Below are 288,358 nucleotides of genomic sequence, written 5' to 3' on the forward strand. Positions count from 1 at the left end.
GCAAACTATGCACTGTGTGTGAGTGGGACAGTCTGCAACTTTATGTGGATGGAATTTATGCTACATATGTCAACGAGATCATTATTTTATGGGGTAAAGACCCATATATGTTGTTTCTACGAAATATTACAACGTTTTTACAGCACAGAAACAGGCCATTCAGCCCAACAGGTCCGTGCTGGTGTTTATGCTCCACACGAGCCTCCTCCCACCCCTCTTCATCCCACCCCATCAACATATCCTTCTATTCAGATTGTCAGCTGTGGCTCAGTGGATAGCACTCTCGCCTCGCCTCTGAGTCAGAAGGTTGCGGATTCAATTCCCACTCCAAGGACTTGAGCACAAAGAAACCCAGTCTGACACTCCCAGTGCAGTACTGAGGGAGTGCTGCACTGTTGGAGGTGCCGTCTTTCGGATGAGACGTTAAACCGAGGCCCCGTCTGCTCTCTCAGGTGGACATAAAAGATCCCACGACACTATTTCGAAGAAGAGCAGGGGAGTTATCCCCAGTGTCCTGGCCAATATTTATCCCTCAATCAACATAACAAAAAACCCCAGATTATCTGGTCATTATCAAATTGCTGTTTGTGGGAGTTTGCTATGTGAAAATTGGCTGCCGCGTTTCCCACATTACAACAGTGACTACGTTATTGGGTGTAAAATGCTTTGAGATGTCCGGTGGTCGTGAAAGGTGTTTATCTAGCTTCCCTTTAAATGCATCTATGCTAATCGCCTCTGTTATGTTCAGAATAAATCCACAGGACTGTATCGCAAGCTCAAACTGTTGTGATCTTGGTCTCTTTATTCAGACTCCAGAGTGCAGAAGCAGCATGGTGAGTCACCTTTTATACCTGCTTGCCCCAAGGTGCACAGGTGACCCTTAGATCTCCCACAGGTGTGCCCCCTAGTGGCAAGTCTTACATTTTGGTGAAGTTTACATACATACATAACATCACTCCCCCCCCAAAGTGTTATGTACAAGTTATTTACAAGTTGAGGCGATCTGGCGCCCTGCGTCCCCAGGTCGATCGCCTGGGTTGAAGTCCTGACATGGTGGGTTCATCCTCGTGGTCGACTGCGAGGTTGATTGTGTTGGTGGGTCGCTGGGGGCCAGGTCCTTTCACAGTGGTTCCTGGTTATCTGTGGTTCGCAGTTTGGTCTGGTCCAAATGCTTTACTCATTCGCCCAGTACATGGTTTCACAAATAAACGCTCCATTTTCATCACATACTCTCCATTCTCCCCTTGGCTAATGCGGTGCTAGCGGCCCAACTAGGGCCCTGAACATGGTCTACATCACTTATTCTGATGTCGCGTGGGGGGGCCGTGCGATCATGGTGCATTCTCTGCTGATGGCCTATGGAAGGTTCAGTTCTGAGTGATTCTGTCTGGTGACTGCGTAGCACCCGGGATAGCCGGGTCTGTAGGGAGACTACCGTGATACTAGTGATGCTAGGTTTAGTGATTTGGGCTGCCTGCTCCGGGCTATTGTCACTGACCCTGAGGTCTGGCAAGCCTAGGATGGCCGCAATAGCCCTGAGACTTTCGGTAGTGGCAGGAGGCCTAGTGGTCCCCGTGGATCCTGGGCCGTAGTAGGGGGGCCCCGGACCACCGACTGTGTAGCCGCCCTGCCTTACTTTGCAGCGTTAGGATGGGCCTTTCACCGTTGCGACAGATAGGTTGCCACATCCCGTCTAGCAGTTTACCTTTGGCAGGCGGCAATGTGGGATCCTGGTTGGTCCAGGTCCTAACCTGGGGGGCCGTTACAGTTGACCTCTTGCTTTCTAGCACTTCTAAGACCGCGAGTGGGTCTGCGGGCTGCGCCGTTTCCACCCTGGTGGTGGGCGACAGTAGCCAACTGAGAGCATTAGTGCCGCTCTCTGTGCCTGGCCCGTGGCGGATCATGTTACAGTGCACAGACAGTGTTAGGCCTTCTCGAAACAACACATTGATAATGGTGCCTCTGCTCTCCCAGGCTTGTGGGGTGAGCAGCTTGTCTGACTCGAGCACATATTGAGACACTCTTTGGTACCTATCTTTAGTCCTGTGAACTCAGGCTGTTGCTTCGTTTAACTTATTTGATACATGTTCAATCGTTTGGGGCTCGCCCGCTACTTTTGCTTGCTGCACAACACTCCCGACCTCGTGCGGTAACATATCACTTGCTACGAATACTTTGTCAGATACATATACGACCGGTTGGTGTTCGCCTGCTACTTTGGCTTGTTGTACAACACACCCGACCCCGTGTGATAACACATTACTTGTTACAAGTACTTTGTTAGATACATATACACTGATTGGAGTTCGCCCGCTACTTTGGCTTGTTGTAAGATCTCCTCGACCCCATATAATGGTATATCATTGGCCGCGAAAGGCTGCTCACATGGGTTACATAGTGCAAACAACTTATTGGAACGTGGTGGGTTCCTGGCCTTCTTAGCGGCCGCCCTTTACCTTTGCCCCAAACCCAGTCATCTTCCTTGCTGGGCGACACATTTCTCCATTTCATTGCGGCGACCTCCCGTGGTCTGGACGCTCTCTCGTCCCGTGGTCTGGACGCTCTCTCGTCCTGTGGTCTGGACGCTCTCTCGTCCCATGGTCTGGACGACCTCTCACCCCATGGTCTGGATGCTCTTCCGTTCCGTGGTCTGGGCGCCCTCTCGTCCGTGTCCGTGATGCCGACTGCCACGATTTCCCCCCCTCAGGGATTTGACCTCTGGTGTCGGGAAGACGCATTTGGATCATTTCGACCGGAGTCCCACTCTGCTTGGTCGACCTGGAGCCTCTTCCATCGTCGCGAAGAGGCCGTCGGCTTCGAGTGATGGGTACCTCGCCTGTATCACTGCTCGGTTGATCTTCGCCTCCTCGTGGTCGTGATGAGCGGCCTGTGCCTCGGGGATCTGCAAATGGATCTGCACTTCGATGCCTGGTTCAGCTGAAGGTGGGGGTTTGCTCAGCCTTTGAGTAAGGGAGGCGTCGTTCGCCAGAGAAGGTACACAGAGGTCTTCCCAGTTCCATCGAATCTTCCCCATCCACCTTCTACCAAGCAGCGTTGGCCCATCACCTGAAACAATCCACAATGGTAAATCGTGCACTGCTCCCTCATGGGATACTCTTATGTCCACACTACCAATAACTGGTATCAGTTCCTTGGTGTAGGTGCGCAGCTTTGCCTGAATCGGGATCAGCTTGGGTCGCTATGCTTTGTCGCCCCACAGCCTCTCGAATGCCTTCTGGCTCATTATTGATTGACTCGCCCCCGTGTTTAGTTCCATGGAGACTGGAGTGTCGTTAAGTTCAACTTTTAACATTATCGGAGAGTTTTTGGTGGTGAAGGTGTGTATTCCATATACTTCCTCTTCATCCTCAGGTTGAGTTGCCTCTCCTGCTCGTTCACCATGATCCTCGCTGGATCGGTCGTCCTCTCCTGACTCTGCCACATGGTGAGTCACAGGTCGTTTGCACATTCGCTGGAGGTGCCCCATTGTTCCACAGCCCTTGCACACATAGGGCTTGAATTGACATTGATGGGCTCTATGACTGCCCCCACAGCGCCAACATGGTGTTAATGGATACGCATTCATGCCCCATGGCGGACTCTGAGTCTCTCTAGGCTGAGGTCTGGCCTCTGCAGTCGTGTGGACCCTGCCCTGTGCAGTTCTGCCTGCTGAAAATATTATTTTATGCACAGTATTTGCCGGTGAGCTTCGATTCTGTGAAGATATCTGTTTTGTGTTATCGCTCGTGGATATGAAGGCTTGGGCTATCGTGATGGCGTTGCTCAGATCTAGGGATTCGGCAGACAGCAGTTTGCGAAGAATGATCTTGTGGCCAATTCCAAGCATGAATCAGTCCCGCAACATTTCCCCCCAAGGATCCGGCAAATTCACACTGTCCCGCAAGGCGTCTTAGGTCAGCGACAAAGCTCGCCACATTCTGGCCCTCGGAGCGGTGGTGCGTGTAAAAGCGGTACCTGGCCATTAAGATGCTCTCCATTGACTTGAGGTGTTCCCTAACCAGCGTACACAGCTCTGTGTAAGTCCTGTCCGTTGGTTTGACCGGTGCCAGCAAATTTTTAAGGAGGCCATATACTGATGACCCACATACGGTGGGGAGAATCGCCCGACGCTTGATCGCTATCTCAGCCTTGTCCAGCTCGTTGGCCACAAAGTACTGGTCGAAGCGCTCAACGAAGGCTTCCCAATCATCACCCTCAACAAATCTCTCAAGAATACCAACGGCAGCCATTACCGCGTGAAAGTTCGTGATCCGTTACTTGTCGCCAATTTGTTGTGTTCAGAATAAATCCACAGGACTGTATTGCAAGCTCAAACTGTTGTGACCTTGGTCTCTTTATTCAGACTCCAGAGTGGGGAAGCAGCATGGTGAGTCACCTTTTATACCTGCTTGCCCCAGGGTGCACAGGTGACCCTTAGGTCTCCCACAGGTGTGCCCCCTAGTGGCAAGTCTTACATTTTGGTGAGGTTTACATACATACATTACAGCCTCAACTACTCCTGTGGTAGTGAGTTATGCCCTGTTTCTTCCCCTTAGTGAGTGCCGTGCTCAGCAAGTTTGAGGGATGTTCCTGCTGGGAAATGGAACGTTTTCCTATTTCACGTAGGCAGTGTCAAAAAATCGAAGACTTCCAGGTCAGGTATTGCACAGCCAGGCTGCAGTGTGAGGCTCCCTCTCTACCCTGCCCCAAACAATGTGTCTCAGCCCTACAGCTATGACCTACCATGGCACAATATATTTGACAAGCAACAAGCTCTTTCACAGAGCTGCGGTAACCATTTGGATTTTTGGCTTTGCTCATTTCGGGGCGGTAATGGCAGCAGGGCGGTAAAGTTTGCGCCGCAGTCCTCAAAATTCAGCAGCTGGGCCCTGAGTGTGGGGCGGAGCACTAAGGGAGGCGTTCCACACCTCTCTCAGGGCGCTAGGCTGGCTGAGCAACTGGAAGTCCCCAGCTAAACAGCCGGCCTGGGAGCGCTCTGAGAGAGGCGTGGGGAAAAAAATAACTGAAAAACCCCCCAGAAAACTTTCCCAATACATAGCCCATGTCACCACTACATAAATCGCAAAAAAAGAAAAGAAAAAACAATCGCACTTACCTGAGGTGGACATTACTTACCTCACTGCAGCCGGTATAGGTCGGACCGCCCGTTTTCCCAGGCGCTCCCAGCAGGGCGCGCAGCGGGGCGCTATCGGTTGGGCGGGAGTCAAAAAGCATGCCGGTGTTGCAACTAGGGGCATTCCACACCGGCTCACCTCTTCCGGGCGGTGCTGCTCCGCGCCACCGCAAAATCGCACCCGAAAACCCCGGCGGGGCCCTGGAAGCTCACCGCCCGCCCAGAAGAGCTCACCGCCACCATTGTCCGCCCCTCCAGGGCAAGAACATAGGTGGAAAATCCAGCCCAATGTTTAGCTTATTACAAGTACTATTTTAATCTCCTTGCCACATCAAACAGGTATTAAGTGGGCCAAACAAAGATGTCAACTAAACTAGAACCGTTTCTTTTGGTATGTTGAATTCAACTCAGTTGAAAAGATCCACTCTGTCCACCATGATCACACAGTCATTACCAGTGCCTACATCACGGTGCAAAGATCTGATCAACCTTCAAAGCATTATACTGCAGGTCAAGGCACTGGAATCACATCTTCAGCCTGATAAAGGTCTACTCATTCACATTACTCCTGGTTAGATTATTGTTCCACAGGTGATGAGAGTGTTAGCCAGAGCCAATGCACAGAATTGGAGGCAGCCTTTGGACTGGGCTAGGAAATTGGTTTGGAGATCGGAGACAGAGAGTGGGGCTAAAGGGTTGCTCCTCTGATTGGCAAAGTGGTGCTCCCCAGGGATCTGTTCTGGGGCCTCAGTTTTTCACCATGTATATCAATAGCTTGGAGGAAGAAATAGAGAGATGTATATCCAAGTTTGCAGATGCCACAAAGTTAGGAGGGACAGTAAGTAGTGCAGATGGGAGCAGGAAGTTGCAAAGGGACATTTATATTAGATGATTGCAAAACTATGGAAGATGGAGTTCAATATGGGGAAAGTGTGAGGTCATCCACTTTGGACCCAAGAATGATAAATTTTCTAAATGGTGAGAAACTAGGAACTGTGGAGGAGCAAAGGGATTTGGGTGTCCATGTTCACAAATCATTGAAAGCTCGTGCACAGGTACAAAAACACATCAAGAAGGCTAACAGAATGTCGGCCTTTATCGCGGGGGTTGGAATACAAAGAGGAGGAAGGGATGCTTTAGTTGTACAGAGCCTTGGTCAGACCCCAATCTGGAGTAACTGCGTTCAGTTTTTAAACCCGTTCCAACTGGGCAGGTTAGGTTAAAATTGGGCCTCCAGCGTCTATGCCGCCCAGGAATGGCGAACGCGGACACAATATTGCACCCGAGCCGCTTTTGTAACAAGGAAGCTGTTACAAGAACCAGCCAACAGAGATCACAATCACATCTGTCAACTCGCATTCAATGGCACCTCTCTGATTGGATTCACCAAATGGAATCGCCATTGACTTTCAAAAACGCTCCATAACTTGGTCAGAGGTCAACAGCTACTGGGGCTTCCTAAGTTTCACAGAGAGGAGAGAATTCCTGTTGCAGTTCAACATGATATGATTGTGTATTTAACTAGATAGAGTCTACAGCACAGAAACAGGCCACTCGGCCCAACAGGTCCGTGCCAGTGTTTATGCTCCACACGAGCCTCCTCCCATCCCTCTTCATCTCACCCCATCAACATATCCTTCTATTCCTTTCTCCCACATGTGTTTATCCAGCTTCCCCTTAAATGCATCGATACTATTCCCCTCAACCACTCCCTGTGGCAGCGAGTTCCACATTCTCACCACTCTCTGGGTAAAGAAGGTTCTCCTGAATTACCCATTGGATTTATTAGTGACTATCTTATATTTAGGACTTCTATTTCTGGTCTCCCCACTAGTGGAAACATCTTCTCTACATCTACCCGATCAAACCCCTTCATAATTTTATCAGGTCACCCCTCAGCCATCTCTTTTCCAGACAAAAGAGCAGCAGCTTGTTCAATCTTTCCTGATAGTTAGAACATCTCCATTCTGGTATCATCCTTGTGAATCTTTTTTGCACCTTCTCCAGTGCCTGTATATTGGAGACCAGCACTGTGGTCGAACCAAGGTCTGGTACAAGTTGAACATGACTTTCCTGCTTTTCAATTCTATCTCTCTCGAAATGAATCCTAATGCTTTGCTTGTTTTTTTTCAATGTCCTGATGAACCTGAGGCGTTACTTTCGAGCTTTGTGTAAATGTACCCCCAGATCTCTTTGCTCCTCTACCCCATTTAGATTCTTATCCCCAAGCAGTGTGTGGCTTCCTTAATCTTCATACCTCATACCAGAAAGCATTTAACAGAAACCAGTTTAAATTCGCCATGCTTCAGAAGGTTGTGGGTTCAAGTCCCACTCCAGGAACTTGAGCACATTAATCGAGGCTGATGCTCCAGTTAAGTGCTGAGGGAGTGCCGCACTGTCGGAGGTGCCGTCTTTCTGACGAGACGTTAAACTGGGGCCCCGTCTGCTCTCTCAGGTGGACGTAAAAGATCCCATGGCACTATTTTGAAGAAGTTCTCCCTGATGTCTTGGGGCCAATATTTATCCCTCAATCAACATAACAAAAACAGATGATCTAGTCATTATCACATTGCTGTTTGTGGGAGCTGGCTGTGCGCAAATTGGCTGCCGCGCTTCCCACATTACAACAGTGACTACACTCCAAAAAGTTCTTCATTGGCTGCAAAGCGCTTTGAGACGTCCAGTGGCCGTGAAAGGCGCGATATAAATGCAAGTTTTTCTTTTTATACTTGGCTGAGCTCAAACGTGAACCCGATGGAAGGGGTCGTTTTGCAAGCCTTTGCTGCGAGCATGCGAGCTTCCTCAATTCTGCAGCCCACGCTCGCTGCTCGGGTGACTGTGCACTGACAGCAGAGCCTCACAAATGACTGCTGCACTATTGAAACATCATCAACGGCATCTGTCACAGCCCTCCCTTCACCCAGGTTTGTTAAGCAAAGCCTCCCGTCACAGGGGGGTGCAGACGCAGGTTTTCAAAGTTAACGCCGAGCAAACCTGCCCAGCGGTCGTTTTCCAAACCGCACTCCCTCGCCCATCACCCGTTCGGCTGTGGTGCTCCCCCCCATTACTCATGAGCAGCACCCCAGTATCCAACCGGCAAAAAATGCACTCCCAGCCGGCCAAGCCTCCCCGGGCGGGAGAGCAAGAGGTCAGAAACTCACCCTTATTGTGTGAGCACAAAGCTTTACAATTCCTCGTCGAGCTCAAACGTTTCAAGCGTTTATCCTCCAGACAGCGTACAGATTGTGATCTCGCTCAGGCATCCTGTGTTCTGACGATGAAGACTAAATAAATGTGTCATGACCCGATCCAAACAAATTAACCAACACATGCGTGATGATATTTTTGGCATTGCAAACTGGGTCCGTCAAGGTTATATTTTTGGCAATCTGCTCTGAACTTTGAACTTCTTGGCATAAAACTCAGTTTCCCACCCAAGGAAAATTCCTGACTGATTCTTGTTTTACCTTAAAAGGCAAGAACATTTTGCAGAGAAGTCTATTCAGCATCAACCATTTCCCCCTTCGAACTGTTCATTTTTAAGTTTACAATTTAGCCGATTTTTTTTTTTTCTTTTGTATTCGTTGGCGTGAAGAGATTTAGTGCTGGGGAAACTTCCACAACAACTTGTATTTATATAGCGCCTTTAATGTAGTAAAACATCCCAAGGCACTTCACAGGAGCACGATCAATCAATATTTTTGACACCGAGCCACAGAAGGAGATATCAGGACACATGGCCAAAAGCTTGATCAAAGGGGGCTGAAATTCGATGGGTTATCGCCAGCCGATAGCGCCCCGGAGAAGCGTTACTGTGCCGCTAACGGCTTAGCGCCCGTGTTCGCCGATGTCACCGCCCGCTGCAAACTTTGGTTGAGTTTTTGCGGCGGTGCAAGGAACTACCGCCTCGCCCTTTACCGCCAGGGAAATCATGACGTCAGTACGCGTGCAACGCCTCGCCAGCGCCGCTGACGGCAACTTGGGGTTTTGCGCCTCACTTACCGGCTGGCGGGGAAAGCTGCCGTTGACCACTGACGGTGGCGATGCCGGGGCGGTGTATTACGGCAGTAGCAATCGGGGCACAGAGATCGCGGTAAGTGATGCGTATTCTCCTGGCAGAGTGAGTAGGTGTTGGCGTGCTGTGGCTGCTGGGTACTTACCTTGACGACGACCATTTCGGCTCCATTGACGAGCACCATCTCGCTCTTGCCTTTGGCAACGTGACGGGGCAGCGCTGGCACACCGCGTCGTGCTGCAGCGACTACTTCGGAGGCCGCTGGCTACACAGTGACTGGGAGAGAGGTGTCCTCCGCCTCGTCCTCGTCTCTACCCTCGCTGGCACTGGACTGCTCATGGACCATCTCCTGGGCCTCTGCTTCATAAGCTGAAAGCACAAAGTCAGAGAAGAGTGGTTACCTGCAGGGGAGGGGGGGGCCAGGAATGGAAAAAGCGCTCTGAAATGCCAGCTACCTGGAAAGTGGGGAAGGCGTCACAGCCACGTGGTCTGATAGAGGGCGCAAAGGTCCTCCACATACCGTCACTGTCCCCAGGGGGCTCCGCCTCACCCGCCACCACTGCACCCACTTGTGTGCCCACGAGGGCGGAAACATGTTCTTCCACCTCGCTGAGGGCCTGGAGGTCCGGTCCGCGTTTGCTCGCGCCAGGTTATGCGCAAGCTTGGCCTGCAAGAAGAAACAGAACGTCTGAGTTAGTGTGCCTCTATCCGTCCATCCGAAGTGCCTTGATGTTACTAGATGGGAGTCTTCAGATGGCGATGTCACTCGGGACTCGGGATAGCTGCGCGCACTCGGCGTGGCAATGCTGAGACTTGTTGGCCAGCACCTAACGGTTACGGTGAGGCTACCGTCTTCCACACGCATCTGAAGACTGAGCAGGTAACAAGACCAGGGGCGGGTCTCAACAGCGGAGCAGGAAGGTTAACTGCGCGTGCAGGCGCAAGGTGTGGCTGAGGCTGCAAATGCAAACTTTGCATCTGTGCTCACCGACGAAGAGCAAGGGGTCCAACACATACTGATTGAGGAGAGACTGTACACACTATACATTGTGCTCAGAGCATGGCATGCTGAGGTTAATGTAAAAGATACTCACCTTGTAGGTGTGCATCAGGTTGTTGAACTTTTTCCTGCACTCAGTGGCTGTCCTGAGCACTGTGTTCCTTGCAGACACGTACTGTGCCACCTCCCTCCATGATCGGCAAATCGTCTGCGGCTGTGGCCTCCTGCCAGTCTCTGACCGCACCAATTCCCGTCGCCTCTCCACTGCGTCGAAGTGCATCCACGGCGGCATCGGAGAACCGGTGTGCACGCTGATGACCTCTCGTCTCTGTCATCTTCGCTCTCTGAATAAGACAGCGATGATAAGCATGCCTCAATTGAATCCCGATGGCGCCAGTATGTCTGTTGCGCAGCTGCAAAATGCAGAATACCACTCTGATCTTACCGCCCCACTTACCGCTGTTTAGCACCTCAAGAGTCAGGTGTAATGCCTGATTTACCACTCCACTCCCCTCTTTAGGCGGTAAAACTGAATTTCGCGATTGGCGGCGGTAATTACCACCAGGCAGTAAAATCAGCGACCAGGCGGTGTCACCGCCTCTAAATGGGCAATATCGAATTTCCACCCCATAGGTTTTATGGAGCATTTTAAAGGAAGAGCGGTTTAGAAAGGGAAGTCCAGAACTTAGGACCAAGGCAGCTGAAAGCACGGCCGGCAATGGTGGAATGAGTAAAATCGGGGATGCGAAATTTCCAAATCGGGAATTTGCACTTTTGCTGCCCACTCTCAGCACTCCCAGCTCAGGTCTGACACTGGCCGGATGTAACTCTACTCTTCCTTCATAATATGACATGACCCGAACTTCAGGAGGGCACCATTTTCGCCACATCAGCTGCCCTTGGGTCCTTTTCGGATTGGAAATCGGTGGTTAGTGGTGTGCCACAGGGATCGGTGCTGGGACCACAACTGTTTACAATATACATAGATGGCCTGGAAGAGGGGACAGAGTGTAGTGTAACAAAATTTGCAGATGACACAAAGATTAGTGGGAAAGCGGGTTGTATAGAGGACACAGAGAGGCTGCAAAGAGATTTAGATAGGTTAAGCGAATGGGCTAAGGTTTGGCAGATGGAATACAATGTCAGAAAATGTGAGGTCATCCACCTTGGGAAAAAAAACAGTAAAAGGGAATATTATTTGAATGGGGAGAAATTACAACATGCTGCGGTGCAGAGGGACCTGGGGGTCCTTGTGCATGAATCCCAAAAAGTTAGTTTGCAGGTGCAGCAGGTAATCAGGAAGGCAAATGGAATGTTGGCCTTCATTGTGAGAGGGATAGAGTACAAAAGCAGGGAGGTCCTGCTGCATCTGTACAGGGTATTGGTGAGGCCACACCTGGAGTACTGCGTGCAGTTTTGGTCACCTTACTTAAGGAAGGATATACTAGCCTTGGAGGGGATACAGAGACAATTCACTAGGCTGACTCCGGAGATGAGGGGGTTACCTTATGATAATAGATTGAGTAGACTGAGTCTTTACTCGTTGGAGTTCAGAAGGATGAGGGGTGATCTTATCGAAACATTTAAAATAATGAAAGGGACAGACAAGATAGAGGCAGAGAGGTTGTTTCCACTGGTCGGGGAGACTAGAACTAGGGGGCACAGCCTCAAAATACGGGGGAGCCAATTTAAAACCGAGTTGAGAAGGAATTTCTTCTCCCAGAGAGTTGTGAATCTGTGGAATTCTCTGCCCAAGGAAGCAGTTGAGGCTAGCTCATTGAATGTATTCAAATCACAGATAGATAGATTTTTAACCAATCAGGTAATTAAGGGGTATGGGGAGCGGGCGGGTAAGTGGAGCTGAGTCCACGGCCAGATCAGCCATGATCTTGTTGAATGGCGGAGCAGGCTCGAGGGGCTAGATGGCCTACTCCTGTTCCTAATTCTTAAATTCTTATTATGTTCTTTCTGAGAAAGACTGACAATTTCGCATCAATCTGTTTCAAAATATGGGCAACTTTTTGCTTCCAGCTTGCACCCATGAGGAACTGGTTCAAGACTGGCCAAACATTCATCCCATCACTCCAGGATGAATTGGAATCCAGTTCTGAGAGGTCTTGTCGGCTGGCACGGACATGATGGGCCGAAATGGCCTCCTTGCATGCTGTAAATTTCTATGATTCTATGATCACTCCAGGATGAATTGGAATCCAGGTCTGAGAGGTGAAAGGACATTTTGCTAACGCACTCACCTACCCAACCCCTCAGATGTTGTTTTATTTAACTTCATGGCCTAGGAATTCAATCCCTGGTACCTGAATGGTGAGTCCCATGGTGCACCTATATTGGGCCTCATATCAATTGAGTGGACAGCAACAAACAGCACGCCGGTGAAGTGGGATTGAAGATCGGGCCACTGTTGGTGTTGCAAGGGCCCACGGATAAGTGAGGAAGGGGGTGGGAGAGACTGGGAAATGGGGAGATCAGCTTGGGAGGTCACGGTGGCCAGGGGAGATGGCAACAATCGGGAGAAGAGGCCGGGGTGGAGATCGGGGGAAGGAGAACGGTGGCCCCGCTTGAATATCTTGTGTACTCCCGTTCCCAGCTCCACATTCAGATAAGTATATCTTTAATGGGACTAACTATTTGTACTGCACTTTTTTTGACAGACAAGCATCTGTCCAGCCCCGCCCCCTCCCCCTGCCCGTACTGCACCTTTTTGACCGACAGGCGACAAGCCCCGCCCCCTGTCAAGCTCTGCGCCGCCCCCCCCCACTGCCGGCTGAATCATTCCATCCACGTGGTGCCAGAAGCTGGACCTGAGGCTTCGACTCTCTCCCCCACCCCCCGCCGGCCTGGGCCCGATGGCGGCATGAGGGTGCCGACGGCAGCGGGAGAGTGCCGATGGCGTCGGCTGCTGCTCCTCCGCAAGCCTGCTTCTTCGGCCGACCGAGCCTCCCGCTGAAACTTTCCTGTGAAACGTCAGGATGTGGCTTGTCCTCCAAAGGGACCAATCAGAAATAAGGGGTGGAGCCTGTTGGCCATTTTTGCAGTACAAATAAGCGCGTCCATTTTTAACCTTGTTGGGTGCAGCCTAACAGGCGGTCCCTTTCAGCAAGAAGGCCTGGTTTTCCTGAGTGCAGCCGGCTGCCTCAGGGCAAACCAATCTGGGAGTGGAGGTCTCAAGCTGGAGTTAGGCCCCTTATCTGCATATGGAATGTGGCTAATGTCTGTTTCAGCCATGGGCACTGCATGCTGATTTTTTGGCCTTAAAGAAAGAAAGACTTGCATTTCTTCAGCGCCTTTCATGACCTCAGGACGTCCCAAAGCACTTTACAGTCAATGAAGTACTTTTGGAGTGTAGTCACTGTTGTAATGTGGGAAACACAGCAGCCAATTTGCACACAGCAAGCTCCCACAAACAGCAATGTGATAATGACCAGATCGTCTGTTTTTTTAGTGATGTTGATTGAGGGATAAATATTTGCCCCAGGACACCGGGGATAACTCCCCTGCTCGTCTTCAAAATAGTGCCATGGGATCTTTTACGTCCACCTGAGAGGGCAGACAGGGCCTCGGTTTAATGTCTCATCCGAAAGACGGCACCTCTGACAGTGCAGCGCTCCCGCAGCACTGCACGGGACTGTTGGCCTCGATCGTTTGTGCTCAAGTCCCTGGATTCCCCACCAGTTTGTTTCAAGAGAATTCCATTGGTCAGTTGCACAGCGGCCATAGTTCACTGAAAGTCAGGTCACACCGAAATACCGAGGACAGACAGTCCTCCTCCACTCCTCCAATGAAAATCTCTATGCCAGTCAACAGAAATTGGACCGTCGACAACCATATCCATCTAGTCGCAAGACCAGTGCATAAGATAAACAATTGTGGGTGGGCCTGAATAAACACAGTTTAAAAATAACCCTTTTCCGTTTCAAAGCGGCCGAGAAATATGTGATTAACATTGTTGGAGTCTGAACTTGATGATGAGATAAAAGATGGAATTGCCTTTTAGGCTCCAGCAAGTCAGCCTCTCTCTTTCCGAGCTGACCTGCAATACAGTGGAGCCTTATACAATATATCTTTGAAACGCATTCAAAGACGTGTTCTAAACTGATGTCTGGAAAGATTGAGCCGGCGGGGACACTTTTCTCTAGCAAAGAGAAGGCTGAGAGGTGACCTGTTTTAAGATTAAGAAAGGGTTTGATAAAGGGTAGACATAGAGAAGATGTTTCCACTTGTGGAGGGATTCAAAACTCGAGTTCATAAATATAAGATAGTCACTGATAAATCCAATAGAGAATTCCAGAGAGACTTCTTTATCCAGAGAGTGGTGAGAATGTGGAACTCGCTACCACAGAGAGTGTTGAGGCGAACAGTGTTGAGGCATTCAAGGGAAAGCTAGATAAACACGAGGGAGAAAGGAATAGAAGGATATGTTGATGGGGTGAGATGAAGAGGGGTGGGAGGAGGCTCGTGTGGAGCATAAACACCGGCACGGACCTGTTGGGCTGAGTGGCCTGTTTCTGTGCTGTAAATACTCGAACACCTCGAAATTCGATCGCGGCGTGCTAAATGGGCACATAAGTGTTCAATACGGCGGGCAGGAAGCGCGTGCTCAGTATGCGCCGGAGGTGCACCACCTGCCATGTTGGACTGAGCTTCTCCATAGGCGTCCAGGGCGCATGCCAGAACTATTTAAAGGAATGAACAAATTAAGTAAATAACATCAACAACTTGTATTATATAGCGCCTTTAACGTAGTAAAATGTCCCAAGGCACGTCCCAGGAATGTTATAAGAAAAACAAATAAATTTGACACAAATTAGGGTCCTATGCTTGTTGTAGAGCCCTTTTGTGATATTGGACCTGACTCGTCACGTGACAAACTCGCCCAAAAACCTTGTGGCGCTAACTGGCAGGCAGGACCCTTCAGCAGCGCTATTTAAAGGACACGTTCATTACTTCATTGCTGGCTTGTCAATTCAGGCTGCTGGTTAAGATCTGGGTGTTTATTGGGTTGCTATTTGGCTCTGGAAGGAACAGTTGGACTGTGGAGAAGACATTTCTGGTGCTGCACTGTGTTTTGGCTATCTTCTAAATAGTTTGGCTGCAGTCGTGGATGGTCTGGTAGAGCTGCCTTTGGGGCTGGAGAGGAGCAGCAAAGAAGGCAGCAGAGAGTAGGAGCAGTGACGATGAGGGGGGGGAGGTCACTGTGCAGGAGGCCAGACCCACAGCGGCTGGTCCGGGAGCCTTTTTCCTACCGGAACTTCACCGAGAAGGCTGTCACCGAGCTCTGTCACCCGCCGCAGCCACAACTCGAGCCTGGCACCAGAACACGGACAGCACTGCCTGTGGCCCTCAGGGTCACCGTGGCCCTTAATATCTATACCACGAGCCCCTTCCAGGTGGCATCAGTGACATCCCGCACTTTGCAGTCCCCCGCTGTGTCAGGGAGGTCACCGAGGCTCTCGACACAAAGGAGGAAGACCTACATCTCCTTCCTCGTGAACACCGCCAAGCCTTTACTGCAGAAAATATCAACCACACGTCATGTAGGTTTGGACCTAAAAGTTCTAGGCTTTGGATTCTAAGTACACATTACATAGTACACCTGGAGTACAGCGTACAGTTTTGTTCTCCTGAAATAAGGAGGGATATACTTATTTGCATTGGAGGCAGTTCAGAGAAGGTTCACTAGGTTGATTCCTGAGATGAAGGGGTTGTCTTTTGAAGAAAGGTTGAGCAGGTTGGGCCTATATTCATTGGAGTTTAGAAGAATGAGAGGTGATCGTATTGAAACGTATAAGATTCTGAGGGGGCTTGATGCAGATGCAGATGCAGATGTAGACAAGGTAGATGCAGAGAGGATGTTTCCCCTCGTGGGGGAATCTAGAACCAGGGAGCATAGTTTCAGAATAAGAGGTCGCCCATTTGAAAATGGAGATGAGGTGGAATTTCTTCTCTGAAGCTCGTGAATCTTTGGAATTCTCTGCCCCAGAGAGCTGTGGGGGCTGGGTCATTGAATATATTTAAGGTGGAGATAGACAGATTTTTGAGCGATAAGGCAGTAAAGGATTATGGGGAGCGAGCAGGGAAGTGGAGTTGAGGCCAAGATCGGATCAGCCATGATCTTATTGAATGGCGGAGCAGGCTCGAGGGGCCAAATAGCCGACTTTTGCTCCTATTTCTTATGTTCTTATGTTAATACAGACGGAATGGTCAAAGTTCATCTTTTCCTGCAGTATGTATTTTGTATCAACAATATAAATCCAGTAATTACTGTCTGTAATATACAAACAGATGAACAATGACGGACAGGTAAAGACCATCTGGTCCATTGAGCCTGTCCCACACAATTGCGATACTGTACCTTGTGTATCGCAACATATACAGTCTACCCCACCTGAAACCATGTGATCTCCTGGGAGAGGCAAAAAAAGGGATAGAAAACACAGGCCAATTTGGGAGGGAAAAACGGAGAGATTCCTCTCCGACCCATCTCGGCGATCAAAACTAGTCCAGGAGATCACTCTGGCCCTGAATTCCCTGCAGTACCCGCCTTCTGTAAGAGGTGATCTCCGCCACAGCCAGAAACAAATCCAGCTTTCGCTTGAAGGAATTCAAGAGAGTCTGCATCCAGACATATTAGTCTGGCGTAGTAGCCTGACGTTCCTTTTCCTGTGATTTTACCTGAGGTGTTGCCACCTCCATTAATGGTTTAACGGTTCTGTTAAAGAAATGGAAACGGGAATGTCATACAAACGTGATAAATATTTGTGCGTGTTAATAAATTTCGAGGCTATAACTGACTGGGGTACATTCTTTTGCGTGAGTCCTCCTGACTCAATGGGAGTGCAGATTTAGGGTCGCCAACTCTGGTTGAACATATTCCTGGAGGTTTCATCACATGACCTCTCCCCTCCAACCGCCCCGCCCCCACACTCCACCCATTGGCCGCCCAACATGCCCATTCTCACAGCGCACCACCTTCCCAGCCAATTGGAAAGCAAACATCCTCTGCATTACCTGATTGGATGATTCTTGACTGTCAGTCAAACAGTCTTTTCATCCCCATCACCAACATTTGTATAACTAATAAACAAAAAGTGTTGAAAGAAAATGATTGTTTCTTTAATGTCCTGGGTTGGTCCCAGCAGTGTGAGATTAATCTTCAATTCCTGGAGACTCCAGGGCAATCCTGGAGGAGTTGGCAATCCCAGTCAGATTGGTCGATTGGTCATGAAACTTAGCGCTTAAGGGGTCATTTTCTGACTGTGCCCTGCCAGTAGAGAGCTGACCTCTGTTCCTTGACCACCCATTGAGAGAGATTCCATGCCAGGCCCGTCATATCCTCGGGCCCACTAAACCATCACGGCCACTTCCCTTGATCGGCATTCACCACTGAAGTAGGGTTGCCAACTCCTCCAGGATTGCCCTGGAATCCCCAGGATGCAGGAAGAATGTTCCCGATGTTGGGGAAGTCCAGAACCAGGGGTCACAGTCTAAGGATAAGGGGTAAGCCATTTAGGACCGAGATGAGGAGAAACTTCTTCACTCAGAGTGATGAATCTGTGGAATTCTCTACCACAGAAAGTTGTTGAGGCCAGTTTGTTAGATATATTCAAAACGGAGTTAGATATGGCCCTTACGGCTAAAGGGATCAAGGGGTATGGAGAGAAAGCAGGAAAGGGGTACTGAGGTGCATGATCAGCCATGATCATATTGAATGATGGTGTAGGCTCGAAGGGCCGAATGGCCTGTTCCTGCACCTATTTTCTATGTTTCTATGAATGAAAGATTAATCTCCCGGACACTGCTGCGAGCAAAACCCAGGAGAAAAGTTACAACGACAACAAAATAATTGTGTGTTTTTCTCATTTATTGGTGATAAAAATATTGGAGATGGGGAAGTGGAAAAAGACTGGGTGGGGCAGTTGGAGGCGGGGAATCATGTGATGAAACCTCCAGGAATATGTCTGACCAGAGTTGGCAACTCTACACTGAAGCGAGGTACTTCAACAATGTACAGAAATGGACAGGAAAACAAAACTATGATAAAACGAATCAAAATGCCTTTTTAAAAATTGTTTGTTTTCTTTTAAATGAAAACGATGATAGGGAATTCTTCCATAAGTAGACCACGGTATGACATAAAACAAGCTGAATTATGTTGAAATGGAGAGGAAATGATCTGGTGTTGTGGAATTCTGTGATAATATACAGATTAGGATCAAAATGCTACGAAAACAAACAGGGGCAGCAGCAGCCCAGTAAACAGGTGAAATATTTCCTCTGCCCCTTGCTCAGACTGTGTGAACTAAAGTTGATTTGGGAGTTCAGTCAGCCACACCGATCAGCAAGATCGCACAGTTTGGTGTTTTCGATCCGTGGTTTGTGCTGAGATAGCTGATCACAACCTAGTGTCTACCGCTAGTCTGGGCTGGGCTCGGGGGGGAAAGAAAACCAACTCGACACCGGCTGCGTTTAGGGCAGCCTAATTTTGTGTGGGAGCTGCCTCAAACTGGCATTAGGCCCCCTAGCAGCTAATACAAAGGGTCTAGCGCCGGTTTTAGGTGCGGGCCCTGGACGCCTCTTTTTTCTGCCTTTACCAATATGGTGGGCAGTGCACGCAGTGAGATTGTGGACCCGGCCCGCCATATTGAAGGCTTGGGTGCCTGTTATGCGCCTGAAAAACGGGCGTGACGCCACCAAATTTCTAGGCCCATTTGTCGCATCCCACCAAGCAGAGTATGTTTCCTTTATCCCTCCGCAAGATCCTACAAATCCCCTGGGAGGACAGACGCACCAACGTTAGCGTCCTCGACCAGGCCAACATCCCCTAATTGGACCACTCTTTCAAAGAGCCAGCACAGACACGATGGGCCAAATGGCCTCTCTTTGTGCGGTAAGATTCTGTTGTATGATCTATGGAACCGTGCACATTCTCCAGCCATTTCTGCCTCGTCCAGCCACATGTTCTAAATCCTCTGGCTCTGGGGGCCTCTCGTGCTGGGGGCTTACAACAGCTGGTTAGAATCGTGCGGGGAGGGAGTGAGATGCTGGCTTCGTAAGGCCTGCGTTGGCTGCTGTTCCGTGCCGATAAAAAAAACGGCAGAAAAGGATCATATGTTGCAATGCTGCCGGCAAGACCTCCCTTCAAATAGCGGTTGCTTTGCGAGATGCCTTGTGTCATGGTTTTATGCTCCAGGGCATGATGGGGAGAATGAATGAGTAGAGGGGGGCAAAGAGGAGAACAAGAGGCAGGAGGAACCTATCTGTGAGCATGGTAAAGGCTGCTGGCTTCACCCTCTCTCCCTCCACCCCACCCCTCGCCCCCACCGCCCCCGCTCCAGCCTCTGTGTGTGGATAACTGAACACGCATCATGCAGCTAGGCTGTGCTAGAAGTGTAATAGAGCTCCCCTAGTGGACTACTGCTCCACCTAGTGGACTACTGATGTACTGCAACTACTGATGTAAATAATAAAGGATCATGTGGTAAGGTCACATGATAGTTTTCTGTTAAAAGCCATCTTGTGTGTGTGTGTGTGTGTGTGTGTGTGTGTGTGTGTGTGTGCGCTTCTTAGTGATGTCCTAAGTATATATCACCTTGGTGACGAGGATAGGATTTCTGGATTATTCCCTGGCTGAAATTTTTGTTGGTGGATGTTCCTGCTAACCAACAGAGAGACTTTGAGCGATTCTTTGTTTTGCAGTTCCCTCTAGTGGACTACTGCTCCAGCTAGTGGACTACTGTGGTAATGCAACTACTGACGTAAATAATAAAAGATCATGTGGCAAGGTCACGCGATGACAGGTCTCTCTTAGGACCCATTTTGTGTATAGTGTACTTCTTAATGATGTTGTAAGAATATATCACAAGAAGGATAGGCCGAGTAATTACAGGCCTGTCAGCCTAACCTCAGTGGTGGGAAAATTATTGGAAAAAATCCTGAAGGACAGGATAAATTTGCATTTAGAAAGGCAAGGATTAATTAGGGACAGTCAGCATGGATTTGTTAAGGGAAGATCGTGTTTGACTAACCTGATTAAATTTTTTGAGCAGATAACTAAGAGGGTCGATGAGGGTAGTGTGTACGACGTAGTATATATGGACTTTAGCAAAGCTTTTGATAAGGTCCCACATGGTAGACTGGTCATGAAGGTAAAAGCCCAACGGATCCAGGGCAAAGTGGCTAGTTGGATCCAAAATTGGCTCAGAGGTAGGAAGCAAAGGGTAATGGTTGATGGATGTTTTTGTGACTGGAAGGATGTTTCCAGTGGGGTTCAGTACTGGGTCCCTTGCTTTTTGTGGTATACATCAATGATCTAGATTTGAATATAGGGGGTATGATTAAGAAGTTTGGAGATGACACTAAAATTGGCTGTGTGGTTGATAATGAAGAGGAAAGTCATGGACTGTAGGAGGATATCAATCTACTGGTCAGGTGGGCAGAACAGTAACAAATGGAATTTAATTCAGAGAGGTGTGAGGTGATGCACTTTGGGAGGACTAATAAGGAAAGGGTATACACATTAAACGGTAGGCCACTTAAAAGTGTAGATGAACAAAGGGACCTTGGAGTACAGATCCACAGATCCCTGAAAGTAGCAGGCCAGGTGGATAAGGTGGTTAAGAAGACATACGGAATGCTTGCCTTTATTGGCCGAGGCATAGAATATAACAGCAGTGAGGTTATGCTTAAATTGTATAATACTCTGGTTAGGCCACAGCTGCGTGCAGTTCTGGTCGCCGTATTATAGGAAGGACGTGATTGCAATAGAGAGGGTGCAGAGGAGATTTACTAGGATGCTGCCTGGAATGGAGAATCTTAGCTATAAGGGCAGATTGGATAGGCTTGGTTTGTTCTCCTTGGAATAAAGGAGGCTGAGGAGAGACCTCATTGAGGTGTATAAAATTTTGAGGGGCCTGGATATAGTGGATAGCAAGGGCTTATTTCCCTTGGGGGCATACGTTTAAGGTGGTTGGTGGAAGGTTCAGAGGGGATTTGAGGGGAAGCTTCTTCATGCAGAGGATTGTGGGGGTCTGGAACTCACTGACTGGAAGGGTGGTAGAGGCAGAAACCCTCACCACATTTAAAAGGACGCTTGAAGTGCAGTAACCTGTATGGACCTAGAGCTGGTAAGTGGGAATAGACTGGATAACCTCTTGTTGGCTGGCGCAGATACGATGGCAAGTACCTCAGGGAATCTAATACGGCCAGAGTGATCTCCTGAAGTAGTTTCGATCACCTGGATGGGTCGTAGAGGAATTTTCCCAGATTTTTTCCCCCCAATTGGCCTGGGTTTTAATCTGTTTTTCTGCCTCTCCCAGGAGATCGCATGACACTGGTTGGGGTGGAGTGTAAAATGTTGTGATACATGGGGTACCGCGGTTGTGTGGGGTGGACTGGTTGGGCTGCGCGCTCTTTACCTTTCCGCCATTGTTCATTGTTCATAGGTTTATATGTAACCTTCAGGGCTGCTGACTGAGGGCCGTGCGGCTCTTTGTCGGCCGGCGCGGACACGATAGGCCGAAATGGCCTCCTTCGACGCTGTAGATTTCTATGTTTCTATGATGTGCTGTGTGACGGGCCTTAAACATGCGACAAGAGTTTCAATTGTAAGTTGCAGGCTGAATTTGTGCCGTGCTGCCTATGGCCATTAATGGCAAGCGTTCAAAGATCTGCACGATTTGCATAGAGCGGCAGCAATAGAGTAACCGGTTATGAGGACGTATCCTACGGCCTGTATACTTGGGACGAACACTTTCTATAGAAATCTGCTGGATCGCATTATCTTTCCACCTTCTTCAACATTTGCAGCCAGGTCCTCTGGGTATTGCAGAGAGCTACTGCCAGGCGTTTGTGATGGCTCGTTTCTGGATAGGTGCTCTTGACCATAACTATGACCGCCTAATTCCACATCCGTAACATCCCGTCTCCGCCCTTGCCTCAGCTCATCCGTTGCTGAAACCCTCATCCCTGCCTTTGTTACCTCTAGACCTGACTTTTCCAACGCACTCCTGGCTGGCCTCCCACATTCTACCCTATGTAAATTAGAGGTGACCCAAAACACAGCTGCCTGTGTCCTAACTCACACCAAGTCCCGCTCACCCATCACCCCCTATGCTCGCTGATCGTGTTCTAATGCACACCAAGTCCCGTTCACCCATCACCCCCTGTGCACACTGACTGTATCCTAACTCGCACCAAGTCCCGCTCACCCATCACCCCTGTGCTCGCTGCCCGTGTCTTAACTCACACCAAGTCCCGCTCACCCATCACCCCCTATGCCCACTGGCCGTGTCCCAACTCGCACCAAATCCCGCTCACCCATTACCCTCTGTGCACACTGCCCGTATCCTAACTCGCACCAAGTCCCACTCACCCATCACCCCCTGTGCTCACAAACCAAACTGTACAGAAAGCAAAATGGGGGTAGATGCAGCCAGTGCAAATTCACTCTGTTCTAAGGGTGTATTTGTGGGTACCCTGTACCCTGAAGCATCTTAACCAGACATGGTAGGTGTATGAAGATATGTCCTTCTGAACAAAAATCTCTCATTTACTTCTTTATCTCTTGAGTGTAGTTTTGTTTCTCAACAAAGTGAGGGATGTTGGTGCTGGACAATGGAATTTTTAAAAACGTTTTGCACCAGTGTCAAAACCAAACACAGGTGTCAGTCGTGGCTCAGTGAATAGTTCTCTCGTCTCTGAGTCAGAAAGTTGTGGGTTCAAGCCCTGCTCCAGAGACTTGAGCACAAAAATCTAGGTTGACACTCCCAGTGCAGTGCTGAGGGAGTGCCGCACTGTCGGAGGTGCCATCTTTCAGATGAGACGTTAAACCGAAGCCCCGTCTACCCTTTCGGGTGGACGTAAAAGATCCCTTTCGGGTGGACGTAAAAGATCCCATGGCACTATTTTGAAGAAGAGCAGGGGAGTTATCCCCGGTGTCCTGGCCAATATTTATCCCTCAATCAACAGATTATCTGGTCATTATCTCATTACTTTTTGTGGGAGCTTGCTGTGTGCAAATTGGCTGCTGCTGTTCCTACATTACAACAGTGACTACATTCCAAAAAAAAAGTACTTTGTTGGCTGTATAACGCTTTGGGAAGAGCAGGAAAGTTCTCCACCGTGTCCTGGCCAATATTTATCCCTGAACCAACATCTCTAAAAAAACAAATTATCTGGTCATCAGCTCATTGCTGTTTATGGGATCTCGCAGTGCACAATGTACCTGCCACGTTTCCTACATTACAACTGTGACAACACATCTAAAGCACTCCATTGGCTATAAAGCACTTTGGGACGTCCTGGTGTGGTGAAAGGCGCTAAAGAAATGCAAGTCTTTCTTTTTCCCTGCCAAGGCACAACAATGCAACTTAACTCAGACCTCTGGCGAGCATTACGTCCCCTGCACCATTGCGAAATTCTTATTTCCCCGCAAGTTATCCATTCCTGTGACCGCTCTGAATGAGACCACCAATTTAGAACCAGCTAGCCCCAAAGGAGATGGGCTGGGCTCTTCTCTACCTGGAAATGTGTTGGTACTGTGCTAATTGATAGATCCCCCTATATCTGTCAGCAACAGGAGACTTCCAATGTGACAGTCCGGGCTGATTTCAAACCCCAGAGTCCAATGGGATGAAGGAGCAGTGTACTATGTCACCATTCCACCCACAGCAATTGGGAAGACATAGAGAAGGTGTTTCCACTTGTGGGGGACACCATAAATATATCATAGACACCAATAAATCCAATGGGGAATTCTGGAGAAACTTCTTTATCCAGAGAGTGGTGAGAATGTGGAACTCGTCACCACAGGGAGTGGTTGAGGCGAATAGTATCGATGTATTTAAGGGGAGGCTATGATATAGCATAGGAGGACAAGCATATGAGGGAGAAGGGAATAGAGGGTTATGTTGATGGGGTGAGATGAAGAGGGGTGGGAGGAGGCTCGTGTGGAGCATAAACACCGGCATGGACCTGTTTGACCGACAGGCCCGTTTCTGTGCTGTAATTCTATGCAAAGTAGTGAGAGGTAGAATTCCAACTCTCCAATTGAATGATTTAGATTTAAATCCCAAGCTCCCAATTACTGGGTAACTTAACTCCTAGTTACAGGATCCCGAGGGTTTCACTGCTCTCACAAATATTATTTCTGGAATCAAGAATAAAGGAAACTGCAAAAAAAAACAACCCAAATAATTGCAAACACTGCAAAGTTGCGGGAGTTTTGCAAGTGAACGCATGCATGAATGGTGTAATCTGTATTGTATTAACGTGTCAAATAGATGATACAGTGGAAGGCCTTTTTAAAGCAGGCATGGGGGAATCAAATAGGAAATACACTATTAGGGCTGCAGAATAAGAAAATATGAGCACTGGACCATGGCCAGACAGGAAGAGGCAGCAATAAGAGAACATTTGACTCTCTCCCACATCCATACAGTGACAGCTGCCAAGGGTACAGAGAAACAGGAAGCTGAAGGAAGGGATTTAGTCCAGGGGACTGGCTATGACAATGAGGGGTGGGCTGTTGAAACTTAATTCCCTTTTCGTTTCCTTTGGCTGTCTGTGTGCGTGTGTGTTTTTTCTGTGAAGGTTGAGTCCGTTTGGAGAACAATCCTGGACTATTAGCTTTGATATACAACTAACTTGGATTTGTCTACTGTCACTGCATGAGAAAAGAAACCGAGAACTGTCAAAGGTATGTCTGTGGTGATCTCGCACTCCATGCCAGTTAACTGAATAACTCTGCCTGTCACCAATCTTTATATTGGTGTGTACGATTCTTTCTTGTAACTATGAAATGTAGTCAAATGTTGATAACATTGCCTGATTTAGAGAGATAAATTATGTACTTTGTGAGGATATATAGACATGTTTCAAAATTAAGTGTCGGATTTAAGTGCTCAACATGTAATCTGGGCAAGAGTGGTATTTACCAGGAACTTACAACTAACATGATTCACTCAATCGGAACTAACACAAGGGAGGTAGCCGATCAGGCTGGGGTTATTTTTAAGTGCAGGATGGAAAGATTTGTTTATACACTGAGCAGGGACCAGGAGAAAGTGGAGAGGGCATTGTAGGGCGAGCGTGGCGGGGGGGGGGGCGTTGGTATTCCGCTACGCGCTGTGTGCGACAAAATCGTTAACGCTGTTCATTCTGAATCGGTTCCTGGTTCCGTTATTGGGCAATGGCCAGATTTTCCTCTCTTTCACCCACCCCTCGGGTGGTGGTTACGTGAGAATAGTGGACCTCCGGAACAGGCTGCCGTCTCGTTCGATGGATGATGATTCACTGAATTCCTTCAAGCGAGAGCTGGACCTGTTTCTGGCTGGGGTGGAGATCACCTCTTACAGAAGGTAGGTACTGCAGGGAATGGAACTCAGGGCCAGTGTGATTGGACTACTTTCAATTGCCTAGACGACTCGGAGAGGAATTTCCCAGATTTTTTCCCCCCCCCAAATTGGCCTGGGTTTGTTTTAATCTGTTTCCTTTGCCTCTACCGGGAGATCACATGGTTTAGGGTGGAGTGGAGAGTGTGCATGTTGTGATACACAAGGTATCGCAATTGTGTGGGACAGGCTGGATGGACCGGAGGCTCTTGACCTGTCGATCATTGTTCGTATGTTCGTAGTTGCCACGGTGACCACCAGGGTCAAACCACTCTGCGTGTGAAGCTCTTACTCACACACTACCGTCTCCGAAGGGGTGAATAGGAGATTAAGGTGCGCCCCGCCTGAAGGTTTGCCGACCATTTGTGGGCAGTGCCATCAGACTCTCTGATGTGTGCTACCCGCAGGCAAAGCTCCTCACCAGGCGGGTATAGCTGGGCAAGTACCTCGCCCCCAAAAGAGCCAACATTCGACTAAGGCAGAAATAAGATTCTGGGTATCGATCATATGGAGATTCATAAAAGGGGGTCTTTAAACTTGGTTGTTTTTTTTCACCCTATTGTTGTAAGTGGACCTCATCCCTCTGCTACAGGGGTCCACCCCTGCACCATCTGGTGCTATGTGGCATGTCCTGAGCTAGATGCCAGCGTCTGAGGTTTTTGGCAGTGGTTGCCCTCTGTCCGGCCACCAGAACGCCAACGGGAACGTTATGGGCTGGTCGACCCTCGGATTTCCTCTCCTTCGCTCTAAGCAGGGCCCTTGTCTCTGCATGGTAAACCCAGGTGGGGGTTGAAGCAAGGAAATGAGACAACATCCTCCCGCGCACACTGCAGTGAATCAGCGCTAGCTCATCAGTGGCAGCCTGACCCACAAAACCCACTTAATATTGTCGAAGGCGTGGGTGGATTTGCAGAACCCACTGGCGTGCTGGTCGGGAGCTGGGCCATTTTTCCTAGCATAAACACGGTTCGATCCCAGCCTCTCTTTAATAATATCATTGCTGCACTTCCTTTCCTCCGATTTCTGCTGCTGCCTCTCCTGATGGCACTGACTGCCAGCTGGGATAAGATCCCTGGGCACCAGCAGCCCTTCCAGTGCCTGGCCGCGGTGTTCCTTCTTCACCTGCGGGCTCGCGTAAAGGCTGAAAATTCCTCCAGTCGTTCCACTTATCGCATGCCCTAGTTGTGGGTTCATGTCGAGGAATTTCATGGGGCTGATTCTTCCCACCTTCATCCCTGCTTCCACGATTGCTTCTGAGGTGAAGTCGGTGTTCGACGTAATAGCAAAGATTCTGTCACCCAAGTCTTGGTGAGCTTGGTAAGTCGGTGATGTTTGGCACCTCGAGCACTGTTCCTTCCCTCACATGCATGAGGAAACATTTAAAACTGGCACCGCAACAAAAGAAGAAAGGAAAGAAAGATTTGCATTTATATAGCGCCTTTCGCGACCACCGGATGCCTCAAAGCGCTTTACAGCCAATGAAGTACTTCATTGACGGTAGTCGTTGTTGTAATGTGGGAAACGCGGCAGCCAACTTGCGCACAGCAAGCTTCCACAGACAGCAATGTGATAATGACCAGATCATCTGCTTTAGTGATGTTAGTTGAGGGATAAATATTATCCAGGACACTGGGGATAACTCCCCTGCTCTTCTTCGAGTAGTGCCATGGGATCTTTTACATCCACCTGAGAGAGCAGATTTAACGTCTCATCCGAAAGACGGCACCTCCGACAGTGCAGCACTCCCTCATTTTGGAATTCAATCGAACGTGCCCCATTGTTTGAAGAGGATGATTGAAAGGTCGGAAGATCGGCTGCTTGGGGACCCATTGCAACCACGACTAATGGTGCCACCATCCGTACACAGCATCATGTACAGCAAGACGATTGTCACTGAAGTACCCGATTGGGATCCTGAATTAGCGTTCCAGATGTACGTCCAGATCAGGGTGAAACCTAGAAACATAGAAAATAGGTGCAGGAGTAGGCCATTTGGCCCTTCGAGCCTGCACCACCATTCAATAAGATCATGGCTGATGATTCCCTCAGTACCCCTTTCCTGCTTTCTCTCCATACACCTTGATCCCCTTAGCCGGAAGAGCCATATCTAACTCCCTCTTGAATATATCCAATGAACTGGCATCAACAACTCTCTGCGGCAGGGAATTCCACAGGTTAACAACTCTCTGAGTGAAGAAGTTTCTCCTCACCTCAGTCCTAAATGGCCTACCCCTTATCCTTAGACTATGTCTCCTGGTTCTGGACTTTCCCAACATCGGGAACATTCTTCCTGCATCTAATCTGTCCCATCCCGTCAGAATCTTATATGTTTCTCTGAGATCCCCTCTCATCCTTCTAAACTCCAGTGTATAAAGGCCCAGTTGATCCAGTCTCTCCTCATATGTCAGTCCAGCCATCCCTGGAATCAGTCTGGTGAACCTTCGCTACACTCCCTCACTAGCAAGAGCGTCCTTCCTCAGATTAGGAGACCAAAACTGAACACAATATTCCAGGTGAGGCCTCACCAAGGCCCTGTACAACTGCAATAAGACCTCCCTGCTCCTATACTCAAATCCCCTAGCTATGAAGGCCAACATGCCATTTGCCTTCTTCATCACCTGCTGCACCTGCATGCCAACTTTCAATGACTGATGAACCATGACACCCAGGTCTCGTTGCACCTCCCCTTTTCCTAATCTGCTGCCATTCAGATCATAGACGGTGAGGTTAGGGAAGGGGGGCAATTGCTGTTCGACTTCCACAGCGTCACCTGAATTATTGTTGCATGCTGCACGCCTTTGGTCTTCAAAGGAAGCTAATATTTAGCTGTGCCAGCTGTTTCTCAATTTGTAGCACCCTCGCCTCGGAGTCAGAAGGTTGTGGGTTCAAATCCCACTCCAGGGACTTGAGCACATAAATATAGGCTGACATTCCCAGTGCAGTGCTGAGGGAGCGTAGCACTGTCTGAGGTGCCGTCTTTCCGATCAATCAACGTAGTGAAAACAGTTTATCTGGTCATTATCACATTGCTGTTTGTGGGAGCTTGCTGTGCGCAAATTGGCTGCTGCGTTTCCCACAGTACAACGGTGACTACACTCCAAAAGTACTTCATTGGCTGTGAAGCGCTTTGAGACGTCCGATGGTCATGAAAGGTGCTATATAAATGCAAGTCTTTCTGTCTTTATCCTGGAAGATGATGGTGCTAGGTTTATCGGGACAGGACTGCCATTCTGTGCCGGGGCTAAAGGTGCAACCCTCTATTCCCTGTGGTGCCCACCTTGGCCAGGAGCAGAGCCACAAGAAGGTCCTCCGACTTGCCGCACCATTCTCCGCACCGGTTGGCCAAAGATCGGGAACGTGGGGCTGAAGTTCACCCAAAGATTGAGGAGCGGGCCGCTCAGATCATTAGATAGGTGGCACCTTAATTTTAATCACTGACCTTTGCGGGTTTGTTCAAGCGTGACATATTGCGGACAGATCTAACAGGCATGCAACAGAGCAGTCCCGGCATAACAAGTGCTTACAGGTCAAATGTCCCTCGATCCTATACATTTGGGGTACGCTCACTGATCTCCTGCTCCCAGAGAGGAACCTTGCTCAAACACAGCATGAGTACAGAGAATTAGTACTACAGTGGTGTAGCCCCATCTCCCATCCACTTTCCCTCCAAACCAAGGCTCTCGACATTCACTCATTCCGTCCAGGAGAGGTCCGAGGGCCGAGTCATCAAAGCTACATTTCCTTTGAATTTAAAGCTCCCGACTGCTCCCAAGTCTCTTTCAGAAAAAGAAAAAGACTTGCATTTCTATAGCGCCTTTCACGACCACCGGACGTCTCAAAGCGCTTTACAACCAATTGAGTACTTTTGGAGGGTAGTCACTGTTGTAATGTAGGAAACGCAGCAGCCAATTTGCGCACAGCAAGCTCCCACAAACAGCAATGTGATAATGACCAGATAAATTGTTTTTGTGATTGAGGGATAAATATTGGCCAGGAAACCCTGGGATAACTCCCCTGCTCTTCTTCAAAATAGTGCCATGGAATCTTTTACGTGCAACCTGAGAGGGCAGAGGGGGCCTCGGTTTAACGTCTCATCCGAAAGACGGCACCTCCGACACTCCCTCAGCCCTGCACTGGGAGTGTCAGCCTAGATTGATGTGCTCAAGTCCCTGGATTGGGACTTGAACCCACAACCTTCTGAAAGACGGCACCTCCGACAGTGCAGCACTCCCTCAGTACTCCACTGGGAGTGTCAGCCGAGATTGATGTGCTCAAACTCCTCCCCTCCTTCCCCCCTGTAATGAAAGCAACTCTACATTGGGCAAAACTTTGCTGCGTATGAGTCACTGTGTTCAAGGGAGGAACTGAGAGAAAGTGAGTAAATTAGAGCAAAACAAAAGGGAAGAAAAAGCCTTCTTGGAGCAGTTCCGCGCCTTCCCCCCCCCCCCCTCCCTCCCCTCCTCCCCCAGCCCCCGCCCGAGCAGCTGACTGGGATGGATAAACAACTTACACAATGTACATTCATCATAATCTGTTGTGGCTCCTGTGCTCAGTAATTGCAATATAACAACTGTCTGCAGTGCATCCCTGTCCTGTGCATTCGCCCTTCAACTCATTTGTCAAAATAACTGAGCCTTCAGAAGGTATCAAATTCATCTTGATATCTTGTCACTCGCTATTGTGGCAAAAGGGACATCTTACTTTCAGATTTTCCTTGTGCCTTTTTAACATATGACCCATCCCCGTTCCCCTCGCCCCACACCCCCACCACCGCCATCCCAAACCCCTCCTTAATACACTCATACTGACCCGGGGCCAAAGTCTGTGATACCCATTATTGGACCAACATTCGAGGCCAAGATGGCGGCGCGGGGCGCTCCGGACCTCCCTTTTAACTTACCCCCCGGGAGCGAATGTCGGCACGGTTTGCGACCCGCGAGGCTGGCGTTGGCACCGCTTGCGCCCAGCCCAGCGGGGTGCTGGTCAACATCCGTCGCGGGGCGGAAAGGGGTCGGCACGCAGCGCTGAGGGGTCGCCGCACACGCCGATGATTTCATCGGCGGTTGCGCAGCGGCTCGGGGCGCAACCGGCGGGGCGCGGCGCTACCGTGGCAGCATCTCCGCTAACTCCTGCGCAATTTCGCGGGAGCCGGTCACGCCCCATGCCCCACGCGTGAAGTGTTTTGCACCCCCCCCCCCCCAGAGGCGCTAACGGGCATTGCAAAAGGGGCAATTTCGACCCCGCTATAAATACAAGTTTGCAGCAGGATGTTTACGACAAGTTGTTGTTGTAGTAAGAGTGGATGTGGGAAATGTCCCTGTGAAATCGACAATGTCATTAACAGATGCAACTCCTCTTCCATTGAAACTGCATTGAAAAACGATACGCCGGCTGGAATTTTCCATTTCAGTGCTCCAGGTGGGGGAGCACGTATTGGAGAATTCTACACCCCCAGTCTTTGGGGTGTGGAATGTTCTAATATGTGCTCCCCCCACCGCGACCCCGCGCCAGAAATACAGCGAGGAACAATCCCGGCCACTGAGAGTCAATCTTTTGCCTGATTACCCTCCTGTGACGTGCCGTGGGACGTTTTACTACATTAAAGTCACGTATAAATGCAAGTTGTTGTTGTACATGAAAGTACGAAACCCCCCCGATTCTGAGATTCCGCAGGGGTTCTCCCACTGTAACACTCAGGGAGAGACCGACGGGAAACTACGTAAATGGCCGTGATCGGGAGAATCCCAACGCAATTTACATAGGAGCATTGGGACAGGAGGAAAGAAAGACTTGCATTTATATAGCGCCTTTCACGACATCTCAAAGCGCTTTACAGCCAATGAAGCACTTTTGGCGTGTAGTCACTGTTGTAATGTGGGAAACGCGGCAGCCAATTTGCGCACAGCAAGCTCCCACACACAGCAATGTGATAATGACCAGATAATCTGTTTTTTTGTTATGTTGATTGAGGGATAAATATTGGCCAGGACACTGGGGATAACTCCCCTGCTCTACTTTGAAATAGTGCCATGGGATCTTTTACATGTTCCTGAGAGGGCAGACGGGGCCTCGGTTTAACGTCTCATACGAAAGACGGCACCTCTGACAGTGCAGCACTGAAGCAGTGAAGCGAGTGTGCTACCCACTGAGCCACGGCTGACATTCAATTAGATCACGGCTGATCTGTACCACTAACTCCATCAACCCGCCTTGGTTCCGTAACTCTTTATACCCTCGCCTAACAAACACCCAGCAATCTCAGTTTTGACATTTTCAATTGACCTCCAGCCTCAACAGCTTTTTGGGGGAGCCAGTTCCAAATTTCCACTCCCTTTGTGTGAAGAATTTCAGGGCCCCATACGTTGAAAGTTATTTATACTGCACTGAATGTCCCGAAATTTACTGAGGCCATGTGGGATATCTCGCCTGTCGGGGTGGGCTCGGAAACATTAAGGAACGACTCAAGCCTTTCTGCTGTAAGCACTGACGCCTACATTTACTTTCTTATTGAAGCCATTCACCCACCAAGAGTCCAGCTGCGCCTCTGCGAAGTTCCCATGCCGACGCGGTTCAACTCGGCCTAAAACCGAGCCAACAACAGCACTGCTTCCGATCCAGCTGGGTCTGAGCAAATGTCAGGGCCAGATTGCTGTTCCTCCACTATTGGGGTTACCCACGTCATGTGAGAGACCATGAGGAGGAGCGTCATTACCGTATGAGCTGGGAACTCAAATCAACAACAACTTGCATTTATATAGCGCCTTTAACGTAGTAAAACATCCCAAGGCGCTTCACAGGTGCGTAATCAAACAGATTGTGACACCGAGCCATGTAAGAAGATACTAGGACAGGTGACCAAAAGCTTGGTCAAAGGGGTAGGTTCTAAGGAGCGCCTTAAAGGAGGAGAGAGAGGTAGAGAGGCAGAGAGGTTTAGGCAGGATGTTCCAGAGTTTGGGGCCTCGCGAGCTGAAGGCACGGCCACCAATGATTGGGCGATGGGAATCGGGGATGCTCAAGAGGCCAGAATTGGAGGAGCGCAGAGATCGCAGAGGGTTGTAGGGCTGGAGAACGTTACAGAGGTCGATCCATGACAGAGGCAGGAGATCCCACTCGGGGGCTGGAGTCAAATCCAAGTCACAAAGTTAAAAGCACACTGTTCCGCACTGCGGAATTAGAGACTCTGTTGTCACGAATACTGGAGACGCAGGCTAAACGTTAGGGACTAAGACGGCCAAACATTTTACTCCTTCACTACGACGAGTAATGAAGTCGTCAAACAAGTTACGAGAAGACCAATGACGTGCACATTATAATTGCAATTAGTTGTGTTTCTGGAGAGGGAAGTGGCTGAGGCCTACAGTGAGAGGCTGGGCTCGTGGAGTTGCGATCAACTAAAATAAAAGATCAGGCTTTTTGGACCTAAGGGCAGTCTCCTGTTCCGATAAGTTCTTATGTTCTTCTGAAATTAATAGAGTTTCTATGGCTTTGTTTGAATGCATGTTCAGCATGTGGTAACAGCTCTGGTACTGAGTGTGTTGGAGGGAGGAATGCTTGTCTTTGTGCACCTTATAGTCATGAATCTGAATATCGGGTTATTTTGCACTTTGTATGGCAGTTGAAAACTCTTAGAAATACTCATCACCATAGGCAGTTCCTCGAACGAGGATGACTTGCTTCCACAAGAGTTCAGAGATGTTTCAATGAAGGACCCGATGTTCCAGCCCTGAACTCCAATTGAGGGGGTGGAAGATGCCTGTGCGTGGATTTTTTTAACGTGGGGTGGCCGTTGTACACCAGCCACCACACGGGCTTGACAGAGCTAGGTCTTGGTCCAGTGGCAAGGGTTAACCAAGACAACTGGAGACCAGCTCTGCTGCACGGACCCAGTGCACACACATATCGCTGGCCCGTGCTGCCCCTGGGCCCTCGACTCTTCTAGGCCCCATACCCTCATTCATCGCACCTCCACCACAATCTCTCGCCGCTCCTCCGCCACAAACCAGTGCAGCAATACTGAAGCACTTTAAGAAGACATGGACATCAAAATTAGGAAAGCTTAAATTTTTTTAAATGTACTATATTCTGGGGAGATTCTCGATTAGAATATGGAAAACAGAACTCTACTGCAGGTATTAAAAAAACCTGGTGACATACCTGAAATCTATAGACCAGTCAAGTTTAATACAAGCAGGAAAAACAGAGAAAGTATTTTGAGAGATCGAGATGGGCCTAGTTTGAAAGGTCAAACATGGAAATGTACAAGTGAAGGTGGATTTAAAAACAAAACATTTTAGGAACAGGAAAAGGATATATATGGCCTTTAGGTTGAGCTCAAATCCATCTTCTCGCCTTGTCCCTCTTTTTATTCAGAAATGTGTATAACTGTATGTTGGACTCACTTATATATGTGCTTTATTGGTTATGCATATTTGCTTTTATTAGTTGTGCATGATCTCTGTTTTTTGAATCCATGTGAAGCAACAACATAGAAATACTATCAGCAGGAGGGGAGACGATGGTGGTCAAGCTGGATCTAGGCAGGCACAACACCTCAACCAACAGGACCACACGGGAATGCTATGTGTGGATCAGGCCTGCAGTTCCAGGGGTCCTGAGAAGTCCCCCACTAACTCAGTGGGTAAATGTATTTGCTTCATGGGTTCTTTGCTTAAGAATTCATCGCAACACATTGCTATTAAGAACTAGTTGGTTTATTAGCAAAGGTTTAACAATCACACAACATATTACCAGTTCATCCGCCAGGCTCACAACCACCTGCCTCATCGTGGATCCCCTGGGCCCAACTGGCTGGGGTTTTATTGAGTCTTGCGAACAGCACGTGACTGGCTAAGCCACTCCCAACTCAACAGCTCTACCAACCAATGCGCATACTCTCAGCTGCATACATTACAATTACCACCTGGTGTGGCACTGAGCCTCCCTGACCTTGAATGTCCTGCATTCAATCGCCAATCTGTGCAGACTCAGCTAAGCTCAGCTGGGGCAGTGGTGATTGGTGGGGGCGGGGGGATGGTGTGGCTGGTGGTGGGCAGTGGGCACCTGGGTTGGCCCAGCCGGAGAAATGTCAGCCAGGGCTCCCGCTGGAGAGTATCAGTTTGTGGAGGCAGGATCGGGCTCAGCTCTGATGCCACCCAATGTCAAATAGCCAGCTATTTGGACACTCGTTGTCCAAACTCAGTCATTCGACATTCACTCCCGCCACCACCGGCGCCCCCTGGCTGCAGTGTGCACCATCTACAAGATGTACTGCAGCAACTCACCAAGGCTTCTTCGGCAGCACCTCCCAAACCCGCGAACTCTACCAACTAGAAGGAGAAGGGCAGCAGGTGCCTGGGAACACCACCACCTCCACGTTCCCCTCTGAGTCATACACTACCCTGACTTGGAAATATATTGCCATTCCTTCATTGTCACTGGGTCACAATCCTAGAACTCCCTCCCTAACAGCACTGTGGGAGCACCTTCACCACACGGACTGCAGCGGTTCAAGAAGGCGGCTCACCATCACCTTTTCAAGGGCAATTAGGGATGGGCAATAAATGCTGGCCTTGCCAGTGATGCCCACATCCCCAGAATGAATATTTGTTTTAAAAATGGACCCTTGAATGAGATATTAGAAGGTGCCCAGAACCAATGAACTGTACCTCAACTTAAGTCAACGAGTCCAGGGTAGATGGGGAGAAAAAGTTTGGGGGAGTTGGAAGGTTGAAACTCTGTCAAAGCCTTTTCTTAATCCAGGCACAAGAAGACGTATAATATTCTGAAGGGGCTTGACAGGGTGGATGCAGAGAGGATGTTTCCCCTCGTGGGGGAATCTAGAACTAGGGGGCATAGTTTCAGAATAAGGGGCCGCCCATTTAAACTGAGATCAGGAGGAATTTCTTCTCTCAGAGGGTTGTAAATCTGTGGAATTCTCTGCCCTAGAGAGCTGTGGAGGCTGGGTCATTGAATATATTTAAGGCGGAGATAGACAGATTTTTGAGCGATAAGGGCGTCAAGGGTTATGGGGAGTGGGCGGGGAAGTGGAGTTGAGGCCAGGATCGGATCAGCCATGTTCTTATTGAATGGCGGAGCAGGCTGGAGGGGCCGAATGACCTACTCCTGCTCATATTTCTTATACTCTTATATGTTACTTCTCTCAGGGCTGGTCAGAGGTTGATATTATTTTTCTCCCCATCCCACCTCTCCTTAAGGCAGTTGATTCCATGGGTACTGGTCACCTCCAGTATCTCATCCCAGTGCCAATTATTCACAGTAAACTGTGACTCCAAGTCTGGCCTTACCCACGCACACATCTGGTGTTGCTGCTGATCGGTCGGGAGCAGGGGCTCAGGCTGACTGTCATTTCCCTAATCTAGACCATTTGTTGCAATTGGCTGGCTATAGCCTTGATTTTGCTGGGGTTTGTCTGGCTGGAAAATCATTCCCGTCAATGGAGGGAGCTGAACCAAAATCATAGATAAGACTGCAGCATTAATGAGGCTTCACTTAATCAGTTCTCAATCTCTCCCAAATATGGTCATTCAATTGTTCCTGAAACAGCTGCTGTTTATTAGTTTATTAGCAAAGGTTTAACAATCACACTACACATTACCAGTTCATCCACCAGGCTCTCAACCACCTGCCTCATCGTGGATCCCCTGAACCCAACTGGCTGGGGTTTTATTGAGTCTTGTGAACATCACGTGACTGGCTAAGCCACTCCCAACTCAACAGCTCTACCAACCTGTGAGCATACTCACCGGTGCATGCATTACACCCTTCTATTCCTTTCTCCCTCATGTGTTTATCTAGCTTCCCCTTAAATGCATCTATGTTATTTGCCTCAACTACTCCGTGTGGTAGCGAGTTCCACATTCTAATCACTATTAAATCTCCCACTAACCTTCTCTAGTCTAACGACTGCACAGTCACTGCGCGGGAAGAGGAATTTTCCGTGTTAAGGGCCATCCTGTACTCTGCTGAATAAGAATAAAAGCTGAACTGCAACCACAGAACAATTCGATTGCCCCATAGTTTCAGGCAGCAGTAAGCTGCGTGACAACATGATCTCATGACAAAAGGCTGTTTGCAATCCCTCAGCAACAGCTGAAAGCTATTAAAGAGTAAGTGGAAAACATGCACTGTGTTTCATGCGCTTTAGATGAAGTGATAACATTTAATGAGCTTCGGAACCGAGAACATTGCTTTGTAAACTTTTCTGTGCATGGAAGGGGTAGGATTCAGCAAATACTGACACACTCCCGGGGACCCCCTGTAAATACTGACACACTCCCGGGGACCCCCTGTAAAAACTGACACACTCCCGGGGACCCCCTGTAAATAATGACACACTCCCCGGGGACCCCCTGTAAAAACTGGCACGCTCCCCGGGGACCCCCTGTAAATACTGACACACTCCCGGGAACCCCCTGTAAATAATGACACACTCCCAAGGGACCCCCTGTAAAAACTGACACACTCCCCGGAGACCCCCTGTAAATACTGACACACTCCCGGGGACCGCCTATAAATTCTGACACACTCCCGGGGACCCCCTGTAAAAACTGACACACTCCCGGGGACCCCCTGTAAATACTGACACACTCCCGGGGACCCCCTGTAAATACTGACACACTCCCGGGGACCCCCTGTAAAAACTGACACACTCCCGGGGACTCCCTGTAAATACTGACACACTCCCAGGGACCCCCTGTAAATACTGACATATTCCCGGGGACGCCCTGTAAATACTGACACACTCCCGGGGACCTTCTGTAAATACTGACACACTCCCGGGGACCCCCTGTAAATAGTGACACAATTCTGGGCACCCTCTGTAAACACTGACACACTCCCGGGGACCCCCTGTAAATAGTGACACACTTCCAGGGACAACCTGTCAATAGTGACACACTCCTGGGGACCCCCTGTAAATACTGACACACTCCCAGGGACCCCCTGTAAATACTGACACACTCCCAGGGACTCCCTGTAAATACTGACACACTCCCGGAGACCCCCTGTAAATACTGACACACTCCCGGGGACCCGCTGTAAATACAGACACACTCCCGGGGACCTCCTGTAAATACTGACACACTTCCGGGGATCCCCTGTAAATACTGACACACCCCCGGGGACACCCTGTAAATAATGACACACTCCCGGGGACCCCCTGTAAATACTGACACAATCCCGGGGACCCCCTGTAAATACTGACACACTCCCGGGGACCCCTGTAAATACTGACACACTCCAGGGGACCCCCTGTAAATAATGACACACTCCCCGGGGACACCCTGTAAATACTGACACACTCCCGGGGAACCCCTGTAAATACTGACACACTCCCGGGGACACCCTGTAAATAATGACACACTCCCGGGGACCCCCTGTAAATACTGACACACTCCCGGGGATTCCTTCTAACTTCTGAAAGACCCAAAGGGAAACAGTGCTATCATTGGAGAAATGTGCTTTCGCGTAAGCACAATAACAGAAATACATACCAGTAAGCCAGCAAATGTGGAAACAAAATCAGGCAAACTCTGGCCGTTGAGCCCAAAGCTCGAGATAAGGATCTGGTTGGGTCCAGGGACATCTGATTGAAACAGAGTGACCGAGATAATGGAGGAATGCTCTGTGTATAAAACAAAAGCAGGGGGTTTCACTTAAATACATTGGGGGTGACATTCATAACGGGCAGCAGTGCAGAACAAGCGATAGCGAATCGGCAGCCTGTTTCACACAAGCAAACGTGGCCGCCAATTTGCACACAGCAAGATCCCATAAACAGTAAAGAAGCAAATATGCCTGTAAAGCAGCGAGTTAAGATATTCACAGCTCCTCCGAGGGAAAGAAAAAACATCTTTCCTCAAGGCAATCTTTTTACACCCATTTGGAAAGGGCCATCAAGATGTAAGCACTGGCCTTGCTATATAATACTTTGTGCGCTACATGTACAGGTATAACACTCCTGTAATTATAAAACGGCATACTCAGCAAATTACCATGAGCGTCATCATTGGTAAATTGGAATCAAGAGATGTGGGGATCGGGCGGGAAAGTGGAGTTGAGGTTAAAGATCAGCAATGATCTTATTGAATTAAAAACAGAAAATGCTGGAAATACTCAGCAGGTCAGGCAACATCTGTGGAGAGTGAAACAGAGTTAACATTTCAGGTCGATGACCTTTCGTCAGATCTTATTGAATGGCGGAGCAGGCTCGAGGGGCAGTATAGCCTATTCCTGCTCCTATTCTTAGGTTCTTATGGTGACCCTCCATTTATAAGGGGCTTTACCACTATGGGGCATCTCAAAGAGCTTCACCCAATAGATTGCTTTCATGGGCGTTGAATTGATGTTATGTCGGCAGGTGTGGATGTCGGATACGGAGGGCATCTCTGATACCCCCTCGTTATGTATGCTCACACGCGAGGAATGGTCACGTGGGCAAGGTATGGGCAGCCTGGACTGTATCCCAGTGAGGTGGCAACATGCTCGGCAACAAAATGGCACAGAAGGTGTCATGTGCCCTCAATAACCACAACACCTTATTCGAAGGTCAGGACAAGAGATCTGCTTAAAGGGTAAAGCATTCCATGTGACCATTAAGTTATCGGCTCACTGATATTTGCATTTTATACCCAGTCCAAAAATAATAAGAGTCCCGTTTTCCGATTGCTTCAGACCGTGTTATAAACAGCAGTACGATCCATGTGTTCCCCATTGTTATATTGTATCCTGAAATATCCACAAAACCACATCCCTGATCCAACCATAATTCTGGTCAAGTCATAAATCCCACTGGGCCAAGTCATTTCCCCTCTGCGGCCATTATAGAGCATTCCAACAGACCAGAGCACTTCCTCTTCACTCCCACATTATACAATTTCTCAATCACTCTTACTATCTGGAATTCCTATGAAGTAATTCAGTCCCATTGACTCCTATTATGTAACTCCTAAGGGATCAAATGACTCCCATTGAATCCCATTTGTATACATTTCCATGGGACGGAATCATTCCCATTGCTTCCCATTATATACAAGGATATGAAGGCCTTAGAGAGGGTGCAGAAAAGATTTACGAGAATGACTCCAGGGATGAGGGACTTCAGTTACGTGGATAGACTGGAGAAGCTGGGGTTGTTCTCCTTGGAGCAGAGAAGTTTGAGAGGAGATTTGATAGAGTGTTCAAAATCATGAGGGGTCTGGACAGAGTAGATAGAGAGAGAGACTGTTTTCATTGGCGAGAACCAGAGGACACAGATTTAAGGTGATTGGCAAAAGAATCAAAGGCGACATGAGGAAAACCTTTTTACGCAGCGAGTGGTTCGGATCTGGAATGCACGGCCTGAGAGGGTGGTGGAGGCAGACTCAATCGTGGCTTTCAAAAGAGAGTTGGATATGTACCTGAAGGGAAAACATTTGCTGGGCTACGGGGAAAGGGTGGGGGAATGGGACTAGCTGAGGTGCTCTTGCAGAGAGCCGGCACCGGCTCGACGTGCCGAATGGCCTCCTTCTGTGCTGTAACCCTTCTATGATTCTATGATCCCAATGCACCAAATCACGGCCATCGATTCCTATAGTATACAAGGGACAAAAGGGACAAAATCACTTCCATGGTCTACAAAGCCAAGAGACTAGATTAGACCCATTGACTGCCATTGTGCACAGTTCTGAAGGACTGAATCACTCACATTAATTCCCATCAATTAATTACCATTATCTACAATTCCAAAAGACCCCAGTCTCACTTAATTCCATTGTATACACTTTCCCAGGAAATGTATCACTTTCATCAATGCCCCTTATTCCAATTTTCACAAATGCTTCTTCATTCAAATCATGTAGAATTCTAAGAGGGTCAGTACGGAGTTAATTCCTTCCTATTCTGTAGAATTGCAATGTATCAGATCCTGCCCCCACTCCTCAGACTGTCAGCCAGTAGCTCATTGGGTATCATGTTCTCGGTGGGAGGGGCTGCTGGGTGCTTGATTACTGCAGGGAGCTGGAGTGAATTTGTAAAAAGTTGGTGGTGGGTATCTGGGTTGTTTTTTTCAGGTTTGAGGGCCTTTTGGTGCTCATAAACAGCAGCCAGGTGGTATGCAGTTGTGAGCCTAGTGGATGAACTGGTAATGTGTAGTGTGATTGTTAAACCTTTGCTAATAAACCAACTAGTTCTGAATAGCAATGTGTTGATATGAATTCTTAAGCAAAGAACCCAAGAAGCAAAGGATTATAAAGGATATATTGATGGGGTGAGATGAAGTAAGGTGGGAGGAGGCTTGTGTGGAGCATTGTTTCTTGGTGTTAACTCTATGTAATTCTGTGTAAAGTGTGAACAAATTTAGTTATTTTTTCCAATTTCCCCCTCCTCTTCTGAAAATGGTTACTGTTGCTGGGGCACCGATCCATAGGTCTTGGCAACCTTCTGGGACCTTGTCTGATTGACCGTCCTTTAAGGTGGACCATTTTCACAGTGCGTACCTGCAGGCTATTTGACGGATGGGGAGGACATCACAGCCGAGCCCAAGCCCACCTTCGTCTGATGTCGTCACTTGCAGACCTTCCAACTGGGGCCACTCAATAATGGCCGGGGAGTTTCTCCTCCCTAGCCCAGGGACAGTGAGACCTGTTGGAATCTCGCCATTGCCCTCCCCGGATGCTCGTCCTCCACTTTGGGCGATCTTGGGCCAGGGATTCCCAGGTGCCGCACTCCCTCAGTACTGCACTGGAATGTCAGATGGGATTGTGTGATTAAATCCTCGCATTGAATGTTAGCTCCAATTTTTTGAAGTATTTTTTATAGGCACTGTAATACAGCATCTCAGCCTGCTTTTGAAATCACAAGTCGCAGCCTCACAATACATCGATGTACTTTACTATTTATCACCACGAAAGAACTCGAGGGGAGATGAGGAGTATTCTTTTCACTCAGAGAGTTGTCGGGATCTGGAATTCTCTACCTGAAAAGGTGGTGGAAGCCAATTCATCAATAATTTTGAAGGGGAGTTGGACAGGTACTGGAGGATGAAAAACTTACAGGGTTATGGACAAAATGCAGGGATATGGAACTAAACACGACTGGTCTTTCAAAGAGGTAGCTCAAGCACGACAGGCCGAATGGCCTCCTTCTGTGCTGTAGGTTTCTATGATTCTTCGAGCTGGCCTTTGCTTAAACAAAATTGCAGATGAAAATGAGCTCTTTTCAGCCTCCCTTTCTGAACAATCGCCAACCAGAATTCACAAAAGTCCAAGTGTCCCCAGCTGATAAATAGTAAAGTACATCTCTGCTCAGTATGGCCCCATGGATGCCAGATGCCCTCCTGTACCTCGCCCATGCAATCCGAGGAACTTGGGCCATTTGTAGCTCCCGAACCACTCCCTAGATACAGCTACCTCAGCACAGACCAGGGATTGAGCCTGTGACCTTCTGGCCCGTGTGGATTGTTGGTACACTTACCCACAAACTCACACCTCAGCAAGGATATATTGAAAAGAAAGAGAGATTTGCATTAATATAGTGCCTTTCACGACCACCGGACATCCCAAAACACTTTACAGCCCCTGCTCTTCTTCAAAATAGTGCCATGGGATCTTTTACATCCAACTGAGAGAGCTGACGGGGCCTCGGTTTAACGTCTCATCCGAAAGACGGCATCTCCGACACTGCAGCACTCCCTCAGCACTGCACAGGTAGTGTCAGCCTAGATTTATGTGCTCAAGTCCCTGGAGTTGGACTTGAACCCACAACCTTCTGACTCAGAGGTGAGTATGCTGCCCACTGAGCCACGGCTGACACTAACCTTGGATCGGGGTGCAGTGCTGATTCACCAGAGCCAATTGGGTTAAATTATGAGGACAAATTGCATAGACTGGACTTGTATTCCCTTGCGTTTAGAAGATTGAGGAAATACCTGATCAATGTGTTTAAAATGTTGAAAGAATTCGATAGGATAGATACGGAGAAACTATTGCCGCTGGTGGGGAAGTCCAGGACAAGGGGGCATAGCCTTAAAATTAGAGCACCTCTTCACACAAAAGGCAGTAGAAATCTGGAACTCTCTCCCCCAAAAAGTTGTGGATGTTGGGGGTCAATTGGAGCTTTCGAGACTGAGATTGATGAACTTTTGTTGGGTAAGGCTATAGAGGGATATGGAACAAAGGCGGGTAAATAGAGTTAAGATACAGATCAGCCCGCATCTCAGTGAGTGGCACAGCAGGCCCAAGGAGCTGAATGGCCTCCTCCTGTTCCGAATGTTCCATGGAAGGCGCCTCCCAAAGACTTCACTTTAATGTTTTTTTACTTTGTTTTTCTACTTTGTATGAAATCAAAGCCTCTCCCATGTGTGTAAAACCCAGATGGAACTGCTGGAATGTAACATTCAGATTTCTGCTTTCAATTTACGCTCACGCCAACTGGAAGTATGACTGAGGGAGAAAAAAACACTTCTCTTTGAAAAAAGCACTCACAGTGAAAAAGGCAAGAGGTAACTTGCCAGTTCTAGAGCAGGAATTGTCATCACTGCATCCTACGCTTCAGAGTATAAGAAGGGGAAGTGCAGGGGTTATTTTGCAGCTCTCGGGCAGGGCAAGAGCTATTCACAGTCGCTGAGGCTGCACTCTCTCACACACACACCGACGGATCCAGGAGTAGCCGCGGAGGCTGGGAAGGGGGTGTTCGTAGTAGCAAGCTTTTGGCACGGTGGGAAGAGGGGACACCGAGACAGCACTCCGGCAAACTCCGGCCAAGGGGAGGCCGTTTCACGGTAAAGCGTCGAGGTAACGAATTTCTATCTTCGCACATAAGAAATAGGAGTAGGAGTAGACCATACGGCCCCTCGAGCCTGCTCTGCCATTCAATAAGATCATGGCTGAACTGATCTTGGCCTCAACTCCACTTTCCCTTGTGCTGAGCGCAAGTTGGCTGCCATGTTTCTCACATTACAACAGTGACTACACTCCAAAAGTATTTTATTGGCTGTAAAACGCTTTGAGACATCCGATGGTTGTGAAAGGCGCTATATAAATGCAAGTCTTTCTTTCTTTCTTTCCTGCTTTTTCCCCATAGCCCTTGACTCCCCTGTAGTTCAAAAATTTGTCTATCTCCGTCTTAAATATATTCACTGACCCAGCCTCCACAGCTCTCTGGGGCAGAGAATTCCAAAGATTCACGACCCTCAGAGAGAACTGCTACAACTGTACAGGGTATTGGTGAGGTCACAGCTAGAATAATGCATACAGTTTTGGTCTCCGTGTTTAAGGAGGGATATACTTGCATTGGAAACTGTTCCGAGAAGGTTCACTAGGTTGATTCCAGAGGTGAGGGGGTTGACTTATGAGGATAAGTTGAGTAGGTTGGGCTTATACACATTGGAGTTCAGAAGAATGAGAGGTGACCTTATCGAAACATATAAGATAATGAGGGGGCTCGACAAGGTGAATGCAGAGGAAATTTCCACTTAGAGGGGAAACTAAAACTAGGGGACATAGTCTTAGAATAAAGGGCCGCCCATTTAAATCTGAGATGAGGAGAAATTTCTGTGGGTTGTAAATCTGTGGAATTCTCTGCCCCAGAGAGCTGTGGAGGCTGGGTCATTGAATATATTTAAGGTGGAGATAGACAGATTTTTGAGAGAGAAGGGAGTAAAGGGTTATGGGGAACGGGCAGGGAAGTGGAGCTGAGTCCATGATCAGATTAGCCATGATTTTATTGAATGACGGAGCAGGCTCGAGGGGTCAAATGGCCTACTCCTGCTCCTATTTCTTATGTTCTTAGAAGAAATTCCTCCTCATCTCAGTTTTAAATGGGCGACCCCTTATTCTGAAACTATGTCCTTGAGTTCTAGTTTTCCCCACGAGGGGAAATATTCTCTCTGCATCTACCCAGTCAAGCCCCCTCATATATGTTTCAATAAGATTACCTCTCATTCTTCTAAACTCCAATGAGTACAGGCCCAACCTGCTCAACCTTTCTTCATAAGACAACCCCTTCATCTCCGGAATCAACCTGGTGAACCTTCTCTGAACGGCCTCCAATGCAAGTATACCCTTTCTTAAATAGGGAGACCAAAACTGTCTGCAGTACTCTAGTTTGTTAAAGGAACACGCTTGGTGGCTTTAAGCGGAGATTTTCAGCTTCCCACAAACCACAGCGTTTTGCCACGAGGTAAGGGTCAGCCAAAAATAAATCAATCTGTAACACTCGATGATGCTGGGCGAAATCTGAGAAAGGGGGTGAAACCGCGATACGTGGAGTTCTATTTCTTGCCTCCTGATACCTTGTGCACGAGCCCTATACATGGACAAGGCAGGAAGAGTTCAGAGGAAGGGGAACTGAAAGACCTGTGACAGAAATCCGACACTAACTTATTGACTGGTGCATGTGAGTATGTGTCAGAAATCATCAGGTTCTCCGAATTAGTCATATTTCTCCCCCTTTGGTGGCAGGGGAGGAGGAAGATGGGCAATATCAGATATGGCGTCAATTGACATGAAATTAGCCAAGAGAATCATTTGTGCAAAGTGTAAACTGGAAAAAACTCTTGACAATATCAGTGTACAAAGGCCTAAAGGCGCTTGTTTGAAGTTCCTCTGTGTATTCCCTTAGTGGGAACCAATAACTGAAATAATCGTGTTAACACCCCGGTGCTTCGGTGTCCTACATTGGCTCCCAATCCACCAACACCTCGATTTTAAAATTTTCATCCTTGTGTTCAAATCCCTCCCATGGCCTCACCCCTCCTTATCTCTCCAGCAGCCCAACAAACCTCCGAGATCTCTGCGCTCCTCCAATTCAGGCCTCTTGCGCATCCCCGATTTTAATCGCTTCACCATTGGTGGCCGTGCCTTTGGCTGCCGAGGCCCTAGGCTCCGGAATTCCCTCCCTAAATCTCTCCACCTCTCTCTCCTCTTTCAAGATGCTCCTTAAAACCTACCTCTTTGACCAAGCCTTTGGTCACCTGTCCCATTGTCTCCTTATGTGGTTCGGTGTCAAATTTTGTTTGATAATCGCTCCTGTGAAACACCTTTGGGATGTTTTACTACATTAAAGGTGCTATAGAAATATAAGTTGTTAGAATGTCACGTGAATACATTAAGTGCTCAATCAACAATATCTCCACTAGTACCTTCCAGGCTCATACATTGCTATGTGCAGCAATGATGCAAGTAAACAATACTAATGGTGTCATCCCAATGCAGCCTGAAGAGAGAGATTATGGTGGCGATTTTCAATATGCTCTTGCCCCTTTCCATAATGTAAATTGGAAAAAAAATCACCTGCTCCTTGGCTGTCCAAAGCCCGCCTGATGTGATTTTCAGGTGGGCCTCCAAAGGAGTGGCCAGCCTAAGTGCCTGCGCAAATCAGGGTGCTACACTGGTTATAAGACCCCCATTTCCCATTCTCAGTATATGCATATCAGGGTCATCGGTGGCTACTTGAAATGCTTATTGGAAGTGCGTGTGTGTGTGGACACTGGGTGAGGAAAGGATTGAGCTGAGCCATAATGTCCTTTACAGTCACGTAGCCAGTCGACACTCACTAGCAAAGCTCAATGGCCAATTGGGTCATTTACTGGAGGGCACTGTGGAATTGTACCCCATCAAAGGAGGCAACATCTTGAGAAAAGGAAAGAAGGACAGCAATTGGTACACAGGAACAGGAGGAGGCCATTCAGCCCCTCGAGCCTGTTCTGTCATTCAATGAGATCAGGGCTGCTCTGTATCTTAACTCCATCGACCCGCCTTGGTTCCGTAACCCTCAATGCCCTCACCCAACAAAAATCTATCGATCTCCGATTTGAAACTTTCAATTGACCCCCAGCCTCAACAGCTTAATGGGGGAGAGAGTTTCAGACTCTCACTGCCCTTTGTGTGAAGTGCTTCCTGACATCACCCCTGACGGCCTGGCTCTAATTTTAAGGTTACGCCCCCTTGTTCTGGACTCCCCCCACCAGAGGAAATGGTTTCTCTCAATCTACCCGATCATATCCTTTAATCATCTTAAACACCTCAATTAGATCACCCCTTAATCTTCTACACTCGAGGGAATACAAGCCGAGTCTATACAACCTGTCCTCATAATTTAACCCTTTTAGCCCCGGTATCATTCTGGTGAATCTGCACTGCTCCCTCTCCCAAGGCCCGTATATCCTTCCTGAGGTGTGGTGAAGACTGCGGTGGAAAGTGAACAAAATAAATAAACAATTTGCTACACAAAGGCAAATAACTTTAATGTATTTAAAATTCTGATGCATTCGTAAAAGCCTAATATTCAGAAATCTGCAAATTCTGGCCAATATTTTTTTATGATAGTGTACAGGCGCTTAACACTATAACTTATTCCTGTCTACTAGTTGAACTATTTATTTTAACTGACTTACACCTCAGTTTCAAAATTGAATAGGGGATTGTCATATGAATGCATTAATTCCCATGTTAGCCCCAGCTCAGTGGATAGCAGTCTTGCCTCTGAGTCAGAAGGTTGTGGATTCAAGCTCCATTCCAGGGACTTGAGTACGCACTCCAGTCTGACACTCCCAGTGCAGAGCTGAGGGAGTGCCGCACTGTCGGAGGTGCCGTCTTTCAGATGAGACGTTAAACCGAGGTCCTGTCTGCTCTCTCAACTAGACATAAAAGATCCCATGGCACTATTTCAAAGAAGAGCAGGGAAGTTATCCCCGGTGTCCTGGCCAATAATTATCCCTCAATCAACAAAAACAGATCATCTGTTTGTGTGTGAATTGGCTGCTGCGTTTCCTACGTTACAACAGTGACTACACATCAAAAAGTACTTCATTGGCTGTAAAGCGCTTTGGGATGTCCGGTGGTCATGAAAGGCGATACAGAAATGCAAGTCTTTCTTTCCTACTTTCATGCTACCATCTTAGAAAAGACAGGTATCAGTGGGACCCACAACTTACAGCAATATGCTTTAACATGCTAGGCACTTTTAAAAACTTCTCAGCAATATTCATTTGCTCTAAAATCCATCTTTTTGTAGAAGCCTTAATCTAATATTTTAAATGTAGTCTCTCTCTTGATATAATAAGCATTTATTGGTCTTCAGTCAACCACCATTAATAATAGTTAAAGGCTCCAGGTATATGGTTTCCCAGCATTAGGATTTCTATGTTAAAAGGATGTATAATAAAATGATATATTTAGGATTTCTCAATTCCACCGATAACAATAAATCTAACTGACATTTCCTATCAAATCACTCCTTCCACAGACAGTGTGGAATCTGCCCTATCGTGGCTTCCATCCAAATTGTTTGATCTTACATAAGAACATAAGAATTAGGAGCAGGAGTAGGCCATTTGGCCCCCCAAGCCTGCTCTGCCAGTCAATGAGATCATGGCTGATCTTCTACCTCAACTCCACTTTCCTGTTCTATCCCCATATCCCTTGTTTCCCTTAATATCCAAAAATCTATCGATCTCAGCCTTGAATACACTCAACGACTGAGCCTCCACAGCCCTTTGGGGTAGAGAATTCCAAAGATTCACCACCCTCTGAGTGAAGAATATTCTCCTCATCTCAGTCCTAAATGGCCGACTCCTTATTCTGACCCCTGGTTCTAGACTCCCCAGCCAGGGGAAACATCCTCCCTGCATCTACCCTGTCAAGCCCTGTAAGAATTGTGTATGTTTCAATGAGATCACCTCTCATTCTTCTAAACTCTAGAGAATATCGGCCTAGTCTACTCAATCTCTCCTCGTAAGGACACCAAGGGCTAGAAATTGACCATCCTTGCGCCCGTTTTTTTGGCGCTATTTCGCTGTTTTTGGCGGAAAAAGGTGATCAGGTAAATTGGCCAAAGTCTTGCGCTGGTGGTTTTGAAATACCGCTGAAAGTCGGACCGCCATCGTGCAAGACGAAAGAAAGTGCTACAGCTTTAAATTGGCCATTCGGCGCACCCGTATTCGGAATGAAAAAAACGCCTGACAAAAGCCTGCGTTGCAGCCCCAAAAATGGCAGTACGTATGAAGACCTGCAAGAAAAGTAAGTTAAGGTTTTTATTTTTACATTTTTTTTGCAGCGATTACTTGGTTAAGGGTCTTATAAATGTTTTGTGATTTTCTATTTTTTGTTTTTGCTTTTTTTTGTGTGTTTTCACCCAATCCCAGAGCGTGTCTTTTAGCAGTAATCGGCCTCGGACTAAAGTTGGCGAGGACTGTGGTTTCCACCACGATTCCTCGTACAACGCCGAGTTTTACCGCTGGCCGCAGTTTTTCGCCAATTTTACGCCTTTAAAAAAAGGTGGTGTGATTAGCGGTATTTTTGGCGAAAAATGCCAAAAAAATACCGCTGTCATCAAAAGAATCCCATTCATGAACCAATGCCTTCAGGAAAGGAGAGGAGGAAACTAGACAGTTCAGCTTTGGTCATTGATTGTTATTGCTTGGAACTATCAGCCACTTCTGAGTCATGCACAAGTGAAGAAGATCTAAATCTGACATTTTTTGAAGGTATAAGTAGCAGGGGCGAACCAGTGGATGTAATATATTTGGATTTCCAAAAGGCATTCAATAAGGTGCCACACAAGAAGTTGTTACACAAGATTAGTGATCGTGGAATTGGGGGTAATATATTAGCATGGATAGAGGATTGGTTAACGGACAAAAAACAGAGAGTAGAGATAAATGGGTCTTTCTCAGGTTGGCAGGCTGTAACTAGTGGGGTGCCGCAAGGATCAGTGCTGGGGCCTCAACTATTTACAATGCATATCAATGACTTAGATGAGGGGACTGAGTGCAATATATCCAAGTTTGCTGACAATACAAAGTCGGCGGGAAAGTAATCTGTGAGGAGGATGCAAAGAAGCTGCAAAGGGATACAGACAGGTTAAGTGATTGGCCAAGAAGGTTGCAGATAGAGTATAGCGTTGGGAAATGTGAGGTTATCCACTTTGGTAGGAAGAATGGAAACGCAGTATATTTTTTCAAACGTGGGAGACTAGTAAATGTTGGTGTTCAGAGGGATTTGGTGGTCCTTGTACACAAATCACAGGAAGTTAACATAGAAACATAGAAAATAGGTGCAGGAGTAGGCCATTCGGCCCTTCGAGCCTGCACCACCATTCAATAAGATCATGGCTGATCATTCACCTCAGTACCCCTTTCCTGCTTTCTCTCCATACCCCTTGATCCCTTTAGCCGTAAGGGCCTTATCTAACTCGCCCTTGAATATATCCAATGAACTGGCATCAACAACTCTCTGCGGTAGAGAATTCCACAGGTTAACAACTCTTTGAGTGAAGAAGTTTCTCCTCATTTCAGTCCTAAATGGCTTACCCCTTATCCTTAGACTGTGTCCACTGGTTCTGGACTTCCCCAACATCGGGAACATTCTTCCTGCATCTAACCTGTCCAGTCCCGTCAGAATCTTATATGTTTCTATGAGATCCCCTCTCATCCTTCTAAACTCCAGTGAATACAGGCCCAGTCGATCCAGTCTCTCCTCATATGTCAGTCCTGCCATCCCGGGAATCAGTCTGGTGAACCTTCACTGTACTCCCTCAATAGCAAGAACGTCCTTCCTCAGATTAGGAGACCAAAACTGAACGCAATATTCCAGGTGAGGCCTCACTAAGGCCCTGTACAACTGCAGTAAGACCTCCCTGCTCCTATACTCAAAACCCCTAGCTATGAAGGCCAACATACCATTTGCCTTCATCACCACCTGCTGAACCTGCATGCCAACTTTCAATGACTGATGCACCATGACACCCAGGTCTCGTTGCATCTCCCATTTTCCTAATCTGTCGCCATTCAGATAATATTCTGCCTTCGTGTTTTTGCCACCAAAGTGGATAACATCACATTTATCCACATTATACTGCATCTGCCACGCGTTTGTCCACTCACCTAACCTGTCCAACATGTAGGTACAGCAAGAACTTAGGAAGGGAAATGATATGTTAGCCTTTATTGCTAGGCGGTTGGAGTATAAGAGTAAGGAAGTCTTGCTGCAATTAAATAGGGCTTTGGTGCGACCACACCTGGAGTACTGTGCACAGATTTGGTCTCCGTACCTAAGGAAGGATATACTTGCCTTAGAGGGGGGTGCAACGAAGGTTCACTAGATTGATTCCTGGGATAAGAGGGTTGTCCTGCCAGGAGAGCTTGAGTAGAATGGGCCTATATTCTCTGGAATTTAGAAGATAAGAGATGATCTCATTGAAACGTATAACATTCTTAGAGGGCTTGACAGGGTCGATGCAGGGAGGATGTTTCTCCTGGCTGGAGAGTCTCGAACTAAGGGATCATAGTCTCAGAATAAAGGGTCAGCCATTGAGGACTGAGTTGAGGAAAAATTTCTTCACTCAGAGGGTGTGAATCTTTTGAAATGCTCAGTTGTTGAGTATATTCAAGGCTAAGATCAATAGATTTTTGGGCACTAAGTGAATCAAGGGAGATGGTAATAGGGCGGAAAAGTGGAGTTGAGGTCGATGATCAGCCATGATCTTATTGAGTGGCGGAGCAGGCTCGAGGGGCCATATGGCCTAATCCTACTCCTAATACTTGTGTTCTTGTGATGTGAATACTCCGTGCTGAACATTTGCTGTCAAAATGTTGCAGTCGTTGTTACTGTACCCTGTCCAGATGTCGGAAGTTGATGGTTCCTTCTATGTATAACAATGTTGTCTATCTATGGGGCTGGTAAGCAGTTGCCGATGATGGAACAACACCTGGGGAGTAAGGACTGGTGCAGCTGGTCTCAGCTGAAGATATCCAGCGTGACGAATAGTCAACAACTCCATTATCGTTGTATCATGCGATGCGGAGATTCAACACCGCCTCCAGTGCGCCAGTGCAGCCTTCAGGTGCCTGAGGAAAAGAGTGTTCGAAGACCAGGCCCTCAAAACTGCCACCAAGCTCATGGTCTACAGGGCTGTAGTAATACCCACCCTCCTGTATGGATCAGAAACATGGACCATGTACAGCAGACACCTCAAGTTGCTGGAGAAATACCACCAACGATGTCTCCGCAAGATCCTACAAATCCCCTGGGAGGACAGACGCACCAATGTTAGCGTCCTCGACCAGGCCAACATCCCCAGCATCAAAGCACTGACCACACTTGATCAGCTCCGCTGGGCAGGGCCACATAGTTCGCATGCCTGACACGAGACTCCCAAAGCAAGTGCTCTACTCGGAATTCCTTTACGGCAAACGAGCCAAAGGTGGGCAGAGGAAACATTACAAGGACACCCTCCAAGCCTCCCTGATAAAATGCAACATCCCCACTGACACCTGGGAGTTCCTGGCCAAAGACCGCCCTAAGTCTAAGTGGAGAAAGTGCATCCAGGAAGGCGCTGAGCACCTCGAGTCTCATCGCCGAGAGCATGCAGAAATCAAGCGTGCGGCAAACCTGTCCCACCCTCCCTTTCCCTCAACGACTATCTGTCCCACCTGTGACAGGGACTGTGGTTCTCATATTGGACTGTTCAACCACCTAAGGACTCATGTTTAGAGTGGAAGCAAGTCTTCCTCGATTCCGAGGGAATGATGATGATATCGTTGTATCATGCAACTAGCAGGATATTGAATAGATCAGCCACTCGTTTCTGATTTCTGTCACAGGATCGCAGTAAAACAACTGCAAAAAATGAGCTACTTTGCAGACGTTAATAAAAAAACAGGCTCGCAGGCACTTGATGGCTCAGTGTGCAACTGCACTGCCTGCTGTGATACTGAGCCATATGAACAAGGAACGTATCAAGATATCGGATGAGGGCAGGATCAGTCTCCGTTGTGATTTACCTCACTCTCCTGGTCAAAGTGCATGTCACCACTCACTATCAAGTCTCACACATGAGGAGACATGACGTGAGTGTGGCGTGCTTGGGAGGAACAGGTGATTATGACCTCGGGTCCCCAAAGCTCTTCACCATTGGAGGTTTTCCTCGCCTCATGTCTGAGTCTGTTGTAGACTCATTGATGGAGACTGATTGCTTCGAATAGTCATTATCACTGCATCATGCGACTACCAGGATGTAGAAGTTGAACTAGATGGATCTTTCACCGAGCAATTAGGAAAATAGGAACATGGGGACAGGAGCATGGCATTCAGTCCCTCGAGCCTGTTCCACAATTCAATTAAATTATTGGCTGATCTGTATCTTAACTCCATTTACCCCCCTGCCCCGCCTTGGCTCCATAACCGTTAATACCCTTACCCAACAAAAATCTATCAATCTGAGTTTTGAAACTTTCAATTGACCCCCAGCCTCAACAGCTTTTTGGGGAAGTTCTTCCTGACATCACCCCCGAACGGCCTGGCTCTTGTTTTAAGATAATGCCCCCGTGTTCTGGACTCCCCCCTCCCTCCCCCACCCCACCAGAGGAAATAGTTTCTCTCGATCGACCCAATCAACTCCTTTAATCGTCTTAAACACCTCAACTAGATCACCCCTTTGTCTTCGATACTCAAGCGAATACAAGCTTAGACTATGGAACCTGTCCTCATAATTTAACCCCTTTAGTCACAGCGTCATTCTGGTGAATCTGCGCTGCAACCCTTCCAAGCCCAATCATCGTCATTGGGCAGTCCCTCGGAATCGAGGAAGACTTGCTTCCACTCCTGAAGTGAGTCCTTAGGTGGCTGAACAGTGCAATACGAGAACCACAGTCTCTGTCACAGATGGGACAGACAGTCTTTGAGGGAAGGGGTGGGTGGGACTGGTTTGCCGTACGCTCTTTCCGCTGCCTGCGCTTGATTTCTGCATGCTCTCGGCGATGAGACTCGAGGTGCTCAGCGCCCTCCCGGATGCACTTCCTCCACTTAGGCCGGACTTTGGCCAGGGACTCCCAGGTGTCAGTGGGGGTGTTGCATTTTATCAGGGAGGCTTTGAGGGTGTCCTTGTAACGTTTCTGCTGCCCAACTTTGACTCGTTTGCCATGAAGGAGTTCCGAGTAGAGCGCTTGCTTTGGGAGTCTCGTGTCTGGTATGCGGACAACGTGGCCTTCCCAGCAGAGCTGGTCGAGTGTGGTCAGTGCTTCGATGCTGGGGATGTTGGCCTGGTCGAGGACACTAATGTTGGTGCATCTGTCCTCCCAGGGGATTTGTAGGATCTTGTGAAGACATCGTTGGTGGTATTTCTCTAGTGACTTGAGGTGTCTACTGTAAATGGTCCATGTCTCTGAGCCATACAGGAGGGCGGGTATTACTACAGCCCTGTAGACATGAGCTTGGTGGCAGTTTTGAGGGCTTGGTCTTCAAACATTCTTCCTCAGGCGGCCGAAGGCTGCACTTGCGCACTGGAGGCGATGTTGAATCTCGTCGTCAATGTTTGCTCTTGTTGATAAGAGGCTCCCGAGGTATGGGAAGTGGTCCATATTGTCCAGGGCCGCGACCAATATATCCTTGTCCAAGCTCAATATATCCTTCCTGAATGCAGTTACTCCAGGTGCAGTCTAACCAGAACTTTATACAGCTGTGTAATTCCTATGATCCAATAGTCTCAATTTTGCCCGTCACTTGGCATCGTTTTTTCGGTGGCCAGTGAATTGTTGGCGCTGAAGCCTAGTTAAGGTTCAGAGAAGGTTCACTAGGTTGATTCCGGAGATGAGGGGGTTGACTTATGAGGAAAGGTTGAGTAGGTTGGGCCTCTACTCATTGGAATTCAGAAGAATGAGAGATGATCTTATTGAAACGTATAAGATTATGAGGGGGCTTGACAAGGTGGATGCAGGGAAGATGTTTCCACTGATAGGGGAGACTAGAACTAGGGGGCATAATCTTAGAATAAGGGGCTGCCCATTTAAAACTGAGATGAGGAGAAATATCTTCTCTCAGAGGGTTGTAAATCTGTGGAATTCGCTGCATCAGAGAGCTGTGGAAGCTGGGACATTGAATAAATTTAAGGCGGAGATAGACAGTTTCTTAACCGATAAGGGAATAAGGGGTTATGGGGAGCGGGCGGGGAAGTGGACCTGAGTCCATGATCGGATCAGCCATGATCTTATTGAATGGCGAGCAGGCTCGAGGGGCCGTATGACCTACTCCTGCTCCTATTTCTTATGTTCTTATGTTAAAAGATTCCCAAGTGTTGGGGCACCGGCGTCTACTACCAGCGCCAGAATGTTTGGCGCCAAACATTCTGGCGCTGGTGTACCTGTAAAAGAAGGTTGCGCGCCATTTCTGTATATAAGGCAAACTTTCCCTGTAAAGTCCTGTCCCTGCAGTATAGATTCACACGAGGCACATACTGAAGTCAAGGTCACTCAGGACCTGCACCTTTATTACACCGCTCTCGAATGCCACACTTGCCTGAGACCTGTCCTTATATCCCTGTCTGGGACAGGTATCCAGTGTTCCTGCAAGTGCACCCCGTGGTGGTAAGGTAAGCTTGTGGTTACAGATCATCTCTAGTTACAGTCATATATAGCATGGTAAGATACAGTTATGAACAGTAGTGTGAGATACATGACATCACCTTCCCCCAAGGTCTTATTGTCTTTATAGGTTCAGTCTCTCAGGTGGTCTATGCTCTCGCGTGGAGCATCTTAGTTGTGGTTCAGTTGTTTGCCTTGGTGCCTGTTGTTCTTTCGGTGTGGCTGCTGGTATCTCGCCTGGGATGTCTGTTTCGTTCAGTATGATTGTTGGTGTCGCACCTGGGCTGTCTGTTGGGATTGCCCTTTCCTCAGGTTGTTCCCTCTGTCTGTCCACCAGGTGTGGTGCGAGTTCCACATTGTAATCTGCCTCTGGTTCCGCAGTGTTGTTGGTAAATCTGCTTTTGACTTGGTCTACATGCCTCCGGCAGGTTTTGCCATTGTCCATTTGTACTACCAGTAGCCTGTTTCCTTCGTTGCCTGTTACTGTCCCTGCAAGCCATTTGGGACCCCTGCCATAGTTTAGCACAAACACTTTGTCCCCTATTTCATTCCACCTCCCCCTCGAATTTCGGTCATGGTACTCGGTTAGCTTGCGGCACTTTGCCTCAACGATTTCATGCGTGCCTGGGAGGATTAATGAGAGCCTTATCTTTAAGGTCCGTTTCATTAATAGTTGCGAGGGGGGAACTCCAGTCAATGAATGCGGACGAGATCTGTATGCCAGTAGCAGTCGCGACAGGCGGCCCTGCAGCGTGGGACCTTGGATTTTGAGCATGCCTTGTTTAATGATCTGCGCTGCTCGCTCCGCCTGGCCATTGGAGGCCGGCTTGAATGGTGCCATCTTAACGTGATTTATGGCGTGGTCACTTATAAAATCTTGGAATTCTGCGCTGGTGAAGCACGGACCATTATCACTGACCAATATGTCAGGAATGTCGTGCGTTGCGAACATGGTTCCAAGGCTCTCCACAGTGGTGGAGGTGGTGTTCGAGTTTAAAATGGTGCATTCGATCCACTTAGAAAATGCATCGACGACTACAAGGAACATTTTTCCCGCATAGTCTACGTGCACCCGTGACCACGATTTGGTGGGCCAGGGCCAGGAGCTCAGGGGGGGCCTCCCTCGGGGCATTACTGAGTTGGGCACAAATGGTGCACCGTCGGACGCAGAGCTCCAAGTCTTCGTCAATGCCAGGTCATCAGACGTGGGATCTGGCTATGACCTTCATGAGAACGATCCCCGGGTGCTCGCAGTGGAGCTCCCAGACAAATGCCTCTCTGCCTCGCAGAGGCATAATTACTCGGCTGCCCCACATCAGGCAGTCTGCTCGTAGTGACAGCTCATGCATGCGCCTATGGAAAGGTTTGATCTCCTTGGGGCAGGCATCGCGAGCCTCTGCCCAGTCACCGGTTAACATAGAAACAGAAAATAGGTGCAGGAGTAGGCCATTCGACCCTTCTAGCCTGCACCGCCATTCAATGAGTTCATGGCTGAACATTCAACTTCAGTACCCCATTCCTGCTTTCTCGCCATACCCCTTGATCCCCCTAGTAGTAAGGACCTCATCTAACTCCTTTTTGAATATATTTAATGAATTGGCCTCAACAACTTTCTGTGGTAGAGAATTCCACAGGTTCACCACTCTCTGGGTGAAGAAGTTCCTCCTTATCTCGGTCCTAAATGGCTTACCCCTTATCCTTAGACTGTGACCTCTGGTTCTGGACTTCCCCAACATTGGGAACATTCTTCCTGCATCTAACCTGTCTAACCCAGTCAGAATTTTAAATGTTTCTATGAGGTCCCCTCTCATTCTTCTGAACTCCAGTGAATACAAGCCCAGTTGATCCAGTCTTTCTTGATAGGTCAGTCCCGCCATCCCGGGAATCAGTCTGGTGAACCTTCGCTGCACTCCCTCAATAGCAAGAATGTCCTTCTCAGGTTAGGAGACCAAAACTGTACACAATACTCCAGGTGTGGCCTCACCAATGCCCTGTACAACTGTAGCAACACCTCCCTGCCCCTGTACTCAAATCCCCTTGCTATGAAGGCCAACATGCCATTTGCTTTCTTAACCGCCTGCTGCACCTGCATGCCAACCTTCAATGACTGATGTACCATGACACCCAGGTCTCGTTGCACCTCCCCTTTTCCTAATCTGTCACCATTCAGATAATAGTCTGTCTCTCTGTTTTTACCACCAAAGTGGATAACCTCACATTTATCCACATTATACTTCATCTGCCATGCATTTGCCCACTCACCTAACCTATCCAAGTCGCTCTGCAGCCTCACAGCATCCTCCTCGCAACTCACACTGCCACCCAACTTAGTGTCATCCGCAAATTTGGAGATACTACATTTAATCCCCTCATCTAAATCATTAATGTACAGTGTAAACAGCTGGGGCCCCAGCACAGAACCTTGCGGTACCCCACTAGTCACTGCCTGCCATTCTGAAAAGTATCCATTTACTCCTACTCTTTGCTTCCTGTCTGACAACCAGTTCTCAATCCATGTCAGTACACTACCCCCAATCCCATGTGCTCTAACTTTGCACATCAATCTCTTGTGTGGGACCTTGTCGAACGCCTTCTGAAAGTCCAAATATACCACATCAACTGGTTCTCCCTTGTCCACTCTACTGGAAACATCCTCAAAAAATTAGGACACATCTTTTTACTAGGGATAACATGGGGTCGCTGGTCGTCCAGGCTCTGATTTGGCGAGCCGTCATGGGCGAACCTGTGGACTCAAAGGCAATGATTGCCATGACTATCTCACAGTCCTGTTCGTCAGACCCTTCCGTGGTCGCCAGTGGTAGTCTGCTAAGCGTCGGCACAGTTGTCTGTGCCTGGTCTGTGCCTTATGGTGTAATCGTAAGATGCCAGCATGAGTGCCCACCGTTGAATGCGCGCCGAGGCATTGGCGTTTATTGCCTTGCTTTCGGATAGTAGGGATGTGAGGGGCTTGTGGTCGGTTTCTAACGTGAACTTGGCCTCGAAAAGGTATTGGTGCATCTTTTTGACACCGTACACGCACGCGAGCGCCTCCTTCTCCACCATTCCATACCCGCGCTCCGCCAGCAAAAGTGACCTGGAGGCATAAGCTATGGGTTGCAATTTGCCCGCACTGTTGACATGTTGTAAAACGCACCCGATCCCATACGCTGATGCATCGCATGTGAGAACTAGCTTTTTACCTGGGTCAAAGAAAGCCAAAACACTGTTGGAACACAGAAGGTTGCGTGCCTTATTGAAGGCATGTTCCTGGGCATCCCCCCAAAACCAATCGCACCCCTTTCTGAGTAGCACGTGGAGAGGCTCCAGCAGCGTGCTTAAGTTCTGCATAAAGTTCCCAAAGTAATTGAGTAGCCCGAGAAAGGCGCGCCTGGGTGGCAGGCGAATTGCTTCCGTTTTGGACTCTGTTGGGCGGATTCCATCAGCGCCAATCCTTCTGCCCAAAAATTCAACCTCGGGTGCGAGAAACAGGCACTTGGATTTCTTAACTCTTAGGCCTACCTGATCCAACCTCTTTCGTACTTCCTCCAAATTGCGGAGATGGGAGTCAGTGTCCCTGCCCGTGATAAGTATGTCGTCTTGAAATACAACCGTCCCCGGGATAGACTTGAGCAGACTCTCCATGTTGCGCTGGAATATAGCAGCTGCCAACCTGATGCCGAATGGGCATCGATTGTACATGAAAAGGCCTCGATGTGTGTTGATGGTGGTGAGTAGCTTGGACTCATCGGTCAATTCTTACGTCATATACGCAGATGTGAGGTCTAATTTTGAGAAAAGTTTACCTCCAGCCAATGTGGCAAATAAGTCCTCCGCTCTGGGCAGCGGGCATTGGTCCTGTCGGGAGACTCTGTTTATGGTAGATTTGTAGTCCCCACAGATTCGTACGGATCCATCAGGGCTTCATGACTGGGACGATGGGACTTGCCCAGTCGCTAAATTCCACGGGTGAGATAATGCCTTCCCGCAGAAGCCTGTCCAGTTCATGTTCAATCTTTTCCCTCATCACATAGGGCACAGATCCAGCCTTGTGATGGACCGGTCTAGCATCCTGTGTGATGTAGATTTTGACTTTAGCCCCTTTGAAGGTGCCCACACCTGGCTGAAAGAGCTGTTCAAATCGACTTAGAACTGTTGAGCAGGAGGTTCGTTCCTCTGACGACATGGCGTGAACATCATCCCATTTCCAGTTTAGTTTTGCCAGCCAGCTTCTCCCCAGCAGTGCTGGGAGATCTCCGGGGACAATCCACAGGGGAAGTCGGTTCACTGTCCCTTTGTGTGTGACTGAGAGCATGGCGCTGCCGAGGACTGGCACGATTTCTTTGGTATAGGTGCTTAGTTTGGTGTCGACCCTTGTGAGTTTTGGTCTGTCTCTTTTGTGCGGCCACAGCTGTTCAAATTGTTGAGCGCTCATGAGAGATTGACTCGCTCCCGTATCCAGCTCCATGTTGACGGGTATCCCGTTGAGTAGGACCCTCATCATTATTGGAGGCGTCTTGTTGTAGGAGCAGTGGCCATTGATCGTGTTGACCCGCTGTACATCGGTGTCCCGGGTACTGACCCCACCGTCTTCTGGTCCGCTTTCCGACCCTTCTGATTCGTATACCAGCCGAGCTGCCATTTTTCTGCACATGTGGGCCAGATGCCCTGTATAGTCGCAGTTTCTGCAAACAGCATGCTAAAATTGACACCCGCTTGATGAGTGCCTTCCCCCACATCTCCAGCACAGACCGCTTCCATTGTTTCCAAAGAATGAGCTGCGTCTGGCTGATCTCTCTTGAGCTTCTCTCAGTTTGTAGTTGATAGCTCGCATTGTGGGTTGATGAGGTGTGAACGGCCGTTCACGTGGCCCTTGATGGATTCTGGTGCCACTGCCAGATGTTGAGGGCCTGCTCTCATGCCTTTGTCTGTGTGTGGGGGTAGTGGCTTGTTTCACGCTGTGAACCCCTTGTTCCGATGTTTCATTAGTTGTCGTACCCGTAGTGTAAATCAACCTTGTCTCTTCTTCTCCTGGCAGGAATGTCTGTGCAACCAGTGCTGCTGCCTCTAGGATCAGGTTCTTGGTCTCTATGAGCTTTCGGAATATGCCTGCGTGACCTATTCCTTCAATAAAAAAAGTCTCTCAGTACTTCTCTCCTTAGTTCATCGGAGAACTCACATGAACTAGCCAGCCTCCGAAGTTCCGCCACGAAGTTGGGTATGCTCTGGCCCACACAGCGTCTGTAGTTGTAGAACCTGTGTCTGGCCATGTGTAGGCTGCTCGCTGGCTTCAGGTGGTCTCTCACCAGTGTGCTCAAACTCCTCAAACGACTTGCTTGCTGGTTTCTCGGGTGTCAGCAGGTCCTTCAAATTAAGGCGTATGTTTTCGAGCCACAGCTGGTCAAGAGATGGGCTCTTCTCTTGTCTGCCTTATCATCGCCTAACCAGTCTTTGGTTACAAAGCTTTGCTGGAGCCTTTCTATAAAGTCCTCCCAATTATCTCCAACATTGTATTTTTCATCTGAGCCATTGGTTGCCATTCTGTGGATTCTGTAATCCCGTAACTCGTCGCCACTGTAAAGTCCTGTCCCCTCAGTACAGAGTCACACGAGGCACATACTGAAGTCAAGGTAACTCAGGACCTGCACCTTTATTACACAGCTCTCGAATGCCACACTTGCCTGAGACCTGTCCTTATATACCTGTCTGGGACAGGTATCCAGTGTCTCCTGCAAGTGCACCCCTGGTGGTAAGGTAAGCTTGTGGTTACAGGTCATCTCTAGTTACAGTCATGTATAGCATGGTAAGATACAGTTATGTACAGTAATGTGAGATACATGACATTCCCCACCAGCGAAATTTTTTAAACCGGCGCAGAGACCCGAGATGCACCATAGGAAAAACCCTTACCTGCAGTGAGCAAGTTATTGGAGCGCTATTGGTGCTTGTGGAACTGTTACCCCAGCAAGCATCAGTCCCCTCAGGGGAGAAAATTGGAGTAAATAAATTCGGAAAAATAAAGTCATCTTTTACAAGAAATGCTCAGGGCCCGACGTTGGTGGACATACCGCCCCATACTCTCCACCCCCCGGCAGAACGCTCCCATACCACCAAGAATTGGGCGGCCCACCAAAGTTGGGCCTTCAGACTGAAACGTTAGCTGACCTGAGTTGAAATAAACCAATAGATTCATACTATCTGGTATGCTGAGAGCCTAACTGAAGGGAATGTTATGCTTGGACATGAATAATGCAGTAAAGCATTGTGCCATCAGCAATATTCAGATAACGGAAAACGATTAGTTGAACAAATTTTATGCTTGGATCAGAGTTATGCTGGGATTCAGCATGTATTTAGCATTTATATTTTGATAGCGCCATTGACGGCCTCAGGATACCCCAAAAGACTTTGCGATCAATGAAAGACTATCACAGTGTAATCACTGTTGTTATCTTGGGGAACGCAGCAGATAATTTGCGCGCAGCAAGCTCCCATAGACAGCTATACATAATATAAATGACCAGTTAAATCTGCTTTTGGTGTTGTCGGTTGTGGGGTGACTGTTGACGATGAACTTTTACAACAACAACTTTTATTTATATAGCACCCGTAACATAGTAAAACATCCCAAGGCGCTTCACAGGAGTGTTACAAGACAAAACAGATAAATTTGACACTGAGCCGCATAAGTAGAATTTAGCACTGGTGACCAAAAGCTTGGTCAAAGAGGTAGGTTTTAAGGAGCGTCTTAAAGGAGGAGAGAGAGGTAGAGAGGTTTAGGGAGGGAATTCCAGAGCTTGGGGCCCAGGCAACAGAAGGCACGGCCACCGATGGTGGAGCGATTATAATCAGGGATGCTCAGGAAGGCAAAATTAGAGGAGCGCAGACATCTCGGAGTTTGTGGGGCTGGAGGAGATTACAGAGATAGGGAGGGGTGAGGGCCATGGAGGGATTTGAAAACAAGGATGAAAATTTTGAAATTGAGACATTGCTTAACCAGGAGCCAATGTAGGTCAGCGAGCACAGGGCTGATGGGTGAGTGGGACTTGGTGCGAGTTAGGACATGGGCAGCCGAGTTTTGGATCACCTCAAGTTTACATTAGAGGAGTGCAGCCAATGGTGGATGGATGATACTTTCTATATTGCCTGCACCCCTAAAATCAAATAACTCAACCTGCAAGGTACTAATGGCCCTTCAGGCCCAGAAATCAGGCTTCAGGTCAAGTGCCTCTTGTCACACGAGCGAATGGTAGGGAAATAGTCCTTGGTATCTGCACTGCTCTTCGACCAGGTCTCCTGATTGCACAGCAGAACCCACCAGGCCTACAGAGGCACTCTCCCGATGGCAAATCTAAATCTAAAAGCATCTTGTGAGTTCTCTGATCTCAGACAGGGGTTCCACTGTCCAGCGAGCCCCCCCCCCCCTCTCCCCCCCCCCCGGAAAAGGAATGTGTGTGGATGCCAGCTGATTCCAGGTGAGAACACCAGCGGCAGGTCGGGGCCATAAAAGGAGCGGCTTGTGGAGGCCCAGGAGCAGCGTGGTGGCATACCACTTCAGGGAGCAGCACAAGCTGCGACGGCAGCGAAGAGTGACGTCATCAAGGTCCAGGTCGGTGATTGGAGCGTGGGCAGATACAGCAGGAGCGGCGAGGTCGGGGCGAAGGAGCGGCGAGAGACTGTGGAGGGATGTGATCGGGGCCCAGGGGAGGCGTGAGTTTGGGGCCAGGGGCCCAGGGGCAGCAGCGCGATACGTCCGTGCAGCAGAGCAGGTCTCCAGTCGTCTTGGTTAATCCTTGCCACTGGACCAAGGCCTAGCTCTGTCAAGCCCGTGTGGTGGCTGGTGTGCAACGGCCACCCCACGTTAAAAAAATCCACGCACAGGCATCTTCCACCCTTCAGGATGTAGTTCAGGACTTTGGAATATTAGGTCCTTCATTGGAACTTATCCTTTTTTGGCGTGGAAGCAAGTCATCCTCGTTTCGAGGGACTGCCTATGATGATGATGACAGTATCAAGGTTGGCTGTGATGCCCTCCATGGCGAAATAGTCCACTCACCCTTGAAGACTGGCTACTTGGCCATGGTAGCGGATAGCTGCTGCTGCCCATTGTTGGACTGCTTTCTTGCTCTTTTTCGTTTTGTTGCTTTAAACATCAGATTACACACACACTCAGTTGTAGTAATGGCAGGATCAGGTCTTTATTTAACCCTTCATACTACACAAAAACCAGTATTAAAGTTATTGAGACACACACTTCACAAAACCCAGTGTATGCTCTCTGAGAAACACACTCCAAATCTAGTGTCTCTGCTCAAACAGTCTTCTCTCTCAACTCTTTGTATGAAATCAGGTCTTGAATGGCTGAATGACTACTCTATAGTCCATACATACATACAATGGTCTATCAACAGTACATACAAATGTAGACTAAACGACCAGCTACCCATTGTCCTGAAATCAGGTCTAATTGCCGCAATCGACTCTTGCCATGAATTACTGTAAACACGCAGGTGACCAGGTTAACACATGTGAATGGCTGAATGACTCTCTACATCATCGAGCATCTTGTTTTGTGGAGACATCCTCTGCTTTGGTCCAAACTTCAATACACTCCACGTTCATCAGAAAGCTGCTTCAACTTTTAACCCAGCATGTGTCATCTCAGACTGCGCCGAAAGCGAGGTATTCGGGAAATATGGGCATTCGCTCCCACACCCATGGAACAGGAGCCTAGTGCCTTCAGGAGCAGATGGGAAATGAGATGAATATAGCTGAAAGCTGAAAGTATGAGTGCCCCACTACAAACGCAGAGCTTCTGTCAACCAGTCATTTGGCAAAACTGTTGGAGAGGTGTGTTGAGCTTTTGTGCGCAAACTGCATTTCTTTAAAATTTCCAAAACCCCTTGGATCTGATTTTGGATTATCAGAAAGGTTAAACGCATTTGGATTCAGCCTCTTGTCTGCAGTCCTGAAATTCCATCAGAATCATCTCTGGGTCAGATCCTTCTTCCTTTATTAGCAGAAGGAGGATGTTTGATGGTGGGAGGCCGTGGGGGAGGGGAGGGAGTCAGGGGAAAAGATGGAGAGAGAGGATGCAGAGGCAACTCCAATCAAGTGTCGGTCAGACAAAGGCAAGTTTCACTTTAGGCTGAATCAAGTCCAGGTTTTTTTTTCCTCTTGACGGCTCTTTGTTTTAAGTTCAGTTTTTCGCGGCCTGGTGTTTCTTCTCTCCCACTCCCGACTCGCGCTCAGGCAAAGCTCGATCTTGCCCTCACCCAATATCCTCACATGCTCGACCTCCAGCAACATAACAATCAGGAGAGGTAACCCTGAACCAATTGCTGTCAGCCACAGTGTCAGCCTTGGCTCAGTGGGCAGCACTCTTGCCTCTGATGTCAGAAGTTTGTGGGTTCAAATCCCACTTTAGGCACTTGAACACAAAAGTCAAGGCTGACACTCCCAGTGCAGTACTGAGGGAGTGTTGCACTGTCGGTAGGTGCTGCCTTTCAGATGAGATGTTAAACTGTGCCCTGTCTGCTCTCTCAGTGGACATAAAGGATCCCATGGCACAACTTGAAAGAAGAGCAGCGGAAGTTCTCTCTGTTATCCTCAACCAATGTCACTAAAAACAGGCCATCTGATCATTTCACATTGCTGTTTGTGGGAGCTTGCTATGTGCAAATTAGCTGCTGTGTTTCCTACATTCCAACAGTAACTACACTCCAAAAAGTACTTCATTGGCTGTAAAGTGCTTTGTGATGTCTGGTGGTTGTGAAAGGTGCTATAGAAATGCAAGTCTTTCTTTTTTTTCTTATCCCTGGCCCAGGAGAGCTGAAGCTAATTGTTGGGCTTCCCACTGCAACCATCGAATAATCTTTCCTATCGATTTCTATACTGCAAAATTCCTCTTGCATCTTGTGAGCCGCGAACTTAGCTTATAAACCACTGAAGCTACAACGATTTCCTATGCTCCCATTTACGCACAAAAGGCTACTGCTATACACCCAATATACTTTCAGAAAAACTCCCGTCAATCTCCTACAAGGCTCAGTTGGTAAATGCAACTGCCCAATAAAATTAAAGAAAGACCTTGCATTTATATGGCGCCTTTCATGTCCTCAGGGCATCCCAAAGCGCTTTACAGCCAATGAAGTACTTTTGAAGTGTAGCCACTGTTGGAATGTAGGAAACGCAGCAGCCAATTTGTGCACAGCAAGCTCCCGCAATCAACAAATGAAATACATCTATTTCTTAGTGATGTTGGTTGAGGGATGAATATTGTCCAGGGCACCGGGGATAACTCCCCTGCTCTTCTTCGAAATAGTGCCATGGGATCTTTTACGTCCACCTGAGTAGGCAGACGAGGTCTCGGTTTAATGTCTCATCCGTAAGACAGCACCTCCGACAGTGCTGCACTCCCTCAGCACTGCACTGGGTATCACCATTGACCTACATGTGCTCAAGTCCCTACCATGGGGCTTGAAACCCACAACCTTCTGACTCAAAGGTGCGAGTGCTAATCACTGAGCCACAGCTGATACCGAAAAGGAAAGGTCACGAAATTCCACAACCAAGCAGGGCGTGATTGGAGACCCAATGACACACAGAGCAGCAGGTTTGCTGAAAATGGGCCCTGGGCCATCTTGTGAGCACCCTGGCTCTAGTGTGAGCTGAAAATCAGCGCATGGTGAGATAACATGCCGAACACAAGTACTTCTCCATCGCCGATTACTGCTGCCAATCAGCTAGCGGTTGGTTGTAGATCGTAGCAGAAACCTGGAAGCGAGTTGCCTGCCTGCTCTCTACGCAGAGAAGGTATAGGGTGTTGACAGACCAATGCAGGGCATGAGGTGTATTGTGTGTAGAAGAACTCCACGAGGCTGAGTACTGTGAGCTAAACTTAGTCTGACCTTAGTTTTCTTTATTACAACTCCAGAGTGCCTAAACAACATGGCAGTCAACCTTTTATACTGGCCCTACACGTGTGTGCAGGTGACCATTGGGACTCCAACAGTCGCACCCTCTGGTGGCAAGTATTACATAGTTACATACATAACAAGGTGAATCAGTAAGAAATGAATACTGTAATTCTGATTGTGTATTTTATCCCATTGTATTTCTTGTTTGTTCTGCCTCCCCCAGGTGACTGCACTTCGGAGGAAACAGCTTACGAGGAATGTAACCCTTTGGAATTAGGAACGGTAAACAGTGCAATTCCTGCTACATGAGACTAATTGCAACGTTCTGCCACAGTCGTAAGCAAACGGAAGCTGCCAATGTCTCCAAAGCAATTCGCCATGGCAGCCAGGCAAGTGAAACCGCCGTAGTGTGAAATTTTGTAAGCGAGATGATGATAGTCGGCTCTCTGTACATAGGCCGAGTGGTCTTTCTCATCTGTGTTTATCTAATCACCTTGTGACAGAGAACGCCGGTATTATGCACGAGATAAATGAGACTTGGAAGGTGTGTATTGAATTTAAAGGGGAAGGCAAATCGAAGGGGAAGTACTGTGAACATAAATTAATACCTTTAAACTCTCCTTCCCCTTTCAATAATCTCAAACTGGCTTCGAACTCTAAATTTAAGATGTCCCTTTTGTTAAATGAATGGTTACGACCGTGTGAACACTGCCTAATGGCATATTGCTGATAAATGAAGTGTCATGTATCTCACATTACTGTATATAACTGTATCTTACCATGCTATACATGACTGTAACTGGATATGACCTGTAACAATAAGCATACCTTACCACCAGGGGTGCACTTGCAGGAGACACTCCATACCTGTCCCACTGTGGTATATAAAGGGAGGTCTCAGGCAAGTGCAGCACTGGAGAGCTGGAATTAAAGGTGCAGGTCCTGAGTGACCTTGACTTCAGCATGTGTCTTGTGTAAGTCAGTACATTAGATTCAGGACTTAACAGTGGCAATGAGTTACAGGATCACAGAATCCACAGAATGGCTACCAACAGCTCAGATGAGAAATACAATGCTGGAGACAATTGGGATGACTTTATAGAAAGGCTCCAGCAAAGCTTTGTGACCAAAGACTGGCTGGGCGACGATAAGGCAGACAAGAGAAGAGCCTATCTCTTGACCAGCTGTGGCTCGAAAACATACGTGTTAATGAAAGACCTGCTGGCACCCGAGAAACCAGCAAGCAAGTCGTATGAGGAGTTGAGCACACTGGTGAGAGACCACCTGAAGCCAGTGAGCAGTCTACACATGGCCAGACACAGGTTCTACAACTACAGATGCTGTGTGGGCCAAAGTATACCCGACTTCATGGCGGAACTTCGGAGGCTGGCTAGTTCATGTGAGTTCCCCGATGAACTAAGGAGAGAAGTACTGAGAGACTTTTTTATTGAAAGAATAGGCCACGCAGGCATATTCCAAAAGCTTATAGAGACTAAGAACTTGACTCTAGAGGCAGCAGCACTGGTCGCACAGACGTTCTTGGCAGGCGAAGAAGAAACGAGGCTGATCTATACGACAACCAACGCGGCATCGGAACAAGGGGTTCACATTGTGAAACAAACTGCTACCCCCACACACAGACAAAGACAGGAGAGCAGGCCTTCAACAGCAGACAGTGGCACCAGAAGCCATCAAAATCAAGGGTCACATGAACGGCCGATCACACCTCATCAACCCACAATGCGAGCAATCAACAACAGATTGAGAGAAGCTCAAGGGAGATCAGTCAGACGCAGCTCATCCTTCGCAAACAATGGAAACGGTCTGTGTTAGAGATGTAGGAGAAGGCACTCAACCAGGGTGTGTCGATTTCAGCATGCCGTTTGCAGAAACTGCAACTACACAGGGCATCTGGCTCACATGTGGAGAAAAACAGCAGCTCGGCTGGTATACGAATCGGAAGGGTCGGAAAGCGGACCAGAAGATGGTTGGAACAGTGCACGGGACGCCGAGGTACAGCGGGTTAACATGATCAATGGCCACTGTTCTTACACCAAGACACCTCCAATTATGATGAGGGTTCTACTCAACGGGATACCCGTCAACATGGAGCTGGACACGGGGGCCAGTCAATCCCTCATGAGCGTTCAACAATTTGAACAGCTGTGGCCGCACAAAAGCAACAGACCAAAACTCACAAAGATCGACACCAAACTAAGGACCGATACTAAAGAAATCGTCCCAGTCCTTGGCAGCGCCATGCTCTCAGTTACACACAAAGGGATGGTGTACCGACTTTCCCTGTGGATTGTCCCCGGGGATCTCCCAGCACTGTTGGGGAGAAGCTGGCGAGCAGAACTTAATTGGAAATGGGATGATGTTCACGCCATGTCGTCAGAGGAATGGACCTCCTGCTCAACAGTTCTAAGCCTTTTTGAACATCTCTTTCAGCCAGGTGTGGGCACCTTCAAAGGGGCTAAAGTTAGGATCTACATCACACAGAATGCCAGACCAGTCCATCACAAGGCTAGAGCTGTGCCTTATGTGATGAGGGAAAAGATTGAAAACGAACTGGACCGGCTTCTGTGGGAAGGCATAATTTCTCCCATGGAATTCAGCGACTGGGCAAACCCCATCGTCCCCGTCATGAAGCCTGATGGATCCGTGCGAATCTGTGGGGATTACAAGTCTACCATAAACAGAGTCTCCCTACAGGACCAATACCCGCTGCCCAGAGCGGAGGACCTATTTGCCACGTTGGCTGGAGGAAAACTTTTCTCGAAACTTGACCTCACATCTGCGTATATGACGCAAGAACTGACCGAAGAGTCTAAGCTACTCACCACCATCAACACACATCAAGGCATTTTTGTGTACAATCGATGCCCATTCAGCATCAGGTCGGCAGCTGCTATATTCCAGCGCAACATGGAGAGTCTGCTCAAGTCCATCCCGGGGACGGTTGTGTTTCAAGATGACATACTCATCACGGGCAGGGACACCGACTCTCATCTCCACAATCTTGAGGAAGCACTAAGTCGATTGGATCGGATAGGCCTCAGAGTTAAGAAATCCAAGTGAGGTTGAATTTTTGGGCAGAAGGATTGCCGCTGATGGAATCCGCCCAACAGAGTCCAAAGCCGAAGCGATTCGCCTGGCACCCAGGCCCCGGAATGTCTCGGAACTGCGCGCCTTTCTCGGGCTACTCGATTACTTTGGGAACTTTATGCAGAACTTGAGCACGCTGCTGGAGCCTCTCCATGTGCTACTCAGAAAGGGATGCGATTGGTTTTGGGGGGACGCCCAAGAACGCGCCTTCAATGAGGCACGCAACCTTCTATGTTCCAAGAGTGTTTTAGCCTTTTTTGACCCAGGTAAAAACTTAGTCCTTACGTATGATGCGTCAGTGTACGGGGTCGGGTGCGTTTTACAGCATGTCAATGATGCGGGTAAATTGCAGCCCGTTGCTTATGCCTCCAGGTCACTTTCGCGGGCAGAGCCTGGGTACGGTATGGTTGAGAAGGAGGCGCTCACGTGCGTGTACAGTGTCAAAAATAGGCACCAATACCTTTTCGGGGTCAAGTTTACATTAGAAACTGACCACAAGCCCCTCACGTCCCTACTATCCGAGTGCAAGGCAATCAAGGCCAACGCCTCGGCGCGCATTCAGCGGTGGGCACTTATGCTGGCAGCTTACGACTACACGATAAGGCACAGACCAGGCACAGAGAACTGTGCCGACACGCTTAGCAGGCTACCCCTGGCGACCACAGAAGGGTCCGACGCACAGGACTGTGAGGTGGTCATGGCAATCAATGCCTTTGAATCCACAGGTTCGCCCATGACGGCTCGCCAAATCAGAGCCTGGACGACCAGTGACCCCACGTTATCTCTAGTTAAAAGATGCGTTTTAACCAGTGACTGGGCAGAGGCTCATGATGCCTGCCCCGAGGAGGTCAAACCCTTCCATAGGCACATGCATGAACTCTCACTACAGGCAGACTGCCTGATGTGGGGCAGCCAAGTAGTTATGCTCTTACGAGGCAGGGAGGCGTTTGTCCGGGAGCTCCATCGCGAGCACCCGGGGATCGTCCTTATGAAGGCCATAGCCAGATCTCATGTCTGGTGGCCTGGCATTGACGCGGACTTGGAGTTCTGCGTCCGTCGGTGCACCATTTTGTGCCCAACTCAGTAATGCCCCCAGGGAGGCCCCCCTAAGCCCCTGGCCCTGGCCCACCAAACCGTGGTCGCGGGTGCATGTAGACTATGCGGGCCCATTCATGGGCAAAATGTTCCTCGTAGTCATTGATGCATTTTCAAAATGGATCAAGTGCACCATTTTAAACTCGAGCACCACCTCCACCACTGTGGAGAGCCTTAGAACCATGTTTGCAACGCACGGCATTCCTGACATATTGGTCAGTGATAATGGTCCGTGCTTCACCAGCGCAGAATTTCACGATTTTATAGTTGACCACGGTATAAATCACGTTAAGACGGTACCTTTCAAGCCGGCCTCCAATGGCCAGGCGGAGCGAGCAGTGCAGATCATTAAACAAGGCATGCTCAGAATCCAAGGTCCCACGCTGCAGAGCCGCCTGTCACGACTGCTGCTGGCATACAGATCTCGTCCACATTTGTTGACTGGGGTTCCCCCCGCGCAACTATTGATGAAACGAACCTTAAAGACCAGGCTCTCGTTAATCCTCCCAGACATGCATGAAATTGTTGAGGCTAAGCGTCAAAAGCTAACTGAGTACCATGACCGAAATTCGAGGGGGAGGTGGAATGAGATAGGGGACAAAGTGTTTGTGCTAAACTATGGCCAGGGTCCCAAATGGCTTGCAGGGACAGTAACAGACAAAGAGGGAAACAGTCTACTGGTTGTACAAATGGACAATGGCCAAACCTGCCGGAGGCATGTAGACCAAGTAAAAAGTAGATTCACTGATAACACTGAAGAACCAGAGGCAGACTACAATGTGGAACTCACACCACACCTGGTGGACAGACAGGTGGAACACCCTGAGGAAAGGGCAGTCTCAACAGACAGCCCAGGCGAGATACCAGCAATCATACCGAACGAAACAGACAGCCCAGGCGAGATACCAGCAATCACACCGAACGAAAAACAGGCACCAAGGCAAACAACTGAACCACAACTAAGACGCTCCACGCGAGAGCGCAGACCACCTGAGAGACTGAATCTATAAAGGCACTAAGACCTTGGGGGAGGGTGATGTCAAGTATCTCACATTACTGTATATAACTGTATCTTACCATGCTATACATGACTGTAATTGGATATGACCTGTAACAATAAGCATACCTTACCACCAGGGGTGCACTTGCAGGAGACACTCCATACCTGTCCCACAGTGGTATATAAAGGGAGGTCTCAGGCAAGTGCAGCACTGGAGAGCTGGAATTAAAGGTGCAGGTCCTGAGTGACCTTGACTTCAGCATGTGTCTCGTGTAAGTCAGTACATTAGAGTCAGGACTTAACATGAAGGAAAACTGAAAAATCAGTGGGACGTTTGGCAGGCATATGCTTGGTAGTAATAACTGCAACCCGAGAGCAGTGGTACTCAGAGCAGGTGGGAAGCTTTGTGACTCACCTCCACCTTGCCAGACTTGCTGCTCCATCTATCTCCAGCCCCCACCCCCTCCCCCTCCCCCTCCCTCTCCCCCTCCCCTCCACCTTCGCTGTGGGACGTTTATCGTGCTGAGGTTCCGGGGCTGTTCCCTCTCCCTTTTCTCGCCCTCTGGGAAAGTGTTGAGAAGGTTTTTCAAGGTGGGGAGATGCGTAGCCCACGAGGAACTGGATTGAATTGGTCCTAAACTGATTTCACACAGGGCTTTCCCAGCTGGCCCAGGGAGAAGACCTCGATCCCACCAAGTTAAGTTGGATTTGAAACCAAGTCCACATTTGCAATGACTGGTCTGCAGCTCATTGCTCCACATAGTCCTCTGTTTGCTATTTCTAATTATCGGCGAAGTTATTACTAATCAGAAATTGCAGCCGCACTATTGATTTTTTTTGTCCTTCTAAAGTGCATCCTATCCATAAATCTATGCCATGATAATTAATGATAACCATCTGCCCAGTTAATTGCTCTGTTCTACTTTAAGAAAATAAGAATTAGGAGCAGGAGTGGGCCATTCGGCCTGTCAAGCCTGCTTAGCCATTCAATAAGTTCATGGCTGATCTTCTACCTCAACTCCACCTTAATGCATTTGTTAAGACATTCCCATCAAATTCCTATCTGGGCTATTTTAACAAACTTGATAGTCCATAGGAATCGAACAAAGTGCCTTGATCTGTGTGGCTAAAAGTAGCAGCAGACAAATTTCGACACCCAGACTTGTTAATACAAGACGACTTAGTCCCTTTAAAGAAACTGAATCGTGCACTTGAAAACACAGGACACGTCTAATAAAGTTACCCCGGAGAACAAGGAGGGAAGCCACTAGCATCAATTAAATAAATAAATAGAAATGTCCGTGGCACACCGGCTGCCAGTAATACTGTGATGAGTGACGCCGCCAGTCTGAGGCTCCCCTATTCAGCTGTTGCCCCATGCCAACTGTTCCCTTTGCCATCTCTGGCGAAGTACAAGGTTGAAAATGGAGCGAGGGCGGAGGGGCACTTTTCTGAAGAAACGGATGGCGGCTGAGAAGCAACGTCTTTCTCGGCCTAGTCTCGCCCTGTCTGCTGAGAACTGTGCAGCCATTGCTAATTGTTGTGACCTTGAGTGATCGAAGGGAGATATTCTCCTTCCACAATGTTCAAACATTCGGAATGTAAATATTACTCTGTCAGTTTCCTGGCTCTAAACGAGCACGCCCTTTGTCCTGAAATTAGTCCCTGCGTTGCCGCGGAAACCCTCTCCATTACTTTGTGCTCAAAGCGAAGATTGTTTGCTCCAAAGCTTTACTGAAGAAGTGAAAGACACACACAATGTCTAGACCAGAGGACGTGGCCTGCGACAGCATGATATACCCTTGGCGCCTCCAGGGTCTCAACCATCATCTGGCTTTGAAGACTTTGTTTTCCAATTTCCTACTTGGAAAGGAAACAAGCTTCAAAAGCAAGGTTCACCATCAAGACACCTTTTTTTTAAGAATTACATTTACATTCACCGTCCTTTTAGTGCGGCTGTTTATGCCTTTCAGAAAGAATCTATTGGAAGAGGTAAAGAGAGGTAGTCTTGGAAGTGCATTCCATTTAAGATACATCTCCCATCCACCTGGTATGAGATATCCTTCATTTCCTTGTTGTTTTTCAACCCTCTGGAGGACTGCGATGAGGATAAATTTCTTCTCTCAGAGGGTCGTGAATCTTTGGAATTCTCTGCCCCAGAGAGCTGTGGAAGCTGGGTCATTGAATATATTTAAGGTGGAGATAGACAGATTTTTGAACCATAAGGGAGTCCAGGGTTATGGGGAGCGGGCAGGGAAGTGGAGCTGAGGCCAAGATCAGATCAGCCATGATCTTATTGAATGGCGGAGCAGGCTCGAGGGGCCAAATGGCCTACTATTTCTTATGTTCTTATCTTCTTATGCATTGGTTTTGGATCAAAGGAATTAAGGAATATAGGGATAGTGCAGGCAGGTGGAGTTGAGGTCGAAGATCAGCCATGAATTTATTGAACGGCTGAGCAGGCTCAAGGGGCCATATGGCCTACTCCTGCTCCTAATTCTTATCTAATATTATAGTATCAGCTGTGGCTCAGTGGGTAGCACACTTGCCAGAAGGTTGTGGATTCAAGTCCCACTCCAGGAACTTGAGCACATAAATTTAGGCTGACACTCCAGTGCAGTGTTGCACTGTTGGAGGTGCTGTCTTTTGGATGAGAAGTTAAACCGAGGCCCTGTCTGCTCTCTCAGCTGGACGTAAAGGATCCCACGGCACTATTTCGAAGAAGAGCAGGGGACTTCTCCCCGGTGTCCTGGCCAATATTTATCCCTCAATCAACATCACAAAAACAGATGATCTGGACATTATCACGTGGGAGTTTGCTGTACGCAAATTGGCTGCCGAGTTTCCTACATTACAACAGTAACGACACTCCAAATGTACTTCATTGGCAGTAAAGTGCTTTGAAACGTCCGGTGATCGTGAAAGGTGCTATATAAATGCAAGACTTGCTTTTCTTATCTTTTATCTTTGTCTTTCTGTCTGGAACAGGAGGAGGCCATTCAGCCCTTTGAACCTGTTCTGCCATTCAATTAGATCTTGGCTGATCTGTATCTTAACTCTTTTATGGTTCCGTAAGCCTTAAAACCCTTGCCCAACAAAAACCTATCAATTTTGGGAGAGGTAGACTGAGATAGTGTCTCGACTTAAACTCTAGACTCCTCTTTTGTTTCTTAACTTGTCTCATTACCATCTCCTTTTGCCGTGCACCATCATCGCTTTTGTCATTTAATCACTCCTGCCTTCCACCCTATCACAGAGCTTTCCATGTGTTCTTCCCCCGCACCCGCCCTTTCCCTGCCCCTGCTCTTGCTTAAATACCTGTTACATCTCTAACTTTTTCCAGTTCTGATGGTCATCGATCTGAAGCATGTAACTCTGTTGCTCTCTCCACAGATGTTGCTGTATTTCCAGTATTTTCTGTATTTATATTAGAGAGAGTTAGTGTTGGGAGTACTTTCAATATAAGGTATTGAATGTAGTCCCAACCCTCACCCCAATTCCAATCCATGTAAGAAAAAATCCTACCTGGCATGAAACGTCCTTCATTTCCTTGTTGTATTCCAACCCTCTTAAAATACCATACAATTTAGCCATGATCTAATTGAATGGTGGAACAGGCTCGAGGGGCTGAATGACCTTCTTCTGCTCCTACGTTCCCGACATTATGATGAGGACATCCGTAAACACTCAGTAGAAGATCCCATGGTACAGCAAGTGATCAGGAAGGCCAATGGAATCTTGGCCTTTGTTACAAAGGGGATGGAGTATAAAAGCAGGGAAGTCTTGCTACAGTTATACAGGATATTGGTGAGGCCACACCTGGAGTACTGCGTACAGTTTTGGTTTCCATATTTAAGAAAGGATATACTTGCTTTGGAGGCAGTTCAGAGAAGGTTCACTAGGTTGATTCCGGGGATGAGGGGGTTGACTTATGAGGAAAGGTTGAGGAGGTTGGGCCTCTACTCATTGGAATTCAGAAGAATGAGCGGTGATTTTACCGAAGCACGTAAGATTATTATTGTGTTCCTGACACAGATGAGGCTGCACACAGGGAGGTTAAAGTAACAGTGACCTCAGTCTTTAATAAGACACTCCAGAGTGAGGAACAGGCCTTAGGGGCCGGCTTATATACAGTGCTCCCAAGGGATGCTGGGATCCCTTGGGACCTCAGGGGATGAGCTCCCTGGTGGCGGAACATGGGAGTGCATGCTTTACAGATACACAACATCACTTCCCTGCCGCAAAGTCAAAGTGAAAACTATATATAAAGTGAGGTGGTCGGGAGCCTTTCTTTCCCTGGTGGACCGCCTCGGTACAAATGTCTGGGCTGGTGTGTTGTTGGTCCTTCAGGGCTGCGAGGTGAGACTGGCCTTGCTGGGCTGTTGGGCGTGATGGGTTCGATTTCCTGGTCTGGCGTGGTGTCGCTGATCCTTTGGATGTGTGTTGTGGGCTCGAAAAAGGTGGTGTCTGCTGTGGGTTGTTCAGGGCAGTCTGTGAACCGCAGCCTCGTTTGGTCCAGGTGCTTTCTGCAAATTTGTTCATTGTCTAGTTTGACTAAAAACACCCTATTCCCTTCTTTAGCTATCACCGTGCCCGCGATCCACTTGGGACCATGTCCATAGTTTAGCACATACACAGGGTCATTCAAATCAATTTCCCGTGACACAGTGGCGCAACCATCGTTTACATTTTGTTGCTGCCGCCTGCTCTCTACATGATCATGCAGGTTGAGGTGAACCAGCGAGAGTCTGGTTTTAAGTGTCCTTTTCATGATTAGCTCAGCCGGGGCACCCCTGTGAGCGAGTGGGGTCTCGTGCGGTAGCTGAGCAGTACTCGGGACAAGCGAGTTTGGAGTGAGCCTTCTGTGATTCATTTAAGGCTCTGTTTGATGGTTTGTACTGCCCGCTCTGCCTGCCCATTGGAGGCTGGTTTAAACGGGGCCGAGGTGACATGTTTGATCCCATTGTGGGTCATGAATTCTTTAAATTCGGCACTGGTGAAACATGGCCCCTTGTCACTGACCAGTATGTCAGGCAGGCCGTGGGTTGCAAACATGGCCCTCAGGCTTTCAATGGTGGCGGTGGCGGTGCTTCCCAACATTATTTCACATTCAATCTATTTTGAAAAGCATCCACCACCACCAGGAACATTTTACCGAGAAACGGGCCCGCATAGTCGACATGGATCCACGACCATGGTCTGGAGGGCCAGGACCACAAACTTAGTGGCGCCTCTCTGGGCGTGTTGCTCAACTGAGCACATGCGCTGCATTGCCGTACACAGGACTCTAAATCAAAGTCGATACCGGGCCATGTGGGATCTGGCTATCGCTTTCATCGTTACTATACCCGGGTGTGTGCTGTGGAGATCCGAGATGAACGTCTCCCTGCCCTTTTTTAGTAGCACTGCGCGGTTACCTCACAACAGGCAGTCTGCCTCAATGGACAGCTCGTCCTTTCGCCGCTGGAACGGCTTGATTAGCTCTTGCATTTCAACGGGGATGCTGGCCCAGCTCCTATGCAGTACACAGTTTTTTACTAGGGACAGCAGAGGATCTTGCTAGTCCAAGTTCTAATCTGGCGGGCCGTGACAGGCGATTCATCATTTTCAAATGCTTCCATGACCATTAACAAGTCTGCAGGCTGCGCCACCATCAACAAGTTTGCAGGCTGCGCCATTTCCACCCCTGTGGTGGGCAATGGTAGCCGACTGAGAGCATCGCACAGTTCTCGGTGCCTGGCCTATGGCGGATGGTATAGTTATACGCTGGTAGTGTGAGTGCCCACCTTTGTATGCGGGCTGATGCATTAGTATTTATCCCCTTGTTTTCAGCGACCAGGGATATGAGGGGCTTGTGATTGGTTTCCAGCTCATCTGCAAACTCGTTGGAGGTGCCCCACTGTTCTTGCAAACATACCCTTTGGAGCGGCATGAATAGGCTGAATGGAAGCCTCCACAACGCCATCAAGATGTGAATTGCCTTGCATTCATCCTTTGTTGGGGACTCTGAGTCATCTGGGTCACCTGAGGCCTGCTGGCAGTTGCAGACTTGTGGGTTCTGCCCTGTACATTTCTGCTCGCAAACACAGTTCCAGTTAATATATGAACATTGTTGGCACTTGTGTGCTGAGAGATTTGTTTGGTGTTATCACTGGTGGACATAAGCACCTGTGATATCGCAGTGGCCTTACTGAGGGTCGGTGTCTCTACAGTCAAAAGTTTTTGTAGGATGGTCTCGTGGCCAATGCCCAGTACAAAAAAGTCTGAGTGTCATGTATTCAACTATCATTGTAACCCATGTATAAGCTGACCTAAGTTGTATACCTTGAGAACACTGACCACAGGGGGTGAACTTGTGGGAGACACTCCTAACCTGGACTTTCCGGTGTAAAAGGGGAAGCTCCACCCACCGTCTGCCTCTTGAGGTCTTGTTAATAAAGGTAACTGGTCACAGAGTGATCTTTTCACAAGTATGGGCCTCGTGTGCATTTATACTGTATGGTAAGGACATATTATTGGCGATGAGAAACTGGGATTTAAACCACGCGAGCATGGCCACTAACAGCACAGATGAGAGGTACTGTGTTGGTGATGATTGGGACGACTTTATTGAGAGACTCCAGCAAAGTTTTGTCACTAAGGAATGGTTGGGACAGGATTCGGCCAACAAACGCAGGGCTCATCTCCTGACGGTTTGTGGATCCAGAATGTACTCCCTGATGAAGGACCTTCTAGCGCTAGAGAAGACGTTCGAAGAGCTCAGTAAATTTATCAGGAAACACTTTAAACCGGCGAGCAGCATGCACATGGCGAGACACCGGTTTTACACGCACCGGCGGCGAGAAGGGCAAAGCGTTCCAGACTTCGTGGCAGATCTCCGGCGACTGGCGAGCCTATGTAAGTTCCGAGATGCATGCAGAGCGGAGATGCTGCGAGACTTTTTTATTGAGGGCATTGGGCACACTGGGGTTTTCAGGAAACTGATTGATACCAGACTTGAGTATCAAACAGTTCGAAAGGTTGTGGGTGTCCAAGGCCAGGAGGCCAAAATTATTGCCGATTGACACACTGCTACGGACATATACAAAGGAGATCATTCCGGTGCGAGGCAGCGCCACGGTAGTCGTGACCCACAAAGATTTGGAGAACAGGTTGCCACTCTGGATTGTCCCGGAGGATGGTCCCGCACTACTGGGGAGGAGTTGGCTTGCTGTCATGAACTGGAAATGGGGCGATGTCAATGCAATTTCTTCTGTGGAGTGAGTATCATGCTCACAGGTCCTGGATATATTTGACTCATTATTTCAACCCGGCATCAGCACTTTCATGGGGACCAAGGTAGTGATTCACATAAACCCGGACGCCAGACCAGTACACCACAAGGCCAGAGTGGTGCCGTACGTGATGCGGGAAAAGATAGAATGTGAATTGGACCGCCTGCTGAGTGAAGGCATCATCTCGCCAGTCGAATTCAGTGACTGGGCGAGCCCAATCGTGTCGGTGCTCAAGGCGGATGGGTCGGTCAGGATATGTGGCGATTACAAGGCCACCATCAATCGGGTGTCACTCCAAGACCCGTACCCGCTACCGAGAGCGGAGGACCTCTTTGCGACGCTATCCGGTGGCAAACTTTTTTCAAAATTGGACCTGACCTCAGCTTACATGACCCAGGAGCTGGCGAGTGAGTCGAAGAAGCTGACCACCATCACGACACATAAGGGGTTGTTTGAGTATAACAGATGTCCGTTCGGGATTCGCTCGGCCGCCGCGATCTTTCAGCGAAATATGGAAAGCCTCCTCAAGTCGATTCCAGGGACGGTGGTTTTTCAGGACGACATCCTCATCACGGGTTACGATACTGAAGATCACCTCCACTGGAGGAGGTGCTACACAGACTGGACCGGGTAGGGCTGCAACTGAAAAAGGCGAAGTGCGCCTTCTTAGCTCCAGAGGTAGAATTCCTGGGGAGGAGGGTAGCAGCAGACGGGATCAGACCTACTGCCTCCAAAACGGAAGCGATCCAGAGAGTACCCAGACCCCGTAACACGACGGAGCTGTGTTCGTTCCTGGGGCTCCTGAACTATTTTGGCAACTTTCTTCCCAAATTGAGCACATTATTAGAGCCGTTACATGTGCCTCCTACGCAAAGGTCGCGATTGGGTCTGGGGAGACAGCCAGGAAAGAGCTTTTGATAGAGCACGCAATTTGTTATGCTCCAACAAACTGTTAATGTTATATGACCCCTGTGAGAAACTGTGATGCGTCGTCCTATGGGGTCGGGTGTGTGTTGCAGCATGTTAATGCCAATGGTCAGTTACAGCCGGTAGCTTATGCCTCCAGAAGTCTGTCCCGGGCAGAAAGGATCTACGGGATGGTAGAAAAGGAAGCGCTAGCATGTGTATATGCAGTAAAAAAATGCACCAGTACCTGTTTGGCAGGAAATTTGAGCTGGAGACAGATCACAAACCCCCAACGTCCCTTTTGGCCGACAACAAGGCCATAAATGCGAATGCATCGGCCCGCATACAGAGGTGGGCACTTACGTTAGCCGCCTATGACTACACATAGAAACATAGAAACATAGAAAATAGGTGCAGGAGTAAGCCATTCAGCCCTTCTAGCCTGCACCGCCATTCAATGAGTTCATGGCTGAACATGCACTTCAGTACCCCATTCCTGCTTTCTCGCCATACCCCTTGATTCCCCTAGTAGTAAGGACTTCATCTAACTCTCTTTTGAATATATTTAGTGAATTGGCCTCAACTACTTTCTGTGGTAGAGAATTCCACAGGTTCACCACTCTCTGGGTGAAGAAGTTTCTCCTCATCTCGGTCCTAAATGGCTTACCCCTTATCCTTAGACTGTGACCCCTGGTTCTGGACTTCCCCAACATTGGGAACATTCTTCCTGCATCTAACCTATCTAAACCCGTCAGAATTTTAAACGTTTCTATGAGGTCCCCTCTCATTCTTCTGAACTCCAGTGAATACAAGCCCAGTTGATCCAGTCTTTCTTGCTAGGTCAGTCCCACCATCCCGGGAATCAGTCTGGTGAATCTTCGCTGCACTCCCTCAATAGCAAGAATGTCCTTCCTCAAGTTAGGAGACCAAAACTGTACACAATACTCCAGGTGTGGCCTCACCAAGGCCCTGTACAACTGTAGCAACACCTCCCTGCCCCTGTACTCAAATCCCCTCGCTATGAAGGCCAACATGCCATTTGCTTTCTTAACCGCCTGCTGTACCTGCATGCCAACCTTCAATGACTGATGTACCATGACACCCAGGTCTCGTTGCACCTCCCCTTTTCCTAATCTGTCACCATTCAGACAATAGTCTGTCTCTCTGTTTTTACCACCAAAGTGGATAACCTCACATTTATCCACATTATACTTCATCTGCCATGCATTTGCCCACTCACCTAACCTATCCAAGTCACTCTGCAGCCTCATAGCATCCTCCTCGCAGCTCACACTGTCACCCAACTTAGTGTCATCCACAATTCGGCACAGACCGGGCACTGAAAACTGTGCCGATGCACTCAGCAGGCTACCACTAGCCACCACTGAGGGGGCAGCTGAGCATGATGCTGAGATGGTCATGGCTGTTGAAGCTTTCGAAAGCGAAGGCTCACCTGTGACAGCCCGTCAGATTAAAGTCTGGACAAATAAAGACCTGCTACTGTCTTTAGTTAAGAAATGTGACCTGAATGGGGACTGGGCAGCCACGTGCGGGGCATGCCCTGAGGAGTTTAAACCATTTCATAGGCGCAAGAATGAACTCTCGATTCAGGCCGATTGCCTACTGTGGGGAAACCGAGTAGTCAAGCCCCAGATGGGCAGAGAGGTGTTTATCAGAGAACTCCACAAGGAGCACCCAGGCATTGTCATGATGAAGGCAATTGCCAGGTCACACGTTTGGTGGCCAGGGATAGATGCAGACCTGGAACTTTGTGTTCGCAGGTGCAACACGTGTGCTCAGCTGGGCAACGCACCCAGGGTAGCCCCCCTTAGCCCCTGATCCTGGCCCACCAAGCCATGGTCACACATCCATGTGGACTACGCAGGTCCTTTCATGGGAAAAATGTTTTTGGTTGTAGTAGACGCCTACTCCAAATGGATTGAGTGTGCCATTTTAAATTCAAGCACATCCTCTGCCACGGTAGAAAGTCTACGGGCAATGTTCGCCACCCATGGTCTACTGGATGTCTTGGTCAACGACAATGGCTTCACAAGCACTGAATTCCAGGACTTCATGGCAGGCAATGGAATCAACCATGTTAGAACGGCACTGTTCAAGCCGGTCTCAAACAGCCAGGCGGAACGAGCAGTGCAGATAATCAAACAGGGGATGCTCAGAATCCAAGGGGGTTCCCTACAAAGCCACTTATCACGCCTCCTGTTGGCCAATAGATCCCGACCACACTCGCTCACAGGGGTTCCACCCACAGAGCTGCTAATGAAAAGGACGCTCAAAACCAAGTTATCCCTTAAACACCCCACCATGAAAGAAATTGTTGAGAGCAAGCGTCAGTCACAATGTGACTACCATGACAGGAATGCGAGGGCGCGATGTATGATGTCAATGACCCTGTTTTTGTCCTTAATTACGCTGCAGGGTCCAAATGGCTTGCAGGCACTGTGATTGCCAAAGAGGGGAATAGGGTTTTGGTAGTTAAACTTACTAATGGACAAATCTGACGCAAACACGTGGATCAAACTAAAAGGAAGTTCAGCAACCCCATCGAAGAAGCAGAGGAAGAACACGACGTAGAGTTTACTCCACCACAGGTGACCGAACACCGGAACCAAGTGCAGGAGAGCCCAGTCACTGGGCAGTCCGGACAGGCCTGAGGCACTGCAAACAGCAGACACTCAGGCCAGCGCCCAAAAACCAGAGCCCCAACTCAGGTGCTCTACAAGGGTGCGTAATCCACCAGAGAGACTTAACCTGTGATCCCAATAAGACTTGGGCGGGGGGGGGGGTGCAGGTGATGTCATGTATTCAACTGTCATTGTAACCCATGTATAAGCTGACCTAAGTTGTATACCTTGAGAACACTGACCACAGGGGGCGAACTTGTGGGAGACACTCCTAACCTGGACTTTCCGGTGTAAAAGGGGAAGCTCCACCCACCGTCTGCCTCTTGAGGTCTTGGTAATAAAGGTAACTGGTCACAGAGTGATCTTTTCTCAAGTATGAGTCTCGTGTGCATTTATACTGTATGGTAAGGACATATTACTGAGCATTTGTTCCAGGTAGCCATCAAACTCACATTGTCCTGCAAGTCACCTTAGCTCGGCGACGTAGCTCGCCACTTTCTGACCTTCAGATCGCTGGCACGTGTAGAACCGATAATTCGCCATCAGCACGCTCTCCCTCGTGTTAAGATGCTCCCGAACCAGTGTACACAGCTCCTCATACGACTTATCTGTGGGTTTCACTGGAGCCAGAAGATTCTTCATGAGGCTGTAGGTCGGTGCCCCGCAGACTGTGAGGAGGACCGCTCTCCTTTTTGCAGCGTTTCCTTCTCCATCCAACTCGTTGGCTACAAAGTACTGGTCTAGCCGTTTGACATAGGCTTCCCAGTCCTCACCCTCCGAGAACTCCTATAGGATGCCCACAGTTTGCTTTGGATTGGATTGGATCCATCTTTGCGTTGGATTCGTATTCTTGTCGCCAGTTATTGTGTTCCTAACACAGATGAGACTGCACACAGGGAGGTTAAAGTAACAGTGACCTCAGTCTTTAATAAGACACTCCAGAGTGAGGAACAGGCCTTCGGGGCCGGCTTATATACAGTGCTCCCAAGGGATGCTGGGATCACTTGGGACTTCAGGGGATGAGCTCACTGGTGGCAGAACATGGGAGTGCATGCTTTACAGATACACAACAATTATGAGGGGGCTTGACAAGGTGGATGCAGAGAGGATGTTTCTACTGATAGGGGAGACTAGAACTAGGGGCATGATCTTAGAATAAGGGGCGGCCCATTTAAAACTGTGATAAGGAGAAATTTCTTCTTTCAGAGGGTTGTAAATCTGTGGAATTCACTGCCTCAGAGAGCTCTGGGAGCTGGGACATTGAATAAATTTAAGACAGAGATAGACAGTTTCTTAAACGATAAGGGGATAAGGGGTTATGGGGAGCGGGCAGAGAAGTGGAACTGAGTCCATGATCGGATCAGCCATGATCGTATTAAATGGCGGAGCAGGCTCGAGGGGGCCGTATGGCCTACTCCTGCTCTTATTTCTTATGTTCTTTTGATCTTATGGTAACCGAGACTGGCCAGGCTGCCAGTCAAATGGTGCCAGTCAAGGGTTGACAGAGCCAGTGCGAGCTGGGTACACAGGAGCATCTGTTGCATTGCTCACTGCTGTTCTTGCGGCTTGACATCAAGTAGCTACTGTAGGAGGAATGACCACTTGAGTGTCCATACTTACCGTCGCATGCTGCGGGATTCTCGAAGACATCTTCCAATGTTTCCTGCTGCTGAGCAGATCCCCTAGTTGTTGAGAGAAAAAGTGGAGTGGGGGCAGGGGTGGAAATTGCAGCTTAATTGTAGCACTCTTGCCTCTGAGTCAGAAGGTTGTGTGTTCAAGTCCCACTCCAGAGACACGAGCACAAAATCTAGGCTGACACTCCAGTGCAGTGCTGAGGGAGCGCGCACTGTCGGAGGTGCCGTCTTTCGGAAGAGACGTTAAACCGAGGCCCCGTCTGCCCTCTCAAGTGGACGTAAAAGATTCCACGGCACTATTTCGAGGAAGAGCAGGGGAGTTATCCCCGGTGTCCTGGGGCCAATATTTATCCCTCAATCAATATAACAAAAACAGATTATCTGGTCATTGTCTCATTGCTGTTTGTGGGAGCTTGCTGTGCGCAATTTGGCTGCCGCATTTCCCACATTATAACAGTGACTACACTTCAAAATAAAAAGTACTTCATTGACTGTAAAGGGCTTTGAGACGTCCGGTGGTCGTGAAAGGTGCTGTTTAAATCCAAGTCTTTCTTTACCATATCTGGCTGTTCACATCAAGGGCTGAAGAATCAATGCTCTTAATACAGTTTCGATTGACCAGTGGCAATTTTCAGCAAAGGAACTGTGTGTACTCAGTTTGCCTCTTGCAGTGTCAGGCCCTTTTGTCCCATTAATATGAGAATAAAATGTAAGTGAGATGAAAGGCATGTGACCTTTTATGAAGCTGTGCATGCCCGCGTGCAGCAAGACCTGGATGAAATTTATCCTTGGGCTGATAAGTGGCAAGTAATATTCGCGCCACACAAGTGCCAGGCAATGACCATCTCCAAGAAATGCTCAGAAAAATACGTTGATGATTTCACTCGAATCTTCGCAAAGGCACTTATCGCTCCACAGAGCGACCAAAGATTCTTACCCGCTAGTTTGAAAAGGATTGCTAAAAAAAGGGAGCTTAGTTTGAAAGCTCCCACATGGAGATCAGGCCTGTTGAAAGTGGGTGAACAACCTGCAGTTAGCACGAGGGAAAAAAACAATATTTCCAGGGTATTGAATTCCCCAAGAGGAAAAACATCACCTTAGGCACAGAGAGGGAGACAGTATTCAATCAATGGTGACCTGGTGCCTTCTCTGGCTGCACTCAGTCTGGTAAGTGCTACTCCCTTCACATATAACTGTTTCAGCTTTTATCATTAAGCATTCTATGCATTACAATAGCATATATGCAAATCCTTCAAAGCATATTCATAGAATCACAGATTGGTTACAGCACGGACGAAGGCATTTGGCCCGTTGAGCCCATGCCGACATATTAACAAGCTTTTTTTCATAAGTCCAGCCTTTTCAATGTCCAAAATGCTTCCAAATCAGCTTCGGTTTAGCCACTGTCCGATAGGAATTAAACAAAATCATGTCCTCTTATTTTCAAAGATGATTCTTTCATATCCGTAGCCTTAGGGCAGACCCACAGGGACACCACCGTGAACTTGCAAGAAGAAGTGTAGCTTTTGCCACTGAAGAGTACATTGAAAACCGAGGTGCTAATAAGGGCTACATGGGGGAACTCACTCTTGAGTATACTGTCAGACAGCTGGAGGATATCTGTTGTATGCAGTTATCCTCCTTAAAGCCACTCAACTCGGAAGGTATATCAAACAAATCACAGGCGCTGATCCTTCTTTATCCCTTAACAATTCCAGAGAGATGATTTAACTCTACCTGTCCAAAAAACTAGACACGCTCGAGGAAGCTATGCAGTGTATTCAACCACAAGCAAAGAGACATGAGCACATTACAAAGCGCTCTCCAATATCACGGTTATGATTGGCACGACTGGTTATTTCTCTGGGCAATGTGAACGAAAGGAACGAAAGAAGAAAGACTTGCGTTTATATAGCGTCTTTCACAACCTCAGGACATCCCAAAGCGCTTTCCAGCCAATGAAGTACTTTTGAAGTGCAGTCACTGTTATAGTGTAGGAAACGCGGCAGCCATTTTGTGTACAGCAAGCTCCCACAAACAACAATTAAATATTTGACCAGGTCATCTGTTTTGGTGATATTGGTTGAGGGATAAATGTTCACCAGGGATAACTCCACTGCTCTTCTTCCAATAGTGCCAAGGGATCTTTGAAATCCACCTGAGAGAGCAGGTGGGGCCTTGGTTTAATGTGTCATCCGAAAGATGGCAGCTCCGACAGTGCAGCACTCCCTCAGCACTGCACTGGAGTGTCAGCCTAGATTTATGTGCTCAAGTCTCTGGAGTGGGCCTTGCACCCACAACCTTCTGACTCAGAGGCGAGTGTGCGACCCACTGAGCCACGGCTGACAACACAACTTTTGAGGTCAGCTAGCCCAGACTCCTCAATATACCTTGGTTGTGACGTTAAAGTTAGTGGGGAAACACAGAGTCAGATCATCTGTCTGACTCCCCGCTGTGCTGGGAACCCGAACGCAAATCCCGTCCTATCTCCGGCTCGCAGCCGAACGTTTCGAACCCAGACTGCAGACTCGGTTGTAAACATGGGCCCGGAATTTCTTCGGAGCTATTCCCACGTTTGCCAACTCTGGTGAGACATTGTCCTGGGGGTTTCATCACATGACCTCCAACCATTGTGCCCAGTCAAACCTTTGTTTCCACCCCCCACCATCTCCAGTATTTTTATATCCCATTCCGCCGACGTGACTTCGTCGGGAATGGGGCGAAGGCTCCCGATGACACGTGCGATCGCAGTCTCTGGAGCAGTGACAGCAGCAGAGCGGGTTAGGGTTGCCAACCCTCCAGGATTGTCCTGGGATCTCCAGGAATTAAAGATGACTCTCCAGGACACTGCTCCGAAGAAATCGTGATAGGCTTCACTCTTGCAGCACGCTCAGCGCCGATTCACTCCCGGTTCATCACGCCCAGTAGAAATGCACCTTTAATGTGTGCACTGAATGAGAATCATCGCATGGTTACAGCACAGAAGGAGGCCATTCGGCCCGTCGAGCCCGTGCCGGCTCTCTGCAAGAGCACTTCAGTCAGTCCCACTCCCCCGCCCTTTCCCCGTAGCTCTGCAGTTTATTTTCCTTCAGGTACTTATCCAACTCCCCTGTGAAAGCCATGATTGAGTCTGCCTCCACCACCCTCTCAGGCTGTGCATTCCAGATCCTAACCACTCGCTGCGTGTCGCCTTTGGTTCTTCTGCCAATCACCTTCAATCTGTGTCCTCTGGTTCTCGACCCTTCCACCAATGGGAACAGTCTCTCTCTATCTACTCTGTCCAGACCCCTCATGATTTTGAACACCACAATCAAATCTCCTCTCAACCTTCTCTGCTCTAAGGAGAACAACCCCAGCTTCTCCAGTCTATCCACGTCACTGAAGTCCCTCATCCCTGGAACCGTTCTTGTAAATCTTTTCTGCACCCTCTCTAAGGCCTTCACATCCTTCCTAAAGTGCGGTGCCCAGAATTGGACACAATGCTCCAGTTGAGGCTGAACCAGTGTTTTATACAGGTTCATCATAACTTCCTTGCTTTTGTACTCTATGCCTCTATTTATAAAGCCCATGATCCCGTATGCTTTTTTAACCGCTTTCTCAACCTAACCTGGCACCTTCAAATATTGGTGCACATATACCCTCGCAACATCATCGCTCCCAACATCACAATGTGATCTTATCTGATTTCCGATTGTTTTTTTGGCAGCGTATTATCAGGAAACATACAATACCATGATACATCATATCAGTTCATTTTCAACACTGTGAAATATTGCACCATGTTCCGATAATGTCAATGAACAGTGGTACATTGCTGCTTCCAAGAGGTGTGGACCTTCCCAGTAATCAAACAATAGGACTGGGAAGCAGCTGGTGATAGCATGCAAAGCCCTCGCAGAGCACTTCCTGTTATTACTGTATCTCTTGTCTCTTAATCACCAAGCATCTGTTTCCTGCTTTAATTCGCAATAAACCATCCACCTCTGAAGGCGACTTCACCTGCAGACGAGTTTGGACTGTGGATTTGGAGAGGGAATTTAACTCATTCCCAGCCAGGAGATGTGGATCTATGGAATTCACTGCCTCAGAGAGCTGTGGAAGCCGGGACATTGAATAAATTTAAGACAGAGATGGACAGATTTTTGAGCGATAAGGGAATAAGGGGTTATGGGGAGCGGGCAGGGAAGTGGAGCTGAGTCCATGATCAGATCAGCCATGATCTTATTGAATGGCGGAGCAGGCTCGAGGGGCCGTATAGCCTACTCCTGTTCCTATTTCTTATGTTCTTGTGTTCTTATGTTCAGATTGAATACAAAGCACATCAAGAAGACATTTGGGGAAATAAAGGGCTTGCGGGGTGGGGGTAGTGGGGATGCGTGGTGGTATTGATTATTGATCTGAAGAATAAGTTTTGACCATCTTAAGGATTTTAGTCCGTGTATGAACATGTGAGTAGGAAGGAGGAAATCCATAGGAGGTGAAAGAAAGAGAGAACTTGCACCTTTCTTGTCCTCGGACTGTTTCTGTTCCAGCTGTACGGAGTTCTGGAGTAACTGTGTTCAGTTCTGAGCACCGCATGTCAGGAAGGACATACTGGCCTTGGAGGCGGTGCAGTGCAGATTCACCAGAATCATACCGGGGCTTAAAGGGCTAAACTATGAGGACAGCTTGTATAGACGAGGCTATAGAGGAAGCTTTATTCTGCATCTAAGCCATGCTTTACCTGCCCTGGGAGTGTTTGATGGGACAGTGTAGAGGGAGCTTTACTCTGTATCTAACCCATGCTGTACCTGCCCTGGGAGTGTTTGATGGGACAGTGTAGAGGGAGCTTTACTCTGTATCTAACCCGTGCTGTACCTGCCCTGGGAGTGTTTGATGGGACAATGTAAAGGGAGCTTTACTGTGGATCCAAACCATGTTGTACCTGCCCTGGCTGCATTTGATGCTGGGAGTAGGAACAAAAAGTAGAAAATTGTTTCATTTCCCATCATTAACACCCTTTATTTAGATATAAACAAATTTGCATCAAATTTTTTTAAGCCAATGGTCGCTTCTCGATTGTGGCTCTGCATGTTCACTCAGTTTTTCAGTAGACATGAACCCTGTGCTTGTAGAAAGCTGTGGGAAAGTGGATAACCTTTGACCTACTGAGTATGGGCATCTTTGGTTCTCAGAATTACTGTGAAATGTGGAGAATTATGTCATGGTCTGTTTCAGACATCCTTGGGAGTGGGCGAGGGAAATATGGGAGAAAGAGGGACCGTTCCTACTTGATGTTGTTTTAAAGCAGTCATAAAAACACATCTCTCCTTTATGTTCCAGGTCTCCAATGGCAATGAGGGCACTTCTTATCTCTGTCCTGCCAGCACTGGTCTGTTCACTACCTCTTGTGAAAGGTAACGTTCAAAGCCAGTCGGCCACAACTGATCAGCACATCTCCATCTTTCGTTCTCCTTCTTGGCGGGTTTTTCGTGTTCATTAAAGTCAAAGAAGGGGAAATGAAATTGTTCTACTTGTTGCATCAATTATTTCCAGGTTATTTCCACCATACACTTCAGTGGGGCACCGACTATTCTTGAAAGACACGCGGGCAGGAATTTCTTTGGAGTGGTCCCACCCCGCCGACGTAACTCACCGTAATTGTGCGGGGAACCCTGTTTCTCGCACGAATGAGGTTCCCGTTGCGTGTCCGGCGAATTACGGCAGCAGGGCAAGAACAGCTCCGGGAAAATTGCCGGCCGCAGTGTCTCGGTCTTGTACAAGTCCAACCCACAGCTTCCACCTCTCACCTTTACCAGCACCACCCTTAGCCTGCCTTCAATTCTGGACATTATAGGCCTCACTCACTCCTCTGATCTCAAATGCACCTCTGGCATCTCCTCCATGGCCACAGCTGCCTCCACGAAGCTTGATTTCCTCTTTTGTGCCAAATATTTATTTTCCCCTCAACAAGTGTTAATTCCTTGTGAAGCCCAAGTCTTTCAAAGACCTGAACACTGCTCTCATATCTGTGGAGGCTCCTCTCTTGCACACTCCTGAACAGGATACAAGAAAAACCAGCTCACCTGATAGGCAATCCTTCTCTCACCTCTAGCCTCCAACCTCTCTCTCCTTCTCCATTGCTTCTTTACTTGTTTCTTTCTACTTTTTTCAATACGACTATAGAATATCAATACTACTTGCAGGGCTTGACAGGGTAGATGCAGGGAGGATGTTTCCCCTGGTCTGGGGAGTCTAGAACCAGGGGTCACAGTCACAGAATAAGGGGTCGGCCATTTAGGACTGAGCTGAGGAGAAACTTCGTCACTCAGAGGGTGGTGAATCTTTCGAATTCTCCACCCCAGAGGGCTGTGGAGGCTCAGTCGTTGAGTATATTCAAGACAGAGATCGATAGATTTTTGGATATTAAGGGGATCAAGGGATATGGGGAGCGGGCAGGGAAGTGGAGTTGAGGCAGAAGATCAGCCATGATCTCATTGAATAGCGGAGCAAGCTCAAGCGGCCAAATGGCCTACTCCCGCTCCTAATTCGTATGTTATGTAGATTCTTATAGCACAGGAGGCCATTTGGGCCATCATGCCTGTGCCGGCTCTTTGAAAGGAGCTATCCCCTGCGCTTTCCCCATAGTCCTGCAGATAACATAATAAGAACATAAGAAATAGGAGCAGGAGTAGGCCATACGGCCCCTCGAGCCTGCTCCACCATTTAATACGATCATGGCTGATCCGATCATGGACTCAGGTCCACATCCCTGCCAACTCCCTATAACCCCTTATCCCCTTATCGTTTAAGAAACTGTCTATCTCTGTCATATTTATTCAATGACCCAGCTTTCACAGCTCTCTGAGGCAGTGAATTCCACAGATTTACAACCCTCTGAGAGAAGAAATTTCTCCTCATCTCAGTTTTAAATGGGTGGCCCCTTATTCTGCCCTCTAATTCTAGTCTCCCTTATCAGTGGAAACATCCTATCTGCATCCACCTTGTCAAGCCCCCTCATAATCATATACGTTTCAATAAGATCACCTCTCATTCTTCTGAATTCCAATGAGTAGAGGCTCAACGTACTCAACCTTTCCTCATAAGTCAACCCTCCCATCTCCAGAATCAACCTAGTGAACCTTCTCTGAACTGCCTCCAAAGCAAGTATATCCTTTCGTAAATATGGAAACCAAAACTGTACGCAGTACTCCAGGTTTGGCTGCACCAATACCCTGTATATCTGTAGCAAGACTTCCCTGCTTTTATACTCCATCCCCTTTGTAACAAAGGCCAAGATTCCATTGGCCTTCCTGATCACTTGCTGTACCTGCATACTAACCTTTTGTGTTTCATGCACAAGTACCCCCAGATCCCGCTGTACTGTAGCACTTTGCAATTTTTCTCCATTTAAATAATAACTTGCTCTTTGATTTTTTTTCTGCCAAAGTACACAACCTCACGCTTTCCAACATTATACTCCATCTGCCAAATTTTTGCCCACTCACTTAGCCTGTCTATGTCCTTTTGCAGGTTTTTTGTGTCCTCCTCACACATTGCTTTTCTTCCCATTTTTGTATCGTCAGCAAACTTGGCAACATTGCACTCGGTCCCTTCATCCAAGTCATTAATATAGATTGTAAATAGTTGGGGTCCCAGCACTGATCCCTGCGGCACCCCACTAGTTACTGTTTGCCAACCTGAGAATGAACCATTTATCCCGACTCTCTGTTTTCTGTTGGTTAGCCAATCCTCTATCCATGTTAATATATTATCCCCAACCCCGTGAACTTTTATCTTGTGCAGTAACCTTTTATGTGACACCTTGTCAAATGCCTTCTGGAAGTCCAAATATACCACATCCACTGGTTCCTCTTTATCCACCCTATTCGTTACATCCTCAAAGAATTTCAGCAAATTTGTCAAACATGACTTCCCCTTCATAAATCCATGCTGACTCTGCCTGACTGAATTATGCTTTTCCAAATGTCCTGCTACTGCTTCTTTAATAATGGACTCCAACATTTTCCCAACCATAGATGTTAGGCTAACTGGTCTATAGTTTCCTGCTTTTTGTCTGCCTCCTTTTTTAAATAGGAGCGTTACATTTGCAGTTTTCCTTCCTTTAGAAGTATTTATCCAATTTCCTATTGAAAGTTACTATTGAATCTGCTTTCACCGCCCTATCACACCAGATCATAATATTCTTTAAAAAAATTCTCATCTCCCTTCTGCTTCCTTTGCCAATGATCTAAAATCTGTGTCCTCTGGTTACCGACCCTTTTGCCACTGGAAACAGTTTGTCTGGTTCAATGGTCTTCTGAACTTGCGTCTCTTCCCCTTTCTAAGCTGCAATTACACTAATCCTAACAACCCCAACAGTAAAATTAAGACCCATCAACCCTCCTAGTCGAACTTATTCTTTCTTAGGACCTCAAAACTGTGGAGCTTCTTTCATCTCAACTACAATATACAAGCTTTTAAGACATGAACTTGGCGTCAATAATCCCCACATCTTATTTTACCTCACCATCTCTCTCAGACTTACACGCCTCCACTTAATTACACAGGTTTCACAAAGAGGAATTGAATGATGTTAGAATGCAATTTCCCTTGACAGGTACAAACATCACTGAGTGCGTTTGTGAAGGTGAAGATTGCACAGGAGATCGGTGTTATGGCAAGTTGTGCTTTCAGACACTCAGCATCAATAATGGACATCAGGTCTATCAGAGAGGCTGTTTAAATGTGTACAGTGACATGAGATGCTACCAGCCGCAAACTCTAAAGCCTACTACACAGTGCTGCAGTGGTAGCCTCTGCAATGCCAATCCCACCCCGACGCCCACTCCAGGTACATCAACGCGCTGGGTATACAGGTTTTGTTTGCAGAAGTAGAAATCACAGAATAACATTTTAACACATGCACAGGATTGTGTCTCAGTAGAGGCAGTGACCTTGACTTTTATGCAGGGGGTGGGGGGGTGGGAGAACCTGGCAGTGTTCGGTGAGCCAAGCCAGGCTGGGAATGTGAAGACACCGCCCATTCCGCCCGCCAGCCAGCCAGATTGACAACCTGGCTGGTGGACGGGAGTGGGAACTTGGCCGCAGCTAGGTTGACCATTGGGAACGGTCCCCGGGCAGTCAGTGGGTGGAGGCCATTCCCTCGAATCGTGGTGTGGGCTGGGGAGGCCCGAGGACTTCTTGAGGAGCCTAGGTTTGGCAGCGGGGCGGGGGGGGGTGGGGTGGGGAGAGGGAAGACAGGGGGAGGGAAGGGAGCACGCCTGCTCCTTCTTGTCCATAAGGAGTTCAAAGAGTGGGGGAAGTTTTAAAACTTACCTGGGCCTCTCCTGACCAGTCGGCTTTTCCCGCCTTGGCACTGTTGCCGGGCAACAGGCAACGCGGGATTACCCACCTTAAAATTACATCATGGTGCCGATGACATCATCGGGGCGTGACTTTTGCATGTTAAGTAGGCCCCCGCCTGCCTTTAGCAGGAGCCTTGTCCAGGGCCTGAATCACTGCCGTTAATATTATGGTGGCTGGGAGGGCAGCGGTTTGGGGGCGGTATCTCAAATTTGAGGATTTTACCTGCTTGTCGGGGTGGGGGAGAGGGGAGGGTGTTAAAATCGAGGCCATTAGCAAGGTGATGCCCGCATTAAAATGGTAGACCAATAAATGTCACATGATACATTATGGTTTTGTCCCCAAGTAGCGCCAGCAATAATCTCTGGGCTCTCGTTTTTACTCATATTTACTTTTTCGCTAAGGCGGGAATTCTGGCCCCTTCATGGTCACAAATGCATACTTTAAACAGGTGATCAGGAGCAGGAAGCATACCTGTTCTTTCTCCTTCGCCCACCTCCCTAACCCAGGGACACTGAGGCTAATTGCAACCCTGGCATAGATGCAACGACGACAGACATAAGGAGATACCAGAGCAGTGCTGTGAGATTTAAGGAGAAACTACCAATAACATCATGATTATTTATCTATTTCGCATTTGCAGTTAAGCTGCAGGATCACCGCAGGAAGTTTGATTGTGTTTGTGCGGGAGGATATTGTGACACGCACCAATGCACCGGCTACAAGTGCTTTGCCTCCATGATCAGCGAGAACCCTGGTGTGGTCGTGAAGGGCTGTTTCACCTTCAAAGATTCGCCCTGTAACCAATCGCTACCCGGCACCCGCATGGTGTGTTGCGAAGGAAACTTCTGCAACATCAATCTCACCGTGACATTAGGTAAATGTACTTTTTCAAGATTTACTCGTCAACCTCCTGTAACTCAGACGCGATGGTCCTTTTTTTAAAAAGCTGTGTTTGTTGTAACAGGCTGCCAGAGGTTACAGCGCCACCTCTGGATCAAAGTAGGAATGACAGTCACTCTTGCCACTAATACAAAAACAAAATACTGCGGATGCTGGACTCTGAAATAAAAACAGGAATTGCTGGAAATCTCAGCGGGTCAGGCAGCATCTGTGGAGAGAGAAGGAGCGTTAACGTCTCGGGTCGACGACCCTTCGTCAGAACTCCTGGACGAAGGGTCATCGACCTGAAACGTTAACTCTCTTTCTCTCTCCACAGATGCTGCCTGGTCCGCTTAGATTTCCAGCAATTCCTGTTTTTAAGTCACTCTTGCCAGGCCAGCTCGCAAATTGGCAGGACGTGGTCCCGGCAGCAGCACTGGGATCACGCCTGCCAGTGCCCTCCAGCGCGGACCCTTTGCCAGCGTTTGCAGGGCTCCGTGTAAGGGCCCCTCATTTGCACGGAAAAGTCCAGCCTGGCCACCTTTGATGGGGATGGAGAGAGGGGGGTAGATGGGGTGTGGGTTGCCCAGGCACTGGGTCCTGAATGAGCTAAGGAAATGGAAACTCCTGGCGTAGGGAGACCCCACCCCTGGCTCCCCCACCCTGATACCATTGTCCTTGTAATAGGACGGGCGAAGGTTCTGCCCTTTCTAAGACAGGACAGAAAGAGTTCCAGTTGGGTTCCGCTGGTCTCCAGGCAGTACAGCAGGAGACTAGCAGAACCCCTCACCCCTGCCCCCACCCTAGATTTTCAGGGCCACTGTTTATTTTAAAGGTTGCAGTGCCACCACTGGTTGAAGCAAGAACAACAGGGTTTGGCATTATGGTGGTACCCATTGATTTTAATGGACTCGGGCTGCAACAGCATTACATGCTCAAGGACTCTCTGGTATTTTATGGATGTGTATTTCCCAAAGGTTTGTTGCATTGCTAGCTCATAAAGTTTTGATCTTTGATCAGCCGTGGCTCAGTGGGTAATGCTCTCGCCTCTGAGTCAGAAGGTCATGGATTCAAGCCCCACTCCAGGGACTTGAGCACATAATCTAGCTAGTACTCCAGTGCAGTGCTGAGGGAGTGCTGCACTGTTGAAAATGTCATCTTTCAGATGAGACATTAAACCGAGGTCCCGTCTGCCCTCTCATCTGGATCCCATGGCACTATTTCAAAGAAGAGCAAGGGGGTTCTCCCCATTCTTCCCGGTGTCCTGGTCAATATTTATCCCTTAACCAACATCACTCCCATTGGCTCTGAAGCACTTTGGGATGTCCTGAGGTCATGAAAGAGGCTATATAAATGCAAGTTCTTTCTTTGCCTAATTCCCCCGTGATATAAATGAGGATGTGCACAAGCATGCAGAGTCAGGGTGCACTGTCGCACAAGGTGGTTTTGTGTTTTGCCTCTGGGAGCACTACCCTGCTGAGGGTAACCGTAAACCTAAGGTAGCACTCGCCATGGGGGCCACCATGTTGTTCTGGCCATTTGGCAGGCCGAGCTCTTAAGCTTGCCCATGCAAGTCAGCTGACACCATTGGGAAAGTGTCGCAGCCAGAACGGTAACGACGCAACTGTGACTTTAGGGTGACGGCGTGAGAGTGAATCTTGCGCATGGGCAGTAGTTCGAATGTGTGCTCTGAATAGAATTTTCAAAACTGAGATGGATAGATTTTTGTCATATAAGGGTATCAAGGGATACGAAGCAAAGGCGGGTAAATGGAGTTGAAGTACAGATCAGCCATTATCTCATTGAATGGTGGAGCAGGCCCGAGGGGCTGAATGGCCTCCTCCTTACCCTAAGTTCCTAGGTGGAACCAAATAACAATAGATACTAGTGAATTGTCCGTGGCATCCCCCACTGTCAGTTAATGAAAATGAGTTGGGAGATAGACTTTGGAAACTCGCTCCATGGCGCCACCTACTGGCCAGACATTGCAACTACATTGTGACTGTTGACATAGCAAAATTGGAAAACTTTGACAGCACTTTACAATGATAACTTGACAGAAAAGCAGGACCAAAAAAATGTGACAACAGGAAGTAAAATATGTGGACAGGAAGTGCATGCACCACACAAGATTTTTAATATATAGATATTGACATTCCCTGTAGGGAATACTCGGGGCATGCCCTAATATTTCGCTCGATGTACAACTGAGAACATCATTGCATGTTGGAGGTTGTTTCTGCATCCCGAGGGGCACTGGCTTACTTTAAAGAAATTAGAAATGTCTTGATGTTGAATTTTTCACTTGCCTTATAAACATTTTCAAGTTTGCAATAACTTTTGGACCTCCTTTGACTGTAGTCCTTCGGGAAACTAAACGGTATCCCTGGAGCAGGTAACTCTGCCCTCTACACTCTGCTAAAGCTCTTCTCAGCCCTGCTAGATAACTCCAGCAGATTGAAATTACAAAGGACAACCAAAGTGAGAGAACTTGCTGTTTTCCTTCACTATTGTAATCTACTGGTGTCAAGTCACATTCAGCTCCTGGGGGCAGGACACTCTCTCAGCTCCTTTGGTTGTGGAGTATAGAAGATCGAGGTGTTTAAGATGATGAAAGGAATTGACATGGTAGATTGAGAGAAACTGGTTCCTCTGGTGGGGTGGCAGGGGGCAGTCCAGAACATTGAGGCTGAACCTTAGAATTAGAACCAAGCCATTCAGGGGTGATGTCAGGAAGCACTTCTTCACACAAAGGGTTGTGGAAACCTGGACCTCTCTCCCCCAAAAAGCTGTCGAGGCTGGGGGTCAATTGAAAATTTCAAAACTAAGATGGATAGATTTCTATTAGGCAAGGGTATTAAGAGTTCCGGAACCAAGGCAGGTCAATGGAGTTAAGATACAGATCAGCCATGATTTCATTGAATGGCAGAACAGGCTCGAGGGGCTGAATGGTCTCCCCCTGTTCCAATCGCCACAGTCTGAAGATGGTGAAGGTTGAGTCTTTCTACTCATCATCTCTTGCAACTGTTCTTTCCTCAGACCCTCCGGAACCAATCAATAAATTCAGTATCATGGTCGTAATGGTGGTCCCAATTGTGGTGTTGAGTGCCCTCGTGGTCCTGTTGCTGCTGTTCTACCAGAAGCTCTGTAAATACCAAAGGCTGCCATTTCTGAATAAGGACGAAGAGCGCAGCAAAGCTGACATGCTGAAAGTAATTGAGCTTGGAGACAACACACTCACTGTAAGTTTTCCAATCTTCGGCACCAGCAGAATACGAGAATAGTGGAAAAGGTGCAATCTAGCTTCACGTAGGTGCTACCAGGGATGCGAGGATAATTATTGACCAGAGATGTGAAAAGCTAGGGCTGGTTTAGCTGAAGCAGAGAAGGCGAAAGGGGGGATTAACAGAGGCATATGCAATTCTGAAAAGTTTTGAGAGGGTCAATAGGGAAAGATTATTTCTCCTGCTCAGTAATTATGTGTTCAGTAAATGTGCTACTAAGTAATTTGTTTATTGCAGATTTTGGCCCCATGCATTGAATCCTCCTCTTGGCTGGGTGCATGGAGGTGCTGAGCTGATATGAGTGCAGAAACCTTGCAAGTGATTTGTCACATGAGGCCTTGTGTTGGTCATTAATCCAGTGCCACTGGGAGGGCGGTGGGGTGGAGGGATGGTGGAGGCACAGACTCAGGATTAGTACTAGAAGCAGGAAAAGGGAAGTTAAAGGTGTTATGTCCTCGGATGCTCTGATAATGACTCCACGAAGCAATGTGTTGTACTTGAACTGTAGTGACCTTAGTCCTTTATTGTTAACTCCAGAGTGCGGATCACACCCCTGGTGGCCTGCCTTTTATACTAGGCCAGGCACACCTGTACAGGTAACCTACGAGTCTCTCACTGCTGTGCCCTCTGGTGGCACACCTTGTAATAGTACAAGCAGTAGCCATGTAGGATACATGACAAGAGGGAATGACATGAATGCTCAATAGAATTGGGAATACTTTACCACAAACGGCTGCTGAAGCTGATTCAATCACGACACTGAGGCAAGAATTTGAGAAGCGCTTGAAGAAGAAATATATTATATGGCACGGGGAAAGAGCAGGGAAATGGTACTACAGTGGATACCTCTGATGGAATACCAGCACAATAAGTTAAATTGCCTCCTCTGTGCTCAGATTCTTATGATTCTATCTCGGTGCAATACTTCCCAATTTCCCAGTACCTTGGAGCAGATTCAATATTCGTCCACACAAACAACCAGTATTACTATTGCCCGGAATGTCACCATCATCATAGGCGGTCCCTCGAGCGAGGATGACTTGCTTCCACAAGAGTTCACAGGCGTTTCGATGAAGGACCCGATGTTCCAGTCTTGAACTCCAATTGAAGGGTGGAAGATGCCTGTGCGTGGATTTTTTTAACGTGGGGTGACCGTTGTACACCAGCCACCACACGGGCTTGACAGAGTGAGGTCTTGGTCCAGTGGCAAGGGTTAACCAAGATGACTGGAGACCTGCTCTGCTGCACGGACCCAGTGCGCACACACATATCGCAGTGTGGGCTGGCCTGGAATGTACAGGGCCTCTGATGGCATGCGCACAGGGTCGGCCGTCGGAAGTGTTGTGAATGATCCCGATCTGTCAAGTTCCTCCTTGACAGATCGTCTGCACCCGCTGTCAATCCATTTTCGCTGCTGCAGGGTTAGGCTATTTGCCCAAGTACTGCCCAGCGAACACCCACCAAACCCTTACACCCGGTAAAAACAGCGTAAGGGTTTAAGTAAATGTTAAAATATATTTTTTTGAATGATTTAAACATTCACTTACAGTTAAAATTAGTTTAGGTTATTTTTATTTCGTTTAAGAATGTTTACATTTATTTTTCAAACAATTACATTTTTATTTTATGTTTAATTAAAGGGTATTTTAATTGATTTTGAACTGGTGATGATTTAATTTTATTTAAGTGGGGTGCAAGTGTATTTTTTAGGATGTGTCCATTGGTACTAACCAAAATGCAGCCGTTTCTCTGATTGGCTCTCCATTACCGATTGCTGATTGGTCCCCTTGGAGGATAAGCCACACCCTGAAGATTTTCTGGAATGTGTGAATGGAAGCTCCCAGCTTAACTTTGCACATTGTAACACGATCCATTTTGACTTCAGAAGTCAGAAAGGACACATCTACCCCAACACAAGTGCATGACCTTACCCTGCCTGTAAGGGGTTTTCACAGGGTTGTTGTTGTGCCTTGGGTGTCTCTCTCTGCCCTCACAGCTTATGCCTGGCCTGTGAGGTACCCTGAGTGCTGCAAGAGCACCCCTGGAGAGACTGTGTCCACAGCTTATGAAGGGGGTTTTGAGACTCGTGCGTCCCCACAGCTTATGCCTAGCCTGTGAGGCACCTGTGAGTGTCAAACACTCCTAACTCCTTCTTCCCTAGCCTGTGACACACAGTTGAGCATTTTCGAGGCGCTCCTAGCTTCCCTTACACGGTTCTGACATAAGACTCACGATCAGGAGATGTAATACAATAGAACTGAGACAAGGTGATTCCAAGAGGAACTTTAGGCTTCCAATTTATTTGGCAAGGTGTAACTCAACAAACAGCAATACACCAACAAAACAATTCCCCTAAATCCCACTAAACGGACACAACGAAAATCTTTACACCAGTTTAGCAGTACAATGCCCAACCTCCCACCTTTCCTGGCCTAACTGAGTTGGGAGTTCTGGGGACCAGAGGTTATACTCACTACTGTGCCTTCCGCAGTTTGGTGGTTTGTTTCTTCTATCTTTGGTGTCTTCGGACACTGGTTTTCCTTCAGTGTCGAGAGGCCTGTGGTTGTGGTTGTTGAATCACGAGGGCAGGGAAAATCATCACTCCTTTATACCACTACGTCAGAAACCCCTTTTTTATAGCCAGATTATCCAGTCCACCTCTCCTGCTGAAGTCGATTCTTCTCATTGGTGGACTTTTGATTTTGAAAAATGCAGCAGTTTGAGGTTTTTAGGTTTTTTTCCCACTGATCTTAACCTACTCAAGGTTTGAGTGGGTGTTGATTGCATTGGCCTCCTGTAGCCATTGTGCTAGTCTGGCCTGAGCCAGATATTTCTATGCCTGATGAAAAAGGTGTTGGAATATGTATGTGGCATTGTTTAAATGCTAATGTTTTCAAGGGGCAAGTTTCGAGGGTATACAGTTCCCAGACAATTTGATTAGTTGAGGGAGTGCAGCGAAGGTTCACCAGACTGATTCCCGGGATGGCGGGACTGACCTATCAAGAAAGACTGGATCAACTGGGCTTTTATTCACTGGAGTTCAGAAGAATGAGAGGGGACCTCATAGAAACATTTAAAATTCTGACGGGGTTAGACAGGTTAGATGCAGGAAGAATGTTCCCAATGTTGGGGAAGTCCAGAACCAGAGGTCACAGTCTAAGGATAAGTGGTAAGCCATTTAGGACCGAGATGCGGAGGAACTTCTTCACCCAGAGAGTGGTGAACCTGTGGAATTCTCTACCACAGAAAGTTGTTGAGGCCAATTCACTAAATATATTCAAAAAGGAGTTAGATGAGGTCCTTACTACTAGGGGGATCAAGGGGTATGGCGAGAAAGCAGGAATGGGGTACTGAAGTTGAATGTTCAGCCATGAACTCATTGAATGGCGGTGCAGGCTAGAAGGGCCGAATGGCCTACTCCTGCACCTATTTTCTATGTTTCTATGTTTCTATGTTTCCAATGTCCAAACTGCCCTTTTGATATTGACTCCACCCCTTTTCTTGCAGACCTTTAAAAAAATCCCAAATTCGATTAAAGTTCGTAGTTTCTTCCATGTGCACTTTAGGATTTCAAACTTTCTGGTAGATAGTTCCAAATTAAATTCCCTTTCCTATGAGTCCAAACACTGGGGGGGGGGGGGGTCTCCATTTGTGTCCCAAAGTTTTCCTTCCATCGGTTTCAATTCACAGCACAGACCGATCCCACAGCCCTTTTCCTTCTGGGTAAAATGAGGGGGTTTTCGTCCTCCCCTACATAATGCCCCATCTGACACAGTCAGACACCACTCGAGTGTGTCAAAGTTCAGGGTGGTGAGAAAACCCTAGGTCTCCCAAATTGCCCAACTTTCCCCAGTTTAACTCTAAACTGATCCCGTCGATATATATCGTAATTCCTTTTAACGCGGTACTAAACACAGAAATCCAACAGGTTAAATACACGACAGCAACATACATATATGTACTTAAGGTTACAGTAATAATTGTACATTGAGTCTCATTTCAGTCTCAAACGTAAAAAAAAAAACCTGCCCTGCAAACTCCCCAGGAGCCATGTATGAAAACGCAGTCATCCCTGGAAATAACAAAACCGCCTAAGTGTCGCGGTCAAGCTTTGTTTACACACCTTGAGTGTTTAGCAACGGCTCTCCTGGCTGTGTAGTAGCCTGAGGAACTGCGTTCTTTTTCTTTTTCTCCTGAGCTTACAGCTTGAAACTAGCAGATAAGCTACAATCAGGAGTTGGCCGATTACTAAGGCATGCGATCCCACCCGGATCCATGCAGGTATGTCTGCCCGTATTCCCAAATCCCACCATGCTGGGGGTTTAATCTGGGCAATCTCCCCTGCTAGAATTTCAGTTTTCTGCTCCATGGTGTAAAAATGTTTTTGAGACAAATCCACTGCCTGGAGGAGGGCTGTAAGTTTCTCAGGTAGTGGGGCAATGGGATAGCCAAACTGGGCGACATATTGTTGTAGATGGCTGAGGTTGTTTTGTACCGTGAGGTGAATCGTGGAAGGTTCAGGGATGGGTGTGATTCTGGTGTGTGCCACTTGAACCTCTGCCCTGGGTTTAAAGCAAAAGCTGCTGTACGGAATTGGACACCACCTTCCCGGTCCGTGTTCATACCGTTGGGCACTTGTGGTGACACAATATGTCCCACCGCCTACATATGCTACCTGTGGAGGCATGTGGTTAGGGGCCATTACCTCCATTGTGCAATTGATAGGCTCTGCCCCAGCAGTGCTGAACCCGCATTGTGGCCTTGCAAAAGCGTTCAAGTGCTGGGGGCACAGGATTACCTGTGCTCCCCTGCTCCGACAACCCGAGAGGTCTGTACCTGTCACAGTGTGCTCCCACATTGTGACATAAGGTGGGACCTCTTGGAATCGAACATGCACCCCTCCACGAATGACTCCCACATTCTCCACTCGGTACAGAGGTGCTGGTCCTGGAGATGCCCCCATCACGGGCATCCTGACCACCACACCCATGATGGTATGATTTGACTTTCCACAGTCCACCGGTACCGGGTAGGCTTCCGATGCTACACGAAGTTGGCAAGGACTCAAAACATTATCGTAAGGGTGCAGTGCTGCTAAGTGCTGGTTGCTGATCCAGGAGGGGACCTGTCCCTGTCTCAGATCCTCGAGGTTACTCCGTCCCTCTCCCAGCAACAAGGCCCCATAGAGCACGCACACCTCATTTTGGGCGGCTTGATCGGAGGCGTTTCTATCCTCCCGAATCAAGGCGTTTACAGCCCTGGCCTGCGCCTCCAATTGAGAGATAATCTCCTTTAAGTGAACTGTCATTGCCACCTCTTCGTGGAGCGCGGATCCCACTACGGTATTCTCGTCCCCCAGGACTTTGCGCAGCTGATTCTTTAACCCATTTATCTGGAGGGCCAGCTGCATGTTATCCAAACTGTTTATGGCGGACGCCCCGGTGTTAAACCTGTAAGAATGTCATTTAAAGCGCCATGCTTCTGCCTGCCCGGTTCGGCCCTATCCCACTGTTTATACAAGTCTGTCACTTTGACATCCCCGAAGTCCAGTTCATAGAACTTCCGGAACATCTCCCGCAGCAGAGCCTGGTATAACAGCTCGGTTTCCCGGGGACACCACGTAGGTAGGTGGACTTCTGTCAGATTTAGCACCACTGATGCCACTGCGTAGTGTACCCCCTGATAAAATAGTTTCTCGGTAGGGACCAACACTAAACCATTCCCCGGCCCCCTGGTTGTTGTCGGGCACTCGTGTGGGACGGTGGGCTTGGCCGTGGGTGGGGGCTTCCTTTCCCGAACTACAAGTTCAGTGGCATTTACTGGTACCCGGGGATTAGGGATCACACACGCCTCCCCGCTGCGATCCCATACCACCCCATCCCCGACATCCTGTCACCACCTATAAAAAGCAATGGAGACCCCCTCTGAACACACGCGAGTGGATCCCCACATACACAAATAAATTCCTTGGTCGTACGCCCACCATTTCTCCCAGCACACCGTGACCCCGCCAGATGACCCCATGATGGTTCGGTAGGTATCATTATCCAGACGTTCCCAGTCCGAGTGTCGGTCTCCCATGTCCCTCTTGAGCTTTCTGAGCCACCACCACCGTCCCAGAGGTATGTCCCCTTGGCAAGTTAGGCATACCTTCCTGCCTTCTGTCACTCTCACTCTGGAAGTGGCCACAGTGATCTCCGGGCAGGGTATGGAGGCATCTCCGTAGGTAAAGTCCTTATGGTTGGAGTACTTGGTGGAGTTCGATCCCAACCACCCAGGCCATTTCCCCTCGTGGGAGTAGGTGACCCGGCCATCCGCCGCCGGAGTCCCTTCTCCTGTGGTCACTGTCGGCGCTCTGCCCCCGGAGCATCTGAAAACCAGGGAGTCCTCGGTGTCCCCTCGGTGCCCGGTGCAGATCCTTAGTGATACCAACATCACTAACGTCCAGTAGGGAGGTGTTGACATCTGAAAGGCAAGAAGAACATGGCCTTGCCTTGAGAGACCTCTCCAGGCTCGGCCCGCGTAACATGTTCCAAACACAAAAATGCTGTACCCAACCGTCACTGCCTTACCTAAACACATATACTCACAACACAAAGTAACAAAACAGGAAGGGAAAATATACACACCGCCACCCGTCCCCGGGTGGCCAGGCTATATCCTGTCACTGTACAGGCGTCGTCGACCACTTGGCTGACCGTACCCTGGGGACCAGGATGTCCTCCGCTGAGGGGCTCGTATGGTCCCCCTTAATGAGTCTTGTGCTGCCCTCCAAGGCCGTCCCGAGCCCCGGATAATCGGTGGGAGACCCTTGCTAGTGCAACAGAGCACCCTCCCTGTTGTCTTTCGCCGTATCAGTCTGGGGCGGGAGGCTAAGTTAACAGGGGACCACAGCGCCCTGGGCTGTGGCACTCTGTTACTCCTCCTTACTGTCGGTGCAGAGTCCCACGTTATGGGCTGCAGTGCCATCTCCTCCACCTCTTGGGCTAGCCCCAGCTGATCCACCATGGGAGGTTCAGCTTCCCCTTGAACATTGCTAATGGTAGAGCCTTTCTCCCTACTTCTGCTAGTGGGCTGGGAACCTCTACCCAGTGGTGTGATAGCCTTACAGGAGCAATGAACCAGCCCCGGCTGTAGAGCTTCGGGGCCCGCTGCCTCCTACGGAGCCTCCAAATCCACTGGGGCCTGTTCTTCCCCCAGTGCCTGATTCCCTTCCCTCGCTCGTCCCCTCTGTTTTTTACCTCTTTTGGGGTCAAACAATTTACACTGATTAATGTGATACCACTTCACCCGGCGAGGCAGTCGAACCGCATAGAGCATAGGGCTAGCCTTGTCGACTATGCTGTATGGTCCCATATATAATGCTTCAAAAACCCCGACCCGAGCATAGTTCCTCACCATGACCTGGTCCCCTATCTCCCATTCGTGGTGTTTGCTGGGTTCTAGCAGCAATCGGTTACTCTGATGCTGTCTGCCCATGTTACTAGCAGCCTGCCAGTGAATCTGTTTCAGGTGTTCAAACAGGTTCCTGACAAACCGGTCCCGGTTCACCTCTTGAAGCTGCCCTTCGGTGAGAACCGACGCCAATACATGCACTGGGGTTCTCATGATCCGGCCCGTCATCAGCTCATGGGGTGAGTACCCTGTGCTCTTTGACTGACTGGCCCGGATTCCCATGAGGACCAACGGTAAGACCTCCACCCACTTGTTCGGTGAGTCTCCCATCTCCTTGCGCAGCCTTTCCTTTAGGGTCCGGTTCAGGCGTTCTACGGGGCCTGAGGACTGAGGGTTGTAGGCGACATGCCATTTGGCTCTTATCCCCAGCACCTTTAGGGTGGCCTGCATCACCTGGCCGGTGAAGTGGCTTCCTCGGTCGGACTCCACGATTTGAGGTAGACCCCACCGAGAGAACACCTCCCTCACCAGGATTTTTGCAGTCCCCACCGCGGTAGCTGTTCGGCAAGGGAAGGCTTCCACCCACTTGGAAAACACATCCACCAGGACAAGGCAGTATTTATAACCTCCCTGGGCGGCCGGTGGGGGTCCGATGTAGTCGATCTGGATCGACTGCCATGGTCCCTCTACCCGCCTGACGTGTCCCATAGACGCCTTCCTTTTCTGAGGGTCTGGATTGTTTGCAGCGCAAACCAGACAGCCCGCACAGAAGTTGCGGACGTCTTCCCGGAGGTCTGGCCACCACCCTGCCTTTTCTACCCGTTGCCAGGTAGATTCTGGCCCAGGGTGTCCCGCACCTGGACCCTCATGGGCCAGCTGAAGGAATTCCCTCCGGTGTTGTGGCGGCACTACCCATTTGTCCCCTTTAAACAACATGCCTTCCCGCACAGCAATATCTACAGCACTGTATGGGCCCTCTGCCTTTTCCCCCCTTTTGATAGCAGCCAAGGCAGCCTTCAGGATCGGATCCTGCATCTGGACTACTTTAAGGTCCAGGGCCGCAGCCACCCCTACGCTCCCTTGTGTCCCTGGCTTGCTTCTTGCTGCTGCTATCCTGCCTGCCTCATATGGGTCCCATGGGCAACCTGTGCGAGCACCTTCCCTTGCCAGCAGGTCTGCCTGCTGGTTACCTCCCCCCCGTGGCTCAGTTTTGGAGTGGGCCTTTACCTTATGGATATATACATCCCCGGTTTCTCCCACTGCAGCCACGATCTTTTCTAGCAGGGGTTTGGTCACAAGGGGCTTCCCATCCGCAGAGGTGTACCCCCGGCGTGACCAAATCGCCAGATACTCTGTACATGAATTGCAAGTGAACATGCTGTCCGAGCAAATCGTGTATGGGGTAGGGAATTCCTCGGGGTGTGTGACCACATACATCACCGCCGAGAGTTCCGCCTGCTGGGCGCTCAGGGTGCATGGGAGTTTAAGAGCCAAGGCAATTCCTGCCTTGGGATCCCAAACTCCGCAGCCCGTGAGTCTTGTACCCGCGGACACTGAACTGGAGCCATCAACATAGATCTCGCGGCCTGTGGGGTGTATCCCTGCCCGAAATCCAAAGTTAATGTCCCATACTCCCTTCACAGAGCATCGATGCGGCTGCCCTGGATAGATTAAATTTGCTGCGAGCCTGGGCTCGCAGAGGCCCTTGACCTTTAAAGTCATTTGGGAGAGGAGGAGGGTCCAGCGAGTCATTCTAGCACTGCTCACTGTCCCGTCCTTAATCCTCCCGTCCAACAGCATTTGCGTCGGGGTATGATGGGTGAGGAGTGTAATGGGGGATATTCCGGTAAAGATCTGAGCTCTCTTTACTGCCCAGTGGGTGGCAAGCAAGTGCCTCTCACAATTGGAGTATCCCTTTTCTACCTCCGCGAGGACCCTGGAGGAGTACACCACTGGTCTCAGCTGACCGTTTCGCCCCTGGAGCAACACTGCACTTAAGCTGTCACCACTGGCTGCCACCTCCAGGAAGAATTCCTCCCCCCCATCAATTGCCCCTAGGGCTGGTGCTACCTGCAGGTCTCTCTTAAGATGGACAAATGCTGCCTCACAGCCCTTGTCCCATTCCCACTCGACCCCCTTATGTAGGAGTCTGAGCAGAGGGGCGGCAGTGGCTGCATAGTCCTCGATGAAGTCCCTACAGTAGCCAGTGATTCCCAGGAAAGACCTTACCCCCGACACATCCCTAGGGACAGGGAGTTCCTGCACTGCCTTTCTTCTAGCCTCATCAATGGCCCTTTCTCCTGCCCTTATCGTCAGGCCCAGGAATTTTACCTCTCCTAGACCTATCTGGGCTTTCTTGGGGTTAACTTTAAAACCCCCTTCCTTCAGTAATACCAGCAGTTCGGCCAGCAGTGGACCGTGTTCCTCACTGCTGTCTGTGAACAACAACAGGTCGTCCACATACTGGACCAGCTGGTGTGGCTGGCTGAAGCCTTTTAAGCAGTTCGCCATGTATTGGTGAAAGATGCTAGGACTATTATGAAAGCCCTGTGGGAGGCAACTCCATGTATACTGCTGTTCCCGGAAGGTGAAGGCAAACTTGTACTGGTCTTCCCTCCATACAGGGATAGACCAGAACCCGTTGGATATGTCCAACACTGTGAACGTGGTTGCGGATGCAGGGATTTCCCCTATCAGATCCGCAACCGCCGCTACTGTGGGGGCACAAGCTGGGATGTTTTTATTGAGCACCCTATAATCCACCGTAGCCCTCCAAGAATTGTCCGGTTTCCTAACCGGCCAAAGCGGGGAGTTGACATGGGTGGCTATGGGTCTCAAAACACCCTGCTCGACAAGCGAGCTTAAAGCTGTCTCCAAGTCTGCTTCTGCCTCTCGGGGAAAGCCATATTGCTTTTGCGGGCGCGACATGGGATCCCCATCTATTCGAACCTCCACTCCTGTGACTCTCCCACAGTCGTGTTTATGGGTGGCAAATGCTGCAAGATTTGCTTGCACATAGGCCCGGTACTCGGCCGGGGTGTTACAGACCAGAACCTCCAGGTCGTAACCCCCTTTTGGCTTCATTGTACACAGAGTCCCTTTTCCCTGTTTCTTATCAATAACCATGACTTCTCCCTCTGCTCCCGTGCCCACTGTGCCCCATAGACAGTGATTCCTCAAGTCTACTCGGATCTGGCGAGCGATGATAAAATCAGCCCCCAAAATCCCTTTTCCCACCTGCTCCCAGTTCATCAGGACGCACTTCCATTGTGTTTGGAGTGCTCCTAAACGAACTGCAAGCGGGACTGAGAAAAACCCAGCCTTCTCATTACCTGTGAACCCAACTAGTTGATACGGCACCCCGTTTGATAGAGGTGAGGTTGCGGGGTCCTCCGAATGGACTATCGTGCTGGAAGCACCAGTGTCCAAAAGGTAGGTACCCAATACACCCTCAACCTCCATCTTGACCCAGGGTCGTCCCCAGGGGTCATATTCTAGTGGGCATAGGTATGCAGGCTGGGTCTGGGCTAGTCACGGCCTCTGTACTGGCAGGGTTGCTGGTGCTTCCCTGCCTGTTGCTGTGGCTACCTTCCCAGTCCCCTCCAGCGCTGTCCTCACTGCAGCTACTATCTCATCAAGGGATGGTGAGGAGCTCGCTCCACTTCCCCCACTCTGGGCGGCTCCTAAAGAACTTCTCCCCCCATATCTCTTTACTGGGCTCCTGCAATCCCTTTTAAAATGCCCAGCTTTCCCGCACCCGTAGCACACTCCCTCCTTATCAGACGAGCGGCCACCCTCCTGGTGCCATTCCCTTTTGGGAATCGAGTTGGGTTTTACTTCATTTACCCGACCTTTGGAGGTTTTCTCCTCCTCCCCTCCTCCATTCCGTTGGACCACTGCTTCCTCGGTGAGGTTGGGGTCCCGGGAATCGAACCACAGTTCTGCCTTGGCCTTGAGCCGGGGCAAGCAGTTTGCCACCAGCATCCTCAGCCAGCGGCCAGTCAGTACCGCGGAAAGATTCGCCCGGTCAAGGAGCTCCCCACAGGCTGCGTGGTATACCACCCACAGCCTGTCCGCAAACGCCTGCGGGGTTTCCCCTGCGAGCTGCCTTGTCCTTTCGACCCGTTCGAAAGGACTGCCGTCATCGAAGCCCATAGCCTCAAGGACGGCCCTCTGGACCTCAGTAAATGTACGCTGTCCCCTCCGGCATTCTGCCGGTAGGACCTGGTACAATTTGGTGTCCAGAGAGAAGAGCAGCAGCTTGGCTGTCTCTTCCTCGTTGCACCCATTAATTTCCCCTGCCTGCATCACCTCCATGAAGTGGATAGACGGGTCCCCGCTGCGAGTGAGTTTGGCCAAATGGGCCACCATGGCCCTGAGTGATTGAACTCCATGGGGAATAATAAAGTCGCTCTCCAGCGCTCCCCGACCTTGGCCACCTCCCTGTGGAGGACCGTAATTGCGCTGCCTGACCGGGCACATCCGCCCTGGTTCAGGATCTTTCTGCGCTGGTCCCTCTACCTCCGGCTGTCCCACCATACCCGGTGCAGCAGGCAGTGCCTGGTCGCCTGATCCAGCCTTTAACTGACCCTCGGCTGGAGCCTCACATCCCTGCTGCCAAACGGGACACATTGGTCCTGCCCCCAGCCCTGGGTATGCTACTACCTGCGTGCCCCGCCCCTCCTGGTACCCCACCGGACAAACCACCGGTGCCTCAGGAGGTGGTCGGGCGCCTCTTGCCTTTGGATTCTCCTCTACCCCCCAATACTCTCCTTTGTCCCCTGTGGACCCTCCAGGTCCTATCAGGGCGACCATCCCCTTTGCCTGGGATAGAGCGTGGGTGAGAGTTTTAATCCTCTCCTGGCAGGGACCGTGGATCTGCAAACTCACTGCTACTGGCCACTTTATAGGCTGCCTGTATGTCTTTTAATTTATTATCCAGTTCCCAAATTTTCTGGGTGTGCCGAGAATTCTGTTCCCGGAGGGACCCCTCACTACCCTTGGCCTCAGTGACCTGACACTGAAGATAGTCCCGGCTATTTCGGAAGGTCTCCTCCAACTGCCGGTTCCTTTGCTGCTCCCCAGCTAATTCGGCCAGCAGGTTGTCCCCAACCACAACCCGGATAGCAGAGAGCTCCTCTGATTTCTGAAGACTCTGTTCCAAGTCCTTCACCCGCTGGTCGAGCTTTCGGACTTGGCGGGTGAAGCAGATAAGCCAGATGGCCTTTTCCACCTTGTGGTTGTGGTCCTTCCCTGCTGTCCACTGGGCAGCAGCATCCACTGGGCGCTCTGCCCGAGTGAGGGCTTGTACCCAAGGTTTGGTGAGGTTCACCTTGCCAAAAATGTATGAGGAAATTCTCTCCTCCATTTTAGTTTCCTCTCTTATCACCTCATCTGTTATATTAACATCTCCTGTTTGCTTAAGTCCCTTCGTGGTCGCCATGTTCTGTAAGGGGTTTTCACAGGGTTGTTGTTGTGCCTTGGGTGTCTCTCTCTGGGCTTCTGCCCTCACAGCTTATGCCTGGCCTGTGAGGTACCCTGAGTGCTGCAAGAGCACCCCTGGAGAGACTGTGTCCACAGCTTATGAAGGGGGTTTTGAGACTCGTGCGTCCCCACAGCTTATGCCTAGCCTGTGAGGCACCTGTGAGTGTCAAACACTCCTAACTCCTTCTTCCCTAGCCTGTGACACACAGTTGAGCATTTTCGAGGCGCTCCTAGCTTCCCTTACACGGTTCTGACATAAGACTCACGATCAGGAGATGTAATACAATAGAACTGAGACAAGGTGATTCCAAGAGGAACTTTAGGCTTCCAATTTATTTGGCAAGGTGTAACTCAACAAACAGCAATACACCAACAAAACAATCCCCCTAAATCCCACTAAAATGGACCCAACGAAAATCTTTACACCAGTTTAGCAGTACAATGCCCAACCTCCCACCTTTCCTGGCCTAACTGAGTTGGGAGTTCTGGGGACCAGAGGTTATACTCACTACTGTGCCTTCCACAGTCTGGTGGTTTGTTTCTTCTATCTTTGGTGTCTTCGGACACTGGTTTTCCTTCAGTGTCGAGAGGCCTGTGGTTGTGGTTGTTGAATCACGAGGGCAGGGAAAATCATCACTCCTTTATACCACTACGTCAGAAACCCCTTTTTTATAGCCAGATTATCCAGTCCGCCTCTCCTGCTGAAGTCGATTCTTCTCATTGGTGGACTTTTGATTTTGAAAAATGCAGCAGTTTGAGGTTTTTAGGTTTTTTTCCCACTGATTTTAACCTACTCAAGGTTTGAGTGGGTGTTGATTGCATTGGCCTCCTGTAGCCATTGTGCTAGTCTGGCCTGAGCCAGATATTTCTATGCCTGATGAAAAAGGTGTTGGAATATGTATGTGGCATTGTTTAAATGCTAATGTTTTCAAGGGGCAAGTTTCGAGGGTATACAGTTCCCAGACAATTTGATTAGTTCCAATGTCCAAACTGGCCCTTTTGATATTGACTCCACCCCTTTTCTTGCAGACCTTTAAAAAAATCCCAAATTCGATTAAAGTTCGTAGTTTCTTCCATGTGCACTTTAGGATTTCAAACTTTCTGGTAGATAGTTCCAAATTAAATTCCCTTTCCTATGAGTCCAAACACTGGGGGGGGGGGGTCTCCATTTGTGTCCCAAAGTTTTCCTTCCATCGGTTTCAATTCACAGCACAGACTGATCCCACAGCCCTTTTCCTTCTGGGTAAAATGAGGGGGTTTACGTCCTCCCCTACATGCCCCCCGCCCCACCACCACAATAGATGGGGCATTGTTAACAGGTTTATTGGGTATGAAGTGAATAGTGACAGTGTCATGACTTCTGGACTTCATCCTGTCCCTTGTAGTGGCTTGTAAGAACATGATCAGTCTTCCCTGAGTTCCCCCTCTCCCCTCCGATCCACCCCCCACCACCCATGTCTCTCCCCCATCACCCCAGGCTCTCTCCCTCCCCCCTTGCCCCCCACCCCAGGCTCTCTCCCTCCTCCCTTGCCCCCCACCCCAGGATCTCTCTCTCCCTCCCAGTCTCTCTCCCCCACAGTCTCCCTCTTCCCCAGTCTCTCTCTCTCTCTTTCCATCCTCCAGCTGTGGTGTATGTAGCACTCAAATCACTGACTCCACACAGTCTGGTGTTGTAGTGACTGCTGTGACCTTAGTCCTTTATTGTGTAACTCCAGAGTGCCTCTCAGGTGTGGTGGGCGGCCTTTTGCACTCTGTCTTGCAGGTACTTTCAGGTCTCCCACCACAGCGCCCTCTCTGGCGCACCATTGTACTTATACATTTAATGTACCTGGACAATGCATAACATCTCACTCCACCCCCAGTTCCAAAAGTCATTGCCGGTAACCTCGGCCTTGTTCGTCCTGGTTGGTTTGTGAGTGTGAGTCCATGACCATCCACTTCCCTCTTCTCCCCCATGTGGAGATTATGCTTGCGATCCGGTGCAAGCACGTGGTGTTTGCAGTCCTTACATGGGTGATGAAGTACACGAGTATAACCTCCAACAGAAAGCAGGTATACATAGACAGTACATTAGTATAGTACATGTAATATATGGTACAGATGTTATGTCAAAAGGTTGCAGGTACACTGAACAGTTATTTAATTCCAGCTTCTCTGGGTGAGGTACGGTGGCGGTATACTGCCCCTTTTTTTCCCCCGAGGTAATGGGCTGCGCTGAGACAGGGTATCGCAATTGGTGCGTTGCCTCTGTTCTCAGAAAGTAGTCGCCTTGGCGGCTCATCTGCAGCCGCTGAACCCTTGCATGGATCACATCAATCGAAAATCACATTAGTCCATTAGTCATGTTCGTCACGGGTCCATTACCCTTTTACATGTACCTCGTGGTATTAACTCTTTTCGTAATTCATATCCATTATTTTAAACACAGTAACCATTCAGCATTAAAATATTAACTCTTATCATAAATCCGTCATCCTACACTCACATTGCTCATTTAGACTCGCTCTTGCCTTACAAAAGTCTCTTTGTGGGGACCGTCAACGGTGTAAGGCCCTTTTAAGACACCAGCTTGTGTTTCCCACGAGGCTTTCACTGGGCACCGCCATTTTAGTTTCTCTGCTGGCCTTTGTCTGCAGAGCTCTGCTGCCACGAGGCTCGCCACCATCTTGAGCTCGCTGACAAAGAAGAAAGAAAGTGTAAAATCACACTTGAAGGGGGGGGAAATTCTGGCCTTGGCTTCAGCATTGCAGGTGGCACAGATAAGCCGCACGTTGGTGATGATCCGAGCATATTCATTACAAAAATCCTTGAACGAGGTGCAGCTGCACAAGATGGAAGACTGCGGGTGAATGATTGCATCCTTCGGGTAAATGATGTAGATGTCAGGGAAGTAACACATAGCAAAGCAGCAGGAGCTTTAAGAGAGGCTGGATCAATTGTGCAATTATATGTGTGGAGAAGGAAGCCCGTCACTGGAAAGATCTTAGAAATAAAACTTGTCGCATTCTCCCGGGTCATACCTGCCGCCGCTGTAGCCTCCTCTCCTGCCGTCCCGGCCACTGCTGTAGTCTCCTCTCCTGCCGTCCCGGCCGCCGCTGTAGTCTCCTCTCCTGCCGTCCCGGCCGCCGCTGTAGTCTCCTCTCCTGCCGTCCCGGCCGCCGCTGTAGCCTCCTCTCCTGCCGTCCCGGCCACCGCTGTAGTCTCCTCTCCTGCCGTCCCGGCCGCCGCTGTAGTCTCCTCTCCTGCCGTCCCGGCCGCCGCTGTAGTCTCCTCTCCTGCCGTCCCGGCCGCCGCTGTAGTCTCCTCTCCTGCCGTCCCGGCCGCCGCTGTAGTCTCCTCTCCTGCCGTCCCGGCCGCCGCTGTAGTCTCCTCTCCTGCCGTCCCGGCCGCCGCTGTAGTCTCCTCTCCTGCCGTCCCGGCCGCCGCTGTAGTCTCCTCTCCTGCCGTCCCGGCCGCCGCTGTAGTCTCCTCTCCTGCCGTCCCGGCCGCCGCTGTAGTCTCCTCTCCTGCCGTCCCGGCCGCCGCTGTAGTCTCCTCTCCTGCCGTCCCGGCCGCCGCTGTAGCCTCCTCTCCTGCCGTCCCGGCCGCCGCTGTAGTCTCCTCTCCTGCCGTCCCGGCCGCCGCTGTAGCCTCCTCTCCTGCCGTCCCGGCCGCCGCTGTAGTCTCCTCTCCTGCCGTCCCGGCCGCCGCTGTAGTCTCCTCTCCTGCCGTTCCGGCCGCCGCTGTAGCCTCCTCTCTTGCCGTTCCGGCCTCCTCTCCTGCCGTTGCCGTAGCCACCATCACCGCCGCCGTCCTGGCCTCCACCGTAGCCGCGACCGCCGCCCGACTTCCTCTCCGCGTGGGCCCCCCCGATTTGTCGTCCGTCGATGGATTTCCCGATCAACACCTGCTCTTCCAGGGTCTGCTCATCTGTGGAGGCTGAGGCTGTGTAAAAGAAACCTGACTCACCGTTTGCTTGAGGTCAGGAGTTCTGGGCTGCTGTGGCCTGTGTGGGGATTTAGACTGCCGATGAACGGCTTCTTCCTCCACCAGCTCGGTCGGCGCTGCTCTTTGGGAACCCGGGGAACAGCGGTCTGTGGAGGAATGAAGTATTTCCAGCTCCCACGGAACTTTCCCATCCACCTCCTGCCGAGAAGCGTCGGCCCATCGCCTGCAATGACCCACAAAGGTAAACCATGCGTCTCGCCCCCGTGGGATACCTGCACATCTGCTTTGCCAAGAACAGGTATCAGTTCCTTGGTGTAGGTAAGCAGCTTCGCCGTGACGGGGACCAGCTTGGGTCGTGCAGCTGGGTTGACCCACAGTTTATCAAAAGTTCTCTGACTCATCAACGACGGACCCGATCCAGTTTCCACTTCCATACTCACTGGGACTCGGTTAATCTTGACCTCCATAATCACTGGAGCCGAATCGTCGGTACACGTGTACAGTCCAAGCACCTCATCTTCTTCTGCCTGCTCCTCGCTGGATAGTAGATCATCCACCATCTCCTCAGCCACACGGTGAGTCAGGTTTCTTTTACACATACGCTGAAGGTGGCCTTTCGTGTGGCAGGTATTGCACGTATACTCCGCAAACCTGCACCGGTGAGCCCCATGGCTTCCTCCGCAGCGCCAGCATGGTGCTACTGGATTAGCCCCCCTCGGCAGACTCTGAGTTCCAGGACCCCGAGATCCGTGCTCTCTGCCCCGGGCAGAGCCACGTTCTGCAGTTTTGTCTGTGGTGGGTGCTATCCTGTGGACAGTGCCTGCCGGGTTCGAGACTGTGTGGAACATCTGCTTGGTGCTGCAAGTCGAGGTCATAATTGCCCTGCTGATGGTGATGGCTTTTGTCAGGGTGACTGTGGGTTCCGTGGATAGCAGCCTGTGAAGGAGACCCTCATGGCCAATCCCCACAACAAAAACGTCCCGCAACGCCTCGTCAAGGTGTGTGCCAAAATCACACGGCGCCGCGAGTCTCCTGAGGTCCGCAGCATATTTGGTGACATCCTGGCCCTCGGGTCTGCAGTGGTGGTAGAATTTGTATCTGGCCATGAGGATGCTCTCCTTCGGTTTCAGTTGGTCACGAATGAGTCCGATCAGCTCTTCATATGACTTGTCCCTGACGCTCTCGGGTGCCAGCAAATCCCTGACGAGACAGTAAACCTCATCGCCACAACTGGAAAGCAATATCGCCTTACGCTTCTCTCTCATTGCGTTCGTGTCCTCCGTCAGATCATTTGCTGTGAAGTAGTACTCGAACCTTTCTGTAAAGGCCTCCCAATCATTGCCCATGGTAAAATCCTTTAGCGAGCCCAGAGTAGCCATGGTTGTGTGAAGTTCGTCTGTGTCCTTGTCGCCAATGTGGTGTATGTAGCACACAAATCACTGACTCCACACGGTCTGGTGTTGATCTAACTGCTGTGACCTTAGTCCTTTATTGTGTAACTCCGAGTGCCTCTCAGGTGTGGTGGGCAGCCTTTTATACTCTGTCTTGCAGGTACTTTCAGGTCTCCCACCACAGTGCCCTCTGTGGTGCACCATTGTACTTATACATTTAATGTACCTGGACAATACATAACACCAGCCTCTCTCTCCCCCAGTCAGCTCTCTCTCTCTCAGTCTCTCTCTCTCCCCCAATCTCTCTCTCTCTCTCACGCTCTCTCTCTCTCTCTCTCCCCGCCCTCCAGTCTCTCTCACTCCCTCAGTATCTATCACTCCCGCCAGTCTCTCTCTCTCTCTCCCCGCCCTCCAGTCTCTCTCACTCCCTCAGTATCTATCACTCCCGCCAGTCTCTCTCTCTCTCTCTCTCCCCTCCCAGTCTCTCTCTCTCCACCCCCCCCACCCCGTCTCTCACTCCCCCCCCCAATCTCTCTCCGTCTCCCCCACTCAGTTTCCCTCCTCCCCCCAGTCTCTCTCTCTCTTTCTCCCCGAGTATCTCTCTCTCTCTCAGCCTCCCCCCACAGTCTCTCTCAACACCCCACCCCCCCACCAAGAGTCTCTCTCTCTCTCCCCCCCCGCACCCGGCCTCTCTCTCCCCCCCCCCCGCCACCCACCTCTCCATAGTCTCTCTCTCCACCACCAGTCTCTCTCTCTCCCCCCACAGTATCTCTCCCCTCCCCCCAGTGTCCCTCTCTCTCTCCCCCAGGCTCTCGCACTCCCCCCAAGTCTCTCGCTCTCTCTCTCCCTCCCCGCCCCAGTGTCTCTCTCTCCCTCCCAGTCTCTCTCTCTTCCCCCCCCGTCTCTCTCTCCCCCGCCCCCACAGTCTCTCTCTCCCCCCTCAAGTCTCTCTCTCTCATCCCCACCCCCCAACCACCCCCGCCTGCAGTCTCTCTCTATTTCTCTCTCCCCCAGTCTCTTCCACCCCCCCAGTCTCACCCTCTCTCCCGCTCCCCCCCATAGTCTCTCTCTCTCTCTCCCCTCCAGTCTCTCTCTCTCATCCCCACTGCCACCCCCCCAGTCTCTCTCTCTCTCTCTCTCTCCCCAGACTCCCTCTCTCCCCATCCAGTCTCTCTACCTCCCCACAGTCTCTCTCTCCCCTCCACTCCCAGTCTCTCTCCCCCCTCCAGTCTCTCTCTCCCCCAAGTCTCTCTCTCACCCCCTCCCCAGTCTCTCTCTATCTCTCCCCCTCCCCCAGTCTCACTCTCTCTTCCCCCTCCTGTCTCTCCCTCCCTCCACTCCAAGTCTCTCACCCCCCGCCACCCCCCCAGTCTCACTCTCTCTCCCCCTCCCCCAGTCTCTGTCCATCCCCCCCAGTCTCTCTCTCCCCACCCCCCACAGTCTCTCTCTCACCCCCAGTCTCACTCCCCTTCTCCCCAGTCTCTCTCTCTCTCTCTCTCTCCCCAGTCTCCCTCTCTCCCCATCCAGCCTCTCTACTCCCCCCCCAGTCTCTCTCTCCCCTCCACCCCCAGTCTCTCTCTCTCTCCCCACCCACCCCCCGACAATCTCTCTCTCTCTCTCCCCAGTCTCTCTCTCTCTCTCTCCCCAGTCTCCCTCTCTCCCCATCCAGTCTCTCTCCCCCCCCCCCACAGTCTCTCTCTCCCCTCCACCCCCAGTCTCTCTCTCCCCACCCACCCCCCCGAAAGTCTCTCTCTCTCTCTCTCCCCAGTCTCTCTCTCTCTCTCTCCCCAGTCTCCCTCTCTCCCCATCCAGTCTCTCTCCCCCCCTGCCCCACAGTCTCTCTCTCTCCACCCACCCCCCGACAGTCTCTCTCTCTCTCTCTACCCCCAGTTTCTCTCTCTCCCCCCTCCCCAGACTCTCTCTCTCCCCACCTCTCCACAGTCTCTCTCTTGCCCCTCCAGTCGCTCTCTCTCTCCCAATCCAGTCTCTCTCCCCCCCCCCTCCCCAGTCTCTCTCTCACCCCCAGTCTTTTTCTTCCCCCCCCATCCCCAGTCTCTCTCTTTCCCCACCCCATCTCTCTCTCCCCATCCCCCCCCACAATCTCTCTCTTTACCCCCCCCCACACAGTCTCTCTCTCTCTCCCCCCTCCAGTCTCTCGCCCCCCCCCAGTATGTCTCGCTCCCCATCCAGTCTCTCCCCCCGCAGTCTCTCTCTCACCCGCAGTCTTTCTCTCCCCCCCCCCCACCCCTGTCTCTCTCTCTCTCTCTCTCCCCCACCCCCAGTCTCTCCCTCCCCCAGTCTCTCTCTCCCTCTCTCCCCCCTCCGGTCCCTCTCTCCCTCCCCAGTCACTCTCTCTCACCCCACCCCCATCTCTCTCCCCACCACCGCCCCCCAATCCCAGTCTCTTTCGCTCTCTCTCTCTCTCTCTCCCCCCCAGACTCCCTCTCTTTCCCCCAGTCTCTCCCCCCACCCCAGTCTCACTCTCTCTCCCCCCTCTAGTCTCTCTCTCCCCCACCCCACATACCCACTCTCTCTCCTCCCACAATCTCTCTCTTCCCCCTTCCAGTTTCTCTCTCTCTCCCCCCTCCCCCGTCTCTCTCCCCCCGACAGTCTCTCTCTCTTTCCCCCAGTCTCTCGCTTCCCCCCTCCCCCCATAGGCTCTCGCGCTCCCCCCCCACTCGTCTCTCTCTCTACCCCAGCCCACCCCTCCATCTCTCTCTCCCCCACACCCCCCTCCCAAGTCTCGCTCTCTCCCCCCCCTCCAGACTCTCTCCCCCTCCAGTCTCTCCCTCACCTCCCCAGTCTCTCTCCCTCTAACCTCCCCCCCAGTCTCTCTTCTCCCCCCCCCTCCAGTCTCTCTCTCTCTCCCCCCCAAGTCACTCTGTCTCACCCCACTCCCCTCTCTCTCTTCCCCCCCCAGTTTCTCTCTCTCTCCATCTCTCTCTCTTTCTCGCTCTCTCTCCTCCCCAGTCTCTCTCCCCCCCTCCCCAGTCACTCTGTCTCATTGCACCCCCCCCCCACCGCAGTTTATCTCTCTCTCTCTCTCTCTCCCTCCACCAGTCTCTCTCTCTCTCTCTCTCTCTCTTCCCCCCCCCCCACAGTCTCTCTCTCTCTTCCCCCTCCAGTCTCTCTCCCCACCCCCCTGTATCTCCCCCCCCCCCCCGCCCTCCGGTCTCACGCCCCCCTCCAGTTTCTCTCGCTCTCTCTCCCCCCTCTGGTCTCTCTTCCCCCCACCCTCCCAGTCACTGTCTCACCCCAATCCCCTCTCTCTTCCCCCCCCACCCCCAGTTTCTCTCTCTCTCTCGCTCTCTCTCTCCTCCCCAGTCTCTCTCCCTCCCCCCCAGTCTCTCTCTCTCCCCGCCCCCCCAGTCTCTCTCTCCCCCCCCAGTCTCTCTCTCCCCCCCCAGTCTCTCTCCCCCCCCAGTCTCTCTCCCCCCCAGTCTCTCTCTCCCCCCCAGTCTCTCTCTCCCCCCCCCAGTCTCTCTCTCCCCCCCAGTCTCTCTCCCCCCCCCCAGTCTCTCTCTCCCCCCCAGTCTCTCTCTCCCCCCCCCAGTCTCTCTCCTCCCCCCAGTCTCACTCTCTTCTCCCCAGTCTCTGTCTCCCCACCGTCTCTCTCTCGCTCCCCAGCCTCTCTTTCTCCCCCAGCCTCTCTCTTTCCCCCTCAGTCTCTCTCTCTCCCCCCCAGTCTCTCTCTCTCTCCCCCTCCCCCCCAGTCTCTCTCTCTCCCCCCCAGTCTCTCTCTCCCCCCCCAGTCTCTCTCTCCCCCCCAGTCTCTCTCCCCCCCCCAGTCTCTCTCTCCCCCCCAGTCTCTCTCTCCCCCCCCCAGTCTCTCTCCTCCCCCCAGTCTCACTCTCTTCTCCCCAGTCTCTGTCTCCCCACCGTCTCTCTCTCGCTCCCCAGCCTCTCTTTCTCCCCCAGCCTCTCTCTTTCCCCCTCAGTCTCTCTCTCTCCCCCCCCAGTCTCTCTCTCTCTCCCCCTCCCCCCCAGTCTCTCTCTCTCCCCCCCCAGTCTCTCTCTCCCCCCCCCAGTCTCTCTCTCTCCCCCCCCAAGCCTCTCTCTCTCCCACCCCCAGTCTCTCTCTTTCCCCCCCAAGTCTCTCTCTCTCTCCCCCCCACCAGTCTCACTCTCTTCCCCGCCCCGCCCCCCAGTCTCACTCTCTCCCCCCAGTCTCTCTCTCTCTCCCCCCGCCCCTCCCCAGTCTCACTCTCTCCCCCCCCCACCCCCCGCCACTATTTGTCCTAACTCGCTTCTGTGCATGCTTCAGGAGACGCATGCGCAGACGGGAGACTTGGTACAAATCGTTACTCCATATTTTTTATGTGATTCCTAATCATGCTTATGAGTATTCGGTATGTAAATGGAAACCCCATAAGCATAAGGGGAATCTCCCTTTGTGATTGGTTGGGCCCAACCCATGTGATCCCAGGGAGGTTTGCGAACCGCCTGTGCCCCTGGGATACGTGGGTCTCTACGCAGGTGTACATCTGCAGGCCCAGGAGCACGAAAGTCCGAACATAAGGTAACACAAGGTAAGTGGGATGAGGGGGAAGTTGGATGTGAGAAGCAGGATTCGTTATGAGCATACTGTCATTGTGTATTGTTTCAGCCCCACCACTGGCCAGGGGCTCAGCGATTGCCCTCCCAATAATGGCCAGCACCCTCTCCTCCATCGGGGTAAGGTTATGCAGGTGCACTTGTCCGCTGCCAGTTAGGTACTGTTGCCTCCAGTTGTGAGCCACCTTGTCCAGCAAGATAAAGGGAAATGGGTCAATAAGTATGGTGCACTGTGTTTGGGTAATGTGTCTGTCACAGTTAAATAACTGGTAGTGTGAGCAGGCTGTAAGATGTAGATGTGAGGCTCAAAGCAGTAGTAATATGTGAGGGTGAGGTGAAGCTATGAATGTGAGGTATGAGTCATGTTTGGTAGATGTTGTTGGTGGGTGAGTGATGGGGGTGTGGTGCATTAAGCAGCGTGTGAGGCTAGTGGTGCAGATGGTGGGATATGGCATTTGAAGCTGAATTCACTGACCTTGCCGACTCGTGTGTAGTCATTAATCTTCTTCCTGCACTGCGTCCAGGTCCTTGGGGCTAGACTGCTGGTAATGACCACAAGGACTATTTGCTCCTGTTGCCTTTCCTGAATTTGCCTTGAGGGCCTCCTGTGGAAACAGGACTTCTCTCCTCCTGTCCACCTCTGCAATTTCCATGCCTATAACAGGTTATGAGTTGCCGGGCAGAAATTCCTGATGATGTTGATCTTTTCTTTATTTCTTCCGCGTCTCCTTCTCCCGAAGGCTGCGATTCACGCTGGTTGGAGGTGGGGGTGAGGGGGTGGTGGTGGTGGTGGAGCCCACAGGCATGGGCAGCCCCTGGCATATCGCTCGAATAGCCTCGTCGGCAAGCGGCACCTGGTTGTTCGACTGTGACGTGCATCACCGTCCAGCCCAGTCCTGTCCTCGCCTGACCTCCACACACACTTTCCAACCGGTGTCCCCGAATCGCCGTCAGGAACAAAAACAGACAGACTCGAAGATAAACGGGGGAGCGGGTCATTATACTCGCACGTTCTTTTAATTTTTGTTTCAAATTCAAAAGCAGGCATTTACTCGTGGGTAGATGCCAGTGACACGCTTCAGAGTTCCTCCTAAGAACTGGCCTAATCCTTCCTAAAAATAACAAATACTTCTTTTCGTTTCTCACCTTAGGACCTGTTTGATCACTCCTGCACCTCCGGTAGTGGATCTGGCCTCCCATTCCTTGTCCAGAGAACAGTGGCACGGCAAATAACACTGATCGAGTGCGTAGGTCAGTACAAACAGTTCCGTACACTTTCTCAATGCACTAATGTTCATACCCATACGAGATTGAATGAATGGAGTATATCACTAGGGTTTATTTCTAGAGGGATAGAATTGAAAAGTGAGGAAGTTATGCCAAACCTGTCATCATCATCATCATAGGCAGTCCCTCGGAATCGAGGAAGACTTGCTTCCACTCTTAACATGAGTTCTTAGGTGGATCAAAGCGTCTAAGTTCCCGGGCAACTATGGCGGTGTGCCGTTCTGGCCTGTCGCTGTCGGAGTTGTCCATGAGGGTCCTGACGTTCCAGGTCCCGAACTTCACGTTAGAGGAGTGGAAGATGCCTGTGCGTGAGTTCTTTTAACGTGGGGTGATCGTTGCACACCAGCCACCACACGGGCTTAGCTGATATCGAACCTTGGTTAGAGCACACTTGGAGCACTGTGTAAAGTTCTAGTCGCCATATTATAAAAAGGACATAGAGGCACTGGAGAGGGTGCAGAGAAGATTTACAAGGATGATACCAGAAATGCGAGGGTATATGTATCAGGAAAGGATGAACAGGCTGGGTCTCTTTTTTTCTTGAAAAAAGAAGGCTGAGGGGTGACCTAATAGAGGTCTTTAGAAATATGAAAGGTTTTGATAGAGTGGATACAGAGAGAATGTTTCTACTTGTGGGGAAGAGCATAACTAGAGGCCATTAATATAATATAGTCACCAAGAAATCCAAGTGGGAATTCAGAAGAAACTTCTTTACCCAGAGAGTGGTGAGAACGTGGAACTCACTACCACAGGGAGTGGTTGAGGCGAATAGTATCGATGGATTTGAGGAGAGGCTAGACAAGTATATGAGGGAGAAGAGAATAGAGGGTTATGCTGATAAATTTAGATGAGGAAAGACGGGAGGAGGCTCGAGTGGAGCATAAACGCCGGCATGGACTGGTTGGGCCGAATGGCCTGTTTCTGTGCCGTATACCCCGTGTAATCTTGTGGACTTCAATTGCATATCTCTGACTCAGAGTTGAGAGCACTATCCACTGAGCCACGGTTAACTCAAGACACACCATGGATCAAATCTACGACCTTCCTGGTCTGTATGCCTCAGTACCTCATGAGGCTGTAGACTTGCTGGCTGAGGCATTGGGGCCTAAACTAATGTCCTTTATTAAAAATTCTGTCCCGCCCTCCAAAAGCAACCGGACTCGTGTGCAGGTTCACTGAGAGGAAATGTACTGAGAAGCCTTCGAACAAAGAGTTATCCAACGTAGGGAGGAGCTAGTTTAAAGATTAACAATGTGCCACATGTAAAATAGGATTGATGAATCAGTGCCAATGGATGACATTTTGATACAGTGAACTCATTTCTACTGGGAATGGGACGAAGATTACTCATACTCACTTCACTTTGAGCTAGTGGCAGCTATTGAATGTAGGAAGCATTGAAAATGCATGTCTAACTCTGAACTTTCTTCATTAAAGCAATTTCAAATTGGTACGTTGAACAAAATCCCCTATAATTTTTTTTAGCTTGCTATTTTTTCCACCTTAATTTTCTCCCTCCTCTGCTGACTTACATTGGCTCCCGGTCTGACAACGCCTCGATTTCAAAATTCTCCTCCTTGTTTTCAAATCCCTCCATGGCCTCGCCCCTCCCTATCTCTGTAATCTCCTCCAGCCCCACAAACCCCCAGAAATGTCTGCACTCCTCTAATTCTGCCCTCTTGTGCATCCCCGATTTTAATCACCCCGCCATCGGTGGCCATGTCTTCTGCTGCCTGGGCCCCAGGCTCTGGAATTCCCTCGATAAACCTCTCCGCCTCTCAGCCTCCTTCTCCTCCTTTAAGGCATTCCTTAAAACCTCGATCCTAATATCTCCTTCAGAATAAGGGGCCGCCCATTTAAGACAGAGATGAGGAGGAATTTCTTCTCTCAGAAGGTCGTAAATCTTTGGAATTCTCTACCCCAGAGAGTTGTGGAGGCTGGGTCATTTAGTATATTTAAAATGGAGATAGACAGATTTTTGAACGATAAGGGAGTCAAGGGTTATGGATAACAGGCAGGAAAGTGAAGTTGAGGCCAGGATCGGATCAGCCATGATCTCATTGAGTGGTGGAGCAGGCTCGAGGGGCCGTATGGCCTACTCCTGCTCCTATTTCTTATGTTCTTATGTGGCTCGGTGTCAAAGTCTGTTTGATAACGCTCCTGTGAAGTGCCTTGGATGTTTAACTATGTTAATGGTGCTATATAAATGCAAGTTGCTGTTGTTGTATAGGTGAATGAAGGAGCTTCTTTGATGTCACAATTGGTTAACGTACTACCTGGCGTGGTATTGAACTGCGCAGGCCAGGAAGGTACGAATTTCAATCTCTGGTCCTTTCTCAGTTAGCTATTAGCATTTGATGCATTGGAGGGAGGAAGGCTACAGTTGACCTCTGGCCGGGGAGGAATTTGGTACGTGTTAGGATACAGCCAGTAGAGTTGTGGATACACTCAAGTTTATGGAGGGTGGAAGGTGGGAGGCCAGCCAGGAGAGCATTGGAATAGTCGCGTCTGGAGGTAACAAAAGCGTGGATGAGGGCTTCAGCAGTAGGTGGGCTGAGGCAGGGGTGGCAGGCCGTGCCAGGGGGGTGGGTATAGGCTTCTCATACACAACTGCCTCCAATATTCCCTCCCTACACCAACTAGTAACACACTTTTAGCATGCTTCCCAAGGACAGGCTAATAGACTAAGGGGTTCCATAGTTTTGAGGTCCTAGGAAGGAAACAGTTAGAGCAGTGGACAGTGCGTTGAGCCTTGATTTCAACAGCGTGAGGATGAATGAAAAAGCACGAATGGGTAGAGTGGGGTATTTGGAAACTGGTGAAGAAAAGAGGAAACTTCAGAGAATCAATGGCCACAGTAAGACTGATAAAATAGAGAAAGACAAGGATAGTGTTAATGAAAAGAGAGGTTTAGTTCATAGGTGAGAAAAATCATCTATCAGACCACAAACTGTTATATTCTTGTCTCCATTGTTATCATCAGTATCTGGCACCATATCCCTGGTTGCTGGGAATGTGCTAGGAATGAGTCCCCACTCGATTCTTGTATCCTGACTCAGTGAGATTACTCAACGACACCAATTATAGCCAAAGTTCCAAAGTTTTTGCACCATGAACTCATGCCCATTGGGACCTGGACAGAGATACCTCAAACTCACTCCACTTAGCACCATTAAAAAGCTTCAGCGACAGGAGACATTCTCTGGATAAAGTGTACTCAAAGAACCCCAGGAGTGTCAGCTCTCTGATACCTTGCCCGTGTGGCTATTCGAAGTGTGTGAGAATTTATTATTTGGGCATTTGGGGTGACCATTCCAATGCCTGAAGAGAGAGGAAAGAACCCTTCTCCATTGGTTGGATTTAAACCTTTATTCCGGAGGAAAAAGGACAATTTTCTTATAGACGGCAATCTCCCCCGTCCACCCATTCCTGTTACTTAAATTTATAATTTTCATCCATCTCTCACCCCCATCCTGAAGGTGCTGATTGTTGCTGGGCACTGGCAGTCCTCTGGTACCTTGCTCATGTGGCCATTCTGTGTGTGTGTGAATCCAGACAGTTGTCAGAAGACTATTCAGCATGGGGAGCATCACAGCCAAGCCCCAATCTCATCAGGCACACTTTCTAGCGGGGTTAATCGAATAGCGGTCAACCTTTGCCTATTTTTCCCCTCCTTTAGGTCGTGGGACACTTTGGCCAAATATCGCACCGCGGTTAAAATCGGCTAACTCTGCTTTCATCCCGACCAGGTGATCGAAGCTGGGACCCTTCTCGTCTGTACGGCCCAGTTCCATATCAAGAGCGGCTTTACCCTTGCTGAGCCATTGGACAACCCCAGCTCCCATGTTCTGATCCTCTTTTTGCCTTACATAGGAAAAGGACGCTATGGGGAAGTGTGGAGAGGCATGTGGCAGGGGGAAAATGTGGCTGTCAAGATTTTCTCCTCAAGGGACGAACAGTCGTGGTTTAGAGAGACAGAGATCTACAACACGGTATTACTGAGGCATGATAACGTGCTAGGTAAGTGCAGCAGAACTCCCGCAAGGTAACGAAGGGCTGAAGGAACTGAGTTGAATTTCTTTCAGTTTTCCAACTCGTTAAGAACACAAGAACATAAGAAATAGGAGCAGGAGTAGGCCATACGGCCCCTCGAGCTTGCTCCGCCATTTAATACAATCATGGCTGATCCGATCCTGGACTCAGGTCCACTTCTTTGAATCACAGTCGCAGCATTATGCGTTATAAGCCCCTCCAGCTAAACCCTTACATTATGTTAGTGGCAAAGAAGCTGGCTTCAAGACAGAAAGCAGGGAGTAGAGTTAAAAGGTAGCTATTCACAGTGGCAGAAGTTGGATCATGTGTTCCACAAGGATCAGTGCTGGGACCACTACATTTTACATTAACGATTTAGACTTTGGAATCACACGATTTCTAAATTTGTGGATGACGCAAAATTGGGGGGGATAGTCAATACTGAGGAGGACTACAACAAATTACAGGAAGACATTAATAAACTTGCAGAATGGGCATATAATTGGCAAATGAAGTTCAACACAGATAAATGTGAGGTAGTACTTTTGGTAAGAATAGCGAGGTCACTTATTACTGGGAGGGTGTGAGTCTGGGTGGGGTAGAGGAACAAAGGGATCTCGGAGTACAAATACACAAATCACTAAAAGTTGCGACACAGGTTAGCGAGGCCGTAAAAAAAGCAAACCAAGCACTAGGGTTTATTTCTAGAGGTAAAGTAGTGAAGTTATGGTAAACCAGTATAGAACATTGGTTAGACCACACTGAGGGCTGGATTTTTGGCTTTGCCGTTTTGGGGGCGAAAACGGAGAAAGGGCGGCGGGAAATTTACCGCCCGGTTACCGTTTGCGCTTTGTGGAGCAACTTGTGTCATTTGGCCCTTGTGCCAGGGGGTGCAGCACAAAGGGAGGCATTGTCCGACTTTTACGGTGCAAAAACGGGATCCTCGGTAACTTTAGTGCGGGGCCGGGAGCGCTCCGAGAGAGGCCTCGGGAGGGGGGATAAAAACCCAAAGAAAATTCACAAATACATTCAAACAACATTGCCCGCACCCTTAACTCACAAATCGCTGCAAAAGTATAAAAGAATGAACAGTGGAACTGACCTTTCTGCAGTGTATCCACCTCACTGCCGTCGGCAGGCCATGCCTGTGTTTTCCCGGGTGGTCCTCACGGGGCGCGCTTCGGGGCGCACGGGTCGGGTGATTGTCCAAACTTCTGCCGGTGTCGCAAGGCGAGCCGTCGCACACCGGGGCACAGCTCTCCCCGCTGCTGCTTCTAAGCTCCGCCGCAAAAACCTACCCGAGGATCGCGCCCAGGACGCAAAACAGCTCACCGCCCCACTTTCCGTCGCAGGGGGTCAAAACCCGCCGACAAACTGGTCGCCAATGACCCGAAAATCCAGCCCTAAAATACTGCGTGCAGTTCTGGTCGCCATATTATAGAAAGGATATAGGGGCACTGGGGAGGGTGCAGAGAAGATGCACAATGATGATACCAGAAAAGCGAGGGTATAAATATCAGGACAGGATGAACAGGCTGGGTCTCTTTTTTCTTCTCTTGAGAAGAGAAGGCTGAGGGGTGACCTAATAGAGGTCTTTAAAATTATGAATGGTTTTGCTAGAGTGGATACAGAGAGAGTGTTTCCACTTGTGGGGAAGAGCATAACTAGAGGCCATCAATGTAAGATAGTCACCAAGAAATCAAACAGGGAATTCAGAATAAACTTCGTTACCCAGAGAGTTGAGAGAATGTGGAACTCACTACCACAGGGAGTGGTTGAAGTGAATAGTATCGATGTATTTAAGGGGAGCCTAGACAGTATATGAGGGAGAAGGGAATAGAGGGTTATGCGGACAGAGTTAGATGAGGGAAGATGGGAGGAGGCTCGAGTGGAGCATAAACGCCAGTATGGACTGGTTGTGTGCTGTAAATTCTATGTAATGTAATCAGGCTCTGCTGACCTTCTGTGCTCCTCCCCACCTGAATTTCCTCTTATTCGCTGTGCTTTAGTGATCGAGCCTGAATCTTGCGGATGTCCATTTCAGGCCCTGATGTTTTCTAACCCGCTGTCCTCGCCTTCTCTCTTTCTCTCCAGGCTTCATCGCCTCGGACATGACGTCGCGAAATTCGAGCACCCAGCTCTGGCTCATAACGCACTACCACGAGAACGGCTCGCTGTACGACTATCTGCAGTGCAACACGGTGGATACGGAGGGCTGCCTGAAGCTCGCGCTGTCCATCATCAGTGGCCTTGTCCACTTGCATGCAGAAATCATCGGGACGCCGGGCAAAGCAGCCATCGCCCACCGAGACCTGAAAAGCAGAAATATTCTCGTCAAGATAAACCATCAGTGCTGCATAGCAGACTTAGGTAACAAACCACTAACCAGATTTGCTCTCCATGAGGCCTCTGTACCCTTATTCATAACCTGTGTCTGAGACTGGCAAACAAGCAACTTTCTGCTTGCTTCTTACATAAGAACAAAAGAAATAGGAGCAGGAGTAGGCCATTTGGCCCCTCGAGCCTGCTCCGCCATTCAATAAGATCGTGGCCGATCTGATCATGGACTCAGCTCCACTTCCCTGCCCGCTCCCCATAACCCTTTACTCCCTTATCGCTCAAAAATCTGTCTATCTCCACCTTAAATATATTCAATGACCCAGCCTCCACAGCTCTCTGGGGCAGAGAATTCCACAGACTTACGACCCTCAGAGAGAAGAAATTCCTCCTCATTTCCGTTTTAAATGGGCGACCTCTTATTCTGAGACTATGCCCCCTAGTTCTAGATTCCCCTATGTGGAAATATCCTCTCTGCATCTACCCTGTCCAGCCCCCTCAGAATCTTACACCTTTCGATAAGATCACCTCTCATTCTTCTAAACTCCAATGAGTACAGGCCCAACCTGCTCAACCTTTCCTCATAAGACAACCCCTTCATCTCAGGAATCAACTGAGTGAACCTTCTCTGAACTGTTCATTCCTCAACATTCTTCACCTCATTCTGTATCTCCTTCGATCCCAACTCCTACTTACCTCGCAAAAAAGCCTCAAAGAAACCCAAGTTCCTCCCTGGTGCGAAACACTTTCCTCTCACCTTAACACCTCGCTATAAAGCCCAAGGGGTGGAAATTCGCTCGCGCCTCAGTTGGGGCGTTAACCCGGGCGGGGCGGTAAATTTTGCGCCGGGAAATGATTTGCGTCTCTAGCCACAAAGTTCAGCAGCTGGGCCCTGAGTGTGGGGCGGAGCGCTAAGGGAGGCGTTCCACACCTCTCTCAGGGCGCTCGGCCAGCTGAGCAACTGAAAATCCCCAGCTAAACAGCCGGCCTGGGAGCGCCCGAAGAGAGGCTTCCGTGGGGACAGAAATCTGAAAAAAATCACCACAAACATTCCCAATACTTTACTGACGCCACATCAACATTAAGAGCAAAAATAAAAAAATAAAAACCAACCACACTTTACCTGAGGCCGACATTCCTTCCCTCACTGCGGCCGCTACAGGTCAGACCGCCCGCTTTCCCAGGCGGTCCACTAGGGGGCGCTGCGGGACGCTACGGATCGGGCGCGAACCAAATATCGAGCCGGTGTCGTAACCGGGGGGCGTCGCACACCGGCTCGCCTCTCCCGGGCGGTACTGCTCCGCGCTCCCCCCGCAAACCCCACACCGAATGTCCTGGCGGGGGGCTGGAAGCTAGACGCACGCCCGGAAATGCTCTCTGCCGTCATTACCGCCCCTCCGCAGCGCTAACAGAGGTGGCAATGGACTAAAAATCCACCCCTTAAACCTTTTGCATTGCTCCCATATATCGGGGAGGCTGTTTTAGCCCGTCTCTCACACCCTTGATAATAGATACAGGCAGAAAAATGTGCTGCCTGACTTGGTCACTTCCAGTCTCCAATCCTTGCCCCCCGCCCCCCTGCCCGCGCGCTATGCTCGGTTGAATTTCATCTCTCTGTGTTGATGATAATACTTGGTTATTGCTGCTTTGAACGCCCCTGACAGTCGCTGATCATTATTCACAGCACTGTTCAGCTCTGCACGTCGAGAGATTTCATGCAGATCTTCAAAGTTCCATCTCCAGACCAACATTGACTCACCGTACACTATTGCTTCTTGCTTTCCCTTCCTATTGGCTCCCCCTGTTGGCCAAAATAGTTTCACAGGTGCTGACCGAGGCTCCTCGACCAAGATCATGAGCAGGCTGATTCTGTCCGCACTCATAATTTACACACGCTCACACACACATGCACACTCTCACTCACATACACACACACACACACACACTTGCACACAGACACACTTACATACACTCACATATACACGCACTCACTCACATCCACACAAACTCACACACTCACATGCAGACTCACATATACACCCATACACACACTCACACACACTCATTCACACACACAGACACACACTCACATACACTCATTCACACACACAGACACACACTCACATACACATTCACATATACACATATTCACACACACACAGACACACACTCACATGTACACACAGTCACCCACACTCACTCACATACACACAGGCTCACACACTCACATACACACTCACATATACACACACTCACACATACTCATTCACACACACAGGCAATCACTCACATACACATTCATATATACACATACTCACATATACACACACTCACACACTTCTTCTCCTTCTCTTCTTAGGCAGTCCCTCATATCGAGGATGACTTGCTTCCACACCAAAAAAGGGATGAGTTCACAGGTGTTTCAATGAAGGACCTAATATTCCAGGTCCCGAACTACATCCTGAAGGGTGGAAGATGCCTGTACGTGGATTTTTTTAACGTGGGGTGGCCGTTGCACACCAGCCACCACACGGGCTTGACAGAGCTAGGTCTTGGTCCAGTGGCAGGGGTTAACCAGGACAACTGGAGACCTGCTCTGCTGCACGGACCCAGTGCGCACACATATCGCAGTGTGGGCTGGCCCGTGCTGCCCCTGGGCCCTCGCCTCTTCTGGGCCCCGAACTCTCGCCTCTCCTGGGCACCGATCGTGTCGCTCCACGATCACTCACCATACACACATACTCACGCACTTACACACTCACATACACACAGACACATACACACACTCATACATGTACTCACACACTCACATTCACATATACAAACACATGCCAGCAGGAGTCACTAGATTGTGGTCAGGAGCAGGAACCCTGGCTGAATTTTACTCCCCTCTCCAGGGGCACGAAAGAATCCCCACCACCCAAACTCAGCTCAACTAACCCAGAGCAGACTGGATTGAGCCTGGGGCCTATTTGACTGCACAGTTTGCTAAAGTGAAATTTTAAAGCAGGCGGACAAAGGACAACAGAGATGTCTTCAGCACTCAGATATTTTGCTTACTAATGTCCAGAAAAACATACCGCTTCAAATAAATACATTTAGTTTTTGCGATTTTCATTTTCCTTATTCACTTCCCCTTTTTGGCCTCTCAGTCCCACACTCAGTCTCCAGGAGATTACCAGGCTTCTGTCACCAATCGTCTGAAACCAGTTGGCACTGGGTGTGCAAAACTATGGGCACGACTGCCAACCAAATGATGGCAAGGGACACCACACACCCCACCCACACGCACGCTCCATGCACATGCTCTTTAACTGTTCATTATCTTGACTCAATTGGTTGTCTCTCAGTCAGAAGGTCGTGGGTTCCACTCTATAACTTGAACATACACAGTGCAGTGCTGAGGGAGCGCTGCACTGTCGGAGGTGCCGCCTTTCAGCTGAAATGTTAAATCGAGTTCCTGTCTCCCTGTTCCACTGCCTTATCTGTGTTTAAAGATCCTGTGGTACCATTTGGAGAATATCAGGGAGTTCTCCTGGTGGCCTGACCAATATTCCTCCCTCTACGGATAACACGAAAACAGATTACCTGGCCACTCATTCATTGATGTGCGCACAATGGCTGGTGTGTTTGTCTACAAAGCAACAACTACTCTTCATAATAATTCATGTTAAATTCTGGCCGGAATTCTGAGAAATGTGGTGAGCTTCTATTTAAATGCACCTTCTAGATCTCATTATTGTCAAGTAATAAAGTTGATGCTGTGTTAAGGTTCACACAACAGTTATATGTGTTGGTAGGTGAAGCATGCAGCTCTTTGAAGATAACAAATTGGAAAAATTGCAAGTCACCAAATAACTGCAGCAAGTTGCCTGTACACAGTCAGTAGCCAAACAGCAGCAAGTTGCCTGTATAGCCAATCAGCAGCCAATCAGCAGCCAAACAGCAGCAAGTTGCCTGTATAGCCAATCAGCAGCCAATCAGCAGCCAATCAGCGGCAAGTTGCCTGTATAGCCAATCAGCAGCAAGTTGCCTGTATAGCCAATTAGCAGCCAATCAGCAGCCAATCAGCGGCAAGTTGCCTGTATAGCCAATCAGCAGCAAGTTGCCTGTATAGCCAATCAGCAGCAAGTTGCCTGTATAGCCAATCAGCGGCAAGTTGCCTGTATAGTCAATCAGCAGCAAGTTGCCTGTATAGCCAATCAGCGGCAAGTTGCCTGTATAGTCAATCAGTGGCAAGTTGCTTGTATAGCCAATCAGTAGCCAATCAGCAGCAAGTTGCTTGTATAGCCAATCAGCAGCAAGTTACCTGTATAGCCAATCAGCAGCAAGTTACCTGTATAGCCATTCAGCAGCAAGTTGCCTGTATAGCCAATCAGTAGCCAATCAGCAGCAAGTTGCCTGTATAGCCAATCAGTAGCCAATCAGCAGCAAGTCACCTGTATAGCCAATCAGCAGCAAGTTGCCTGTATAGCCAATCAGCAGCAAGTTGCCTGTATAGCCAATCAGCGGCAAGTTGCCTGTATAGCCAATCAGTAGCCAATCAGCAGCAAGTCACCTGTATAGCCAATCAGCAGCAAGTTGCCTGTATAGCCAATCAGCAGCAAGTTGCCTGTATAGTCAATCAGCAGCCAATGAGCGGCAAGTTGCCTGTATAGCCAATCAGCGACAAGTTGCCTGTATAGCCAATCAGCGACAAGTTGCCTGTATAGCCAATCAGCAGCAAGTTGCCTGTATAGCCAATCAGCAGCAAGTTGCCTGTATAGCCAATCAATGACAAGTTGCCTGTATAGCCAATCAGCAACAAGTAGCATGTATAGCCAATCAGCAGCAAGTAGCCTGTACAGCCAATCAGCAGCAAGTTGCCTGTATAGCCAATCAGCAACAAGTAGCCTGTATAGCCAATCAGCAGCCAATCAGCAGCAAGTTGCCGGTATAGCCAATCAGCAGCAAGTTGCCTGTATAGCCAATCAGCAGCTAATCAGCAGCAAGTTACCTGTATGCAATCAGCAGTCAATCAGTAGCCAATTGCCTGTACACAATCAGCAGCAAGTTGCCTGTATAGCTAATCAGCAACAAATAGTCTGTATAGCCAATCAGCAGCAAGTTGCCTGTATAGCCAATCAGCAGCAAGTTGCCTGTATAGCCAATCAACGACAAGTTGCCTGTATAGCCAATCAGCAGCAAGTTGCCTGTATAGCCAATCAGCGGCAAGTTTCCTGTATAGCCAATTAGCGACAAGTTGCCTCTATAGCCAATCAGCGACAAGTTGCCTGTATAGCCAATCAGCAGCAAGTTGCCTGTATAGCCAATTAGCGACAAGTTGCCTCTATAGCCAATCAGCGACAAGTTGCCTGTATAGCCAATCAGCAGCAAGTTGCCTGTATAGCCAATCAGCAGCAAGTTGCCTGTATAGCCAATCAACGACAAGTTGCCTGTATAGCCAATCAGCAACAAGTAACCTGTATAGCCAATCAGCAGCAAGTAGCCTGTACAGCCAATCAGCAGCAAGTTGCCTGTATAGCCAATCAGCAACAAGTAGCCTGTATAGCCAATCAGCAGCCAATCAGCAGCAAGTTGCCGGTATAGCCAATCAGCAGCAAGTTGCCTGTATAGCCAATCAGCAGCTAATCAGCAGCAAGTTATCTGTATGCAATCAGCAGTCAATCAGTAGCCAATTGCCTGTACACAATCAGCAGCAAGTTGCCTGTATAGCTAATCAGCAACAAATAGTCTGTATAGCCAATCAGCAGCAAGTTGCCTGTATAGCCAATCAGCAGCAAGTTGCCTGTATAGCCAATCAACGACAAGTTGCCTGTATAGCCAATCAGCAGCAAGTTGCCTGTATAGCCAATCAGCGGCAAGTTTCCTGTATAGCCAATTAGCGACAAGTTGCCTCTATAGCCAATCAGCGACAAGTTGCCTGTATAGCCAATCAGCAGCAAGTTGCCTGTATAGCCAATTAGCGACAAGTTGCCTCTATAGCCAATCAGCGACAAGTTGCCTGTATAGCCAATCAGCAGCAAGTTGCCTGTATAGCCAATCAGCAGCAAGTTGCCTGTATAGCCAATCAACGACAAGTTGCCTGTATAGCCAATCAGCAACAAGTAACCTGTATAGCCAATCAGCAGCAAGTAGCCTGTATATCCAATCAACGACAAGTTGCCTGTATAGCCAATCAGCAGCAAGTTGCCTGTATAAGCAATCAGCAGCAAGTTGCCTGTATAGCCAATCAACGACAAGCTGCCTGTATAGCCAATCAGCAACAAGTAGCCTGTATAGCCAATCAGCGACAAGTTGCCTGTACACAATCAGTAGCCAATGGCTCCAAAATAAGCAGAATGCGGAGAGTCCAGGAGTAGTGGGAGTCAGAATCAGGAGCGCGGGGCGTGTTGGGGTTGCAGTTAGAGGGTGCGTGGGGGGGAAGAGGTGCCTGAATCAGGAACGGGGGAAGGACGTGTTGCCTGAATCAGGAGCGGGGGAAGGACGTGTTGCCTGAATCAGAAGCATGTGGGTGGGCTGTGGAAGAGCTGCCAGAATCAGGAGCGGAAAGAGTCAGCATTTACCGGAGTTTAGCAGGAGATATTATATGTATTATAATATTATATGTATCAACTCTGAAACCTCCTGTAACGGCCGACTGTACCAGCGCAGCTGCCTCTCTTGCTATCCTTTCTGATAGCAGACGTTGGTTAGGGCTTCCCGGATTCTCCCAGATGGTGGTCGTGCCTCTGGGTGCCCCTCTCTTCCTGTGGGGACTTCCCTTCAACATTGTGACCGAGATTTGTAGTACACTGCGTTGGAGGCACAAGCATTGACCCAGTCTGTTTTTCCCTCTTCAATATCTTTGTGCCTTAAGGCTATGCATTGCTGTCCGAATCACTGTAACTTTCTCCTTCACTGCGCTGCAGGTTTGGCCGTCATACACTCCCAGAACAACGACTTCCTGGACATTGGAAACAACCCGAAAGTGGGCACCAAGCGTTACATGGCCCCGGAGGTGCTGGATGAGACAATCCGCACCAACAGTTTTGAGTCATACAAGTGGACAGACATCTGGGCATTCGGTCTTGTACTGTGGGAGATTGCGAGGAGAACACCGATAAATGGTAAGTGCTATAGTCGTGACGAGTGCTGCAGACAAAAGTTAGGATTCAGATCCTGTGCGAGAGCTAAACATAGGAACAGGAGGAGGCCATTCAGCCCCTCAAGCCTGTTCCACCATTCAATCAGATCACAGCTGATCTATATCTTAACTCCATCTACCCACCTTGGTTCTGCAACCTTATACCCTCGCCCAACAAAAATCTATCAATCTCAGTTTTGAAATTTTTAATTGACCCCTCAGCCTCAACAGCGTTTTGTGGGGAGAGAGTTCCAGATTCCTACGACCCTTTGTGTGAAGAAATGCTTCCTGACATCACTCCTGAACAGCCTGGCTCTAATTTTAAGGTTATGCCCCCTTGTTCTGGTCTCCCCCCACCAGAGGAAATAGTTTCTCTCTCGATCTACCCAATCAACTCCTTTAATCATCTTAAAACATTTCAATTAGGTCACCCCTTAATCTAGTTTAATCACAGGGAAATGCCTAGTGACCATGGAGTTGTCAATAGTTCAAAAAAAAGTTGCTAAAGCTAACCACCAGCCCCGACCCTAACCAGTAACCCCTAACTACTAATCCTATACCTTAAAAACTCACTCTAACCCCTAAATCATGTGATGTCAATGGCTGGGCTGACTGCAGTCAATAGTCACATGGTGCAACCAGGCCAGCTTCATTATCGTGAGACTCAGGAACACAATGTTTAATTCCCCCATTTATATTACAGTACTGCCTCTGGTGGCAAAGCTGCTTTCAGCGCTAGTGCTGTAATATGAATGGCACTGCCATCTGTGATGTAATTTAAATGCACATGAGATACAATAAATTAATTAACAGTTTTACCAGAGAAGCAAAGTTTTCATACATTACGTGCACTTTAAAACTGAGAAAGTTTTAAAACTGAGAAAGGCCAGCGGCACATGGACAGTAGGAATATGCGCAGTAGGTCCGTGCAGCAGAGCTTGGTCTCCAGTCGTCTTGGTTAACCCTTGTCACTGGATCAAGACCTAGCTCGGTAGATGTAGAGAATGTTTCCACTTGTGGGCGCGACCAGAACTACGGGCCATAAATATAAGGTAGTCACTAATAAATCCAACAGGGAATTCAGGACAAACCTCTTTACCCAGGGAGTGGTGAGAATGTGGAACTCGCTCCCACAGGGAGTGGTTGAAGTGAATAGCATAAATGCATTTAAGGGGAAGCTGGATCAACACATGAGGGAGAAAGGAAGAGAAGGATATGTTGATGGGGTGAGATGAAGAGGGGTGGGAGGAGGCTCATGTGGAGCATAAACACCGGCACGGACCTGCTGGGCCGAATGGCCTGTTTCTGTGCTGTAAATACTTTGTACTTCTATGTATTGTACTAAATTGCAAAACACCGCTGCGTACAGTTACAACTAAATAGTTTCTTTTCAACTGCTACAATTATGAGCATAGGAAACTGATAATCTATTTTCACACAGTTGAGAAAAATGGACTCCTGTCATCAACTTTCTCCATTAGCCCAGAGTTACTCAATCTTGTGTTTATTTCATACTAAATTATCATTCATTGAAAACAGTTTAATCTCATGTCAGCACCCAGTTTGGGACAAAGGGAGAGTAATGAACCTTGTGAATGTAAACCTCTTGATAAGAAACTCAGCGCAAGCAAGGCAGAATTAGCTGCTTGGCTGTCCTAATCTTATCGGCTGGTTCTTATTGGGGCTATATAGAAAAGGAAGAGTGTGGGAAGAGGTCAGAGCAGGAACTCAATGACAGTCTCTTGTCTACCAATGGTTCCGAAACCATTGGCAACGGCCTGGCTCATTAGCAGCCATCTGGAGCAGGCAGGTCGGGTTATCTTATCTGTGTTTATTAGGGTTTGTGTTTCTGGAAATAACGTTGCTATTTGAGAGGAATTTATTTCAGAAATCCAGTCATTCTGTGTGGCTTGGGGAGATGCTGTTTGTCTCTCGTGTCCCATACATCTCCCCGGTTGAGGGAGCGCTTTATAAAAATCAGTGGGGTCGGGAGAAGGTCCATTTCCTCTGATCGCAATCAGTGAGTGACATCGTGAACCTGCTTTTTTTTTTAAGAGTGCATCTTCAATTTCACTAGAAAGAGTGACCATAAAAAAGTCTTCTGTCCCTGTGGAAGCCACGAAGGGAAACTATAATGACCCCAGTAGACAATTTCCTCCCCAAATCGAATCCAAAAGTTATATGGGGGTCGTGTGAACTTGACCCGCCTGGCAGGAGGCTGACAGAGGGGAAAATTTGGTGCGGCGTAAAATAGCCCTGCCCCCGATAGCTGCAGGGTTCCTAAATAACAATGGGATTCGGGTATGGCCAGCAACACTCCATATTTGCTCTGTTCAGGGACAGCTTTCCATTATTCTACATTATTAGAATATGGGAAAGATCAAGAATAACTTACCTCAAGGGTGTAAACCATTTTGAAACCGTCAACTGGCGAGTAACACAGATATTACACGAATGGTGAAGAACACAAATATTACACATTCAAGTGAAGAACACAGATATTACACTGATGGTAAGGAACACAGACATTACACTAATGGTGAGGAACACAAATATGACACTGATGGTGAGGTACACAGATATTACACAGGTGGTGAGGAACACAGATATGACACTAATGGTGAGGAACACAGATATTACACGAATGGTGAGGGACACAGATATTACAGTAATGGTGAGGGACACAGATATTACAGTAATGGTAAGGAACACAGATATTACACTGTTGGTGAGGAACACAGATATAACACTGATGGTGAAGAACACAGATATTACACAAATGGTGAGGAACACAGATATTACACTAATCATGAGGAACACAGATATTACACTGATGGTGAGAAACAACGATATTACACTGATGATGAGGAACACAGATATTACACTGATGGTGAGGGACAACGATATTACACTAATGGTGAGGAACACAGATATTACACTAATGGTGAGGAACACAGATATTACACTGATGGTGAGGAAGACATATTATACTGATGGTGAGAAACACAGATATTACACAATGATGAGGAACACAGATATTACACTGATGGTGAGGAACACAGATGGTGAGGAACACAGATATTACACAATGATGAGGAACACAGATATTACACTGATGGTGAGGAACACAGATGGTGAGGAACACAGATATTACACAATGATGAGGAACACAGATGTTACACTGATGGTGAGGAACACACATATTATACTGATGGTGAGAAACACTAATATCACACTGAAGATGAGGAACACAGATATTACACTAATGGTGAGGAACACAAATATTACACTGATGGTGAAGAACACAGATATTACACTGATGGTGAGGAACACAGATATTACACAATGATGAGGTACAATGATATTACACTAATGGTGAGGAACACAGATATTACACAAATGGTGCGGAACACAGATATTACACTGATGGTGAGCAACACAGATATTACAGGAATGGTGAGCAACACATAATACAATGATGGTGAGGAACACAGACATTTAAGCAATGCTGAACACAGATATTAAACTGATGGTGAGGAACAACGATATTACACTCATTGTGAGGAACACAGATATTACAATGATGGTGAGGAACACAGATATTACACTGATGGTGAAGAACACAGATGGTGAGGAACACAGATATTACACAATGATGAGGATCACAGATATTACACAGATGGTTAGGAACAATGTTATTACGCTAATGGTGAGCAACACAGATATTACACTAATGGTGAGGTACACAGATATTACACTGATGGTGAGGAACACAGATATTACACTGATGGTGAGGAAAAACGATATTACACTGATGATGAGGAACACAGATATTACACTGATTGTGAGGGACAACGATATTACACTAATGGTTAGGAATACAGATATTACACGAATGGTGAGGAACACAGATATTACAGTAATGGTGAATACAGATATTGCACTGATGGTGAGGAATACAGATATTACACTGATGGTGAGGAACACAGATATTATACTAATGGTGAGCAAGACACATATTACACTGATGGTGAGGAACACAGATATGACACCGATGGTGAGGAACATTGATATTACACTAATGGTGAGCAAGACAGATTTTACACTGATGGTGAGGAACACAGATATTACGCAAATGATGAGGAACACATATATTACACTAATGGTGAGGAACACAGATTTTACACTGATGGTGAGGAATACACATGTTACATTGATGGTGAGGAACACAGATATTACTCTAATGGTGAGATACACAGATATTACATTCATTGTGAGGAACGCAGATATTACACAAATGGTGAGGGACAAAGATATTACACTGATGGTGAGGTACACAGATATTACACGAGTGGTGAGACACAGATATTACAGTAATGGTAAGGAACACAGATATTACACTGTTGGTGAGGAACATAGATATAACACTAATGGTGAAGAACACAGATATACACTGATGGTGAGGACCACAGGTATCACACTGAATATAGATATTACACTGATGGTGAGGAACATCGATATTACACTAATGGTGAGCAAGGCAGATTTTACACTGATGGTGAGTAACACAGATATAACGCAAATGACGAGGAACACATATATTACACTAATGGTGAGGAACACAGATTTTTCACTGATAGTGAGGAACACACATGTTACACTGATGGTGAGGAACAATAATATTACACTGATGATGAGGAACAATGATATTACACTGATGATGAGGATCATAGATATTACACAGATGGTGAGGAACAATGTTATTACGCTAATGGTGAGCAACACAGATATTACACTGATGGTGAGGTACACAGATATTACACTGATGATGAGGAACACAGATATTACACAAATGGTGAGGAACACAGATATTACACTAATGGTGAGGAACACAGATATTACACTGATGGTGAGGAGCACATATTATACTGATGGTGAGGAACACAGATATTACACAATGATGTGGAACACAGATATTACACTGATGGTGAGGAACACAGATGGTGAGAAACACAGATATCACACTGAAGATGAGGAACGAAGATATTACACTGATGGTGAGGTACAATGATATTACACTAATGGTGAGGAACACAGATATTACACAGATGGTGCCGAACACAGATATTACACTGATGGTGAGCAACACAGATATTACAGGAATGGTGAGGAACACATAATACAATGATGGTGAGGAACACAGATATTACACTCATTGTGAGGAACACAGATATTACACTGATGGTGAGGAACACAGATATTACACTGATGGTGAAGAACACAGATGGTGAGGAACACAGATATTACACAATGATGAGGATCACAGATATTACACAAATGGTGAGGAACACAGATATTACACTAATCGTGAGGAACACAGATAGCACACTGATGGTGAGGAACAACGATATTACACTGATGATGAGGGACAATGATATTACACTAATCGTTAGGAATACAGATATTACACGAATGGTGAGGAACACAGATATTACAGTACTGGAAAGGAACACAGATATTACACTGATGGTGAGAAACACAGATATTACACTGATCGTGAGAAACACAGATATTACACTAATGGCGAGGAACACAAATATTACACTGATGGTGAGGTACACAGATATTACACAAGTGGTGAGGGACACAGATATTACATTAATGGTAAGGAACACAGGTATTACACTGTTGGTGAGGAACATAGATATAACACTAATGGTGAAGAACACAGATATACACTGATGGTGAGGACCACAGATATCACACTGAATATAGATATTACACTGATGGTGAGGAACACAGATATTACAGTAATGGTGAACACAGATATTGCACTGATGGTGAGGAATACAGATATTACACTGATGGTGAGGAACACAGATATTACACCGATGGCGAGGAACATCGATATTACACTAATGGTGAGCAAGACAGATTTTACACTGATGGTGAGGAACAAAGATATTACGCAAATGATGAACACATATATTAAACTAATGGTGAGGAACACAGATTTTACACTGATAATGAGGAACACACATGTTACACATCTGGTGAGGAACACAGATATGACACATCTGGTGAGGAACACACATATTACACTGATGGTGAGGAACACACATATTACACTGATGGTGAGGAACACAGATATTACATTCATTGTGAGGAACGCAGATATTACACTAATGGTGAGGGACAAAGATATTACACTGATGGTGAGGAACACAGATATTACACAATGATGAAGAACACAGATATTATATTAATGTTGAGGAACACAGATATCACACTGAAGATGAGGAACACAGATATTACAGTGATGGTGAGGTACAATGATATTACACTAATGGTGAGGAACACAGATATTATATTGATGGTGAGGAACACAAATATTACACTGATGGTGAGCAACACAGATATTACAGGAATGGTGAGGAACACAAAATACAATGATGGTGAGAACCTCAGATATTTCAGCAATGGTGAACACAGATATTAAACTGATGGTGAGGAACAACGATATTACACTAATGGTGAGGAACACAGATATTACACTGATGGTGTGGAACATAGATATGATACTGATGGTGAGGAACACAGATATTACACTGATGGTGAAGAACACAGATGGTGAGGAACACAGATATTACACAATGATGAGGATCACAGATATTACACAGATGGTGAGGAACACTGTTATTACACTAATGGTGAGCAACACAGATATTACACTGATGGTGAAGAACACAGATGGTGAGGAACACAGATATTACACAATGATGAGGATCACAGATATTACACAGATGGTGAGGAACACTGTTATTACACTAATGGTGAGCAACACAGATATTACACTGATGGTGAGGTACGCAGATATTATACTGATGATGAGGAACACAGATATTACACAAATGGTGAGGAACACAGAGATTACACTAATCGTGAGGAACACAGATATTACACTGATGGTGAGGAACAACGATATTACACTGATGATGAGGAACACAGATATTACACTGATGAGGGACAACCCTATTACACTAATGGTTAGGAACACAGATATTACACTAATGGTGAGGAACACAGATATTACACTGATGGCGAGGAACACAGATATTACAGTGATTTCGAGGAACACAGATATTGCACTGAGGTTGAGGAACACAGATATTACAGTGATGGCGAGGAAGACAGATATTACACAGTTGGTGAGGAACACAGATATTACACTGATGGTGAGGAACACAGATATTACACTGAACACAGATATTACACTGATGGTGAGGAACACAGATATTACACTGATGGTGAAGAACACAGATTGTGAGCAACACAGATATCACACAATGATGAGGAACACAGATATGACACCCATGGCGAAGAACACAGATATTACACTAATGGTGAGGAACACAGATATTACACTGATGTGAGGAACACAGATATTACACTGATGGTGAGGAACACAGATATTACACCCATGATGAGGAACACAGATATTACACTAATGGTGAGGAACACAGATATTACACTGATGGTGAGGAACACAGATATTACACTGATTGCGAGTAACACAGATATTACACAGATGGTGAGGAATACAGATTTTACACTGACCTTGAGGAACACAGTAATTATACTGAACACAGATATTACACTGATGGTGAGGAACACAGATATTACACAGATGGTACGGAACACAGATATTACTCTCATGGTAAGGAACACAGATATTACACTGATGGTAAGGAACACAGATATTACACTGATGGTAAGGAACACAGATATTACTCTCATGGCATGGAACACAGATGTTATACTGATGGTGAAGAACACAGATTGTGAGGAACACAGATATTACACTAATGATGAGAAACACAGATATTACACTGATGGTGAGGAACAACGATATTACACTGATGATGAGGAACACAGATATTACACTGATGGTGAGGGACAACCATATTACACGAATGGTTAGGAACACAGATATTACACTAATGGTGAGAAACACAGATATTACACTGATGGCGAGGAACACCGATATTACAGTGATTTCGAGGAACACAGATATTGCACTGAGGTTGAGGAACACAGATATTACACTGATGGCGAGGAACACAGATATTACACAGTTGGTGAGGAACACAGATATTACACTGATGGTGAGGAACACAGATATTACACTGAACACAGATGTTACACTGATGATGAGGAACACAGATATTACACTAATGGTGAGGAACACAGATATTACACTGATGTGAGGAACACAGATATTACACTGATGGTGAGGAACACAGATATTACACCCATGATGACGAACACAGATATTACACTGATGGTGAGGAACACAGATATTACACTGATGGCGAGTAACACAGATATTACACAGATGGTGAGGAACACAGATTTTACACTGACCTTGAGGAACAAAGTAATTATACTGAACACAGATATTACACTGATGGTGAGGAACACAGATATTACACAGATGGTACGGAACACAGATATTACTCTCATGATAAGGAACACAGATATTGCACTGATGGTGAGGAATACAGATATTACACTGATGGTGAGGAACACAGATATTACACTAATGGTGAGCAAGACACATATTACACTGATGGTGAGGAACACAGATATGACACCGATTGTGAGGAACATCGATATTACACTAATGGTGAGCAAGACAGATTTTACACTGATGGTGAGGAACAAAGATATTACGCAAATGATGAACACATATATTAAACTAATGGTGAGGAACACAGATTTTACACTGATAGTGAGGAACACACATGTTACACATGTGGTGAGGAACACAGATATTACACATCTGGTGAGGAATAACAGACATTACACGATGGTGAGGAACACACATATTACACTAATGGTGAGGAACACAGATATTACACTTATGGTGAGGAACACAGATATTACATTCATTGTGAGGAACGCAGATATTACACTAATGGTGAGGGACAAAGATATTACACTGATGGTGAGGAACACATATTATACTGATGGTGAGGAACACAGATATTACACAATGATGAAGAACACAGATATTATATTAATGTTGAGGAACACAGATATCACACTGAAGATGAGGAACACAGATATTACACTGATGGTGAGGTACAATGATATTACACTTATGGTGAGGAACACAGATATTATATTAATGGTGAGGAACACAAATATTACACTGATGGTGAGCAACACAGATATTACACTGATGGTGAGGTACAATGATATTACACTAATGGTGAGGAACACAGATATTATATTAATGGTGAGGAACACAAATATTACACTGATGGTGAGCAACACAGATATTACAGGAATGGTGAGGAACACATAATACAATGATGGTGAGAAACACAGATATTTCAGCAATGTTGAACACAGATATTAAACTGATGGTGAGGAACAACGATATTACACTGATGATGAGGAACACAGATATTACACTGATGGTGAGGAACACAGATATTACACTAATGGTGAGGAACACAGATATTACACTAATGGTGAGGAACACAGATATTACACTGATGGCGAGGAACAACGATATTACACTGATGGTGAGGAACACAGATATTACACTGATGGTGAGGAACACAGATATGACACTGATGGTGAGGAACACAGATATTACACTAATCATGAGGAACACAGATATTACACTGATGGTGAGGAACAACGATATTACACTGATGATGAGGAACACAGATATTACACTGATGGTGAGGAACACAGATATTACACTAATGGTGAGGAACACAGATATTACACTGATGGCGAGGAACACAGATATTACAGTGATTTCGAGAAACATAGATATTGCACTGAGGTTGAGGAACACAGATATTACAGTGATGGCGAGGAACACAGATATTACACAGTTGGTGAGGAACACAGATATTACACTGATGGTTAGGAACACATATATTACACTGAACACAGATATTACACTGATGGTGAGGAACACAGATATTACACTGATGGTGAAGAACACAGATTGTGATGAACACAGATCTTACACTAATGATGGGAAACACAGATTTTACACTGATGGTGAAGAACACAAATTGTGAGCAACACAGATATTACACAATGATGAGGAACACAGATATGACACTGATGGTGATGACCAACGATATTACACTAATGGTGACGATCGTAGATGTTACACTGATGATGAGGAACACAGATATTACACCCATGGCGAAGAATACAGATATTACACTAATGGTGAGGAACACAGATATTACACAATGATGATGAACACAGATATTACACTGATGGCGAGGAACACAGATATTACACAGTTGGTGAGGAACACAGATATTACACTGATGGTGAGGAACACAGATATTACACGGAACACGGATATTACACTGATGGTGAGGAACACAGATTGTGATGAACACAGATATTACACTAATGTTGAGAAACACCGATATTACACTGATGGTGACGAAAACAGATATTACACCGATGGTGAGGAACATAGATATTACATCCATGGTGAGGAACACAGATATTACACTAATGGTGAGGAACACAGATATTACACTGATGGTGAGGAACAACAATTATACACTGATGATGAGGAACACAGATATTACACTGATGGTGAGGGACAACCATATTACACTAATGGTGAGGAACACAGATATTACTCGAATGGTGAGGAACACAGATATTACACTGATGGCGAGGAACACAGATATTACGCTGATTTCGAGGAACACCAATATTACACTGAGGTTGAGGAACACAGATATTACACTGATGGCGAGGAACACAGATATTACACTGAACACAGATATTACACTGATGGTGAGGAACACAGATATTACACTGATGGTGAAGAACACAGATTGTGATGAACACAGATCTTACAGTAATGATGGGAAACACAGATTTTACACTGATGGTGAAGAACACAAATTGTGAGGAAGACAGATATTACACAATGATGAGGAACACAGATATGACACTGATGGATAGGAACACAGATAGGACAGAGATGATGATGAACAACGATATTACACTAATGGTGACGATCGTAGATGTTACACTGATGATGAGGAACACAGATATTACACTGATGCTGAGGAACATAGATATTACACCCATGGCGAAGAACACAGATATTACACTAATGGTGAGGAACACAGATATTACACTGATGTGAGGAACACAGATATTACACTGATGCTGAGGAACATAGATATTACACCAATGGCGAGGAACACAGATATTGCACTAATGGTGAGGAACACAGATATTACACTGATGGTGAGGAACACAGTTATTACGCTGATGGCGAGTAACACAGATATTACACAGATGGTGAGGAACACAGATTTTACACTGACCTTGAGGAACACAGATATTATACTGAACACAGATATTACACTGATGGTGAGGAACACAGATATTACACAGATGGTACGGAACACAGATATTACTCTCATGGTAAGGAACACAGATATTACACTGATGGTGAAGAACACAGATTGTGAGGAACACAGATATTAAACTAATGTTGAGAAACACCGATATTACACTGATGGTGACGAAAACAGATATTACACCGATGCTGAGGAACATAGATATTACATCCATGGTGAGGAACACAGATATTACACTAATGGTGAGGAACACAGATATTACACTGATGATGAGGAACACAGATATTACACTGATGCTGAGGTACACAGATATTACACTGATGGTGAGGAACACAGATATTACACAAATGGTGAGGAACACAGATATTACACTGATGGTGAGGAACAACAATTATACACTGATGATGAGGAAAACAAATATTACACTGATGGTGAGGGACAACCATATTACACTAATGGTGAGGAACACAGATATTACACGAATGGTGAGGAACACAGATATTACACTGAAGGCGAGGAACACAGATATTACACTGATTTCGAGAAACATAGATATTGCACTGAGGTTGAGGAACACAGATATTACAGTGATGGCGAGGAACACAGATATTACACAGTTGGTGAGGAACACAGATATTACACTGATGGTTAGGAACACATATATTACACTGAACACAGATATTACACTGATGGTGAGGAACACAGATATTACACTGATGGTGAAGAACACAGATTGTGATGAACACAGATCTTACACTAATGATGGGAAACACAGATTTTACACTGATGGTGAAGAACACAAATTGTGAGGAACACAGATATGACACTGATGGATAGGAACACAGATAGGACAGAGATGGTGATGAACAACGATATTACACTAATGGTGACGATCGTAGATGTTACACTGATGATGAGGAACACAGATATTACACTGATGCTGAGGAACATAGATATTACACCCATGGCGAAGAACACAGATATTACACTAATGGTGAGGAACACAGATATTACACTGATGTGAGGAACACAGATATTACACTGATGTGAGGAACACAGATATTACACTGATGCTGAGGAACATAGATATTACACCAATGGCGAGGAACACAGATATTGCACTAATGGTGAGGAACACAGATATTACACAGATGGTGAGGAACACAGATTTTACACTGACCTTGAGGAACACAGATATTATACTGAACACAGATATTACACTGATGGTGAGGAACACAGATATTACACAGATGGTACGGAACACAGATATTACTCTCATGGTAAGGAACACAGATATTACACTGATGGTGAAGAACACAGATTGTGAGGAACACAGATATTACACTAATGATGAGAAACACAGATATTACACTGATGGTGAGGAAAACAGATATTACACTGATGGTGAGGAACATAGATATTACATCCATGGTGTGGAACACAGATATTACACTAATGGTGAGGAACACAGATATTACACTGATGATGAGGAACACAGATATTACACTGATGCTGAGGAACAAAGATATGACACCCATGGCGAGGAACACAGATATTACACTAATGGTGAGGAACACAGATATTACACTGATAGTGAAGAACACAGATGGTGAGGAACACAGATACTAAACAATGATGAGGAACACAGATATTACACTGATGGTGAGGGACAACGATATTACACTAATGGTGAGGAACACAGATATTACACTGATGGCGAGTAACACAGATATTACACTAATGGTGAGGAACACAGATATTACACTGATGGCGAGGAACACAGATATTGTACAGTTGGTGAGGAACACAGATATTACACTGATGGTGAGGAACACAGATATTACACTGAACATATATATTACACTGATGGTGAGGAACACAGATATTACGCTGATGGTGACGAACACAGATTGTGATGAACATAGATCTTACACTAATGACGGGAAACACAGATTTTACACTGATGGTGAGGAACACAGATTGTGAGGAACACAGATATTACACAATGATGAGGAACACAGATATGACACTGATGGATAGGAGCACAGATATGACACTGATGATGAGGAACACAGATATTACACAATGATGAGGATCACAGATATTACACTTATGGTGAGGAACACAGATCTTACACTAATGATGAGAAACACAAATATTACACTAATGGTGAAGAACACAGATGTTACACTGACGGTGAGAACAACGATATTACACTGATGGTGAGGCACACAGATATTACGCTGATGGTGAGGAACACCGATATGACACTGACTGTGAGAACAACGATATTACACTGATGATGAGGAACACAGATATTACGCTAATGGTGAGGAACACAGATATTACACTGATGGCGAGGAGCACATATTACACTGATGGTGATGAACAAGCGTAGGTCCCCTGCAGTCAGAATCAGGGGAAGTCATAATGGGGAACAAAGAAATGGCAGATCAATTGAACAAGTACTTTGGTTCAGTATTCACTAAGGAGGACACAAACAACCTTCCGGATATAAAAGAGGTCAGAGAGTCTAGTAAGAAGGAGGAACTGAGGGAAATCCTTATTAGTCAGGAAATTGTGTTGGGGAAATTGATGGGATTGAAGGCCGATAAATCCCCAGGGCCTGATGGACTGCATCCCAGAGTATTTCAGGAGGTGGAATTGGAAATAGCGGATGCATTGACAGTCATTTTCCAACATTCCATTGACTCTGGATCAGTTCCTATGGAGTGGAGAGTAGCCGATGTAACGTCACTTTTTAAAAAAGGAGGGAGAGAGAAAACAGGGAATTATAGACCAGTCAGCCTGTCATTGGTAGTGGGTAAAATGATGGAATCAATTATTAAGGATGTCATAGCAGCGCATTTGGAAAGAGGTGACATGATAGGTCCAAGTCAGCATGGATTTGTGAAAGGGAAATCATGCTTGACAAATCTTCTGGAATTTTTTGAGGATGTTTCCAGTAGAGTGGACAAGGGAGAACCATTTGATGTGGTATATTTGGACTTAAAGAAGGCTTTCGACAAGGTTCCACACAAGAGATTAATGTGCAAAGTTAAAGCACATGGGATTGGGGGTAGTGTGCTGACATGGATTGAGAACTGGTTGTCAGACAGGAAGCAAAGAGTAGGAGTAAATGGGTACTTTTCAGAATGGCAGGCAGTGACTAGTGGGGTACCGCAAGGTTCTGTGCTGGGGCCCCAGCTGTTTACACTGTATATTAATGATTTAGACGAGGGGATTAAATGTAGTATCTCCAAATTTGCGGATGACACTAAGTTGGGTGGCAGTGTGATCTGCGAGGAGGATGCTATGAGGCTACAGAGTGACTTGGATAGGTTAGGTGAGTTGGCAAATGCATGGCAGATGAAGTATAATGTGGATAAATGTGAGGCTATCCACTTTGGTGGTAAAAACAGAGAGACAGATGATTATCTGAATGGTGACAGATTAGGAAAAGGGGAGGTGCAACGAGACCTGGGTGTCATGGTACATCAGTCATTGAAGGTTGGCATGGAGGTACAGCAGGCAGTTAAGAAAGCAAATGGCATGTTGGCCTTCATAGCGAGGGGATTTGAGTACAGGGGCAGGGAGGTGTTACTACAGATATACAGGGCCTTGGTGAGGCCACACCTGGATTATTGTGTACAGTTTTGGACTCCTAACTTGAGGAAGGACATTCTTGCTATTGAGGGAGTGCAGCGAAGGTTCACCAGACTGATTCCCGGGATGGCAGGACTGACATATCAAGAAAGACTGGATCAACTAGGCTTGTATTCACTGGAATTCAGAAGAATGAGAGGGGATCTCATAGAAACGTTTAAAATTCTGACGGGTTTAGACAGCTTAGTTGCAGGAAGAATGTTCCCAATGTTGGAGAAGTCCAGAACCAGGCGTCACAGTCTAAGGATAAGGGGTAAGCCATTTAGGACCAAGATGAGGAGAGGCTTCTTTACCCAGAGAGTGGTGAACCTGTGGAATTCTCTACCACAGAAAGTTGTTGAGGCCAATTCACTAAATATATTCAAAAAGGAGTTAGATGTAGTCCTTACTACTAGGGGGATCAAGGAGTATGGCGAGAAAGCAGGAATGGGGTACTGAAGTTGCATGTTCAGCCATGAACTCATTGAATGACGGTGCAGGCTCGAAGGGCCAAATGGCCTACTCCTGCATCTTTTTTCTATGTTTCTATATTTCGATGTTAACACAGATATTACACGAATAGTGAGGAACACAGATCTTACACTGATGATGAAGAACAACGATATTACACTAATGGTGAGGAACACAGATATTACACTGATGGTGAGGAACACAGATGGTGAGGAACACAGATATTAAACAATGATGAGGAACACAGATATTATACTGATGGTGAGGAACAATGCTATTACACTGATGGTGAGAAACACAGATATTACACTGATGGTGAGGAACAATGAGATTACACTAATGGTGAGGAACACAGATATTACACTGATGGTGAAGAACACAGATTGTGAGGAACACAGATATTACACTAATGATGAGAAACACAGATATTACACTGATGGTGTGGAACACAGATATGACACTGAACACAGATATTACACTGATGGCGAGGAACAACGATATTACACTGATGGAGAGGAACACAGATATTACACTGAGGTTGAGGAACACAGATATTACATTGAACACAGATATTACACTGATGGCGAGGAACAACGATATCATACAGATGGTGAGGAACACAGATATTACACAGATGATGAGGAACACAGACATTACACAGATGGTGAGGAACACAGATTTTACACTGATGGTGAGGAACAACAATTATACACTGATGATGAGGAAAACAAATATTACACTGATGGTGAGGGACAACCATATTACACTAATGGTGAGGAACACAGATATTACACGAATGGTGAGGAACACAGATATTACACTGAAGGCGAGGAACACAGATATTACACTGATTTCGAGAAACATAGATATTGCACTGAGGTTGAGGAACACAGATATTACAGTGATGGCGAGGAACACAGATATTACACAGTTGGTGAGGAACACAGATATTACACTGATGGTTAGGAACACATATATTACACTGAACACAGATATTACACTGATGGTGAGGAACACAGATATTACACTGATGGTGAAGAACACAGATTGTGATGAACACAGATCTTACACTAATGATGGGAAACACAGATTTTACACTGATGGTGAAGAACACAAATTGTGAGGAACACAGATATGACACTGATGGATAGGAACACAGATAGGACAGAGATGGTGATGAACAACGATATTACACTAATGGTGACGATCGTAGATGTTACACTGATGATGAGGAACACAGATATTACACTGATGCTGAGGAACATAGATATTACACCCATGGCGAAGAACACAGATATTACACTAATGGTGAGGAACACAGATATTACACTGATGTGAGGAACACAGATATTACACTGATGTGAGGAACACAGATATTACACTGATGCTGAGGAACATAGATATTACACCAATGGCGAGGAACACAGATATTGCACTAATGGTGAGGAACACAGATATTACACAGATGGTGAGGAACACAGATTTTACACTGACCTTGAGGAACACAGATATTATACTGAACACAGATATTACACTGATGGTGAGGAACACAGATATTACACAGATGGTACGGAACACAGATATTACTCTCATGGTAAGGAACACAGATATTACACTGATGGTGAAGAACACAGATTGTGAGGAACACAGATATTACACTAATGATGAGAAACACAGATATTACACTGATGGTGAGGAAAACAGATATTACACTGATGGTGAGGAACATAGATATTACATCCATGGTGTGGAACACAGATATTACACTAATGGTGAGGAACACAGATATTACACTGATGATGAGGAACACAGATATTACACTGATGCTGAGGAACAAAGATATGACACCCATGGCGAGGAACACAGATATTACACTAATGGTGAGGAACACAGATATTACACTGATAGTGAAGAACACAGATGGTGAGGAACACAGATACTAAACAATGATGAGGAACACAGATATTACACTGATGGTGAGGGACAACGATATTACACTAATGGTGAGGAACACAGATATTACACTGATGGCGAGTAACACAGATATTACACTAATGGTGAGGAACACAGATATTACACTGATGGCGAGGAACACAGATATTGTACAGTTGGTGAGGAACACAGATATTACACTGATGGTGAGGAACACAGATATTACACTGAACATATATATTACACTGATGGTGAGGAACACAGATATTACGCTGATGGTGACGAACACAGATTGTGATGAACATAGATCTTACACTAATGACGGGAAACACAGATTTTACACTGATGGTGAGGAACACAGATTGTGAGGAACACAGATATTACACAATGATGAGGAACACAGATATGACACTGATGGATAGGAGCACAGATATGACACTGATGATGAGGAACACAGATATTACACAATGATGAGGATCACAGATATTACACTTATGGTGAGGAACACAGATCTTACACTAATGATGAGAAACACAAATATTACACTAATGGTGAAGAACACAGATGTTACACTGACGGTGAGAACAACGATATTACACTGATGGTGAGGCACACAGATATTACGCTGATGGTGAGGAACACCGATATGACACTGACTGTGAGAACAACGATATTACACTGATGATGAGGAACACAGATATTACGCTAATGGTGAGGAACACAGATATTACACTGATGGCGAGGAGCACATATTACACTGATGGTGATGAACAAGCGTAGGTCCCCTGCAGTCAGAATCAGGGGAAGTCATAATGGGGAACAAAGAAATGGCAGATCAATTGAACAAGTACTTTGGTTCAGTATTCACTAAGGAGGACACAAACAACCTTCCGGATATAAAAGAGGTCAGAGAGTCTAGTAAGAAGGAGGAACTGAGGGAAATCCTTATTAGTCAGGAAATTGTGTTGGGGAAATTGATGGGATTGAAGGCCGATAAATCCCCAGGGCCTGATGGACTGCATCCCAGAGTATTTCAGGAGGTGGAATTGGAAATAGCGGATGCATTGACAGTCATTTTCCAACATTCCATTGACTCTGGATCAGTTCCTATGGAGTGGAGAGTAGCCGATGTAACGTCACTTTTTAAAAAAGGAGGGAGAGAGAAAACAGGGAATTATAGACCAGTCAGCCTGTCATTGGTAGTGGGTAAAATGATGGAATCAATTATTAAGGATGTCATAGCAGCGCATTTGGAAAGAGGTGACATGATAGGTCCAAGTCAGCATGGATTTGTGAAAGGGAAATCATGCTTGACAAATCTTCTGGAATTTTTTGAGGATGTTTCCAGTAGAGTGGACAAGGGAGAACCATTTGATGTGGTATATTTGGACTTAAAGAAGGCTTTCGACAAGGTTCCACACAAGAGATTAATGTGCAAAGTTAAAGCACATGGGATTGGGGGTAGTGTGCTGACATGGATTGAGAACTGGTTGTCAGACAGGAAGCAAAGAGTAGGAGTAAATGGGTACTTTTCAGAATGGCAGGCAGTGACTAGTGGGGTACCGCAAGGTTCTGTGCTGGGGCCCCAGCTGTTTACACTGTATATTAATGATTTAGACGAGGGGATTAAATGTAGTATCTCCAAATTTGCGGATGACACTAAGTTGGGTGGCAGTGTGATCTGCGAGGAGGATGCTATGAGGCTACAGAGTGACTTGGATAGGTTAGGTGAGTTGGCAAATGCATGGCAGATGAAGTATAATGTGGATAAATGTGAGGCTATCCACTTTGGTGGTAAAAACAGAGAGACAGATGATTATCTGAATGGTGACAGATTAGGAAAAGGGGAGGTGCAACGAGACCTGGGTGTCATGGTACATCAGTCATTGAAGGTTGGCATGGAGGTACAGCAGGCAGTTAAGAAAGCAAATGGCATGTTGGCCTTCATAGCGAGGGGATTTGAGTACAGGGGCAGGGAGGTGTTACTACAGATATACAGGGCCTTGGTGAGGCCACACCTGGATTATTGTGTACAGTTTTGGACTCCTAACTTGAGGAAGGACATTCTTGCTATTGAGGGAGTGCAGCGAAGGTTCACCAGACTGATTCCCGGGATGGCAGGACTGACATATCAAGAAAGACTGGATCAACTAGGCTTGTATTCACTGGAGTTCAGAAGAATGAGAGGGGATCTCATAGAAACGTTTAAAATTCTGACGGGTTTAGACAGCTTAGTTGCAGGAAGAATGTTCCCAATGTTGGAGAAGTCCAGAACCAGGCGTCACAGTCTAAGGATAAGGGGTAAGCCATTTAGGACCAAGATGAGGAGAGGCTTCTTTACCCAGAGAGTGGTGAACCTGTGGAATTCTCTACCACAGAAAGTTGTTGAGGCCAATTCACTAAATATATTCAAAAAGGAGTTAGATGTAGTCCTTACTACTAGGGGGATCAAGGAGTATGGCGAGAAAGCAGGAATGGGGTACTGAAGTTGCATGTTCAGCCATGAACTCATTGAATGACGGTGCAGGCTCGAAGGGCCAAATGGCCTACTCCTGCATCTTTTTTCTATGTTTCTATATTTCGATGTTAACACAGATATTACACGAATAGTGAGGAACACAGATCTTACACTGATGATGAAGAACAACGATATTACACTAATGGTGAGGAACACAGATATTACACTGATGTTGAGGAACACAGATATTACACTTATGGTGAGGAACACACATATTACGCTGATGGTGATGAACACAGATATTACACTAAAAGGGAGGAACACAGATATTACACTGATTATGAAGAACACAGATGGTGAGGAACACAGATATTAAACAATGATGAGGAACACAGATATTATACTGATGGTGAGGAACAATGCTATTACACTGATGGTGAGAAACACAGATATTACACTGATGGTGAGGAACAATGAGATTACACTAATGGTGAGGAACACAGATATTACACTGATGGTGAAGAACACAGATTGTGAGGAACACAGATATTACACTAATGATGAGAAACACAGATATTACACTGATGGTGTGGAACACAGATATGACACTGAACACAGATATTACACTGATGGCGAGGAACAACGATATTACACTGATGGAGAGGAACACAGATATTACACTGAGGTTGAGGAACACAGATATTACATTGAACACAGATATTACACTGATGGCGAGGAACAACGATATCATACAGATGGTGAGGAACACAGATATTACACAGATGATGAGGAACACAGACATTACACAGATGGTGAGGAACACAGATTTTACACTGATGGTGAAGAACACAGATTGTGAGGAACCGAGACTCCAGGATGCTATGTTGCCTCCCTGGTGCAAGGGTCAAGGATGTCTCCGAGCGGGTGCAGGACATTCTAAAAAGGGAGGGAGAACAGCCAGTTGTCGTGGTGCACATTGGTACCAACGACATAGGTAAAAAAAAGGGATGAGGTCCTACGAGACGAATTTAAGGAGCTAGGAGCTAAATTAAAAAGTAGGACCTCAAAAGTAGTAATCTCGGGATTGCTACCAGTGCCACGTCCTAGTCAGGGTAGGAATCGCAGGATAGCACAGATGAATACGTGGCTTGAGCAGTGGTGCAGCAGGGAGGGATTCAAATTCCTGGGGCATTAGAACAGGTTCTGGGGGAGGTGGGACCAGTACAAACCGGACGGTCTGCACTTGGGCAGGACCGGAACCAATGTCCTAGGGAGAGTGTTTGCTAGTGCTGTTGGGGAGGAGTTAAACTAATATGGCAGGGGGATGGGAACCAATACAGGGAAACAAAAAGGAGACAAAAACAAAAGACAGAAAGGAGATGAGTAAAAGTGGAGGTCAGAGAAACCCAAGGCAAGAAACAAAAAGGGCCACTGAATATAAAGGGGCTGCAGGAGGGGTCAAAACTAAAAATCATGGTTTAAAAACTAAGATGAAAACACTCTACCTAAATGCACGCAACATTCGAAATGAAGTAAATGAATTGACGGCACAAATCATTACAAATGGGTATGATTTGGTGGCCATTACAGAAACATGGTTGCAGGGTGGCCAAGACTGGGAATTAAACATACAGGGGTATCTGACGATTCAGAAAGATAGACAAGAAGGGAAAGGAGGTGGGGTAGCTCTGTTAATAAAAGATGATATCAGGGCAGTTGTGAGGGATGATATTGGCTCCAATGAACAAAATGTTGAATCATTGTGGGTGGAGATTAGAGATAGTAAGGGGAAAAAGTCACTGGTCGGCGTAGTTTATAGGCCCCCAAATAATAGCTTCACGGTGGGGCGGGCAATAATCAAGGAAATAATGGAGGCATGTGAAAAAGGAACGGCAGTAGTCATGGGGGATTTTAACCTCCATATCGATTGGTCAAATCAAATCGCACGGGGTAGCCCGGAGGAGGAATTCATAGAATGCATACGGGATTGTTTCTTAAAACAGTATGTAACAGAACCTACAAGGGAGAAAGCCATCTTAGATCTGGTCCTGTGTAATGAGACAGGAAAAATAAATGATCTCCTAGTAAAAGATCCTCTCGGAATGAGTGACCACAGTATGGTTGAATTTGTAATACAGATTGAGGGTAAGGAAGTTCTGTCAGAAACGAGCGTACTATGCTTAAACAAAGGGGACTACAGTGTGATGAGGGCAGAGTTGGCTAAAGTAGACTGGAAACAAAGACTAAACGGTGGCACAATTGAGGAACAGTGGAGGACTTTTAAGGAGCTCTTTCATAGTGCGCAACAAAAATATATTCCAGTGAAAAAGAAGGGCGGCAAGAGAAGGGATAACCAGCCGTGGATAACCAAGGAAATAAAGGAAAGTATCAAATCAAAGACCAATGCGTATAAGGTGGCCAAGGTTAGTGGGAAACTGGAGGATTGGGAAAATTTTAAGCAACAGCAAAGAATGACTAAAAAAGCAATAAAGAAAGGGAAGATAGATTATGAAGGGAAACTTGCGAAAAACATAAAAACAGATAGTAAAAGCTTTTACAGATATATAAAACGGAAAAGAGTGACTAAAGTAAATGTTGGTCCCTTAGAAGATGAGAAGGGGGATTCAATAATGGGAAATGTGGAAATGGCTGAGACCTTAAACAATTATTTTGCTTCGGTCGTCATAGTGGAAGACACAAAAACCATGCCAAAATTTGCAGGCCACAGGAATGTGGGAAGGGAGGACCTTGAGACAATCACTATCACTAGGGAGGTAGTGCTGGACAGGCTAATGGGACTCAAGGTAGACAAGTCCCCTGGTCCTGATGAAATGCATCCCAGGGTATTAAAAGAGATGGCGGAAGTTATAGCAGATGCATTTGTTATAATCTACCAAAATTCTCTGGACTCTGGGGAGGTACCAGCGGATTGGAAAGCAGCTAATGTAACGCCTCTGTTTAAAAAAGGGGGCAGGCAAAAGGCAGGTAACTATAGGCCGGTTAGTTTAACATCTGTAGTGGGGAAAATGCTTGAAGCTATCATTAAGGAAGAAATAGCGGGACATCTAGATAGGAATAGTGCAATCAAGCAGACGCAGCATGGATTCATGAAGGGGAAATCATGTTTAACTAATTTACTGGAATTCTTTGAGGATATAACGAGCATGGTGGATAGAGGTGTACCGATGGATGTGGTGTATTTAGATTTCCAAAAGGCATTCGATAAGGTGCCACACAAAAGGTTACTGCAGAAGATAGAGGTACACGGTGTCGGAGGAAATGTATTAGCATGGATAGATAATTGGTTGGCGAACAGAAAGCAGAGAGTAGGGATAAATGGGTCCTTTTCGGGTTGGAAATCGGTGGTTAGTGGTGTGCCACAGGGATCAGTGCTGGGACCACAACTGTTTACAATATACATAGATGACCTGGAAGAGGGGACAGAGTGTAGTGCAACAAAATTTGCAGATGACACTAAGATTAGTCGGAAAGCAGGTTGTGTAGAGGACTCAGAGAGGCTGCAAGGAGATTTGGATAGGTTAAGCGATAGGGCTAAGGTTTGGCAGATGGAATACAATGTCGGAAAGTGTGAGGTCATCCACCTTGGGAAAAAAACAGTAAAAGGGAATATTATTTGAATGGGGAGAAATTACAACATGCTATGGTGCAGAGGGACCTGAGGGTCCTTGTGCATGAAACTCTTTTAGAGTCTACCTGTAAAACATAAAACATTAAACCGTGCCACCCGCCCTGGATGACACAGCAGACATTTACAAGGCCCTTTTTTTCTTTTTTTGTGGGTTTTTTTTTGTGTTTTTCTTTTTTGTTGTTTTTTTTTGGGCGCTAAAATCACATTTTTTCCAGTGCCCCCTATAAAAGGGGTGGGGGACACTAAAAGCACCAGCAATTAAAACAAATTAAACTTTAAAACGTAAAATCAAATTAAAATTTGGTTGTCAGGCGTGATGATGCACTCCAGTCCCTCCGGTGCCTCCTTGTGCATGAAACTCTTTTAGAGTCTACCTATAAAACATAAAACATTAAACCGTGCCACCCGACCTGGATGACACACCAGACATTTACAAGGCCCTTTTTTTCATTTTTTTTTTTTTTTGTGTTTTTCTTTTTTTTTGGTTTTTTTTTGGGCACTAAAATCACCTTTTTTCCCCAGTGCCCCCTATAAAAGGGAAGGGGACACTAAAAGCACCGGCAATTAAAACAAATTAAACTTTAAAACGTAAAATCAAATTAAAATTTGGTTGCCGGGCGTGATGATGCACCCCAGTCCCTCCGGTGCCCACCTCTCGCGGAAGGCCGCGAGCGTACCGGTGGACACCGCGTGCTCCATCTCCAAGGACACCCTGGACCGGATGTAAGAGCGGAAGAGAGGCAGGCAGTCAGGTTGAACGACCCCCTCGACCGCCCGCTGCCTGGACCGGCTGATGGCACCCTTGGCCGTGCCCAGGAGCAGTCCTACGAGGAGGCCCTCGGACCTACCCGCTCCCCTCCGCACAGGGTTCCTTGTGCATGAATCCCAAAAGGTTAGTTTGCAGGTGCAGCAGGTAATCAGGAAGGCAAATGGAATGTTGGCCTTCATTGCGAGAGGGAGGTCCTGCTGCAACTGTATAGGGTATTGGTAAGGCCGCACCTGGAGTACTGCGTGCAGTTTTGGTCACCTTATTTAAGGAAGGATATACTGGCTTTGGAAGGGGTACAGAGACGATTCACTAGGCTGATTCTGGAGATGAGGGGGTTACCTTATGATGATATATTGAGTAGACTGGGTCTTTACTCGTTGGAGTTCAGAAGGATGAGGGGTGATCTTATAGAAACATTTAATATCATGAAAGGGATAGACAAGATAAAGGCAGAGAGGTTGTTTCCACTGGTAGGGGAGACTAGAACTAGAGGGCACAGCCTCAAAATACAGAGGAGCCAATTTAAAACCGAGTTGAGAAGGAATTTCTTCTCCCAGAGGGTTGTGAATCCGTGGAATTCTCTGCCCAAGGAAGCAGTTGAGGCTAGCTCATTGACTGTGTTCAAGTCGCAGATAGATCGATTTTTAACCAATAAGGGTATTAAGGGTTACGGGGAGAGGGCGGATAAGTGGAGCTGAGTCCACGGCCAGATCAGCCATGATCTTATTGAATGGCGGAGCAGGCTCGAGGGGCTAGATGGCCTACTCCTGTTCCTAATTCTTATGTTCTTATGTTCTTATGTAGATATTACACTAATGATGAGAAACACAGATATTACACTGATGGCGAGGAACATAGATATTACACTGATGGTGTGGAACACAGATATTACACTGATGGTGAGGAACAATGATATTACACTGATGGAGAGGAACAGAGATATTACACTGATGGTGAGGTACAATGATATTACACTAATGGTGAGGAACACAGATATCACACAGATGGTGAGGAACACAGATATGACACTGATGTTGAGGAAAACAGATATTACACAGATGGTGAGGAACACAGATATTACACTGATGGTGAGGAACAATGATATTGCACTGATGGAGAGGAACAGAGATATTACACTGATGGTGAGGTACAATGATATTACACTAATGGTGAGGAACACAGATATCACACAGATGGTGAGGAACACAGATATTACACAGATGATGAGGAACACAGCCATTACACAGATGGTGAGGAACACAGATTTTACACTGATGGTGAAGAACACAGATTGTGAGGAACACAGATATTACAGTAATGATGAGAAACACAGATATTACACTGATGGTGTGGAACACAGATATGACACTGATGTTGAGGAACACAGATATTACACTGATGGTGAGGAACACAGATATTACACTGATGGTGAGGAACACAGATATTATACTGATGGTGAGGAACAACGATATTACACTGAGGTTGAGGAACACAGATATTACACTGATGGCGAGGAACACAGATATTACACAGTTGATGAGGAACACAGATATTACACTGAACACAGATATTATACTGATTGTGAGGAACACAGATATTACACAGATGGTGAGGAACACAGATATTACACTAAAAGTGAGGAACACAGATATGACACTGATGTGAGAAACACTAATGGTGAGCAACACAGATATTACACAAATGGCGAGGGACACAAATATTACACTAATTGTGAGGAACACAGATATTACACTGATTGTGAGGAACACAGATATTACACTGATGGTGAGGAACAATTATATTACTCTAATGGTGAGGAACACAGATATTACACTGATGGGGAGGAACACAGATATTATATAGATGGTGAAGAACAACGATATTACACTCATGGTGAGGAACACAGATATTATACCGATGGTGAGGAACACAGATATTATATAGATGGTGAGGAACAACGATATTACACTCATGGTGAGGAACACAGATATTACACTGATGGTGAAGAACACAGATGGTGAGGAACAGAGATATTACATAATGATGAGGAACACAGATATTACACTGATGGTGAGGAACGCAGATATTATACTGATGGTGAAAAACACAGATATCACACTGAAGATGAAGAACACACATATTACTCTGATGGTGAGGAACAATGCTATTACACTGATGGTGAGAAACACAGCTATTATACTGATGGTGAGGAACACAGATATTACACTCATGGGACTAAAACCTGCACTTTCTTTGCTTGCTTAACGGCCACTTAACGCCCACTTTTCTGCTAAAATTACATATAACGCCCATATATCACCCATTCTGGCACAAAATGGAAACTGACGGGCTTTTTGTAGGAGAATTTTCGCCGAGCATTATTTTCCCAATGGGTTAACGGCACGAAAAAATATCACCGCCCGCCCACTTTTTGGGGCGTAATCGGCAGAATGGGCGAATTGAACGCCTGTAATACCGCCCAGCGTTTCTTTCCGCACAGAATTAACGCCGAGATTCAATATTAATGCCCGCCCACTGTTTTTTGTCGTAAAGAGCTTACCGTATATACTCGCGTATCATGCGACTTTTGAAGACCTAAATTGTAACCTAAATTTGGGGGGTAGCATGATACGCGAGATACAAAATTTGCGGGTGTGAAGTGCTGGCCAAGATTAGGCTGTTAGGCTGTTAAGCAGACCGTATCCATTTACGGTAAGTCAAATAGTACATATGTAGATCAAATAAAGATGATTTTGATAAAACTGCTGTTTTACTTGCTGATACACACGTAATGTTTACGCTTTCCAAATCAGCTGAGAGGCTAACTACCAAAGGAAAACAGAAACAATTCTTAATGAAACTATTATATTTATTTTTGGACATAATGAAATATAAAACAGGAATACATATGTAGGTTAATTAACATTTAATAAAATAAAAACACTATTAAAACAAACTATTACAGGTAAACTAAAATCCTTCAAATTCGCTTTCATTGTTATCAGTGTCATCATCCAATAAAGCTTGGAATTCTTCTTCATCGAGGCAGTCGTCATACTGATCATCTTCCAGGTCTTCAATATTTTCATCCTCTTCTCCTGCATCTTCGAATAAAGCATCATCTTCACTTCCATCCAAAGCATTTGCTATTCCACATTTTTTAAATGCTTTAACAATCAAATCTCCATCTATCTCAGCCCATGCTTCTTTTACCTACAAACACAGTAGAGGCAAATCCGGAGCCTTCATATCCCCTCCCTTCGTAAATGATTTCTCTCCTTCCATCATCCAGTCATTCCATTTCTTTCTTATATTGTCTTTAAATGGCTTATTAATGGATACGTCAAGTGGCTGAACGATGCTAGTCAAGCCAGCTGGAATGATTGCTATATCGGTGTTCGATTCGTGAACAGCTTTCACAACAGAATCCACTCGATGTGACCTCATTCGGTTGTTTACGGCGGAAGAGTCGTTTCATGATTCGGTTGTTAAGGTCTGTATTCGATCGTTGTTATGTGTTAGGGTACTTGTTACGTGTTGGGTACTTGTTAAACTTGTTTGAAAGCCTAGCCTAGTGTCATCTGGTATCTCAAAAAAGTGACTCGCATGATACATGAGACATATGATAAAATCATGTTTTGGGGACGAAAATTTAGGGGTCGCATGATACGTGAGATCGTAGGATACGCGAGTATATACGGTATTTACCCAAATTAGTGGCCATGGAGATCGCCCATCTTCAATTTCACCGCCTCGCACACATATCGCCCACAATATCGCTCGCTCAAAAAACCGCCCACAAAAAGTGGAGCTAACCGGAACGAACGCCAGCGGTGTGGCTGGCATTTTTTAAATCCCACTCTTACGTCAGGAGCTGATATCAGAAATTTTTGACTGAAAGAGTGCTGATGTGAGTGACAACGCTGACACACTACTGTGAGTGTGCAGCTCAGACATCAATGGTGCCCATCACCCTGCTGCCAGTTAAAGTTTACATTGATTGAAGTTAAGTTGTATTTAACCCTTTCACGGTAAGGAATCACCAGTGTGTAACGGTCCCGCTATGTGAGACAATGCGCAACAAGGTTATGTTCAATAACAACATTTTTATACCAATATTGGTCTGAAATCATAAGTATCACAGCCAATAACACCCAACCCCCACGCTCATCCCACTTTTTCCATCATTGACATCAGTCACATGTTCAACATTTCCAGCAACACAGAATACAAAGGCAAAGCAGGAGCGTGGTCCCCAGCCCCCATACATTGCAACAAATTGCATACACCAAGATGAAGATATAACACAGCCATCACCTGCGCACATGCACCTCACTTTCCTTCCCCCCTCTCCTTCTTCTCCCCATCTCTACCCTTCCCATCCTCGCTCCACGGCGCCTGGCCGAGGAGCTCCTCAGGCGGTGCCTCATTGGGGGGGATGAAGGCAGATGTGTTGGTTGGACGGATACGGGAGCGGGGGGGTGCCGAGGGGGCAACATTCTCTGATGCAGAAGTAGGATCTTGGTCCTTGCTCTCATTTGTCGTTCGCAATGGTGGTGCGGAACCTAGGGGTGGCGTGCCGCGCTCTGGGATCACTGGGAGGCCTGTGGCAGCAGTATTCCTGGCTATCACATCCAGGGACTCCGCCATGCGTGGAATGTACTCGGTCATGATGGCCAGGTATCGGGATATGCCCCCCAAAGCTTCGATGAGCTGGTCACCAATGTCTACAGTCCTCCTGGACAACTGTACCATCTCTCCGCTCTCATGTGCTCGTGGAACAAACCTGCTGCATCCACGAGACCTCCGCGGGGTCGGCGCCGACCTGGGGACAAATGGGGTGCCCTGTGGCAAGGTGCTTGGGGCCAGTACCTCCAGAGTGGAGGCGGGAATGACCGCAGGACCAATAGCTGGCCTTGGGGTGGAATGGGTTCTGGAGCGTGGTGATGCAGGTTCTTCAAAGTCCGCGCTTTCATCCGTGAAGAACAGACCCAGTGGATTGACGGGCGACAATCGGAGCTCCTCAGCACATGATGTAGTAGGATCGTCCGCCGACTCCTGCCCCGCGACCCCACCTGCCTGGGGCCGCGCTGCTGGCTGAGCTGCAAAACACAAATGAGGTTATTAGAGGAGAAGGGGAAGCTAGGGTGACAAGGTGAGTCCAGCGCTACACACAGCATAGGCACGACAAAAGCACCACCGCTCTCAAAATCATCACAGACATCACATTTCATGACCATCAACACATTGTGCATTGCAATGATTTTCATTAGGCTAGCATTATTTCTGTGACACTTTTAGAAATCATCTATCATATATGATTGTTCGGATATGAGTGGGTGTGGCATCTATTGACTTTACATCACGCAATGGTGTAAGCTTTAATCATGTGGCATCACTTCAGGGTCTGCAGATGCATCCATGGCTATCCGGGGGTGCTTCCCCACGAGTGCGAGCACCCGTTCCTCCATCTCAGTGATGTCACTGGGGACTGGTGGCCCCCCACCTGTTTGCCTCTGCACGGACCTCATCGTCGATAGCTTCTTCTGTAAAAGGTGACAGGACGACATGGCATGAGATCATTGCATGAAATCATTGCTAGGTATTGTCACAGAGACTGATACAACACATAACCGACAGATGTAATCATGATTATTATGATTATTATCATTCTTTACCTAAAGACGTGCACCGTGATCTCAGGCTTTGAGTAAAACATTCCTGGTAAAAGTGAAAGACCTCACATCTACTGATAATCACTCATGACTGTTACAAATCAAATTATATAAATACATAAGCACATGTAAATCAATGTAATACTTACTCTTGCGGATCCCACAAGGTCGTTCCGGCGTTTGCTGCATTGATTGCCCTCACGCACCGCGTTGGTCACTGATGAGACCACCTCTGCTATCTCGGTCCATATCCTCTGGTAGGCCTTTGGGGTGGGCTTCCCACGCCCGCTCTGTGTCAAATCACCCCAGCGTAACTTGACCTCCTGCAGGAGGGAGGCATTAGCCTTGTCCGAGAACCTCCTGGCTCTTTTGTGCCCTCCAATGTGCTCCTCTCCCACCTCACTGCTCTCTCCAGCGTCAGTCTCCACAGCGTGCTGTGATGCCTCATCCTCTCCCTCCATTATAGGGCAAATTCGGTCAAATATGTGGCTGGTAATAGCTAATTTTTGTTTGCCAACTTGCTGTGAAGCTCTAAAGTCTCCCTCCTTCCTTGCAAAGCAAACACATCACGCCTTCAGTACCTCTGAGCTCCCTCTCTCTCTGTCTCCTCTTCTGCGCATGTCAGGGTGACCCTTGACCTCCAGAATCGCGGGAATCGAGCATTGCCATGTCGTTGCTAAGGACGGCTACACTTTACGGCAAAAGGTCAAAAAAATTTAACGCTAGCGCCCATTTGATACCGTTCGCGGTAATGGCCATTTAAAAAAATGTAAACTAGGTGTTTTGAGAATGGGCGAGAAGCCGCCAATCTGAAAACCCTTTTTTACCGCCCACGCCGGTAATAACGCCCATTTTTGGGCGATAAGCTCAAAAGTGGAGGTTCTAGCCCATGGTGAACATAGATATTACACTGATGGTTGTGAACACAGATATTACACTAATGGTGAGGAGCACAGATATTAGACTGATGGTGAGGAACACAGATATTACACTCATGGTGAACACAGATATTACACTAATGGCGGTGAACACAGATATTAGACTGATGGTGAGGAACACAGATATTACACTGATGGTGAACACAGATATTACACTAATAGTGAACACAGATATTACACTAATGGCGGTGAAAACAGATATTACACTAATGGTGAGGAACACAGACATTACACGATGGTGAGGAACACAGATATTACACTAATGGTGAGGAACACAGATATTAGACTGATGGTGAGGAACACAGATATTACACTAATGGTAAACACAGATATTACACTAATGGTGAGGAACACAGATATCACACGAATGGTGGTGATCACAGATATTACACTAATGGTGAGGAACACAGATATTACACTAATGATGGTGAACACTATATTACACTAATGGTGAGGAACACAGATATTACACTAATGGCGGTGAACACAGATATTACACTGATAGTGAGGAACACAGATATTATACTGATAGTGAGGAACACAGATATTACACTGATGATGGTGAACACAGATATTACACTCATGGGGCCCAAGTTTCCACACGATAAAAAACGGGCGCCCGTTTTTCGCGCCTAAAACGGCACCTAAAAAAAAAACTCGCGATTCTGGAGCGTTCTGCAGCTCCTTGTCTGCCTGGCGCGGCGTCCAGGGGGGCGGAGCCTACACTCGCGCCGATTTTGTAAGTGGGAGGGGGCGGGTACTATTTAAATTAGTTTTTTTCCTGCCAGCAACGCTGCGCGTGCGCGTTGGAGCGTTCGCGCATGCTCAGTGTGAAAAAAACATTGGCACTCGGCCATTTTTGTAGTTCTTTGTAGCTGTTTAATTTTTGAACATTTTTTTAATAAAAGCACATTGCCATCAGCACATCTCACTGCAACCTTCTCACTGTCTCCTCCCACCCCCCCCCCCACGCAGGAAGAACGGGCGCCTCCCCCCCCCGCGGGAAAGAACGGGCGCCTCCTCTCCCCTTCCCCCTCCCCCCCCCCGCGGGCAGAACGGGCGCCTCCCCCCCCCCCCAGGCGGGAAGAACGGGCGCTTCAGGCTGACTGCAGAATTCTCCGTGCCTGAAGCACTTTCACACAGGTAGGAAGATGGTTTATTTAATCTTTTCTTTGCTTATAAATGTTTATTCAGGTTGGATTTATTTGTATAATATTTGTAGAAGTATAAAGAAGGATTTATTGTAGAATTTAATGAGTTCCCTCCCCCCCCCCTCCCCCCCCACCTCGTTCTGGACGCCTAATTTGTAACCTGCGCCTGATTTTTTAATGTGTAGAACAGGTTTTTTCAGTTCTACAAAATCTTCACTTGCTCCATTCTACTTTAGTTTGGAATACGTTTTTCACTGTGGAAACTTTGAAATCAGGTGTCAGTGGCCGGACACGCCCCCTTTTGAAGAAAAAATTCTGTTCCAAAGTAGAACTGTTCTACCTGACTAGAACTGCAGAAAAAAAAATTGCGATTTCTAAGATAGTCCGTTCTCCACCAGTTGCTCCTAAAAATCAGGCGCAAATCATGTGGAAACTTGGGCCCATGGTGAGGAACACAGATATTACACTAATGGTGAGGAACACCGGTTTTGGCCCTGAAGTTGTGGCTTCACCGGGTGCGTACAATGTGCACCACGCCAAAGATGCCCCGCAATGTCTGGGTTTAGCTGTGCAAAGCGCATGCGCGAAATCCGGCACTTGCAACCTGTCAAAATGTCTTTTGACAGATCCAACGCATCCCCGGGAGAAGGGCCTTCGCGGGTGATGATTTGGGCTCTTTGTTCAACTCTTGCCCAGTCAATGTCTGGTTAAAGCAGGCAGGCCCACTTTTACCATCATAAGAGTTTTAAAAGATAGAAAAATAAAATGAAATCAATAATTTTTACATTAAAAACGCTGTCCATTAAGGTAAGTTTATTATTACCCCTATTAAAACATAGTAATAAAATTTCAAAAAAATTAATTTTAAATATGTGAAGTGTTGTTCTTATTTATTTAAAATGTTTGTGTTTTTGGAGGTATCACCATTCACAGTAATGGAGATCTCCGTACAAACGGAACTCACTATCACTATGAATGGTGATACACCATTTTCATTGGAGGGTCCAGATCACGTGGTTCCAGGATGCACATTCGCCTGCGGGAAGCCTCCGACCGCAATTTCAGGCCCATTAGCCGAGGAATTTCAGCGTAAAAAAAATTCTCCTCATCTCCCCTCTGGTTCCTTTGCCAATTACCTTAAATCTGTGTTCTCTGTTTACGGACTCTCTTGCCAGTGGAAACAGCTTTTCCCTATCTACTGTATCAAAACCTCTATTAAATCTCCCCTTAACCTTCTCTGCTTTGAGGAGAACAACCCCGGCTTCTCCAGTCTCGCCACGTAGCTGAAGCTCCTCATTCCTGGTACCATTCGAGTGAACCCTCTCTCCGAGGCCTTCTCAACCTTCCGAAAATATGACCAAAATTGGACGCAATACTCCAAATGACGCCATCCAAATCTTTTACAAATGTTTTGTATAACCTCCTTGCTTTTGGACTCTATGGGGATGAAATTCCGTTGCGCCCCGTTTGGGGGTGGTATCATCCGGGAGGCGGGACATTTTAATGGCCGCCACCTCCCCTTTAAGTATCGCCCCGCGAGCGGCCTGCCGCCCGGTTCACGCCCCCTGAATCTGTCGCTGCCATCGCCCGCTGCAGCTTCAGGGGGCGCTACCCAAGTTAGGGTCTGGGGCACTAACGGAGCGCTGCGCATGGTGATGTCATCATCATTGCCGGGGCAGCGGAGCGGGGCGCTACGGGTTACCGCCGCCACTAAACTCCTGCCGAATTTAGCGTGAGTCGTTAGTGGCGCCGTGCCCAATTTCTAGGCCTACACGTCCATTTCTAAAGCCTATGATCCTGTAGGCTTTCTTCACGGTTATTCTTTACTATTTTGCTTAATGCTTTATTTTGTGATACTTTAGAGGGCTGAATTTTTGCATTGCAAGACTTTTATTTGGCAACAGTTTTCTGACAGTATTTCTGCTGGCAGCTGCAGCTTAATATTTGCAAACTAAGTGTCAAGGAAAGCTGTTCATCGTAGGTTCCTTTTATCTCACAATTTAGATAAGGAAACTGACTTTATGAGAGGACTCTGAACACAGGTGGGGCAACACCTGAGCTGCCGTGTCTGTGTCTGTCATTACGTCAGAAGCCATATTTACAGGATAAAAACATAAGAAATAGGAGCAGGAGTAGGCCATACGGCCCCTCGAGCCTGCTCCGCCATTTAATACGATCATGGCTGATCTGATCATGGACTCAGCTCCACTTCCCTGCCCGCTCCCCATAACCCCTTATCCCCTTATCGTTTAAGAAACTGTCTATTTCTGTCTTAAATTTATTCCATGTCCCAGCTTCCACAGCTCTCTGAGGCAGCGAATTCCACAGATTTACAACCCTCTGAGAGAAGAAATTTCTCCTCATCTCTGTTTTAAATGGGCAGCCCCTTATTCTAAGACCATGTCCTCTAGTTCTCGTCTCCCCCATCAATGGAAACATCCTCTCTGCATCCACTTTGTCAAGCCCCCTCATAATCTTATACGTTTCGATAAGATCACCTCTCATTCTTCTGAATTCCAATGAATAGAGGCCCAACCCATCCCCGGAATCAACCTAGTGAATCTTCTCTGAACTGCCTCCAAAACAAGTATATCCTGTTGTAAATATGGAAACCAAAACTGCACGCAGTATTCCAGGTGTGGCCTCACCAATACCTTGTATCGCTGTAGCACGACTTCCCTGCTTTTATACTCCATCGCCTTTGCAATAAAGGCCAAGATACCATTGGCCTTCCTGATCACTTGCTGTACCTGCATATTATCCTTTTGTGTTTCATGCACAAGTACCCCCAGGTCCCGCTGTACTGAGGCACTTTGCAATCTTTCTCCATTTAAATAATAACTCGCTCTTTGATTTTTTTTCTGCCAAAGTGCATGACCTCACACAGGATATAACCTGGGAAAGACTGAACCGGCTGGAGCTCTTTTCTCTGGACAAGAGAAGGCTGAGTGGTGACCTGATAGAGGTCTTTAAGATTATGAAAGGGTTTGATAGGGTAAACGTAGAGAAGATGTTCCTGTTAAGCTGCGCGGCAATGCAGCGGTCTGGCGGTCTCGCGCAGGCCGCCTGTCGGCTACAATTGGAGAAACCGGAAGTGCGTGGGAATTTGAATGGGGTGCGCAGCCCGTTAAAGGAGCCGTGTACCCCAAAAATAAGTAGCGGCAACAATGACATCGAGAAGATATTTCCACTTGTAGGGGAGACCAAAACTAGGGCCTATAAACATAAGATCGTCACTAATAAATCCAGTAGGGAATGCAGGAGAAACTTCTTTACCCAGGGAGTGGTGAGAATGTGGAACTCGCTACCACAGGGAGTGGTTGAGGGGAATAGTATAGATGCGTTTAAGGGGAAGCTGGATAAACACATGAGGGAGAAGGGAATAGAAGGATATGTTGATGGGGTGAGATGAAGAGGGGTGGGAGGAGGCTCGTGTGGAACACAAACACCGGCACGGACCTATTGGGCCGAATGGCCTGTTCCTGTACTGTAAATACCCCTTTGTAATGCCAGAGGAGATCTAATGGTTACCTAGTTGCCACCTCCACTTCACAAACTAGGCCTGTCACTGAGCTATGACATCTGCCCGAGGCTGACCTACAGACAATTTCCGCAACAGGGATTCCTCTTCTGGTAACTGGGAAAGTGACGATAGCATTAGGCTTTTCTGCCGCTGGACTGTTGTTAGCCAATGCAGGGACCATCTGCCAGATCAGCCAGTCCAGATCCAGAGCCAGACCTTGTCACATGATCCTTTTATTATATAAATCATTAGTTGCATTGCCACAGTAGTCCACTAGGTGGAGCAGTAGTCCACTAGGGGCAGCTCTATATTTTAGGAAGCAGCCATGATGCCCGAATGTTTTGAAGGTTGAGATAGACAGGGCTGTTTTGGTCTCCTTACCTAAGGAAGGATATACTTGCTGTAGAGGGAGTGCAACAAGGGTTCACCAGACTGATTCCTGGGATGGGAGGATTGCCCTATGAGGAGAGATTGAGTAGACTAGGCCTATATTCGCTAGAATGAGAGGTGATTTCATTGAAACAGACACAATTCTTACAGGGCTTGTCAGGGTAGATGCAGGGAGGATGTTTCCCCCGGGCTGGGAAGTCTAGAACCAGGGGTCACAGTCTCCAGATAAGGGGTCGGCCATTTAGGACTGCAATGAGGAGAAATTTCTTCACTCAGAGGATGGTGAATCTTTAGAATTCTCTACCCCAGAGGGCTGTGGAGGCTCAGTCTTTGAGTATATTCAAGACTGAGATCGCTAGATTTTTGGATATTAAGGGAATCGAGTGATATGGGGACAGTGCAGGAAAGTGGAGTTGAGGTAGAAGATCAGCCATGATCTTATTGAATGGCAGAGCAGGCTCGAGGGGCCGAATGGCCGACTCCTGCTCCTAATTCTTATGTTCTTATGAGACCCAGGCTACCCTCTGAGGTCCTGGGACAAGAGCATCTGAGGAAAGCTCGGAACAAGAGCAGAGTGGGCTACCTTATCGGTCCCACCTGCAGTCATTCCCTGGAGGATGGCTCATCCAGCAGGATAATCTGCGATCTGCGTAAGGGCAAGCCACAGGCCATGCTGAGGAGTGTGCGAGCCTGTCAGCAGGTGTTTGTCGAGCGGATCCCCCAACCAGCAAAGGGATCCTGTGAGATGGATCCTAAAGTCTCAGTAGCCTCCATCATGGCATCCATGATAGAGCCAAGTAGGTTGGGCTTGGTCCCTCTGTCCAAGAGAACTCCCCTGCAGGTGGCCGTGAAGCTGTCAGGTGCCCCAGGCTACACTGTGGTTGTGCAGATCCCTCATGTATTGCTGCTGAGAGGTCGGAGAAGCTGCACATTCTCCAACAACCTCTGTGGGGTGGTCAGTGCAGTCTCAAAAAAGAAAGACTTGCATTTATATAGCACCTTTCACGACCACCAAACGTCCCAAAGTGCTTTACAGCCAATGCATTTATATAGCGCCTTTCACGACCACCGGACGTTACAGCCAATGAAGTACTTTTGAAGTGTAGCCACTGTTGTAATGTGGGAAACGCGGCAGCCAATTTGCACACAGCAAGCTCCCACAAACAGCAATATGATAATGACCAGATAATCTGCTTTTTCATGATGTTGGTTGAGGGATAAATATTGGTCAGGACACCGGGGAGAACTCTCCTTCCAATAGTGCCGTGGGTTCTTTTACATCCACCCAAGAGGGCAGACGGGCCCTTGGTTTAACATCTCAACAACAACAACAACTTTTATTTATATAGCACCTTTAACGTACTAAAACATCCCAAGGTGCTTCACATCAGTGTAATAAGACAAAACAGGTAAATTTGACACCGAGCCACATAAGAAGAAACTACGGCAGCTAAGCAAAGAGGTAGGTTTTAAGGAAGAAAGCGAAGAAGAGAGGCGGAGAGGTTTAGGGAGGGAGTTCCAGAGCTTGGGACCCAGGCAGCTGAAGGCACGGCCAGCGATGGTTGAGCAATTATAATCAGGGATGCTCAGGAGGGCAGAATTTGAGGAGCACAGAGCGATAGGGAGGGGCGAGGCCATGGTGGGATTTGGAAACAAAGATGAGAATTTTGAAATCGAGGCATTGTTTAAATGGGAGCCAATGTAGGTCAGCGAGCACAGGAGTAATAGGTGATCTCATCTGAAAGATGGCACCTCCGACAGTGCAGTGCTCCTTCAGTACAGCACTGGAGTGTCAGCCTGGATTAGGTGCTTAAGTCCCTGGAGCTTCTGAGGCAAAGGCAAGTGTGCTACCCACTGAGCCACAGTTGACACTCTGATGTCATGGACAGTTTTGGTCTCCTTATTTAAGGAGGGATATACTTGCATTGGAGGCAGTTCAGAGAAGGTTCATTGAAGGAGATTTCTTATGAAGAAAAGTTGAGCAGATTGGGCCTATACTCATTGGAGTTTAGAAGAATGAGAGGTGATCTTATTGAAATGTATAAGATTCTGAGGGGGCCGGACCAGACAGGGTAGATGCAGAGAGGATGTTTCCCCTCGTGGGGGAATCTAGAACTAGAGGGCATAGTTTCAGAGTAAGGGTTGCCCATTTAAAACGGAGATGTGGAGGAATTTCTTCTCTCAGAGGGTCGTGAATCTTTGGAATTCTCTGAGGGTTGTAAATCTGTGGAATTCTCTGCCCTAGAGAGCTGTGGGGGCTGGCTTTGAATATATTTACGGTGGAGAAAGACAGATTTTTGAATGATAAGGGAGTCAAGGGTTATGGGGAGCGGGCAGGGAAGTGGAGCTGAGTCCATGATCAGATCAGCCATGATCTTATTGAATGGCGGAGCAGGCTCGAGGGGCCATATGGCCTACTCCTGCTCCTATTTCTGATCTTCTTATGTTCATGTTCTGATGTTTATGTGCTTATCCGGCTCCTTTAAAGGGAAGCATTTAAAGGTTGCAATCTAAATTCTAAGCTATTCTTTTATGAATATGCTTTATATAACAACTTGCATTTATACAGCCCCTTTAATGTCCCAATGTGCTTCACAGGAGTGTTATCAAACTAAACTTGACACTGAGCCATGCAAGATGTTAGGGCAGTTGACCAAAAGCTTGGACAAAGAGGTAGGATTTATGGAGCATCTTAAAGTAAGAGAACAAGAGAGGCGGAAAGGTTTAGGGAGGGAATTCCAGAGCTTCGGAAATACAGAGTGTTTATTTTTTTATTGGCTTGCTTCTTGCCAGCTGTGGCTCAGTGGGTAGCACTCTCATCTAAGTTGGGTGGCAGTGTGAGCTGCGAGGAGGATGCTATGAGGCTGCAGAGCGACTTGGATAGGTTAGGTGAGTGGGCAAATGCATGGCAGATATAATGTGGATAAATGTGAGGTTATCCACTTTGGTGGTAAAAACAGAGAGACAGACTATTATCTGAATGGTGACAGATTAGGAAAAGGGGAGGTGCAAAGAGACCTGGGTGTCATGGTACATCAGTCATTGAAGGTTGGCATGCAGGTACAGCAGGCGGTTAAGAAAGCAAATGGCATGTTGGCCTTCATAGCGAGGGGATTTGAGTACAGGGGCAGGGAGGTGTTGCTACAATTGTACAGGGCCTTGGTGAGGCCACACCTGGAGTATTGTGTACAGTTTTGGTCTCCTAACCTGAGGAAGGACATTCTTGCTATTGAGGGAGTGCAGCGAAGGTTCACCAGACTGATTCCCGGGATGGCGGGACTGACCTATCAAGAAAGACTGGATCAACTGGGCTTGTATTCACTGGAGTTCAGAAGAATGAGAGGGGACCTCATAGAAACATTTAAAATTCTGACGGGGTTAGACAGGTTAGATGCAGGAAGAATGTTCCCAATATTGGGGAAGTCCAGAACCAGGGGACACAGTCTAAGGATAAGGGGGAAGCCATTTAGGACCGAGATGAGGAGAAATTTCTTCACCCAGAGAGTGGTGAACCTGTGGAATTCTCTACCACAGAAAGTTGTTGAGGCCAATTCACTAAATATATTCAAAAAGGAGTTAGATGAGGTCCTTACTGCTAGGGGAATCAAGGGGTATGGTGAGAAAGCAGGAATGGGGTACTGAAGTTGCATGTTCAGCCATGAACTCATTGAATGGCGATGCAGGCTAGAAGGCCGAATGGCCTACTCCTGCACCTATTTTCTATGTTTCTATGTTTCTATCTCTGAGTCAGAAGGTCGTGGGTTCAAGCCCCACTCCAGAGACTTAAGTACATAAATCTAGGCTGGCACTCCCAGTGCAGTGCTGAGGGAACACTGCACTGTCGGAAGTGCCGTCTTTTGGATGAGACGTTAAACCGAGGCCCCGTCTGCCCTGTCAAGTGGACATAAAAGATCCCGTGGTACTATTTCGAAGAAGAGCAGGGGAATTATCCCCGGTGTCCTGGGCCAATATTTATCCCTCAATCCACATAACAAAAATAGATTATCTGGTCATTATCACATTGCTGTTTGTGCGAGCTTGCTGTGCGCAAATGGCTTGTATCAAGTTTAGCTCAGGACAAGAATAACGCTCCTCATGACTGGTGACGGAATTAAAGGGAGCCCTACAAAGCTAATTCTCTCGAGGTGCTTCAACTTTTTGGCACATTTCTCCGTCACTCTGCTTCTCCTGGGCCTGTGCATGTCGGCCGTTGCTGGAGGGCCTCGCTAGAGGAGGTCCACTCAACCACCAGAAGACAAAGGTCTGTGAGCTTTCCCGAATCGGATGCCCGTTAACCTTCTTTGATGGGCTCCATGCTTTGCCTTGTGATTGGTGCTGCGAACTCCAGACCAGATCGCTCATCTTTCCAGCTCCTCGGGTATACAGTCAGGAGACGTCTCCACGCAATCCACATTTTCATTCGGCCTTTGTTGGAATGAAAGAGCAAAAAAAGACTTGCATTTCTATAGCGCCTTTCACGACCTCAGGATGCCCTAAAACGCTTTACAGTCAATCTTCTTCTTCTTCTTTGAAGTGCTTTTCAAAGAAGTACTTTTGCAGTGTAGTCACTGTTGTAATGTAGGAAACGAGGCAGCCTATTTAGCAAAGCAAAATCCCACAAACAGCAATGTGATAATGACCAGATAATCTGTTTTACTGACATTGGTTGAGGGATAAATATTGGCTAAGACACCGGGGATAACTCCCCTGCTCTTCTTCGTAATAGTGCCCATGGGATCTTTTACGTCCCCCTGAGAGGGCAGACGGGGCCTCGGTTTAACGTCTCATCCGAAACACGGCACCTCCGACAGTGCAGCACTCCCTCAGCACTGCACTGGAGCGTCAGCCTAGATTATGTGCTCGAGTCCCTGGAGTCAGACTCAAATCCACAACTTTCTGACTCCAAGGCTACCCGCTGAGCCACGGCGGAAAGGTTGAGCAGTCCAGCCCTGATGAATGCAAGCATCGTGGCAGCTCACTGCCCCCGCGATGCACCCCCAACCTTCCCTTCACTGCTGTGTCACCGAACATCCAGCACTCTTTCTTCATCCCCACTCTTGTCAATCTCAAAATGCCTGATTGTTCGCGTGAGTAGTTTCACTCAGTGCTGCTCTGATTCACGTTGGTGGACGGGATCCTGTACAGCAAGCAGGGGTCATTTATAGAAATAAGCAAGATTTGGATTTATATAGCGCCTTTCACGACCACCGGACGTCTCAAGGCGCTTTACAGCCAATGAAGTACTTTTGGAGCGTAGTCACTGTTGTAATGTGGGAAACGCGGCAGCCAATTTGCGCACAGCAAGCTCCCACAAACAGCAATGTGATAATGACCAGATAATCTGTTTTTAGTTATGTTGATTGAGGCAACGGATCATAACAGCTACTGCACAAAACTCTTCTATCTAGACCGTGTTTGTTTATATTTGTTCAAACCAGTTTATTTTGGAGGAGGGATAAAAAGGTTACACCATCACACTTCAACAATTCTTTATTACTTTCGAAAATAACGATCACTAAACCTGTTGTACTCGGTTTGAGTGTGCAGGAAGATTGATGGTACCTGCTCTGCAAATTGGCAATAGCGAGCCTGAATTTTGTGCATAGAGAGTCAAGTCTTCACCTGACATTCGCACAGACGCAGTCTCCAAACACCGGATAGTGACCGGGAGCTGAATTCTCCCCTACCCAGGCCAAGGGCACTGAGGCACAGAAGCTAACTCCCAAAGATTGGATCTGCAATCACTGTGTTCCACACGGAGCAGTGCTTTCCCCAACCAAGCCATTAGAGGGTGCTCTGTGCTTAGCTTTTGGAAAATGTCGTACGAGGGAGCCTGCTGCCAGAAAGACTGCAGAAATATCTTCAACAGCCTTTGGCTTGTCGCCATCTTTGTGTTGATTTGTTTTTAGCTGCCTAGGCCCTGAGCTCCGGAACTCCCTCCCTAAACCTCTCCAACTCTCCCTCCTCCTTTAAGACGCTCCTTAAACCCTACCTCCTTGACCAAGCGTCCCGGTATCTCCTTATGTGACTTGGTGTCAACTTTTGGTCCGATAATGCTCCTGTTGAAGCACCTTGGGACATTTTACTGCATTAAAGGCGCTATATAAATGCTGTTCAATAATTCATTTCAAACAGTAAGCGATGATGAAATCGTTGAGGGAACTGGCTTTGATGAGTTACTGAGAGCTACAATGCAAGGAAGCAAATGTCAGAGATGAATGAAGGTGTTTTGGTTGGCATGTCACACCAACTCTACATCCTGGGTGAAGGCCTGAAATCCAATTGCTTCGTTTTGGGAGGAGAATCTAAGGAATTACTGGCACTGGATCAGCCCTGGTATAAGTGACACTGGGCGGGGTTTAAGTCTCAGGCCAGACTCTGGTGGGCACCTGCCCAAGAGGAAGGAGGAGGCGAGCAAACGCCTTCATATGGTCTCCATACATGTGGTGCTAGTATAGGGATGTAGAGGGAAGTGATCGGGGCCCAGGAGAGGCGAGGGCCCAGGGGCAGCACGGGCCAGCCCATACTGCGATATGTGTGCGCACTAGGTCCGTGCAGCAGAGCTGGTCTCCAGTCGTCTTGGTTCAACCCTTGCCACTGGACCAAGACCTAGCTCTGTCAGGCCCATGTGGTGGCTGGTGTGCAACCAGCCACGCACAGGCATTTTCCACCCTTCAACATGTAGTTCGGAACCTGGAATATTTGGTCCTTCATTGAAACACCTGTGAACTCATCCCTTTTTGGCATGGAAGCAAGTCATCCTCGCTTCGAGGGACCACCTATGATGTTGATGATGATGATGATGCTAGTATAGGGTGACCAATATTTCCAACGCGAATCTGGGGACACACTGGTTAGGAGCACAGCAAAACAGCCGCGACAGATAATGTGGGTTGAGGAGCGCAACAAGGCAAACGTTTTTAGCCTATATTTTAACAGTTGCACATATGCAATACAAATGTGCATATAATTACCGTGGATTAATGTCACACTTTTGAAGCGCATTCAGACACCTTACTCCCCCCAGTGACTGAGGTCACACCTGACCCCTCCCCCAGTGACTGAGGTCACACCTGACCCCTCCCCCAGTGACTGAGGTCACATCTGACCCCTCCCCCAGTGACTGAGGTCACACCTGACCCCTCCCCCAGTGACTGAGGTCACACCTGACCCCTCCCCCAGTGACTGAGGTCACACCTGACTCCTCCCCCAGTGACTGAGAACACACCGGACCCCTCCCCCAGTAACTGAGGTCACATCTGACCCCTCCCCCAGTGACTGAGGTCACATCTGACCCCTCCCCCAGTGACTAAGGTCACACCTGGATCCTGCCCCAGTGACTAAGGTCACACCTGGACCCTCCCCCAGTGACTGAGGTCACACCTGACTTCTCCCCCAGTGACTAGGATTAACCCGCCTCCGTTCCCCTGGTGACTGTGACTGGGCCCTCCCCCGCAGCCTCTCCCTCCCCTGCTCGTGTTGCCGAGCTCTCGGGCACTTCCGGCGCCGACAATCCAGGAGCACGAGCCCGGCCCGGAAACTCCGAAACAACAACCGACGCATGTCAATTTGGCCATTGTACAAGTTGTTGTTTAACTTAACCTTAGAGCTGCTAACTGACAGCTCAGCGGGGTACACTTACTGCCTGGGGGTACATTGACTGCCCAGGGATACACTTCAGGGACATGTTTTGTGAACCAGGGACGTTGTTTGCCCGGGGACACACTACCTCATCTGGGGACTTTAATGTATGCACCAGTGAGCATGCTCACAGGTTTGTAGAGCTGTTGAGTTGAGAGTGGCTTAGCCAGTCACGTGATGTTCACAAGACTCAATAAAACCCCAGCCAGTTGGGTTCGGGGAATCCATGATGAGGCAGGTGGTTGTGGGCCTGGTGGATGAACTGGTAATGTGTAGTGTGATTGTTAAACCTTTGCTAATAAACCAACGAGTTTTTAATAGCAATGTGTTGCTATGGTTTCTTAAGCAAAGAACCTTTGAAGCAAATACATTCCAGGGACTGTACCTGGAAAATGGGGACATAAGCCTCTGGTACCTCATCCAAGTGGCTATTCTTCATGTGCAGGCCCGAACAGTGAGTTGTTGGGGGGCCGGTATTGAAGCTGCAATTGGTTATCAGACTGAATTAAGAACCAAAGAAATTCTTTTGCAAACAGGAAGCCAAGCATAGAGATAATTTCCTGCTATAATTCCCTGTTTAAGAATTTTTCTGTCAAGACTCACTTCCTGCGAATCTACACGTTTGCAATGAGTTTTTAATTGTTTTTTTTTAGATGGATAGTAAGGCTTCTCCTCTTCCCTAGGAACATGAGATCAGGAGGAGGCCATTCAGCCCCTCGAGCCTGTTACCATAGGAACAGGAGGAGGCCATTCAGCCCCTCGAGCCTATTACCATAGGAACAGGAGGAGGCCATTCAGCCCCTCGAGCCTGTTACCATAGGAACAGTAGGAGGCCCATTCAGCCCCTCGAGCCTGTTACATTAGAAATATGAGGCCCATTCAGCCCTCGAGCCTGTTACCATAGGAACAGGAGGAGGCCCATTCAGCCCTCAAGTCTGTCACCATAGGAACAGGAGGAGGCCCATTCAGCCCTCAAGTCTGTTACCATAGGAACAGGAGGAGGCCATTCAGCCCTCAAGTCTGTTACCATAGGAACAGGAGGAGGCCATTCAGCCCCTCGAGTCTGTTACTCGAGCTGTTCCGCCATTCAATGAGATCACGGCTGATCTGCAACCTAACTCCTTTGGCCCATATCCCTTAATACCTTTGGTTAACAAAAATCTATCAATCTCCGATTTAAAATTAACAATTGATTTCGCATCAACTGACATTTGGGGAAGAGAGTTCCAAATTTCTACCACCCTTTGTGTGTAGAAGTGTTTCTTAATTTCACTCCTGAAAGGTCTGGCTCTAATGTTTAGACTATGCCCCCTAGTGCTAGACCCCTCCAGTTTTATCCACCCTCCTCTTCCGAAGGTGTTGATTCGTCGCTGGGGTAAGGTTCTGCAGCTGCCACCGGTCGTCCAGTAACGCGCTCGAGTGGATATTCAACCGTGGTGGGCATTGCTGCTCGGCCGCAATCTGTTCTCGGCCAGCAATTAAGAGCAGGAACTCTGGATGATTGTCCTTCCCTCCACATCAGAAACATGGTGGGCACTTCTTCAGACCAATACTGCTGTTCCACCTGAGGAATAAAACAAAAAAGACTTGCATTTCTACTGCGCCTTATCCAAAACATCTTTTTTTTCATTCATTCCTGGGATGTGGGCGTCGCTGGCAAGGCCAGCATTTATTGCCCATCCTTAATTGTCCTAGAGAAGGTGGCGGTGAGCCGCCTTCTTGAACCGCTGCAGTCCGTGTGGTGAAGGTGAAGGAACGGCCGATATATTTCCAAGTCAGGATGGTGTGTGACTGGGAGGGGGACGTGGAGGTGGTGGTGTTCCCATGCGCCTGCTGCCCTTGTCCTTCTAGGTGGTAGAGGTCGCGGGTTTGGGAGGCGCTGCCAAAGAAGGCTTGGTGAGTTGCTGCAGTACATCTTGTAGATGGTGCACACTGCAACCACGGTACATTGGTGATGGAGGGAGTGAATGTTTAACATCTCAAAGCACTTTGCATATGGTGAATTGCTGTGAATAGCAGTGGCAGTCATTTTGCAAGGTGCCAAACCAGAAATATTTGGTCAGCCAATAGGTTGTCTTGCTCAAAGGAGGAAATGTTGACTTGGACACCACGGGAACTCGCTGATCTTCTACAGATAGTGCCATGGAACCATGCGGACAGGGCCTCAGTTCAACGTATCAACTGAATGACGGCATCTCTGCCAATACAGCACTGGAACGTCGGCCTAGATTATGTGGGTTCAAGTCTTGGAGTGGGGCTCAAACACACAGCCTTCTGACTCAGAGCTGGAAGGTGCTACCACCTGACGCAAGCAACCTCTTGGCAGGCTAGAGGGTCACTCAGCACAGAGGGTGGATACGGTGCATCACAGAGAGAGTGGGATATGAAGAAATGTAATGATGGGGGATGTGGCATATCAGCAAGGATTTCAGCCATGGCTCAGTGGGCAGCATACTCGCCTCTGAGTCAGAAGGTTGTGGGTTCATGTCCTGCTCCAGGGACTTGAGCACAAAAATCTAGGCTGACACTCCCAGTGCAGTACTGAGGGAGTGCCGCACTGCCGGAGATGCCGTCTTTCGGATGAGATGTTAAACCGAGGCCCCGTCTGCTCTCTCAGGTGAATGTAGAAGATCCCATGGCCACTATTGTGAAGAAGAGCGGGGGAGTTATCCTTGATGTCCTGGCCAATATTTATCCCTCAATCAACATAACAAAAACAGATTATCTGGGTCATTATCACATTTGCTGTTTGTGGGAGCTTGCTGTGTGCCTGTTTACTGCCATGTTTCCCACATTGCAACAGTGACTACACTTCAAAAGCAGTACTTCATTGGCTGTAAAACGCTTAGGGATGATCTGAGGTCATGAAAGGCCCTATGGAAATGCACGTTTTTTTTAAGTGCTCTTGTGAGGGTTACTGCATTTAATGACGTGCTGTTGAATTAATGACTGGCAGATTTGCTGAGAATTCCTGATGCAGCGAATCATTCACAGGATGAGAGCAGAGATCAGTTTTCAGGAGGCGATTGAAACCACCCTTAATTGTTCCTTTCATTGGATACAGGAATCACAGAAGAGTACAAACCTCCATTTTATGATGTGGTTCCCACTGACCCCAGCTTCGAGGACATGAGGAAAGTTGTCTGCACTGATCAGCAGAGACCCAACATTCCCAACAGATGGTTCGCCGACCCGGTATGCACCTGTTTCTTTCTGTATTCCCTTAAAGGGACCTCGTTGCCTAGGTAAAGTCCAGCTTGCAAACAGAAGTCCACAATTGCAAGATGGGTGACGCACCAACATCAACGACAATTTTCATTTATATAGCGCCTTTAACGTAGTAAAACGTCCCAAGGCGCCTCACAGCAGTGTTATCCAACAAAATTCGAAACCAAGCCACATAGAGACATCAGGACAGGTGACCAAAAGCTTAGTCAAAGAGGGAGGTTTTAAGGAGCGTCTAAATGGAGGAGAGAGAGGTGGAGAGGTTTCGGGAGGGAATTCCAGAGCTTCGGGCCCAGGCAGCGGAAGACATGGCCACCGATGGTGAAGCAAAGGAAATCAGGGATGCTCAAGAGGCCAGAATTAGAGGAGCAAAGAGATCCCGGTGGGTTGTAGGACTGGAGGAGGTCACAGAGATAGGGAGGGGTGTAGGGACTGGAGGAGGTTACAGAGATAGGTAGGGGTGTAGGGCTGGAGGAGGTTACAGAGATAGGGAGGGGTGTAGGGGCTGAAGGAGGTTAAAGAGATAGGGAGGGGTGTAGGGCTGGAGGAGGTTACAGAGATAGGGAGGGGTGTAGGACTGGAGAAAGTTACAGAGATAGGGAGGGGTGTAGGGGCTGAAGGAGGTTAAAGAGATCGGGAGGGGTGTAGGGCTGGAGGAGGTTACAGAGATAGGGAGGGGTGTAGGGCTGGAGGAGGTTACAGAGATAGGGAGGGGTGTAGGGGCTGGAGGAGGTTACAGAGATAGGATGAGGTGCAGGGACTGGAGGAGGTTACAGAGATCGGGAGGGGTGTAGGGGCTGGAGGAGGGTACAGAGCTAGGGAAGAGCCAAACCATGGAGCAATTTGAACACAAGGAGAATTTTATAACTCGAGAGATTGTCAGAGCGCAGCCAATGTAGGTCAGTGAGCACAGGGGGTGATGGGTGAGCGGGACTCGGTGCGAGTTAGAACACGGGGCAGTGTGCACAGGGGGTGATGGGTGAGTGGGACTTGGTGCGAGTTAGGATACAGGTCAGTGAGCACAGGGGGTGATGGGTGAGTGGGACTCGGTGCGAGTTAGGACACGGGGCAGTGTGCACAGGGGGTGATGAGTGAGCGGGACTCGGTGTGAGTTAGGACACTGGGCACAGGGGGTGATGGGTGAGTGGGACTTGGTGTGAGTTAGGACACGGGGCACAGGGGGTGATGGGTGAGCGGGACTTGGTGTGAGTTAGGACACGGGCAGCTGAGCTTTGGATGAGGTCAGGTTTTTGGATTGTGGATGGTGGGAGGCCGGCCAGGAGAGCATTGGGATAGTTGACTCTGGAAGTAACAAAGGCATTGATGAGAGTTACAGCAGCAAGGGCGGAGGCAAGGGCGGAGACGGGTGATGTCACGGGGGTGAAGGTAGGCGGTCTTAGTGATGGAGAGGATATAGGGTCAGAAGCTCAGCTCAGGGTCAAATAGGAGGCAGAGGTTGTGAACGGTCTGGTTCTGCCTCAGACAGTGGCCATTGTGTCATTGATCTGTCACTAAACATTGTTGGGGCCCTTTTTCAAAGGCCTGTTGCCGCCTCTTTTCATCCTGGGGCGGGGAAGGGGGGAGGTGGGGTGATGCTACCGGATCCCGGGAAATTGCGGTTAGCGTCCCGGGACGCCGCGCAACCGTCAATGATGTCATCACCGTACAGAGCGACCCCCTCGTCGCTGCGTGGCGAACCTTACCGCCCCGTGGTGGGGAAATTGCCCCGCGGGTCGCGAGGCTGGGCGACCTCCGTTGCATTCCGGGGCGGAAGGTAAAGGGGAGGTCGCCGGTGGCCCGCGTCGCCATCTTGTTTTTTTTGCCGACTGTCGGGTCGGCTACCCTGTGTGCATTTTTGCACGGTCCGGGCCGCCATCCTGCAGCCCGGCGCTCCGTTCTGGGTGCCAGGCTGCGGCTTCGGTATCACACCGCCCTGGTGGTGTCGTGAAGGCCATCTGAGGCCTGGCAGAGTGCGCAGCGACCCTCCCCTTTAAGCGAAGGGGAGGGGCGTTGAAGCGCGTCATCGCTACGCGGAGCATCCACGCAGCGCTGCACGACTTGCCCCAGCATCGCCCCGGAACCTGCCCCGAAAGGAAATGGCCGCAGAAAGTCCCGCCCCCAGCAGATTACCGCCCCCAATCAGGGCCAAGGCAATTTTGCCATCTCTCTCTTTTCGTTGAAAATGTATTCAAAAATTAAAAGGAAAACTTGCATCTCTATAGCACCTTTCATGGCCTCAGGTTGTCCCAAAGCGCTTTACAGCCAATGAAGTACTTTTGAAGCGTAGTCACTGTTGCAATGCAGGAATCGCGGCAGCCCCAATTTGAGAACAGCAAGAACCCACGAACAACAGTGTGATCATTTGTTTTTCGGTGATGTTGGTTGAAGGATAAATATTGGCCCAGTACACCAGGGAGAGCTCCCCTGCTCCTCTTAGAATAGTGCCGTGTGATCTTTTAGGTCCACGCGAGAGGGCAGAGTGGGTGTCGGTTTAATAGCTCATCGAAAGGCGACACCTCCGACAGTGCAGCGCTCCCTCGGCACTGCACTGGAGTGTCAGGCTAGGTTTTTGTGCTCAAGTCACTGGAGTGGGACTTGAACCCACAACCTTCTGACTCAGAGGCGAGAGTGCGACCCACTGAGCCACGGCTGACAGCAAATGACGATAATAACGCCAGATAAAAATGTAAGCATTTATCGCCTCTATGTCAACATTGGCTTTCCTGGATTTTTCAGAGCTCACTGTCCCTGGCCGTCCCAACCACGAACTGTGCCACCTCCCCCCACGGAAACCAATTCCTGTCGGGGAAGCATTGCATGGGCGCCGGCTGCCCTCCCTCCTGTACCATTCTTCACGACAGGGAGGCATGGCCGGCTATTCCACCCCCGTGGGCATAGCCGCGGAGCCCGGTTATCACCAATCTCCACCTGCGCGGACTTTTCAGCAGGAGTCACTGGCTAGCAATTGGGAGTGAGAACCCAAGGAGAGCTGAGACCAATTGTAGTGTCCCCAATGCTGTCCCTGAGATCAGCTCATTCAGTACAGGCTGGGAATCGATACCCGAGACCTCACTAGCTCCGGTTACTAGGTGTAGCAAAAATTATGTGCATGAAGAATCATAGAATGGTTACAGCACGGAAGGAGGCCATTCGGCCCGTCAAGCCCGTGCCGGCTCTCTGAAAGAGCACTTCAGCCAGTCCCACTCCCCCGCCCTTTCCCCGTAGCCCTCCAAATATTTTTCCTTCAGGTACTTATCCAACTCCCTTTTGAAAGCCGCGATTGAGTCTGCCTCCACCACCCTCTCAGGTCGTGCATTCCTAGTTTTTCCTCATGTGGCCTTTGGTTCTTTTGCCAATCGCCTTAAATCTGTGTCCTCTGGTTCTCGACCCTTCCACCAATGGGAACAGTTTCTCTCTATCTACTCTGTCCAGACCCCTCATGGTTTTAAACACCTCCATCAAATCTCCTCTCAACCTTCTAAGGAGAACAGACCTATTTAAAAAAAAAACATTTCCCCCAGACATTTCTAGTGGTAGATGCGCCAGTAAATTAATCACAAACACAATTTATATTAAAAAAACTATTAACGGATGTTTCACAGAACAGCCCACCACGAGCATAATTTCAACTCGCTCTTGGCAAGTGAGTGTTGTTACTGGGGGATTTGGTTTAGCAGTACTCACGCACCAACAAAAAAACATTCTCCTTCAGCCACTACCCGGCAAACTGCTCCCCCGAGCATCTTGAGCATCCCTGATTATAATCGCTCAACCATTGGTGGCCGTGCCTTCTGTTGCCTGGGCCCCAGGCTCTGGAACTCCCTGCCTAAACCGCTCCGTCTCTCTACCTCTCTCTCCTCCTTTAAGACGCTCCTTAAAACCCACCTCTTTGACCAAGCTTTTGGTCATCTGCCGTAATTTCTACTTCTGTGGCTCGGTGTCAAATTTTGTGTCTTACAACACTCCTGTGAAGCGCCTTGGGATGTTTTACTACATTAAAGGTGCTATATAAATGCAAGTTGTGTTAACAGTGACTATATCTCAAAGTACTTCATTGGCTGTAAAGCATTTCGGGACGTCCTGAGGTCGTGAAAGGCGCTATAGAAATGCAGGTCTTTCTTTTACTGCAAATTGTTATGTCAAATCTCACTAGATGGCCCAGTGGAGTAAACTACTGAAGTCTCTCTCCCAACTGTGTCGCCATCATCTTGTATGCAAAGGAACATCGACTGACTGGACAACATCAAAGGCAATTTATTGGTCGCTGCCCCCTTTTTTCTGTCCATGAGCTCAGTGTCAGGTGGCTCAGTGGGTAGCACACTCGCCTCTGAGTCCCACTCCAGGAACTTGAGCACATAAAAAATCTAGGCTGACACTCCAGTGAGGTGCTGAGGGAGCGCTGCACTGTCTGAGGTGCCGTCTTTCAGATGAGATGTTAAACCGAGGCCCCGCCTGCTCTCTCAGGCAGACGTAAAAGATCTCACGGCACTATTTCGAAGAATGACAGTGGAGTTATCCCTGATGTCCTGGCCAATATTTATCCCTCAATCAACATAACAAAAACAGATGATCTGGTCATTATCACATTGCTGTGTGTGGGAGCTTGCTGTGAGCAAATTGGCTGCCACGTTTCCCACATTACAACAGTGACTACACTCCAAAAGTACTTTGTTGGTTGTAAAGTGCTTTGAGACGTCTGGTGGTCGTGAAAGGCGCTATAGAAATGCAAGTCTTTCTATTTTGAGCTCATGTTGACAATCTCTTTTCTCTTTAGACTCTGTCCTCTCTTGCCAAACTGATGAAGGAATCCTGGTACCAGAGCCCAGGTGCCAGGCTGACTGCTCTCCGCATCAAAAAGACGCTGGGCGCCCTGGCCAAATCGGACAACTCGCTGCACAAACTCAAACCAGACTGCTAGCTCTTCTTAACACGACCCTCAAAGCGGAAAAAGCTCTTAAACCCTCACAGACGGCACCTGCCAGTTAATCCACCGCGGCCCTGTCTAACATGCTTTTAACATGCAATCCGAACATTCTCGGGCATCTGCTCTGCAGTGCTGGCTTTAATTCTGTGTGGATTCTGCTCCGAATTGACCAGCGATGAGATCTGTGGACCGAACAGTATGCTGGGAAACTTTGGCAGCTAGCTTTGCGCGTTGCGTCAAGAGAGACGTTAAGTGAAGCCCCTGCAGCTCTTGGGACTGAGTAAAAAGAAGCCCCCGCATTGATGCCCTTCAGAAATATCTCAGAGCAGCTCGCGTACAGTGAAGTTAATTAAATGTAACGCCCCCCCCCCCCCACCTTGTGTGCAAATGGTGCACTGCACAGCAAGCTCCCAGGATCCCAACAAGGTATCACACACGGAGCTTTTAGTGCTGAGCTCAAATCGGAGTCGAGTGGGATATTATGGACTTTACACACAAGAGCCTGGCATACAAAAATCGTTCAGGACGCACTCGAGAGTTTCACGCAGTGGCCCGTGCATAACGTGAGCAGCGATGTGGGCTGAACGTTGAACACTGTGATTGCTCAGGAGTTCCAAACACCTTACATAAAAAAAGTCTCTGTAACATCAACAACAAAAAGTCAAATGCATACCTACCGTGGAGTTTATACCGCATTTACTATATACCTATTTTATGGCCCAACTATAAACCAAAGTATGGTAATCAAAAGAGTTCACATTGGTCTTCTTTACTTGTAGAAATTTGTACCGTTGTCACCTCGATTGCTTTCTGTGTCTGTGTGACTCCATTGAGGAGGTGAATAACACTAGAGCAACTCAGCACCCTTGCAGTCACCCAGTCACTCAGCCACACCAGACCAAAGGGCACATCAGACAATACATGGGGATGGGGGAAGGGGAGGCAAGTACGTGGGAAGGAGGGGGAGGGGAGGCTAGTACATCGGAGGGAGGAGAAATGGGAGTCAGGAACCGTTCTGAGGTTAGGTGTTTACCACTTTGTCACAATATAGCTGTCAGCTGTGGCTCAGTGGGTAGTACATTCACCTCTGAGTCAGAAGGTTGTGGGTTTAACTCCCACTCCAGGGACTTGAGCACAAAAATCTAAACTGACACTCCCAGTGCAGTGCTGCACTGTCGGAGGTGCTGGCTATCAGATGAGACGTTAAACCGAGGCCCCGTCTGCTCTCTCAGGTGAATGTAAATGATCCCATGGCACTATTTCGAAGAAGAGCAGGGGAGGTGTCCTGGGCCAATATTTATCCCTCAATCAACATAACAAAAAACACGTGATCTGGTCATTATCACATTGCTGTGTGTGGGAGCTTGCTGTGCGCAAATTGGCTGCCGCGGTTCCCACATTACAACAGTGACTACACTCCAAAAGTACTTCATTGGCTGTAAAGCACCTTGAGACGTCCAGTGGTCGTGAAAGGCGCTATATAAATGCAAGTCTACCTTTTTATTACGGGGAGGGAATTCTCGGCATGGTGTCTGGATATGCTATACTAGACCTGGCAATGCAAGTTTTTTGTTTATTTATTTATTCATTCACGGGATGTGAGCTTCGCCGGCAAGGCCAGCCTTTATTTCCCATCCCTAATTGCCCTCGAGAAAAGGGTGGGGAGGCGTCTTCTTGAATACAACTGAGCGGCTCACTAGGCCATTTCAGAGGGCAGTTAAGAGTCAACCACATTGCTGTGTACCTGGCGTCATATATAGGCCAGACCGGGTAAGGGCAGCAGATTTCCTTCCCTAAAGGGTGGGTTTTCATGACAATCCGGTAGTTTCATTGGGGTAACATTCAGCAGGTCAGTCAGCATCTGTGGAAGGGACAGAGGAGTTAATGTACTTTTCAACGGAACAATAGGTAAGTTCTAACACTAAATCAGTACTGTTCATGTCGCTAAGACACTCTACGCCTTCCAGTGCCCACCGGTAGCAGAAGGCCCCAAGTGTACTGGTGAGCAATGCATGCTCCCTCTTCAAGGGTCACCCGGGCGCGACAAGCCCATGAAAGACTGACAGGCAGCCAGAGTGACCCCAATGAGCCGTGTCCATCCCTTGGCCTGTAGATGTCTACCTGAGCCAGGCCCAGGAGCAGATGCTGATTTGACTTTTCTGAGCGTTTCCAACCCTTTCTGTGTCAGCTTTCAAGCACCCGCAGTGTTCTGTTGCTTTTTTCTTCACACCTGTGACGGTCACATGAGAATGGGGTCGTCCTTGGCTGCACTGCTCGCCATGAGCACGCAGTTTGGCAACATTCACTGTCCAGGTTCACACACGAGGCATGGTCACTTGGCCGAAGGTGGCAGGGGGCTGCTGATGCCTGGAATTACACGCCAACACAGCTCACCACTGTAAGGAGAAGAGAACCAGGGAAGTTTCAAGGGGCCGGGACACCGAGAGGAAAAATAGCGTGAAGAAAAATAACATTTAAAAAGTTGCACAAATTAAAATGAAGGGTGGAGACAGTGAAAGAAAGCCTTGCATGATGCCTTTCACAAACTCGGGACGTCCCAATAAGGTTGCCAACTCTGGTCGGACATGTTCCTGGAGGTTTCATCACATGACCTCCTGCCTCCAAGAACCCCACCCCGTCAAACAGCCTTTTCCCCCCTGCCCATCTCCAATATGTTGATAACTAATAAATTAAAGGGCCGAGAAATTCGGTCGTACCTCTGTTGGGGCCGTGTCCCGCAAAATTCACCAGCTGGGCCCTGAGTGTGGGGCGGAGCGCTAAGGGAGGCGTTCCACACCTCTTTTAGGGCACTAGGCCGGCTGAGCAACTGAAAATCTCCAGCTAAACAGCCGGCCTCGGAGCGCCATAACAGAGGCCTTAGGGGAAAGAAAATCTGAAAGAAAATCCACCAAAAACATTCCTAATACATAACTCACGCCACCACAACATAAATCACAAAAAACAAACCAACCACACTTACCTCAGGTAGGACATTCCTTCCCTCACTGCAGCCGCTACAGGCCGGACCGCCCGTTTTCCCAGGCGGTCCCACTAGGGGGCGCTGCGGGGCGCTACGGATCGGGTGTGAACCAAATATCGAGCCGGTGTCGTAATCCGGGACGTTGCATACCGGCTCGCCTCTCCCGGGTGGTACTGCTCCGCGCCCCCACAAACCCCGCACCGAATGTCCCGGCAGGGTGCTGGAAGCTGGCCGCACGCCCGGAAATGCTCGCTGTCGCCATTACCGACCCTCCGGGGCGCTAACTGGGTGGCAGAAGACCAAAAGTCCAGCCCAATCTGCTTTGTGATACTCATTCTCCACACTTGCACCAGTAAACATACCACCCCAAGCAGAAAAGCAGCTGGTGGCACTTTTCTAGTAGATGGCTACGGCTGCTCTGTTTTTAACATTGAGCTATGCGCCATGGATAATACAACTGGCACCTGTTTACCTGCTTAACATAAATGTCCTAATGTCTGCAGGCTGTCAGTTCTGGGTGATGACGCACTGCAGCGATGGTATTGCGTACAACTGTCCCCAACAACGGGGCAGTAATGTTATCGAGCGGGGGGGGGTGGGGGGGTGGAATTGGGTGGGGGAGCCGTGCAATCAACAGCCAGCACTATAGACCCCCATGTAAACCGACAACGATGATCTCTGTGTATAGATAGTTTAACTCCTTCGGGTAGAAACAAATGCCCCCATCATTTAATGAATGTCTTTTTTTTTGGTCTGTTCGACAGAAATTATGGCTGGATGTTGTTTTCATAACTGGCCTTGGGGGGGTGGGGGAGGTGGAGGTAAACAGGTTCTCTTTGCGGTCATGGTGACACCTGACAGCGGGAGATTTGGAACCAAATCAACTCTGTGGTCAACTTAGAAATCGGATACCAGAGGCCCTGTAGCACTTCAAGGTGCTGCTGATAGTTCACCAGTCAGCCTGACTCACTGTTGGAACCCGGAGGGCTAGATTTGCCTTTTGAGGGTTGGGATGCTTCCAGCTAGGCTCCAGCTAACGCTCCAAGCTAACGGTACCAGCCTGCACAGCCTTCGTCACTTGAGGAAGAGAGTGTTCGAAGATCAGGCCCTCAAACCCAGCACCAAGTTTATGGTCTACAGGGCTGTAGTGATTCCCGCCCTCCTGTATGGCTCAGAGATGTGGACCATATACAGTAGACACCTCAAATCGCTGGAGAAATACCACCAACGATGTCTCCGCAAGATCCTGCAAATCCCCTGGGAGCACAGACGCACCAACGTCAGTGTTCTCAATCAGGCCAACATCCCCAGTATCGAAGCACTGACCACACTCGACCAGCTCCGTTGGGCGGGCCACATCGTCTGCATGCCCGACACAAGACTCCCAAAGCAAGCGCTCTATTCGGAACTCCTACACGGCAAGCGATCCCCAGGACACCCTCAAAAGCCTCTTTGATAAAATGGAACATCCCCACCAATACCTGGGAATCCGTGGCCAAAGGTCGCCCCAAGTGGAGGAAGTGCATCTGGGAGGGCGCTGAGCACCTCGAGTCTCGTCGCCCAGAGCATGCAGAAAAAAAAGCGCAGACAGTGGAAAGAGCGTGCGGCAAACCAGACCCACCCACCCTTCCTTCAACCACTGTCCGTCCCACCTGTGACAGAGACTGTAATTCTCGTATTGGACTGTTCAGTCACCTGCGAACTCACTTTTAGAGTGGAAGCAAGTCTTCCTCGATTTCAAGGGACTGCCTATGCTGAAACTCTCTGGGCTTAGTTTAAGTGGGACGTTTAAGGGAGAGAGTGTGCACTCCATGTCAAGCAAGGGGATATGTCAGTGGTTTGATTTGAAGCCTGTTCAGCGTGGTGATCATTTCTGACCAAAGTGCTGCACTGTCGGAGGTGCCGTCTTTCGGATGAGACGTTAAACCAAGACCCCGTCTGCTCTCTCGGGTGGACGTAAAAGATCCTACGACACTATTGCGAAGAAGGGCAGTGGAGTTATCTCCGGTGTCCTGGCCAATATTTATCCCTCAATTAACATCATAAAAAAACAGATTATCTGGGCATTGGTGTAAGTTATGAACTGCAATTAAGTTTAGAGTTTATTTTTGCTTGTTAGTTGCGAGTGTAACTAGAGGGATGGCAAGGTAGCTCAGTCCCGGGGATTGCACATCCTGCGCCTTGTGGGAAGTCCTGCGTACTTCGCGCAGCCGGGATGACCACGTGTGCAGGAGGTTTCTCCAGCTGCACCAACTCGAGCTCCGTGTTTTGGAGCTTGAGCGGCGGCTGGAGTCACTGCGGTGCATCCGCGAGACTGAGAGCGACGTGGATAACACGTTTCTAGAGGTGGTCACCCCGCAGTTTAACAGTGTGCAGGCAGAGAGGGAGTGGGTGATCACCAGACAGAAGGGGAGGACTAGGCAGGTAGTGCAGGAGTCCCCTGAGTCCATCTCACTCTCCAATCGGTATTCTCTTCTGAGTACCAGTGAGGGCGATGGTGCCTCTGGGGAGTGCAGCCAGAGCCAAGTCCACGGCACCACGGGTGGCTCAGCTGCACAGGGGGGAGGAAGAAGAATGGAAGAGCTATAGTGGTAGGGGATTCAATAGTCAGGGGAGCAGACAGGTGTTTCTGTGGCCGCAGACGTAACTCCAGGATGGTATGTTGCCTCCAAGGATGTCACCGAGCGGCTGCAGGGCATTCTGGGGGGAGAGGGTGAACAGCCAGAGGTCATGGTCCATATCGGGACCAATGACAGGTAGAAAGAGGGATGAGGTCCTGCAGGCAGAGTTTAGGGAGCTAGGAGAGAGATTAAAAAGCAGGACCTCAAAGGTAGTAATCTCCTGATTACTCCCGGTGCCACGAGCTAGTGAGTACAGAAACAGGAGGATAGAGCAGATGAATACGTGGCTGGAGAGGTGGTGCAGGAGGGAGGGCTTTAGTTTCCTGAGGCATTGGGACAGCTTCTGGGGGAGGTGGGACCTGTACAGGCCGGACGGGTTGCAGCTCAACAGAGTCGGGGCCAATATCCTCACGGGGGGGTTTGCTAGTGCTGTTGGGGAGGGTTTAAACTAGCTTGGCAGGGGAATGGGAACCTGAGAGTAGATTCAATGGGGAGGGGAGTAAAGCTGGAATTAGAAAGCAAAAATAAAGAAAGTGAGTTTGAAGGAGAGAGGAAACAAGCAGGAAAAAAGGGTAAAAAAAACAAATTTAAAGGCTCTGCCTAAATGCACATAGCATTTGTAACAAAATAGATGCGGTGACAGCACAAATAGATACAAATGGGTATGATCTGATAGCCATTACAGAGATGTGGTTGCAAGGTGACCAGGACTGGGAACTAAATATTCAGGGGTATTTGACAATTCGGAAGGAGAGACAGAAAGGAAAAGGAGGTGGGGTAGCTCTGTTGAGAAAGGATGGAATCACTGCAATAGTGAGAAACGATATTGGCTCAAATGATCAGGATGTTGAAACAGTTTGGGTGGAGATAAAGAATAATAAGGAGAAAAAGTCGCTGGTGGGCATAGTCTATAGGCCCCCTAACAGTAGCAACGCCATTGGACAGAGTATAAACCAGGAAATAGTGGGGGCTTGTAAAAAGGGAACAGCAATAATCAAGGGTGATTTTAACCTCCATATTGATTATGATTATTGATTTGGACAAATCAAATTGGTCAGTGTGGCCTTGAGGAAGAGTTCATAGAGTGCATAAGGGACGGGTTGCTTGAGCAGTATGTAACGGATCCAACCAGGGGGCAAGCTATCTTAGATCTGGTCCTGTGTAATGAGACAGGATTAATAAACAATCTCCTCGTAAAGGATCCCCTTGGAATGAGTGATCATAGCATGGTTGAATTTTAAATTCAGATGGAGGGCGAGAAAGTTGGAACTCAAACCAGATTAAATAAAGGAGATTATGAAGGTATGAGGACAGAGTTGGGTAAAGTGGACTGGGAAAATAGATTAAAGTGTAGGACAGTTGATGAACAGTGGCGTACATTTAAGGAGATATTTCACAACTCTCAAGAAAAATATATTCCAGTGAGGAGGAAAGGATATAAAAGAAAAGATAGCCATCCGTGGCTAACTGAAGAAATAAAGGATGGTATCCAATTAAAAACAAGGGCATACAAAGTGGCCAAAACTAGTGGGAGGACAGAAGATTGGGAAGCTTTTAAAAGCCAGCAAAGAATGACTAAAAAAATGATTAAGAAAGGAAAGATAGACTATGAAAGTAAACTAGCACGAAATATAAAAACAGATAGCAAGAGTTTTTATAGGTATATAAAAAGGAAAAGAGTGGCTAAAGTAAATGTTGGTCCCTTAGAGGACGAGACCGGGGAATTAGTGATGGGGAACATGGAGATGGCAAAAACATCTAGAACTTGGGGGCATAATCTTAGAATAAAGGGCCGCCCATTTAAAACTGAGATGAGGAGGAATTTCTTCTCTCAGCAGGTTGTAAATCTGTGGAATTCAGTGCCTCAGAGAGCTGTGGAAGCTGGGACATTGAATAAATTTAAGACAGAGATAGACAGTTTCTTAACAGATAAGGGAATAAGGGATTATAGGGAGCGGACAGGGAAGTGGATCTGAGTCCATGATCGGATCAGCCATGATCTTATTAAATGGTGGAGCAGGCTCGAGGGGCCGTATGGCCTACCCCTGCTCTATTTCTTATGTTCTTATGTTCTTATGCTCATTATCACATTGCTGTTTGTGGGAGCTTGCTATGCGCTAATTGACTGCCGCGTTTCCCACATTACAACAGCGACTACACTTCAAAAGGCACTTTGAGATGTCCGGTGGCCATGAAAGGCACTGTATAAATGCCATTCTTTTTCTTTTAAAACAGCAAAGAGAAATCTTGCTGACATTCTGATACTTTGCAGCAATAGTAACAAAACAGATAAAGAAGATGTGAATAATTTAGTGAGGGTGACTGGATGACGTTTCTTCTGCATTGAGGGGTTTGACGCTGCAGTGAGTGTGGACGAAGGTGTCTATTTTCCGCCTGGCTGTGGCGATCCCTTCACTGGTGTTCCTTCATTCTACAAGTCCAAATCCAACCAAAGCGTGCACATTGACCCACATCTGGAGAGCATACAAGAAAAAGCTCATCACCTGACAGCTGTTCCTCTCTCACCTCCAGCCTCCAATCTCTTCACCTTTCATCACAATCTTTCTTCTTTCTCTCTCTGTGTATCTTATCGATACGATGGCCAATAGATTAAAAAAAATATTCCTGTGGGATGTGGGCATCGACCAGCATTTATTGCCCATCCCTCATTGCCCTTTCAGAGGGCAGTTAAGAGTGAACCACATTGCTGTGGGTCTGGAGTCACATTTCGGCACAAACCAGGTAAGGACAGCAGATTTCCTTCCTTGAAGGACATTAGTGAATCAGATGGGTTTTTACAACAATCTGGTAACTCCATTGCTTTTTAATTAACTGAATTTAAATTCCCCAGTTGCCATGGTGGGGTATGAACTCACATCTCCAGACCATTAGTCCAGACCTCTGCATTACTTGTCCAGTAACATAGCCACTATGCTACCAGTCCCCTGAAGATCCTCTGGACTTCTCTCCCTCTTCTTCCAAATACACCATCCAACCCACTCTTCTCGCTCCGCGCATCCTCGCCGTGTTGTAACCAAGGCTCATCGCACTGTCACCTCTTTTAACTAGATCTTTCCCAGGACCTCAAAACAATGGCCCTCCTCACCTCCCTCGGTCTTCTCTCCCTCCTACAATCTGCAGCCTCTTAAAACCCAAGCGTGTTGTCTTCTCAACACTATTTCTCATCTTCACACCCATTTCTTTTGCCAAACTGGGTGGTTGTCCTGAATGTGGACCTTGCTCCTTCAGCTCGGTTCGTCAATAAGAGATCTTCTCCTCCAAGAAACGGCTTAGCTATTGAGCAGCTCACTTTGTGCAGCGGAGGCCACAAAGTCTCCCCTCTGAGATGCTCGAGAAGGTCGATCTGGGCCAGTGGCTGCAAGTTCTGGGGTAAGGGCAGGTGTGTAGACAATGCACGAGGCACAGTCGTACCTGCCTGTCTTGTCCATCACGAACTGCTCTTCGTCCTCCAAATCTAGCAGCTCCTGGAAGAATTTCCGTCCTGCGCATTTTGACTGTGGTAATTATTATGTTCCTAACACAGAAGAGACTGCACTCAGGGAGGTTAAAGTAACAGTGACATCAGTCTTTAATAAGACACTCCAGAGTGAGGAACAGGCTTTAGGGGCCGGTTTATATACAGTGCTCCCAAGGGATGCTGGAATCGCTTGGGACTTCAGGGGATGCACTCCCTGGTGGCGGAACATGGGAGTGCATGCTTTACAGATACATAACATCACTCCCCCCCAAAGTCAAAGTGAAAACTATTTACAAGGTGAGGCGGTCGGGAGCCTTTCTTTCCCTGGTGGACCGCCTCGGTACAAATGTCTGTTCTGGGGTGTTGGCTGTGCCCTCGCTGGGCTGGTGTGTTGTTGGCCCTGCAGGGCTGTTGGGTGAGCCTGGCCTTGCTGGGCTGTTGGGCGTGATGGGTTCGATTTCCTGGTCCGGCGTGGTGTCGTTGATCCTTTGGGTGTGTGTTGTGGGCTCGAAAAAGGTGGTGTCTGCTATGGGTTGTTCAGGGCAGTCTGTGAACCGCAGCCTCATTTGGTCCAGGTGCTTTCTGCAAATTTGTCCATTGTCTAGTTTGACTACAAACACCCTACTCCCTTCTTTTGCTATCACCGTGCCCGCGATCCACTTGGTACCATGTCCATAGTTTAGCACATACACAGGGTCATTCAGATCAATTTCCCGTGACACAGTGGCGCGACCATCGTTTACATTTTGTTGCTGCCGCCTGCTCTCTACCTGATCATGCAGGTTGGGGTGAACCAGCGAGAGTCTGGTTTTAAGTGTCCTTTTCATGAGTAGCTCAGCCGGGGGCATCCCTGTGAGCGAGTGGGGTCTCGTGCAGTAGCTGAGCAGTACTCGGGACAGGCGGGTTTGGAGTGAGCCTTCTGTGACTCATTTAAGGCTCTGTTTGATGGTTTGTACTGCCTGCTCTGCCTGCCCGTTGGAGGCTGGTTTAAACGGGGCCAAGGTGACATGTTTGATCCGATTGCGGGTCATGAATTCTTTAAATTCGGCACTGGTGAAACATGGCCCGTTGTCACTGACCAGTATGTCAGGCAGGCCGAGGGTGGAAAACATGGCCCTCAGGCTTTCAATGGTGGTGGTGGTGGTGGCGGTGCTTCCCGACATTATTTCACATTCAATCCATTTTGAAAAAGCATCCACCACCACCAGGAACATTTTACCGAGAAACGGGCCCGCACAGTCGACCATGGTCTGGAGGGCCAGGACCACAAACTTAGTGATGCTTCTCTGGGCGCGTTGCTCAACTGAGCACATACGCTGCATTGCCGTACATAGGACTCTAAGTCAGAGTTGATACCGGGCCACCACACGTGGGATCTGGCTTTAGCTTTCATCATTACTATACCCGGGTGTGTGCTGTGGAGATCCGAGATGAACATCTCCCTGCCCTTTTTGGGTAGCACTGCACGGTTACCCCACAACAGGCAGTCTGCCTGAATGGACAGCTCATCCTTTTGCTGCTGGAACGGCTTGATTAGCTCTTGCATTTCAATGGGGATGCTGGCCCAGCTCCCATGCAATACACAGTTTTTTACTCGGGACAGCAGAGGATCTTGGCTGGTCCAAGTCCTAATCTGGCGAGCCGTGACAGGTGATTTATCATTTTCAAACGCTTCCATGACCATCAACAAGTCTGCGGGCTGCGCCACCATCAACAAGTTTGCAGGCTGCGCCATTTCCACCCCCATGGTGGCCAATGATAGCTGACTGAGAACATCCGCACAGTTCTCGGTGCCTGGCCTGTGGCGGATGGTATAGTTATACCTTGATAGCACGAGTGCCCACCTTTGTATGCGGGCTGATGCATTAGTATTTATCCCCTTGTTTTTAGCGAACAGGGATATGAGGGGCTTGTGATCGGTTTCCAGCTCAAATTTGAGGCCAAACAGGTACTGATGCATTTTCTTTACCCCGAACGCACATACTAATGCCTCTTTCTCAATCATGCTGTAGGCCCTGTCGGCCTGAGACAAGCTCCTGGAGGCATAGGCGACAGGTTGCAACTTCCCCTTGTTGTAATACACAACCGACTCTGTACGACGACGCATCACATGCTTGCACAAGTCTTTTACACGAGTTATACAACACAAGCAGCTTGTTGGAGCATAAAATGTTTCTGGCTTTCTCAAAAGCAATTACTTGGTTTTTTCCCCATACCCAGTTGTCACCTTTACGCAATAACAGATGTAGGGGCTCTAAGAGGGTGCTTAACCCCGGTAGGAAGTTACCAAAATAGTTGAGGAGTCCCAGGAACGACCGCAGTTCCGTGACGTTCTATGGCCAGGGCACATTCTGATAGCCTCTGTCTTGGCGTCTGTGGGCCAAATGCCGTCCACCGCGAACTTTGTCCCAAAAACTCCACTTCTGTTGCCACGAAGACGCATTTCGGCCTCTTCAGCCGCAGCCTTACGCGATCCAGTCGTTGGAGGACCTCCTCCAGGTTTTGTAGGTGCTCAACGGTGTCCCGACCCATGACTAATATGTCGTCCTGAAAAACCACCGTGCGTGGTACCAACTTGAGTAGGCTCTCCATATTTCTCTGGAAGCACGCTGCAGCCGACCGAATTCCAAACGCAGATGAACAGTTCCTTGTGCGTGTTGATGCAGGTGAGGCCCTTTGAAGACTCCTCCAGCTACTGCGTCATGTAGGCCGAAGTCAGGTCGAGCTTGGTGAGCGTCTTGCCTCCTTCCAGCATCGCAAATAGGTCGGCTGCCTTAGGTAGCGGGTATTGGTCCTGTAGCGAGAAACGATTAATAGTTACTTTATAATCGCCGCAAATCTTGACCGTACCATCACTTTTGAGTACTGGAACGATCGGGCTGGCCCACTCACTGAATTCCATTGGGGAGGTGATGCCCTCACGTTGCAGCCTGTCCAGCTCGATTTCCACGCTCTCCCTCATCATGTGAGGTACCGCTTGCGCCTTGTGGTGAATGGGTCGTGCCTCTGGGACCAAGTGGATCCGTACCTTCGCCCCGGAAAAGTTTGCAATGCCTGGCTCAAAAAGGGAAGGAAATTTATTCAGAACCTGGGTACATGAGGCCTCATCGACATGTGATAGTGCTCGGATGTCATCCCAGTTCCAGTGGATTTTGCCCAGCCAGCTCCTTCCAAGCAGTGTGAGGCCATCGCCCGGGACAATCCAGAGTGGCAGTTCGTGCACCGTGCCCTCGTAGGTGAACTTGATCATGGCGCTGCCCAGGACAGTGATAAGCTCTTTGGTGTGCGTTCTCAGTTTCGTGTGGATGGGGTTCAGGGCTGGTCTGAGTGCCTTGTTGCACCACAGTCTCTCAAATATCTTTTTACTCATGATGATTGGCTAGCGACAGTGTCCAGTTCCATGGCTATGGGTAAGCCATTCAATTTTACATTTAGCATTATAGGTGGACATTTCGTTGAAAATGTGTGCACCCCGTGTACTTCAGCATCTGCCTCCTCTCTCTGAGGCTCGAAATTGCTTTGATCCACCATGGACCGATCTTCCTCTGCCACGTGGTGGTTAGCAGGTTTTGCAGAGCTTGCAGCTCTTCTGCAAGCTCGTTGGAGGTGCCCCATTGTTCCACAGCTCTTGCAAACATACCCTTTGAAGCGGCATGAATAGGCTGAATGGAAGCCTCCACAACGTCAACAAGGTGTGAATTGCTTTGCATTCATCCTTTGTTGCCAACTCTGAGTCATCTGGGTCACCTAAGGCCTGCTGGCAGTTGCAGACTCGTGGTTTTTGTCCTGTACATTTCTGCTCGCAAACACGGTTCCAGTTAATTTATGAACATTGCTAGCAGTTGTGTGCTGAGAGATTTGTTTGGTGTTATCACTGGTGGACATAAACGCCTGTGCTATCGCAATGGCCTTACTGAGGGTCGGTGTCTCTACAGTCAAAAGTTTTCGTAGGATGGTCTCGTGGACAATGCCCAGTACAAAAAAGTCTCTGAGCATTTGTTCCAGGTAGCCATCAAACTCACATTGTCCTGCAAGTCGCCTTAGCTCGGCGACGTAGCTCGCCACTTCCTGATCTTCAGATCGCTGGCACATATAGAACCGATACCTCGCCATCAGCACGCTCTCCCTCGGGTTAAGATGCTCCAGAACCAGTGTACACAGCTCCTCATACAACTTATGTGTGGGTTTCACCGGAGCCAGAAGATTCTTCACGAGGCTGTAAGTCGGTGCCCCGCAGACTGTGAGGAGGACCGCTCTCCTTTTTGCAGCGTTTCCTTCTCCGTCCAGCTCGTTGGCTAAAAAGTACTGGTCTAGCCGTTCGACATAGGCTTCCCAGTCCTCACCCACCAAGAACTCCTCCAGGATGCTCACAGTTTGCTGCATCTTTGCGTTGGATTCGTATACTTGTCGCCACTTATTGTGTTCCTAACACAGATGAGACTGCACACAGGGAGGTTAAAGTAACAGTGACCTCAGTCTTTTTTAAGACACTCCAGAGTGAGGAACAAGCCTTAGGGGCCGGCTTATATACAGTGCTCCCAAGGGATGCTGGGATCCCTTGGGACTTCGGGGAATGCATTCCCTGGTGGCGGAACATGGGAGTGCATGCTTTACAGATACACAACAGTAATGGTTTGGAAATAAAATCCTTACAGTGCAAAATATCAGGCTTAAATAGCAACAAAAAATAATGCAAGAATGAAGGGGCCGTTAAATAGGGAATCGGGCATTCAGGAGAAACCTCTTTACCCAGAGAGTGGTGAGAATGTGGAACTCGCTACCACAGGGAGTGGTTGAGTCGAATAGTATCGATGCATTTAAGGGGAAGCTGGATAAACACATGATGGAGAAAGGAATAGAAGGTTATGTTGATGGGGTGAAGTGAAGAGGGGTGGGAGGAGGCTGGTGTGGAGCATAAACACCGATATGGACCTGTTGGGCCCAATGGCCTATTTCTGTGCTGTAAGTACTTTGTAATTCTATAAACTTTTGACCTCATGGTCACAAAATGGAGTTGTCAATCCAATGACAGCAAGATGCCAAAGATGAGGGTGTTGAGCCAAATTGTTGTTCTTCCTCAAATTTATTCCCCTCCTCTCCGGGGTAGTGTTCCACATGGAAGTTCACTTGGACCTGGAGCCCATTGTGACTCCTTGCCTCCAGAAGTGGAGCATTAAGGGAAGGAAATGGGAAAGATCGTTCAAAATGGAACTTTCCCATCAGCTGCGATACAAAGCGAAAGGGATGTGTATTTCGAGAGATGAATAGGACTACTCCGGGTTCCCCCAATGGCCCAGTGGGCAAAAGGCGAAGCTGGGTGTGGCACTCATACAGACCAAAAACTCGCTCGGAATCGATTCCTGATTGGAACTGGAATAGCAGTTGGGGTCCTACGATTGGCCTTAAAGCCCCATAGCTACCAAGGGTGAGGGGGTTGAGAGTAGAGGGATGGGGGCGTAAATCAGCCAAGGCACCAGTCACCAGTGACCCCTGACATTGTGTGTGGGCGCGGATGTGTGTGTAGAAGTCAGGTGATGACAGGGTTGGCCTTGTCTATGGTGCCCTCAGTAGTGGAGCAGTTTTTGGTCCCTAAACATCACTGGCTTCAGTAGTGGAGCGTAGGTAGGGGCCTGGGGAACGGGAAGAAAATGGACTATTATGGAATTTGGTGAGAAGAATCAATGTAGGAATGGAAATCTAATTAATTCTAAACCTTCCTAGTGCTCTGTGATGATGCCAGTGAGCAATTATGTAAAAAAAAACATCTATTTTGCTTGCATTATGTTATTCCAATTAATCCCAAAATTGCAATATTTGAAGTATATTTTATGAAATGTACTTTCACAGAAGTAATAAACCAATTGAAATCGGAAGAAATATGTGTTGTTTTATTTTTTTTCCTCTTTTGTTTTTTTTGCCTTCTCTATTTCCCCCTACCCTCCGACCCCCACCGTCACATGCATCCACGCAGTTGCCTTGAGGTGGGAGTGTGGGCCGGCCCAGCTCACAGAAAGCAGCAATTACTGCACACGGAGGGGAAAGTGAGACTGTCTAGACTTGTTGAGGACTGTGCTACAGCACAAAGAAAGACAAAGCAGTGGAATTCATTACCTGCCTCAATCTTTCTCGCCTACAATCTTCGGCTTTTTCAAACTGAACATAAGAACATAAGAAATATGAGCAGGAGTAGGCCATACAGCCCCTTGAGCCTGCTTCGCCATTTAATACGATCATGGCTGATCCGATCATGGACTCAGCTCCACTTTCCTGCCCGCTCCTCATAACCCCTTATTCCCTTATCGTTTAAGAAACTGTCTATTTCTGTCTTAAATTTATTCAATGTCCCAGCTTCCACAGCTCTCTAAGGCAGCGAATTCCACAGATTTACAACCCTCTAAGAGAAGAAATTTCTCCTCATCTCTGTTTTAAATGGGAGGCCCCTTACTCTAAGTTTATGCTCTCTAGTTCCAGTCTCCCCTGTTATGTATATAATAACTCGATAGACTGAATACTGTAAACTAACACAGGCACAAACCTGGTTCTGCTTTATTCGGGCCCAAAGTGATCACATTACATGATGACTTGCCTTTTGTACCTGGTCTGCACACCAGTGCGCACAGCCCAATGACCTCTGTAAGATTGCAAAATTCGTGGAAACTCCCCAGTGTTTGGACTCATTGGAAAGGAAATTCGATTTGGGACTATCAGCCAGAACGTTTGGGATCCGAAGATGCATGTGGAAGAAACTACGCGATTTAACCAAGTTTGGGATTTTAAAAGGCATATTGGGTCCGTGTGGAAAAAGGACTGCAAAACTGAGGAACAACTAGCCTCTAAAGAAGCCAGTCTTTCGGTATTGAAACCGTCTGGGGTATTGAAGCTAAACAAATTGACTGGAGAATTGTGTAAACTTGAAAACCCTTCTCCCCAGGAAACATTAACATAGCAACAATTGACCCAGAGATAGCCAGCCATAACTCTAAGCAGGAAACCCATCCAGTGCATACATAATGTTAATGGCCCATCCAGCCCACCATGGAAAACCCAGGCCTGGGCAGACAAACGCAAATACCAAAACGAATTTTCCCGATCGAGAAACGAATTCGACAGATCGACACATCCGAAACGAGTTACCATTAACGAGCCCGCCAAAATATGACAAAGAAACATCAAGCCCGCCAAAATTAAGACAAAGAATTGGGGTTGATTTGGCGTGCAGGTTAGAAAGACTCCCAAAGTATAACTGAGGCCCTGTTTTACGGGTTAGACACAGCAGCCTTAAGTAGCCTTCCAGAGAGCTTGCTACACAGCCTTCTACGCAGCTCTTCTGAACATCGCATCTTCAGCCTCGACGACACTCCTGGGCCACACTGCTCTGCTACCAACGACGAAGGAAAAACATCATCAAGGCAGAGAAAAGCAGTTCCCAGTAACTTCGGACATCGCCATCGCGGCAGCAACTGACCACAGCCAACATGGTAACATCGAAACCACCGCGATCGACAAATTCTAAGAACAAAATTCCACTCTACAATCTGTTCCTAGCTACCAACAGGTGAAACATTACCTAAAAGAACTTTAAAACCTACTGCTGATGGAAGAAAGTGGGTACTCACCCCATACATTCAATACGCGCCCGAATGCATCAGCGGACACCACCCAACTAAAGACTACACAGTAAGAAGTCTTCCACGACGTTCGGGGTATGGCAAGCAGAACCTACAGAGTCCAGCGAACCCCGAAACTGTGAACCACGGCTAACTGACCATAAGAGGATTGGTGAGCATTATCCCTGTTTTGCCCTGGAGTTCAACCTAGTCAGAGTTAGGCATTGGGAGGCGGGAGGTGTATTATTTCTGTAACCCCTTTCGAATGTGTGATAAAGTGTTTTTTATTCGAGTGTACTTTCTTGTCCTTAATAAAATCAAAGTTCTTTGCACCAAAACCAGTTGTCTCTTGCACTTTGTCACATCCGCAAATAAATCCAAAGTCTAGAACCCAGGGAGTGGGAGTGACTCGAACCGCTCAGAAGGTCAGAAGTGAACCTGACCCCGAGACCACCCCCTCCACCTCCGACAGTCGCGACACCTGGTGGCTAGTAACCCCAAGCATACGTACACGACAATATCCCCCTTTAAGATATTAGTAACAGTCTTTTTACAAATTGAGAGATTCTGGGGCTTTCCGCTCCCGAGTTGATAGTCTCAGTTCAACTCCAGCCTTGGGCAAGCGTTCTGAGTCTGTTATGACTGGGGGCTGGGTAGCCGATCTGATGGGAGTGGCAATGACCACGTCAGGGATTGAAAGTCCAGATTCATTGATGACAGCGGAGTTCTCTGATGATTGAGGGTAGGTTGGTTGGTCACTGATTGGGTCTTCCTCAGACTGTTCTGGTTCATCCGTGTGCCGCAGCTTTATCTGATCAACATGTTTCCTGCATGTCTGCCCATTCTTGAGCTTGACAATAAACACTCTGTTACTGTCCTTGGACATAACAGTGCCGGCGATTCACTTGGGACCTTGACCATAATTTAGTACATACACAGGGTCGTTAACAGAAATGTCGCGTGACACGGCAGCGTGATCATGATACCACTGCTGACTTTGACATCGGTATTCAACATGATCATTCAAGTCAGGGTGGACAAGGGAGAGCCTGGTCTTGAGACCTCTCTTCATCAATAGTTCAGCAGGGGAGACCCCGGTAAGTGTGTGGGGTCTTGTCCTGTAACTAAGCAATATGCGTGACAAGCGAGTCTGCAGTGAACCTTGAGTTACACATTTCATACTCAGCTTGATTGTTTGGACAGCACATAGAAACATAGAAACATAGAAAATAGGTGCAGGAGTAGGCCATTCGGCCCTTCTAGCCTGCACCACCATTCAATGAGTTCATGGCTGAACATGCAACTTCAGTACCCCATTCCTGCTTTCTTGCCATACCCCTTGATCCCCCTAGTAGTAAGGACTACATCTAACTCCTTTTTGAATATATTTAGTGAATTGGCCTCAACAACTTTCTGTGGTAGAGAATTCCACAGGTTCACCACTCTCTGGGTGAAGAAGTTTCTCCTCATCTCGGTCCTAAATGGCTTACCCCTTATCCTTAGACTGTGACCCCTGGTTCTGGACTTCCCCAACATTGTGAACATTCTTCCTGCATCTAACCTGTCTAAACCCATCAGAATTTTAAACGTTTCTATAAGGTCCCCTCTCATTCTTCTGAACTCTAGTGAATACAAGCCCAGTTGATTCAATCTTTCTTGATAGGTCAGTCCCGCCATCCCGGAAATCAGTCTGGTGAACCTTCGCTGCACTCCCTCAATAACAAAAATGTCCTTCCTCAGGTTAGGAGACCAAAACTGTACACAATACTCCAGGTGTGGCCTCACCAAGGCCCTGTACAACTGTAGCAATGCCTCCCTGCCCCTGTACTCAAATCCCCTTGCTATGAAGGCCAACATGCCATTTGCTTTCTTAACCGCATGCTGTACTTGCATGCCAACCTTCAATGACTGATGTAGCATGACACCCAGGTCTCGTTGCACCTCCCCTTTTCCTAATCTGTCACCATTCAGATAATAGTCTGTCTCTCTGTTTTTACCACCAAAGTGGACAACCTCACATTTATCCACATTATACTTCTTCTGCCATACATTTGCCCACTCACCTAACCTATCCAAGTCGCTCTGCAGCCTCATAGCATTCTCCTCGCAGCTCACACTGCCACCCATCTTAGTGTCATCCGCAAATTTGGAGATACTACATTTAATCCCCTCGTCTAAATCATTAATATACAGTGTAAACAGCTGGGGCCCCAGCACAGAACCTTGCGGTACCCCACTAGTCACTGCCTGCCATTCTGAAAAGTACCCATTTACTCCTACTCTTTGCTTCCTGTCTGACAACCAGTTCTCAATCCATGTCAGCACACTACCCCCAATCCCATGTGCTTTAACTTTGCACATTAATCTCTTGTGTGGAACCTTGTCGAAAGCCTTCTTTAAGTCCAAATATACCACATCAAATGGTTCTCCCTTGTCCACTCTACTGGAAACATCCTCAAAAAATTCCAGAAGATTTGTCAAGCATGATTTCCCTTTCACAAATCCATGCTGACTTGGACCTATCATGTCACCTTTTTCCAAATGCGCTGCTATGACATCCTTAATAATTGATTCCATCATCTTACCCACTACCGATGTCAGGCTGACCGGTCTATAATTCCCTGTTTTCTCTCTCCCTCCTTTTTTAAAAAGTGGGGTTACATTGGCTACCCTCCACTCGATAGGAACTGATCCAGAGTCAATGGAATGTTGGAAAATGACTGTCAATGCATCTGCTATTTCCAAGGTCACCTCCTTAAGTACTCTGGGATGCAGTCCATCAGGCCCTGGGGATTTATCGGCCTTCAATCCCATCAATTTCCCCAACACAATTTCCCGACTAATAAAGATTTCCCTCAGTTCCTCCTCTGGTTGACCATTCAATGCGGATTTGAATGGTGCTGACCTCACATGTTTGATACCATTGAGTTTCATGAACTCTTGAAACTCCAGTCGAGTGAAGCAAGATCCGTTGTCGCTTACAATGATGTCGGGCAGACCATGAGTGGCAAACATGACACAAAGGCTCTCAATGGTTGTAGGGACGGACTTCAGTAGCCTCTCCATGTTCCTCTGTAATATGGCTGCAGCTGAGCGAATTCCGAAAGGACACCTATTGTAGATAAACAGTCCTTTATGAGTGTTGATGCACAAAAGTTTCTTCGACGCCGCGACCAGCTCCTGTGTCATGTAGGCCGACGTCAGATCCAGTTTAGTGAACGACTTCCGCCCGGCTAACGTTGCAAACAGGTCATCAGCCTTCCATAACGGGTATTGATCCTGTTTCGAAACTCGGTTGATTGTAACCTTGCAGTCTCCACAAATCCTGGCAGTGCCATCATTCTTCAACACAGGAACAATGGGGCTGGCCCATTCGTAAAATTTGACCGGTGATATGACCCCTTCATATGGAATCTGTCCAGTTCGATTTCGACCTTCTCCCTCATCATGTATGGAACTGCCCGAGCTTTATGATGGACGGGTCTTGCATCCGAGTCCACGTGGATCTGCACCTTGGCTCTCGTGAATTTGCCAATGCCTGGTTCAAACAGCGAGGGGAACTTGCTCAACATTTGAGCACATGGACTATCATCCTCAGACGACAACGCTTTGATAAATCCCCAGGGCCTGATAGTCTGCATCCCAGAGTACTAAAGGAAGTGACCCTAGAAATAGTGGATGCATTGGTGATCATTTTCCAACAGTCTATCGACTCTGGATCAGTTCCTATGGACTGGAGGGTAGCTAATGTAATTTTTAAAAAAGGAGGGAGAGAGAAAACAGGTAATTATAAACCGGTTAGCATGACATCAGTAGTGGGGAAAATGTTGGAATCAATTATTAAAGATGAAATAGCAGTGCATTTGAAAAGCAGTGACAGGATCGGTCCAAGTCAGCATGGATTTATGAAAGGGAAATCATGCTTGACAAATCTTCTAGAATTTTTTGAGGATGTAACTAGTAGAGTGGACAAGGGAGAACCAATGGATGTGGTGTAATTGGACTTTCAAAAGGCTTGGTGTGCAAAATTAAAGCACATGGTATTGGGGGTAATGTACTGACGTGGATAGAGAACTGGTTGGCAGACAGGAAGCAGTGAGTTGGAATAAACGGGTCCTTTTCAGAATGGCAGGCAGTGACTAGTGGGGTGCCGCAGGGCTCAGTGCTGGGACCCCAGCTATTTACAATATACATTAATAATTTAGATGAAGGAACTGAGTGTAATATCTCCAAGTTTGCAGATGACACGAAGCTGGGTGGTGGTGTGAGCTGTGAGGAGGATGCTCAAAGGCTGCAGGGTGACTTGGACAGGTTAGGTGAGTGGGCAAATGCGTGGCAGATGCAATATAATGTGAATAAATGTGAGGTTATCCATTTTGGGTGCAAAAACACGAAGGCAGAATATTATCTGAATGGCGGCAGATTATGAAAAGGGGAGTTGCAACGAGACCTGGGTGTCATGGTATATCAGTCATTGAAAGTTGGCATGCAGGTTAAGCAGGCGGTGAAGAAGGCAAATGGTATGTTGGCCTTCATAGCTAGGGGATTTGAGTATAGGAGCAGGGAGGTCTTACTGCAGTTGTACAGGGCCTTGGTGAGGCCTCACCTGGAATATTGTGTTCAGCTTTGGTCTCCTAATCTGAGGAAGGACATTCTTGCTACTGAGGGAGTGCAGCGAAGGTTCACCAGACTGATTCCCAGGATGGCAGGACTGACATATGAGGAGAGACTAGATCGTCTGGGCCTGTATTCACTGGAGTTTAGAAGGATGAGAGGGGATCTCATAGAAACATATAAAATTCTGACGGGACAGGACAGGTTAGATGCAGGAAGAATGTTCCCGTTTTTGGGGAAGTCCAGAACCAGGGGACACAGTCGAAGGATAAGGGGTAGGCCATTTAGGACTGAGATGAGGAGAAACTTCTTCACTCAGAGAGTTGTTGACCTGTGGAATTCTCTACCACAGAGAGTTATTGATGCCAGTTCATTGGATATATTCAAGAGGGAGTTAAATATGGCCCTTACGGCTAAAGGGATCAAGGGGTATGGAGAGAAAGCAGGAAATGGGTACTGAGGTGAATGATCAGCCATGATCTTATTGAATGGTGGTGCAGGCTCGAAGGGCCGAATGGCCTACTCCTGCACCTATTTTCTTTGTTTCTATGATATCGTTCCAAATTCATTTGATTTTTTTCGAGCCAATTCTTGCTGAACAGCATTGGACTGTTGCCTGGAACAATCCATAATGGTAAATCATGAACCCTACCTCATACGACACCTTGATTACTGCACTGCCAATCACTGTTATGAGTTCTTTAGTGTACGTACGCGACTTGACATTGACTGGACTCAGCTTAGGTCTCACAACCTTAGTATCCCACACCCATGTCCAATTCCATCGGTACCGGCACACCGTTAAGTTTCACATTAATCATTATCCGTTGGCTCTTTGTTAGAAATGAACAGTCCATACACTTCCTCCTCTGGTATCTCGGATTGCATATCCGGATCCGCGCTGTACTGGTCATCATCCTCCACATGGTGTGTCGCAGCACGTTTGCTCAGTTGCGGACACATGCGCTGGAGATGCCCTCATCTCAAACAGCCTTTACAAATGTACTGTTTAAACCAACACTGGCCGATGATTGCCCCCACAACGCCAACACGGTGAAATCGGATTCATTCCCGTTGGCGGACTTTGAGCAGCCACAGGTTTCACATACGCAGTCAAGTAGGCCCTGCCATATGCAGCTCTCCCAAATGATGATACAATCTTGTTTACAGCACTTGCCGAGTTCCGATTTTCCGATGATATCTGCTTTAAGTGTTTGTCCGTCGTCATGCATGCTTGGACAATCGTGATGGCCTTGCTCAAATCCAGCGTCTCCGCCGCCAGTAGCTTAGGCAGGATCACCTCGTGGTTGATGCCGATTACAAAGAAGTTCCGCAGCATGTCTCCCAACGCGTTTTTGAACTTACACGGTCCAGCTAGACGTCTTAGGTCGGCAACGAATTCCGACACATCCTGGCCCTCAGAACGAACATGCTTGTAGAATCAATATCGTGAGATGATGATGCCTTCGTCTGATTTGAGATGGTCACGTACCAGAGCACACAATTCCTCATAGTCCTTGTCCATTGGACTTGCAGGCGAGAGAAGATTCTTTATGAGTCCATAGATTTTCGGACCGCAAACCGTGAGGAAGACCGCCCTGCGCCTAACTGATCAGTGGGTTTCTCCATTTTGTTTGCCACAAAGTACTGGTCCAGGTGAGCTACAAAATCTGTCCAGTCCTCTCCCTCCACAAATTTCTCCAGAATTCCAATTGTGCTCATTTTTGCATGCGAAGGTTCTTAAGTTACCTCGTCGCCAAATGTTATGTATGTAATAACTCGATAGACTGAATACTGTAAACTAACACGGCACAAACCTGGCTCTGCTTTATTAGGGCCCAAAGTGATTACATTACATGATGGCTTGCCTTTTGTACCTGGCCTGCACACCAATGCGCACAGACCAATGACCTCTGACAGTCCCGTCACCTGGTGGCTAGTAACCCCAAGCATACATACATGACATCCCCTCTCAGTGGAAACATCCTCTCTGCATCCACCTCATCAAGCCCCCTCATAATCCTATATGTCTCGATAAGATCACCTCTCATTCTTCTGAATTCCAATGAGTAGAGGCCCAACCTACTCAACCTTTCCTCATCAGTCAACCACCTTATCTCCGGAATCAACCTAGTGAACCTTCTCTGAACTGTCTCCAAAGCAAGTATATCCTTTCGTAAATATGAAAACCAAAACTGCACGCAGTATTCCAGGTGGGGCCTCACCTATACCCTGTATAACTGTAACAAGACTTCCATCCCCTTTGCAATAAAGGCCAAGATTCCATTGCTTAATACCACTTAATCATGACTCTGTCTTGGCTTTGTATGCCCTGAAGAAACTTCTCCTCAAATCCCCTCTAAACCTTCTACCAATTACTTTAAATTTATGCACCCTGGTTGTTGACCCCTCTTCTAAGGGAAATAGGTCCTTCCTATCCACTATATCCAGGCCCCTCATAATTTTACACACCTCAATGAGGTCTCCCCTCAGCCTCCTCTGTTCCAAGGATAACAAACCCAGCCTATCCAATCTGCCCTCATAGCTAAGATTTTCCACTCCTGGCAACATCCTCGTAAATCTCCTCTGCACCCTCTCCAATGCAATCACGTCTTTCCTGTAATGCGGTGAGCAGAACTGCATGCAGTACTCTAGCTGTGGCCTAACCATTGTTTTATACAGTTCAAGCATAACCTCACTGCTCTTGTATTCTATGTCTCGGCTAATTAAGGCAAGTATTCCGTATGCCTTCTTAACCAACTTATCTACCTGGCCAGCTACTTTCAGGGATCTTTGGACCTGTACTCCAAGGTCCCTTTGTTCCTCTACACTTCTCTGTGTCTTACCATTTATTGTGTATTCCCTTTCCTTGTTAGCCTTCCCCAAATACATTACCTCACACTTCTCTGGATTGAATTCCATTTGCCACTGTTCTGCCCACCTGACCAGTTGATTGATATCTTCCTGCAGTCCGCAGCTTTCTTCTTCATTATCAACCACACAGCCGATTTTAGTATCATCTGCAAACTTCTTAATCATACCCCCTATATTCAAGTCGAGATCATTGATGTATATCACAAAAATCAAGAGACCTAGTACTGAGCCCTGTGGAACCCCACTGGAAACATCCTTCCAGTCACAGATTTATATGGAATTACATCGAATGTACAGCACAGAAACAGGCCATTCGGCCCAACAGGTCCGTGCTGGAGTTTATGCTTCAAACAAGCCTCCTCTCACTCCTCTCCATCTCACCCCATCAGCATACATTTTCTCACATATTCCTTTCTCCCTCATGTACTTATCTAGCCTCCCTCCCTTATCTAATGTCAGGTGTGGCTCAGTGGGTAGCACTCTTGCCTCTGAGTCAGAAGGTTGTGGGTTCAGGTCCCACTCCAGGGTCTTGAACACAATAGAAACTAGGCTGATGCTCCAGTGCAGTGCTGAGGTGCTGTCTTTCAGATGAGACGTTAAACTGAGGCCCTGTCTGCCCTCTCATGTGGATGTAAAAGATCCCACGGCACTATTTTCAACAAGAGCTGGGGAGTTATTCCCAATGTCCTGGCCAATATTTATCCCTCAATCAGCATAACAAAAAAATTGATTATCCGGTCATGATCACGTTGATGTTTGTGGGAGCTTGCTGTGTGCAAATTGGCTGCTGCGTTTCCTACATTACAACAGTGATTACACTCCAGAAGTACTTCATTGGCTGTAAAGTGTTTTGAGACGTCCAGTGGTCATGAAAGGTGCTATATAAATGCAAGTCTTTCTTTCTATTCTTCCCTTAAATGCATCTATGCTATTCGCCAGTTCCACATTTACGCTGTGTATGGGTCCAAGAGGAGCTGGCCATCATTCGATTTGTCCATATGAACCTCGATCAGGCCAATATCCCCAGCATCGAAGCATTGACCACACTCGACCGGGCAGGCCACATTGTCCACATGCCCGACACAAGACTCCCAAAGCAAGCGCTCTACTCGGAACTCCTACACGGCAGGCAATCCCCAGGTGGGCAGAGGAAATGTTTCAAGGACACCCTCAAAATCTTCCTGATAAAGTGCATCATCCCCACTGACACCTGAGGGTCCCTGGCCAAAGACCGCCCTAAGTGGAGGAAGAGCATCCAGGAGAGCGCTGAGCACCTCGAGTCTCGCAGGCAGCGGAAGGAGCGTGCAGCAAACCAGACTCCCACCCACCCTTTCCCTCAACCACTGTCTGTCCCACCTGTGACAGAGACTGTCATTCCCGGATTGGACTGTTCAGTCACCTGAGAACTCACTTTTAGAGAGGAAGCAAGCCCTCCTTGATTTCAAGGGACTGCCTATGCATCATCATCGTAGGCAGCCCCTCAGAATCAAGGACGTCTTGCTTTCACTCTTAGAATGAGTCCTTAGGTGGCTGAACAGTCCAAGAGAGCCACAAACTCTTTCACAGGTGGGACAGACAGTCGGCGATGAGACTCGAGGTGCTCGTGCCCCCCCCCCCCCCGGATGCACTTCCTCCACCTGGGGCTCATTTGCCATGAAGGAGTTCCGAGTGGAGCGCTTGCTTTGGGAGTCTCATGTCTGGCATGCGAACAATGTGGCCTGCCCAGCGGAGCTGATCAAGCGTGGTCAGTGCTTCAATGCTGCTGATGATGACGATGGACCTCGACAGCAAATATCAGCAGGCTCTTTGACAGTGGGGGGGCGGGGGCAGCATGATCCTGCTCTCACCACAAAGTCCTGATGCGCAATGGGTCACTGAATTGCAATCTGGAGCATCGAACCATGGCTGATTTTCCCCTCTCTAAACAGTAGGTGCTGAGTTATCTCCTCTATACCCACCCCACTGAGATCACTGACTGGACAGGGAAGCTGGTACCTTTCTGACCTATACAGCTTAGGATAAACAGCCCCATTTCTATCCTCTGGACTAGCGTTGGAAGAAAGCAGCAAAAAGGGAATACGGGAAGAAACTTATGAGGGATAACAAGGACAACATTAAAAAGAAAGACTTGGATCTCTATAGCACCTTTCACGACCACCGGACATCTCAAAGCACTTTACAGCCAATGAAGTACTTTTGGAGTGTCGTCACTGTTGTAATGGGGGAAAAACGACAGCCAATTTGCGCACAGCAAGCTTCCACAAACAGCAATGTAATAATGATCAGATAATCTGTTTTAGTGATGTTGATCAAGGGATAAATATTGGCCAGGGCACCGGGGAGAACTCTCCTGCTCTTCTTTTAAATAGTGCCATGGGATCTTTTATGTCACCCGAGAGGGCAGACAGGGCCTCGGTTTAATGTCTCAGCTGAAAGATGGACAATATTAAAGGTTATTACAAATATATTAAGAGAAAGAGGGTTGCTAAGAGTAATGTGATATTGTGAAAACAGAGGCAGGTTATATTGTAATTGAAAATCAGGAGATGGCTGACTTGATAAATACTTTTTATCAGTCTTCACAGTAGAAGAAGAGGATAAAGTACCAGAGATATGAGGAAAATTAACCCTAAATCAAGTGGAGGAATTTACTACATTTAATATAAGTAAAAAATGGTAATGGAGAAAATAATGAGACTGAAGATAACAAATCTCCGGGACCTGATGGTTTGAACCCCAGGTTTATTAAAAGAAGTAGATGCGGAAACTGTAGATGTCTTAGTCATGATCTTCCAAAACTCTCTCGATTCAGGAATTGTCCCCTTGGATTGGAAAATTGCCAATGTCACTCCATTACTTAAGAAGGGTAGGAGAGATAAATCAAAACATTATTGGTCTATTAGTCTAACGCTTGTTGTTGCGAAGTTAATAGAATCTGTTATTAGGGTCAACGAGGGGGACGATTTTCATCAAGGCCTCCACCCGCCCAAGTGCCGCCATTGGCCCCCGAGGTACCGGACAGTACCGTGGGCGGGATATTCATCGCCAAGGTCCCTCGAAGGTCGGCGGGCGGCAAATGGACGACGTACACTGCCAATCTGGGCAGCAGTGGGCGGGAGCTCTCATTCTCGGTGGCAGAGGTGCTTGCCGCCCAAGTGCTGCCGAGGATGGAGTCGGGCCCACAGATGGTCGAAGACCTGAAAAAAAAATAAACAGTAAAAAATTAAAAAACTATCGGAAGACCTTCAGGGGACACCATCCAGGTAAGTCGTTGTTGAATTTTTTTTTAAATGTTCACTTACCTTTTTTTCAGGTTCTTCAAACTCACCGTCGGGGACAGGCCAGCCTTCAGCCAGCGGTCCAGCCCCAATCTGCCGCCGAGTCCCGCCGACTCCCGCCCACAGGAATCTGGGAGCTCGGTGGGCGGGAAGTCACTTGCACCACTCGGCCGTCCGCTGACGTCAGCGGGCGATTCCCAGCGGCTCGCTCCTCCCGCCCGCTCCCGCCCGCTCCAGCCCACTCCAGGCCACCTCCAAAATGGCACTGGGCGGATCTTCAGGAGGATTGTCGGCAGCAGTGGGCGGCAGCGGGCGGTGAGGTGATGAATTTCGGCCCCAGAGTGACTGAGGACTTGAACAAATATGAGCTGATCAGAGAGAGTCAGCCTGGATCTGTAAAGGGTAAGTCGTATCTAATGAACCCAGTCGAATTTTTTGAGGAGGTAACAATTGTGGTAGATAAGGGGGTGTCCATGGATGTTATTTCTATGGATTTCCCAGCAGGCATTCCAGAAAGCAGTCAGTGCCATCAGCAGAGAAACAGAGAAGATTGCAAATGAAATAACTGCTTGCAGGAAGGCTGGCTGTTGCGTTTTTATAGCCACATGCCTATAATGTACGCGAGGGCAAGTTCTTTCAGCGAAGTTTATTTTCCTGTAATCAGCGTTGTGACGCAAAATGTACAGACTACTTCCTACCATTGTGGTCGCTGGCAATCTCGAGCACAGGAAACCAAAGAATGAAAGTACGCAAACTCACAGCAACCAACTGCAAAATCCCCTTGTCAGTTAGACGTGATGTATTTTCCTTTGTGTGATTAGATTCGATGGCAAGCGAGCATTTATCAGTGCCACATTCTGACTGGCACAATCGGTCAGAAGTGACCTTTTTGTGACTGATGTTCAATCTAGTATGAGGGTACACAATCCTACAATTCAAGCCAGGCCATTCAGGAGGGAAATCACCAAGTGCTTTTTCACGTAAAGAGTTGTGGGAATGTGGGACTCTCTCGCCTTCAAGACTAAGGTTGACAGATCAATGAAGCTTTGTGCTGGCGGAGTTTTATGTGTTGGGCTGGATGTAGGCCTGCTGTTCAACCGTTACGTGTTCTTATTGTAGTCGGTGGTTCATACTCCACCCCCGCGGCTCCCCCCGCAAAAAATCTGATTTCATTAACAAAGGGGGCAGGTGGTCCTTAGGCTGCTCTTGGGGACCTTCTGATGGCTGGCTCCCCACAGCGGTGACGCCAACTGACTGAGATGTGCAACTCAACATTGCAGGAGTTGATCATCATCATCATCATAGGCCGTCCCTCGGAATCGAGGAAGACTTGCTTCCACTCTTAAAATGAGTCCTTGGGTGGCTGAACAGTCCAATACGAGAACCACAGTCCCTGTCACAGGTGGGACAGATAGTCGTTGAGGGTCCAGGTAACACAACCACTATGCTACCATTCCAGCGTGAGAAGCCAAATTCTGTCATCACCCTGACATCCATACTTTTTGGCAAAGAGTCACTGGATCAAGAGTGGGAACTGTTATGTCTCAAATAAAGCAATGTGACTGATTACTGTAGACTTGAGTATATGTGAGCTTATTCTCTTTATTCTGACTCCAGAGTGCTGGCACAGCATGGGAGGCCTGCTTATATGCAGTGCTCCCAAGGGATGCTGGGATCCCTTGGGACTCAAACAGATGCGCTCTCTGGTGGCGGTAGAATGCTGGTTACAGAGTGTTGCATACATAACAGGAACCCTGGCTGATTTTTCCCATCATTAGCCTGGGAACTCTGAGGCCTATATCTGGCTGGGGAGGAGGAGGGCAAGGGGAGGGGGAGGGGGGGCGGGGAGCGGAGTGGCGGGAACACATCCAGAGTTGCCACTCTTGATCCACTTTTCTAAAGAAAAGAAAGAAAGACTTGCATTTATATAGCGCCTTTCATGACCACCGGATGTCTCAAAGCCCTTTACAGCCAATGAAGTACTTTTGAAGTGCAGTCACTATTATCATCATCATCATAAACAGTCCCTCGGAATCAAGGAAGACTTGCTTCCACTCTTAAAATGAGTCCTCAGGTGACTGAACAGTCCAATACGAGAGCCACAGTCCCTGTCACAGGTGGGACAGATAGTGGTTGAGGGTGAGGGAGGGTGGGACATGTTTGCTGCCAGCTCTTTCCACTGCCTGCACTTGATTTCTGTGTGCTCTCGGCAAGTCGCTGGTGAAATACCACCAATGATGTCTCCGCAAGATCCTACAAATCCCCTGGGAGGACAGGCGCACCAACATTAGAGTCCTTGTCCAGGCCAACATCGCCAGCGTTGAAGCACTGACCACACTTGATCAGCTCCGCTGGGCAGGCCACATTGTTCGCATACCAGACACGAGACTCCCAAAGTCACTATTGTAACGTGTGAAACACAGCAGTTAATTTGCGCATAGCAAGCTCCCACAATGTAATAATGACCAGATAATCTGGTTTGTTATGTTCACTTAGGGATAAATATTGGTCAGGACACTGGGGAGAACGCCCCTGCTCTTCTTTGAAATAGTGCCATGGGATCTTTTACATCCACCTGAGAGGGCAGACGGGGCCTCAGTTTAACGTCTCATCCGAAAGACGACACCTCCGACAGTGCAGCGCTCCCTCAGCACTGGACTGGAATGTCAGCCTAGATTTATGTGCTCAAGTCCCTGGAGTGGGACTTGAACCCACAACCATCTGGGTTGTAGGGTGAGGACAGGCCGGGCTCGCCTTTATGGTTGAATATCCTTCACCATCCAGACACAGATGTGGCCACGTGGACAACAAAATCAACAACAACAACTTGCATTTATATAGCACCTTCAGCGTATTAAATCATCCCAAGGTGTTACACTGGAGTGTTATCAAACAATATTTGACACCGAGCCACATGAGATATTAGGAAGGTGACCAAAAGCTTGGTCGAAGAGGTAGGTTTTAAGGAGTGTCTTAAAGGAGGAGAGGTAGAGAGGCGGAGGGGTTTAGGCAGGGAGTTCCAGAGCTTGGGGACTCGCAGCTGAAGGCACAGCCACCAATGGTGGAGTGATGAAAACTGGGGATGCTCAAGAGGCAGAGAGTTCTCGGACGGTTGTAGGACTAGAGGCGGTTACAGAGATGGGGAGGGTGAGGCCATGAAGTGATTTGAAAACAAGGATGAAAATATTACATTTGAAGGCGTCGCTAGACCGGAAGCCAGTGTAGGTCAGCCAGCACAGAGGTGAAGGGTGACTGGGACTTTGGTGCGAGTTAGGACATGGGCAGCCGAGTATTGGGTGAGCTGAAGTTTACAGAGCGGGGAAGATGGGAGGTGTTATATATGTAAACCTGTAAATACCTTGTTTAACCACCAGAGGGCTCATCCCCAGGAGTCCCAAGGGATCCCACATAAGGAGGCCTCACAGGTTGCAGAGGCACTCGAGAGACCTGTAATAAAAGACTGAAGTCACACTTTACTTTGAGCTCATAGTATCTGGTCAGACTCTTTATTCATATATAACAACTGGTGACGAGATACAGATGATGAACCTAATGATGCAGAGAACAGTGGGCATCCTGGAGAAATTTTCGGAGGGAGATGATTGGGAAACCTTCATGGAGCAACTCAACCAATACTTTATGGCCAACGAGTTGGAAGGAGAAGCGAACGCTGCCAAACAAAGGGCGATTCTCCTCACTGTTTGCGGGGCACCAACGTATGGCCTCATGAAAAATCTGCTTGCTCCAGCAAAACCTACAGAGAAATCATATGATGATTTGTGCAAACTGGTCCGGGAGCATCTGAATCCGAAGGAAAGCGTTCTGATGGCGAGGTACTGATTCTACAGGTACAAAAGGTCTGAAGGCCAGGAATTGGCGAGCTATGTCGCCGAGCTAAGACGCCTTGCAGGATATTGCGAATTTGAAGGACATTTGGAGCACATGCTCAGGGACTTCTTTGTACTTGGAATTGGCCATGAAGTGATACTCGCAAACTTTTGACTGTAGAGACCTCAACCTTGAGTAAAGCCATAGCGATAGCCCAGGCGTTCATGCCGATAATACCAAGCAAATCTCTCAGCACACGAGTGCTGCTACAAGTACTGTGAACAAAGTAATGTTCTTTTTGAATTGCAATGTACAAGGCAGGCCCCACATGCCTGCAGCTGCACGTCCGCAGATGTCTCAGAGTCCACCATCAAGGGTGGTGAATACAAGGCAATTAACACCTTGTTGGCTGCGGAGGTGATCATCGTTTCCATTCATGCCACTTCAAAGGATACGTTTGCAAAGGCTGTGGAACAATGGGACATCTCCAACATATATGCAGGCGAGCTGCAAACCCTGCTCATCCTGCAAACCACCATGTTGCAGAGGAGGACAGATCCACGGCGGATTACGACGAACCAGAGCCTCAGGCCAAGGAGGCAGAGGTATATGGGGTGCACACATTTACCACAAAGTGTCCCCCGATAATGCTGAAGGTTGAATTAAATGGACACCCGGTGTCAATGGAGCTGGACACAGGCGCGAGCCAGTCCATTATGAGCAAAAAGACTTTCGATAAATTGTGGTGCAGCAAGGCCTCAAGGCCAGTGCTGACTCCCATTCGCACTAAACTGAGAACTTAAACAAAGGAACTGATTCCCGTAATCGGCAGTGCTACCGTAAAGATCTCCTATGATGGAGCGGTGCAGAAGTTACCATCTGGGTGGTATCAGGCGATGGTCCCACACTGCTCGGCAGGAGCTGGCTGGGAAAGATACTCTGGAACTGGGACGCCGTCCGAGCGCTCTCGCCCGTCGACGAAACTTCGTGTGCCCAGATCTTAAACAAATTCCCCTCGCTGTTCGAACCAGGCATCAGGAAGTTCCAAGGAGCAAAAGTGCAGATCCACCTAATTCCGAGGGCGCGACCCATCCATCACAAGGCGAGAGCTGTACCGCACATGATGAGAGAGAGGGTGGAAATCGAGCTGGACCGGCTGCAACGAGAGGGCATCATTTCGCCGATCGAATTCAACGACTGGGCCAGTCCGATTGTTCCAGTCCTCAAGGGAGACGGCATCATCAGAATCTGGTGATTACAAAGTTACTATCAATCGTTTCTCCCTGCAGAGTCAATACCCGCTACCAAAGGCAGACGACATTTTTGCGACGCTGGCGGGAGGAAAGACATTCACAAAGCTGGACTTGACCTCGGCCTACATGATGCAGGAGCTGGAGGAATCATCGAAAGGCCTCACCTGCATCAACACGCACAAAGGTCTCTTCATTTACAACAGATGTCCGTTTGGGATTCGATCGGCCACAGCGATATTCCAGAGGAACATGGAAAGCTTACTGAAGTCGGTCCCGTGCACCGTGGTCTTCCAGGACGATATCTTGGTTACAGGTCCGGACACAGTCGAGCATCTGCAGAACCTGGAGGAGGTTCTTAGTCGACTCAACCGCGTGGGGCTCAGGTTAAAACGTTCGAAGTGCATTTTCCTGGCACCTGACGTGGAGTTCCTGGGGAGGAGGATCGCGGCGGACGGCATCAGGCCCACTGATTTGAAGATGGAGGCAATTGAGAACGCACTAAGGCCACAGAACGTGACGGAGCTGCGGTCGTTTCTAGGACTCCTGAACTACTTTGGTAATTTCTTACCGGGTCTCAGCACACTGTTAGAACCACTGCATGTCTTACTGCATAAAGGGGACGAATGGGTATGGGGTAAAAGACAAGAAAATGCCTTTGTAAAAGCTAGAAAACTGTTATGCTCAAACAAATTGCTTGTGTTGTATGATCCATGTAAGCGTTTGGTACTAGCAGGTGATGCATCGTCATACGGTGTCAGGTGTGTATTGCAACAAGCTAATGAATCTGGGAAATTGCAACCGGTTGCTTATGCATTCAGGAGTCTGTCCAAGGCTGAGAGAGCCTGCAGCATGATTGAAAAAGAAGCTTTAGCGTGTGTCTATGGGGTAAAGAAAATGCATCAATAACTGTTTGGGCTCAAATTTGAATTGGAAGCTGACCATAAACCACTGATATCCCTTTTTTCTGAAAGTAAGGGGATAAATACGAATGCATCGGCCCGCATCCAGAGATGGGCGCTCATGTTGTCCGCATACAACTATGCCATCCGCCACAGGCCAGGCACGGAGAACTGTGCCGATGCTCTCAGCAGGCTGCCATTGCCCACCATGGGGGTGGAAATGGCACAGCCCACAGATTTAGTCTTGGTAATGGAAGCATTCGAGAGTGAGCAATCACCCGTTACCGCCCGACAGATTAGAACCTGGATGAGCCAGGACCCCTTACTGTCCTTAGTAAAAAACTGCGTGCTTCACGGAAGCTGGTCCAGTGTCCCATTAGAAATGCAGGAAGAGATAAAGCCATAACAGTGACTCAAAGATGAAATGTCTATACAGGCAGACTGCCTTCTGTGGGGTAATCGGGGAGTGGTACCAAAAAAGGGCAGGGAAACTTTCATTAGTGATCTCCACAGTACCCACCCAGGCATTGTAATGATAAAAGCGATAGCCAGATCCCACGTGTGGTGGCCCGGTATTGATGCAGACTTAGAGTCCTGCGTGCACAAATGTAACACATGCTCGCAGTTAAACAATGCACTCAGGGAGGTGCCACTAAGTTTATGGTCTTGGCCCTCCAAACCGTGGTCTAGGGTCCATGTCGGCTATGCAGGCCCGTTCTTGGGTGAAATGTTCCTCGTGGTTGTAGATGCGTACTCCAAATGAATTGAATGTGAGATAATGTCGGCAAGCATGTCCGCTGCCACCACTGAAAGCCTGCAGGCCATGTTTGCCATGCACGGCCTGCCTGATGTCCTTGTGGGCGACAACGGGCCGTGTTTCACCAGTGCCGAGTTCAAAGAGTTCAAAGAGTTCATGACCCGCAATGGGATCAAACATCTGCCCCATTCAAACCAGCATCCAATGGTCAGGCAGAGAGAGCAGTGCAAACAATCAAGCCAAGCTTGAAGAGGGTAACTGAAGGCTCACTGCAGACTCACCTATTCCGAGTCCTGCTTAGTTACCGCACGAGACCCCATTCGCTCACTGGGGTTCCACCCACTGAACTGCTCATGAAAAGGGCACTTAAGACAAGGCTCTCGTTAGTCCACCCTGATCTACACGAACAGGTAGAGAGCAGGCGGCATCAACAAAGTGCATACCATGATAGCGCTAATGTGTCACGCAAAATTGAAATTAATGATCCTGTATTTGTGTTGAACTATGGACAAGGTCCCAAGTGGCTTCCCGGCACTGTTGTGGCCAAAGAGGGGAGTAGGGTGTTTTGGGTCAAACTTTCAAATGGACTCATCTACAGGAAACACTTGGACCAAACCAAACTCAGATTCACAGATTTTCCAGAGCAACCCACATTAGACCCTACCATTTTTGATCCCCCAACACACACACCAGTGGCAATCGACACAGCAGTTGACCACGAAGCAGAACCCATCATCCACAGCAGCCCAGCAGAACCCAACATACCAGGCAGCCCAGCAAGGCCAGCTGCACAGCAGCCCAGTGAGGGCCCAACAAATGGCTCACCAAAACCAGCAGTTACACCAAGACGATCAACCAGGGAAAGAAAGGACCCAGATCGACTCACCTTGTATATAGTTACACTATTGACTTTGCGGGGGGGAGTGTTGCTATATATGTAAACTTGTATTTACTCTGTATAGCCACCAGAGGGCTCATCCCCTGGAGTCCCAAGGGATCCCATAATCCCTTGGGAGCACAGGTATTTAAGGAGGCCTCACAGGTTGGAGAGGCACTCTGGAGACCTGCAATAAAAGACTAAGGTCACACTTTACTTTGAGCTCACAGTATCTGGTCAGAGTCTTTATTCATACATAACAAGAGGTCTGCCTTGAAAGCATTGGAATAGTCGAATCTGGATGTAACAAAGGCAACAGCAGATTGGGCTGAGGCAGGGGCGGAGACGGGCAATGTTACGGAGGTGGAAGTAGGCGGCCTTAGTGATGGAGAGGACATGCGGTCAGAAGCTCAGCTCAGGGTCAAGCTGGTTCAGCCTCAGACAATGGCCAGGGAGAGGCATGGAGTCAGTGGCTAGGGAACGGCGTTTGTGGCAAAGTCATTTGGGCTGGATTTTCGGCTTTTGAGATTTCGAGGCGGTAATGGCGGCAGGGCGGTCCTGATACCGCCTGGAAAAAGTTTGCGTCCTTGTCTGCAAAATTCGGGAAAAAATGAGGTTCAATGATCGGGGACGCAAAATCAGGCGTTACACAAGGAAGTTTTTGCACCCGAGCTGAAAATCGCGGCGTTAAATAAGTCAGAATAATGTGCAGTACACGGTTGTGCAGAAGCCCTAATTTTTGTTGATTACGCTTGTGAATATTTCTTTGATTGAATGCACTTCATTGCTGTTCAGTGCCCTGCTACATAACATTGTCTATTGCATGGTTTTCTTTTGGTGGGGGGAGTTTTTGTTCGTTTGTTGCAGTAAAATGTCTGTTTGATCCTTTGACATTGATGTCTTGTGTATCATTCCAACGTTCACCGGAGATGTGCCTTTAAGTGGGCACACAGCATGTCCAGTATTAGCTCCATCCCTCAGTTTCCCCCATTTAGGAGAGCCGGTCCATTATGAGCTGGTGACGTGCGAGTGTTGGTCCGGCAGCATCTCCACGCTGCCTCCTCCGTGGATGGTGTGGCTATCCAATGGGGGCCTCGCCAGGCTCCTCTTCATCGTCCTCCTCCTCCTGAGTTGGGCCTGCAATCCCCACTGGCAGTGCCTGGCCCCTCAAGTTGTGCAACATGCAGCACACCACATTGATTTCGGATACCTGTTGAGGGGAATATTGAAGGCTGCCTCCAGAGTGTTCCAGGCATCAGTCTGCCTGTAGGAGATGTCATATCTCTGCCAGCACTTCCTTTCGGAAACGTAGCCTTCTCACATACTGCTCCTCAGAGAGCTGAAGGTCTGAGCGTTGGTGCCTGTAAACCCGTGGGGGTTAAGCCCTCCTCCCCAGACGTCTTCGGCCTCTCCTCATCCGTGGACCGACATGGCCAAGAGACCTTGTTGTATCCTGATGCCGCCTAGCGATAGCATGGAGGATGATACGCTGGTGAACTAGTAATGCCCCCATTAAATTCTTTCAGTGAAGATGTAACGAGACTGTAATGGCAGATAAAAGTACCGCTTTCAAGTCTGAGCTTCACGCTGCGTGCTGTGTGCAACCGTTGCAGTCAATGTGGCCTGCGATGTAGGGTCCTCCTCCCTCAAAATACATACGCCACAAATACCGCCTACTGGACCGTGGGAATGCCTGGTTTTTCAGGCGTTTCCCGGGGTGGGAGTATAATGGGGCGTTAGGGCCGAATATTGCATCCGGGGCGCTAGCGGAGCGTTGCACGACGATTCACGTCATGATCTCACCGAAACTACAGGGCCGGGCAGTAGGTTTTTGCGATGCCGCAAACCCTGAGTTGAATTTGCCGACCGGCCAATGAAAGCTGGACACCCGCCTAAAAACACCATTTACCGCCCCTCCGGGGCGCCACCAGAGGGAGCCGCAAATCCAGCCCAATGGCTTTGGTCTTCCCAATATTTAATTGATGAAGTTTCTACTCAAACAGTCCTGAATGTTGGACAAGTAGCATGACAAATCAGATGAGGTGGAGGTTTTGAGAGAGGTGCTGGTGAGACAGAGCTGGGTGTCATGTGGAATCTGATGTTATCTTTTCAGATGATGTCGCCAAGGGGCAACATGTAGGTGAGAAATAGGAGGGGGCAAAGGATAGATCCTTGGGGGACATCAGAGGTAACGATGCGGGGGCGGGAAGATAACACATTGCAGGAGATTTTCTGTTTACGATTAGATAGATAAGAATGGAACCAGACGAGTGCAGTCCCACCCAGCTGGACGGTGGTGGAGAGGCGTTGGAGGAGGATGGAGTGGTCAACTGTGTCAAAGGCTGTAGACAGGTCGAGAAGGACAAGGAGGGATAGTTTACCTTTGTCACAGTCACAAAGGTTGTCATTTGTGACTTTGATGAGAGCCGTTTCAGTGCTGTGGCAGGGACGGACTCCGGATTGGAGGGATTCAAACATGGAATTGCGGGAAAGATGGGCACAGATTTGGGAGGCGCCAACACGTTCAAGGACTTTGGAGAGGAAAGGGAGGTTGGAGATGGGGCGGTAGTTTGCAAGGATGGAGGGGTCAAGGGTGGGCTTTTTGAGGAGATGGATGATGACAACAGATTTGAGGGAGAGGGGGACAGAACCTGAGGAGAGGGATCCATTAAGAATGCCAGCTAACATAGGAGCCAGGAAGGAAAGTTGGGTGGTCAGCAGTTTGGTGGGAATCGGGTCAAGGGAGCAGGAAGTGGGTCCCATGGACAGGATGAGCTCGGAGAGAGCATGAGGGGAGACAGGAGAGAAACTGGAGAATGATGAGATATTAGGGCTCGGGCAGGGGGGGACCTTGGAGGAAGTACGTGTACAGGCAAATGTAGGGCGCGGACTGGCCAGGCTTGGCTTCATGGTCGAATATCCTTCCGATCCAGACAGATGTGGCCACTGCAGGAGTACTGGCACCTGCAAAATCATTACCCCAATGAGAGTCAGCAGTCTCAGGAAAGGAGGAAACGGTCTTTCCAAAAAAAAAGGTTGCCTTCTTTACTGCAAGTCCATGTATCGCTTTGACTCAGTCGTGCATTAAATGGTAATTTAGCAAGTGGAAAAATAGTGCAATGAGTATACAAAAAGCTGGATCAGGCAGGACTTAAGCACTTCAAAGGATGAAGTCAGCCAGCATTCAAGATGTAAATGTACACATCCCATACACAGTCGCACTAATCGTTCTCCAGGAAACAAGAACATAAGAAATGGGAGCAGGAGTAGGCCATACAGCCCCTCGAGCCTGCTCCACCATTTAATACAATCATGGCTGATCTGATCATGGACTCAGGTCCACTTCCCTGCCCGCTCCCCATAACCCCTTATTCCCTTATCGGTTAAGAAACTGTCTATCTCTGTCTTAAATTTATTCAATGTCCCAGCTTCCACAGCTCTCTGAGGCAGTGAATTCCACAGATTTACAACCCTCTGAAAGAAGAAATTCCTCCTCATCTCAGTTTTAAATGGGCGGCCCCTTATTATAAGATTATGCCCCCAAGTTCTAGTCTCCACTATCAGTGGAAACATCCTCTCTGCATCCACCTTGTCAAGCCCCCTCATAATCTTATACATTTCGATAAGATCACCTCTCATTCTTCTGAATTCCAATGAGTAGAGGCCCAACCTACTCAACCTTTCCTCATAAGTCAACCCCCTCATCTCCGGAATCAACCTGGTGAACCTTTTCTGAACTGCCTCCAAAGCAAGTATATCCTTTCTTAAATATGGAAACCAAAACCGTATGCAGTATTCCAGGTGTGGCCTCACCAATACCCTCTGTAACTGGAACAAGACTTCCCAGCTTTTATACTCCATCTCCTTTGCAATAAAGGCCAAGATTTCATTGGCCTTCCTGATCATTTGCTGTACTTGCATACTATCCTTTTGTGTTTCATGCACAAGTACCCCCAGGTCCCGTTGTACTGCAGCACTTTGCAATCTTTTACCATTTAAATAATAACTTGCTCTTTGATTTGTTCTGCCAAAGTGCATAACCTCACGCTTTCCAACATTATACCCCATCTGCCAAACTTTTGCCCACTCACTTAGCTTGTTTATGTCCTTTTGAAGGTTTTTTGTGTCCTCCTCACACATTGCTTTTCCTCCCATCTTTGTATCATCAGCAAACTTGGCTACATTATACTCGATCCCATCATCCAAGTTGTTAATATAGATTGTAAATAGTTGGGGTCCCAGCACTGCTCCCTGCGGCACCTCACTAGTTACTGATTGCCAACCCGAGAATGAACCATTCATCCCGACTGTCTGTTTTCTGTTAGTTAGCCAATCCTCTATCCGTGCTAATATATTACCCCCAACCCCGTGAACTTTTATCTTGTGCAGTAACCTTTTGTGTGGCACCTTGTCAAATTCCTTCTGGAAGTCCAAATACACCACATCCACTGGTTCCCCTTTATCCACCCTGTTCGTTACATCCTCAAAGAATTCCAGCAAATTTGTCAAACATGACTTCCCCTTCATAAATCCATGCCGACTCTGCCTGACCGAATTATGCTTTTCCAAATGTCCTGCTACTGCTTCTTTAATAATGGACTCCAACATTTTCCCAACCACAGATGTTAGGCTAACTGGTCTATAGTTTCCTGCCTTTTGTCTGCCTGAGCTCTGTTGAATCCCAGCAGATTAACGAGCCTTTTACGTTTCAAACCGGCTACATCAGATTCGAGGACTGCAACGGCCCTTCGCTTTCACCTGAAAACATCACTCCTGACTTCTGCCTTGCTGACACCAAGGATCAAACCTCACGGCTCTCATCCATTGATGGAATGCTTTCCTTGGGACCCTTGGAGGAGTTGCCCCTTCTCTTGGTCCTGAGGTCAATTCCAACGCTCCTACTGCTGCCATGGAGAAGATCAGCTACCTCAGCACAGACCCTGCAGAGAACCTGCGACCTTAGAAACATAGAATCATAGAATGTTTGCAGCACGTAAGGAGGCCATTCGGCCCGTCGAGCCCGTGCCGGCTCTCTGCAAGAGCACTTCAGTCAGTCCCACTCCCCCGCCCTTTCCCCGTAACCCTGCAAATCTTTTTCTTTCAGGTACTTATCCAATTCCCTTTTGAAAGCCACGATTGAATCTGCCTCCACCACACTCTCAGGCCGTGCATTCCAGATCCGAACCACTCGCTGTGTAAGAAAGGTTTTTCTCATGTCACCTTTGGATCTTCTGCCAATCACCTTAAATCTGTGTCCTCTGTTTCTCGACCCTTCCACCAATGGGAACGGTTTCTCTCTATCTACTCTGTCCAGACCCCTCATGATTTTGAACACCTCAATCAAATCTCCTCTCAACCTTCTCTGCTCTAAGGAGAACAACCCCAGCTTCTCCAGTCTATCCCACGTAACTGAAGTCCCTCAGTTGTCCGTGTGTGACCTCTCCTGGCACCCTCTCAATGATTTGAGCGCTCCTTGGATCTTGGAACACCGCTGCATACAGTGATACCACAAGTCCCGGCCAGAGTGGAGATGATTGAGTAATTCCCCCGTCAATCACGCCTGGAGACTGCACTGCTGGAAGTGACTGCGATTGAGTTTATGCACATCATTTGTATTGTGCAACTCTCCTCCATTCACTGCATTGTGCTGGAGAAATGTTCCCGCTGTGCTCGGGAGACTTTGCTGTAGTTTTGGTCATGAGTTCGGCAAAGTAAAACCACAAGTCCCGCCCTGGCTCCGACTCATTGGCTGACGCAGTAGTGTCAATATTCACTCCATGAATGCTGTTGCAGCTGTGACTCAGTGGGTAGCACCCTCACTTCTGAGTCAGACAGATTGTGGGTTCAAGTCACACTCCAGGAGTTTAAACACAAAAATCATGGCTGACACTCCAGTGCAGTACTGAGGAAGTGCTGCACTATCGGAGGTCTTGTCTTTTGGATGAGACATTAAACCGAGGCCCTGTCTGCCTTCTCAGGTGGATGTAAAAGATCCCGTGGCACTATTTTGAAAAAGAGCAGGGGAGTTATCCCCGGTGTCCTGGCCAATATTTATCCCTCAATCAGAAAAAACATTATCTGGTCATTATCACATTGCTGTTTGTGGGAGCTTGCTGTGCACAAATTTGCTGCCGCGTTTCCTACATTACAACAGTGACTACACTCCAAAAGTACTTCATTGGCTGTAAAGCACTTTGGGATGTCCTGATGTCCTGAAAGGTGCAATATAAATGCAAGTCTTTCTTTCTTAAGGAGTTTGCAGGTGATTGGCTCATGGAAACATAGAAATTTACAGCGCAGAAGGAGGCCATTTCGGCCCATCGTGTCCGCGCCAGTCAACAGAGAGCCGCACGGCCCTTGGTCAGCAGCCGATATGTGCTGATTCTCTCATTCTTCCAACCCCCCTCACCCCCCACCCCCACTTTTTCTATCCTTAGTAATGATCTTTTAGTCTGATGAAGGGTACATGCTCCCAATCTGCCGGTGGAAGATCAGCAGATACCCAAGAAACAGTGCAAATTTACATAATTTCCCCAGGGTTTCCAAAATTACAGCAGGCGATCAGGAGACCTCCCCCCACCCACTCCTATGGAAATTGCACCCCATTATGTCTGGTTTCTTTCCAGGATCTGATTGACCTGCCCAGGCTTTTTATCACTTCACCTTATGACCTGATAAGAGGGACTCCTATTCCGCTTCACTTCAGAGCAAGTCTGGGCCTGAATCACCCACTTCGGTGCCAGCTGTGGCTCAGTGGGTAGCACCCTTGCCTCAGAGTCAGAAGGTTGTGGGTTCAACTCCCACTCCAGGAACTTGGGCACATGATCTCATTGCTGTGACTACACTTTGAAAAGTACTTCATTGGCTGTAAAGTGCTTTGAGATGTCCTGAGGTTGTGAGAGGCACTATACAAATGCAAGTATTTCTTACACTACCCAAGTTTGCCAATGGTCTTAAGCTTTGCACCAACAATAAACAAGGACCAGTAACTGTTGCGAGTTGTTGGCAGAGCTCGTATTACTGGTGCTTGGTTTGGAGTGGTTTGGATTTGTTTGGAGTGGTTTGGATTGGTTTTGGAGTGGCTTGGATTGGTTTTGGAGTGGTTTGGATTGGTTTTGGAGTGGCTTGGATTGGTTTGGATTGGTTTAGAGTGGCGTGGTTTGGATTGGTTTGGAGTGGCTTGGATTGGTTTGGATTGGTTTGGATTGGTTTAGAGTGGCTTGGAATGGCTTGGATTGCTTTGGAGTGGTTTGGATTGGTTTGGATTGGTTTGGATTGGCTTGGAGTGGTTTGGAGTGGCTTGGATTAGCTTGGAGTGGCTTGGATTGGTTTGGATTGGCTTGGATTGGTTTGGATTGTTTTGGATTGGTTTGGATTGGTTTGGAACCCTTGGATTGGTTTGGAGTGGCTTGGATTGGTTTGGCATGGCTTGGATTGGTTTGGAGTGGCTTGGATTGGTTTGGAGTGGCTTGGATTGGTGTGGATTGGTTTGGAGTGGTTTGGAGCGGCTTGGATTGGTTTGGAGTGGTTTGGATTTGTTTGGAGTGGCTTGGATTGGTTTGGAGTGGCTTGGAATGGTTTGGATTGGTTTGGATTGGTTTGGAGGGGTTTGGATTGGTTTGGATTGGTTTGGAGTGGCTTGGATTGGTTTGGTTTGGTTTGGAGTGTCTTGGATTGGTTTGGAGTGGCTTGGAATGGCTTGGATTGGTTTGGATTGGTTTGGAGGGGCTTGGATTGGTTTGGAGTGGCTTGGATTGGTTTGGAGTGGTTTGGAGTGGCTTGGATTGGTTTGGATTGGTTTGGATTGGTTTGGAGTGGCTTGGATTGGTTTGGATTGGTTTGGAGTGGCTTGGATTGGTTTGGATTGGTTTGGAGTGGCTTGGATTGGTTTGGATTGGCTTGGAGTGGCTTGGAATGGCTTGGATTGGCCTGGAGTGGCCTGCAGTGGTTTGGAGTGGCTTGAAGTGGTTTGGAGTGGCTTGGATTGGTTTGGATTGGCTTGGAGTGGTTTGGAGTGGCTTGGATTGGTTTGGATTGGTTTGGAGTGGCTTGGAGTGGATTGGAGTGGCTTGGATTGGCTTGGAGTGGCTTAGATTGGTTTGGAGTGGCTTGGATTGGATTGGATTGCTTTGGAGTGGCTTTGATTGGTTTGGATTGGTCTGGAGTGGCTTGGACTGGTTGGGATTGATTTGGAATGGCTTGGATTGGTTTGGATTGCTTTGGAGTGACTTGGATTGGCTTGGAGTGGCTTGGATTGGTTTGGAGTGGCTTGGATTGGTTTGGATTGGTTTGGTTTGGTTTGGAGTGGCTTGGAATGGCTTGGATTGGTTTGGAGTGGCATGCAGTGGTTTGGAGTGTCTTGGATTGGTTTGGAGTGGCTTGGATTGGTTTGGATTGGTTTGGAGTGGCTTGGATTGGTTTGGATTGGTTTGGAGTGGCTTGGAATGGCTTGGATTGGTTTGGATTGGTTTGGAGTGGCTTGGATTGGTTTGGATTGGTTTGGAGTAGCTTGGAATGGCTTGGATTGGTTTGGATTGGTTTGGAGTGGCTTGGAATGGTTTGGATTGGTTTGGATTGATTTGGAATGGCTTGGAATCGTTTGGAGTGGCTTGGGTTGGTTTGGATTGGTTTGAAGTGGCTTGGATTGGTTTGGAGTGGCTTGGAATGATTTGGATTGGCTTGGAGTGGTTTGGAGTGGCTTGGATTGGTGTGGATCGGTTTGGAGTGGTTTGGAGTGGCTTGGATTGGCTTGGAATGGTTTGGAGTGGCTTGGATTGATTTGGAGTGGCTTGGAGTGATTTGGAGTGGCTTGGATTGGCTTGGAGTGGTTTGGATTCGCTTGGATTGGCTTGGAGTGGCTTGGATTGGTTTGGATTTGTTTGGATTATTTTGGATTGTATTGCAATGGCTTGGATTGGTTTGGAGTGGCTTGGATTGGTTTGGATTGTTTTGGAGTGGCTTGGAATGGCTTGGATTGGTTTGGATTGGTTTGGATTGGTTTGCAGTGTCTTGGATTGGTTTGGATTGGTTTGTAGTGGGTTGGAATCGGTTGGATTGGTTTTGAGTGGCCTGGAGTGGTTTGGACTGGCTTGGATTGGTTTGGAGTGGCTTGGATTGGTTTGGATTGGCTTGGAGTGGTTTGGAGTGGCTTGGATTGGTTTGGAGTGGCTTGGATTGGTTTGGAGTGGCTTGGATTTATTTGGAGTGGCTTGGAGTGGTTTGGAGTGGCTTGGATTGGTGTGGATCGGTTTGGAGTGGTTCGGAGTGGCTTGGATTGGCTTGGAATAGTTTGGAGTGGCTTGGAATGATTTGGAGTGGCTTGGAGTGGTTTGGAGTGGCTTGGATTGGCTTGGCGTGGTTTGGAGTGGCTTGGATTGACTTGGAGTGGCTTGGATTGGTTTCGAGTGGCTTGGATTGGTTTGGAGTTGCTTGGATTGGTTTGGAGTGGCTTGGATTGGCTTGGACTGGCTTGGATTGGTTTGGATTTGTTTTGATTATTTTGGATTGGTTTGGATTGGTTTGGAGTGGCTTGGAATGGCTTGGATTGGTTTGGATTCGTTTGGAATAGCTTGGATAGGTTTGGAGTGGCTTGGAGTGGTTTGGAGTGGCTTGGATTGGTTTGGATTTGTTTGGATTGGTTTGGAGTGTCTTGGATTGGGTTGTATTGGTTTGTAGTGGGTTGGAATCGGTTGGATTGGTTTTGAGTGGCCTGGAGTGGTTTGGAGTGGCTTGGATTGCTTTGGAGTGCCTTAGATTGGTTTGGATTGGCTTGGAGTGGTTTGGAATCGCTTGGATTGTTTTGGATTGGTTTGGATTGGCTTGGAGTGGTTTGAATTGGCTTGGATTGGTTTGGAGTGGCTTGGATTGGTTTGGAGTGGCTTGGAGTGGTTTGGAGTGGCTTGGATTGGCTTGGAGTGGCTTGGATTGGTTTGGAGAGACGTGGATTGGTTTGGATTGGTCTGGAGTGGCTTGGATTGGTTGGGATTGGTTTCGAATGGCTTGGATTGGTTTGGATTGGTTTGAAGTGGCTTGGATTGGTTTGGAGTGGCTTGAAGTGCTTTGGACTGGCTTGGATTGGCTTGGAGTGGCTTGGACATGTTTGGAGTGGCTTGGATTGGTTTGAATTGGTTTGGATTGGTTTGGAGTGGCTTGGATTGGTTTGGAATGGCTTGGAGTGGTTTGGAGTGGCTTGGATTGGTTTGGAGTGGCTTGGATTGGTTTGGATTGGTTTGGAGTGGCTTGGATTGGTTTGGATTGGTTTGGAGTGGCTTGGAATGGCTTGGATTGGTTTGGAGTGGCTTGGATTGGTTTGGATTGGTTTGGAGTGGCTTGGAATGGCTTGGATTGGTTTGGATTGGTTTGGAGTGGCTTGGAGTGGTTTGGATTGGCTTGGATTGATTTGCAATGGCTTGGAATGGTTTGGAGTGGCTTGGATTGGTTTGGATTGTTTTGGAGTGGTTTGGAATGGCTTGGATCGGTCTGGAGTGGTTTGGAGTGGTTTGGAGCAGCTTGGATTGGTTTGGAGTGGCTTGGATTGGTTTGGATTGGTTTGCAGTGGTTTGGATTGGTTTGGATTGATTTGGATTGGTTTGGATTGGCTTGGAGTGGTTTGGTTTGGTTTGGAGTGTCTTGGGTTGTTTTGGATTGGCTTGGAATGGTTTGGAGTGGCATGGATTGGTTCGGAGTGGCTTGGATTGGTTTGGATTGGTTTGGAGTGGCTTGGATTGGTTTGGATTGGCTTGGAATGGTTTGGATTAGTTTGGAGTGGCTTGGATTGGTTTGGATTGGCTTGGAGTGGTTTGGAATGGCTTGGATTGGTTTGGAGTGGCTTGGAATGGTTTGGATTGGTTTGGAGGGGCTTGGATTGGTTTGGATTGGTTTGGAGTGGCTTGGATTGGTTTGGATTGGCTTGGATTGATTTGGAATGGCTTGGAATGGTTTGGAATGTCTTGGATTGGTTTGGATTGTTTTGGAGTGCCTTGGATTGGTTTGGAGTGGTTTGGAATGGCTTGGATTGGTCTGGATTGGTTTGGAGTGGTTTGGAGCAGCTTGGATTGGTTTGGAGTGGCTTGGATTGGTTTGGAGTGGCTTGGATTGGTTTGGAGTGGCTTGGAATGGTTTGGATCGGTTTGGAGGGGCTTGAATTGGTTTGGATTGATTTGGATTGGTTTGGATTGGCTTGGAGTGGTTTGGTTTGGTTTGGAGTGGCTTGGATTGGTTTGGATTGGCTTGGAATGGTTTGGAGTGGCTTGGATTGGTTTGGATTGGTTTGGAGTGGCTTGGATTGATTTGGATTGGCTTGGAATGGTTTGGAGTGGCTTGGATTTGTTTGGAGTGGCTTGGATTGGTTTGGATTGGTTTGGAGTGGCTTGGATTGGTTTGGATTGGCTTGGAATGGTTTGGATTGGTTTGGAGTGGCTTGGATTGGTTTGGAGTGGCTTGGATTGGTTTGGATTGGTTTGGAGTGGCTTGGATTGGTTTGGATTGGTTTGGAGTGGTTTGGATTGGTTCGGATTGGTTTGGAGTGGCTTCGATTGGTTTGGAGTGGCTTCGATTGGTTTGGATTGGTTTGGAGTGGCTTGGATTGGTTTGGATTGGCTTGGAATGGTTTGGAGTGGCTTGGATTGGTTTGGATTGGTTTGGAGGGGCTTGGATTGATTTGGAATGATTTTGAGTGGCTTGGATTGGTATGGTTTTGTTTGGAGTGGCTTGGATTGGTTTGGAGTGGCTTGGAATGGCTTGGATTGGTTTGGATTGGTTTGGAGGGGCTTGGAATAGTTTGGAGTGGCTTGGATTGGTTTGGAGTGGTTTGGAGTGGCTTGGATTGGTTTAGATCGGTTTGGAGTGGCTTGGATTGGTTTGGAGTGGCTTGGATTGGTTTGGATTGGTTTGGAGGGGCTTGGATTGGTTTGTATTGGTTTGGAGTGGCTTGGATTGGTTTGGATTGGTTTGGAGTGGCTTGGATTGGTTTGGATTGGCTTGGATTGGTCTGGATTGGTTTGAAGTGGTTTGGAGCAGCTTGGATTGGTTTGGAGTGGCTTGGATTGGTTTGGAGTGGCTTGGATTGGTTTGGAGTGGCTTGGAATGGTTTGGATCGGTTTGGAGGGGCTTGGATTGGTTTGGATTGATTTTGATTGGTTTGGATTGGCTTGGAGTGGTTTGGTTTGGTTTGGAGTGGCTTGGATTGGTTTGGATTGGCTTGGAATGGTTTGGAGTGGCTTGGATTGGTTTGGATTGGTTTGGAGTGGCTTGGATTGATTTGGATTGGCTTGGAATGGTTTGGAGTGGCTTGGATTGGTTTGGAGTGGCTTGGATTGGTTTGGATTGGTTTGCAGTGGCTTGGATTGGTTTGGATTGGTTTGGAATGATTTGGATTGGTTTGGAGTGGCTTGGATTGGTTTGGAGTGGCTTGGATTGGTTTGGATTGGTTTGGAGTAGCTTGGATTGGTTTGGATTGGTTTGGAGTGGTTTGGATTGGTTTGGATTGGTTTGGAGCGGCTTCGATTGGTTTGGAGTGGCTTCGATTGGTTTGGATTGGTTTGGAGCGCCTTGGATTGGTTTGGCTTAGCTTGGAATGGTTTGGAGTGGCTTGGATTGGTTTGGATTGGTTTGGAGGGACTTGGATTGATTTGGAATGATTTAGAGTGGCTTGGATTGGTTTGGTTTGGTTTGGCGTGGCTTGGATTGTTTTGGAGTGGCTTGGAATGGCTTGGATTGGTTTGGATTGGTTTGGAGGGGCTTGGAATAGTTTGGAGTGGCTTGGATTGGCTTGGATTGGTTTGGAGTGGCTTGGAATGACTTGGATTGGTTTGGATTGGTTTGGAGGGGCTTGGATTGGTTTGGATTGGTTTGGAGTGGCTTGGATTGGTTTGGAGTGGTTTGGAGTGGTTTGGAGCAGCTTGGATTGGTTTGGAGTGGCTTGGATTGGTTTGGAGTGGCTTGGATTGGTTTGGAGTGGCTTGGAGTGGTTTGGTTTGGTTTGGAGTGGCTTGGATTGGTTTGGATTGGCTTGGAATGGTTTGGAGTGGCTTGGATTGGTTTGGATTGGTTTGGAGTGGCTTGGATTGATTTGGATTGGCTTGGAATGGTTTGGAGTGGCTTGGATTGGTTTGGAGTGGCTTGGATTGGTTTGGATTGGTTTGGAGTGGCTTGGATTGGTTTGGATTGGCCTGGAATGGTTTGGATTGGTTTGGAGTGGCTTGGATTGGTTTGGAGTGGCTTAGATTGGTTTGGATTGGTTTGGAGTGGCCTGGATTGGTTTGGATTGGTTTGGAGTGGTTTGGATTGGTTCGGATTGGTTTGGAGTGGCTTAGATTGGTTTGGAGTGGCTTCGATTGGTTTGGATTGGTTTGGAGTGGCTTGGATTGGTTTGGATTGGCTTGGAATTGTTTGGAGTGGCTTGGATTGGTTTGGAGGGGCTTGGATTGATTTGGAATGATTTAGAGTGGCTTGGATTGGTTTGGTTTGGTTTGGAGTGGCTTGGATTGGTTTGGAGTGGCTTGGAATGGCTTGGATTGGTTTGGATTGGTTTGGAGAGGCTAGGAATAGTTTGGAGTGGCTTGGATTGGTTTGGAGTGGTTTGGAGTGGCTTGGCTTGGTTTAGATCGGTTTGGATTGGTTTGGATTGGTTTGGAGGGGCTTGGATTGGTTTGTATTGGTTTGGAGTGGCTTGGATTGGTTTGGAGTGGCTTGGAATGACTTGGATTGGTTTGGATTGGTTTGGAGGGGCTTGGATTGGTTTGGATTGGTTTGGAGTGGCTTGGATTGGTTTGGATTGGCTTGGATTGGTCTGGATTGGTTTGGAGTGGTTTGGAGCAGCTTGGATTGGTTTGGAGTGGCTTGGATTGGTTTGGAGTGGCTTGGATTGGTTTGGAGTGGCTTGGAATGGTTTGGATCGGTTTGGAGGGGCTTGGATTGGTTTGGATTGATTTGGATTGGTTTGGATTGGCTTGGAGTGGTTTGGTTTGGTTTGGAGTGGCTTGGATTGGTTTGGATTGGCTTGGAATGGTTTGGAGTGGCTTGGATTGGTTTGGATTGGTTTGGAGTGGCTTGGATTGATTTGGATTGGCTTGGATTGGTTTGGAGTGGCTTGGATTGGTTTGGATTGTTTGGAGGGGCTTGGATTGGTTTGGAGTGGCTTAGATTGGTTTGGATCGATTTCGAATGGCATGGAATGGTTTGGAGTGGCTTGGAATGGCTTGGACTGGTTTCGAGTGGCTTGTATTCGTTTGGATTTGTTTGGAGTGGCTTGGATTGGTTTGGAGTGGCTTGGATCGGTTTGGATCGGTTTGGAGTGGCTTGGATTGGTTTGGAGTGGCTTGGATTGGTTTGGATTGGTTTGGAGTGGCTTGGAATGGCTTGGATTGGTTTGGAGTGGCTTGGATTGGTTTGGAGTGGCTTGGAGTGGTTTGGAGTGGCATGGATTGGCTTGGAGTGGCTTGGATTCGTTTGGATCGGTTTGGAGTGGTTTGGATTGGCTTGGATTGGCTTGGAATGGTTTGGAGTGGCTTGGATTGATTTGGAGTGGCTTGGAGTGGTTTGGATTGGTTTGGAGTGGCTTGGATTGGTTTGGATTGGTTTGGAGTGGCTTGGAATGGCTTGGATTGGTTTGGATTGTTTTGGAGGGGCTTGGATTGGTTTGGAGTGGCTTGGATTGGTTTGGATCGGTTTGGAATGGCTTGGAATGGTTTGGAGTGGCTTGGAATGGCTTGGATTGGTTTGGAGTGGCTTGTATTGGTTTGGAATGGTTTGGAGTGGCTTGGATTGGTTTGGAGTGGCTTGGATTGGTTTGGATTGGTTTGGATTGGTTTGGAGGGGCTTGGATTGGATTGTATTGGTTTGGAGTGGCTTGGATTGGTTTGGAGTGGCTTGGAATGACTTGGATTGGTTTGGATTGGTTTGGAGTGGCTTGGATTGGTTTGTATTGGTTTGGAGTGGCTTGGAATGGCTTGGATTGGTTTGGATTGTTTTGGAGGGGCTTGGATTGGTTTGGAGTGGCTTGGATTGGTTTGGATCGATTTGGAATGGATTGGAATGGTTTGGAGTGGCTTGGAATGGCTTGGATTGGTTTGGAGTGGCTTGGATTGGTTTGGAGTGGCTTGGAATGACTTTGATTGGTTTGTATTGGTTTGGAGTGGCTTGGATTGGTTTGTATTGGTTTGGAGTGGCTTGGAATGGCTTGGATTGGTTTGGCTTGTTTTGGAGGGGCTTGGATTGATTTGGAGTGGCTTGGATTGGTTTGGATCGATTTGGAATGGATTGGAATGGCTTGGAATGGCTTGTATTGGTTTGGATTGGTTTGGAGTGGCTTGGATTGGTTTGGAGTGGCTTGGATCGGTTTGGATCGGTTTGGAGTGGCTTGGATTGGTTTGGAGTGGCTTAGATTGGTTTGGATTGGGTTGGAGTGGCTTGGAATGGCTTGGATTGGTTTGGAGTGGCTTGGATTGGTTTGGAGTGGCTTGGAGTGGTTTGGAGTTGCTTGGATTGGCTTGGAGTGGCTTGGATTCGTTTGGATCGGTTTGGAGTGGTTTGGAGTGGCTTGGATTGGCTTGGAATGGTTTGGAGTGGCTTGGATTGATTTGGAGTGGCTTGGAGTGGTTTGGATTGGTTTGGATTGGTTTGGAGTGGCTTGGAATGGCTTGGATTGGTTTGCATTGTTTTGGAGTGGCTTGGATTGGTTTGGATCGGTTTGGAATGGCTTGGAATGGTTTCGAGTGGCTTGGAATGGCTTGGATTGGTTTCGAGTGGCTTGTATTGGTTTGGATAGGTTTGGAGTGGCTTGGATTGGCTTGGAGTGGTTTGGAGTGGCTTGGATTGGTTTGGAGTGGCTTGGATTGGTTTGGAGTGGCTTGGAGTGGTTTGGAGTGGCTTGGATTGGCTTGGAGTGGCTTGGATTGGTTTGGAGTGGCTTGGATTGGTTTGGAGTGGCTTGGAGTGGTTTGGAGTGGCTTGGATTGGCTTGGAGTGGCTTGGATTCGTTTGGATCGGTTTGGAGTGGTTTGGAGTGGCTTGGATTGGCTTGGAATGGTTTGGAGTGGCTTGGAGTGGCCTGGAGTGGTTTGGAGTGGCTTGGATTGGTTTGGAATGGCTTGAAGTGGTTTGGAGTGGCTTGGAGTTCTTTGGATTGGTTTGTAGTGGCTTGGATTGGTTTGGAGTGGCTTGGAGTGGTTTGGATTGGCTTGGATTGGCTTGGATTGGTTTGGAGAGGCTTGTATTGGTTGGGATTGGTCTGGAGTGGCTTGGATTGGTTGGGATTGGTTTGGAATGGCTTGGATTGGTTTGGATTGGTTTGAAGTGGCTTGGAATCTCTTGGATTGGTTTGGATTGGTTTGGATTGGGTTGGAGTGGTTTGGTGTGGCTTGGATTGGTTTGGAGTGGCTTTAAGTGGTTTGGAGTGGCTTGGATTGGCTTGGAGTGGCTTGGATTGGCTTGGATTGGCTTGGATTGGTTTGGAGTGGCTTGGATTGGTTTGGAGTGGCTTGGATTGTTTGGGATTGGTTTGGAATGGCTTGGATTGGTTTGGATTGCTTTGGAGTGGCTTGGATTGGTTTGGAGTGGCTTTAAGTGGTTTGGAGTGGCTTGGATTGGCTTGGAGTGGCTTGGATTTGTTTGGAGTGGCTTGGATTGGTTTGAATTGGTTTGGATTGGTTTGGAGTTGCTTGCATTGGTTTGGATCGGTTTGGAATGGCTTGGAATGGTTTGGAGTGGCTTGGAATGGCTTGGATTGGTTTCGAGTGGCTTGTATTGGTTTGGATTGGTTTGGAGTGGCTTGGATTGGTTTGGGGTGGCTTGGATCGGTTTGGATCGGTTTGGAGAGGCTTGGATTGGTTTGGAGTGGCTTGGATTGGTTTGGATTGGTTTGGAGTGGCTTGGAATGGCTTGGATTGATTTGGAGTGATTTGGATTGGTTTGGAGTGGCTTGGATTGGTTTGGAGTGGCTTGGATTGGTGTGGTTCGGTTTGGAGTGGTTTGGAGTGGCTTGGATTGGTTTGGAGTGGCTTGGATTGGTTTGGATTGGTTTGGATTGGTTTGGAGGGGCTTGGATTGGATTGTATTGGTTTGGAGTGGCTTGGATTGGTTTGGAGTGGCTTGGAATGACTTGGATTGGTTTGGATTGGTTTGGAGTGGCTTGGATTGGTTTGTATTGGTTTGGAGTGGCTTGGAATGGCTTGGATTGGTTTGGATTGTTTTGGAGGGGCTTGGATTGGTTTGGAGTGGCTTGGATTGGTTTGGATCGATTTGGAATGGATTGGAATGGTTTGGAGTGGCTTGGAATGGCTTGGATTGGTTTGGAGTGGCTTGGATTGGTTTGGAGTGGCTTGGAATGACTTTGATTGGTTTGTATTGGTTTGGAGTGGCTTGGATTGGTTTGTATTGGTTTGGAGTGGCTTGGAATGGCTTGGATTGGTTTGGCTTGTTTTGGAGGGGCTTGGATTGATTTGGAGTGGCTTGGATTGGTTTGGATCGATTTGGAATGGATTGGAATGGCTTGGAATGGCTTGTATTGGTTTGGATTGGTTTGGAGTGGCTTGGATTGGTTTGGAGTGGCTTGGATCGGTTTGGATCGGTTTGGAGTGGCTTGGATTGGTTTGGAGTGGCTTAGATTGGTTTGGATTGGGTTGGAGTGGCTTGGAATGGCTTGGATTGGTTTGGAGTGGCTTGGATTCGTTTGGATCGGTTTGGAGTGGTTTGGAGTGGCTTGGATTGGCTTGGAATGGTTTGGAGTGGCTTGGATTGATTTGGAGTGGCTTGGAGTGGTTTGGATTGGTTTGGATTGGTTTGGAGTGGCTTGGAATGGCTTGGATTGGTTTGGATCGGTTTGGAATGGCTTGGAATGGTTTGGAGTGGCTTGGAATGGCTTGGATTGGTTTCGAGTGGCTTGTATTGGTTTGGATAGGTTTGGAGTGGCTTGGATTGGCTTGGAGTGGTTTGGAGTGGCTTGGATTGGTTTGGAGTGGCTTGGAGTGGTTTGGAGTGGCTTGGATTGGCTTGGAGTGGCTTGGATTGGTTTGGAGTGGCTTGGATTGGTTTGGAGTGGCTTGGATTGGTTTGGAGTGGCTTGGAATGGTTTGGATCGGTTTGGAGGGGCTTGGATTGGTTTGGATTGATTTGGATTGGTTTGGATTGGCTTGGAGTGGTTTGGTTTGGTTTGGAGTGGCTTGGATTGGTTTGGATTGGCTTGGAATGGTTTGGAGTGGCTTGGATTGGTTTGGATTGGTTTGGAGTGGCTTGGATTGATTTGGATTGGCTTGGATTGGTTTGGAGTGGCTTGGATTGGTTTGGATTGTTTTGGAGGGGCTTGGATTGGTTTGGAGTGGCTTAGATTGGTTTGGATCGATTTGGAATGGCATGGAATGGTTTGGAGTGGCTTGGAATGGCTTGGATTGGTTTCGAGTGGCTTGTATTCGTTTGGATTTGTTTGGAGTGGCTTGGATTGGTTTGGAGTGGCTTGGATCGGTTTGGATCGGTTTGGAGTGGCTTGGATTGGTTTGGAGTGGCTTGGATTGGTTTGGATTGGTTTGGAGTGGCTTGGAATGGCTTGGATTGGTTTGGAGTGGCTTGGATTGGTTTGGAGTGGCTTGGAGTGGTTTGGAGTGGCATGGATTGGCTTGGAGTGGCTTGGATTCGTTTGGATCGGTTGGAGTGGTTTGGATTGGCTTGGATTGGCTTGGAATGGTTTGGAGGGGCTTGGATTGATTTGGAGTGGCTTGGAGTGGTTTGGATTGGTTTGGAGTGGCTTGGATTGGTTTGGATTGGTTTGGAGTGGCTTGGAATGGCTTGGATTGGTTTGGATTGTTTTGGAGGGGCTTGGATTGGTTTGGAGTGGCTTGGATTGGTTTGGATCGGTTTGGAATGGCTTGGAATGGTTTGGAGTGGCTTGGAATGGCTTGGATTGGTTTGGAGTGGCTTGTATTGGTTTGGAATGGTTTGGAGTGGCTTGGATTGGTTTGGAGTGGCTTGGATTGGTTTGGATTGGTTTGGATTGGTTTGGAGGGGCTTGGATTGGATTGTATTGGTTTGGAGTGGCTTGGATTGGTTTGGAGTGGCTTGGAATGACTTGGATTGGTTTGGATTGGTTTGGAGTGGCTTGGATTGGTTTGTATTGGTTTGGAGTGGCTTGGAATGGCTTGGATTGGTTTGGATTGTTTTGGAGGGGCTTGGATTGGTTTGGAGTGGCTTGGATTGGTTTGGATCGATTTGGAATGAATTGGAATGGTTTGGAGTGGCTTGGAATGGCTTGGATTGGTTTGGAGTGGCTTGGATTGGTTTGGAGTGGCTTGGAATGACTTTGATTGGTTTGTATTGGTTTGGAGTGGCTTGGATTGGTTTGTATTGGTTTGGAGTGGCTTGGAATGGCTTGGATTGGTTTGGCTTGTTTTGGAGGGGCTTGGATTGATTTGGAGTGGCTTGGATTGGTTTGGATCGATTTGGAATGGATTGGAATGGCTTGGAATGGCTTGTATTGGTTTGGATTGGTTTGGAGTGGCTTGGATTGGTTTGGAGTCGCTTGGATCGGTTTGGATCGGTTTGGAGTGGTTTGGAGTGGCTTGGATTGGCTTGGAATGGTTTGGAGTGGCTTGGATTGATTTGGAGTGGCTTGGAGTGGTTTGGATTGGTTTGGATTGGTTTGGAGTGGCTTGGAATGGCTTGGATTGGTTTGCATTGTTTTGGAGTGGCTTGGATTGGTTTGGATCGGTTTGGAATGGCTTGGAATGGTTTCGAGTGGCTTGGAATGGCTTGGATTGGTTTCGAGTGGCTTGTATTGGTTTGGATAGGTTTGGAGTGGCTTGGATTGGCTTGGAGTGGTTTGGAGTGGCTTGGATTGGTTTGGAGTGGCTTGGATTGGTTTGGAGTGGCTTGGAGTGGTTTGGAGTGGCTTGGATTGGCTTGGAGTGGCTTGGATTGGTTTGGAGTGGCTTGGATTGGTTTGGAGTGGCTTGGAGTGGTTTGGAGTGGCTTGGATTGGCTTGGAGTGGCTTGGATTCGTTTGGATCGGTTTGGAGTGGTTTGGAGTGGCTTGGATTGGCTTGGAATGGTTTGGAGTGGCTTGGAGTGGCCTGGAGTGGTTTGGAGTGGCTTGGATTGGTTTGGAATGGCTTGAAGTGGTTTGGAGTGGCTTGGAGTTCTTTGGATTGGTTTGTAGTGGCTTGGATTGGTTTGGAGTGGCTTGGAGTGGTTTGGATTGGCTTGGATTGGCTTGGATTGGTTTGGAGAGGCTTGTATTGGTTGGGATTGGTCTGGAGTGGCTTGGATTGGTTGGGATTGGTTTGGAATGGCTTGGATTGGTTTGGATTGGTTTGAAGTGGCTTGGAATCTCTTGGATTGGTTTGGATTGGTTTGGATTGGGTTGGAGTGGTTTGGAGTGGCTTGGATTGGTTTGGAGTGGCTTTAAGTGGTTTGGAGTGGCTTGGATTGGCTTGGAGTGGCTTGGATTGGCTTGGATTGGCTTGGATTGGTTTGGAGTGGCTTGGATTGGTTTGGAGTGGCTTGGATTGTTTGGGATTGGTTTGGAATGGCTTGGATTGGTTTGGATTGCTTTGGAGTGGCTTGGATTGGTTTGGAGTGGCTTTAAGTGGTTTGGAGTGGCTTGGATTGGCTTGGAGTGGCTTGGATTTGTTTGGAGTGGCTTGGATTGGTTTGAATTGGTTTGGATTGGTTTGGAGTTGCTTGCATTGGTTTGGATCGGTTTGGAATGGCTTGGAATGGTTTGGAGTGGCTTGGAATGGCTTGGATTGGTTTCGAGTGGCTTGTATTGGTTTGGATTGGTTTGGAGTGGCTTGGATTGGTTTGGGGTGGCTTGGATCGGTTTGGATCGGTTTGGAGAGGCTTGGATTGGTTTGGAGTGGCTTGGATTGGTTTGGATTGGTTTGGAGTGGCTTGGAATGGCTTGGATTGGTTTGGAGTGATTTGGATTGGTTTGGAGTGGCTTGGATTGGTTTGGAGTGGCTTGGATTGGTGTGGTTCGGTTTGGAGTGGTTTGGAGTGGCTTGGATTGGTTTGGAGTGGCTTGGATTGGTTTGGATTGGTTTGGATTGGTTTGGAGGGGCTTGGATTGGATTGTATTGGTTTGGAGTGGCTTGGATTGGTTTGGAGTGGCTTGGAATGACTTGGATTGGTTTGGATTGGTTTGGAGTGGCTTGGATTGGTTTGTATTGGTTTGGAGTGGCTTGGAATGGCTTGGATTGGTTTGGATTGTTTTGGAGGGGCTTGGATTGGTTTGGAGTGGCTTGGATTGGTTTGGATCGATTTGGAATGGATTGGAATGGTTTGGAGTGGCTTGGAATGGCTTGGATTGGTTTGGAGTGGCTTGGATTGGTTTGGAGTGGCTTGGAATGACTTTGATTGGTTTGTATTGGTTTGGAGTGGCTTGGATTGGTTTGTATTGGTTTGGAGTGGCTTGGAATGGCTTGGATTGGTTTGGCTTGTTTTGGAGGGGCTTGGATTGATTTGGAGTGGCTTGGATTGGTTTGGATCGATTTGGAATGGATTGGAATGGCTTGGAATGGCTTGTATTGGTTTGGATTGGTTTGGAGTGGCTTGGATTGGTTTGGAGTGGCTTGGATCGGTTTGGATCGGTTTGGAGTGGCTTGGATTGGTTTGGAGTGGCTTAGATTGGTTTGGATTGGGTTGGAGTGGCTTGGAATGGCTTGGATTGGTTTGGAGTGGCTTGGATTGGTTTGGAGTGGCTTGGAGTGGTTTGGAGTTGCTTGGATTGGCTTGGAGTGGCTTGGATTCGTTTGGATCGGTTTGGAGTGGTTTGGAGTGGCTTGGATTGGCTTGGAATGGTTTGGAGTGGCTTGGATTGATTTGGAGTGGCTTGGAGTGGTTTGGATTGGTTTGGATTGGTTTGGAGTGGCTTGGAATGGGTTGGATTGGTTTGGATCGGTTTGGAATGGCTTGGAATGGTTTGGAGTGGCTTGGAATGGCTTGGATTGGTTTCGAGTGGCTTGTATTGGTTTGGATAGGTTTGGAGTGGCTTGGATTGGCTTGGAGTGGTTTGGAGTGGCTTGGATTGGTTTGGAGTGGCTTGGATTGGTTTGGAGTGGCTTGGAGTGGTTTGGAGTGGCTTGGATTGGCTTGGAGTGGCTTGGATTGGTTTGGAGTGGCGTGGATTGGTTTGGAGTGGCTTGGAGTGGTTTGGAGTGGCTTGGATTGGCTTGGAGTGGCTTGGATTCGTTTGGATCGGTTTGGAGTGGTTTGGAGTGGCTTGGATTGGCTTGGAATGGTTTGGAGTGGCTTAGAGTGGCCTGGAGTGGTTTGGATTGGTTTGTAGTGGCTTAGATTGGTTTGGAGTGGCTTGGAGTGGTTTGGATTGGCTTGGATTGGCTTGGATTGGTTTGGAGAGGCTTGTATTGGTTCGGATTGGTCTGGAGTGGCTTGGATTGGTTGGGATTGGTTTGGAATGGCTTGGATTGGTTTGGATTGGTTTGAAGTGGCTTGGAATCTCTTGGATTGGTTTGGATTGGTTTGGATTGGGTTGGAGTGGTTTGGAGTGGCTTGGATTGGTTTGGATTGGCTTTAAGTGGTTTGGAGTGGCTTGGATTGGCTTGGAGTGGCTTGGATTGGTTTGGAGTGGCTTGGATTGGTTTGGAGAGGCTTGGATTTTTTGGGATTGGTTTGGAATGGCTTGGATTGGTTTGGATTGCTTTGGAGTGGCTTGGATTGGTTTGGAGTGGCTTTAAGTGGTTTGGAGTGGCTTGGATTGGCTTGGAGTGGCTTGGATTTGTTTGGAGTGGCTTGGATTGGTTTGAATGGTTTGGATTGGTTTGGAGTTGCTTGGATTGGTTTGGATCGGTTTGGAATGGCTTGGAATGGTTTGGAGTGGCTTGGAATGGCTTGGATTGGTTTCGAGTGGCTTGTATTGGTTTGGATTGGTTTGGAGTGGCTTGGATTGGTTTGGAGTGGCTTGGATCGGTTTGGATCGGTTTGGAGAGGCTTGGATTGGTTTGGAGTGGCTTGGATTGGTTTGGATTGGTTTGGAGTGGCTTGGAATGGCTTGGATTGGTTTGGAGTGATTTGGATTGGTTTGGAGTGGCTTGGATTGGTTTGGAGTGGCTTGGAGTGATTTGGAGTGGCTTGGATTGGCTTGGAGTGGTTTGGAATGGCTTGGAATGGCTTGGATTGGTTTCGAGTGGCTTGTATTGGTTTGGAATGGTTTGGAGTGGCTTGGATTGGTTTGGAGTGGCTTGGATTGGTTTGGATTGGTTTGGATTGGTTTGGAGGGGCTTGGATTGGTTTGTATTGGTTTGGAGTGGCTTGGATTGGTTTGGAGTGGCTTGGAATGACTTGGATTGGTTTGGATTGGTTTGTAGTGGCTTGGATTGGTCTGTATTGGTTTGGAGTGGCTTGGAATGGCTTGGATTGGTTTGGATTGTTTTGGAGGGGCTTGGATTGGTTTGGAGTGGCTTGGATTGGTTTGGATCGATTTGGAATGGATTGGAATGGTTTGGAGTGGCTTGGAATGGCTTGGATTGGTTTGGAGTGGCTTGGATTGGTTTGGAGTGGCTTGGAATGGTTTGGATCGGTTTGGAGGAGCATGGATTGGTTTGGATTGATTTTGATTGGTTTGGATTGGTTTGGAGTGGTTCGGTTTGGTTTGGAGTGGCTTGCATTGGTTTGGATTGGCTTGGAATGGTTTGGAGTGGCTTGGATTGGTTTGGATTGGTTTGGAGTGGCTTGGATTGATTTGGATTGGCTTGGAATGGTTTGGAGTGGCTTGGATTGGTTTGGAGTGGCTTGGATTGGTTTGGATTGGTTTGGAGTGGCATGGATTGGTTTGGATTGGCTTGGAATGGTTTGGATTGGTTTGGAGTGGCTTGGATTGGTTTGGAGTGGCTTGGATTGGTTTGGAGGGGCTTGGAATAGTTTGGAGTGGCTTGGATTGGTTTGGAGTGGTTTGGAGTGGCTTGGATTGGTTTAGATCGGTTTGGAGTGGCTTGGATTGGCTTCGATTGGTTTGGATTGGTTTGGAGTGGCTTGGATTGGTTTGGATTGGCTTGGAATGGTTTGGAGTGGCTTGGATTGGTTTGGATTGGTTTGGAGGGGCTTGGATTGATTTGGAATGATTTAGAGTGGCTTGGATTGGTTTGGTTTGGTTTGGAGTAGCTTGGATTGGTTTGGAGTGGCTTGGAATGGCTTGGATTGGTTTGGATTGGTTTGGAGGGGCTTGGAATAGTTTGGAGTGGCTTGGATTGGTTTGGAGTGGTTTGGAGTGGCTTGGATTGGTTTAGATCGGTTTGGAGTGGCTTGGATTGGTTTGGAGTGGCTTGGATTGGTTTGGATTGGTTTGGAGGGGCTTGGATTGGTTTGTATTGGTTTGGAGTGGCTTGGATTGGTTTGGAGTGGCTTGGAATGACTTGGATTGGTTTGGATTGGTTTGGAGGGGCTTGGATTGGTTTGGATTGGTTTGGAGTGGCTTGGATTGGTTTGGATTGGCTTGGATTGGTCTGGATTGGTTTGGAGTGGTTTGGAGCAGCTTGGATTGGTTTGGAGTGGCTTGGAGTGGCTTGGATTGATTTGGATTGGCTTGGAATGGTTTGGAGTGGCTTGGATTGGTTTGGAATGGCTTGGATTGGTTTGGATTGGTTTGGAGTGGCTTGGATTGGTTTGGATTGGCTTGGAATGGTTTGGATTGGTTTGGAGTGGCTTGGATTGGTTTGGAGTGGCTTGGATTGGTTTGGATTGGTTTGGAGTGGCCTGGATTGTTTTGGATTGGTTTGGAGTGGTTTGGATTGGTTCGGATTGGTTTGGAGTCGCTTCGATTGGTTTGGAGTGGCTTCGATTGGTTTGGATTGGTTTGGAGTGGCTTGGATTGGTTTGGATTGGCTTGGAATTGTTTGGAGTGGCTTGGATTGGTTTGGATTGGTTTGGAGGGGCTTGGATTGATTTGGAATGATTTAGAGTGGCTTGGATAGGTTTGGTTTGGTTTGGAGTGGCTTGGATTGCTTTGGAGTGGCTTGGAATGGCTTGGATTGGTTTGGATTGGTTTGGAGGGGCTTGGAATAGTTTGGAGTGGCTTGGATTGGTTTGGAGTGGTTTGGAGTGGCTTGGATTGGTTTGGAGTGGCTTGGATTGGTTTGGATTGGTTTGGAGGGGCTTGGATTGGTTTGTATTGGTTTGGAGTGGCTTGGATTGGTTTGGAGTGGCTTGGAATGACTTGGATTGGTTTGGATTGGTTTGGAGTGGCTTGGATTGGTTTGTATTGGTTTGGAGTGGCTTGGAATGGCTTGGATTGGTTTGGATTGTTTTGGAGGGGCTTGGATTGGTTTGGAGTGGCTTAGATTGGTTTGGATCGATTTGGAATGGCATGGAATGGTTTGGAGTGGCTTGGAATGGCTTGGATTGGTTTCGAGTGGCTTGTATTCCTTTGGATTTCTTTGGAGTGGCTTGGATTGGTTTGGAGTGGCTTGGATTGGTTTGGATTGGTTTGGAGTGGCTTGGAATGGCTTGGATTGGTTTGGAGTGGCTTGGATTGGTTTGGAGTGGCTTGGAGTGGTTTGGAGTGGCATGGATTGGCTTGGAGTGGCTTGGATTCGTTTGGATCGGTTTGGAGTGGTTTGGATTGGCTTGGATTGGCTTGGAATGGTTTGGAGTGGCTTGGATTGATTTGGAGTGGCTTGGAGTGGTTTGGATTGGTTTGGAGTGGCTTGGATTGGTTTGGATTGGTTTGGAGTGGCTTGGAATGGCTTGGATTGGTTTGGATTGTTTTGGAGGGGCTTGGATTGGTTTGGAGTGGCTTGGATTGGTTTGGATCGGTTTGGAATGGCTTGGAATGGTTTGGAGTGGCTTGGAATGGCTTGGATTGGTTTCGAGTGGCTTGTATTGGTTTGGAATGGTTTGGAGTAGCTTGGATTGGTTTGGAGTGGCTTGGATTGGTTTGGATTGGTTTGGATTGGTTTGGAGGGGCTTGGATTGCATTGTATTGGTTTGGAGTGGCTTGGATTGGTTTGGAGTGGCTTGGAATGACTTGGATTGGTTTGGATTGGTTTGGAGTGGCTTGGATTGGTTTGTATTGGTTTGGAGTGGCTTGGATTGATTTGGAGTGGCTTGGATTGGTTTGGATCGATTTGGAATGGATTGGAATGGCTTGGAATGGCTTGTATTGGTTTGGATTGGTTTGGAGTGGCTTGGATTGGTTTGGAGTGGCTTGGATCGGTTTGGAGTGGCTTGGAATGGCTTGGATTGGTTTGGATTGTTTTGGAGGGGCTTGGATTGGTTTGGAGTGGCTTGGATTGGTTTGGATCGATGTGGAATGGATTGGAATGGTTTGGAGTGGCTTGGAATGGCTTGGATTGGTTTGGAGTGGCTTGGATTGGTTTGGAGTGGCTTGGAATGACTTCGATTGGTTTGTATTGGTTTGGAGTGGCTTGGATTGGTTTGTATTGGTTTGGAGTGGCATGGAATCGCTTGGATTGGTTTGGCTTGTTTTGGAGGGGCTTGGATTGATTTGGAGTGGCTTGGATTGGTTTGGATCGATTTGGAATGGATTGGAATGGCTTGGAATGGCTTGTATTGGTTTGGATTGGTTTGGAGTGGCTTGGATTGGTTTGGAGTGGCTTGGATCGGTTTGGATCGGTTTGGAGTGGCTTGGATTGGTTTGGAGTGGCTTAGATTGGTTTGGATTGGTTTGGAGTGGCTTGGAATGGCTTGGATTGGTTTGGAGTGGCTTGGATTGGTTTGGAGTGGCTTGGAGTGGTTTGGAGTTGCTTGGATTGGCTTGGAGTGGCTTGGATTCGTTTGGATCGGTTTGGAGTGGTTTGGAGTGGCTTGGATTGGCTTGGAATGGTTTGGAGTGGCTTGGATTGATTTGGAGTGGCTTGGAGTGGTTTGGATTGGTTTGGAGTGGCTTGGATTGGTTTGGATTGGTTTGGAGTGGCTTGGAATGGCTTGGATTGGTTTGGATTGTTTTGGAGGGGCTTGGATTGGTTTGGAGTGGCTTGGATTGGTTTGGATCGGTTTGGAATGGCTTGGAATGGTTTGGAGTGGCTTGGAATGGCTTGGATTGGTTTCGAGTGGCTTGTATTGGTTTGGAATGGTTTGGAGTGGCTTGGATTGGTTTGGAGTGGCTTGGATTGGTTTGGATTGGTTTGGATTGGTTTGGAGGGGCTTGGATTGCATTGTATTGGTTTGGAGTGGCTTGGATTGGTTTGGAGTGGCTTGGAATGACTTGGATTGGTTTGGATTGGTTTGGAGTGGCTTGGATTGGTTTGTATTGGTTTGGAGTGGCTTGGAATGGCTTGGATTGGTTTGGATTGTTTTGGAGGGGCTTGGATTGGTTTGGAGTGGCTTGGATTGGTGTGGATCGATGTGGAATGGATTGGAATGGTTTGGAGTGGCTTGGAATGGCTTGGATTGGTTTGGAGTGGCTTGGATTGGTTTGGAGTGGCTTGGAATGACTTTGATTGGTTTGTATTGGTTTGGAGTGGCTTGGATTGGTTTGTATTGGTTTGGAGTGGCTTGGAATGGCTTGGATTGGTTTGGCTTGTTTTGGAGGGGCTTGGATTGATTTGGAGTGGCTTGGATTGGTTTGGATCGATTTGGAATGGATTGGAATGGCTTGGAATGGCTTGTATTGGTTTGGATTGGTTTGGAGTGGCTTGGATTGGTTTGGAGTGGCTTGGATCGGTTTGGATCGGTTTGGAGTGGCTTGGATTGGTTTGGAGTGGCTTAGATTGGTTTGGATTGGTTTGGAGTGGCTTGGAATGGCTTGGATTGGTTTGGAGTGGCTTGGATTGGTTTGGAGTGGCTTGGAGTGGTTTGGAGTTGCTTGGATTGGCTTGGAGTGGCTTGGATTCGTTTGGATCGGTTTGGAGTGGTTTGGAGTGGCTTGGATTGGCTTGGAATGGTTTGGAGTGGCTTGGATTGATTTGGAGTGGCTTGGAGTGGTTTGGATTGGTTTGGATTGGTTTGGATTGTTTTGGAGTGGCTTGGATTGGTTTGGATCGGTTTGGAATGGCTTGGAATGGTTTGGAGTGGCTTGGAATGGCTTGGATTGGTTTCGAGTGGCTTGTATTGGTTTGGATAGGTTTGGAGTGGCTTGGATTGGCTTGGAGTGGTTTGGTGTGGCTTGGATTGGTTTGGAGTGGCTTGGATTGTTTTGGAGTGGCTTGGAGTGGTTTGGAGTGGCTTGGATTGGCTTGGAGTGGCTTGGATTCGTTTGGATCGGTTTGGAGTGGTTTGGAGTGGCTTGGATTGGCTTGGAATGGTTTGGAGTGGCTTGGAGTGGCCTGGAGTGGTTTGGAGTGGCTTGGATTGGTTTGGAATGGCTTGAAGTGGTTTGGAGTGGCTTGGAGTGGTTTGGATTGGTTTGTAGTGGCTTGGATTGGTTTGGAGTGGCTTGGAGTGGTTTGGATTGGCTTGGATTGGCTTGGATTGGTTTGGAGAGGCTTGGATTGGTTCGGATTGGTCTGGAGTGGCTTGGATTGGTTGGGATTGGTTTGGAATGGCTTGGATTGGTTTGGATTGGTTTGAAGTGGCTTGGAATCTCTTGGATTGGTTTGGATTGGTTTGGATTGGGTTGGTGTGGTTTAGAGTGGCTTGGATTGGTTTGGAGTGGCTTTAAGTGGTTTGGAGTGGCTTGGATTGGCTTGGAGTGGCTTGGATTGGCTTGGATTGGCTTGGATTGGTTTGGAGTGGCTTGGATTGGTTTGGAGTGGCTTGGATTGTTTGGGATTGGTTTGGAATGGCTTGGATTGGTTTGGATTGCTTTGGAGTGGCTTGGATTGGTTTGGAGTGGCTTTAAGTGGTTTGGAGTGGCTTGTATTGGCTTGGAGTGGCTTGGATTTGTTTGGAGTGGCTTGGATTGGTTTGAATTGGTTTGGATTGGTTTGGAGTTGCTTGGATTGGTTTGGATCGGTTTGGAATGGCTTGGAATGGTTTGGAGTGGCTTGGAATTGCTTGGATTGGTTTCGAGTGGCTTGTATTGGTTTGGATTGGTTTGGAGTGGCTTGGATTGGTTTGGGGTGGCTTGGATCGGTTTGGATCGGTTTGGAGAGGCTTGGATTGGTTTGGAGTGGCTTGGATTGGTTTGGATTGGTTTGGAGTGGCTTGGAATGGCTTGGATTGGTTTGGAGTGATTTGGATTGGTTTGGAGTGGCTTGGATTGGTTTGGAGTGGCTTGGATTGGTGTGGTTCGGTTTGGAATGGTTTGGAGTGGCCTGGAGTGATTTGGAGTGGCTTGGATTGGCTTGGAGTGGTTTGGAATGGCTTGGAATGGCTTGGATTGGTTTCGAGTGGCTTGTATTGGTTTGGAATGGTTTGGAGTGGCTTGGATTGGTTTGGAGTGGCTTGGATTGGTTTGGATTGGTTTGGATTGGTTTGGAGGGGCTTGGATTGGTTTGTATTGGTTTGGAGTGGCTTGGATTGGTTTGGAGTGGCTTGGAATGACTTGGATTGGTTTGGATTGGTTTGTAGTGGCTTGGATTGGTCTGTATTGGTTTGGAGTGGCTTGGAATGGCTTGGATTGGTTTGGATTGTTTTGGAGGGGCTTGGATTGGTTTGGAGTGGCTTGGATTGGTTTGGATCGATTTGGAATGGATTGGAATGGTTTGGAGTGGCTTGGAATGGCTTGGATTGGTTTGGAGTGGCTTGGATTGGTTTGGAGTGGCTTGGAATGGTTTGGATCGGTTTGGAGGGGCATGGATTGGTTTGGATTGATTTTGATTGGTTTGGATTGGCTTGGAGTGGTTTGGAATGGCTTGGAATGGCTTGGATTGGTTTCGAGTGGCTTGTATTGGTTTGGAATGGTTTGGAGTGGCTTGGATTGGTTTGGAGTGGCTTGGATTGGTTTGGATTGGTTTGGATTGGTTTGGAGGGGCTTGGATTGGTTTGTATTGGTTTGGAGTGGCTTGGATTGGTTTGAAGTGGCTTGGAATGACTTGGATTGGTTTGGATTGGTTTGTAGTGGCTTGGATTGGTCTGTATTGGTTTGGAGTGGCTTGGAATGGCTTGGATTGGTTTGGATTGTTTTGGAGGGGCTTGGATTGGTTTGGAGTGGCTTGGATTGGTTTGGATCGATTTGGAATGGATTGGAATGGTTTGGAGTGGCTTGGAATGGCTTGGATTGGTTTGGAGTGGCTTGGATTGGTTTGGAGTGGCTTGGAATGGTTTGGATCGGTTTGGAGGGGCATGGATTGGTTTGGATTGATTTTGATTGGTTTGGATTGGCTTGGAGTGGTTCGGTTTGGTTTGGAGTGGCTTGCATTGGTTTGGATTGGCTTGGAATGGTTTGGAGTGGCTTGGATTGGTTTGGATTGGTTTGGAGTGGCTTGGATTAATTTGGATTGGCTTGGAATGGTTTGGAGTGGCTTGGATTGGTTTGGAGTGGCTTGGATTGGTTTGGATTGGTTTGGAGTGGCATGGATTGGTTTGGATTGGCTTGGAATGGTTTGGATTGGTTTGGAGTGGCTTGGATTGGTTTGGAGTGGCTTGGATTGGTTTGGATTGGTTTGGAGTAGCTTGGATTGGTTTGGATTGGTTTGGAGTGGTTTGGATTGGTTTGGATTGGTTTGGAGTGGCTTCGATTGGTTTGGAGTGGCTTCGATTGGTTTGGATTGGTTTGGAGTGGCTTGGATTGGTTTGGATTGGCTTGGAATGGTTTGGAGTGGCTTGGATTGGTTTGGATTGGTTTGGAGGGGCTTGGATTGATTTGGAATGATTTAGAGTGGCTTGGATTGGTTTGGTTTGGTTTGGAGTAGCTTGGATTGGTTTGGAGTGGCTTGGAATGGCTTGGATTGGTTTGGAGTGGCTTGGAATGGCTTGGATTGGTTTGGATTGGTTTGGAGGGGCTTGGAATAGTTTGGAGTGGCTTGGATTGGTTTGGAGTGGTTTGGAGTGGCTTGGATTGGTTTAGATCGGTTTGGAGTGGCTTGGATTGGTTTGGAGTGGCTTGGATTGGTTTGGATTGGTTTGGAGGGGCTTGGATTGGTTTGTATTGGTTTGGAGTGGCTTGGATTGGTTTGGAGTGGCTTGGAATGACTTGGATTGGTTTGGATTGGTTTGGAGGGGCTTGGATTGGTTTGGATTGGTTTGGAGTGGCTTGGATTGGTTTGGATTGGCTTGGATTGGTCTGGATTGGTTTGGAGTGGTTTGGAGCAGCTTAGATTGGTTTGGAGTGGCTCGGAGTGGCTTGGATTGATTTGGATTGGCTTGGAATGGTTTGGAGTGGCTTGGATTGGTTTGGAATGGCTTGGATTGGTTTGGATTGGTTTGGAGTGGCTTGGATTGGTTTGGATTGGCTTGGAATGGTTTGGATTGGTTTGGAGTGGCTTGGATTGGTTTGGATTGGCTTGGAATGGTTTGGATTGGTTTGGAGTGGCTTGGATTGGTTTGGAGTGGCTTGGATTGGTTTGGATTGGTTTGGAGTGGCCTGGATTGGTTTGGATTGGTTTGGAGTGGTTTGGATTGGTTCGGATTGGTTTGGAGTCGCTTCGATTGGTTTGGAGTGGCTTCGATTGGTTTGGATTGGTTTGGAGTGGCTTGGATTGGTTTGGATTGGCTTGGAATTGTTTGGAGTGGCTTGGATTGGTTTGGATTGGTTTGGAGGGGCTTGGATTGATTTGGAATGATTTAGAGTGGCTTGGATAGGTTTGGTTTGGTTTGGAGTGGCTTGGATTGCTTTGGAGTGGCTTGGAATGGCTTGGATTGGTTTGGATTGGTTTGGAGGGGCTTGGAATAGTTTGGAGTGGCTTGGATTGGTTTGGAGTGGTTTGGAGTGGCTTGGATTGGTTTGGAGTGGCTTGGATTGGTTTGGATTGGTTTGGAGGGGCTTGGATTGGTTTGTATTGGTTTGGAGTGGCTTGGATTGGTTTGGAGTGGCTTGGAATGACTTGGATTGGTTTGGATTGGTTTGGAGTGGCTTGGATTGGTTTGTATTGGTTTGGAGTGGCTTGGAATGGCTTGGATTGGTTTGGATTGTTTTGGAGGGGCTTGGATTGGTTTGGAGTGGCTTAGATTGGTTTGGATCGATTTGGAATGGCATGGAATGGTTTGGAGTGGCTTGGAATGGCTTGGATTGGTTTCGAGTGGCTTGTATTCCTTTGGATTTCTTTGGAGTGGCTTGGATTGGTTTGGAGTGGCTTGGATCGGTTTGGATCGGTTTGGAGTGGCTTGGATTGGTTTGGAGTGGCTTGGATTGGTTTGGATTGGTTTGGAGTGGCTTGGAATGGCTTGGATTGGTTTGGAGTGGCTTGGATTGGTTTGGAGTGGCTTGGAGTGGTTTGGAGTGGCATGGATTGGCTTGGAGTGGCTTGGATTCGTTTGGATCGGTTTGGAGTGGTTTGGATTGGCTTGGATTGGCTTGGAATGGTTTGGGGTGGCTTGGATTGATTTGGAGTGGCTTGGAGTGGTTTGGATTGGTTTGGAGTGGCTTGGATTGGTTTGGATTGGTTTGGAGTGGCTTGGAATGGCTTGGATTGGTTTGGATTGTTTTGGAGGGGCTTGGATTGGTTTGGAGTGGCTTGGATTGGTTTGGATCGGTTTGGAATGGCTTGGAATGGTTTGGAGTGGCTTGGAATGGCTTGGATTGGTTTCGAGTGGCTTGTATTGGTTTGGAATGGTTTGGAGTGGCTTGGATTGGTTTGGAGTGGCTTGGATTGGTTTGGATTGGTTTGGATTGGTTTGGAGGGGCTTGGATTGCATTGTATTGGTTTGGAGTGGCTTGGATTGGTTTGGAGTGGCTTGGAATGACTTGGATTGGTTTGGATTGGTTTGGAGTGGCTTGGATTGGTTTGTATTGGTTTGGAGTGGCTTGGAATGGCTTGGATTGGTTTGGATTGTTTTGGAGGGGCTTGGATTTGTTTGGAGTGGCTTGGATTGGTTTGGATCGATGTGGAATGGATTGGAATGGTTTGGAGTGGCTTGGAATGGCTTGGATTGGTTTGGAGTGGCTTGGATTGGTTTGGAGTGGCTTGGAATGACTTTGATTGGTTTGTATTGGTTTGGAGTGGCTTGGATTGGTTTGTATTGGTTTGGAGTGGCATGGAATGGCTTGGATTGGTTTGGCTTGTTTTGGAGGGGCTTGGATTGATTTGGAGTGGCTTGGATTGGTTTGGATCGATTTGGAATGGATTGGAATGGCTTGGAATGGCTTGTATTTGTTTGGATTGGTTTGGAGTGGCTTGGATTGGTTTGGAGTGGCTTGGATCGGTTTGGATCGGTTTGGAGTGGCTTGGATTGGTTTGGAGTGGCTTAGATTGGTTTGGATTGGTTTGGAGTGGCTTGGAATGGCTTGGATTGGTTTGGAGTGGCTTGGATTGGTTTGGAGTGGCTTGGAGTGGTTTGGAGTTGCTTGGATTGGCTTGGAGTGGCTTGGATTCGTTTGGATCGGTTTGGAATGGTTTGGAGTGGCTTGGATTGGCTTGGAATGGTTTGGAGTGGCTTGGATTGATTTGGAGTGGCTTGGAGTGGTTTGGATTGGTTTGGAGTGGCTTGGATTGGTTTGGATTGGTTTGGAGTGGCTTGGAATGGCTTGGATTGGTTTGGATTGTTTTGGAGGGGCTTGGATTGGTTTGGAGTGGCTTGGATTGGTTTGGATCGGTTTGGAATGGCTTGGAATGGTTTGGAGTGGCTTGGAATGGCTTGGAATGGTTTCGAGTGGCTTGTATTGGTTTGGAATGGTTTGGAGTGGCTTGGATTGGTTTGGAGTGGCTTGGATTGGTTTGGATTGGTTTGGATTGGTTTGGAGGGGCTTGGATTGCATTGTATTGGTTTGGAGTGGCTTGGATTGGTTTGGAGTGGCTTGGAATGACTTGGATTGGTTTGGATTGGTTTGGAGTGGCTTGGATTGGTTTGTATTGGTTTGGAGTGGCTTGGAATGGCTTGGATTGGTTTGGATTGTTTTGGAGGGGCTTGGATTGGTTTGGAGTGGCTTGGATTGGTGTGGATCGATGTGGAATGGATTGGAATGGTTTGGAGTGGCTTGGAATGGCTTGGATTGGTTTGGAGTGGCTTGGATTGGTTTGGAGTGGCTTGGAATGACTTTGATTGGTTTGTATTGGTTTGGAGTGGCTTGGATTGGTTTGTATTGGTTTGGAGTGGCTTGGAATGGCTTGGATTGGTTTGGCTTGTTTTGGAGGGGCTTGGATTGATTTGGAGTGGCTTTGATTGGTTTGGATCGATTTGGAATGGATTGGAATGGCTTGGAATGGCTTGTATTGGTTTGGATTGGTTTGGAGTGGCTTGGATTGGTTTGGGGTGGCTTGGATCGGTTTGGATCGGTTTGGAGTGGCTTGGATTGGTTTGGAGTGGCTTAGATTGGTTTGGATTGGTTTGGAGTGGCTTGGAATGGCTTGGATTGGTTTGGAGTGGCTTGGATTGGTTTGGAGTGGCTTGGAGTGGTTTGGAGTTGCTTGGATTGGCTTGGAGTGGCTTGGATTCGTTTGGATCGGTTTGGAGTGGTTTGGAGTGGCTTGGATTGGCTTGGAATGGTTTGGAGTGGCTTGGATTGATTTGGAGTGGCTTGGAGTGGTTTGGATTGGTTTGGATTGGTTTGGATTGTTTTGGAGTGGCTTGGATTGGTTTGGATCGGTTTGGAATGGCTTGGAATGGTTTGGAGTGGCTTGGAATGGCTTGGATTGGTTTCGAGTGGCTTGTATTGGTTTGGATAGGTTTGGAGTGGCTTGGATTGGCTTGGAGTGGTTTGGAGTGGCTTGGATTGGTTTGGAGTGGCTTGGATTGGTTTGGAGTGGCTTGGAGTGGTTTGGAGTGGCTTGGATTGGCTTGGAGTGGCTTGGATTGGTTTGGAGTGGCTTGGATTGGTTTGGAGTGGCTTGGAGTGGTTTGGAGTGGCTTGGATTGGCTTGGAGTGGCTTGGATTCGTTTGGATCGGTTTGGAGTGGTTTGGAGTGGCTTGGATTGGCTTGGAATGGTTTGGAGTGGCTTGGAGTGGCCTGGAGTGGTTTGGAGTGGCTTGGATTGGTTTGGAATGGCTTGAAGTGGTTTGGAGTGGCTTGGAGCGGTTTGGATTGGTTTGTAGTGGCTTGGATTGGTTTGGAGTGGCTTGGAGTGGTTTGGATTGGCTTGGATTGGCTTGGATTGGTTTGGAGAGGCTTGGATTGGTTCGGATTGGTCTGGAGTGGCTTGGATTGGTTGGGATTGGTTTGGAATGGCTTGGATTGGTTTGGATTGGTTTGAAGTGGCTTGGAATCTCTTGGATTGGTTTGGATTGGTTTGGATTGGGTTGGAGTGGTTTAGAGTGGCTTGGATTGGTTTGGAGTGGCTTTAAGTGGTTTGGAGTGGCTTGGATTGGCTTGGAGTGGCTTGGATTGGCTTGGATTGGCTTGGATTGGTTTGGAGTGGCTTGGATTGGTTTGGAGTGGCTTGGATTGTTTGGGATTGGTTTGGAATGGCTTGGATTGGTTTGGATTGCTTTGGAGTGGCTTGGATTGGTTTGGAGTGGCTTTAAGTGGTTTGGAGTGGCTTGGATTGGCTTGGAGTGGCTTGGATTTGTTTGGAGTGGCTTGGATTGGTTTGAATTGGTTTGGATTGGTTTGGAGTTGCTTGGATTGGTTTGGATCGGTTTGGAGTGGCTTGGATTGGTTTGGGGTGGCTTGGATCGGTTTGGATCGGTTTGGAGAGGCTTGGATTGGTTTGGAGTGGCTTGGATTGGTTTGGATTGGTTTGGAGTGGCTTGGAATGGCTTGGATTGGTTTGGAGTGATTTGGATTGGTTTGGAGTGGCTTGGATTGGTTTGGAGTGGCTTGGATTGGTGTGGTTCGGTTTGGAATGGTTTGGAGTGGCTTGGAGTGATTTGGAGTGGCTTGGATTGGCTTGGAGTGATTTGGAATGGCTTGGAATGGCTTGGATTGGTTTCGAGTGGCTTGTATTGGTTTGGAATGGTTTGGAGTGGCTTGGATTGGTTTGGAGTGGCTTGGATTGGTTTGGATTGGTTTGGATTGGTTTGGAGGGGCTTGGATTGGTTTGTATTGGTTTGGAGTGGCTTGGATTGGTTTGGAGTGGCTTGGAATGACTTGGATTGGTTTGGATTGGTTTGTATTGGCTTGGATTGGTCTGTATTGGTTTGGAGTGGCTTGGAATGGCTTGGATTGGTTTGGATTGTTTTGGAGGGGCTTGGATTGGTTTGGAGTGGCTTGGATTGGTTTGGATCGATTTGGAATGGATTGGAATGGTTTGGAGTGGCTTGGAATGGCTTGGATTGGTTTGGAGTGGCTTGGATTGGTTTGGAGTGGCTTGGAATGACTTGGATTGGTTTGGATTGGTTTGGAGTGGCTTGGATTGGTTTGTATTGGTTTGGAGTGGCTTGGAATGGCTTGGATTGGTTTGGATTGTTTTGGAGGGGCTTGGATTGGTTTGGAGTGGCTTGGATTGGTTTGGATCGATTTGGAATGGATTGGAATGGTTTGGAGTGGCTTGGAATGGCTTGTATTGGTTTGGATTGGTTTGGAGTGGCTTGGATTGGTTTGGAGTGGCTTGGATCGGTTTCGATCGGTTTGGAGTGGCTTGGATTGGTTTGGAGTGGCTTAGATTGGTTTGGATTGGTTTGGAGTGGCTTGGAATGGCTTGGATTGGTTTGGAGTGGCTTGGATTGGTTTGGAGTGGCTTGGAGTGGTTTGGAGTGGCTTGGATTGGCTTGGAGTGGCTTGGATTCGTTTGGATCGGTTTGGAGTGGTTTGGAGTGGCTTGGATTGGCTTGGAATGGTTTGGAGTGGCTTGGATTGATTTGGAGTGGCTTGGAGTGGTTTGGATTGGTTTGTATTGGTTTGGAGTGGCTTGGAATGGCTTGGATTGGTTTGGATTGTTTTGGAGGGGCTTGGATTGGTTTGGAGTGGCTTGGATTGGTTTGGATCGGTTTGGAATGGCTTGGAATGGTTTGGAGTGGCTTGGAATGGCTTGGATTGGTTTCGAGTGGCTTGTATTGGTTTGGATAGGTTTGGAGTGGCTTGGATTAGCTTGGAGTGGTTTGGAGTGGCTTGGATTGGTTTGGAGTGGCTTGGATTGGTTTGGAGTGGCTTGCACTGGTTTGGAGTGGCTTGGATTGGCTTGGAGTGGCTTGGATTGGTTTGGCGTGGCTTGGATTGGTTTGGAGTGGCTTGGAGTGGTTTGGAGTGGCTTGGATTGGCTTGGAGTGGCTTGGATTCGTTTGGATCGGTTTGGAGTGGTTTGGAGTGGCTTGGATTGGTTTGGAGTGGCTTGTATTGGTTTGGATTGGTTTGGAGTGGCTTGGATTGGTTTGGGGTGGCTTGGATCGGTTTGGATCGGTTTGGAGAGGCTTGGATTGGTTTGGAGTGGCTTGGATTGGTTTGGATTGGTTTGGAGTGGCTTGGAATGGCTTGGATTGGTTTGGAGTGATTTGGATTGGTTTGGAGTGGCTTGGATTGGTTTGGAGTGGCTTGGATTGGTGTGGTTCGGTTTGGAATGGTTTGGAGTGGCTTGGAGTGATTTGGAGTGGCTTGGATTGGCTTGGAGTGATTTGGAATGGCTTGGAATGGCTTGGATTGGTTTCGAGTGGCTTGTATTGGTTTGGAATGGTTTGGAGTGGCTTGGATTGGTTTGGAGTGGCTTGGATTGGTTTGGATTGGTTTGGATTGGTTTGGAGGGGCTTGGATTGGTTTGTATTGGTTTGGAGTGGCTTGGATTGGTTTGGAGTGGCTTGGAATGACTTGGATTGGTTTGGATTGGTTTGTATTGGCTTGGATTGGTCTGTATTGGTTTGGAGTGGCTTGGAATGGCTTGGATTGGTTTGGATTGTTTTGGAGGGGCTTGGATTGGTTTGGAGTGGCTTGGATTGGTTTGGATCGATTTGGAATGGATTGGAATGGTTTGTAGTGGCTTGGAATGGCTTGGATTGGTTTGGAGTGGCTTGGATTGGTTTGGAGTGGCTTGGAATGACTTGGATTGGTTTGGATTGGTTTGGAGTGGCTTGGATTGGTTTGTATTGGTTTGGAGTGGCTTGGAATGGCTTGGATTGGTTTGGATTGTTTTGGAGGGGCTTGGATTGGTTTGGAGTGGCTTGGATTGGTTTGGATCGATTTGGAATGGATTGGAATGGTTTGGAGTGGCTTGGAATGGCTTGTATTGGTTTGGACTGGTTTGGAGTGGCTTGGATTGGTTTGGAGTGGCTTGGATTGGTTTCGATCGGTTTGGAGTGGCTTGGATTGGTTTGGAGTGCCTTAGATTGGTTTGGATTGGTTTGGAGTGGCTTGGAATGGCTTGGATTGGTTTGGAGTGGCTTGGATTGGTTTGGAGTGGCTTGGAGTGGTTTGGAGTGGCTTGGATTGGCTTGGAGTGGCTTGGATTCGTTTGGATCGGTTTGGAGTGGTTTGGAGTGGCTTGGATTGGCTTGGAATGGTTTGGAGTGGCTTGGATTGATTTGGAGTGGCTTGGAGTGGTTTGGATTGGTTTGTATTGGTTTGGAGTGGCTTGGAATGGCTTGGATTGGTTTGGATTGTTTTGGAGGGGCTTGGATTGGTTTGGAGTGGCTTGGATTGGTTTGGATCGGTTTGGAATGGCTTGGAATGGTTTGGAGTGGCTTGGAATGGCTTGGATTGGTTTCGAGTGGCTTGTATTGGTTTGGATAGGTTTGGAGTGGCTTGGATTGGCTTGGAGTGGTTTGGAGTGGCTTGGATTGGTTTGGAGTGGCTTGGATTGGTTTGGAGTGGCTTGCACTGGTTTGGAGTGGCTTGGATTGGCTTGGAGTGGCTTGGATTGGTTTGGCGTGGCTTGGATTGGTTTGGAGTGGCGTGGAGTGGTTTGGAGTGGCTTGGATTGGCTTGGAGTGGCTTGGATTCGTTTGGATCGGTTTGGAGTGGTTTGGAGTGGCTTAGATTGGTTTGGAGTGGCTTGGAGTGGCCTGGAGAGGTTTGGAGTGGCTTGGATTGGTTTGGAGTGGCTTGAAGTGGTTTGGAGTGGCTTGGAGTGGTTTGGATTGGTTTGGAGTGGCTTGGATTGGTTTGGAGTGGCTTGGAGTGGTTTGGATTGGTTTGGAGTGGCTTGGAATGGCTTGGATTGGTTTGGAGTGGCTTGGATTGGTTTGGAGTGGCTTGGAGTGGTTTGGAGTGGCTTGGATTGGCTTGGAGTGGCTTGGATTCGTTTGGATCGGTTTGGAGTGGTTTGGAGTGGCTTGGATTGGCTTGGAATGGTTTGGAGTGGCTTGGATTGATTTGGAGTGGCTTGGAGTGGTTTGGATTGGTTTGTATTGGCTTGGATTGGTTTGGAGAGGCTTGGATTGGTCTGGATTGGTCTGGAGTGGCTTGGATTGGTTGGGATTGGTTTGGAATGGCTTGGATTGGTTTGGATTGGTTTGGAGTGGCTTGGAATCGCTTGGATTGGTTTGGATTGGTTTGGATTGGGTTGGAGTGGTTTGGAGTGGCTTGGATTGGTTTGGAGTGGCTTTAAGTGGTTTGGAGTGGCTTGGATTGGCTTGGAGTGGCTTGGATTGGCTTGGATTGGCTTGCATTGGTTTGGAGTGGCTTGGATTGGTTTGGAGTGGCTTGGATTGTTTGGGATTGGTTTGGAATGGCTTGGATTGGTTTGGATTGCTTTGGAGTGGCTTGGATTGGTTTGGAGTGGCTTTAAGTGGTTTGGAGTGGCTTGGATTGGCTTGGAGTGGCTTGGATTTGTTTGGAGTGGCTTGGATTGGTTTGAATTGGTTTGGATTGGTTTGGAGTTGCTTGGATTGGTTTGGATCGGTTTCGAATGGCTTGGAATGGTTTGGAGTGGCTTGGAATGGCTTGGATTGGTTTCGAGTGGCTTGGATTGGTTTCGACTGGCTTGTATTGGTTTGGATTGGTTTGGAGTGGCTTGGATTGGTTTGGAGTGGCTTGGATCGGTTTGGATCGGTTTGGAGTGGCTTGGATTGGTTTGGAGTGGCTTGGATTGGTTTGGATTGGTTTGGAGTGGCTTGGAATGGCTTGGATTGGTTTGGAGTGATTTGGATTGGTTTGGAGTGGATTGGATTGGTTTGGAGTGGCTTGGATTGGTGTGGATCGGTTTGGAGTGGTTTGGAGTGGCTTGGATTGGCTTGGAATGGTTTGGAATGGCTTGGAGTGGTTTGGAGTGGCTTGGAGTGATTTGGAGTGGCTTGGATTGGCTTGGAGTGGTTTGGAATGGCTTGGATTGGCTTGGAGTGGTTTGGATTGGTTTGGAGCGGCTTAGATTGGTTTGGAGTGGCTTGGATTTGTTTGGAACGATTTGGAACGGCTTGGAATGGTTTGGAGTGGCTTGGAATGGCTTGGATTGGTTTCGAGTGGCTTGTATTGGTTTGGATTGGTTTGGAGTGGCTTGGATTGGTTTGGAGTGGCTTGGATCGGTTTGGATCGGTTTGGAGTGGCTTGGATTCGTTTGGAGTGGCTTGGATTGGTTTGGATTGGTTTGGAGTGGCTTGGAATGGCTTGGATTGGTTTGGAGTGGCTTGGATTGGCTTGGATTGGCTTGGATTGGTTTGGAGTGGCTTGGATTGGTTTGGAGTGGCTTGGATTGTTTTGGATTGGTTTGGAATGGCTTGGATTGGTTTGGATTGCTTTGGAGTGGCTTGGATTGGTTTGGAGTGGCTTTAAGTGGTTTGGAGTGGCTTGGATTGGCTTGGAGTGGCTTGGATTTGTTTGGAGTGGCTTGGATTGGTTTGAATTGGTTTGGATTGGTTTGGAGTTGCTTGGATTGGTTTGGATCGGTTTGGAATGGCTTGGAATGGTTTGGAGTGGCTTGGAATGGCTTGGATTGGTTTCGAGTGGCTTGGATTGGTTTCGACTGGCTTGTATTGGTTTGGATTGGTTTGGAGTGGCTTGGATTGGTTTGGAGTGGCTTGGATCGGTTTGGATCGGTTTGGAGTGGCTTGGATTGGTTTGGAGTGGCTTGGATTGGTTTGGATTGGTTTGGAGTGGCTTGGAATGGCTTGGATTGGTTTGGAGTGATTTGGATTGGTTTGGAGTCACTTGGATTGGTTTGGAGTGGCTTGGATTGGTGTGGATCGGTTTGGAGTGGTTTGGAGTGGCTTGGATTGGCTTGGAATGGTTTGGAGTGGCTTGGAGTGGTTTGGAGTGGCTTGGAGTGATTTGGAGTGGCTTGGATTGGCTTGGAGTGGTTTGGAATGTCTTGGATTGGCTTGGAGTGGTTTGGATTGGTTTGGAGTGGCTTGGATTGGTTTGGAGTGGCTTGGATTGGTTTGGATCGATTTGGAATGGCTTGGAATGGTTTGGAGTGGCTTGGAATGGCTTGGATTGGTTTCGAGTGGCTTGTATTGGTTTGGATTGGTTTGGTGTGGCTTGGATTGGTTTGGAGTGGCTTGGATCGGTTTGGATCGGTTTGGAGTGGCTTGGATTCGTTTGGAGTGGCTTGGATTGGTTTGGATTGGTTTGGAGTGGCTTGGAATGGCTTGGATTGGTTTGGAGTGGCTTGGATTGGTTTGGAGTGGCTTGGAGTGGTTTGGAGTGGCTTGGATTGGCTTGGAGTGGCTTGGATTCGTTTGGATCGGTTTGGAGTGGTTTGGAGTGGCTTGGATTGGCTTGGAATGATTTGGAGTGGCTTGGTTTGATTTGGAGTGGCTTGGAGTGGTTTGGATTGGTTTGGAGTGGCTTGGATTGGTTTGGAGAGGCTTGGATTGGTTTGGAGTGGCTTGCATTGGTTTGGATCGGTTTGGAATGGCTTGGAATGGTTTGGAGTGGCTTGGAATGGCTTGGATTGGTTTCGAGTGGCTTGTATTGGTTTGGATTGGTTTGAGTGGCTTGGATTGGCTTGGAGTGGTTTGGAGTGGCTTGGATTGGTTTGGAGTGGCTTGGATTGGTTTGGATTGGCTTGGAGTGGTTTGGAGTGGCTTGGATTGTCTTGGAGTGGCTTGGATTGGTTTGGAGTGGCTTGGATTGGTTTGGAGTGGCTTGGAGTGGTTTGGAGTGGCTTGGATTGGCTTGGAGTGGCTTGGATTCGTTTGGATCGGTTTGGAGTGGTATGGAGTGGCTTGGATTGGCTTGGAATGGTTTGGAGTGGCTTGGAGTGGACTGGAGTGGTTTGGAGTGGCTTGGATTGGTTTGGAGTGGCTTGGAGTGGTTTGGAGTGGCTTGGAGTGGCTTGGATTGGTTTGTAGTGGCTTGGATTGGTTTGGAGTGGCTTGGAGTGGCTTGGATTGGCTTGGATTGGCTTGGATTGGTTTGGAGTGGCTTGGATTGGTTTGGAGTGGCTTGGATTGTTTGGGATTGGTTTGGAATGGCTTGGATTGGTTTGGATTGCTTTGGAGTGGCTTGGATTGGTTTGGAGTGGCTTTAAGTGGTTTGGAGTGGCTTGGATTGGCTTGGAGTGGCTTGGATTTGTTTGGATTGGCTTGGATTGGTTTTAATTGGTTTGGATTGGTTTGGAGTTGCTTGGATTGGTTTGGATCGGTTTGGAATGGCTTGGAATGGTTTGGAGTGGCTTGGAATGGCTTGGATTGGTTTCGAGTGGCTTGTATTGGTTTGGATTGGTTTGGAGTGGCTTGGATTGGTTTGGAGTGGCTTGGATCGGTTTGGATCGGTTTGGAGTGGCTTGGATTGGTTTGGAGTGGCTTGGATTGGTTTGGATTGGTTTGGAGTGGCTTGGAATGGCTTGGATTGGCTTGGAGTGATTTGGATTGGTTTGGAGTGGCTTGGATTGGTTTGGAGTGGCTTGGATTGGTTTGGATCGATTTGGAATGGCTTGGAATGGTTTGGAGTGGCTTGGAATGGCTTGGATTGGTTTCGAGTGGCTTGTATTGGTTTGGATTGGTTTGGAGTGGCTTGGATTGGTTTGGAGTGGCTTAGATCGGTTTGGATCGGTTTGGAGTGGCTTGGATTCGTTTGGAGTGGCTTGGATTGGTTTGGATTGGTTTGGAGTGGCTTGGAATGGCTTGGATTGGTTTGGAGTGGCTTGGATTGGTTTGGAGTGGCTTGGAGTGGTTTGGAGTGGCTTGGATTGGCTTGCAGTGGCTTGGATTCGTTTGGATCGGTTTGGAGTGGTTTGGAGTGGCTTGGATTGGCTTGGAATGGTTTGGAGTGGCTTGGATTGATTTGGAGTGGCTTGGAGGACTTGGATTGGTTTGGAGTGGCTTGCATTGGTTTGGATCGGTTTGGAATGGCTTGGAATGGTTTGGAGTGGCTTGGAATGGCTTGGATTGGTTTCGAGTGGCTTGTATTGGTTTGGATTGGTTTGAGTGGCTTGGATTGGCTTGGAGTGGTTTGGAGTGGCTTGGATTGGTTTGGAGTGGCTTGGATTGGTTTGGAGTGGCTTGGAGTGGTTTGGAGTGGCTCGGATTGGCTTGGAGTGGCTTGGATTGGTTTGGAGTGGCTTGGATTGGTTTGGAGTGGCTTGGAGTGGTTTGGAGTGGCTTGGATTGGCTTGGAGTGGCTTGTATTCGTTTGGATCGGTTTGGAGTGGTTTGGAGTGGCTTGGATTGGCTTGGAATGGTTTGAAGTGGCTTGGAGTGGCCTGGAGTTGTTTGGAGTGGCTTGGATTGGTTTGGAGTGGCTTGGAGTGGTTTGGAGTGGCTTGGAGTGGCTCGGATTGGTTTGTAGTGGCTTGGATTGGTTTGCAGTGGCTTGGAGTGGCTTGGATTGGCTTGGATTGGCTTGGATTGGTTTGGAGTGCCTTGGATTGGTTTGGAGTGGCTTGGATTGTTTGGGATTGGTTTGGAATGGCTTGGATTGGTTTGGATTGCTTTGGAGTGGCTTGGATTGGTTTGGAGTGGCTTTAAGTGGTTTGGAGTGGCTTGGATTTGCTTGGATTGGCTTGGATTTCTTTGGAGTGGCTTGGATTGGTTTGAATTGGTTTGGATTGGTTTGGAGTTGCTTGGATTGGTTTGGATCGGTTTGGAATGGCTTGGAATGGTTTGGAGTGGCTTGGAATGGCTTGGATTGGTTTCGAGTGGCTTGTATTGGTTTGGATTGGTTGGGAGTGGCTTGGATTGGTTTGGAGTGGCTTGGATCGGTTTGGATCGGTTTGGAGTGGCTTGGATTCGTTTGGAGTGGCTTGGATTGGTTTGGATTGGTTTGGAGTGGCTTGGAATGGCTTGGATTTGTTTGGAGTGATTTGGATTGGTTTGGAGTGGCTTGGATTGGTTTGGAGTGGCTTGTATTGGTGTGGATCGGTTTGGAGTGGTTTGGAGTGGCTTGGATTGGCTTGGAATGGTTTGGAGTGGCTTGGAGTGGTTTGGAGTTGCTTGGATTGGTTTGGATCGGTTTGGAATGGCTTGGAATGGTTTGGAGTGGCTTGGAATGGCTTGGATTGGTTTCGAGTGGCTTGTATTGGTTTGGATTGGTTTGGAGTGGCTTGGATTGGTTTGGAGTGGCTTGGATCGGTTTGGATCGGTTTGGAGTGGCTTGGATTGGTTTGGAGTGGCTTGGATTGTTTTGGATTGGTTTGGAGTGGCTTGGAATGGCTTGGATTGGCTTGGAGTGGTTTGGATTGGTTTGGAGTGGCTTGGATTGGTTTGGAGTGGCTTGGATTGGTTTGGATCGATTTGGAATGGCTTGGAATGGTTTGGAGTGGCTTGGAATGGCTTGGATTGGTTTCGAGTGGCTTGTATTGGCTTGGATTGGTTTGGAGTGGCTTGGATTGGTTTGGAGTGGCTTGGATTGTTTGGGATCGGTTTGGAATGGCTTGGATTGGTTTGGATTGCTTTGGAGTGGCTTGGATTGGTTTGGAGTGGCTTTAAGTGGTTTGGAGTGGCTTGGATTGGCTTGGAGTGGCTTGGATTTGTTTGGATTGGCTTGGATTGGTTTGAATTGGTTTGGATTGGTTTGGAGTTGCTTGGATTGGTTTGGATCGGTTTGGAATGGCTTGGAATGGTTTGGAGTGGCTTGGAATGGCTTGGATTGGTTTCGAGTGGCTTGTATTGGTTTGGATTGGTTTGGAGTGGCTTGGATTGGTTTGGAGTGGCTTGGATCGGTTTGGATCGGTTTGGAGTGGCTTGGATTGGTTTGGAGTGGCTTGGATTGGTTTGGATTGGTTTGGAGTGGCTTGGAATGGCTTGGATTGGCTTGGAGTGGTTTGGATTGGTTTGGAGTGGCTTGGATTGGTTTGGAGTGGCTTGGATTGGTTTGGATCGATTTGGAATGGCTTGGAATGGTTTGGAGTGGCTTGGAATGGCTTGGATTGGTTTCGAGTGGCTTGTATTGGTTTGGATTGGTTTGGAGTGGCTTGGATTGGTTTGGAGTGGCTTGGATCGGTTTGGATCGGTTTGGAGTGGCTTGGATTCGTTTGGAGTGGCTTGGATTGGTTTGGATTGGTTTGGAGTGGCTTGGAATGGCTTGGATTGGTTTGGAGTGGCTTGGATTGGTTTGGAGTGGCTTGGAGTGGTTTGGAGTGGCTTGGATTGGCTTGCAGTGGCTTGGATTCGTTTGGATCGGTTTGGAGTGGTTTGGAGTGGCTTGGATTGGCTTGGAATGGTTTGGAGTGGCTTGGATTGATTTGGAGTGGCTTGGAGGGGCTTGGATTGGTTTGGAGTGGCTTGCATTGGTTTGGATCGGTTTGGAATGGCTTGGAATGGTTTGGAGTGGCTTGGAATGGCTTGGATTGGTTTCGAGTGGCTTGTATTGGTTTGGATTGGTTTGAGTGGCTTGGATTGGCTTGGAGTGGTTTGGAGTGGCTTGGATTGGTTTGGAGTGGCTTGGATTGGTTTGGAGTGGCTAGGAGTGGTTTGGAGTGGCTCGGATTGGCTTGGAGTGGCTTGGATTGGTTTGGAGTGGCTTGGATTGGTTTGGAGTGGCTTGGAGTGGTTTGGAGTGGCTTGGATTGGCTTGGAGTGGCTTGGATTCGTTTGGATCGGTTTGGAGTGGTTTGGAGTGGCTTGGATTGGCTTGGAATGGTTTGAAGTGGCTTGGAGTGGCCTGGAGTTGTTTGGAGTGGCTTGGATTGGTTTGGAGTGGCTTGGAGTGGTTTGGAGTGGCTTGGAGTGGCTCGGATTGGTTTGTAGTGGCTTGGATTGGTTTGCAGTGGCTTGGAGTGGCTTGGATTGGCTTGGATTGGCTTGGATTGGTTTGGAGTGCCTTGGATTGGTTTGGAGTGGCTTGGATTGTTTGGGATTGGTTTGGAATGGCTTGGATTGGTTTGGATTGCTTTGGAGTGGCTTGGATTGGTTTGGAGTGGCTTTAAGTGGTTTGGAGTGGCTTGGATTTGCTTGGATTGGCTTGGATTTCTTTGGAGTGGCTTGGATTGGTTTGAATTGGTTTGGATTGGTTTGGAGTTGCTTGGATTGGTTTGCATCGGTTTGGAATGGCTTGGAATGGTTTGGAGTGGCTTGGAATGGCTTGGATTGGTTTCGAGTGGCTTGTATTGGTTTGGATTGGTTGGGAGTGGCTTGGATTGGTTTGGAGTGGCTTGGATCGGTTTGGATCGGTTTGGAGTGGCTTGGATTGGTTTGGAGTGGCTTGGATTGGTTTGGATTGGTTTGGAGTGGCTTGGAATGGCTTGGATTTGTTTGGAGTGATTTGGATTGGTTTGGAGTGGCTTGGATTGGTTTGGAGTGGCTTGGATTGGTGTGGATCGGTTTGGAGTGGTTTGGAGTGGCTTGGATTGGCTTGGAATGGTTTGAAGTGGCTTGGAGTGGTTTGGAGTGGCTGGGAGTGATTTGGAGTGGCTTGGATTGGCTTGGAGTGGTTTGGAATGGCTTGGATTGGCTTGGAGTGGTTTGGATTGGTTTGGAGTGGCTTGGATTGGTTTGGAGTGGCTTGGATTGGTTTGGATCGATTTGGAGTGGCTTGGAATGGCTTGGATTGGTTTCGAGTGGCTTGTATTGGTTTGGATTGGTTTGGAGTGGCTTGGATTGGTTTGGAGTGGCTTGGAGTGGTTTGGAGTGGCTTGGATTGGTTTGGAGTGGTTTGGAGTGGTTTGGAGTGGCTTGGATTGGCTTGGAATGGTTTGGAGTGGCTTGGATTGATTTGGAGTGTCTTGGAGTGGTTTGGAGTGGCTTGGAGGGGCTTGGATTGGTTTGGAGTGGCTTGCATTGGTTTGGATCGGTTTGGAATGGCTTGGAATGGTTTGGAGTGGCTTGGAATGGCTTGGATTGGTTTTGAGTGGCTTGTATTGGTTTGGATTGGTTTGAGTGGCTTGGATTGGCTTGGAGTGGTTTGGAGTGGCTTGGATTGGTTTGGAGTGGCTTGGATTGGTTTGGAGTGGCTTGGAGTGGTTTGGAGTGGCTTGGATTGGCTTGGAGTGACTTGGATTGGTTTGGAGTGGCTTGGATTGGTTTGGAGTGGCTTGGACTGGTTTGGAGTGGCTTGGATTGGCTTGGAGTGGCTTGGATTCGTTTGGATCGGTTTGGAGTGGTTTGAAGTGGCTTGGATTGGCTTGGAATGGTTTGGAGTGGCTTGGATTGGCCTGGAGTGGTTTGGAGTGGCTTGGATTGGTTTGGAGTGGCTTGGAGTGGTTTTGAGTGGCTTGGAGTGGCTTGGATTGGTTTGTAGTGGCTTGGATTGTATTGGAGTGGCTTGGAGTGGTTTGGATTGGCTTGGATTGGTTTGGAGAGGCTTGGATTGGTTTGGATTGGTCTGGAGTGGCTTGGATTGGTTGGGATTGGTTTGGAATGGCTTGGATTGCTTTGGATTGGTTTTGAGTGGCTTGGAATCGCTTGGATTGGTTTGGATTGGTTTGGATTGGCTTGGAGTGGTTTGGAGTGGCTTTGATTGGTTTGGTGTGGCTTTAAGTGGTTTGGAATGGCTTGGGTTGGCTTGGAGTGGCTTGGATTGGCTTGGATTGGCTTGGATTGGTTTGGAGTGGCTTGGATTGGTTTGGAGTGGCTTGGATTGGTTGAGATTGGTTTGGAATGGCTTGGATTGGTTTGGCTTGGTTTGGAGTGGCTTGGATTGGTTTGGAGTGGCTTTAAGTGGTTTGGAGTGGCTTGGATTGGCTTGGAGTGGCTTGGATTTGTTTGGAGTGGCTTGGATTGGTTTGAATTGGTTTGGAGTGGCTTGGATTGGTTTGGATTGGTTTGGAGTGGCTTGGATTGGTTTGGAATGGCTTGGATTGGTTTGGAGTGGCTTGTAATGACTTGGATTGGTTTGGATTGGTTTGGAGTGGCTTGGATAGGTTTGTATTGGTTTGGAGTGGCTTGGAATGGCTTGGATTGGTTTGGATTGTTTTGGAGGAGCTTGGATTTGTTTGGAGTGGCTTGGATTGGTTTGGATCGGTTTGGAATGGCTTGGAATGGTTTGGAGTGGCTTGGAATGGCTTGGATTGATTTCGAGTGGCTTGTATTGGTTTGGATTGGTTTGGAGTGGCTTGGATTGGTTTGGAGTGGCTTGGATCGGTTTGGATCGGTTTGGAGTGGCTTGGATTGGTTTGGAGTGGCTTGGATTGGTCTGGAGTGGCTCGGAATGGCTTGGATTGGTTCGGAGTGGCTTGGATTGGTTTGGAGTGGCTTGGAGTGGTTTGGAGTGGCTTGGATTGGCGTGGAGTGGCTTGGATTCGTTTGGATCGGTTTGGAGTGGTTTGGAGTGGCTTGGATTGGCTTGGAATGGTTTGGAGTGGCTTGGATTGATTTGGAGTGGCTTGGAGTGGTTTGGAGTGGCTTGGATTGGTGTGGATCGGTTTGGAGTGGCTTGGAGTGGTTTGGAGTGGCTTGGAGTGATTTGGAGTGGATTGGATTGGCTTGGAGTGGTTTGGAATGGCTTGGATTGGCTTGGAGTGGTTTGGATTGGTTTGGAGTGGCTTGGATTGGTTTGGAGTGGCTTGGATTGGTTTGGAGTGGCTTGGATTGGCTTGGAGTGGCTTGGATTGGTTTGGATTTGTTTGGATTATTTTGGATTGGTTTGGAATGGCTTGGATTGGTTTGGATTCGTTTGGAATGGCCAGGAATGGCTTGGATTGGTTTGGAGTGGTTTGCATTGGTTTGGAGTGGCTTGGATTGGTTTGAAGTGGCTTGGATTGGTTTGGAGTGGCTTGGATTGGCTTGGAGTGGCTTGGATTGGTTTGGATTTGTTTGGATTATTTTGGATTGGTTTGGAATGGCTTGGATTGGTTTGGATTGGTTTGGAATGCCCTGGAATGGCTTGGATTGGTTTGGGTTCGTTTGGAATAGCTTGGATAGGTTTGGAGTAGCTTGGAGTGGTTTGGATTGGTTTGGATTGGTTTGGAGTGTCTTGGATTGGTTTGGATTGGTTTGTAGTGAGTTGGAATCGGTTGGATTGGTTTTGAGTGGCCTGGAGTGGTTTGGAGTGGCTTGGATTGGTTTTGAGTGGCTTGGAATGGCTTGGATTGGTTTCGAGTGGCTTGTATTGGTTTGGATTGGTTTGGAGTGGCTTGGATCGGTTTGGATCGGTTTGGATTGGCTTGGATTGGTTTGGAGTGGCTTGGATTGGTTTGGATTGGTTTGGATTGGCTTGGATTGGCTTGGATTGGTTTGGAGAGGCTTGGATTGGTTTGGATTGGTCTGGAGTGGCTTGGATTGGTTGGGAATGGTTTGGAATGGCTTGGATTGGTTTGGATTGGTTTGGAGTGGCTTGGAATCGCTTGGATTGGTTTGGATTTGTTTGGATTGGCTTGGACTGGTTTGGAGTGGCTTTGATTGGTTTGGAGTGGCTTTAAGTGGTTTGGAATGGCTTGGATTGGCTTAGAGTGGCTTGGATTGGCTTGGATTGGCTTGGATTGGTTTGGAGTGGCTTGGATTGGTTTGGAGTGGCTTGGATTGGTTGGGATTGGTTTGGAATGGCTTGGATTGGTTTGGATTGGTTTGGAGTGGCTTGGATTGGTTTGGAGTGGCTTTAAGTGGTTTGGAGTGGCTTGGAGTGGCTTGGAGTGGCTTGGATTTGTTTGGAGTGGCTTGGATTGGTTTGAATTGGTTTGGATTGGATTGGAGTTGCTTGGATTGGTTTGAAATGGCTTGGAGTGGTTTGGAGTGGCTTGGATAGGTTTGGAGTGGCTTGGATTGGTTTGGATGGGTTTGGAGTGGCTTGGATTGGTTTTGATTGGTTTGGAGTGGCTTGGAATGGTTTGGAGTGGCTTGGATTGGTTTGGATTGGTTTGGAGTGGCTTGGATTGGTTTGGAATGGCTTGGATTGGTTTGGAGTGGCTTGGAATGACTTGGATTGGTTTGGATTGGTTTGGAGTGGCTTGGATAGGTTTGTATTGGTTTGGAGTGGCTTGGAATGGCTTGGATTGGTTTGGATTGTTTTGGAGGGGCTTGGATTGGTTTGGAGTGGCTTGGATTGGTTTGGATCGGTTTGGAATGGCTTGGAATGGTTTGGAGTGGCTTGGAATGGCTTGGATTGGTTTCGAGTGGCTTGTATTGGTTTGGATTGGTTTGGAGTGGCTTGGATTGGTTTGGAGTGGCTTGGATCGGTTTGGATCGGTTTGGAGTGGCTTGGATTGGTTTGGAGTGGCTTGGATTGGTTTGGAGTGGCTTGGAATGGCTTGGATTGGTTCGGAGTGGCTTGGATTGGTTTGGAGTGGCTTGGAGTGGTTTGGAGTGGCTTGGATTGTCTTGGAGTGGCTTGGATTGGTGTGGATCGGTTTGGAGTGGTTTGGAGTGGCTTGGATTGGCTTGGAATGGTTTGGAGTGGCTTGGAGTGGTTTGGAGTGGCTTGGAGTGATTTGGAGTGGCTTGGATTGGCTTGGAGTGGTTTGGAATGGCTTGGATTGGCTTGGAGTGGTTTGGATTGGTTTGGAGTGGCTTGGATTGGTTTGGAGTGGCTTGGATTGGTTTGGAGTGGCTTGGATTGGCTTGGAGTGGCTTGGATTGGTTTGGATTTGTTTGGATTATTTTGGATTGGTTTGGAATGGCTTGGATTGGTTTGGATTGGTTTGGAATGGCCTGGAATGGCTTGGATTGGTTTGGGTTCGTTTGGAATAGCTTCGATAGGTTTGGAGTAGCTTGGAGTGGTTTGGATTGGTTTGGATTGGTTTGGAGTGTCTTGGATTGGTTTGGATTGGTTTGTAGTGGATTGGAATCGGTTGGATTGGTTTTGAGTGGCCTGGAGTGGTTTGGAGTGGCTTGGATTTGTTTGGAGTGGCTTGGAATGGCTTGGATTGGTTTCGAGTGGCTTGTATTGGTTTGGATTGGTTTGGAGTGGCTTGGATTGGTTTCGAGTGGCTTGGATCGGTTTGGATCGGTTTGGAGTGGCTTGGATTGGTTTGGATTGGTTTGGATTGGCTTGGATTGGCTTGGATTGGTTTGGAGAGGCTTGGATTGGTTTGGTTTGGTCTGGAGTGGCTTGGATTGGTTGGGATTGGTTTGGAATGGCTTGGATTGGTTTGGATTGGTTTGGAGTGGCTTGGAATCGCTTGGATTGGTTTGGATTGGTTTGGATTGGCTTGGAGTGGTTTGGAGTGGCTTTGATTGGTTTGGAGTGGCTTTAAGTGGTTTGGAATAGCTTGGATTGGCTTGGAGTGGCTTGGATTGGCTTGGATTGGCTTGGATTGGTTTGGAGTGGCATGGATTGGTTTGGAGTGGCTTGGATTGGTTGGGATTGGTTTGGAATGGCTTGGATTGGTTTGGATTGGTTTGGAGTGGCTTGGAGTGGTTTGGAGTGGCTTGGATTGGCTTGGAGTGGCTTGGATTCGTTTGGATCGGTTTGGAGTGGTTTGGAGTGGCTTGGATTGGCTTGGAATGGTTTGGAGTGGCTTGGATTGGTTTGGATTGGTTTGGATTGGCTTGGATTGGCTTGGATTGGTTTGGAGAGGCTTGGATTGGTTTGGATTGGTCTGGAGTGGCTTGGATTGGTTGGGAATGGTTTGGAATGGCTTGGATTGGTTTGGATTGGTTTGGAGTGGCTTGGAATCGCTTGGATTGGTTTGGATTGGTTTGGATTGGCTTGGACTGGTTTGGAGTGGCTTTGATTGGTTTGGAGTGGCTTTAAGTGGTTTGGAATGGCTTGGATTGGCTTGGATTGGTTTGGAGTGGCTTGGATTGGTTTGGAGTGGCTTGGATTGGTTGGGATTGGTTTGGAATGGCTTGGATTGGTTTGGATTGGTTTGGAGTGGCTTGGATTGGTTTGGTGTGGCTTTAAGTGGTTTGGAGTGGCTTGGAGTGGCTTGGAGTGGCTTGGATTTGTTTGGAGTGGCTTGGATTGGTTTGAATTGGTTTGGATTGGATTGGAGTTGCTTGGATTGGTTTGAAATGGCTTGGAGTGGTTTGGAGTGGCTTGGATTGGTTTGGAGTGGCTTGGATTGGTTTGGATGGGTTTGGAGTGGCTTGGATTGGTTTTGATTGGTTTGGAGTGGCTTGGAATGGCTTGGAGTGGCTTGGATTGGTTTGGATTGGTTTGGAGTGGCTTGGATTGGTTTGGAATGGCTTGGATTGGTTTGGAGTGGCTTGGAATGACTTGGATTGGTTTCGATTGGTTTGGAGTGGCTTGGATAGGTTTGTATTGGTTTGGAGTGGCTTGGAATGGCTTGGATTGGTTTGGATTGTTTTGTAGGGGCTTGGATTGGTTTGGAGTGGCTTGGATTGGTTTGGATCGGTTTGGAATGGCTTGGAATGGTTTGGAGTGGCTTGGAATGGCTTGGATTGGTTTCGAGTGGCTTGTATTGGTTTGGATTGGTTTGGAGTGGCTTGGATTGGTTTGGAGTGGCTTGGATCGGTTTGGATCGGTTTGGAGTGGCTTGGATTGGTTTGGAGTGGCTTGGATTGGTTTGGAGTGGCTTGGAATGGCTTGGATTGGTTCGGAGTGGCTTGGATTGGTTTGGAGTGGCTTGGAGTGGTTTGGAGTGGCTTGGATTGGCTTGGAGTGGCTTGGATTGGTGTGGATCGGTTTGGAGTGGTTTGGAGTGGCTTGGATTGGCTTGGAATGGTTTGGAGTGGCTTGGAGTGGTTTGGAGTGGCTTGGAGTGATTTGGAGTGGCTTGGATTGGCTTGGAGTGGTTTGGAATGGCTTGGATTGGCTTGGAGTGGTTTGGATTGGTTTGGAGTGGCTTGGATTGGTTTGGAGTGGCTTGGATTGGCTTGGAGTGGCTTGGATTGGTTTGGATTTGTTTGGATTATTTTGGATTGGTTTGGAATGGCTTGGATTGGTTTGGATTGGTTTGGAATGGCCTGGAATGGCTTGGATTGGTTTGGGTTCGTTTGGAATAGCTTGGATAGGTTTGGAGTAGCTTGGAGTGGTTTGGATTGGTTTGGATTGGTTTGGAGTGTCTTGGATTGGTTTGGATTGGTTTGTAGTGGGTTGGAATCGGTTGGATTGGTTTTGAGTGGCCTGGAGTGGCTTGGAATGGCTTGGATTGGTTTCGAGTGGCTTGTATTGGTTTGGATTGGTTTGGAGTGGCTTGGATTGGTTTCGAGTGGCTTGGATCGGTTTGGATCGGTTTGGAGTGGCTTGGATTGGTTTGGATTGGTTTGGATTGGCTTGGATTGGCTTGGATTGGTTTGGAGAGGCTTGGATTGGTTTGGATTGGTCTGGAGTGGCTTGGATTGGTTGGGATTGGTTTGGAATGGCTTGGATTGGTTTGGATTTGTTTGGAGTGGCTTGGAATGGCTTGGAGTGGCTTGGATTGGTTTGGATTGGTTTGGAGTGGCTTGGATTGGTTTGGAATGGCTTGGATTGGTTTGGAGTGGCTTGGAATGACTTGGATTGGTTTCGATTGGTTTGGAGTGGCTTGGATAGGTTTGTATTGGTTTGGAGTGGCTTGGAATGGCTTGGATTGGTTTGGATTGTTTTGTAGGGGCTTGGATTGGTTTGGAGTGGCTTGGATTGGTTTGGATCGGTTTGGAATGGCTTGGAATGGTTTGGAGTGGCTTGGAATGGCTTGGATTGGTTTCGAGTGGCTTGTATTGGTTTGGATTGGTTTGGAGTGGCTTGGATTGGTTTGGAGTGGCTTGGATCGGTTTGGATCGGTTTGGAGTGGCTTGGATTGGTTTGGAGTGGCTTGGATTGGTTTGGAGTGGCTTGGAATGGCTTGGATTGGTTCGGAGTGGCTTGGATTGGTTTGGAGTGGCTTGGAGTGGTTTGGAGTGGCTTGGATTGGCTTGGAGTGGCTTGGATTGGTGTGGATCGGTTTGGAGTGGTTTGGAGTGGCTTGGATTGGCTTGGAATGGTTTGGAGTGGCTTGGAGTGGTTTGGAGTGGCTTGGAGTGATTTGGAGTGGCTTGGATTGGCTTGGAGTGGTTTGGAATGGCTTGGATTGGCTTGGAGTGGTTTGGATTGGTTTGGAGTGGCTTGGATTGGTTTGGAGTGGCTTGGATTGGCTTGGAGTGGCTTGGATTGGTTTGGATTTGTTTGGATTATTTTGGATTGGTTTGGAATGGCTTGGATTGGTTTGGATTGGTTTGGAGTGTCTTGGATTGGTTTGGATTGGTTTGTAGTGGGTTGGAATCGGTTGGATTGGTTTTGAGTGGCCTGGAGTGGTTTGGAGTGGCTTGGATTGGTTTGGAGTGGCTTGGAATGGCTTGGATTGGTTTCGAGTGGCTTGTATTGGTTTGGATTGGTTTGGAGTGGCTTGGATTGGTTTCGAGTGGCTTGGATCGGTTTGGATCGGTTTGGAGTGGCTTGGATTGGTTTGGATTGGTTTGGATTGGCTTGGATTGGCTTGGATTGGTTTGGAGAGGCTTGGATTGGTTTGGATTGGTCTGGAGTGGCTTGGATTGGTTGGGATTGGTTTGGAATGGCTTGGATTGGTTTGGATTTGTTTGGAGTGGCTTGGAATCGCTTGGATTGGTTTGGATTGGTTTGGATTGGCTTGGAGTGGTTTGGAGTGGCTTTGATTGGTTTGGAGTGGCTTTAAGTCGTTTGGAATGGCTTGGATTGGCTTGGAGTGGCTTGGATTGGCTTGGATTGGCTTGGATTGGTTTGGAGTGGCTTGGATTGGTTTGGATTGGTTTGGAGTGGCTTGGATTGGTTTGGAGTGGCTTTAAGTGGTTTGGAGTGGCTTGGAGTGGCTTGGAGTGGCTTGGATTTGTTTGGAGTGGCTTGGATTGGTTTGAATTGGTTTGGATTGGATTGGAGTTGCTTGGATTGGTTTGAAATGGCTTGGAGTGGTTTGGAGTGGCTTGGATTGGTTTGGAGTGGCTTGGATTGGTTTGGATGGGTTTGGAGTGGCTTAGATTGGTTTTGATTGGTTTGGAGTGGCTTGGAATGGCTTGGAGTGGCTTGGATTGGTTTGGATTGGTTTGGAGTGGCTTGGATTGGTTTGGATTGGTTTGGATTGGCTTGGATTGGCTTGGATTGGTTTGGAGAGGCTTGGATTGGTTTGGATTGGTCTGGAGTGGCTTGGACTGGTTGGGATTGGTTTGGAATGGCTTGGATTGGTTTGGATTGGTTTGGAGTGGCTTGGAATCGCTTGGATTGGTTTGGATTGGTTTGGATTGGCTTGGAGTGGTTTGGAGTGGCTTTGATTGGTTTGGAGTGGCTTTAAGTGGTTTGGAATGGCTTGGATTGGCTTGGAGTGGCTTGGATTGGCTTGGAGTGGCTTGGATTGGTTTGGAGTGGCTTGGATTGGTTGGGATTGGTTTGGAATGGCTTGGATTGGTTTGGATTGGTTTGGAGTGGCTTGGATTGGTTTGGAGTGGCTTTAAGTGGTTTGGAGTGGCTTGGAGTGGCTTGGAGTGGCTTGGATTTGTTTGGAGTGGCTTGGATTGGTTTGAATTGGTTTGGATTGGATTGGAGTTGCTTGGATTGGTTTGAAATGGCTTGGAGTGGTTTGGAGTGGCTTGGATTGGTTTGGAGTGGCTTGGATTGGTTTGGATGGGTTTGGAGTGGCTTGGATTGGTTTTGATTGGTTTGGAGTGGCTTGGAATGGCTTGGAGTGGCTTGGATTGGTTTGGATTGGTTTGGAGTGGCTTGGATTGGTTTGGAATGGCTTGGATTGGTTTGGAGTGGCTTGGAATGACTTGGATTGGTTTGGATTGGTTTGGAGTGGCTTGGATTGGTTTGTATTGGTTTGGAGTGGCTTGGAATGGCTTGGATTGGTTTGGATTGTTTTGGAGGGGCTTGGATTGGTTTGGAGTGGCTTGGATGGGTTTGGATCGGTTTGGAATGGCTTGGAATGGTTTGGAGTGGCTTGGAATGGCTTGGATTGGTTTCGAGTGGCTTGTATTGGTTTGGATTGGTTTGGAGTGGCTTGGATTGTTTTGGAGTTGCTTGGATCGGTTTGGATCGGTTTGGAGGGGCTTGGATTGGTTTGGAGTGGCTTGGATTGGTTTGGAGTGGCTTGGAATGGCTTGGATTCGTTTGGAGTGGCTTGGATTGGTTTGGAGTGGCTTGGAGTGGTTTGGAGTGGCTTGGATTGGCTTGGAGTGGCTTGGATTCGTTTGGATCGGTTTGGATTATTTTGGATTGGTTTGGAATGGCTTGGATTGGTTTGGATTGGTTTGGAATGGCCTGGAATGGCTTGGATTGGTTTGGGTTCGTTTGGAATGGCTTGGATAGGTTTGGAATGGCTTGGAGTGGTTTGGATTGGTTTGGATTGGTTTGGAGTGTCTTGGATTGGTTTGGATTGGTTTGTAGTGGGTTGGAATCGGTTGGATTGGTTTTGAGTGGCCTGGAGTGGTTTGGAGTGGCTTGGATTGGTTTGGAGTGGCTTGGAATGGCTTGGATTGGTTTCGAGTGGCTTGTATTGGTTTGGATTGGTTTGGAGTGGCTTGGATTGGTTTGGAGTGGCTTGGATCAGTTTGGATCGGTTTGGAGTGGCTTGGATTGATTTGGAGTGGCTTGGATTGGTTTGGATTGGTTTGGATTGGCTTGGATTGGTTGGGATTGGTTTGGAATGGCTTGGATTGGTTTGGATTGGTTTGGAGTGGCTTGGAATCGCTTGGATTGGTTTGGATTGGTTTGGATTGGCTTGGAGTGGTTTGGAGTGGCTTGGATTGGTTTGGAGTGGCTTTAAGTGGTTTGGAATGGCTTGGATTGGCTCGGAGTGGCTTGGATTGGCTTGGATTGGCTTGGATTGGTTTGGAGTGGCTTGGATTGGTTTGGAGTGGCTTGGATTGGTTGGGATTGGTTTGGAATGGCTTGGATTAGTTTGGATTGGTTTGGAGTTGCTTGGATTGGTTTGGAGTGGCTTTAAGTGGCTTGGAGTGGCTTGAATTGGCTTGGAGTGGCTTGGATTTGTTTGGAGTGGCTTGGATTGGTTTGAATTGGTTTGGATTGGATTGGAGTTGCTTGGATTTGTTTGAAATGGCTTGGAGTGGTTTGGAGTGGCTTGGATTGGTTTGGAGTGGCTTGGATTGGTTTGGACGGGTTTGGAGTGGCTTGGATTGGTTTTGATAGGTTTGGAGTGGCTTGGAATGGCTTGGATTGGTTTGGATTGTTTTGGAGGGGCTTGGATTGGTTTGGAGTGGCTTGGATTGGTTTGGATCGGTTTGGAATGGCTTGGAATGGTTTGGAGTGGATTGGAATGGCTTGGATTGGTTTCGAGTGGCTTGTATTGGTTTGGATTCGTTTGGAGTGGCTTGGATTGGTTTGGAGTGGCTTGGATCGGTTTGGATCGGTTTGGAGTGGCTTGGATTGGTTTGGAGTGGCTTGGATTGGTTTGGAGTGGCTTGGAATGGCTTGGATTGGTTTGGAGTGGCTTGGATTGGTTTCGAGTGGCTTGGAGTGGTTTGGAGTGACTTGGATTGGCTTGGAGTGGCTTGGATTCGTTTGGATCGGTTTGGAGTGGTTTGGAGTGGCTTGGATTGGCTTGGAATGGTTTGGAGTGGCTTGGATTGATTTGGAGTGGCTTGGAGTGGATTGGAGTGGCTTGGATTGGTGTGGATCGGTTTGGAGTGGTTTGGAGTGGCTTGGATTGGCTTGGAATGGTTTGGAGTGGCTTGGAGTGGTTTGGAGTGGCTTGGAGTGATTTGGAGTGGCTTGGATTGGCTTGGAGTGGTTTGGAATGGCTTGGATTGGCTTGGAGTGGTTTGGATTGGTTTGGAGTGGCTTGGATTGGTTTGGAGTGGCTTGGATTGGTTTGGAGTGGCTTGGATTGGCTTGGAGTGGCTTGGATTGGTTTGGATTTGTTTGGATTATTTTGGATTGGTTTGGAATGGCTTGGATTGGTTTGGAGTGGCTTGGAGTGGTTTGGATTGGTTTGGATTGGTTTGGAGTGTCTTGGATTGGTTTGGATTGGTTTGTAGTGGGTTGGAATGGGTTGGATTGGTTTTGAGTGGCCTGGAGTGGTTTGGAGTGGCTTGGATTGGTTTGGAGTGGCTTGGAATGGCTTGGATTGGTTTCGAGTGGCTTGTATTGGTTTGGATTGGTTTGGAGTGGCTTGGATTGGTTTGGAGTGGCTTGGATCGGTTTGGATCGGTTTGGAGTGGCTTGGATTGGTTTGGAGTGGATTGGATTGGTTTGGATTGGTTTGGAGTGGCTTGGAATGGCTTTGATTGGTTTGGAGTGGCTTGGATTGGTTTGGAGTGGCTTGGAGTGGTTTGGAGTGGCTTGGATTGGCTTGGAGTGGCTTGGATTCGTTTGTATCGGTTTGGAGTGGCTTGGAGTGGCTTGGATTGGCTTGGAATGGTTTGGAGTGGCTTGGATTGATTTGGAGTGGCTTGGAGTGGTTTGGATTGGTTTGGAGTGGCTTGGATTGGTTTGGATTGGTTTGGAGTGGCTTGGAATGGCTTGGATTGTTTTGGATTGTTTTGGAGGGGCTTGGATTGGTTTGGAGTGGCTTGGATTGGTTTGGATCGGTTTGGAATGGCTTGGAATGGTTTGGAGTGGCTTGGAATGGCTTGGATTGGTTTCGAGTGGCTTGTATTGGATTGGATTGGTTTGGAGTGGCTTGGATTGGCTTGGAGTGGTTTGGAGTGGCTTGGATTGGTTTGGAGTGGCTTGGATTGGTTTGGAGTGGCTTGGAGTGGTTTGGAGTGGCTTGGAGTGGTTTGGAGTGGCTTGGATTGGCTTGGAGTGGCTTGGATTGGTTTGGAGTGGCTTGGATTGGTTTGGAGTGGCTTGGATTGGCTTGGAGTGGCTTGGAGTGGCTTGGATTGGCTTGGAATGGTTTGGAGTGGCTTGGAGTGGCCTGGAGTGGTTTGGAGTGGCTTGGATTAGTTTGGAGTGGCTTGGAGTGGTTTGGACTGGTTTGTAGTGGCTTGGATTGGTTTGGAGTTGCTTGGAGTGGTTTGGATTGGCTTGGATTGGCTTGGATTGGTTTGGAGATTCTTGGATTGGTTTGGATTGGTCTGGAGTGGCTTGGATTGGTTGGGATTGGTTTGGAATGGCTTGGATTGGTTTGGATTGGTTTGGAGTGGCTTGGAATCGCTTGGATTGGTTTGGATTGGTTTGGATTGGCTTGGAGTGGTTTGGAGTGGCTTGGATTGGTTTGGAGTGGCTTTAAGTGGTTTGGAGTGACTTGGATTGGCTTGGAGTGGCTTGGATTGGCTTGGATTGGCTTGGATTGGTTTGGAGTGGCTTGGATTGGTTTGGAGTGGCTTGGATTGGTTGGGATTGGTTTGGAATGGCTTGGATTGGTTTGGATTGGTTTGGAGTGGCTTGGATTGGTTTGGAGTGGCTTTAAGTGGTTTGGAGTGGCTTGGATTGGCTTGGAGTAGCTTGGATTTGTTTGGAGTGGCTTGGATTGGTTTGAATTGGTTTGGATTGGTCTGGAGTTGCTTGGATTGGTTTGAAATGGCTTGGAGTGGTTTGGAGTGGCTTGGATTGGTTTGGAGTGACTTGGATTGGTTTGGATTGGTTTGGAGTGGCTTGGATTGGTTTTGATTGGTTTGGAGTGGCTTGGAATGGCTTGGAGTGGCTTGGATTTGTTTGGATTGGTTTGGAGTGGCTTGGATTGGTTTGGAATGGCTTGGATTGGTTTGGAGTGGCTTGGAATGACTTGGATTGGTTTGTATTGTTTTGGAGTGGCTTGGATTGGTTTGTATTGGTTTGGAGTGGCTTGGAATGGCTTTGATTGGTTTGGATTGTTTTGGAGGGGCTTGGATTGGTTTGGAGTGGCTTGGATTGACTTGGATCGGTTTAGCATGGCTTGGAATGGTTTGGAGTGGCTTGGATTGGTTGGGATTGGTTTGGAATGGCTTGGATTGGTTTGGATTGGTTTGGAGTGGCTTGGATTGGTTTGGAGTGGCTTGGATTGGTTGGGATTGGTTTGGAATGGCTTGGATTGGTTTGGATTGGTTTGGAGTGGCTTGGATTGGTTTGGAGTGGCTTTAAGTGGCTTGGAGTGGCTTGAATTGGCTTGGAGTGGCTTGGATTTGTTTGGAGTGGCTTGGATTGGTTTGAATTGGTTTGGATTGGATTGGAGTTGCTTGGATTGGTTTGAAATGGCTTGGAGTGGTTTGGAGTGGCTTGGATTGGTTTGGAGTGGCTTGGATTGGTTTGGATGGGTTTGGAGTGGCTTGGATTGGTTTTGATTGGTTTGGAGTGGCTTGGAATGGCTTGGATTGGTTTGGATTGTTTTGAAGGGGCTTGGATTGGTTTGGAGTGGCTTGGATTGGTTTGGATCGGTTTGGAATGGCTTGGAATGGTTTGGAGTGGCTTGGAATGGCTTGGATTGGTTTCGAGTGGCTTGTATTGGTTTGGATTCGTTTGGAGTGGCTTGGATTGGTTTGGAGTGGCTTGGATCGGTTTGGATCGGTTTGGAGTGGCTTGGATTGGTTTGGAGTGGCTTGGATTGGTTTGGAGTGGCTTGGAATGGCTTGGATTGGTTTGGAGTGGCTTGGATTGGTTTAGAGTGGCTTGGAGTGGTTTGGAGTGGCTTGGATTGGCTTGGAGTGGCTTGGATTCGTTTGGATCGGTTTGGAGTGGTTTGGAGTGGCTTGGATTGGCTTGGAATGGTTTGGAGTCGCTTGGATTGATTTGGAGTGGCTTGGAGTGGTTTGGAGTGGCTTGGATTGGTGTGGATCGGTTTGGAGTGGTTTGGAGTGGCTTGGATTGGCTTGGAATGGTTTGGAGTGGCTTGGAGTGGTTTGGAGTGGCTTGGAGTGATTTGGAGTGGTTGGATTGGCTTGGAGTGGTTTGGAATGGTTTGGATTGGCTTGGAGTGGTTTGGATTGGTTTGGAGTGGCTTGGATTGGTTTGGAGTAGCTTGGATTGGTTTGGAGTGGCTTGGATTGGCTTGGAGAGGCTTGGACTGGTTTGGATTTGTTGGGATTATTTTGGATTGGTTTGGAATGGCTTGGATTGGTTTGGATTGGTTTGGGTTCGTTTGGAATGGCTTGGTTAGGTTTGGAGTGGCTTGGAGTGGTTTGGATTGGTTTGGATTGGTTTGGAGTGTCTTGGATTGGTTTGGATTGGTTTGTAGTGGGTTGGAATGGGTTGGATTGGTTTTGAGTGGCCTGGAGTGGTTTGGAGTGGCTTGGATTGGTTTGGAGTGGCTTGGAATGGCTTGGATTGGTTTCGAGTTGCTTGTATTGGTTTGGATTGGTTTGGAGTGGCTTGGATTGGTTTGGAGTGGCTTGGATCGGTTTGGATCGGTTTGGAGTGGCTTGGATTGGTTTGGAGTGGATTGGATTGGTTTGGATTGGTTTGGAGTGGCTTGGAATGGCTTGGATTGGTTTGGAGTGGCTTGGATTGGTTTGGAGTGGCTTGGAGTGGTTTGGAGTGGCTTGCATTGGTTTGGATCGGTTTGGAATGGCTTGGAATGGTTTGGAGTGGCTTGGAATGGCTTGGATTGGTTTCGAGTGGCTTGTATTGGTTTGGATTGGTTTGGAGTGGCTTGGATTGGCTTGGAGTGGTTTGGAGTGGCTTGGATTGGTTTGGAGTGGCTTGGATTGGTTTGGAGTGGCTTGGAGTGGTTTGGAGTGGCTTGGAGTGGTTTGGAGTGGCCTGGATTGGCTTGGAGTGGCTTGGATTGGTTTGGAGTGGCTTGGATTGGTTTGGAGTGGCTTGGATTGGCTTGGAGTGGCTTGGAGTGGTTTGGAGTGGCTTGGATTGGCTTGGAATGGTTTGGAGTGGCTTGGAGTGGCCTGGAGTGGTTTGGAGTGGCTTGGATTGGTTTGGAGTGGCTTGTAGTGGTTTGGACTGGTTTGTAGTGGCTTGGATTGGTTTGGAGTGGCTTGGAGTGGTTTGGATTGGCTTGGATTGGCTTGGATTGGTTTGGAGATGCTTGGATTGGTTTGGATTGGTCTGGAGTGGCTTGGATTGGTTGGGATTGGTTTGGAATGGCTTGGATTGGTTTGGATTGGTTTGGAGTGGCTTGGAATCGCTTGGATTGGTTTGGATTGGTTTGGATTGGCTTGGGGTGGTTTGGAGTGGCTTGGATTGGTTTGGAGTGGCTTTAAGTGGTTTGGAGTGGCTTGGATTGGCTTGGTGTGGCTTGGATTGGCTTGGATTTGCTTGGATTGGTTTGGAATGGCTTGGATTGGTTTGGAGTGGCTTGGATTGGTTGGGATTGGTTTGGAATGGCTTGGATTGGTTTGGATTGGTTTGGAGTGGCTTGGATTGGTTTGGAGTGGCTTTAAGTGGTTTGGAGTGGCTTGGATTGGCTTGGAGTGGCTTGGGTTTGTTTGGAGTGGCTTGGATTGGTTTGAATTGGTTTGGATTGGTTTGGAGTTGCTTGGATTTGTTTGAAATGGCTTGGAGTGGTTTGGAGTGGCTTGGATTGGTTTGGAGTGGCTTGGATTGGTTTGGATTGGTTTGGAGTGGCTTCGATTGGTTTTGATTGGTTTGGAGTAGCTTGGAATGGCTTGGATTGGTTTGGATTGTTTGGGAGGGGCTTGGATTGGTTTGGAGTGGCTTGGATTGGCTTGGATCGGTTTGGAATGGCTTGGAATGGTTTGGAGTGGCTTGGAATGGCTTGGATTGGTTTGGAGTGGCTTGGAGTGGTTTGGAGTGGTTTGGATTGGCTTGGATTGATTTGGAGTGGCTTGGAGTGGTTTGGAGTGGCTTGGATTGGTGTGGATCGGTTTGGAGTGGTTTGGAGTGGCTTGGATTGGCTTGGAATGGTTTGGAGTGGCTTGGAGTGGTTTGGAGTGGCTTGGATTGGCTTGGAGTGGTTTGGAATGGCTTGGATTGATTTGGAGTGGTTTGGATTGGTTTGGAGTGGCTTGGATTGGTTTGGAGTGGCTTGGATTGGTTTGGAGTGGCTTGCATTGGCTTGGAGTGGCTTGGATTGGTTTGGATTTGTTTGGATTATTTTGGATTGGTTTGGAGTGGCTTGGAGTGGTTTGGATTGATTTGGATTGGTTTGGAGTGTCTTGGATTGGTTTGGATTGGTTTGTAGTGGGTTGGAATCGGTTGGATTGGTTTTGAGTGGCTTGTATTGGTTTGGATTGGTTTGGAGTGGCTTGGATTGGTTTGGAGTGGCTTGGATCGGTTTGGATCGGTGTGGAGTGGCTTGGATTGGTTTGGAGTGGATTGGAATGGATTGGATTGGTTTGGATTGGTTTGGAGTGGCTTGGAATGGCTTGGATTGGTTTGGAGTGGCTTGGATTGGTTTGGAGTGGCTTGGAGTGGTTTGGAGTGTCTTGGATTGGCTTGGAGTGGCTTGGATTCGTTTGTATCGGTTTGGAGTGGCTTGGAGTGGCTCGGATTGGCTTGGAATGATTTGGAGTGGCTTGGATTGATTTGGAGTGGCTTGGAGTGGTTTGGATTGGTTTGGAGTGGCTTGGATTGGTTTGGATTGGTTTGGAGTGGCTTGGAATGGTTTGGATCGGTTTGGAATGGCTTGGAATGGTTTGGAGAGGCTTGGAATGGCTTGGATTGGTTTTGAGTGGCTTGTATTGCTTTGGATTGGTTTGGAGTGGCTTGGATTGGCTTGGAGTGGTTTGGAGTGGCTTGGATTGGTTTGGAGTGGCTTGGATTGGTTTGGAGTGGCTTGGAGTGGTTTGGAGTGGCTTGGAGTGGTTTCGAGTGGCTTGGATTGGCTTGGAGTGGCTTGGATTGGTTTGGAGTGGCTTGGATTGGTTTGGAGTGGCTTGGATTGGCTTGGAGTGGCTTGGAGTGGTTTGGAGTGGCTTGGATTGGCTTGGAATGGTTTGGAGTGGCTTGGAGTGGCCTGGAGTAGTTTGGAGTGGCTTGGATTGGTTTGGAGTGGCTTGGAGTGGTTTGGAGTGGCTTGGAGTGGCTTGGACTGGTTTGTAGTGGCTTGGATTGGTTTGGAGTGGCTTGGAGTGGTTTGGATTGGCTTGGATTGGCTTGGATTGGTTTGGAGATGCTTGGATTGGTTTGGATTGGTCTGGAGTGGCTTGGATTGGTTGGGATTGGTTTGGAATGGCTTGGATTGGTTTGGATTGGTTTGGAGTGGCTTGGAATCGCTTGGATTGGTTTGGATTGGTTTGGATTGGCTTGGAGTGGTTTGGAGTGGCTTGGATTGGTTTGGAGTGGCTTTAAGTGGTTTGGAGTGGCTTGGATTGGCTTGGAGTGGCTTGGATTGGCTTGGATTGGCTTGGATTGGTTTGGAGTGGCTTGGATTGGATTGGAGTGGCTTGGATTGGTTGGGATTGGTTTGGAATGGCTTGGATTGGTTTGGATTGGTTTGGAGTGGCTTGGATTGGTTTGGAGTGGCTTTAAGTGGTTTGGAGTGGCTTGGATTGGCTTGGAGTGGTTTGGAGTGGCTTGGATTGGTTGGGATTGGTTTGGAATGGCTTGGATTGGTTTGGATTGGTTTGGAGTCGCTTGGATTGGTTTGAAGTGGCTTGAAGTGGTTTGGAGTGGCTTGGATTGGCTTGGAGTGGCTTGGATTTGTTTGGAGTGGCTTGGATTGGTTTGAATTGGTTTGGATTGGTTTGGAGTGGCTTGGATTGGTTTGAAATGGCTTGGAGTGGTTTGGAGTGGCTTGGATTGGTTTGGAGTGGCTTGGATTGGTTTGGATTGGTTTGGAGTGGCTTGGATTGGTTTTGATTGGTTTGGAGTGGCTTGGAATGGCTTGGAGTGGCTTGGATTGGTTTGGATTGGTTTGGAGTGGCTTGGATTGGTTTGGATTGATTTGGAGTGGCTTGGATTGGTTTGGAGTGGCTTGGATTGGTTTGGAATGGCTTGGATTGGTTTGGAGTGGCTTGGATTGGTTTGGATTGGTTTTGAGAGGCTTGGATTGGTTTGGAGTGTCTTGGATCGGTTTGGATTGGTTTGGAGAGGCTTGGATTGGTTTGGAGTGGCTTGGCTCGGTTTGGATCGGTTTGGATTGGCCTGGATTGGTTTGGAGTGGCTTGGATTGGTTTGGATTGGTTTGGAATGGCTTGGAATGGCTTGGATTGGTTTGGAGTGGCTTGGATTGGTTTCGAGTGGCTTGGAGTGGTTTGGAGTGGCTTGGATTGGCTTTGAGTGGCTTGGATTCGTTTGGATCGGTTTGGAGTGGTTTGGAGTGGCTTGGATTGGTTTGGATTTGTTTGGATTATTTTGGATTGGTTTGGAATGGCTTGGATTGGTTTGGATTGGTTTGGAATGGCCTGGAATGGCTTGGATTGGTTTGGGTTCGTTTGGAATGGCTTGGATAGGTTTGGAGTGGCTTGGAGTGGTTTGGATTGATTTGGATTGGTTTGGAGTGTCTTGGATTGGTTTGGATTGGTTTGTAGTGGGTTGGAATCGGTTGGATTGGTTTTGAGTGGCTTGTATTGGTTTGGATTGGTTTGGAGTGGCTTGGATTGGTTTGGAGTGGCTTGGATCGGTTTGGATCGGTGTGGAGTGGCTTGGATTGGTTTGGAGTGGATTGGAATGGATTGGATTGGTTTGGATTGGTATGGAGTGGCTTGGAATGGCTTGGATTGGTTTGGAGTGGCTTGGATTGGTTTGGAGTGGCTTGGAGTGGTTTGGAGTGTCTTGGATTGGCTTGGAGTGGCTTGGATTCGTTTGTATCGGTTTGGAGTGGCTTGGAGTGGCTCGGATTGGCTTGGAATGATTTGGAGTGGCTTGGATTGATTTGGAGTGGCTTGGAGTGGTTTGGATTGGTTTGGAGTGGCTTGGATTGGTTTGGATTGGTTTGGAGTGGCTTGGAATGGCTTGGATTGGTTTGGATTGTTTTGCAGGGGCTTGGATTGGTTTGGAGTGGCTTGGATTGGTTTGGATCGGTTTGGAATGGCTTGGAATAGTTTGGAGAGGCTTGGAATGGCTTGGATTGGTTTTGAGTGGCTTGTATTAGTTTGGATTGGTTTGGAGTGGCTTGGATTGGCTTGGAGTGGTTTGGAGTGGCTTGGAGTGGTTTCGAGTGGCTTGGATTGGCTTGGAGTGGCTTGGATTGGTTTGGAGTGGCTTGGATTGGTTTGGAGTGGCTTGGATTGGCTTGGAGTGGCTTGGAGTGGTTTGGAGTGGCTTGGATTGGCTTGGAATGGTTTGGAGTGGCTTGGAGTGGCCTGGAGTAGTTTGGAGTGGCTTGGATTGGTTTGGAGTGGCTTGGAGTGGTTTGGAGTGGCTTGGAGTGGCTTGGACTGGTTTGTAGTGGCTTGGATTGGTTTGGAGTGGCTTGGAGTGGTTTGGATTGGCTTGGATTGGCTTGGATTGGTTTGGAGATGCTTGGATTGGTTTGGATTGGTCTGGAGTGGCTTGGATTGGTTGGGATTGGTTTGGAATGGCTTGGATTGGTTTGGATTGGTTTGGAGTGGCTTGGAATCGCTTGGATTGGTTTGGATTGGTTTGGATTGGCTTGGAGTGGTTTGGAGTGGCTTGGATTGGTTTGGAGTGGCTTTAAGTGGTTTGGAGTGGCTTGGATTGGCTTGGAGTGGCTTGGATTGGCTTGGATTGGCTTGGATTGGTTTGGAGTGGCTTGGATTGGATTGGAGTGGCTTGGATTGGTTGGGATTGGTTTGGAATGGCTTGGACTGGTTTGGATTGGTTTGGAGTGGCTTGGATTGGTTTGGAGTGGCTTTAAGTGGTTTGGAGTGGCTTGGATTGGCTTGGAGTGGCTTGGATTTGTTTGGAGTGGCTTGCATTGGTTTGAATTGGTTTGGATTGGTTTGGAGTTGCTTGGATTGGTTTGGAGTGGCTTGGACTGATTTGGATTGGTTTGGAGTGGCTTGGATTGGTTTTGATTGGTTTGGAGTAGCTTGGAATGCCTTGGAGTGGCTTGGATTGGTTTGGATTGGTTTGGAGTGGCTTGGATTGGTTTGGAATGGCTTGGATTGGTTTGGAGTGGCTTGGAATGACTTGGATTGGTTTATATTGGTTTGGAGTGGCTTGGATTGGTTTGTATTGATTTGGAGTGGCTTGGAATGGCTTGGATTGTTTTGGAGGGGCTTGGATTGGTTTGGAGTGGCT

The 288,358-nt window shown here is 48.1% G+C and overlaps 1 protein-coding gene across 1 annotated transcript; it reads left to right on the top strand.

Moving 5' to 3' along the window:
• The first annotated feature begins 24,632 nt into the window (after window positions 1–24,632).
• On the top strand, window positions 24,633–187,101 carry LOC139240925 (activin receptor type-1-like). The gene is made up of 12 exons (XM_070869455.1): window positions 24,633–24,862; window positions 66,049–66,214; window positions 88,807–88,880; window positions 92,084–92,317; window positions 93,473–93,706; window positions 96,751–96,953; window positions 120,898–120,997; window positions 124,907–125,053; window positions 127,160–127,435; window positions 134,314–134,511; window positions 181,267–181,397; window positions 186,202–187,101. Exons 2-12 carry the CDS (start codon window positions 66,183–66,185, stop codon window positions 186,343–186,345), a joined length of 1,773 nt encoding a protein of 590 aa, XP_070725556.1. The 5' UTR covers window positions 24,633–24,862; window positions 66,049–66,182; the 3' UTR covers window positions 186,346–187,101.
• Window positions 187,102–288,358: the final 101,257 nt, after the last annotated feature.

The sequence above is a fragment of the Pristiophorus japonicus genome, chromosome X (assembly GCF_044704955.1).
Source record: "Pristiophorus japonicus isolate sPriJap1 chromosome X, sPriJap1.hap1, whole genome shotgun sequence".
Lineage (NCBI taxonomy): Eukaryota > Metazoa > Chordata > Chondrichthyes > Pristiophoridae > Pristiophorus > Pristiophorus japonicus.

What these genes read in the sequence shown, in the direction of transcription:
- LOC139240925 (XM_070869455.1), top strand. Translation starts at nt 66,183, where the DNA reads ATGTCTCCAAAGCAATTCGCCATGGCAGCCAG. An exon ending in TTCACTACCTCTTGTGAAAG is followed by an intron (nt 88,881 to 92,083) that starts GTAACGTTCAAA and finishes TTCCCTTGACAG; the next exon opens with GTACAAACATCACTGAGTGC. An exon ending in CACCCCGACGCCCACTCCAG is followed by an intron (nt 92,318 to 93,472) that starts GTACATCAACGC and finishes TCGCATTTGCAG; the next exon opens with TTAAGCTGCAGGATCACCGC.